Source organism: Daucus carota, chromosome 2, assembly GCF_001625215.2.
Source record: "Daucus carota subsp. sativus chromosome 2, DH1 v3.0, whole genome shotgun sequence".
Taxonomy (NCBI): domain Eukaryota; kingdom Viridiplantae; phylum Streptophyta; class Magnoliopsida; order Apiales; family Apiaceae; genus Daucus; species Daucus carota.
The window spans coordinates 47,732,014-48,017,289 of record NC_030382.2 but is presented as its reverse complement, the minus strand read 5'-3'; the positions used below and the strand labels follow the sequence as shown (position 1 = coordinate 48,017,289).

At 33.3% G+C, this 285,276-nt stretch overlaps 35 protein-coding genes, 2 long non-coding RNA genes, 1 other non-coding gene and 1 pseudogene across 53 annotated transcripts in view; 23 read left to right on the top strand and 16 right to left on the bottom strand.

Moving 5' to 3' along the window:
- LOC108208831 (uncharacterized) overlaps positions 1-710 on the top strand; it is a 10,589-nt gene extending 9,879 nt beyond the window's left edge. For all 3 annotated transcript variants that reach the window (XR_010289041.1, XR_001804425.2, XR_010289042.1), the window contains one exon: positions 1-710. This exon is cut by the window's left edge and continues 2,119 nt beyond it. The gene's annotated coding sequence lies outside the window, so the exon portion shown is untranslated.
- Positions 711-3,078: 2,368 nt separating this feature from the next.
- On the top strand, positions 3,079-4,525 carry LOC108207678 (uncharacterized). Its single transcript, XM_017378113.2, has 5 exons — positions 3,079-3,267; positions 3,363-3,466; positions 3,564-3,729; positions 3,812-3,934; positions 4,103-4,525. The coding sequence occupies exons 1-5, from the start codon at positions 3,079-3,081 to the stop codon at positions 4,523-4,525; spliced, it is 1,005 nt and encodes a 334-aa protein (XP_017233602.2).
- A 488-nt stretch (positions 4,526-5,013) lies between these two features.
- Positions 5,014-6,741, top strand: LOC108208610 (serine/threonine-protein phosphatase 2A 65 kDa regulatory subunit A beta isoform-like; annotated as a pseudogene).
- Positions 6,742-7,556: 815 nt separating this feature from the next.
- On the bottom strand, positions 7,557-8,750 carry LOC108206751 (probable carboxylesterase 6). The gene has a single exon (XM_017377144.2). The coding sequence runs from the start codon at positions 8,707-8,709 to the stop codon at positions 7,708-7,710; it is 1,002 nt and encodes a 333-aa protein (XP_017232633.1). The 5' UTR covers positions 8,710-8,750; the 3' UTR covers positions 7,557-7,707.
- Positions 8,751-12,507: 3,757 nt separating this feature from the next.
- LOC135150205 (uncharacterized) lies at positions 12,508-13,322 on the top strand. Its single transcript, XM_064086351.1, has 2 exons — positions 12,508-12,918; positions 13,022-13,322. The coding sequence occupies exons 1-2, from the start codon at positions 12,546-12,548 to the stop codon at positions 13,081-13,083; spliced, it is 435 nt and encodes a 144-aa protein (XP_063942421.1). The 5' UTR covers positions 12,508-12,545; the 3' UTR covers positions 13,084-13,322.
- A 10,869-nt stretch (positions 13,323-24,191) lies between these two features.
- LOC108210070 (protein ASPARTIC PROTEASE IN GUARD CELL 1) lies at positions 24,192-26,019 on the bottom strand. Its single transcript, XM_017381323.2, has one exon. The coding sequence runs from the start codon at positions 25,810-25,812 to the stop codon at positions 24,361-24,363; it is 1,452 nt and encodes a 483-aa protein (XP_017236812.1). The 5' UTR covers positions 25,813-26,019; the 3' UTR covers positions 24,192-24,360.
- A 4,921-nt stretch (positions 26,020-30,940) lies between these two features.
- LOC108208567 (uncharacterized) lies at positions 30,941-32,590 on the top strand. The gene is made up of 3 exons (XR_001804329.2): positions 30,941-31,198; positions 31,307-32,015; positions 32,148-32,590. It is a non-coding gene; the product is annotated as an uncharacterized LOC108208567 (long non-coding RNA).
- Positions 32,591-33,276: 686 nt separating this feature from the next.
- LOC108207677 (uncharacterized) lies at positions 33,277-37,055 on the top strand. The gene is made up of 6 exons (XM_017378112.2): positions 33,277-33,602; positions 34,819-34,986; positions 35,196-35,454; positions 35,524-35,690; positions 35,786-35,935; positions 36,616-37,055. The coding sequence occupies exons 1-6, from the start codon at positions 33,561-33,563 to the stop codon at positions 36,964-36,966; spliced, it is 1,137 nt and encodes a 378-aa protein (XP_017233601.1). The 5' UTR covers positions 33,277-33,560; the 3' UTR covers positions 36,967-37,055.
- Positions 37,056-37,616: 561 nt separating this feature from the next.
- TRNAS-GCU (transfer RNA serine (anticodon GCU)) lies at positions 37,617-37,698 on the top strand. The gene has a single exon. It is a non-coding gene; the product is annotated as a tRNA-Ser (tRNA).
- Positions 37,699-43,700: 6,002 nt separating this feature from the next.
- On the bottom strand, positions 43,701-45,123 carry LOC108210076 (AP2/ERF and B3 domain-containing transcription factor RAV1). The gene has a single exon (XM_017381332.2). The coding sequence runs from the start codon at positions 45,010-45,012 to the stop codon at positions 43,939-43,941; it is 1,074 nt and encodes a 357-aa protein (XP_017236821.1). The 5' UTR covers positions 45,013-45,123; the 3' UTR covers positions 43,701-43,938.
- Positions 45,124-45,218: 95 nt separating this feature from the next.
- LOC108207676 (uncharacterized) lies at positions 45,219-53,385 on the top strand. Its single transcript, XM_017378110.2, has 11 exons — positions 45,219-45,963; positions 46,181-46,252; positions 46,607-47,092; positions 47,192-47,398; positions 47,487-47,603; positions 47,697-47,804; positions 47,881-48,792; positions 48,902-49,360; positions 49,449-49,701; positions 50,282-51,303; positions 51,396-53,385. The coding sequence occupies exons 2-11, from the start codon at positions 46,210-46,212 to the stop codon at positions 53,033-53,035; spliced, it is 5,247 nt and encodes a 1,748-aa protein (XP_017233599.2). The 5' UTR covers positions 45,219-45,963; positions 46,181-46,209; the 3' UTR covers positions 53,036-53,385.
- Positions 53,386-53,607: 222 nt separating this feature from the next.
- LOC108208349 (uncharacterized) lies at positions 53,608-56,300 on the top strand. The gene is made up of 11 exons (XM_017378876.2): positions 53,608-53,891; positions 54,016-54,295; positions 54,397-54,493; positions 54,584-54,705; positions 54,786-54,867; positions 54,949-55,066; positions 55,154-55,308; positions 55,391-55,511; positions 55,597-55,803; positions 55,876-56,019; positions 56,091-56,300. The coding sequence occupies exons 1-11, from the start codon at positions 53,742-53,744 to the stop codon at positions 56,094-56,096; spliced, it is 1,482 nt and encodes a 493-aa protein (XP_017234365.1). The 5' UTR covers positions 53,608-53,741; the 3' UTR covers positions 56,097-56,300.
- Positions 56,301-56,429: 129 nt separating this feature from the next.
- On the top strand, positions 56,430-57,931 carry LOC108208350 (uncharacterized). The gene is made up of 7 exons (XM_017378877.2): positions 56,430-56,579; positions 56,647-56,926; positions 57,007-57,106; positions 57,214-57,335; positions 57,410-57,491; positions 57,575-57,680; positions 57,773-57,931. The coding sequence occupies exons 1-7, from the start codon at positions 56,430-56,432 to the stop codon at positions 57,929-57,931; spliced, it is 999 nt and encodes a 332-aa protein (XP_017234366.2).
- Positions 57,932-58,890: 959 nt separating this feature from the next.
- On the bottom strand, positions 58,891-60,950 carry LOC108208124 (uncharacterized). 3 transcript variants are annotated; one of them, XM_017378613.2, is made up of 7 exons: positions 60,607-60,950; positions 60,427-60,504; positions 60,057-60,342; positions 59,901-59,971; positions 59,558-59,819; positions 59,363-59,469; positions 58,891-59,278 (listed from the first exon to the last, which is right to left on the bottom strand). In XM_017378613.2, the coding sequence occupies exons 2-7, from the start codon at positions 60,487-60,489 to the stop codon at positions 59,030-59,032; spliced, it is 1,038 nt and encodes a 345-aa protein (XP_017234102.1). In that variant the 5' UTR covers positions 60,490-60,504; positions 60,607-60,950; the 3' UTR covers positions 58,891-59,029. The 3 variants fall into 3 exon arrangements, with proteins under 3 accessions (XP_017234102.1, XP_017234101.1, XP_017234100.1); XM_017378612.2 differs by having other exon boundaries at positions 59,363-59,472; positions 59,904-59,971; positions 60,607-60,940; XM_017378611.2 differs by having other exon boundaries at positions 59,363-59,472; positions 60,607-60,938.
- Positions 60,951-77,285: 16,335 nt separating this feature from the next.
- On the bottom strand, positions 77,286-85,480 carry LOC108209530 (receptor-like protein 4). 2 transcript variants are annotated; one of them, XM_017380485.2, is made up of 9 exons: positions 85,210-85,479; positions 84,040-85,092; positions 83,626-83,776; positions 83,192-83,263; positions 82,263-82,331; positions 82,012-82,080; positions 81,462-81,539; positions 80,682-80,890; positions 77,286-77,780 (listed from the first exon to the last, which is right to left on the bottom strand). In XM_017380485.2, exons 1-9 carry the CDS (start codon positions 85,295-85,297, stop codon positions 77,674-77,676), a joined length of 1,896 nt encoding a protein of 631 aa, XP_017235974.1. In that variant the 5' UTR covers positions 85,298-85,479; the 3' UTR covers positions 77,286-77,673. The 2 variants fall into 2 exon arrangements, with proteins under 2 accessions (XP_017235974.1, XP_017235975.1); XM_017380486.2 differs by lacking the exon at positions 77,286-77,780 and adding an exon at positions 77,788-79,953 and having other exon boundaries at positions 85,210-85,480.
- A 10,098-nt stretch (positions 85,481-95,578) lies between these two features.
- On the top strand, positions 95,579-96,070 carry LOC108206026 (small polypeptide DEVIL 4-like). Its single transcript, XM_017376189.2, has one exon. The coding sequence runs from the start codon at positions 95,714-95,716 to the stop codon at positions 95,840-95,842; it is 129 nt and encodes a 42-aa protein (XP_017231678.1). The 5' UTR covers positions 95,579-95,713; the 3' UTR covers positions 95,843-96,070.
- An 8,085-nt stretch (positions 96,071-104,155) lies between these two features.
- Positions 104,156-106,926, bottom strand: LOC108206025 (transcription factor bHLH30). Its single transcript, XM_017376187.2, has 3 exons — positions 106,726-106,926; positions 106,056-106,526; positions 104,156-104,853 (listed from the first exon to the last, which is right to left on the bottom strand). Exons 2-3 carry the CDS (start codon positions 106,518-106,520, stop codon positions 104,395-104,397), a joined length of 924 nt encoding a protein of 307 aa, XP_017231676.1. The 5' UTR covers positions 106,521-106,526; positions 106,726-106,926; the 3' UTR covers positions 104,156-104,394.
- Positions 106,927-115,886: 8,960 nt separating this feature from the next.
- On the bottom strand, positions 115,887-120,612 carry LOC108205673 (uncharacterized). Its single transcript, XM_017375683.2, has 7 exons — positions 120,466-120,612; positions 119,302-119,364; positions 119,092-119,171; positions 118,361-118,469; positions 118,114-118,273; positions 116,526-116,689; positions 115,887-116,447 (listed from the first exon to the last, which is right to left on the bottom strand). Exons 1-7 carry the CDS (start codon positions 120,466-120,468, stop codon positions 116,121-116,123), a joined length of 906 nt encoding a protein of 301 aa, XP_017231172.1. The 5' UTR covers positions 120,469-120,612; the 3' UTR covers positions 115,887-116,120.
- Positions 120,613-122,434: 1,822 nt separating this feature from the next.
- LOC108206468 (lectin-like) lies at positions 122,435-124,216 on the top strand. Its single transcript, XM_064087884.1, has 5 exons — positions 122,435-123,161; positions 123,240-123,309; positions 123,404-123,495; positions 123,583-123,636; positions 123,728-124,216. Exons 1-5 carry the CDS (start codon positions 122,947-122,949, stop codon positions 124,116-124,118), a joined length of 822 nt encoding a protein of 273 aa, XP_063943954.1. The 5' UTR covers positions 122,435-122,946; the 3' UTR covers positions 124,119-124,216.
- Positions 124,217-124,260: 44 nt separating this feature from the next.
- On the bottom strand, positions 124,261-127,127 carry LOC108206470 (probable transmembrane ascorbate ferrireductase 4). Its single transcript, XM_017376778.2, has 4 exons — positions 126,812-127,127; positions 126,584-126,635; positions 126,268-126,464; positions 124,261-124,765 (listed from the first exon to the last, which is right to left on the bottom strand). Exons 1-4 carry the CDS (start codon positions 126,977-126,979, stop codon positions 124,448-124,450), a joined length of 735 nt encoding a protein of 244 aa, XP_017232267.1. The 5' UTR covers positions 126,980-127,127; the 3' UTR covers positions 124,261-124,447.
- Positions 127,128-129,062: 1,935 nt separating this feature from the next.
- Positions 129,063-134,088, bottom strand: LOC108209672 (protein decapping 5). The gene is made up of 8 exons (XM_017380712.2): positions 133,733-134,088; positions 132,944-133,044; positions 132,218-132,298; positions 131,202-132,140; positions 130,353-130,421; positions 129,814-130,011; positions 129,593-129,703; positions 129,063-129,503 (listed from the first exon to the last, which is right to left on the bottom strand). Exons 1-8 carry the CDS (start codon positions 133,875-133,877, stop codon positions 129,357-129,359), a joined length of 1,791 nt encoding a protein of 596 aa, XP_017236201.1. The 5' UTR covers positions 133,878-134,088; the 3' UTR covers positions 129,063-129,356.
- Positions 134,089-135,629: 1,541 nt separating this feature from the next.
- LOC108208989 (nuclear matrix constituent protein 1-like) lies at positions 135,630-142,435 on the top strand. Its single transcript, XM_017379655.2, has 8 exons — positions 135,630-136,073; positions 136,163-136,372; positions 136,870-137,123; positions 137,201-137,471; positions 137,594-137,698; positions 137,860-139,895; positions 141,394-141,610; positions 141,743-142,435. The coding sequence occupies exons 1-8, from the start codon at positions 135,789-135,791 to the stop codon at positions 141,989-141,991; spliced, it is 3,627 nt and encodes a 1,208-aa protein (XP_017235144.1). The 5' UTR covers positions 135,630-135,788; the 3' UTR covers positions 141,992-142,435.
- Positions 142,436-145,397: 2,962 nt separating this feature from the next.
- On the top strand, positions 145,398-149,024 carry LOC108208165 (piriformospora indica-insensitive protein 2-like). Of its 3 annotated transcripts, none has more exons than XM_017378663.2 (3): positions 145,398-146,387; positions 146,824-147,048; positions 147,636-149,023. In XM_017378663.2, the coding sequence occupies exons 2-3, from the start codon at positions 146,827-146,829 to the stop codon at positions 148,842-148,844; spliced, it is 1,431 nt and encodes a 476-aa protein (XP_017234152.1). In that variant the 5' UTR covers positions 145,398-146,387; positions 146,824-146,826; the 3' UTR covers positions 148,845-149,023. The 3 variants fall into 3 exon arrangements, with proteins under 3 accessions (XP_017234152.1, XP_017234155.1, XP_017234151.1); XM_017378666.2 differs by lacking the exon at positions 145,398-146,387 and having other exon boundaries at positions 146,395-147,048; positions 147,636-148,473; positions 148,546-149,024; XM_017378662.2 differs by lacking the exon at positions 145,398-146,387 and having other exon boundaries at positions 146,395-147,048; positions 147,636-149,022.
- A 2,613-nt stretch (positions 149,025-151,637) lies between these two features.
- On the bottom strand, positions 151,638-153,120 carry LOC108208462 (transcription factor MYB20). Its single transcript, XM_017378990.2, has 3 exons — positions 152,853-153,120; positions 152,597-152,726; positions 151,638-152,426 (listed from the first exon to the last, which is right to left on the bottom strand). Exons 1-3 carry the CDS (start codon positions 152,986-152,988, stop codon positions 151,895-151,897), a joined length of 798 nt encoding a protein of 265 aa, XP_017234479.1. The 5' UTR covers positions 152,989-153,120; the 3' UTR covers positions 151,638-151,894.
- Positions 153,121-165,375: 12,255 nt separating this feature from the next.
- On the bottom strand, positions 165,376-167,782 carry LOC108207020 (pentatricopeptide repeat-containing protein At2g03880, mitochondrial). Its single transcript, XM_017377486.2, has one exon. The coding sequence runs from the start codon at positions 167,746-167,748 to the stop codon at positions 165,844-165,846; it is 1,905 nt and encodes a 634-aa protein (XP_017232975.1). The 5' UTR covers positions 167,749-167,782; the 3' UTR covers positions 165,376-165,843.
- An 897-nt stretch (positions 167,783-168,679) lies between these two features.
- Positions 168,680-180,468, bottom strand: LOC108210134 (isoprenylcysteine alpha-carbonyl methylesterase ICME). Of its 2 annotated transcripts, none has more exons than XM_017381405.2 (11): positions 179,898-180,468; positions 178,458-178,534; positions 178,230-178,299; positions 178,026-178,106; positions 177,590-177,664; positions 176,608-176,709; positions 176,375-176,512; positions 175,952-176,017; positions 175,699-175,842; positions 174,140-174,230; positions 168,680-168,942 (listed from the first exon to the last, which is right to left on the bottom strand). In XM_017381405.2, exons 1-11 carry the CDS (start codon positions 180,302-180,304, stop codon positions 168,781-168,783), a joined length of 1,413 nt encoding a protein of 470 aa, XP_017236894.1. In that variant the 5' UTR covers positions 180,305-180,468; the 3' UTR covers positions 168,680-168,780. The 2 variants fall into 2 exon arrangements, with proteins under 2 accessions (XP_017236894.1, XP_017236895.1); XM_017381406.2 differs by having other exon boundaries at positions 178,458-178,529; positions 179,898-180,343.
- A 4,240-nt stretch (positions 180,469-184,708) lies between these two features.
- LOC108206208 (phosphate transporter PHO1 homolog 1-like) lies at positions 184,709-189,662 on the top strand. Its single transcript, XM_017376430.2, has 14 exons — positions 184,709-185,272; positions 185,431-185,725; positions 185,818-186,220; positions 186,313-186,361; positions 186,469-186,540; positions 186,834-186,963; positions 187,508-187,628; positions 187,742-187,991; positions 188,084-188,188; positions 188,289-188,333; positions 188,455-188,607; positions 188,703-188,981; positions 189,075-189,211; positions 189,341-189,662. Exons 1-14 carry the CDS (start codon positions 185,048-185,050, stop codon positions 189,429-189,431), a joined length of 2,355 nt encoding a protein of 784 aa, XP_017231919.1. The 5' UTR covers positions 184,709-185,047; the 3' UTR covers positions 189,432-189,662.
- A 614-nt stretch (positions 189,663-190,276) lies between these two features.
- LOC108206209 (uncharacterized) lies at positions 190,277-192,516 on the top strand. 2 transcript variants are annotated; one of them, XM_064087883.1, is made up of 4 exons: positions 190,277-190,490; positions 190,667-190,799; positions 191,819-191,950; positions 192,202-192,516. In XM_064087883.1, exons 1-4 carry the CDS (start codon positions 190,345-190,347, stop codon positions 192,307-192,309), a joined length of 519 nt encoding a protein of 172 aa, XP_063943953.1. In that variant the 5' UTR covers positions 190,277-190,344; the 3' UTR covers positions 192,310-192,516. The 2 variants fall into 2 exon arrangements, with proteins under 2 accessions (XP_063943953.1, XP_017231921.1); XM_017376432.2 differs by having other exon boundaries at positions 190,278-190,490; positions 191,822-191,950.
- Positions 192,517-193,147: 631 nt separating this feature from the next.
- LOC108209829 (proline-rich receptor-like protein kinase PERK9) lies at positions 193,148-197,671 on the bottom strand. Its single transcript, XM_017380964.2, has 8 exons — positions 196,400-197,671; positions 195,746-196,156; positions 195,577-195,663; positions 194,853-194,923; positions 194,694-194,770; positions 194,443-194,590; positions 193,580-193,741; positions 193,148-193,492 (listed from the first exon to the last, which is right to left on the bottom strand). Exons 1-8 carry the CDS (start codon positions 197,529-197,531, stop codon positions 193,304-193,306), a joined length of 2,277 nt encoding a protein of 758 aa, XP_017236453.1. The 5' UTR covers positions 197,532-197,671; the 3' UTR covers positions 193,148-193,303.
- Positions 197,672-206,869: 9,198 nt separating this feature from the next.
- Positions 206,870-210,087, top strand: LOC108209901 (S-adenosylmethionine decarboxylase proenzyme). Its single transcript, XM_017381109.2, has 5 exons — positions 206,870-207,027; positions 207,170-207,245; positions 208,462-208,612; positions 208,700-208,716; positions 208,880-210,087. The coding sequence occupies exons 3-5, from the start codon at positions 208,478-208,480 to the stop codon at positions 209,958-209,960; spliced, it is 1,233 nt and encodes a 410-aa protein (XP_017236598.1). The 5' UTR covers positions 206,870-207,027; positions 207,170-207,245; positions 208,462-208,477; the 3' UTR covers positions 209,961-210,087.
- Positions 210,088-213,198: 3,111 nt separating this feature from the next.
- Positions 213,199-215,220, top strand: LOC108207994 (uncharacterized). The gene is made up of 6 exons (XM_017378460.2): positions 213,199-213,589; positions 213,692-213,728; positions 213,952-214,188; positions 214,274-214,321; positions 214,403-214,839; positions 214,947-215,220. Exons 1-6 carry the CDS (start codon positions 213,210-213,212, stop codon positions 215,017-215,019), a joined length of 1,212 nt encoding a protein of 403 aa, XP_017233949.2. The 5' UTR covers positions 213,199-213,209; the 3' UTR covers positions 215,020-215,220.
- Positions 215,221-215,586: 366 nt separating this feature from the next.
- LOC108206080 (transcription factor bHLH49) lies at positions 215,587-219,398 on the bottom strand. Of its 4 annotated transcripts, XM_064087882.1 has the most exons (9): positions 219,163-219,380; positions 218,903-218,967; positions 217,738-218,402; positions 217,415-217,642; positions 217,264-217,329; positions 217,102-217,170; positions 216,664-216,735; positions 216,356-216,538; positions 215,587-216,020 (listed from the first exon to the last, which is right to left on the bottom strand). In XM_064087882.1, exons 3-9 carry the CDS (start codon positions 218,344-218,346, stop codon positions 216,003-216,005), a joined length of 1,245 nt encoding a protein of 414 aa, XP_063943952.1. In that variant the 5' UTR covers positions 218,347-218,402; positions 218,903-218,967; positions 219,163-219,380; the 3' UTR covers positions 215,587-216,002. The 4 variants fall into 4 exon arrangements, with proteins under 4 accessions (XP_063943952.1, XP_063943949.1, XP_063943951.1 ...); XM_064087879.1 differs by having other exon boundaries at positions 217,738-218,967; positions 219,163-219,385; XM_064087881.1 differs by having other exon boundaries at positions 218,903-219,380.
- A 4,201-nt stretch (positions 219,399-223,599) lies between these two features.
- Positions 223,600-224,292, top strand: LOC135150204 (uncharacterized). The gene is made up of 2 exons (XR_010288487.1): positions 223,600-223,734; positions 223,929-224,292. It is a non-coding gene; the product is annotated as an uncharacterized LOC135150204 (long non-coding RNA).
- Positions 224,293-229,878: 5,586 nt separating this feature from the next.
- LOC108208184 (basic leucine zipper 43) lies at positions 229,879-230,856 on the top strand. Its single transcript, XM_017378685.2, has one exon. It carries the CDS (start codon positions 230,152-230,154, stop codon positions 230,749-230,751), a length of 600 nt encoding a protein of 199 aa, XP_017234174.1. The 5' UTR covers positions 229,879-230,151; the 3' UTR covers positions 230,752-230,856.
- Positions 230,857-231,804: 948 nt separating this feature from the next.
- Positions 231,805-236,843, bottom strand: LOC108206443 (D-aminoacyl-tRNA deacylase). Of its 2 annotated transcripts, XM_017376746.2 has the most exons (9): positions 236,529-236,842; positions 236,266-236,446; positions 236,009-236,151; positions 235,352-235,415; positions 234,853-234,905; positions 234,431-234,486; positions 234,006-234,080; positions 233,489-233,677; positions 231,805-232,493 (listed from the first exon to the last, which is right to left on the bottom strand). In XM_017376746.2, exons 1-9 carry the CDS (start codon positions 236,628-236,630, stop codon positions 232,409-232,411), a joined length of 948 nt encoding a protein of 315 aa, XP_017232235.1. In that variant the 5' UTR covers positions 236,631-236,842; the 3' UTR covers positions 231,805-232,408. The 2 variants fall into 2 exon arrangements, with proteins under 2 accessions (XP_017232235.1, XP_017232236.1); XM_017376747.2 differs by lacking the exon at positions 234,853-234,905 and having other exon boundaries at positions 234,431-234,482; positions 236,529-236,843.
- A 593-nt stretch (positions 236,844-237,436) lies between these two features.
- LOC108206671 (uncharacterized) lies at positions 237,437-241,021 on the top strand. The gene is made up of 7 exons (XM_017377051.2): positions 237,437-237,581; positions 237,678-237,790; positions 239,005-239,084; positions 239,429-239,570; positions 239,653-239,802; positions 239,927-240,128; positions 240,713-241,021. The coding sequence occupies exons 1-7, from the start codon at positions 237,512-237,514 to the stop codon at positions 240,805-240,807; spliced, it is 852 nt and encodes a 283-aa protein (XP_017232540.1). The 5' UTR covers positions 237,437-237,511; the 3' UTR covers positions 240,808-241,021.
- A 12,470-nt stretch (positions 241,022-253,491) lies between these two features.
- Positions 253,492-256,621, top strand: LOC108207675 (ACT domain-containing protein ACR4). 2 transcript variants are annotated; one of them, XM_064087878.1, is made up of 8 exons: positions 253,492-253,632; positions 254,160-254,232; positions 254,328-254,373; positions 254,473-254,587; positions 254,684-254,751; positions 254,830-255,423; positions 255,540-255,644; positions 255,994-256,621. In XM_064087878.1, exons 1-8 carry the CDS (start codon positions 253,629-253,631, stop codon positions 256,333-256,335), a joined length of 1,347 nt encoding a protein of 448 aa, XP_063943948.1. In that variant the 5' UTR covers positions 253,492-253,628; the 3' UTR covers positions 256,336-256,621. The 2 variants fall into 2 exon arrangements, with proteins under 2 accessions (XP_063943948.1, XP_063943947.1); XM_064087877.1 differs by lacking the exon at positions 253,492-253,632 and adding an exon at positions 253,879-254,012 and having other exon boundaries at positions 255,994-256,564.
- A 4,534-nt stretch (positions 256,622-261,155) lies between these two features.
- LOC108205815 (uncharacterized) lies at positions 261,156-268,035 on the top strand. 2 transcript variants are annotated; one of them, XM_017375899.2, is made up of 5 exons: positions 261,156-261,314; positions 261,748-262,701; positions 266,185-266,307; positions 266,419-266,553; positions 267,674-268,035. In XM_017375899.2, the coding sequence occupies exons 1-5, from the start codon at positions 261,276-261,278 to the stop codon at positions 267,830-267,832; spliced, it is 1,410 nt and encodes a 469-aa protein (XP_017231388.1). In that variant the 5' UTR covers positions 261,156-261,275; the 3' UTR covers positions 267,833-268,035. The 2 variants fall into 2 exon arrangements, with proteins under 2 accessions (XP_017231388.1, XP_017231389.1); XM_017375900.2 differs by having other exon boundaries at positions 261,313-261,403.
- Positions 268,036-272,128: 4,093 nt separating this feature from the next.
- LOC108206004 (agamous-like MADS-box protein AP1) lies at positions 272,129-276,695 on the bottom strand. Its single transcript, XM_017376160.2, has 9 exons — positions 276,545-276,695; positions 276,149-276,377; positions 273,901-273,979; positions 273,668-273,732; positions 273,439-273,538; positions 273,307-273,348; positions 272,777-272,818; positions 272,543-272,655; positions 272,129-272,406 (listed from the first exon to the last, which is right to left on the bottom strand). Exons 2-9 carry the CDS (start codon positions 276,331-276,333, stop codon positions 272,304-272,306), a joined length of 729 nt encoding a protein of 242 aa, XP_017231649.1. The 5' UTR covers positions 276,334-276,377; positions 276,545-276,695; the 3' UTR covers positions 272,129-272,303.
- Positions 276,696-285,276: the final 8,581 nt, after the last annotated feature.

Genomic DNA, 285,276 nt, shown 5'->3' with positions numbered 1-285,276 from the left:
ATGTATCTCGTCTTTATGTATTTGTAAATATATACATCTGGATTTCACTCTTGATGTTTCTTTGACTAGAATTTGTTTATGCTGCTACTTTGATGAGGATGTCTTGGTTATAACCTATTTTATTCCTATTAACTTTAAGTGCTAAGGGTTGTGGTATGGAATTATTTTGGGGATTGGAATTCTTGGGGCGTGGTTATTTAAAGAAAATTTGTAGAAATTGTAGCTTGTGTGTATATATTATTATCTTGTTGTCAAGTTAGGCAGCAGCGCAAGCAAAGCCGAACAAGTCATCAGCACTGAACAGTGGTAATATTTGTGTTCTTCATATGTACTGCTGTTTGAGGATGCAGTTCTGTAATCCTGCCTCTCTTTTTCTGTGCTGGAAAAGTGTTCTTGTATGTAAACAAACCGACGAAGGCTTTTCTGAAGCAGTCCAGCTTCAGTATAGACTTCTGAGGGTGTGATATCTGTTTTTTTTTGTCATAGGGGGGAGATATCTGTTTTTTTTTTTTTTTGTCATAGGGGTGAGATATCTGTTGACTATATCATCACTTACCTGTATGCGAAACCTTTAATTTGTTAAAGTTATAGGCTCCAGAATCCTATTTTGGTATCAACTATTAATACAAGTTCGTGTAACTTGTGAAACAATTGTAGTCCACTAATTGTTCTGACCCTGTAGTGCAAGTAGCTTGAGCTGCCTTTTGTTTTGGATTAGCCCATGAAATTGATACAATTTTCAACTAATTTAAAATTATTGTTATAAAAAGGAATTTTTTCTAAAGGATGATTGATGAACTTACATCCCATAAATTGTCTGTGTAAACTGCTTGTGAGGTGTTGCAACGATTATTTGTGTAACAATGAAGTTTTGTTGAATAATTGGGATGGCCTTGTTGGATAATGTTAACTATAAATTTTGGCGGTAGCTTTTGCAGGAAAAATTACAGTATCATGACATTGATTAATAACTGATCTTTATGTATTATGAACTCTGACTTGCTTTATAGATCAGTATTCAATAAACAATACTCCTTCCGTCCCATTTTAACTGCTTTTGACTTTTTTACACGTATTTTAAGATGTTAAAAAAATTATATATAAACATAATTATTTTTTATAAAATTTATATCAAATAAAAGTTTAGAGTCTAAACTTTTATTTGATATAAGAATTGAAATTTTTTATTGAGTGTAGATATTGTTTTTTTACACCTCAATATACGTGTTAAAAAGTCAAACATCAGTTAAAATGGGACAGAGGGAGTATAATAGATTAGTAACTGATCTTTGGTTATGAACGCTGACTTGCTTTATAGATCAACAGTGTTTGCATTAATGAGATTCTATAGTTTTATGGAATGTATGGGCAGTAGTTAATTGGTAAGAATTACCTTTATGAAATAGGCACTAATTGATTGATAAGATGATAATAGTATTGTAGATGTGCGTTTTAAGCGCATGATGGGTTGAAACTTTTTATTTTTTGGGCAACTTTAATGTCCTTCGTGGAATTGACCTAAGAACGGTAAGCGCAGCTCGGACAGCGGCCACCTCGTGGAATTGGCCTAAGAACGGTAAGGCGCAGCTCGGACAACAGCCACAATTGCCTTGTGTCAGTTAAATTAGTATTATTATTTTATTTTATTTTTTTTATTTTATAATTAGTACTATAATTGATAATACCAAAAAGGTTGTGTTTACTTGAAATAAATGTCTCTGTCTCATCCTCTCTTCGCCTTGAAATCGATCAAAATGTTTCTTATATTTATGATAATCTCAATTTTCGTCTGATAAATATTTCAGTCTCCGACTAATATTTTTTTCCATGCGATAGATATACTTTTTCATGACATCTTATACTTTTTTTTACACATGTTTAAATAATTTTAGTAAGATTTTATGTTGAAAATAAAATATAAATTTAAATTATGTGTAGTTTTCTGTAAATATGGAGTTTAGAATTAGTAATATAAATATTAAAATTTAATATACTATTGTTGAAATGTGAATTGAGTGGTATTTTGGATTAAAGTATTTAATATAGGATCTATTTCATTTTGATTTTGGTCTTGGAGATCCAGAGGTACTATGGTATATTAACAGACCAACGAATTAAAGTGATGGATATTATTTTTGTAAGCTGACTATTTTTAACTCTGATTATATTAATCCTGTGGAACGACAATTATTGTTGGAGGCGTAAAGGATCGAGCTCATAATTTTGTAGAAGATACTCAGAAGTATTCAAATACCTCATCCATTTTTTTCATGTCACGTTTTAATTTTGACATATATTTTTAAGTGTTTTGATTGGATGACTAAAAATATCTTTTAATAAAAGAAATAATCAAATTTTAATTTATAATTATTTTTTTACCATCTGATGTGCTAAAAGTCAAATATCAAATATAAAAAAATGATTATTATTATTTCAAATGAAATATTATTTAGAAAATAACTTTTTTTAAAATCAAACTCACCAATAATAAATAAGTCGATTCGCCTCGGGATATATGCATACTATATCATCTTATATGAATTAAACTATTAAACTATAGGTTTATATAATTGTATGGATTTTATTAAATTTTGGCAACGGCACCTATTCTTAATAAAACAAAAACAAACATGTTACCTATAGTTCGTTTAAATAGCTTTTTTTACTTTTGATTTTTGAAATTCCATAGCTCCATATTCTCTCCTCTGGGAGACAAAAAACAGAAAATGGAGGTTGAACTAACAAGAGATTTTTGTGATCCAGGACCAGTAAAACCCTCGGTAGTTGAATGAGACTCTTCCGAACGAGGAAGCCGTAGTTGTGTCGTGTAATTGACCCCGTCAATCGTATATTCTTAAGAGGAACTATCTTTGATAAGGAAAAAGTCTCGCACACGTTTAATACTACATTTCTACAACACAACGCTACAAAACAACTTGTGCACACACGAACACAACATTATCAGGGGTATTACGTTGTTATTGCTACAACCCTCGTTTTAAGGTGTAATAAAAGTTGTGGTTTGTTGTGTTGCTTGAGCTACTCTTACCTTTTTCTGCTGAACTGAGGATAATTTAAATGGGAAGGCATATTGATGCTTTGCTTGGAAGGAACACCTTCAAAACTTCAAAACTGAAACCCGTTGTTAGCCTCGCCATCTCTCGTCTCGCCATCTTTAAGAAGCAGCGTCAGGCTCGTAGTAACATTGCACGGTCTGATGTTGTTGAGCTCCTCAACCTCGGTCATCATGAGCGTGCTTTCCTTAGAGTAACTTTTCATTTTTACCGAAAACTAATATGTTCATGGTTTTGGATTTTCCACGAATTGTTTTGCTTATGAAAATATCATGGTTGGACATGCAGGTTGAACAAGTGATCAAGGAGCAGAACATGTTGAAAGTGTTTGTTATGATAGAAGGCTATTGTCACATTCTAAAAGACAGGGTCGGCCTTATTGGCAAACAAAGGTAAGTTATTTTTACCATCTTTTCTACTGTGTCTGTCTGGTATATTTTTCATTGAATGTTTTTTTGGATGTTGATTAAAGGCGTGTTCTTTTTATAGGGTATGTCCTGATGAGCTGGAAGAGGCGATATTGAGCTTAATATATGCTGCTACAAAATGTGGTGAATTTCCGGAGCTTCAAAAGATCCGTGCAATGCTCACATCTTGGTTCGGTAATGAATTTGCAGCTTGTGCTTTTGAGTTGAGCAATAGCAGTAATCTTAAGGTGATTACTAGCTTTTATTTTGCCCACCAAATAATTCTATGTGATTGGAATAGGTGTTAATTCTTTTATAACTTCTGTACAGATTGTGCAAATGCTGTCAACTAGACAAGCAAGCTTGGCTGAAAAATTAAAGGTGCTCAAAGATATTGCTTCGGAGAACGGCATTAGTCTAGAGAACGAGGAAATATCATTTATAATGAAGCAGGTAAACTTATTGTAATCTTTATATAAATACTTATTTCTACAAAAAAAGTTTGTAAATGTGCACTACTTTTATGAAGCCATGTTAACACCCCCTAGCGTGAGTAATTTTGTTAGAACTACGATAAACATTACCTGACTTGATGATGTGAAATTATGTTACAACTTGTAGGAGAAATTGGCTGTGAAGCGAAAGTCAAATCAATCTAAGGTAGAGCGACTAGAGAAATCAGGAATGTCTAAGATTAACGATATGTCCTTGATTTTGCCTGAAGATACTGAAAAAGTGTCAAATCTGTCTGATTCAATGAATGGAAGGTTGTACAGGGACGTAGCAGACGCAGCACAAGAAGCATTCATGTCTGCAGCATATGCAGCAGTAGCTGCGAAAGCAGCTGTGGAACTCTTTCGCGCTGAATCACTTGATCCTGAGAATAGATTTAGTCCAGATTTTCAGTCGGAACAGGTTTTCAGTGCCCCTGACTCGATGAATTCTACCCAACAGATTAGTTCTGAGTCTTCCTTAGATTCAGATAAGAACATTTCAAAATATCCTACAAGTTGTCCTGATATAGATGGTAACAGTCAGACATAAGCATTTGATACAAGTGATGACGAGAAAAATAGCTAAACTAGGTGTTAGGTCTATGTGAGTGAGGAACAAAATTGTTGAATGGAGACAATGCGCAGTTGAATGTTTGAATATGCTTTGCAGGCCTTGTGAACTGCATTAGTATATTACTTATATATTTGGCTTTGTTGAGCACTTGAGCTGTATTTGGCCATTTTTGCTATGTAAATACGACTTGTAGTTTTTGCATTTTAATAAATCTCTGATGTGTGAAGTGTATTTTGGTATTTAACCTTCCATTCTTTAGCATGCCGATAACCAACTTATATATGTTGCAGCTTATAAAAAAAATATTCTTCATGAAGCTAACCTTTATGACCTCTTGGTCCATATAATGTGCTGAAATTATTTATGTTGCTCGCACATGTTTCTCTGAAAATTCATTGTTGTTATCAACCCCTGTGAACTTTTAATTTTGTGTTTGGTGACAAGTTGTTACTTTAATCTTTTGTAACTTTTCTCCCGTTTATCCTTCCCCAACTCATATGTTAAATGCCATTCCATGCAAGTTATTGGCATAGATTTTTGTCCCAATCTCTGTTACCAGCCATTGTCGAGCTTGCTGAGGATTGGCATTGGAGAGTTCGACTGGCAAATATTGAGTATCTATCTCTATTGGCTAGTCAGTTAGGAGTAGGCTTCTTCCATGGTCAGCTTGGTACTCTCTGTATGCGGTGATTAATGGCTACAGGATAAGGTTGTGCAATTATATGAACCGAAGATGTTGCACATCCTCATTCCTCACGTGCTTTTTTCCTTATATCTGGAAGATCAAATTAAGCACTATTAGCGAATTCATACCTTCATTTTAGGTCTTTTGGTTTCCTCTGATAACATCACTTGGAAATATACAAGCTGAAGAATGTCACTTAAAGGTGCATGTTAAATGATTTAAATTTGGCGTTGCGGGTCTTTTATTTTAGTCTGTTGGCATACGATGCAGGATTATTCAGATATGAGATGCTAATGCTAACAACTTAAAGCGCCTTGCAGAAGAATTTGGTCCAGACAGGGCGATGCAGCACATCATTCCGCAGGTTTGTCTGGTGACATTAATGTTTTTTTACTGCCTGATTATGGATCACTTTTCTCAAGCCCAGGCATTTTCATACTGACCAGATCACTGGAGTTGGTTTCTGGATCATAACCTTTACTCTTGACATGTGGATTTGGAATATTATTCTGAAATGACAATTATTTGTGACATGAAATGATTTGCATTCTATCTTATTTATCAACATGCATGCTTAGAATATACCTTTTGTGGTATACCTTCATATTGAGAAGATAATATGTCAAGTCATTATGTCATTTGTCCAGGTTCTGGATAAGATTAATAACCCTCATTATATGTACCAGACAGCAATACTTCGTGCTATGTCTCTTCTTGCTACATGGGCTGCGAAATTACTTGTTCAAAATTGCTTCCTGTTCTAGTTTCTCTGCAACTCAAGACAGGTAGTGAAGTTTCTCGGATAATACTTATATTGTCTCCAGATTTGAGATCTTTAAATATAAGATGATCTTTGCTTGTTTACAGAGTGGCTAACACTAAAATTTAACAAGGCAAAGATGTTGTAAAGCGTTAATTCTCTAGTCAATCAGTCTGTAAGTGATCATCTCTTTTCATTCCCCTATATTCCTCCTTTCGCTTAAACCTGTCAATAGATGGTGATGTTCCTGTTGTATGAAGATCTTTTCACAACTGTGTAGGTGGTGGAGTAAACTATTGGTTCCTGTCTGGTGGAAATTGGCGAGGACCGGGACCTAGATGTCGATGTGAGTTTCAGTTAGAGACGTACAAATCATTTCATTTGAAATCCACAGCTAGAAGTGTTTAGAGGCACAGAAATTCCTAGCAAATTATCAGGTTGTGAGTGTAGTATATAATGTTGCAGAGACATTTGGCAGACACCATGACTACTGAATAGACGTGCTTTGTCTTCAATTCTTCCCACCTCTCTCTTTACGACTTCACTCCCACCACCAATCCCCCAAACCAATGTCTTCCATTCCATTAACACAAGGGAGCACTAGTTTTTTGCATTTATCATTTCAACGTCACATACAAAGGAATTGATGCCTTTCATGAGATAATAGAAGTTTTTGGTCTCACTAACAAAAATAAAATGTATTTACGATTCAGAAATTATACTAACAGGTGTCGGAATAAAACCGGAATCGCCTTACATTGGGAATTCAGTTTCATCATTATATTGGTTTTTCAATCTTTGTTGAATTTATGGATTGCTTAATTTCGCATATAACTCTATAAGCTTTTATTTAGAGTCAAATCACAAATAGAGGGCATTTTTTTCAATTTTTTGATGAATTGGTAGTGTAGCTAAAAGAAAAGAAACTGGTGTTATAACCAAACCAAAAGCAGAAAAGAAAAATGCTGAATGAAAAGCAGCACAGCAATTATATGAACTATAATTATGGCTATCTTTCTTGCTACTCCATCACAAATGTCAACTATGTATAATTATAACCAAGCGGACTTTGTAGTGCAGCAGCAGCAATCCAAATTAAGGTCTTTGAATTGGACATTTAACCAATGATGTGCGCATCCACCCAACCTGCCTAAAAACCACTCAATTCACCTTACTAATCAATAAATTATGCATTACCGATAATTCCGGAAGTGTTAACAAGTGACCAAGTACAAATAAGTTGGCTGTACATCTTTGTCCAAACAAGTAACATCCATGTAAGTTGCATCGTCAAAGTGGACGTGACAAATAGCTATGGTTATTGACAACGTACCTTCAATGTTGAACATAATCGATCATAAATATTTAAATATTCAATAAGTAGATGGAAACTAACTATTGTCGCGAATTTTAGAGAAGCAAAGGATCGCGTAGAAAAAAGATGGATATAAGCTGGCGGGATATTTTAATATTACTAAGAAGAATTATGCTATTTCAGAAAATGTTAAGAATTAAAAGGGCGAGAAAATGTAAAGAATGAAATATAAAGGGAACTCGGAAGATTTAGTAAGAACCAAGTTTTTATAATATAATTATATAATACATACATGTTACCATATTAGTACAACATTAGCAGGCCTGTTATAGTGGATGCACATGATACAGTTGTTTTCTAGTCATATTTCTACTCGAAGCTCATCAACCGATGTACTTCTATCTGTTAATGAAGGCCTTGATATAAGCGATCATCTCATTTGCACGAGTCTGTGAAATCTGAGAGTTGCTCAGAACTTGAAATGCATGTCCCACTCCTTTAGACATCAAACACTCCACTTTGCTCCCTGACATTGCCAGACCATTACAGAACTCCAAGTTCCTATCTTTCAGTATGTCCAATTCAGACACACAAACCATGACAGGCACTGCTAATTTCTTCGCTGTTGGATTGCACCACGGGTGGTCACGATTTGATCCAGATGGCAACGATAACCGCCAATAAGTATCAGAAGTCTCCAAGCTAAGGGCAGAGTGAGGCGGCTGAACCATGTATTTCTCCGAATGAGTTCTTGCTTCGCCGCCAAAAAATGGCTGAATTAGTATAATTCCTCGGAGAGCCACGCTGGAATTCAACCGCGTCGCCACGTTGTAGGCTATATTGGCACCAGCACTATCACCAGCTAGAAATATGTTGGAGAAGTCACATTTTCTGGACCATGATTCACGTGTTGGATATGTTGCTTGCTGTTTTACCCACATTAGAGCTTTTATTCCATCGTCATACGCTGCAGGAAGAGGATTCTCCGGGGCTAATCTGTAATTCACAGACATGATTATGCACCCGGCTTTAGCAGCTAATCGCGCTAAAAAATCATGGTAGCAACTCCAAGCAGCGGAGCCAACACAGAATCCACCACCGTGGAAGTACACGAGCAAAGGGAGCTTATGGCCACTACAATTCAGAACATAAAAACGCGCCCAAATGCTCGTCAACTTGTCAATAACTATGTCATAAGAAGTGATGCCAAGCTCCGGGGCTAACGTAGTGCTCGTGACACATGGAACGATCTGTGGTCGTTCCACGTGCCCGTCTTTATAAACCCTAATGAGGCCACGGATCTCCTCCTTCACGCCCTCAGTTTGCTGAGAGTAGTGCTTAGCAACTTTAGGACTCAAAGTTGGATCTGCGGTAATCGCAACCATTCTTCTTATTTTCATATATGATGCTAATATCTTTGGGTTTAGGAAACTTGTGTTGAACGAGATGGATTTATATAGACAATGAAGATTGAAGAGAAGTAGCAATGTCCAATGCTTAGATGACAAGTGGACAAATTGGAAAAGATAGTCAATATGGCGTGTATAATTGTGGGCGCAATGTTGAGGGAGGCTCTCATTTTCAACGCCCTTACCGAACCGAATTTGAGAATGTAGTGGCAAGAATGAAGTGGTCAAAAAGGATTAGAGAATGTTTGAAGGGTCTGGAGTGTTGAGTAGATTGTGTAAAAGATTCCACAAATATTCGACCCTACAGTTTATAGTTTCGTAATAGATGCGCACACCAAATGTGCAACAAGTTGAATACATTGACCTTTGGCACCGTGTGAATGTACTAGTTGGGTACATGCACACGCCCTCTAATGATTCCTTTACAAGGTAGCTCGAAGTTTCACCAACAAATATATACCAACTCATTTTTGAAATGTGATGGCAGCAGGGATGTAGAGATGATTTAACTTCAAAAACAAGAGGGTTGTGTAGCTCCCACCACCGCACTATAGGAAGCTGCACCAACTGAATGTTGACACCGCTTGATTATTATTTTAAATAAAGCTGGTCGCTCTAGGTTCAGTTAATACTTAAGAGCATCTCCAAGGGGCTCTCTAAATGAGCTCTTAACTTCAAATTTAAAGAGCAATGCAAGAATTAGAGCTCCAATGGGCTCTTAGAAGCTCTTTAAAAAATTAAGAACTTAACATCTCTCCTCTCTTTTAAAGAGCATGTAAGAGCTATTAACTTCTTTTTCATGAATATAATATTGGTTTCCCTCCAACTTTACTCCCAACAATTCTCTCTTTTTACTTTTCTCTCTCTTTTATATGAATAAAATATGAATAAGGAGCAAGTATAAAGAAGAGCATTGGAGTTGAAATCTTTTTCAACGTCTTAACTCACTAGGAGCCAAATATTATATTATATTTTGAAGAGTGACTTAAGAGCACCATTGGAGATGCTCTAATAGTCGAGCCAAAACTCTCCACAAAAATGTGTTTCAGGGTGTGAAAAGGTCCACGTATTTGAGACTAAGATGCATGCTGCACTTATCAAGTCCAGGTACATCCGGTTCTTAATCTGCAATGAGAGGTATATAGTCTCCGCGGACTCTGCTTTGAACTAAGGCTGCGTTCACTTGGTGACTTGGATAGAATGAAATGGGAGAAAGCAGAATGAAATACATTGTATTATGAATTTGGAGAAACTAGAAAAAGACTCTTTTAAGTTGAACCCGATTGAACGAAAAAATTAGTAAAAAGAATCTTTTAGAGTTGGTAGAAATTTTTGTTTGATTCTGGCTGATATATATTGTATTATTATGAGCACCTTACATTTAATTATATTATGAGCACCTTACATTTAATTAAAATTATGGTTAGCATATATATTTGTCAAGAGGTAAAGCATAATGCTGATTTATGAACCGCACAAAGCATTTATGTGTGAACTGAAATGGTGCAAGTCATATAATTTGTCTCGAAGGAACTTAGCCCACCCTGTTTTCAGGATATCCATACAAAGTTACAAACATGCAGTGTTAGCTAGCTCTGAATGGACATCTCTATCACAACCTAAAGAGATTGATTATCAGTTCAATTGTGTGGTTTTTAGTTCAACAGCATACTACCTTTTAATCCACTGCTACGTTGATGTTTCGGCATCAAATCTTTCTAGCTTTGACATTAGCTCTATGATATACCAGCATATATTCCTCATTGTATTTTCCCTCTACATATTTTGTTTTATTTTAAATGGGTTTTCTAGAAATGAGTAATGTCACTCTCTTGCCCTGTGTCTTTAAGTGGAAAATACTATGGGCAAAAAACTCAGGATTAAAAAAAGTATTATCATCTTTTCATACTGAAGAAGATAAAATTCAAATGACTGTTGAGTGATGACATCTGTTAGATGAAATATTTATCCCCAAAGATCTTGATTCTTACGAATCGATCAAAATCTATTGCAAAGCTGAAAGTACGACCATTGACGAGAATTTGTTCGATTGTTGATGTTAGCAAGTGAAGTACAAAACTTTCTAAAAGATGTACAGGAATTTCTCCGGATTCCAATTTCATATTGTTGGGTCGCAATAGTACTGATAAGTGATATCGAATCATCAATCTTTACGAAACTTCAGAATCTTTTTCAACAGAATATTCTTTAAGATGACGAAAAGGGCATGTGACAGAATGAAATATGGTTCAAGTACATGCAAATGGGCAGCCATATATGCCATCTTTATTCTACTTCCATCGTTTCCCGAAGTAGATAAGAACGATAATTTTATTACGGAAAGTTTATTATTGCAATTGGTACGAATGTTAAAATAGTATCTTGAGAAAACTTTAGATAGCTACATATACATGAAATCACTGTCAAAGAAATAGCTTATGTCTGTCCTAGACTTTGATCAAAGTTGGGTTACATTGTCCAAAATTTTAGTCCCTGATGCATTAACATAGAGAGGTTTCAACATATTACAACAATCAACAGATCTTCAGCACCAGAGCCTTCCAGCCTTGCTTAGACTGTAGCTGTATTTTTCCTATCCCAAAATCGCATCTTTAGCGACTAATATTATAATTACCTAACTGTAATTTCACATTGTCGAAAAGATTTTGCTATCTTATACTCCCTCCGTCCCCTTCAGTAGTTTACATGCACTGTTTGCACGCATTTCGAGACTCCTATAAAGTATAGTTTCATAACTTTTTTTTAATTTTTTTTTTTGAATAAAAGTTTAAACAACAAACTTTTATTCAGAGAAAAAAATTAAAAAAACATATTATGTAATTATACTTTAAATGAGTGTGGAAAAACGTGCCAGAAAATAACTTAAAGAGATTAGAGGGACAGAGGGAGTATCTATTTCATGCAGGTAGAACTGCTCTATAATCTTCTCAAAATGAGACGGTTCTTTTAACCTTTTAAGAGATTTTTGTTACAAAAACCAGCTAATTAGCAGGGCTTTATGTGTTTGATAACATAGAAATTAAGAAGATAATTATCACAATAGAATTCATTTACACTCAAACATTGATACTCCGACTTTATTTTATTAAAAGGGTCTTAAAAAAGACAACATCTTTACACTCGTCGATGAGTAGAGATAAAATCTGCGTACATTTTATCTTTCTCGGACCCTATTCTATGAGTTAAACGCATCGTACATGTTTATTTTAGTTTCGACTCTTTTTCAGGATGTTTATTTTGGCCTGATTTATGCTGTTAAATATTTAAAAATAATTTGGCTTAAAGCCGAAACTAAGCCTGTTGCATCTGTAGTCATTGATGCCAAATGTTTAACTCTGTTAATGATAGTACTGTCCAATTGATTAGTCAGCCTCCACAAGTCGAGAGCAACGACCCCCTAACTTAATCGACTACTCTGACTTCTACTTCATATTAATCGGCTCTTGCTTATCACATATAAAGCATATATTAATTGTAGAGTCAATGAAGTAACTTATCATTTGCGCCGGCATTGCACCTGAACAATATACAATATACAAGTCCTCCTTAAACATAAAGATTTTGAAAGAAACAGAATACTATTCACCTCACAAAGAAGAAGAAGCCAATTCAAGAGTTCATTTAAAAGAGACCGGGGAGACTGAGACACCTTAAGACATATACAAACCAACAAAGCCAGTCATATTCTTTAGACTTGGATCCATTTGGAGTCATCTCTATCAAATGTACATTATTCTTATTTATCATGCTCTATATATAAGTCATCATAGAATCAAACATTACTCATCCAGAAGTCTTGACATCGAATGCAACTCTACAGCATTCCTCCAATTATTTACGGCATTGACATGGATCAATCTAGCCAAGAGCATTATGATCTAAATAGCGGCGATGATGATTCTTTCTACGAGGAACTTAAAAGGCAAATACTGCTACTAACGGCAGATGATGAGAAAGCAAGAGAAGATTATGCTACTGTTGATCATAGACGCAAGATCTTAAGCTCAAATAAGCGCAACTCTTCGAATAAAATGGGAAGCTATTTCGATTGGACAAACAATGAGAAGGCCAGCGCTAATTCTGTTCCTGCTTGTATTCAGAGTTTGTGGAGAAATGGTAATACTGGAACTGGAGTTTTCATTCCTGATATTGTCATGTCTCGGAGAAGAAATAAGCCTAGTAAGTGTTTTCGGTTCGCTTTCATGTACAACTTATATTACTACGTGCTTCAAATTTTCACCCGAAAATTTACTAACTTTGATTATATGATCATTGTCTGCAGGAAGGAGAAAGAATGACAGGGGAAGAGCTTTCGCACCCGAAAATCGAATGATTAATATTTGAAAATGTATCAATACATCATCGTGTTTATAATCACAGCAAGAATTATATACAGCTATTATTGCTGGCGGAAGAGAGTATTGTTTATAACAATAATTCATGTCGTTGCATTTTAGGATTCAGATGTACAGAAAGAGTCTTTTTTTCATTTTTTGCAGGTTACAATGTATATTTGTTCATGAATATGTGTTCTTTGTGTTCAGATCACTCTGTTGATTTATTAAAACAGTATTGCTAAAGTATTCAAAATTTTCTACCAAAAATGGTCCCAAGCGAAGCGGTATTGCATGTGACAGATTCTGATGGAAGCATACACACAAATATATGTAGTGTGACACATGAACATAGGGAATTTTTTTGGATATCTTAGTTTTTTTTATTAAATTATAAATTAATATGAGAAGATAAGAAAATGTTTTGCACAATTAGTGCTTTCTGGTGAATTGCTAAAAATTTTAGACATTCTAATATTTTTATTAAATTATAATTTCATATATACAAGAAGATATGAAAATTTTGTACTCTATACGTCGGGTTACTTCGGGTTTGGGGAATACTATCCTGCCCACCCTAGCTTCCAACAATCTCCGAACAAGCCCTCATTCATGAATGATATTTTTTGTTTCCTGATCTCCTTCCCGAATTAGAAATGGAGATTCGGGGAATTCATTAAAATTTTTAAGAATATTATAATATATTTAGTAATCCCCGATTCCTCGATCCGTACGGGGCGGGGATTTTATCAGGATCCAAGAGGGTGGAAAACTTGTCCATCTCTATATATTGGAATTTTTTTGGATACTCCAATATTTTTTTTTAAAATCAATTATATATATAATTTTGAATAGTTTTATATATTTAAGAAAGGGACCGAATTTCAAGTCTAATAGATTGATAAAATCCCGATATAATTATTATATTTTTTATCAAATATGAGTAAATCAAATCAATTTACCGATTTATGGATCATTAACAGCCGTATAAGATCGATCTTTGTATATAGAAATTATCTTTTATATTTTTAGTCAAAAAAAAAAAAGAAATTATCTTTTATATTTGAGTAGTTATTATTTTATTTTTTTGAGGAATATTTGAGTAGTTATTAAAAAGCCAGCTAATAGGGATAGTGTAACACTTTATTTCCCGAAAAAGAAAAAAAGACAATCAAATAGCGCAAACACCGTTGATTTATCACGTAACTGAAGCATCCCTAATCCAAGGGTCAGAAAATAAGCAAACTAAAATCACCAGTACTATAAAGCACAATTGATCAACATTGACACAAGGCATGTAAAAAAACTCAGAAAAAATGAATGAGGCGGCGGAGAGAAGGATGTTTGCAAGGGTTAGTTGCCCTCTCTGTCAAGATCCATGGATCTTTCAGCCCATGATTTCATGCCCACTAAAATCAACAACCCTTGTGTGTTTTCACTGTGTGTAAACAACAGACAGAGGGAAACTGGTAAAGCAAATAGAAAGAAGAAATTACATATATATACACACACAGACATTGTTCTTGCTCTTCTACTTCTTCATCTTCATCAGCATCTTCACATGTAATAATCTCTTTTGGGACGGAGGGAGTATATGTAATGGAAATATTAACAGAGGCTGTGATGATTATATTATTTGATTTTCTGAGTTGAATCGGGTCAGAGTGAATGTGACCCGTATCTTGGCGGGGCGACCCGGATGGGTTGCAGCCATGGCGGTGTTACCCTCTTGCCTGGTCTTTACAGATCTGAGCCTTATCCATTATTTTTATTCAAGTCATAAAATTTGATTTTATTTAAAATCAATTGATTTTTATGATTCTATAAATTGAAAATTAGGATTAATCGTTGAGGTAGTATTAATATGAAAAATCGAGCTGATGAAAAATTGTTTACTTATATTATAATAATATTTATTTTATTAATATAATTTATTATATAGTATTACTAAATCGATTTTTCTATGGTGTGCCCATGGGCACATGCTAAGCGCGGAAAATTTTGTGCTTGGATCATTTTAATTGGTTCCTATCTCATGATAATGGTGGACCCCCCTGCAAATACACCAACCACACCAATCAAAATCCCCCAAATACAAAAATTTCCGCGCTTAGCCTGTGCCCATGGACACACACTAGCCAAACCGTTACTAAATAGGTCAAATAAGTATTTTACACGATGTTTTTCAAAAAAAAAAACTGTTATAAAAGTTACTCACGAGTAATCACACCAAACGAAACATGAAAAGTGAGTAAAGTGGTGGGATTTATCAATATTTAATAATAGATTTGAGATAGTGGAGGAAACTAGTGGGTGTAATAGTAGTTTTTATTGTTAAATACTTCATCCTTTTTAAAATGTATGACACTTTGACTTTTTGCATTTAGTTTAAAATTCTTTGACCGTGTACTTATATTTATTATTTTTGAAATTTTATTTTTTTTAATAAAAGTATATAATCAAAATTTTAAAGTAGAAATTTTTTTTAAAAGAAATGATGATTCTAGATGCTTCGTCAAAACACTTTGAAATGTGTGTAAAAAGTCAAAGTGTCATGCATTTTGAAACGGAGGGAGTATGAGATAGTAGGGGAAGATAGTGGGTGTAATGATGGAAAAAACTTACTATTTATAGTAACGTAAAGAAATGAGAAGGACATCTCAAAATAGTAATTGTAAAGAAATGAAAGGGACAGAGGTAGTAACTCCTTAATAAAATTTAATTAAACACTTTTCGAGTCTTAATTTATAACAAAAAAGAAGACTCTTTTTGAGTCTTTCATAAATAAAATTACTATAAACGACTAGATCCTATTAAAAAATTCAAATTATTTTTATTTTGAAAAGAAGTCCCTGACAAAAAAATACAAGGGGCTGTTTGAGTGAGTTTAAAATAAGTGCTTTCTGCTTAAAATAAAAGAGTGGAGTAGAAGTTAGAAGTAAGTTAGTGATTAAAGTGTTTGATTTTTTACGCAAACGATAAAAATAAATACTTCTATTTTATAAATCAGAAACCCGACTTAAAAGCTGGAAACAAAACCACCCCCCACCCCCACAAAGTTAAAAAGAAGTCGCATTATAAGACTATCGTTCGAGGTGGAAGCGACGACCGGTAGGCTGTAACTTGTGACCGTAACGATTTTTCAATTCATGATATTAGTATTAGAATATTGGAGAAATAATCGAATTTATTTTATTTTATTTTTGTCAGGAGAAATAATAGAACTGAATACTCTAAACAGTGCTGGAATGTTCAAACCATGAATCCCATCAATTATTCGAACTTCGAAAAAATTAAATACTCCTAAAACTCTCCTTGCAAGCAAACGTGGACGGACATTACGCAGAGTTACCATTTACCAAGACGGCCTAGATAGCTTCAGTCAAGATAAAGTAGACTCCTCAAACGCACATTGCACGGTTTACAACATGGATGTTAATGACAAAACTACCACTATATTTTCCCCACCTTCAGTTTGCCCCCAAGGTCAAAACAGGAAACAAAACCAAAAAGAGTAAAGAGAATTTGGGTACAAAAACAAAAGTTAGTGGTAGAAACACAGTGAGGAAATGAAAAAACTCAGAAAAAGGAAAGAGGCTCGAGAGAGTAGGGAGTTCTCCGGGGTGTTGCCCTCTCTAAGCCGGTGATTTCCATATCCTCATCAAAATTAAAACAAACCCCTGTTCTGTCTGTTTATGGAACATCTGCTGTCTGATCAAATGTTTCCACAAGCCAGATCTGCAATGCCAGAAACAATAATTATGTAGTACTTCCAAGTAATTATCTTGCACCACCACCAGAATCATGCATTTACCAGCACTAGCTGAGCTTTATTTGCATGGCGATATATATATATTACTATTACTCCCTCCGTTCTTTTAGATATGGTAACTTTTGGACTTGCTCTAACAAAAGGCTGTGATGATGATTCGGTAACATTTTTTCTGAGTTGAATTGGGCACTGAGTGAATGCGACCTGTATCTTGGCGGGGCAAAATGTTGCAGCCATGGCAGTGTTGCCCTCTTTTGCCTGATAATTTTAAAGATCTGAGCCTTGTTCATCTCAAACTCCTTTTGTTCTTGGTAAATTTTTATTTTACAAAATATCAGTTTTATTTTATAGTGGAGAGAAATTAAAACTAGATTTAAAATTTATTATGATGATAAATCAACTCTTCTTTATAGTTGAAAGATATTAAAATTAGGTTTTCAGATTTGCACACAGGGTATCATAGACCCATCGTGTGATTTAGATATCCATTTGGGATCTAAACACTTATTGTTGAACTTTTTGCCTTTCGTGACATTTTATCATCTCACTTGTCCTAATTTGAGATCATATAGTTGGAGATCATAGAACTATCGTGATTTAGATATTCATTTGCGGTTTATATATTTATTATAGAACTTTTTTTTCTTCTCTCGATTTAGATGTCTATTTGATCAAAACCTCTCTTTAATTTCTGAAAGGTGTTAATTTTGTGCAAGTCATATTTGTTTGATAATCCATTTCATTTCATTAATAAATAAAGAGAACTCAAGAACTCCAAAACTTGTGTTCTTAAGACCAAGGAGTCGTAGGACAAGTCCTACAAAAGATAAATATTCCCCCCATCCTATTTTAATTGTCCTGTTTTGACTTTTAACGGTCAAATTGATCAATTTTTGATCAAGCACATAGAACAAATTTGTTTTTATTTTTTTAAAAAAGAGTTCCGTTTTATAATATATTATATTTTTTAATAATGTTTGGTTAATTTGATCATTCAAAAGTCAAATTGGACAATTAAAATGGGAAGGAGGGAGTATTATTAACTTAAACAGATTAAAAATGGAACTGAGAAAGCTAGACATTCCTAAACAAAACAACTTAACATGAATGAGGAAATCGATGATAAGTGTTGCCTTCGTTCATCATATCACTATTGCTGCCGGAAACCAAAGCATTCTCCTCCATAAGCCAATCATTTTGTTGTTGTTGCTGTTTTTTATATTCTTCCTCATCCACCAACATGAAGTCCTCTCCGGCGAAGCCTAATCTCATGTCCACCCTGTCGAAAGGCATGAAGATTTTTCAACGGGTGGTCTCTTGTTTCCGCACCATTCTCAACTAGAAATCCGGCTAATTTATTCTAGCTAGCCACAATTGCACGCTTGTTGACAACAAGATTCTTATCTTTCATGTCTTTATTGAGCTTTTCGACCAGAAGGGAATTGCGCTTATCCAAAAATGAATGTCAGTCATCCCATTCCTTCAGCACTTCTTCCGACTCAATCTTCAACTCCACCTTCTAATCACGTTCCACGAAAGCGGTACAGAATCCTAACACGATCGCCCATAGTTCGTTAGCCCTTCAATTGAGATTGAGATGTGCCAAAGTCCATGACTATGATTCGTCCTTCTTGATAACCATAGTTCATTAGCCTTTCAATTGAGATGTCCCAGAGTGTCAAACTCCATGACTATGATTCATCCTTGATAACCAAGAACCACTCCTAATTCTTTAGTGTTATCATTAGGGAGTGGTTGATCGTAGTAGGTTGCATGCACATTGATCTTGTAAAATCCTAGTTCAGGAAAATCTCATGAAGTATAATACAAACCGATTAAAACTAGACTGTACACTGAAGTAAGACATAAATCTTTGAATGGAGAAAGCAAGATTATTTAATTATGAATAGCTTAGAAATTTATTATTTACTAATTAAAACTTAAATGAGCCGTAAAACCAAATTTATACAGTACTTGCTATATATACGAGAATATCAGCTTGTCTGAGTAGTTTTTATTCTTCTAATTAGGTAAGAATAAGATTGTTTAACAATCATTCTCAAAAAAAAAAAAAAAGATTGTTTTACAATAATACTTTCATGCAATTTGAGAAATCATACCAATGTAATATTATTTAAGAATTGATGATGACTATATGATCAAAGGCTATAAAGGAAATATTTGAAGAATTAAATTCTTTCACTTTATTTAGGTTTATATATAGATATATACATATCTCAACCTAAAACAAGTTGATATGATTATAATGTTTCCAAATTTTGATATTTAGGTCTCGTCTGATACGCTGTAAACCAACATAGTAACCTACAGTTTCATGGAACTCATCAGAGTGCAAGTGTTTGGTTGTATGATATTAAAAGCTAGCAAACTAACTTACATTTCCATGGAACTTCAACTTCTCGTAAAACGGTGTAACTTAATTACAAAACTGATGCGTGATTTTTCTAGGTTACATAGTTGTTTAATTTTTTTTTATTAATAGAATATCACAATTTATAAATATTACCAATATTATATTAATATATCATCTCATCTAAATAATTTTTTATATTTATAAATATCATGTTTTTTCTTTTTGTATTATATTAAAATTCTTATTATTTATGTTAATAATACATATCTAATCATTTTTATTTATTTATTTATATATTTATGATACATATATTAAAATTTCACGTTAATGTCCAATTTTTAACATTTATTAAAATTTTCATTGAGTGCGTTTGTAAACGTGCGTTTTATTTGAAAATATGAATTTCAAATAAGAGAATTTAAGTTATCATTTCAAATTCTGAGGTTTATAGTAATATTTGAATGTTAAGATTTCAAATCAAATCAACATCTAAATTTACAAAGAGGTTCTTTAATCAAATTCAGAATTTTCAAATGAAATCTATATTTTCAAACGGATCATTAATTAATTTTTGTCTTACTGGCCTTTTCTTATATTATATATAACCAAATTTTAAGTAACATCAGAAAAACAAATTATTATAAATTATATGTCATGTCTTTGAAGTCGTAATTTATATGAACACATAAAATTGTATTGATGGAGGATTTCGTAGATATATGGACCGTTTGGACAATCTTTAAAAAAATGATTTATTGTTTAAAGTAAAGAAGTTTATTAGATGTGAAGACGCAGCAGATGTATATTTGAGTCAGACTCCAAAATATTGGTGGAGGCCATTCAAGATAGTCAAGGCAGATCAATATTTGATACTCTCGTTGAAGATTGTAGGGAACTACTCAAACACTTTGAGGAAGTGTTAGTTGTCTTTGTTAACAGATCTGCGAATAGTGTAGCCCACAAATTAGCACAGGCTGCCTACTCTATGTCAGGTCCACAGGAATGGTTATATACTGCTCCTGATTTTATTATGTGTAACCTTGCCCTCGAGGCCATTTAGTTAATGCAAGTACGACCTTTTCAAAAAAAAAAGTTAATAAAATGTTTATGAATGTTGTCTGGTTTTCAAAATGCCATGGCGTGCACTTTTCTTCGAGAATCTTGATTCTTGAAGTCAAATCACAAACACCAACAAGATCAAAACAAAGAAAGAGGCTGTTGTGGTCAGAGGATCGATGGCGCCGGCCAGGATTGTCGGGGTCGGAGTCGGGGTTGTAAGAGGGAGGGGAAACGGCTTGGTCAAGACGGCGGTTGGGTTTACGTACTCGAGGCTGCGCCTGCGTCGATCGTAACAAGGGAAGATTCTGTCTTTCTCTTCTTGTTTGTTTACATGCTCTACTTGTATTTTGTGGCTTATCATAAACACTAATATGATAAATTGAAGGTAATAGCCTAATGTACGTGTACAGACTACATAACTTTGTGCGTGTATGAATCAGTGACATCACGATCTCTTTCTCTCTCTCATATCATCATATGTCTGGCTGAAATCTCTATTTGATTCATAAATTTCATGAAGATTATATTTGTTTCGTAATTCCGGATGAAAGCAAGATCGGATGATAGGATCGTTGGGATGCTATACATTTTACTCAGTTTTGATCGAAGCGGTCGTGTGCGGGAGAGATAGCACAAGGGTGGTGGCCGAGGGTAGCGGCGACGGCTGTTCCGGGATCAGTGGGGGATCCGGCTTCAAAAAGGAAGGCGTTTATTGTGCCTCGTAATTGAGAGCGTTAATTGTGCATCTTAATTGAGTGCGTTAATTGTGCCTCTTAATTGAGAGCTTAATTTGTGCCTCTTAATTGAGGGCGTTAATTGTGCCCTAATTAAGGGCGTTAATTGTGTCTTAATTAAGGATGTTAATATTTTATTTATTATGCCTTAATTGAGAGCTTAATTGTCTCAATTATGAGTTATCATGATTGAGAATATTTTGATATAATTTGTTATATATATTGACTTATATTCTTCTTGTTTCCTTTGTTTTATTTTCAGGATTTTTGGAAGAAAACCGATTTTCTTTTCGGAAATTAAAGTTTTATTGTCTAAATTTCCCCAGTCATCTTGCATGTCCGACGGTTAGATAATAAGCTTTCTTGAATGAAAGAATTATCACGGTGAATTGCCGATTCATATTCGTTGAGATTCATTCTCATTTTCAAAAAAAAAAATTAATAAAATGTTTGAAAAATAAGTAGCAGCTTCGAAGGTGAAACTAACATTCTCAGATTTTTAAAAATACTTATACAAACGGGTTAAGAAAAATAGAACTCAGGAATAGCTTCTTATGCACATAGTAGTATAGTACCATCAAATATTAATAAATTTGAAATCATTTCAATTCAATGCGCGGCTCAGCAAAAAAAAAAAAAACTGATTTAAAAAACACATAAATAATAATTGAACACTATAAATAAAATAAAATAATAAATAACTTGCGAAATCCCTCGAGTTAATTTAGGTGGAAAACAAACGCGGCCTTAACCCTCTTGACACCAGTATATAATAAGGGTTGTGTCAGACCCACAGAGCCGCCTCGGGGAATAGAAAAAAACTCAGAAAGAAAAGAATGAGGCTGCGGAGAGATGGGATGTTTCTGAGGGTGGTTGCCCCTCTCTGCAGATGATCCATGTGGTCATTCTTTTAGCCTGTGATTTCTATTTCTCCAAATCAACAACCCTTGTGTATCTGTATGTATGTATATGTATATTTGTGTGTGGTGAAACAAGAAGATATTCTGAAGTTCATCAGCACCATCCTAATCAAAAACAACAATAATAATATAATAATAAAATCGGTAAATGATGATGATGATTATATTGATGGGGGAGATTAGGGAGATCTATGATGCAAAGATTTGAGGCTGTGATGATTATAAAATTAATTTTTCTGAGTTAAGTTGGGTTAGAGTGTATGTGACCCGTATCTTGGCGGGGCAACCCGAAAGGCATGAGAGATGGATCTCTCGAGCAATCTGGTGTTTGCAGCCATGGCGGTGGAACCCTCTTTCCCAACATATTACAGATCTGAGCCTTTTGTACAATTCATTTTATTGATTTATTTATAATTCTTTTTCGATTTTTTGGAATTCTGTAATATTATATTTTTTATACCACATATTTTATACATGTACTTTCTTTGAATTTTTATTCATAAAAATAATTTTAAAAAATAATATTTATAAGTGTACGGTCAGAATACTATTAGATTTTTCATTATTACCGTGTTTTGGGGCCCGGATCCAGTAGCTACTGGTGTGTTTTTAGGTTAAATTGGTTCTGACTTGTTTTTCTTGTGCATCTGATTTCCGTTTCTGCTTTGGTTTTTTAATAATCGTGGCTCCGGAGTTCTACTCGGTATTGATAAACATTCTTTCCAAATAATTTCAAATTTTGACTGTTTCTTAATTTTTTTTTATATAGTTTGAAAATTGAAAGTATGTGAATTACGATTCACATCAAGCTCAGTGTGTTGCAAACTTATATCCAGTCTTTTTGAATCTATAAAGAGTAAAGTGCATTTTTGTGCACTCTTAATATGCTCAAGACATCATTTGTAATATTGTAATTCAAAATCGAGCACTTGCAATATCAATCCCCATATATCATTACACTTTGGTGTATTCGGTTAATTTGGGTTAACTCTGTTAATAATTCAAGGTGTAAAATGCATTTTGTGTACTTGCACTTTTTTTTTGACGAAGGAAGAAGACTTTCATTCATTTAAACATCACTCATACACAGAGATAAAACCTCAGAAGGGACATCAGACTCTGAGAAGCTACGATCAGAAAGAAAACAAAACTGCCTTGCTAAACAATGGGCAACCTTATTGGCTGACCGCCTAATGAAACAAATTTCAGCATTTGAAATGCTATATCTTGCAGGAGCTGCTTACAGTCCAACACAACTAGACCAAATGTAGAAGTTAACTCCACTGAACTACGTAAAGCTTGCACCACTTTCATACAATCAGACTCCACCATCACCTTGCTCCACTGCTTTGTTTTGAACCAGCTCAAAGCTTCCTTAACAGCTATCATCTCTGCTAGATCCGCGGATGTTTTTCCGATTTTGCTTGCCGCCTTAGCTCCTAACAATCTTCCCGAATGATCAGGAGCAACACACCCAAAACCAAAACAGTTTTCATCATCGAAAAGGGTTGCATCAACATTTATCTTGATTGTATTCATATCTGGTTTCGTCCAACGCTCACTACCATCCTTCGCATGCTTAAACGCGATTGATGGAGTAAAATTTTTCAGTTGAGCTTCCATCCACTGATCAAGAGTAAACTGAGCAGTTCTAATTATAGATGAGTAAAAGGCACTTTGGATACTCGCACTTTACTCAAAGACACCACTTGTAATATTGTAATTCAAAATCGAGCACTTGTAATATCAATTTTTGTATTTCATTATATTTGTTGCATTCCGTTAATCTGGGTTAACTCTGTTAATAATTTCGAAAGTAAAGTACACTTTGTGCACAAAAGCATGATCAGGTTAAACTCTCCACCTCAACAAGAAATGGTTGTTAGTGTGTGTCCATGAGCACACACTAGAAAGACCCTACATATAAAATGAGCTCATCCTATTTAAAATGTGCACATCCATTTTTATGTGAGCCCAGTCAATTAAGTAACGGAAATTTCTTGGATTTATTGATATAATACTCAAAATGAAGAGTTTGCGAAGTTTGTCACTAAAATCAATGACCGCTTACACATTGCTCAGATCATTCAAGATAATTTTTTAATATTAATGAAGCACCCTCCTTAATAAAATTCTGGATTCTGGTCTGCACAAAATATTGTTGCAACATCTGATGGAGTATTTCTAGTTAATAGTAGGACGAATAATCTTTTGTGACTTGGAATAACATTCGATGAAAAACAACTTCTTAGGCACAGATTTAAATTTTAAATAAATACTACTACTGATATTATCTTGTTTGCATAAATACCCTCCAAACCTTACCCTATACAAAACCACTCCCGTCCAAATTCCAAACACACACTACAAGGTAAAAACTGCAACTGCAAAAAAGTAAATTTGTCCTGTCCGGGGTTAGAATTGTAAATCAGCATTTGTTTTCAGTGAATCCAATGAGCGAATTTCCCAGATCATAACTGACACGTGTCCCCTGCTGCTGTACATTCCCAACAATAGACAAAGCCGACGGAGTCGGGGCAAAAGCCAAGCAAAAAGTCCCGGCTGAGTCAACCGGTATCAGGTAATTCTTAGCCGGTAAAGACCATTGTTTACCGTTGGAAAAGTGAAACGACACCGTTGGGACCTCCACACTCTTCTTCGTCGACAAATCATAACAGGTATCGAACAACGCAACGCCGTTAGTTGACGGCAGGTCTTTTGTGCCTTTCTTAAACGCGTCACGGAGCGAGTAATATGCTCCGTTTTGCAACCGAGTCACGGCCGTGCCCGAATCAATAATGACGCCGCCTTCACCGTTATTGTCAAGTTGAAAAGTAGATTCCGATATTTTAAGCATCTCACCGGCGACACTGAGTCCTGTCAGTCCGATATAGTAATAGGTGTTGAGTTTATCGTTCCGTACTAACGGAGCCGTAACGGCGTTAGGCGGAATCACCGAGTCAAACTCGAGCGTTGAAGCCGAGTCAGAATCACGATCCACGAGACAGTACGAAAACGACTTCGCATTAATTTGCGAAGGAAAGGAAAGCGAGCCGCCGCCGAGTCCAATCAAGCCAGCGGCTCCAACGAACAAGCCTTCATTACTATGTCCACATCCAATAGCTACATTGTTAACCGAAGCCGAGCCGCCGAAAGTTACAGTCTCGGTGACGAAATCACCGACGGTGTACGAGCCGTCGCCGTACGACACCTCGTAGAGACACGTGTCGTTACGGCATTGGAAGACGTCTAAGGACTTGCATTGCTTAGTGTTACAAGTGAGAGGCGCGTAAGAAGATGATAGAGACGGTTCGAAGATCGGATCCGTTTGTTGATAACAGTCAGCACAGGGTGCGCATTGTAGCCAGTTGACGTCACTGCCTGTGTCGAGTACCATGTAGAGTTGACTCGGTGGATGACCGACTCCGAGTCGAGTGAAGTACTCGCCGCTTCCTTGACTCGTTCCTGAAATTATCGGCACTTCCAGGTCTTCAGCTGCTAACTCAGTGTAAACAGGCTTGAGATCTGATTTCGAAACGCCGTGAATCGCCAGATCTAACCTGGCCTGTAGCGAGTTGACTCGTAACGAGTCACGACCGAGTCGAGCTAACGTGAGCTCCTTGTAGTCACTGTGAGTAGGTTTGTGTATAGACGAGCGAGGATGTAGTTCAAGTGTGAGAGGCGCTGAAGGCTGATAGCTACTTTCTCGGATTTGAGCCAATGTGGATGTTAACTGGGAGTTAAACGACAGCGTTTTGTGTATGGAAGCCGAGACGTCGAGAAGTGTAGTTGTGTCGCGCAGAGGCAAGTTGCGAGAAAGAACTGAAGTGAATGAGATGGCTACAAGTAAGAAAAACAAGAAGCTCACTCTTTGTGCCATTGTGTAAGAGTGGGCAAAGGAGAGTGATGCTACTGAAGAGTAAGCTAGGTGTAGGAGCGTATATATATTAAGGGAGGCGTGTGTATAGGTGGAGAGTGTGGAGGATATAATATAGGAAGATGGGAATTTAGAGTGGGTCACGGTAGAGTCGTTGGGGGAGACAAGAGAAGTAAGGCAGAGTGGAGCTTTGAATGATGTTGTATTTAGATTTGAGAGTGAATATTTATCCCTCTTGTCAAAACGGGTCCAGATTTATTATTACTGGTCTCTTCTCATGACTAGTCTACTGTGTCACAAAGCTGCTCCAATTTACAAAGTGACACTAGATAATAATTTATCAAACAAATTTTCTATGGTGTGTCCATGGGCACACGATAGTCACTAACTCCCATGAGAATACTAGCTTTTGATTGGTGGATAGATAAGTAAATGTTAATGGCCCCCTGCATTTAGATCAAGTCCACCAATCAAATGAAACCATTTTCATGAGAGTTGGTGCTTATTATGTGCCCTTAGGCACACATTAGAAAGACCGTTTATCAAAAACGAACATAGTTTATTAAGAGAATCTTATGTGTACATTTTCATATCAGTTTAAGATGTGAGATATATATTTAATAATGCTCTTTTCCGACTTATTGTGTAATGTGAGTTTAAATTTCTATGTCGATTAATATTGTTGGGAGGTCTATAAGGAATCTTATAAGGGATAGTGATGCAATTAATTTGGACCTGTGATTTGAATTGCGAGGTTAATAGAATTCCTGGAAGCTTTTATATTTTCTAATCAATTCTTGGAAGTAGTTGGTGTAGGTTGCATGAAAATGGAGAATGAATACACAGCTTTATAGAGTAAAAAACATGAGAGCTAACAGAGCATGTAGATGTACTAATAATTTAACGTTGCGTGTTTAAGGCTTTTCAGTTCTCTGGGGACATTTTATTATGGGCCATGTTTATTTCACTTTGATGCTTCTTTATATGAAAAAATTGGGACCCAGTCAGAGGATGAATGGAGCTTTGCTAACATTGATTCATATCCGTCATTATTTTCTAAATATTTAATATTTAATAAATTAGGATATGATGTTAAATAACAATCCAATGACTGTCTGGTGAGTATTTAAAATATGTAATAAAATTGCTTAATGAATTAGGATATTATATTATATGATAATTCTAGCAATTATTTCTATTTCTAAATATGTTTCTTATTATTAGTATAATATTAAATCTAATTTTTTTTGAAAATAATAACAGGAAAAATGGGAAAAGGAGAGAAAATGATATTTCATTTTTTAAATTAAAATGAGCAAAGTTATACATGATTTTAAAAACGAGTAAGGGAAGTAGAATCCTCTTTTGTTAGAGTGGCGTATATGTTAGCCATGCTGTAATGTTAGTTAAATTTCACAAATAACTAGAGTCTTAAATTTCTAGCTCTTTTGTTAGAATGGCGCATTGTTAACCATGCTCTAACGTTAGTTAAATTTCACAAATAACTTGCTCTCGTATTGAAATTAAACTGAGAAAACTGGTAACAAATTTCTGCCGAGTTTATCTCTGTGATAAAAAGTTAGTATAAATTGGCGTTTCTATTGAATTCAATAGCTATACTCCATTACTCCAATTGACTGCGAGGGGGGGGTTGATGAATAAAGGTATAAAGGCATGAGATTCAAAGCTGATACAGTAACAAGCTTCCTCTCTACTGCACCGCATCGCTTTGAACACCATAAATTTTGCATCAGATTCTTCGCCATGTAAAACGAGCGATAGACACGAGATGCCCGAGAATTATTGGACAATGTCACATTTGAAAAATGGATTAAATATCAAGGAATCTACTAAATTGAATAAAATGTTTTCACCTAACTCACAAAATTCGACACGGGCCTACTAAAATTATTCAAATCTACTTATGCATCGTCATGTTATCTTAAGTTTTATGATGCAATGGAAGTTCTGGCTGTTAAAGTGATGAATAGGATTAATAAGACCCAAAAGAGTTTGATTCGAGCTTAGGAGGGGTGTATTGGATTGAGATTTTAAAGCATTTTTTGTATTCATGAAATCCGAGGGTATTCGATTGGGATTGTTTGAAATCCATTAAAATCTTGAGGTATTCAATTGGAATTTCAAATTATGCTACAAAATCTGGTGGTATTCAATTGGGATTTAAAATTATGTTTTAAAATCCGATGGTATTCAATTGGGATTGTTTAAATATTGGATTGGGATTTTAAAGCATTTTTTGTATTCATGAAATCCGAGGGTATTCGATTGGGATTGTTTGAAATCCATTAAAATCTTGAGGTATTCAATTGGAATTTCAAATTATGCTACAAAATCTGGTGGTATTCAATTGAGATTTAAAATTATGTTTTAAAATCCGATGGTATTCAATTGGGATTGTTTAAAATTCATTAAAATCTGATGATATTCAAATGCTGATGGATTTTTTTGCATTTCATAAAATGATGGATTTTATGACATTCTTCAGTGTATTTTAAGTTTTTTGAAATCTCATCAAAATCAATGGGATTTTGAACCATTGTGCTTAAATCCTATCAACTCTGCTATATTTTATCAAGAATCCGCACAAAATCAAAATCGTACACAATCCATTAAAATCTATAGATTAAAAACAATCCATTAAAATCCCAATCGAATACACCCCTCTAAATAAATGAATGAAAATAGTGACTTTTTAAGAAATAATCAATATACTTATATAAAGGAGAAGCGAGGGGCGTGTAGATGGCGCCTCTCACATCGCTCTGTTCTGTTTTTCTGATTTTCTGGAATTTTTGGATGAAAAATATCAAAAATTAGAACTACCTTTTTTGGTTTCGGATATATTAGAAGCGAGTTTCAGAATCTGATTTTTTTCCAGATTATTTATGGAATATAATAGTTTGAAAGTTTTAATCTGATTTTGTTTCAGATTATTTAATTATGGGAAATAGTAGCACACAAGTCTCTCTACACCTATAAATACGCCTATAGATTGTAGGTTTTGGATCATCTAAACACAACATACTCTCTTTCAATACCACAACCCTGCCTCTCTCTGGTGACAGTTCTCTTGCTCGATTTCTAACTCGGTGGTGCCGTTTTTCTGCAACGATAAGTGAAGGTTGTTTATACAGTATTAATTAAATAAATGTTGTTGCAAGCAAAAGTAGCTATAGACCGCTATGTGGGAGTCGACAAATCCAAACATGGGAAAAAAATATAGTCTTGACATGATATTGATGGATGATATCAATAAATAAACTATTGATGTATTTTTTTGTTGGTTATTCTTTTATAATATTTGTTTTCTTCATCGGACATGTTTGTTGTTAATTTTTATATGATTTACTTTGTATACAGGAAAAAATTATTCATGCATGATCTGTTTGCTCCGTTCGAGCAACTTTTAAGTGAAGGTTGTACAGTATTAAAAAATAAAGGTTGTTACGAGCAAGGTAGTTATAGACCGTTATCTCACGGATTTAAGTCAGATGTTTTTTTTTAACGTAGCAACCGGCAGCCGCTGCCCTTTGGGTGCGCACTGGGTAAACCCACGAGCTCACGTAATAGCCTCCAAACCACGTGAACACAATCAATACAAAAAAATTGGAGGAAGGTGACAATGTAAGAACATGATTACTTTTAAAAAAAATACAAATAAAATTAAGATTCATCGTGCTTTAAATTGTTAATTACGTGTATAAATTTATTTTCATTTTTTTACCATGAATTATAGTCCAATTTTGCAATTTTATATATAAGTATTAGTATTACATCAAGATTTTTATGATATAAAATTTATTTTATCCCACAAATATTAATTTGAAACATTAATATACATTTTATAGACAGCCACAAAATTATTTTATTCTATAGATATTAATATTGAATCATTAATATAATTTTTATAGGTCGCCGCAACGCGCGGCTTCTCAGCTAGTATACTTATATAAAGGAGAAGCATGGGTCGTTTAGGTGGCGTCTCTTAGAGAGCTCCGTTCTATTTTTCTAATTTTCTGGAATTTTTGGATAAAAAATATTAAAAATAAAAACTATTTTTTTTAGTTTCGAATATATTAGAATAAATTTTCAGAACTACCTTTTTCAAAATTTCAAGATCAAATCAGAATTTGAAAGTATCACCATATTTTTGGAAAAAGACGTATATCAAAAACAGAAAGTATTTTTGATAAGCAGTCTTTTCTCAAATAAGCCTCTATAAATTGAGGTTGAACATCATAAAATTTAACATACACAATTTCTTTTGAGCTTATTTGTCTTTTCCATCTAATACAATAATGAGTTACATTATGGTAGATGTTTTGAATGGCGACAAAGATGATTGGCTGATAAGAGTAAGAGTTCGTCGGATGTGGGAGTCGACAAATCCAAATACGGGAGAACAATATAGTCATGATAGATGAAAATGTCAATAAATTAAATATTAGGGATATATGTTTGTTCGTTATTCTTTTATAATGTTTGTTTTGTTCGTCGGACATGTTTATTGTTAATTTTTATATGATTTGCTTTGTATATAGGAAAAGATTATTCATGTAACACTTCCACAAAATCTGTTTGTTCAGTTCAAACAACTTTTAAGTGGAAGCTGTTTATACAATATAAAAAAATAAAAGTTGTTGCAACTTGCAAGCAAGGGTAGTTACAGACCACGATATCATGGATTTAAATTGATGTCTTTGCGGACAACCAATAAAAAAAAGAAGGAATCACTAATAAATCCGTGAATGGATTGGAGTCCATACGTCCCGAGATGATTAATTTTGAATCATTAATATAATTTTTATATTAATTATATTTATAATTAATAATTAATTTTGAATCATTAATATAATTTTTATAGTCCGCCGCAACGCGCGGCTTCTCAACTAGTTACGTATATCAAAGAAAAGTGCGTAGGTTTGTTTTTGTCTTCAGATTTCTTAGAACATAAACACTCAATTTTATGAAATAAAATATATTAAACTCTTAAAACAAATAAATTTAGCTTTATTACAATAAAGATGTTCCTATAATTTAATTAATACAATTTATTAGATAGATATTAAGACATGTTATGTAATCCAAATTTATTTATATCTTGTTTTTTAGACTTATTACGATATCACCAAGTTATGATAATTGAATTTCTAACTGAAAGAGATTTATTTATATCTTGTTTTTTAGACTTATTACGATATCACCAAGTTATGATAATTGAATTTCTAACTGAAAGAGGGTTTATATTCGATATACAGCTATGCAGTAAGTATGCTGAAGGTAAGAGGAGGGAGTAACGTTCAAGTACTTATGTGTTGAATGGCTTCCCTGTGAACAGGCATTTTCCATTTTCCATTACAAAAGCCAGGTTTGTATTAAAACCTCAATGCTCAACAACAATTCTATATATTGTTATTGTTGGTTTATTGTTCTCTAGAAATCTAGAATGATATTGTTATCACTGTTTCTTCTTCAGCTGGCAACTATTGCTCTGGCTGCAGATGAGAATCCATTTGGCGTTGTACTTGGTGGAATCGTGTCAATTCACTATCTTCAAAGATTGTTCTGCATTTTCATCTATAGCCCCTTTGTCGGATGCCTCCTTCCATATGCTCCGCGTGAAGAGCGCAAACTATTGCTAAACTTACCTTAATTCTTTTCTTGTTCAATTTACAAATTCAGTTAGTTAGAAGAAACACCTTATTCATATAATATTCTGATACGAGTACTGCTTCAATTCAACATTTTTCTTTCATAATTAATGCCTCATGGAAACGGAAACTAATTATATGCTTAAAAATACGGTATAATTTGATTGATATGGTCCACTGATGGGTTTCAAAGACCTGCTCTATTTAGTTGTATGCTATCTTATAAATGTTATCTTAGCGGTGTTGCCGATTCTATGTTTTCTTAAGCTCTGCTTTATCTTTTAAGAGCAAGCAGATGCTTTGACTATATATTAGGGCAGTATAGCTAATCAACCTTAATATTGATACAACAGTCTCTATGACTATCTAAATGACAGTAGTTAGCTGAAATGTAAAATATGTATTCTGCGGTCCAATAGCATTCCTCAACTCCATAACATGAGGTTTGTTTCTGGTTTCAGAGGACAAGCTCTGTGTACCATTGCTGTAGTCATGGGAGGAAAAAGCTTGGCAAAACAGATATCTGAGAAACTGGTAAATAAATGAAACCTGCACCTTTTTCCTAATACGGAATCAACTGCATGTCAATTTTGTTGTTTGCTTAATCTTATAGCCATACACAAAAGCACTGGTAAGAAAACTAAAGTTGTCACACATCTTATGCAGGTTGCACTATCTGGTGGAGTTCTTTTCATTGTTTTTAGTATTAAATCTTTCTTCCTGACAAAAAAAAGAAAGTATTGAATCTTTCTTGTCTACGGTAGAGTAGAGTTGTGAGGTGTAATACAACTGAGACGATCTACGTATTCAAGTTCATATATATGTTACGATGAGTACCAGGACTAGCAACATAGTCATTGGCAGGATAGCACATTTGCTGATTCTGGCTGCAAAGAATAGTGCCATAGAGCTATTTTCTTCAATTTTTCTCCTGTATCCGTAACCATCATTACGTGGTAGTCCGAGTCCATTTCAAACTACAGATGGACCGTTGTATGGCATTACCAATGATCAGTAGGATCAAAGCAAGACCAGTTACATTGTTAGAACTTCTAACTTAGAAAACTGGAAATTGATTTGACTCGTTATTTTGTATGTTCCTGATACGGTTAAACAATCCAATGATCTGTTTCTGGTTACGCATATTCTGTTTCTACTATAAAGATACTCAAAAGTTGTGAAATAGGAGTAACTGACAGCGATTATTTCAAACCAGCCAAACAGGTGCAGTATTCTAAGAAGTTAAAAATATAGTTTTGGCTGCAATGTCTACAAATAAACTTATATGCAAAGACATTTTCTGTAGATTGCTGATGGAGAAACATCAACAGATCATAGATTAATTTTGACATGTAAAATGTGCACAACGACTATGATCTTAATGATGCAGTTTATGGTTGACTTTTCAAAAATGTTGCCACTTACAACTTACAAGTAACAACATATGGAGACTTGGCCTTCCTGTTGTGCTTCCTCGTGTATATTTTGTCAACAGAATAATTTGACTTCTCAGATAAATGCGGATTCAAATTTATCGAGCCAACACAACAGAGGTAATGTATTGACATTGATAAATTAAAAAAAAATAAAATCAGATTTTAAACATTTTTAATAAAGAAATACTATAGAGTATATATTTTTAGTACTCAGACAGTTATTCCGTCCCTTTCACCTAAAATAATATCATAGGGAATTCAGATGGGAAATTCTGATTGAAGGCGTTGACTAAATACCACGGGTCAACTGAAACGTAACGATCATTAGTATCTTCATACTGCAAGAGGAGGAAACTGTGGCGAAGAGTTGTATTTATAACGACAAATATTCTAAACTGTAATTACTATGTTTGGTTCATAGTTTGTATACAATATTCTATATTAGTAATGATATATATTTCCCATTTTAATGTCTATTAAAAGTGAAACAAACGTTCGTTCTCCTGAATAAAGTAGTAAAACTAATTTTGTCTCGCAGCATTTGTTACAGAATCAATATAAACATATGAGTAATATCTGTATGCATAGTTTCGATTTTGAACTTGGAAGGGTTTGAGAAACAGAGATTGGTGATCCAACTACGATGCTGCAATTTGCTGATCCTGTGAAGCTCAAGACCAAAAGGGTATGTTTGTATATACATTTCCCTCGCTGTTTCTTCTTGTCTGTCTGAATTTTGCATATTTTACATGTACACATAGATGATAGAGATCGTGTATTTGTCATTACCATGTCAATGTTGGTATGTGCTTCTCACACAATCGAGATTTCTGTTTTAATATTTACTTGGCTCTTAATTTTTGCATTTTTTTTTTGACATAAGCATCCACTTGATAACATGAAACTTTAATTTTAGCTATGAGAATTTGAACGATTGTGATTTTTCGAGATCAATCATAAAGGATAAATGTCAACTCGATTTCAAATTTGGGATAGAAACCATTTTCCGACCCGAAGTGTGCCTATCTCTAAATAAGTTGGTCAAGTTGCTTCTAAAACTGTTGACTAATAGTACAACTTGTAGCTTGCAGGAATATTTGAAGAAAGAAATGAAGGAATCATAGCATATTTTGTAACTTTAATAGAAATGAAAATTTTGCAATGGTTTCAGGATTAGGGCTACTAAGAAATATTGATGAATAACTGAGTGAGGTTTATGCTACTTCTCTTTATTTTTTTTTCTCATTTAAATAAAGAGAATCAGAAAAACAAAGATGCAGTTACTTAAAAGTTGTTGGAAGGATTTATGGTAGTAAGTTAATAGAAATAAGGTAGCACAAATGCTGTAATGAGTCTGTAGAATAGCACATGCATATTGTTTACTAGGTCTAAAGGTGTGGTCGAACTCAGTATTAGTAGTCCAGCTCCAGCAGGTGCAGTAGTAAACAAAGCCAAAATTGCTTGTTCAACTTGATTGCAGTTGTAGTTTAGATAAGACAAGATAGCATCAAGGAGACACAAATCGTTAAAATTCATAAAAGTAGATCGCAGACAGAATATTGATTTCCAATCAAAGAAACAGAATTTTGTATCTTCTTTTTGAGGAATTTTTTCCTTCATCCAGAGAAGAGTTTGCTCATTCAGTAATAGTGTCTTGGTTCGTGTTTGATTTGTGTTACAGAATACAGATGTACAAAATATGATGTAAGGGAGTATGACATACGTCTCTGCTCAGTAGTTTAACTTGTCTTCTGAACATTCTTATATGTTGTTGAAAGGCTTTTGCGTGCTAGGATGCAACTTTGCCTTTAATCAATAATTTCTAGCAGTTTGCCATAAGAATTAAGAAAGTTTTTCCTTTTTTAATTAGAGCACATGTAATATGATATTGATGTTTACAGATAGTTTTTGAGGATATATACATTGCTCGTGACCCTGGCACACTCGAACAACTGAAAGAGTTGAGCTCCACACGTAGAGTGATAGAGGAATCTATTAATGATGTAAGCCTTATTACAGAGGCTGTGGCAAGGGAAATGTCTGGAGGGTTGAGTTCACAGTGTGAACAGGTAGACAATATAAGCATTACGATCAGCTAATCATAAAATGAAACTTCCAATTTCACTTTTCTACTGCTCTTACCGTGTTACCTTTTTTTTTTGTGCCTTTTGGTTGTTATACTCCATAGGGCACAATTGAATGACTGATAAGTGCTTTTATCCACATGTTCTGGTGTGATCTAACCAATATTTTTTAAATTTTCTGTAAAATATACCAGGACATTCAAAAGTTAGAGAAATACTTGCCACTATTGGAAAACTTGGTTCACCAGAGTAAGAATATTAACAGTAATCAGTTGGTTCAGTGGACTTCAAACCTAAACATACGATGGACTAGTGCTCTTACTTCTTCATCTTTATTCGGTTGTAAGAGTCAAAAGTTCTTTCGATTGGATAATCTAATGTATGAGCTCACTATGATGCGTTTCCTCTATGGTGCTCTGCTACGCGAATTGGCTAATGAAGTTCTGTCTGAAGGTAGATATTAAATCCCTACTAGTGTTTGCATTTGCACAATACCTATCTCTCACTTATATATTATTTTAGATTTGGTGCAATCTGCCGCACTGTTTAGAAAAGCTGCCGGGGTTTATGATTCTTTGGCCATTGAGTTTCTTCCCCATTATCAGCACGTATTGCCTGCAGAAAGGCCTCCTGAAGCAACGTTGAATGTGTGTTCTGTCATGAGCCTTATCTGTTTAGCTGAGGCCCAGGTCAAAGCCTGTAATTTAATTACTTTTGACAGGAGAAACGATTTCTAGTGGTGATTGATCCTAATCCTCAATATAATGTGATTGATCTTCCTCAGGCTGTAACTATAAGAAAGGCTGAAGCAAAAGGAATTGCAGGAAGTCTTTTGTCAAAGCTGCACTATGGCATTGTACAGATGCTCGATGAAGCCTCAAGTATTTTGCATTCTGCAAACAAGGACAAGAAAGATATATCAACCGGCTTTCTTGTAAGTATGCAAATTTCACCTAGAGCCAGGGACGTATCTAGGATTTGCAACCTATGGGGGCAATGTATATTCTTTCTATGTCCCTCTCATTTATTTACATTTTTTCCATTACTCGACACGTATTTTAAGACGCATTCCATAACCTTTTTTTTTCCAAATTTCTTCTTTTTATATAAAAATTAGATTATAAAATATATTCAGAAGAATAAATTTAAAATAATTTATCAAATTATATTTTGAGAGCATTCGTGTACCGAGACCTTGTAACCGAGACCTTGTAAAAGAGGAGAGCGAGAGCAGAGCAATGTGCTTGCTGCTTAAAAAAGTGAAGTGCAGCTGGGAAGTCGAACTCGGACAAATGCGTTAACACGCTAACACCAAAACCATGGGGGCAAACCTTACTCTTGCTGAAAGTTGTGTAATACTAACTACTAAACTCTATGCAGGGCACTGGGGGCAAGTACCCCCATTGCCCCCAGTGTAGATACGTCCCTGCCTAGAGCATCCGGCTTTTACTGATATTTCTACCCTGCTCTGCCAAAATTTCACCTTGACATTCTTAAGTTCTCACATTTAGTTTTTTCTGATGATCACCTTGTTATTTACCCCTCATTGGCCAGAAGATACTATTAATATCATGGCCAGCTTTACTGAAAGTGTGGTCTTCTTGGTTTGTGCAGGAATTCGTGTCAGCTTGCAAAACTGTACATGAACTTAGAAGTTACAAGTACCTTGCAGAAAATCTTGAAACCAATTCTCAGATTGGTTATGCACTCGGAGTTCTCCAACATGTTCAAATTACGACACAGAAGATGAAGCTGCCGAGTAAGGAGTCATGGCGATCAGCTCTTAAGCAAGAGATTGATAGTGTGACAATTTTGATTGGTAAATACGAATACGAAAACAGTTTTGTCTGGAACTATAAGATTCCTCCTAAGCATGAGTTGCCTTGTCCTGAAGGTAAAAAAATTGTAAATGTTATACCTTATCAACCTCAGAGACGGGAGCTGCCAATTTCGTTCAAGTTGTAAATGTTAGATAAAAGTAGCTGTTCTAGTTTTACAAATACAAGTCGGAAGGCTCACTTCTTTCACCTCCACAAAACATTTCTTATTTTATCAGAGGGAAAAAGGTTATTTAACTATTTTTTACTCTTTTCAGTTTTTTAGATTTTTGATCGAAACTTAGTTTTGATTATTGAATTTCAAGAAGACAATCTCAAAACATAAAATTCAATTTTTTTTTCAACTAAATAATGGTATGTTATGTGAACTTTTTTTTTTTGAATAAATGGTATGTTATGTGAACTTAATGTTGGAAACATAGAATTGAGATTAGTAATTGAAAAATTACAATTAAATGATAATTTAGCGATTCAATTTATTTAATTTTGTAAGGAATTTAGCGATTCAAATTTATTTAAACAATTCCATTTAATTTTCAATTTGAATTATAATTAATCCTTTGAACATTATCATAACAGTCAAGTAAAGACTTTGGGTTCTCAACAAGCTATTCAAGATGGCGAGGAACAAAGTTTCATTTTGAAAAAACACCACCGTTCTGAGAATGTACATAGCATAAAAAAATTACGCTAATCCACTGAGATATGGTATGCTACAAGGGAATTTTTGCGACAATACAGAATGAGATGCTATTGTTTTACTTTTGTTAACAACATGACGCTTTGGCCGAGTGGTTAAGGCGTGTGCCTGCTAAGTACATGGGGTTTCCCCGCGAGAGTTCGAATCTCTCAGGCGTCGAATTCTTTTTCCCTTTTTGTTACTGCACTTCAGTACTTGAATAACAGCAACCAACCTGCACTCTGAATGCATTCAGTTCTGACTGCTCTAGCAGCAGACTAGACCCTTCTTACATTCTACCAGGAACATATAACACAAAAATGTCCTCTCTTTTTTTTTTTGTCACAATAAACGGTTGTATTAAACCAAGATCGAAAGATACAAATTCGGATGGACAGAGTTTCCTTCATTCAAGAAGGTATATCACCTAACCGAAAGTATGTACATACTCCGGATGCTTAGATAACATAAAGGATAACCCACAAAAAAGGGCAAAAAACTCAAGGGGGGAAAAGAGTGCCCTGCAAAAATTACATCGATTATAAAACAGACTAAAAATAGATGCCTTCTTTAATCCGGAGTATGTATCATTATTTCCTCCACTCTCCTGCCCTCAAAAAATACAATACAAAAGAACATAATAAGTACATACCGATAATGAAATAATAAAACTAATTAATAAGACAGATGAAAAGGTTTAAAAACCCATAATTAAATATAAGAATATAACATAATTTTTTATTTAATAAAAGAGTTAATTAGAACTAATATTAAACAAAATAAAGAAATCTACACCAAAGAGATAAGAGATCTCTTTGGTCAGATACATAACAAAAATCCCATATGAAAATAATTGACATATATACTAACAAATATTTAAAATAAGAAAATAAAATTTGGATATTGAAAATATAGTTAAGATATATCTAGTCAAATATAAGACAAAATCCTATCAAACAAATGTATCACGATTATGCCTGCTTCTTATTATTAACGCTATACAAGTTTGGAATACACCAATCAATCAAACCATTAATGGCGCTATAATATACCTCATTAAGGCACAATAAATTTGGTATACACCAATTAATCCATTAACCATAAAAGGTCCAAAAATCCACCATAAAATGGCAACAAGACATCATAAATGATCTTTCCTTTTACGGATACAAGAGCCACCAATTATGGCACAAAGACGGAAATATAATAATACTCTATTTCAAAAAATGTAACTTCCCTAAACAATATCACTCTAAAATTATGTCAATCAATAACACAATGACCCATAATATTAGCACATGTGATGTAAAAAGCAAAATGAACGGTAAATTAGCAAAATCTAATGCTTAAACATACCAAATTATAATGTTTCCAATTTAAAAATATTGCACATTAATATACATACATATATATTATATAAAACCAAAGACATAAATAAAAGATAAATTGTTAACATGAACCTAAAAACATGTTAAAAAACTAAAACTTCAGTTTAAAAGATCAAAACACACACTTAATACCCACACAATCAAGAACACCAAGAACACATATCGAAATCTAAAATGAACATGGTTTCAAAAAAATTCTGGTCGATCAAACAAACCCGGTTAAGACAAAAACACTAGAAAATACCTTTGCCTGATCTACAAATTAATCAAAACAAATTTTATAAACCAGATACAAATCTATGATTTTGATCACTTGAAAAATTTATACAACCTAAACATTAGAAGAGTGAAAGTATAAAAAGATTCAATGGAGTAAATATGCTATGATAACATATAGAACACAAACCACTCAAGCGATAAAACACACGACACACATTTATTTCAGATCACGAAACGATAATCAAGAAAAAATCGTACCTTTTCAAGGAGACGGGGGACATCTTCGTTACATATAATATTAAGAGAAATAAATTTACTGAATCCAAAATTTATTGTTTCTTCCTCTGCCTCGTCTTTGATTGCCTTGCTTTTCAATCTCTTTGAAGATCGAGATGATTTTTGTGTTTCGGCTTCTTCGTCATTGGAGAAAGTTTAGGCCTCGGCTTCGTAATTGGAACCTTTATTTGAAAAGAACTTAAAACAAAATCGTTTACATGATATTCGACTCTTTTCCAGATGGGAGTATAAGAATGTCCCCCCTAGTTTAATCGCCAATTGCCCCGTAACCCTAGCCCTACCGACTTCTCACCACTTCATCTCAGGCTGAGCTAACTACCAAAGCGAGAACTTCCAAAGTTGGTATTTTTTATTCATGTATGTGCTTTTTTATGCTTAATTAGTAATTAATTTTACGTTGTGCTAGTTTTTAACACAAAAATGTCCTTGACTTTATACTTGCTGCAAAATTTTAAAAAGCAAGGACAAGCTATAAGTTTATGAGAAAGAGTGGCCGAGAAACTGTTCTGCACAATATTTCTGCTCCAGTTCTGGTTATTTAGATGAAGTGCTTGAACTGTGCAAACGGGAGGGAGGCAAACCTTTTTCAAGATTGTAGATTCCTATCCTTCATTCCTGACTTGAACTTGAATAAGTGAAAAAAAAAGGGAATTCAAACTTCTCATGAAACTTGAATTCAACCCAAAAACTAACAATCGCCTATTTGCCACTGAAACAGACATACCGAGCCAGAAATAAACATGACATTATGCTAGCCATTGGAATCATGTCTGAAAAAATTATGTTTCCTTAGTATGCAAGGATTTACCAGTGGAGTATACAGGGCACCTACTTTCAGTACTCAAGTGCAATTAAGTTGTTTGCAGCAAAATACACATTTTTACTATATCGATGATAATTATAAGCAATTCACGTTACAACATAAGTAATGCACTCGCCTATACAAAAAGTTCGGCCTTTAACGGTGAAACCAGGAAAGTCATCGTCTGCGGAACACAAACACAGGTTTTTTTTAAGAGCACACAAAAGGTATCAATGTTAAAGGCTACCGCAGCAACAAAAATACAACATATGAGGGAGGGGGGAGGACATGCATTAGCATACTTTTGATCGAACAGTCTTAATAACTTTATGTGCAAATTATATACAATGAATGAATGCACGTAATTTTAGCTAAATTTCTCTTTTATTAGGATTGATATTTCTGCAATAAAAAAAAAATCAGAACTTAAGCATTTGCCTCATAAGAGCACTGAAAATGCCACTTGTTTAGAAGTAGCTTGTATATATATACAATTACTATTAGTATCAACTAAATCATTAACATGGCAAGCACTACATCTATAATGATAGCAAGTGATGATATGGGTCAAACTTGTATCAGTCTGCAAGAAAGCGATTACCATAAAGAACAATGGAGGTGTTTTGGATAAGTTTGTTTGAACAAAATCATCACGATTAATGTAATATAAAATAAAGTGCAGCCATGTATGCTTTCTGTTTCTGATATCTAACAAAGAGCAACTTACAGTTTGATATACAGTCACGTCAATATCTACGATATCTCCGTCCTGCATATAGATTTTCATTCTGATGATGATTAATCAATTATGAAATGCACACTTCGCTAGTTTTCCATTCAAACTTTCTATATTAAGTTAAAGGGATGTTCTATATATAATTGCTATATTAAGTTAAAGGGAATATGTTACATTACATAGGACAGTCATTTTATTTCTGGTAAATCTGGGCTAGAAATGACTACTGGCCCATGTACATGTAGAATCATATGGGCTATACTTGTTAGTTGGTCTGGCCTGATCAAGGAAACTGAAACAACTCGTAGCCCAAATACAGAGGACCGGAAAGTGTGATATTCTGAAAGACTACGTGTCACAGACAGCTACATCTGGATTATCATGAGATGGTCATCGTGGGAAGTTGCTTGATAAGTACCACACTTGCCAAGTTGACATAGCTGACACAACCATCTCCCTAGAATAATAACTCCACCACCCTACTATTTCCTTTTTTTTATTATTTAATTTAATCCAACAGTTGTTTGAATATTTGTGTTTTCAGTATATAAACCTTATAGTTAAATCGTAAATTTATGGACTACATGTTCTAGATTAAGCTACATTCATTTGCAGTTGTAATGGTCAAAAGACCTCCCAAAAATTGTCAAAAAGATGACAAAAAATCAAACTTCAGTATTGTCATATACACGAAATTACACAGAAAACAAGTCGCCAAGACTAAAACTTGAACAATTAAATGAGGATTTACCATCGATTGCAGAAATATATAAATACATATTGACATTGTAAAGCAGCTAGGTTCATCAGTTCATGTTGGTCAAAAGCACCTATTCAGTTGGAACGAATGTTACAATTATTAGTTCAGATATTATTTCCTGCTTAAAATAACATAGTATAAAGATCTACTTCAGACTTCACTTGGCTACCAAATACAACGTACCAAAAATGTACTTGAATATACAGAGTGTGCATGTGTTCCCGTTCAATAATTCTGCTTTCTCAATTTTATTTTCATCATATATCGAAAATAATGTTATGTAATTAAATTGTCGGGTGTGATACAACAAGTACAGCCTTTTTCTAGACAAAAACTGGATGCCAGATCCCACATCCTCTTATTCGAGCCTCTCGTTTCAATTCAGTGCATGAATCTGAACAGTTTGAAGCATGGCATTATCGAGAAAATATCGCAATGCGATTTTGATTCCGTTAAATAATAATTGTTTATTACGAAGAGTTATGTGGAGTAATAAGGTACAATCAGTCAAACACTTGTCAAAATAAATAAAAAAATGTGCATGCAAGTTGTTTAGGGGCACACTTAAATTAATGACAAGGAGTTCACAACTTATATGAAAACGGCAGGTGCCTTGCATTGTTTATAGTTTGTATACCGAGATGGTTCACCACCCCTGGGCTACCTGATATTTTGGAGACCGGATCTTGCTGTATGATTGTATCACACATCTCTAGACATCTGCTGCTGTATTTTGTGTTCTTATTTTTACTGCCGAGGATAAGTTTCTATGCAATGTAAAAAATGAGCGTTGTTAAAATTAAAATTGGGAGTTACTTCCCCAAGCAAAAGCAAACATAAGCTACACTCCATGTAATAAATGTATATTTCATTTTTATACCGTATTTACATTACTCGAGTATTCGACTACATTTTAAAATGTATATAAATTATAATTTTATAATTTATTTTAAAAAATTTCTATTTTATAAATATATAAATATTTAATTTTTATTCAGAAGAAAAAAGTCATGAAATTATATGTTATAAAAAATTTAAAATACGTATCAAGTCATCAACCTTCGAGATAAACAATCTAGGGTAGAGGGAGCAACTCGAATGATCTTTTTATTGTTTGAGTTCTACTTTATCCAAAACAACTCGGCCAAATTTGTGTAATCTAAGCTGTCACGTTTTACATTAGATGTTTGAAGATGATAAAGTACTAAGCAGGTCATTGTAGAAGTTTAGCAAAGCTGCCAGAATGTATACCAGAATTCAATTTCAATTTGTCATGCACACACACATGGACCGGTATTTACTAAATTAAACAAATTCAATTCTTTATTATTGTGCAATTGATGATTATCATATCATAATCGTACTGGTAAAATGTAATATATTGCTTTAGTAGATAACGGTGTGCGAAATGACATTGATAATTACATAGTCCATCACTGTCGTAATCTCGTTATTAGATTGATGTTAGTGAAAACTAAAAAGCAAGAAGATATGTTTACCCAAAGTGCATAAACAGTATGTGCATTATTTAAACGTGTGCTTCATCATCTCACCTAATTTTAGTTCATGTTCCCTCATCTGTGTTGTGTGTAGTTCTGTTACAAAAGTGAAAGCTTTTGTTCGTTGAAATTAATTCATGCCGAAAGAATATCGTAAATGTATCAGAGTAAACACCAATGTCGAATCAAGCCGCTCCTATCTTAAAAAAATTCACACGCGTCCACCAGCTTTTAAAAAAAAGAGGAGATCCGCTGCTTACTGATCACGAAAATATTAGATATATTCATTTTCATGAAACAAGTATACGTACACACAGTGCATGATAATACGTACATCAGGGCAATACTTTTCTTTCCATAATTGAAAACGAAGATATCGTTCATACTTGATCTGCAATAAACAAATATCTGATGGAAAAGCGACACACTAAACAAGTGGAATATTATACTAATTAAACTTAAACACTGCTTCTGAAACGGATTTAAATAATGCAATAATATACCATTATTCAGATAACGAACATGTTACAAATTGACAATTATTTTCTATTTCTGCCTTTTTCTATTACAAGATTTGAAACAGCTCTGTTCGGCTGCTTTTTTGCCTACCAATTAATATACAATTCATCCAACTTGCAACCTTACTTAAACCACTGTCACAACGGCCAACGCCACCGCCGTCGCGGCTGCCGATTCACCGCCGTACCAAAACATAAATTCTAAACAACATTAATAATTCTTTGTTTCTTATTACAGTCTAATCCTAACATCTCCAACCTTCTTTTCCCGTTACAAAAACTAACTTGATCATCGTTAACATTGTTATTAACACCCGCAACTCCGTGACTCGGTACCTTAAATATGTTAACACCGAACAACCTCACCATCTGAACCGGAGCTGCAGTGACTAAACCGGGCCCGGTTCTCTCTTTCCAATCAATGTAAAGCTGCTTATCCGGTCCGCTCGATCTTTGAAAGTTAACAACATCACCGGCTTTCAATCCTTTCTCTTTAACAAACCGGCTCCAACCCTTAGTCAACACATAACTTTGACTGCTGTTCCAATATGAATAACGGAATCTCCATACTTTCCCCACAACATCCTCGAAATTTAACAAAACGCCTTTCGAGGTGGCTCCGTTCTGTAACGGGAAATGCTTCTCGGCGTGTTGTTTCGGGATCACTAGCCGATTTAGTTTCCCCACATCGCTAGGCGTCACGGCCTTCTCGAATAAATGTTCACGCGCGCTAACAATTTTATCACACATGCTGTTACCGTGACTCCATTTTTGGAAACCGCAGTTACGTTTGCTTTGCTCCAGCTCGTCATTGTAGGTATGTTTTCGTAACATATCTACAATCTCGGCTTTCGAGTGAGAGTTGAGAAAATTAGTCTCATCTTCAGTGTCTAATAATGGCTTAAAATTTGTTACGGCATCGCGGCCCCGAAAGCGTTGGGCCGCGATGTCGTAAGCCTTCGCGGCTTCATGTTCCTCGTTGAACGTGCCCAGCCAAACCCGCTGGTGCTTCTCGTAAATCTGAGCGCCCCAGCGGCCGTTTGGCTGGGGAACAACTCCTTTAAACTTAGAAGAGGGGAGTTTTCGTGACTCCGCTTCTAAGCCGTTGTTCTCGGAATCGAGAACAACGCTTGCGCCGCTCCCCATTCGGCATAGCCTCTCGGGGGAGTTTTTGAGGGGTAAAGAAGTGAATATAATGGAAGGCGGTGAGGATGTTTGTGAGATTGGCAATGAGTCGCTGGTTGTGCTTTGCTCATCTATGCAACTTCCGTCCATTTTTAATGTTGTTTTGGTATAGATGAAGAATGAAGAAAGAAAGGAAATGAGTGAGTAATGGTTTGGTTGATGGTTGAATACGTGTAGATAGACATGTGTATATATAGGAAAGCAAAGTCTTGCCCTACGTTTTGGTTTTGGACATGTAGTACAGATTGAATAGTATTACAAGTACTATTTAATACATGTTGATACATTTGCATTATTATTATTGAGGATATTGAGTTAGCATGTTGAAGATAAAACTTGACATCTGCTGAAACGGGTGGGTCAACCCGTGAGAGAAAGTAGGGAGGAAGATTCATTGGTGTGTGTTTGTGCGTGTGAGAGAAAAATAAATAAATAAAAATAAAAATATTGTGATGGGTGTTGTGGGCTGGGTACATGAGGTGGGGCAGGGGGTGAAGAAGAAGATGAGAAAAATTCAAGTAGATGGGGTTCACAAGAGTGTGGACCTTTTGTTATACTCTCCTACCTATGTATATTTGTTTATGATTTCCAGTTCATCCCCCCTGAGTTTTGCTGCTCAATCTCTACCTATTATACTACAATATCTATGTATATGTATGTGTATCCAAAATTGTTATCTTTGAGATCTATGTATGTATTTTATGTAGATGCTATCTGCTGCTGATATGCAAATACCCATAGTTTGAGATAAGATATATCTCTTTAAATGATATTGCCTGAAGGCTATTTGCATGGCTAATTACCAGTCTGTCCTCCTATATTTTGCACTATTTACCACATCTTGCCATTTGACTTCCAAATTCAGACACGTACACATCACAAAGCACATATGCACGAGCTCTTTTCACTTTTGTGCAGAGTCTTCCAGCTGTTTCTACCGTCTCATCCGGTGTTCCGGTTTCAAATGTACGAACCGAAGGAACGTGGCATCAGATCAAGCCCTTCATTTCGAAAACCTGTACTTCGACTTTGTCTTTAATGGTCAGATTTCCTCACCTTTCTTTAACTCCTCTTCAAAATCTCATTTTCCACAGTAAAGCAAGATTTGTCAATGGTTTCCATCGGCTAATCAATTTCTTTCCATTGTAATATTTTGATTTGCTTCTTCTTTCATGCTGGGTTGTAGCCATTTTTATTGCTTCTTCTTCATATTAATGTTTTGCTTATCAAACTCTGTTTTTTTTCATCATTTTTCTAGGTCAGGTGAATATAAATATATAACATAATATGGCAGAGGATGGGTTCCGAATGCAAGGGGTGACTGACGCCTGTGAGTATCTCCTCACTCAGACATTTTATTCTATAGCAATAAATATCGAGACCCGTTTTATACTGTTGTTTTCAGTAGATGCAAGCATTCATATCTTGCCATGATTGAGTAATAAATATGTTTGGGACATTAGTTTGCTTATGCTGTAATAAATGTGTTCCATTAAATTAATTGATGTTGCATAAATTGATTTTATGTTTTTGGATGTTACCCATTTTGTTTTCACATATATTACATTTATTTTTGTGTCCGATTGTAAATACCAGTTTGTGTTTGTGTTTTGATCTTAATTGTGCATATTTTTAAGTCAAGGACTCTTTTTTTTGGTTCCAACTTTTATGTATTTTCCTACAGTGATTCCAGACTTGAACATGGTGGAAAGTAGTGTGCAATTAGTTAATGATTCCTCAACACCACAAACCGACCGAAGAAAAGATAAAAACCCAGTGACACAAAAGAGGGCTGTTTTTGCTCCATTATGTACTAATACCCCTGACATTAGATTACATTCATCACACGACAAGGATGGAAATCATAAGAGGAAGAACATAGGGAACACTTCAACCCCGCCATATGTCAATCCCCAGGGAAGAGATGGATACAATGTCCTTGGTTCTCCGGCTGCATTGACAGCAAACACGTTACCACGTTCGAACAAAATCCACCATGGTTCACCTCATAAGAAGAAATTGCGCCAGTCAGTTGGCTTTGATGGGAATAATGAATACAGTCCACATACTCCCGATAGTCTTGGCAGGGATATGCATCAGAAGCCTGCATTTGTTACACCTCTTACAAATGTTGAGGCAAGGAAATCCAAGTCCAACTCTCGATTTCAGGGTAAACGTATTTTTTCCTCCTTAATGATTATTCAATATCTATTAATTTTTTTACCTCAATGACATTTGTACTTATGAGTTTAGTTTTACACACCCCTAGGATTTGCTGCAGCAGAGAAAGAAAATGTAAGGGTTCCAAACCAGTCCATGCAGAAAAGTAATAAATCCAAGAAGGCATCTTTACGTGTACATGATCAAAACAGCAGCATGAACAGTACAAGGATAACTCCGTTGACACCAAGTATGGCAGGAAGACCATTTTCTCTTGATTCTGGTGTTTCTGCGTCAAGAAATTATTCTAATAGTGGTATTTAGTAGTCTTTTGTTGCCCTGCTTTGTTTTATAATCCCATGCATATTTTGTATATATTCGTTAATTGAATTTTTGAATTTCAGAGTCGACTGTTATGCATGAGAAATTAAATGGCAATCAGTTTGGAATACCCAAGCGTGTTCTGGATTTCAATGAAAGTTCACGTGAGAATCCCGATCCTGATGTTTATAACCAGACAGGTTTGCATTCACAATTCAAGTCCAGAACATAATTTTTTGCTTACTGATAAACACATGAATTTTATTGTTTCTTTTTTTTTTGCAAATTTGTAGAAATTCCTGAGATTCATGGCTTTGAGGATAGTGACAGTGATATTTCAGCAGACGATGATATTGATTATGTCAATGAAGATTGTGATGAAAACATTAACAGCGGACATGGTAACTTGGTCCACTTACTATCCTTACATAGAGAAACTAGAGTTTACTGTCTAATGTTGGTTTATAAATGTGTCAGTTGTCAAGGAGTATGCAACACTGGGACCTCCAAATGTCAAATGTTCCTTCTGCCAAGCTTGGATGTGGAAAGAAGAACGTATCAACAAGTGCGTTACCAAGGGTACACCGATTTTTTCTACATGTTGCTCAAAGGGACAGATCCAATTACCCAGAGAGGAACCCACACCCTCTTATATATGGCAGCTACATAACGATCCCCAGAAGTCTAAGCGTTTCACAGATGGTGTGCGTCTTTATAATAGTATTTTTGCATTTACATCCACTGGTGGTAAAGTTGACAATTCAGTTAATTGTGGCGGCGCTCCTTATGTATATCGACTAAATGGTCAGAACCACCATCTATTTGGTTCACTTATTCCTGATGAGGGTGAAGACCCAAAATTCTGCCAATTATATATTTACGACACTCAGAATGAAGTCCAAAATCGATTGAAATGGGTAACCGTTGATGGTGGTGATGAGTTGGATGTCGAGATTGTGGAAGGATTAAAGCAGATGTTGGATGAGACTAATGACTTGGTGAAGGAGTTTAGATCAGCACGTGATCGTTATGAGTTACATGGTGTGAAAGATCTTGAAATTACACTAAAGGTTTCACGCTCTGAAAGTGGTAGAGAAAACCATGTAGGTCCCTCGGACGAGGTGGCCGGTATTATGGTGGGTGATCTTGATGATACAGAGGGTAAGCGTGACATTGTTTTACATTCTAAACAAAGGGGTTTGGAAAGGATAACCGACATACATCCGAAGCTCATGTCCTTACAATATCCCCTTTTATTTCCTCACGGTGGCGATGGTTTCCATAAAGACATTCCCTTTGGTAAGTCAGACAAGAAAAAGAACAAGATCAGAGAATGCATTTCAATGAAGGAGTATTATTCCTATAAATTCCAAGTTCGTACAAACGAAGGTAAACAACCTGTGCTTTTTTTTTTTCCAGATTTGAAACATAATGCATCATATTTCTTCTATGTTTTGATCACATTTATCTTAATATTGATGAAATACTGAATTCGCAGGGATGACTCCGCGTCTTGGAGGTCGTCTTTACCAGCAGTATATGGTGGATGCATTTAGTACTATCGAACAAGCCCGTTTGTGGTGGTTTCGTAAAAATCAAACAACTTTGCGCTCTGATCTTTATTCTAATCTCTGCAAGTCTGTAAGATCCGGTAAAGGTGATTCCAACAATGTAGGCAAAGGGTTTATCTTACCGGCTGGCTTTCTTGGTTCACGGCGATACATGCAGCAGAATTTTCAGGATGCACTAGCTGTATGTCGTTTTATTGGCCATCCTGATATCTTTCTCACTATGACAACCAATCCCATATGGGATGAAATTCAGCAGATGATGAAATTAATTCCACCTTGCACACCTCAGAACTCTCCCGATGTTATAGCTCGTGTATTCAAACTAAAACTTGAGCAACTAATTGAAGATATCAAGAAGAATAAATACTTTGGTGTGTGTCTTGGAGGTACAATTTTAACTATTCTGACATGTTCATACTTTTTTTCTCAATACCTCAGTTTGACTACATAATTTCTCAACTTTTACGTGGACAGTGATGTACGTAGTTGAGTTTCAAAAAAGAGGGCTTCCGCACGTCCACATGTTAATATGGTTGGATTCTGAATCAAAGTTGAAGCTACAGAACAATGTTGATCAATTTGTTAGTGCTGAGATTCCTGATCCAGCCTTAGATCCTGTTGGCCATGCAGCAGTTCAGGCTTTCATGATGCATGGCCCCTGTGGACACGATCACCCCAAATCACCTTGCATGAAACAGAAAAAGTGTATCCGACACTTTCCAAAAAAGTATGTCCTCAACAAATCCACATAGTTTATAATAGTTGGGTTTTTTTTAATGCTGTGTTTTTTTTGTTTTTTTTTAATTAGACTTTATTGTTGTATTATATTAGTAGGTCTGTTTACTCAATTATATGTGGCATGTTTTTTTTGGTTTTTTTAATTAGACTTTATTGTTGGATTATATTACTAGGTCTGTTTACTCATTTTTATATGGCATGATTTGTTGTTAAAGATACTGTATAGTATACTTGGTGGATTTGCATAACCTCATAGTTTATAAATGTTGTGGATTGCATAATAGTCTTTCATCTTTGGAATTTTCATGTTTACTGTGTAGTTTAGGACATTAAGGTCTGTTGGTTCATTTGTATACATTGAGGTCTGTTGGTTCATTTTTATAGATTAAATGAGATTTAATCAGCTGTTGTAAAGAAAATTGGCCTTCATGTTCTTTTTGACTTGATGGATTTTAATGGTTTTGTATGTCCATAACCTGCCAACATCTTCTCTTAGTCATGCCCCCACCGTAAATGTAGTTGTAACTGTTTTACCAGCATGTTTTCAGCAGACTATCTTTTGATTGCAGGTATTGTTCTGCAACCATGTTTGATCAGTCAGGCTTCCCAATCTATAAGCGCAGGAAGACAAATATTACTGCCAAGAAGGGTAAAGTACAGTTAGATAACCGATGGGTCGTCCCCTACAACCGAGATTTACTGGTGAAATATCAGTGCCATATGAATGTTGAAATATGTGCACATGCCCGGAGTTTGAAGTATCTCTTTAAATATTGCTTAAAGGGACATGACAGAGCAACCGTTGAAATTCGGGGAAAGAAGAATACCAACAAATCGTGTGATAACATTGAAGAACCGGAAGATGAGATTCAATCCTTCTTTGATGGGAGATACATATGTGGAGCTGAGGCTGCATATCGTATCTTTGGATATACTATACACTACCGTTCTTTGTCAGTGTTGCGCCTTTCCTTTCACTTGCCTGGCAACAAATATGTTACCTTCAGAGCCAATGAACCGCTGACAAAGATTGTGAACAGAGAGAAGGAGAAAATGACACAGTTGGAGGCCTTCTTTTTTCTCAATGCCAATGATCCCAATGCACGGCAATATCTATACGATGAGATACCTCAACACTACGTCTGGAATGAATCGGATCACATTTGGAATTTGAGGAAACGGGGCAATCAGATTGGTAGGTTGGCATATACTCATCACAGTGCTGGGGAGCTTTGGTATTTAAGACTCCTGCTGATGAAGATTCGTGGACCAACTTCATTTGAGTGTCTCAGGACAGTCAATGGAACTGTCTTCTCTACCTTTCATGAGGCCTGTCAAGAATTAGGTCTTCTAGACAGTGACAAGGAATGGCATGAGGTTCTGCAACAATGTTCAGCATGTGGCTTCCCACAGCAAATCCGTGAACTATTTGTTCACATCATGGTTAATTGCAAGGTCAGTGATCTTAATTTATTGTGGAAAACTTTCTGGAAGGAGATGGTTGATGATTTAATGTTGAAGCAACGTCAGCTAACGGGTAATCAACATCTTATCCTCAATGACAAACAACAAGAGTTCTTTGCCCTTGCAGGTATCCATATCAACATCTCCTATTTGTATATTAAAGATTATATGATTTTTTGTTAATTTGTAATTGAAACTATATTTTTTGTTGACCTGCAGAAATTCACAAACTCCTAAAGTCTATTGGCAAGTCACTTAAAGATTACAACCAAATGCCCCAGCCCCCAAGCAGTTATCTGGATTGCAATTCAAACAATTTGATCATAGAGGAAACCAGTTACGATATAGCTGAGATGGAAAAAGAATTTGAATCTCTATTTTCCAAATGCAACAAAGAACAGTTGGCCGTATACAACTCTGTTATGGATTCAGTTGAAAACAACAAGGGGAGTTTGTTCTTTGTATACGGCAGTGGTGGCTGTGGAAAGACCTTCTTATGGAGGACATTAATATCTAAACTGAGATCACAACGACAAATTGTCCTTCCTGTTGCTTCTTCGGGTATTGCAGCCACCCTTATGCCCGGTGGACGCACCGCTCATTCTCGATTCAAAATTCCAATAGTACTTGATGACCATTCCATGTGTGCTATTTCCCATCAGTCCGATATAGCAGAATTAATTAAGCGGACAAGTCTGATAATATGGGATGAAGCACCCATGCAACACCGGTATTCGTTTGAATGTCTTGACCGTTCTCTCAGAGATATCATGAAAGCTGTCAGTCCAGATAGATATCACATGCCTTTCGGTGGTATTACTGTTGTTCTTGGTGGAGACTTTCGCCAAATTTTACCGGTTATACCGCGTGCTGGACAGGGTGAAATTGTGTCTTCCTGTATCACAAGATCTAAGCTGTGGAAAGTAGCTACTGTCTTTAAGCTCTTACACAATATGCGCCTAAATAAAGGAAGAGATGCAGCTGAGGTATCATCTTTGAAAGATTTCGCAAAGTGGGTCTTAGATGTTGGAGATGGCAAAATAAAGAACACACCTGTCACTAATGCTGAAGGCTCTAACAATCAAATCGCAATTCCTGAAGAATTCTGCAACTTACAAGGGGAAAACACAGTTGATCAAATGATTGAAAGTACATTTCCAGACTTTCTTCAAAATTATCAGAATTCAGATTATTTGAGTGAGAGGGCAATTCTCACTCCAACCAACCAGACCGTTGGTCATGTAAATTCTCTAATAGTGGAGAAAATTCCCGGGGAAATCCATTCTTATTTCAGTGTTGACACAGCAGAGGACTTCCCTGGCACAGAAAGAGATCAAATGCAATCATTCCCACCCGAGTACATGAACTCGATAAATATACCAGGCCTTCCTCTGCATGAACTGAAGCTTAAAGTGGGTGTTGTTGTGATGCTGATTCGGAACCTGAATCAGACCTTGGGGTTATGTAATGGCACAAGAATGAAGGTCACCAAGTGCCTCAAACATTGTGTTGAGTGCGAAGTGATTTCTGGCAGTTACAAGGGAACTAAACATTTTATCCCTAGAATGGAATTATCTCCTACTGAGACGCGTTTGCCATTTAGACTTTGCAGGAAGCAAATGCCTCTGCAGGTATGCTACGCCATGACCATAAATAAAGCACAAGGACAATCTCTGGAGAAGGTTGCTCTTTTTCTTCCGAAGCCTGTTTTCACTCACGGCCAGTTGTACGTGGCTATAAGTCGTGTGACTTCTCCTCAAGGCTTGAAGTTGTTTATCAACAATGAAGAAGGAGATGCAACCAATCTCACAGATAATGTGGTTTACAAGGAAATATTTTACAATCTACCTGTCATTTAGTTTCATTAGATGTAGCTGAAACTAAATTTTTTGGTAACATGCAAGAACATTACATGTTGCATACACTGAAATTTTTTGTAAGGCACATAAACAGGTTGTGACCCTTTTTGTGCATCTGAAGTGTTTGCTATCTCTCGGAGATAACAGTGAAATATTATTTGTCTTATGTTTAAGTTCATTTACTTCAGAAATATTAATTGACAGGCCAGTGCATCTTTTGTAATTGCCGCCATGCATCGTTTAAACTGTGATTATGTTTTCTCTTATATAGGTAAATTTGCAGAATATAATGAGATGGTTTTTAAGAATTAACCATTATTTGCATGTTGTTAAGTGAAGGAACATAAATTCAATAGTTGTCTTTTGTCTAAGCATTCCATTATTTATCATTTAATGAGAACAATTGAAAATCTAAAATATTTTCCAAAATAATTATGGAATATAACCTCAAAGGTAATATAGGGGAAAAATATATTATACTTTTTTCTACCTTACTGTAACTATGCACAAATTTTAACAAGTGCAGTTTTGAGTTTATAGGTAATTTGTATATGTGCTTTTTTCAAGTTCCAGGAAGGTACATGCATTGCTGGCACACTCTCCTCCACACAACTAAATCTCAAATATCCACAAACAACGTATAATCATCAGATCTGAGAATAGTGAAGGAAGTAGAATTTTGTGAAAATTCTTGCATCTGCCTAAAATGAGCTTCAACAAATATGAATCTCTTAGCAGGTTGGATGACAGCCGAGAGGATTGGGTTATTCGAGTAAGAGCACAAACACTCTGGAAAAGCATAAATAAGAAGACAGGCGAGTTCAAGGGATACAATCTCATAGCGTTCGATGACTCGGTAAGAAATTACATTTAATGTGCTCATGATTGTACAGCTCAAGTGATATAACTACATCATATAAATTAACACTATCATGCTACAACTTTGTCCTAATTTTAACTGCACTTTTTGTAATTAATAGAGTGAAAGGATTCATGCTTACATAAGCGCTCAACTCTCTGCCGTAGTTGCTGATGTACTAAAAGAAGGAGAAATATATATCTTCCAGAATTTTAAGGTTGCACACTATAATGGTGACGAAACTAACCGTGCAGTTAGAAATGTGAAGCATATTTATTTTTCAAATGAAACCAAGATTGAAAAAGACACAGGACTGGGTTTGAAGATTGCTCCCTATAGTTTCGATTTCTACACCTTACAGTGCATGGATGGTTTAAAAAATGATAACCGTTTCCTAACTGGTAACATTATCTTTCATTTGTTATTTGAATGCCCCATTTAAAGTTCTACACAATAGGCTAAGGTCGGAATTGAATATGCGAGCTTTTGTTCTTTTTATTAGATGTCATTGGAGTGATAGAGAATATTGAAGATAAAGTGGTATATATGAAGGATGGAGTTGAGAAATCCCATGTCCCCTTGACAATAACTGATGGAAGGTGAGCTTATATAATTTGACAACAACTGCAATTTACATCAAGTCCTCTATTTATTGTTGATATGAGATTCCCTATATTTCTTTTTGTTAGGACTTCCATAAATGTAACATTTTTCAATGAGTTTGGTGACAAGTTTCTTGAGGAAATTGATACAATAGCAGAACGCCCACTAATTGTTATCATCACAAGTGCGAAAGCCAGTGAATATAATAGTAAGTTTTTAACATGTATTTGGTTTTTAATTGGTCCTCGAGGAAACACTGACTCATACACTTTTTCCTTTGAACCGCAGAGCAACTGTATTTGACCCATTTCCCCGCGACTCGGTTTTACTTGAACATTGATCACCCGTCCGTTCACAAGCTCAGGAAAAGGTTATTGTTAGACTGCATATTCAACTTCTTGCTTATGTTAGTACTTAAATGACATTTCCACTGTAATCATTTTTGTTATAGGTATGGCCAGCCAAATTTCTATACCAAAAAAGATATAAGCAAAGATGAGGAACCAGAACCAGTTCTACCAACAATGAAAATAAGTGAACTGAAAAAACTTACTGAAGATTACATAGAGGTACATATAATACGTTAAAATCACAAAGAAATAGTCTTCACTACATAAATATGTAACCAAATTATTAATGTTTATATGGTTGAATAGAAACGAGTGATTTGCATGCTGAATGTGAAGAAGGTGGATGAGAAGATGAATTGGTACATTTGCTATTGTACTCAATGTGACATAGAAGTTTTAACAGTGGATGGTGTTTACAAGTGTACTCAATGTAGCAGGGTCATGCCCTATCCTGACAAAAGGTACTAATTCATTTTAATTAGTTTCTGTTGGATGTACATATTAGTATTGCCATAAATTTTGTATATGTCATTTCCAATTCAGGTTCCAGCTATATACTCTATGCTCTGATGAAACCGGTATTATTCCTGTTATCTGGCCTAATGAAGAAATTGTTCGTTTGATTGGCAAGGAGATATACGAGGTGGAGTTGGATATTGAGGAGGTGAGTTTTATGTGCTTTATCCGAGATCTCAACTAACTATCTAATAATCGTTACGTACATACCTTACTCTGCCTTAAATATGTAGTCTGGAGAAGGTGATAAATTCCCCCAACTACTGAAATTTCCTCTGAAAAAAAACTACAATTTCACCATTGCTTTGACCAAAGAAAATCTCAAAGAGGGGTCCAAAGTTTACAAAGCACTGCAAATTTATGAGGTGATGGATGTGTGCGCAACCCATTCACCAAAACAGCAACAAAATGAGATTCAAGCACAGACTGAAGTTACAAATGTAAGTTGTTATTTATCTGTAATTGAATTACTTATTTCACCTCAACGTAAAACTTTAAATGATTATTTATAGGTTCTTGAAAATCACTCAAAGGGTGGTAGCCCGCAGACTGGGAACTCAACGAACAAGACCAGACCGAGGTTCATGGTGGAGAAGGAAAGTGAAAAAGAAGTTAATGAACACCCACCAAAACTGAAAAACATTAAGCAGGAAAAAGTAAGTATAGAATCACACATATACGTTGAAGCATTTTTGTACACTATATCTAATACTGCTTTCATTGACAGCCTTAGGTGACATGTTGACGTAGAAGAAGAAACTGACAGGAGAGGACATGTCCTAATGACAATGAATGCATCAACTCAAATTTCCTTTTGCTTAACAATGAAGTACTATTTGAACTGAATTTGTAATATTCGTCTGAGGTTGTATACCTTATGTTTCCTTAAAACATTGAAACTTATTGCTCAGTTTGTAGTTAAAGCTTGCGTACCTACTAAAACCAAATTGCAATAACTATAAGTAAATATGCAACTACCTCAACTTAAAAGCAGGTCTTGAACACTACTTAACATTTTCCTTCTGTAAGAAAACAAAGAAAATTTTCTCCACCAAAGAAAACAAACATGTCAAACACTGTCTCTGATCCACTAAGAAGCGTGAAACTAGGGAGAACAGATTGGAAAATCAAAGTTCGAGTGATAAGAGAATGGAAATCTTTTAGTAACACAGGAAAAAATTACAAAGGCTTCAATATCTTGCTTTTAGATGCAAAGGTATTATCTCCTAAACCTCAAATTACTTCACTATGTTTTTTACTTTACTAAACTTTTACGTTTGTAGAACTGTAGAATGCAAGCTTACGCCCCAGCTCACTTAGCTGATAAAATAGGGCGGATTATTCAAATTGGAAAAATCTACATGATAAAGAATTTTGATGTGAAGGAGTACACAGAGAAAGACAAATTTCGCCCTGTTCCAATGGACCGGCAAATTATCTTCACTGTAGATACTAGAATCACGGACCTTGACGAATCTCAGACATTTGTGCCCAAGAATGTCTTTGATTTTTTCCAGTTTTCTGATCTGAAACATGCTGCAGAACAAGTAACCTACTTAACAGGTTAGTGGCTATTAAAGTCGTTTTCAATATTAATCCAGGATAATATGTTATGGTAATTATTTGTGCATGTTCTTTCACAGATGTTATAGGTATTATCCCAAAGACGGACAAAATAAAGGACTTCAATAACCGGCATGGGAAGCCACAGAAGAACATCAAGTTCAAACTATCTGATGGGAGGTAAATGACTGATCAAACCAGTGCAGTTCTTAACTTTTAGAAAAATTAGTTATGCAGTTCATAATGCATCTCATAATAAGTCTAATAATACAATAAAATAACTACAGCCGCAAGATAAATGTGACCTTCTGGGATTCGTTTGCCGAAGAGTTTGTGAAAGCAATGACTGCTGATTTGGAGGAACCAGTAATACTCATTATTGCAAGTGGGAGAATCACCAAATGGAATGGTGAGTTACACTATAAATCATAAAAATTTTATACCTGCTGGAAAAGTACTAACACATAATCAATATGTTTTCAGAACAGATAGATATCTGCAACTACGCACCAACACAGTTCTATGTTAACTATGATCATCACAGTGTTCACAAGCTAAGGAAAATGTATAGTTTCTTACCCAGACTGGACTTTGAACCTCACTATTATTAAGTACATAATTTGCACTGAATAACTGACTTTGTCGCAGGTCAAAAGAACCCGGATTTGGCAAGCACATTCTATCTGGCAAGGCCAAATCAAACAAGCTCTGCAAAATCAGTGATATCTTACAGCTAGGAGAAAATTTCATTGAGGTCAGCTAATTATAAATTATAGGGGCTTGCTATTATATTTTACAGACATATATTGCAGATCTATCTCATTTATGCATCAATATATGTCTCAGGATGACGTTGTAACCAAGATTACAGTACAAGCTGTTCAAGAAAAATCACAGTGGATGCATTTTGTTTGCACCTCCTGTTATGAAACATGTAGTATGCGAAATCAAGATTTTTACTGCAAGTCATGCGACCGGATTGTGCCTGAACCAAACAAAAAGTAATCCTAAGAGTTCTTCTAATTATATTGTCAGAGTTTTACAAAATGACATATTAACCATTTTACTGTAAATGATGAAGGTTCACTCTTGAAATTATTGGATCGGATGAAACTGGAAGCATCAAGATTAAATTGAAGGACAGAGCATTTAGAAGATTGCTCGAAGGAACAGCCTTTGATATGGAGGCTGAGGTAAATTACTTTTTACAATGTGTAATATTGATTAGCACCACTAATTTATTGGAACTATTTACTACCAATATACTTACTAAAAGAGCTCACACTTTTTCACAGCACTTAAGCTTCCCAAAGGAATTTAAAGTCATGATAGGTCAGGGGTACACTCTAAAGCTTCAAATCAGCAAAGAAAACATAGAGAAAAATAGTGATCTATTCCTGGCTGTTGACATGTACCCAGGATTTGAATACGAGGAGCCTAAAATTCAACAGGGCTATTCAGTGCAACAGAGTGATAGCTATACAGCACAGGTTAACAATTATTATTATTTTGTTAATATTTATGATAATATATTTTACATATTTTAATAAAAACTGTATATGACATCTACAGCCATCATCATCGTCCTGCCATCTTGATGACATTTCACAGTTGGACTACACCGGACAATAAGTTTTATCCCCTAAGGTACAAGACATTTCATGCCAACTAAAACAATATATATTCACCAAGATGCAGCTTATCTGAGATTGTCTACAATTTGTCAAAAAATTATAGGTGAAGAAGATGATTGAGCTCAGGAAAAACAGAACCACAAGTTTCAATGGTTTAAGTACTGCTTATCTACTCATTTGAGATTGTCTACAATCTATCTAAAACTTATAACTCATGTTATGTCATTTATTTCTATTATGCAAACTATGTAGAACAAGAATGTTTAACTGCTGCTTATCTACTCTTTCATGCTTAATTGTACTTCATTTAATTAGACAAACATGAGCATCTTACAAATATTCATTTTGCAACGTCAATGTCAACATAATAGACTGCATAAAATTCATCAGGTTCACCAATACTTAAGCATGCACATAAGGATTAGTTTTGCATAAGCATCATAAGATACACAGACTAATCGAAAACATACTACATCTTCCTAATAACCTGGACACTGAACTCCCTTATGTTTCTCCCCTTCATGCTGAAAACACATACATCACCAACTTCAAGCTTCAATGCATCCCGGAACTCGATCCATCCATCAAGAATTGAAGGCCTTTTGTAGTCAAACCTTTTCTTAACAGCTAAAGCCCAGCACCTTCTTCCTTTGGAAACATTTATGACATCATTCTTACCCCACAGATCAGTCAAACCTTTGAAGAAGGAAGGAATGTCCTGAAATATTACACACATTGAATCATTAATATAGAAAATAAGGGGATTTAAATATAAATTATACATGTAGACGTAGTAACGTACCACTCCGTGGGCGTATTTCAGCATGTGAAATGGCTTAATCTCAAATTCAAAGTACGTACATTGGTCAGGATCCTCCAGTGATACATTTGGAGGTGTTACAGAGGTTCCTACTACAAATATAAATTACAAAAATTAGATTAGTTAATATAACAGTGGCAAATTAGATTAAGTTATATTAGATACAAATTGACTTACCATCTTCCCCTTCAACAGCAGATTGTAGACCTTCAGTCATTGATATATCAATGATATTAATCTTAAAGGTACGGTCACCATTATAAGTAAACACCAGCACCTGAATCTTACTTAAGTTCAGCTTAGTTAGTCGGTATAAACCGGTGAGCTTACATTCCTGCTGGATGAATTTTCCAAGGAACATAGTCCCATCATTCAAAATGAATTCCACTGTTGGTGGAATAGCATTACCAAAACCAGCTACCAGACCCCAGGGTACCCCCTAAAATATATAACAGTTAGTACTAGAGTGATGTACATAATAAAGATTATTTATCTATAATCCAAGTAACCCTGTACTCACCACCTCATCAACAATCTCCTGGCCACAGCTAAGAACATAAAGAAACTTCAAACCTCCATCATGCTTAACATCTAATTACACAAGATATAGAGTATTACTCACTACCACTTATTCATCAAAATATAACAAAAAAAATTGATAAAGAAAGTTAAATACCTTCTGTGCCATGACTCCAATCAAGGATGGGAGGGTTTACTGGATAGTTAATCTCGGTTAAGTCAGCTCCGAAAATGAAAACTTTGAAGTTGAACATGCTCACGTACTCGAACAATAACGTTTGCCCTTTCTTCAAACCAAATTTCCGATAGATCTTTCCAACACCTTTGAACACTCCATCGTCATTATCATATCCAACCCAAACATTGAACCCATTACGGAAGAACAGCTGCACAGCCGTGGGGAATAGATTCGACACTTTGGCCCGAAACAGGGGTGGAAGGAGCTGAAAAATTAAAGAACAAGTGCTCAGCTAATGTCTAAACAAACCGAACAGTTACATGCAAACAAAATTAGTTAATTCTCTTACCATTTCATCTTCAGCCAAATCTGATTCCCCGATAAATTTCACGAATTTAGGGGTAATGGACATGGTTCTCTTCGATTTCTAAAGTAACAGGACATGCAACCAAAATCATTTGTACATATAACATCAGATTCACAACAAAAAAGGAAGCATAAAATTAGAAGAATAAAACTCATTTCTTACCAGGGATGACGAGTTTGGAAGCCGAATGGATGAAGAGAAGTGAACTGTTTCTTCAAACACCGAAGAAGCTTAATTTGGTAAAGGAGTGGTAACAGCCAACCAACTCTGCCAACATTTAATTACCCACTTAAAACTGTAATAAAGATTCACTGTCATGTAACGTTACAACCATACATGTAATATAAAAGTCCGATTCAAATTTCCTAAGCTGTAGAACAAAGTAAATAAAGGTCCACAAAATTAAAAAAAAAATTAATACTTTTCTTTTATATCAAACGATTTAATTTAGGGATTTTATCCACAATTTTTTTGCAAAGAAATAATTTAGTCAATTTACTATATCAACCATCAGCTGTTAAAAACATATAAAAAAACCAGCCCCATAATTGTCTATAAAAGAAAAACATCAACGTATCTTTAAAAAACCAGTGGATTTATGGAAAACCAAAAATTTATTTTCTCATGTAACCATAAGTTTTTATTTTATATTTTATAAAAATTATTTCTTTATAATAAAAATTATTATACTGCAAAAAAAATGTTAAACTAAGAACCATGCGAAGCGGGCAAAGAATACTAGTTGCAATATTGGGGAAACAGGTAAAGATAAGATCATAACAAGGCAGGGCAATAAAAAACAAAATTACAGTGTCAAAGGTCAAGTTGGCAAGCATGGGGCAAAAGGTTAAATAGGGATGGAATTACATATCACATAATGACAAGACACAACAAATCCTTCCCATGAGTCTTAACTCATGCCATGCACCTCTTTTCTTATCCTTCTTTGTCTTTTTGGGTGGCTTCATCTTTTTTCTGATTTACTATTTCAACTGCACAAATGCATAACCTAGAATTTGAAGAGGTGATATTGTCACTAAATAAACGTTACATATATATTCTAGAATTATACAGATTGATGATTATAGTGTATAATGAGGAGAAATAACATTCACATGCATGATATACATCTTATAAAAGTAGGAGTATATGATTTGTGAATCAGAACGGGTAAAAAATGTTCCATTGCTATTATTAGGCATGCATCACGTATTAAACTCAACTCTCAGCACCAGTAAAGGGCAATAGAGAGTACTCTTATTATACACTAATAACAACACATTTGACTTCCTTCAACCAAAAAAAACTTATTTAACTCTTCCCTGACATTTAGGAAAAAAATTTACAATAAAGTAGAGAGTACTCTTATGACTAATAATACATTTAACTATTTTCCTGGCATTTAAAAAAAACTTTACAATAGTTTTACTTGGTCAATCTACATAATTATTATTTTTCATTTGGCCAAGTGCATCTATATAATTATTGTCTCTTCTAGTTTAGAAATTTAAGACTGAAATTCGATTATGATATATTTTTAACGTGGAGTATTGTGTTTTATATAAATCTAATTACTTTATATTGATGCATTACTTAATTCTTTTTATGAACCTCACACAAATTTAATGAATCTAATCACACTTTCTTAATATGTTTATTTTTTTCAAAATAATTTGTAAATATTAAATAATACTCCCTCAGCCCAGCGAGTAATATACATTGGGGTTAAGGATGCGGCACACATATTAATTTCCTTATTCTGAATAAAACTTTAACTTTTAAACTTTTATTTAGAAAAAAAAAATCTTAAAAATAAGTTATAGGATTATATTTTATAAGAATATTAAAATGCGTGTCGAGCCGCGAAAAAAATCGTATAGAATTGATGGGATGGAGCGAGTATATTATCCATTATCATATATAATATTTTAAAATTTAGATATGTTGGCTATTTAATAAAATTTGTTTTTAAATCTTATAAATTTCAGTTGCAAAATAACATGCGGTAATGTTACCCACTTACAAGCTTTTACTGTTAACCATTTTAAATGTTTACTATACAATATTTAAAAGAGCATGCGGTCAAACCGAAAACACTAAATCAAACTACACATAATCGTTACATGTACGGAAGCAATGGAAGGGGATAAACGAAACTATCTAAATGGAGCACGTTTTACAAGTTTTTGAAGAGATAACATAATTATCAAAATTTTAATAAATCTTATATCAATTTTTTAAGTTGATGACTAAAACTATTATGTTACTACCTATTTTGATAATGACTAACACTCACGGAACTTTTGATGAGGATAGGTAAAAAACAATAACTTACCTGAGATATTCTCTATATACTCCCCCTGTCCCATTTAATTGTATACGTTTCTTTTTAACTGTTCGACACGCATTTCAATGCTCTTATAAAATATAGTTCCATTACTTATTTTTCAGATTTTCTTTTTCTGAATAAAAATAGAACATCCAAACTTTAATTCAGAAAAAGAAAATTTTAAAAATAAATTACACAACTATACTTTACAGGAGCATTAAAGTCCGTGCAGCGTCCCCGTCCCCTAATGTATACAATTCAGGGGGGCGGAGGGAGTATACGAATTTTAAGATTAGAATTTTATCTTTAATTTACATGAAAAATAGTATATTTGTCAAAATAATATATTATTATAATTTTATCCACCCTAACAAAAATTTTGGGAAATTTACTACATACCCATCTAAATTACTCCCTCCGTCCCGGTCAATAGTATACATCGGGGGACGGGGGCGCGGCACGGACTTTAATGCTTCAATATAGTATAGTTCTGTAAATTATTTTTAAGATTTTCTTTTTTTGTATAAAAATATACCATTTATACTTTTATACAAAAAAAAGAAAATCTTAAAAATAAGTTGTAGAACTATGTTTTATAAGAGTCTTAAAAAGCGTGTCGAGCAGTGAAAAAAAAACGTATACAATTGACTGGGACGGAGGGAGTAACAAACTAGCTGGATTATAGTGAGCGGGTTCGAAGTACCTATATGGAACTTATACTCGCCTACATCATCTGATCATCTTCCCCTCTATCACTTGTCAGAGCCCACTAATGAAGTTTATTACTGTCTTTTCTTATTAGAATTTAGTATTATACTCCCTCCGTCCCACCAGATTCTTTACAGTTTCCTTTTTGGGATGTCCCATCCAATTCTTTACATTTCAAAACTTACCAAAAATAGTAAAGGGGTCCCACAATTCCCAACTTTTCCTTCCTTTTCACACTGCATTTCGTGTCATTGCCCGTCTACCTGCTTCTATTTGTCTAGACGTGATCCAAGCGGGTTCAAGTGCCTGAAGAGCATATTTACCAAAAGAAATATGATTACCTCGATAAGATATTCCCTTCATTCTTCCTCTATGTTGTTTACGGAATCTGGTTCTTTTGGGGTTATAGTTGATGGTTGGTTCCGAATTCCATCTCTACTACAGAACTGGACATGAGAGTTTCTTCTCATCCAGCTCCTCGCGAATAATCAAATTTTCAAAATGTCTATTATCATTTGTATATCTTGCTTTTTTAGCTAACTAAACATATTAATTTTTTTTTTATTTTAATATAGTATTATTATTTTATTTTTTTCTTTTTATCCTATTGGATTGAAAGCCTTTCATTTGCTTCTCTTCGATGGAAGTTTGATTTTCCCAGAATGTATCCTAATTTTTGGCCTAATTCTTCTTCTGATGATCGATTCAACCTCTGATCAAAAAGATATACCTTGGTTATATTTCATCTCTTCAACAAGTTTAGTAATGAGCATAACGGCCCTCTTGTTCCGATGGAGAGAAGAACCCGTGATTAGTTTTTCGAGAAATTTTCAAACGAACAATTTCAACGAAATCTTTCAATTTCTTATTTTACTATGTTCAACTCTATGTATTCCTCTATCCGTAGAGTACATTGAATGTACAGAAATGGCTATAACAGAGTTTCTCTTTCGTATTAACAGCTACTCTAGGAGGAATATATCAAACTAGCCACCCATTACGTCAAAATATCTCAGTTGACCCACCCATCTCATCAGTGACTCATTTAAGCCACTATAAACCAAATATATATCATTTTACCCACATCACTATTCATATCTCTTTACTTAATCATTTATCAAAAATTAACCATTTATCTTTTTACTGCAAAACCACTTCGAGTACCTTCATAATTGTATATAGTATTTATCAAAATAATTTGGGAATTTATAAAGCAACATAGCTAGGTTGATCACATAAATATATATTTATAGCCATATATATTTTTAACTACATAGTTATGTTATTTTATAAATTCTCAAATTATTTTGATAAATACTAGGGACAATTACGAAAGTACTCGAAGTGGTTTTGCAGTAAAAAGTTAAACGGTTAATTTTTGATAAATGATTAAGGAAAGAGGTATGAATAGTGATGTGGGTAAAATGATATATATTTGGTTTGTAGTGTCTTAAATGAGTCGCCGATGAGATGGGTGTGTCAAGTGAGATATTTTGACGTAACGGGTGGTCAGTTTGATATAAAATCCATAAACACTTTTATGGGATATCTCATCCAATTCTTTACATTTCAAAACTTACCAAAAATAGTAAAGGGGTCCCACCACTTCCCAACTTTTCCTTCCTTTTCACACTACTTTTACTCCACTATCTCTCTTTTATACATTAAAAATTGATGGGTCCCGCCACTTCACCCACTTTTCTTTCTTTTTTCCACTACTTTATACATATTTCTTAACCTCCGTGCCCAAACCAAACGTAAAGAATTGGCTGGGACGGAGGGAGTACATGATAATCTCAATTATATACGCCTTACCTACAATTAATTATGACACATTACTTATTTATGGATTCTGCTTTGTTTTCTTTTTTAACTTTTCATCATCATCTACACTTTCTAATCTTCTTGTGGAACCATCATATCATCAGATCAGATCTCGTTTTATGTTAATCAGATGGATTATCCTTTCATGCTAACGTGAGATTAGTCAGCTACGAATTAGTACTTAGTTTTGCACCAACTTCCTTCTTAAACATCATTATCTTCAATAGGACAGGAGTTAATGCCTAATATTAGTTGCCTAAGCTTTGTAGTTATCGTGATTAATTGTATTTTATGTCAATGTGAATGCACGTGATACATATTCCAACTTTCCAACGCTTGAGGGCTGCTTTTCAGCAGTAAAACAGATGACTTAGGATTAGATTCCACGTCAATCTCACCACAGAATGGTAGTACCTTCTTCCACGTCATTCTTTTCAAGGAGAAAATTGTTTAGGTTGATGATGAAGGGTCAATGTGAATAATCCTTCTTTAAGGCAAGATTATGATAACGACGTTGATATTGTTATGAACTCACTGTTTAGATATTTTGAAAGTGATATCACCATTTTATGTCCTGCCACAAGGAAGGTTATCTACTAGCATTCATGGTTATGCAAGTTACTCCCTCCGTCCCTCTGGGGATCTATACATTTGTATTGGGCACGGAGACTAAAAAAACTGCATAAAGTAATGTAAAATAATAAGAAAAAGAAAGAAAAGTAGGTAAAGTGGTGGGGCCACTAATATTTAAGTGATAGATTTGGAAAAGTAGATGAAGTTAGTGGGTGAGTGGGATTTTTATATTATAAAACTTTACTATTTTGAGAAAGTTTTGAAATGTATAGAATTGAATGGGACTTCCCGAAAAGGAAAGTGTATAGAATTCAAAGGGACGGAGGGAGTATATAATATATATTTTAGAGTTAAGTTCTATGGAGTACACAAAAACATTGGAGTATTGGAGTACAAATTTTAATTTTTTAGTTTAATCATAAATAATATATTTGATTCTACAAATTTATATACAATCTATCATTTATAAGTTGTCTTGCACATAATTGTCTATCAATCGTTAATATCTTTCAACTTTAACAAGTATTAACATTATTGTTCTGATTATTAGTTATATTGCAGAACACAGAGTCCTGTAATTTATAAAAGTCATTATTCTACCTTTTGATTATGATGTTTATGTTGTGTAGAACATAATGTGCAGGCTATTAAATGTTTAAGTATATTTATTGAACAAAAAAATTGAAATTTAGATGAATAGATTATATTTTATCCAATTTTGTATTCCAATACCCCAATATTTTGTGTACTCCATAGAACTTTACTCTATATTTTAATGGGAGATACTCTAAAATAGAAAAGAAATAGGCAGCAGTCAAATGTTTGTTTTTTTTGTGAAAGGCAGTAAAATGTTATAATAAGAATAATTTGTTTGACATATATATAGTTTAATATCGTAGTTACATGAACGATTTGTGAAATTTTATTATTGCGGAAACGGATGTGATAAAGATTTCGAAAGTGTAACGGTACACTCGTCAGACAAATAAAATATTTAAAAAGCCGATTTATGATAATTTATTTCAAAAATCCCTGATTCGGTTGATTAATCCCTATTTTATAAGGTATCTTTCTGATTTGGTTTTTAAAATTCAGTTAATCATTATAAATTCTTTCAAATAATATGTTACAAAATAAACTAAACTAATATATCAAATATTATTATAATAATATAAAATTAATCCTTTTGATTAATTTTCTTCATCCATTTAATCCATGATATACTGTACTCATTAATATTCATTTCCAATTTTTATAACCAATATCTATCTCTAACAATAAAATGTGAATGGAATATAAAAAAATCACTATGCTCTCACAATTTTTTTAGGGAGAAAATTTATGTTGTACTAGTAACAATAACCAACTTAACGAATAACAATAAGTATTTCTTTCTGAGTGAAGTTTGACATCACACATAAAAAAATTCAGAATTGCATCTTCTCTTTGAAATGAATAACATGCAATAAGCAAACACAGATCGAGACTACTATATATTCTTATATGACTGGTGATGAAATTCAGTAGTAGAAAAAGATGTAATATTGACAGAAAAGAAAGAAAAATAACAGAAAAACTGAAAATGACAATACATAATCAGTGCGAAAAATGTTGCAACTTGGTGATGACGCGTTTATTCTGGTTGCTTTCTTTGTCTGTTTGCGGCGTCACCACAACTCCATTCACACGCTAGTCTACACTATACAACTATTTGCCAGCTCACTGATAGGATATTTTACCTTGTAGTTCACCTGGACTTTTTAAGTGATGATTCTACTTTTGTTTAATTTCAATTCATACGGAGAGGTAATCATATGAATTATTATTGACCCTAAAAAGACTCACGTGAATTTGTAATCAACCGGCAGTAGGAAGGGTTTTTTATTTAGTTTAGAAAAAGTTACTTGCATATAAAAAATTATTTAAAGAAATTTAATTTTAGTTTTTTAATTTGAATAAATTCATTAATAATTACTAACTTACTAGATATAAACTATGAACATAATTAGTTAATATCACAAATAAATTTTTAATGTGACTGATCATATATATTTTTATAAATCAAATTTTATAAATCAAAATAAACAGTAAAAATATTTTTGATTTATCAAATTTCAATTTATAATTTAGGAATTAATATATAACTTTATTATAAAGACTAATTTTAACTTAGATGAAGACGAGAGAAATCCAGCTAAACAAACCTTATATATATTTTTTAGAGAAGTCTAAGCTAAACAAGCCTTATTTATACTCTCTGACACATTCATTTTTATATACTTTTCTTTTTGACACGTACATATATTCTAAAAATAATAAAGTTTAATAATATAAAAATATAAATCATATTCATTATTTTCTTCTATTATGTTCACTTTATATATTAAATAGAAATTATTCCCATTATTTTATTCATTTGTTTTTATTTTTCCTCACTAAATTTCATTGTTTTTCTTATACAGCCCCGGAGTGAATATAAAGTTCATATTTCTTTTGATTTGTATACGTCAGGGGTGTCGTTACGATTTGTTATGTCGGTAGTTGATTAATTAACCGACGTATATATCTTCCACGGGGGAAATTAAATGTACACAATTGTACAGCGGACATTTACAGCCAACAAATCGTGAGCGTTGGTTGGATGAGATCGACGGTGCTGGGAGCGTACATCAGTGACTTAAAGTCACTGATACTGTGACTTAAAGTCACTGATGTACGCTCAATAATCTTTTTCCTACTATACCCTTATCGTATTAATCGCATTAATAACATCAGTGATATAAAGTCACTGATGGTGCACACTTTAATAATGCAAGTGAGTTAAAGTCCCTAATGGTTTACACATAAATAGCATCATTGAATTAAAATCTCTGAAATTAAATATAGCATCATTGAGTTAAATATTTCTGGATGATCCAACAGTACGGATGTGGAGATTTTTATATTTTTTATGATATGAAAAAAGTTTCATTAAAAAATAATTTTATTTGGAGTGAGATTTTATCAGTCAACTAATGGTTTGACTTGTACTACTAACTAGTGTTCTATCATGTATTATTGTTTACATTTTTTAAAAATATTTCTGTATGATCCAACCGTACGGATGTGGAGATTTTTATATTTTGATGATATTAAAAAATTTCATTAAAAAATAATTTTATTTGGATGGAGATTTTTTCAGTCAACTAGTGGTTTGTCTTGTACTACTAACTAGTGTTCTATCATGTATTACTGCTTACATTTTTTAAAAAATATTTCTAGATGATCCAACCGTACGGATGTGGAGATTTATATATTTTGATGATATGAAAAAAAATTCATTAAAAAATAATTTTATTTGGAGTGAGATTTTATCAGTCAACTAGTGGTTTGACTTGTACTGTTAACTAGTGTTCTATCATGTATTACTGCTTACATTTTTTAAAAAATATTTCTGAATGATCCAACCGTACGGATGTGGAGATTTTTATATTTTGATGATATGAAATAAAGTTCATTAAAAAATAATTTTATTTGGAGTGAGATTTTATCAGTCAACTAGTGGTTTGACTTGTACTGTTAACTAGTGTTCTATCATGTATTACTGCTTACATTTTTTAAAAAATATTTCTGAATGATCCAACCGTACGGATGTGGAGATTTTTATATTTTGATGATATGAAAAAAAGTTCATTAAAAAATAATTTTATTTGGAGTGAGATTTCATCAGTCAACTAGTGGTTTGACTTGTACTGCTAACTAGTGTTCTATCATGTATTACTGCTTACATTTTTTAAAAAATATTTCTGAATGATCCAACCGTACGGATGTGGAGATTTTTATATTTTGATGATATGAAATAAAGTTCATTAAAAAATAATTTTATTTGGAGTGAGATTTTATCAGTCAACTAGTGGTTTGACTTGTACTGGTAACTAGTGTTCTATCATGTATTACTGCTTACATTTTTTAAAAAATATTTCTGAATGATCCAACCGTACGGATATGAAGATTTATATATTTTGATGATATGAAAAAAAGTTCATTAAAAAATAATTTTATTTGGAGTGAGATTTCATCAGTCAACTAGTGGTTTGACTTGTACTGCTAACTAGTGTTCTATCATGTATTACTGCTTACATTTTTTTAAAAATATTTCTGGATGATCCAACCGTACGTATGTGGAGATTTTTATATTTTGATGATATGAAAAAAAGTTCATTAAAAAATAATTTTATTTGGAGTGAGATTTCATCAGTCAACTAGTGGTTTGACTTGTACTGCTAACTAGTGTTCTATCATGTATTACTGTTTACATTTTTTTAAAAATATTTCTGGATGATCCAACCGTACGGATATGAAGATTTATATATTTTGATGATATTAAAAGAGTTTAAGAAAAAAATAATTTTATTTGGATGGAGAGTTTAGCAGTCAACTATTGGTTTGACTTGTACTTGCATCTAGTGTTTTATCATGTATTACAGCTTACATTTTTTAAAATATATTTCTGGATGATCCAACCGTACGGATGTGAAGATTTATATATTTTGATGATTTTAAAAATATTTCAAAAAAAAAAATTTATTTGGATGGAGAGTTTAGCAGTCAACTAGTGGTTTGACTTGTACTTGCATCTAGTGTTTTATCATGTATTACAACTTACATTTTTTTAAAAATATTTCTGGATGATCCAACCGTACGGATGTCAAGATTTATATATTTTGATGATATTGAAAAAATATCAAAAAAAAATAATTTTATTTGGATGGAGAGTTTAGCAGTCAACTAGTGGTTTGACTTGTTCTAGCATCTAGTGTTTTATCATGTATTACAGCTTATATTTTTAAAAAAATATTTCTGGATGATCCAACCGAACGGATGTGAAGATTTATATATTTTGATGATATTAAAAGTTTCAAAAAAAATAATAATTTTATTTGAATGGAGAGTTTAGCAGTCAACTAGTGGTTTGACTTGTACTAGTAACTTGACATTTATCATGTATTTGTGTTTCTATTTCTTTGAAAATATTTCTCGACGATCTAACCGTACGGATGTCAAAGTCTATATATTTTGATGATATTTAAAAAATTTCAGAAAAAAATAACTATTTTCTGTTTGAAATCTTAACAGTCAACTAGTGGTTTGACTTGTATATGTAAGTAGTATTTTATCATGTATTGTCGTTTCAATTTTTTTGAAAATATATCTCGATGATCCAACCGTACGGATGTCAAAGTTTATATATTTTGATGGTATTAAAAAAGTTTTAGAAAAAAATAATTTTTTTTCGTTTAATATTTTAACAGCCAACTAGTGGTTTGACTTATATTTTTTTTATTTGTAAGTAAAATTATTTTTCAAAAATATGTCTGGATGATAACAAAATATAAATTATATTATTAGTTATAAGTGATGAGTTTTTATGTCAAGCAAAATAATCATCTAAATTGAAAAGATAATATGTGTTGTGTTGAACTTGTGCAAAATTCCATCCTTTTCATTTTATTATTGTTCTTAAAAAATCACGGACTTTATTTTTTCGTTAATTATAGATATAACGAAGCTCCTATACCTTATGTTAATCAAATGCTAAACAAAAATCAACATTTTTTTGAGTTTTACTTATAATCATGTCAGTGACTTGAAGTCACTAATATTTACTTGGAATTTTTTTTTCCCGTGTCGCTTATTTGTTACTTGAGATTCTTTCCAAACCTCTAAATCAATCTCCAAAATTACAACAGTGACTTGAAGTTACTGATTTTCTTTACTTAGAATTTTTTCCAAGATTACGCATTAGTGATTTCAGCTCACTAATGTTCTTTACTTAAATTTTCCAGCCCTCTAGTTTTGGGGAGCTACTTTAACGATTTCATCAGTGACTTAAGGTTACGAATATCTCCAGAATTACATTAGTGACTTCAAGTCAATGATGTTTTTGACTTAGAATTTTTTCCAGCCCTCTAGTTTTGGGGAGCTACTGTAACGTTTTCATCAGTGACTTAAGGTCACGAATATCCCCAGAACTATAACAGTGACTTGAAATCACTAATGTTCTTTACTTAAAAAAATTTTCACCGCTCTAGTCTTGGGAGTTAATATAACGATTTCATCAGTGACCTTATTTATGATTTTTTTACTAGGTAGTTGGGGTGTTGGTACATTGTTGGCTGATGTAAATTAAATGCAACATCAGTGATCTCCTGTCACTGAAGGTGAGAGGGATAATACCGACATTTTAGGTTTTTCGCTCAACATCAGTGACTGGAAGTCACTGAATAGTGACTTAAAGTCACTAACATAGCTATTTAATATTTTTTTTCATGCGTCCGGAAGATCATGTCACTGATGTACTTCATTTAATGCACACCATTAATAACTTCAAGTCACTAATGGTGTACACCTAACTTTCCTGTACAATTGTGTACATGTAACCGACCCCATCTTCCACATTGCCTGAAACTCTAAAAGTTACTCCATGTGCAGTTTCTTAGATACTCTAGGCCAGTTGGCATCGGCATTAACGGATTAATTATACGTGAGCAAGTGGGCAAGTCATCTAAGTGTCAAGTAGTCTGTGTGGATATTGTTGTACAAATAGAGTATAAACCACATCATTTTTTATGGGTTGAGATGACTAGGTCATGACACATCAACCAACCGAGCACACCACAACTTTGCTTAAACAAGCAAAGCCAATTGTTGATTGGTGAAATTTATATGTCGTGTGGTTTTCATAATCTGTATTCCTTATTTATACACCTGTTACTGTTTTCTTTAAAAGAAATTATTACATACAAACCTCCTTGTTGTACTATATGTACTGCGAGTATTAGAAGGTGGAAAGATGAAATTGCATGGCCTGTGATGTTAATTGTATAGCTTGTGAGTTGTGATGCTAATGATTAAAGGAAAGATGAGTAGCTGTGGAAAATGGTCAAAAACAATGTGGAGACCAGACCTTTTTAAATACCTACGGCCATTGTTTTGGAAAACCAACAACAAGCAACAAAAGCAGTGTAGTAGTATTAGAAAGGAAATTAAGTTTGGCCACTAGGGTTTTGTTCTGGGACCGCTTTTGGAATGGAAAGTCCTCCATCCGTTCCTCCATTTTATAATTCAAACAATATTAAAAAATTGTATTATTATATAATACATATAATTTATTTTAAAGTATAATTTTTAAATTTCGTAAATAATAGATAATTATCCTTAATTTTTTTGTTAAAAAATTAATTTAAATATTAAAAGTTATAAATTGGCAACTAATAAGAGGCCTAAAAAATTATAACAAAAGTAGTTCTTTTGACAAAAGTAATATAAACAAAAGTAGTTGTTTTTATTGACTTGGAGCAGGAGACTTGTTTGTATAATTGCCTAACTGGGACCTACTTCATTTCCTATAATTAACTCCTCTCCCATTGGATGAGATCTCTAGTTTACAACCTTTGGGTCCCGTCTCAATAGGATTCAATTCAAAGCCCAGTACTTTGTCACTCGTTGTGAGTTGTCATTGTTATTTTTTATTTATAAATAATAAATATTATTTTACTTAAATTGCATGACTTATTTTTTTTTTTTTTATCAAGAATAGATAACTTATTTAGATTCAAATAAAGCCACCCTATTATTTTTACCAATGCGTTAGAAATACACAAAAGCGTGCTAGCTTCTAGATGTAGATCCAGCGGGAGGAGTAATGAATAAATTGAATGAGCCTCCATGCAACTCTCGAGCCTTGACTAGTTCAAAGCTGGATCTTCCTTATTTTGTGTAAAGATCATAACAAATACTCTACTAGTGACTGATAGATACATATGCATTGCTATATATTGTGATTTGCAAGCAGTGAGTACTATTGGCAAATGCACAATTAAGTCGACGCTGAGGATATATGGTCCACCACAAACACCTCATAATTAAGAAGTGATGGATCATAGGTGTGCATGCTTCATTAATATGGCCTGATTTGGATACAGGAGACTGTCTGAGAGCATTCAAACCTGTTGATTAACTGATTTTTCACTAATGTAGATTTATAATATATAACTAATAAACGTGATTGTATTATATACTGTATTTTATTAGATGTACTCCCCCGTCCCGGGATTTATAAGTATCAGGATTTACACTGCTTCTATAAAATATATCTTTAAGAACATGTCAAAAAATATATAATTAAATGGGATATAAGGAGTATTAAAAAAATATTCACATTTGATATGTTAATAAGTTTTTAATAGTAAAATCGTTAAAAAAACTTAGAAATAAAAAGACCCGAGACATCTGATTTGAAGAAGAGATTTAAATGTATTTTACTTAAAAACTGAAAATACATAATAAATATGTTATAAATTAAAATAGATGTACGCATGTCCAATAGCAACAATTATTTTAATGTTACGGTTTTAATAATCTATATATATGTTCTAATAATTGAGACGTCTTGCATATTAAAAATGATAAAATATGTTATGATAAAATAAATTAAAAATTTATGAAAAGTAAAATTACAGTTCATATTAGAAAAATTATAGATTTTAATTTTCAAGTGCTCGATGAATTTTAATTCCTCTTCCCTTTGAATTTGCTTAAAAATAAATTGAAAAGATATATAAACTAGTGAGAAAGAGAAGAAAATTTGAAAAGTGATATAGTGAAAGACCATATCTAATATATAATATGAATACAACAAAATAAAATAGTAGATATATTTAATATTTATATTACAAAAGATTATTATTTTTAGTACATTTGAATATAAAAAATTAAAAGAAAAATTCAAAAACCAAAATATAAATTACTTGAGACGGAGAGAACATAATTTAATTATTCAAGTAAGGCATGTCAATATCAGTGCACGAAGGTCTATATAATCTGTAATGTAAGAAATTTTGGTGAAACATCGGACCATAATTTTACTGCACCTTATTACATTAATCAACACAAGTCACGCATAAGCATGATTTTTATAACGGGGTCAACGTAGTCAACCAGGAAAACGCCAATCGTAAACGGAAAACTTCACTAAAACTTCACGGACATCCAAAGCTCAGCTGTGCTTCTGCTTACAAGTTGGAAACAATATATATATATCACATGGGTGATTATGTAAATGTGAAGTTAATTTCGAAGCAAAGAATATTGATCAGTTGAATGTTTTATTTTTAACATGACTAAATTACGATAAACTGCCACCTAACCATTGTTTTATAAGAGATATGGGATATGTAAAGATTTTGTTTGAAATCACATGAAAAAAAAAAGTGCTACAACAAATAAATTTAAATATTCTTTTATGATAAATATTAAAATTTGCAGTGTCGGTTTAATATCACGCTTTAAACAAGAAGTGACAAGTAATAATATTTATTATATTTTATTCTGACCAGAAATTTATTAGTTATTTGTCTACATTGATGAAGAACAACGAGTAACACTTTAGATTAAAAAGTTCCGGATTAAAATGAGTCAGGATCAAAAATTAAACGATGGAAAGTAAATAAATTTAACATGATTTATGATTTGTATTTTAGATTAGCTAAAGTGTAGAGTAAATTGTATATTATTTAATCGAAGAATAAAATGCAACTTGAAATTAAAAATTACATTAAATTTTGTTTTCGTTGGCTTGGTCGCCTAAGAAAAAACAACTCCAAACAGTGCGAGTTCTAGTAATACTAAACTATAGTGTTTACTCGCCAGATCGGTTTGCCTTATTACGTAAAACGGGAGATTCGCAACATGCAATGCAGGTTGACTGTGGAGATAGTACATGTTCGAGATCAAGTTGAGATCCTGAGACATGGTCAATCAGCGAATAATAATTAGTACTACTAATACGGAATAGTAGTAGCTGGAAGTGGAAATATCACTCAACGTGACACATTAACAAACTCAATCAATGCCAAAAAGTCATGGCCAAACTTGGGTTTACGCATGAAATAAACCATCAGATGTTTGTTATTTTTGTACTACTATTAGAATTTGGAATCAGTCGGTCAATTATATAGGAAAGGAAACAATTCATCTCTTTCCTCACATGCACAAACCACGATTCTATTTACATCTTCCAAGCCTTTGACATTTTAGCTACCTCTGTGTAATTTAAACCATAGAATTTGAGGCATTTCGTACTGCCCACTCTTTAATTTCTTCCTTTCCGGCCGGTCAATGAATGCTGCTGTGCTTTTTATCCGCATTCCATAATTTATTCTGTTTTCATGTCTAAGTTCTCGACGTGTATCTGCAAGGAGCATTTGGTTCATGTTAAACAGATTCGATTAACAGGTGTCGTACGCATTGCATTCAAATTAGAAGTTTAAATTAAACGGGTCGATCAGTTTCAAAATTATACATAATGTCCATACCTCTGCGCCTCTGCCCTCACTCCTTAGTTTCTATCTCTATTAATAACTGAAAGAAACGGTGGTTATATTTGGAGTGAACTTCTTAGGCTGTCATGTCGTTGATAAACTATTCCTACGGTTCGATTTCTGTTTGGCAAAGTACTGCCTGTACATTCTGTATTTGTGAATTGTGAATCTTATATTTCCAAAATATAATATATTATCTTCTGTTTAAATTGTAAATCTTATTTATGCATCTGTCTATATCAAGGGAAGATTATAGTGTTTGTACGTTATTCAGAGTTGTAAAATAACACAACTCTGTTCAGATTTTAGGTCAAGTTCCACTGCAAGTCCTACTAAATAATAAATTAAACAAGCAACTTTACTGTATGTCTTTGGTTAACATTGACAATGAACAATAGCTCAATTAATAGACTTTTTCTATCTAAGAAAGTTCTTCATTCAAGAAACTTTACTGATATGAATTATGTCCATAACAAAAGACCAGATATACATATGGAATAGTAGTATATAATAAAAGTGTATGATTTGCTATAATACAGTTACGATTTACGAATGTGCATTGTACAGTACAAACTTTCTAACAAGATTCATTTGCCAACTTGTGTAGGGTAATGTAAAATTTTCAAAAATCAGTAGCAAAGATGCAATATCTACAACTTATTCTGATACTGTAGTACTGGACCAGCTAAGCATTCTAGGCTGATGTTCCCCTCAAACACATATAGGCTCATTATGCAGGCTTTATAGAAATCAACAAATAGCAACCCCTCAAGGCCTCAACACCACTGAACATATAAGCCTACCAATTATCAGCAACAATTTACAAGAAAACATTATTGAATAGCGAACCTAATACTTTCAACTTTAAACACAAAGGAAAAGAGAGTATGTCTTGCCATCAAGATTCAGGACAAGAAAAAGAAGCCAAATCTGAGGTTTGTAAATCAACAAGGCCCCATAATGTACAAGTCAGTATAATATGAAGATGTGCAACTAGCAGATAATGCATTAATAAAATCAAGGACCACTTTAGTTGGCCAAAAAAATAAAAAGGATCGAGGACCACTTTTATATAACTATCAAGCTTCATCTACATGTAATGTATCTAAAATCTGATAATATACTAATCAAATGCCAAATTTTTTTTTGTATTATACATTTTGGGGCATTTGAGTTTTTTTTTTTTTTCTAGCTGATTCATAAATGAAACTTGAGGTGCATTGCATCTTTATCTATGTAGTTTTCTAGGACCCATCCTGATGCAAATTTGGAAACAAAACTACACCTTCGAGTCACATCTCTCCCTCGGCTGGCAGTGTGCCAATCATCCTGTTATGCTGTGCATTTGTATCAACATATACATCCCCCCTCTCTACCTTGTTGGCAAGTTGAATTCTATCAAAAATCTGGTTAATCATCTGCAAAGCCACATCATCAGTTTGAACTATAACTTGGTATAAATCCTTTAGCATGTTGGCTTTCCATTTCAAGAGTCATCAAGGACTTTTGTCTATGATATCTGTTTCTCTTTGCCGCCAGTGCTGGAAAAGACATTAGAAGCAATTGCTTGAGTAATACAACCTCCAAATTAAAAGTGTTGCGTATGAGATCATAAGAATTGCGACAAACGAAAATGGAACATTGTGGGCAAGCAAGAATTAAAAAACAGTCTACCTAACTAATTTCATTAAAAAAACAAGCATCTATCAACAGCACACAACCCGATGTTCACACAATATATATACACACAGTTATACAAGTGTGTTTGTCGGTACCCGTTCCAATGTCAAGAAAGGGGTCTAAGGTGAAGGCTTCTGATCAGGTTAACCAAGTTAAAATCTTATGTTTAGTGAAAGGTCTAGGGAGACTCAATATGCAGGTCTATTCTTCCTACAAATTACAATATTATTATGCCAAACCCAATTGAGAATGTGTATATGATACTGCATTACTAGTACCTATGAGGTTGTGTTCACTTGCACGGAATGGAATGAGAGATAATAGAATGAAATTTGTATTCTTATTTGGGAGAAATTGGGGATAATATTAATAATTTTTATTCCTTCTTGCATTCCATTCCTAGCAATTTAAGGTAGAAATCTAACCTAATGATCCATTGCATTTCTATAAGACAATTTAAACTCCCTCATGTTCATTCACTTTTCTTTCATTCTCTTTTGTTTCTCCATCAAATTTCGTAATAATTTTTCATTTATTCCCCCCATTCCATTCCGTTGAATTGAACTTACTGTATGCAAATATAGGCTAGAAACATGTATAGTGTAATTTATCAATCTCTTCACCAGTGCCTTTGCCCTCAACTTCGCAGCTTAGCACTTAGTAAATTATACAGCAAATGCTTAGAGTTGATTTTACATGCCAATCATAATGATTTAACTTGCATCTTCAAAAACAAAATTTTCTTCCCAAAATTATCTCTCAGTGTTTATAACTTAATAAATTAACCACTTATCCATCTAACAGCTTTAAATTAATTTCAACATTGTCTATACAACTAATAGGAACATGCAATTTCTCCTTAATTCAGTAGTTATTCCAAGTTTTGTAGTGATTGCTAAAATTATTAGGCTATTAGCCACTTGATGTCGAGGCATATATTGATCTGTGTGTGAAAAATCTAATTAAGAATTCTCTGCTTTTATTGATGTTGATTGATCTTATAAGTATCTGGACCCCATTAATTATATAAAGGGAAGATTTTGTGTGCACAGTGGGCGTGGGTTTTGTTTTGTTTGTTTGTTTGTTTGTTTGTTTTTTTTCGGGGGGGGGGGGGGGGGTCATTTTATAACCAATACGTGGTCAAAATTACTAGTTATTATCAAGTTATATATTGATGCAAGTTCAAACCGCTGTAGCACAAGCCTACACTTCAAATAGGCATTAGTTTGGGACGTCATTAATGGTTTCTTTAGAGCAATTCCATTGGGATGCTATAACACCAAAATGGTGTTACTTTTATACCAAAATTGCACCATTTTGCAGAGAAACGCTCTCCACTGGCACACTATGATAGTGTTACAGCGCACTAAATTTGCTGGAACAAGAATCATTAGGTGTAACTTTAACAATAACTTCTACTTTCATAATCTATTGTACTTACTAGTTTTAAAAAGTTTATTCCATTAATATTCTACCACCATTATTTTAAAGTTTTCTTATTTATGTATTAAGTAACCATGTATAAATTCGTTTTACATCATACTTTGTGAACGTAAGAGCAAGTCCAAGAGTGTCCTAGTTCAAGCCCTAAATATAATATAAAATATCATGTCCTACAGTCCTAGTGATTTACGACATATGTTACTAACTAGAACTCCAACCATGTGCCTTATTCTTACAATATGTTTAATATTTTATAATTAGAGACTCTCTTTCATCATTAAAGCATAATATAAAAGTAGAGAGAGAAAGAGAGTGTTCATATGAATTTATAATAAAATATAGGATAGAGCAAAGAGAGATGTGCCTCAAAAATAGGACTTGAGGTGGTTGTCCTAGTGATATATGGCATCACTAGGACATTGTTGGATCAACATTTTTCATCAAATGCCCCAAATAGTAACTCAGGATAGGATATAGGATATAGGACATCTCTTGGACTTGCTCTAAGCCGAGAACCGTGCCCTTAATCTTGCGCCCTTTCCAATTATGAATCCGGACATTTTAAGTATAAGTCTGTTTCAATTCTTTTATCTGCATTGCATTGGGATGTTTTCATATTATTGTATAAACTGTAATATATTTCAAATAAAAAAATTATAAACTATTACATTTATATAATATATAATAATTATTATTGGTATAAAATTAACAAGTGGTGTTTTAATACAAAGAATATATTTTATTGGGTTGTATATAGTGTATATGGGATGTAGCTGAGTTCGAGATTGTCTTAATGGACATATTTAAACTATTCATCTACGAAATTTTGGTAACTATGAGTTCGAGATTGTCTTAATGGACATATTTAAACTATTCATTTACGAAATTTTTTAACGCATGTCCAATACCTTAGAAATGAGACGATTCTAATTTGAGTAATTTCCACTATTGTACTGGGAAATCTCAGCTTGCAATATTATAATTTGAAAAACTAAGGCTCACATAAAATAGAACACGCAAAGGGTTGAACATTTTGACTTGTGAGTTATGCTTCTAGTACCAATATATACTTGTACATGTTTGCTTCCTAAAAATTATCATATAGGAGTACACCTAAGACAACTGTTGTATATATTGACGTCGTTTCCATAGATGTTTATTATTTTGTTGACACCATAAAAGTAAATTCAAGGACCATTAAAGTAAATTCAAGGAATACTTGTTGATGTAGAGGGCCTCTTGTTAGCTATTATATTTTGTGTGTGTGTGTGTATCTACGTAATATTTCGGCAAAACTATTGAAGGAAGAAAGAACTTACACGTTAATTCATGAGGTAGCCCAAAATCATAATCATTACGCCCTCTTCTAATGCAGCATATGTATATCAGCAGCGACAGCAAACAAACAAAAATGAGGCATGATATGCCTATTGCAATTTTACCATTCTTAGATAAACCACCATTTTTCCAAAAGAGCGGGCAATCTGGTAGAGAAGGTACACCGCACAAGCCTTTATTACCAGAGAGGCTGCAACCAGTACATTTTTTTATTTAGATAAAAGATTGAGCTAAATATCTATGTAAAAATAAGTAGATGGCAAAGAAATTGCATTCTTTATTGATTTCAAGCTTTGGTTGCAGGCAATTATCACTTCTCTTTTGATTGGTCGGACATGTTTTTGTGGCTTTGCAAACAATTGTGGAGAACATCAGATGATAAATGGATACAAAAAGTAGAAAATTTATGTTCATTTTAGGTCCAGAAGTTTTTTGAAAATTTAGTTATTCATACTATGATCTCTCTGGACATCAATTACTCTTTACTGTTAGATGGACACCTATTCATAATTATAATAAATTAGGACTTGATTACTTCAAATCAAATTTTAAAGTAGGAGAGCTCCATAGAGATTAGAAAGAACTTTTCCAACCAAGGTATGCATCAATGCGTGCTGACATCCTAATTTACCAATAGTGCTAGTCTTTTATTATCTTCATCTAGGACTTATTTATAAATCTGATCCAGACATTTAAGGTGCTCAAAACAAGCAGCAACCAGAAAAAATAATGATGAGAATAAACAGGACAATATCACGTACTCAATAGCTCCACCATGGACTCCGATTGAATAAATCTCCTCAGGGACTTGCCCTTCCAATGAGTTATCATTCAGCAGCCTGATTTAAGAGTAAAATACATAATCAAAAAAAGAAAAGAATTTCAGAAGAGAAGTGCGTAATTTTAGAAGATACCTGTAAAGGGAAAGTGTTACTACAAAGGATAATTTTGAAGTTGAAGACAACATAAGATTTTATTATTTACTTTTTTACAAGAATTCTCATATATCTCTACTTTGTAAAAACCATAGCTAGAAAATACGTTCACTAAATATATGACTCGACTCCAGTACCCTTGTTAAGTAGCTAGCCATAGTTACATTTCTGCTCAAGTATCATAAATGCCATATTTTGGTGACTGGTACACATGTTAACATATTTTGTTGCTTGATCAAATACTTTTAAAAATAAAAAAAGGCAATATTTCAAAATAATAAAAAAAATTACTCAACATGCAAAGAACAAGAGCATAATTCTCGTTTTCAATGAGCTTAATCTGTTTAATCATTAAGGAGAAAAGCATATAACTTACACAAGCTGCAGTTTTGAAGAAGTCAGACTTTCAGGTATTGATCCAGAAAATTTATTGCTCGACAGATCCCTGCATTAATACAGCTCAAATTTTGAGTCACGCGAGAAGATGAAACCATGTCTACTAACACATTACTTATGCCAGCAAAATGACAAATTCATTAAACCACACCTTGTATTACCCAATTTGGCTTATTTAATATTATCATATATGTAAATATATTGCAAGAATTACTTGCAAGCAATTCTTACAGCTTTACAAGAGATTTCTGGCCCAACCCCAAGGGTAAAGTACCTCCCAGAGTATTAGAACTTAGGTTCCTGCAATTAAGAAGAAAGGAATGTAATATGCTGAATAAATCAGGCAGAAAAATATAAAGTATCCTAAGAAAGATGTACACAACAGAAAAATATATTTTCTGTAAACGAATTGACAAGATCGCGAGACATCTAATATTGTAATTACTGAGGTGTAGAAGGTAAAAAGGTTGGAGTTGATTCCTGTCGTTAAAGCTATTTATCCTTATTGTAGAAAAAATCTACCCATTAAAAGCTTCACTTTCCCGCCTAAACATTATAAGAACAATGGTTTCAGCTTCTTATACAATGGTTGGTCAGTTTCGAATATCGTATAAATTGAGGGTTTCTCACATCTAATGGTTAATACAGAAAATTAAGTGTTCACTGGTCGAGATATTTAAATTTGGAGTTGAAAATCTATCCGAAATTCTTTGGGACTGATACAGTAGTTCTGGTCCTTGCTCACATAATACAGAAGATGATGGAACTAAAGAACCTCAGGGGGTGAGAGTTACATAAAGAATTTAAGAGCTGATTATGACTTGCTAACTCATAGAACTGCTTCCTGAATTACATCTTGATATCCTAACATATTTTATGGCATTTCATTGTGATACATAAAAAAATCGTAAATGCCTCGAAGTTTCACAAGCAACCCAGAGCATCAATAACATTTGTCAAAAAAATTAGCAAAAAAAAAACCAAGAGCAATACAATGTCGTTCGTAAGAACACAAAATACTATTCTCATTTCAAGCAATTCAAAATTCGGTCGACCACCCTGCATACAACTTCGGTTGCAACACATAAAAAAGGCTTAAGACAACAAAGAATAAACAGAAAAATATTTAGAGGCAAAAGAAATCAATTGATGATACTTACAAGCTTACCAAATTTGATAACAAACTGATTTCCTCAGAAATGTACCCCTTCAATCCCTGACTCCCAAGATCTCTGAAAAATTTAAAGAACATATGAATTGTGTGTTGGTTACCTCTTGTTGCAACTAGTAACTTATAGAGATAAAACTAGAGTTGGTGCAAGATATAGCATATTGAAGAAAATTTACAACATCCTACAACAGTGATATGGAAAACAGAACAAGTTTGCGAGACCTACAAAAGCTAGAGAAGTCAAAATATTGGGTGACATGTATATTGAAGTAAGAGTTGACTTAAGTCTTATATCAACTGAATTATCATGGACTAGAAATGAAGATTTACTTATTTTAGTAGTAAAGAAAACATCAAGCAAGTAAGCACTTCGTTAAACATTCATACCCTGCAATCCATTTAGTACAATACAGGACTACTTACATTTGAGAGACCACAAGTGCAGATTCCCCTTTATTGGTATGGCAAGTAACACCTTCCCAAGCATCCCAAGAAGTTGGAGCACAAGGGTCACCATTCCAACCCATCCGGTCTGGAACCTTGAGTGACTCCTTTAGTGACCTCATTGCAATAACTGCAAACGTAAGACAACCATTAAAAAACACATGTATAACAAAGTTATGTCTCCATCAACAACTCATTATTTGTAAAATGAAAAGTTTGACTGCTGCACAAGCATCTCATTTGTCTGGAATGTTGTCTAGACAAATCATTACATACAAATGTCCAAAATTTCAACCACCAATCCTATTTAAAATTATCTGACAATAGGCAGCCAAGTTCATGATTATGTAAACTTCAGAACAAATATCAGTATATGTAGGCATATAGTATTACCTTGATCAGGAATGGTCTTGAGATCAGCCGGAACAATAGCATAATTCTCCACCCCACAAATTAAAGGTGAACCAACAACAGGAACAAACTTCACACTCAATATAGTATCACTCAAATTCTTGACAACATAATGCCAATCATAAGCTGCAAAACCACCTACTTCTTTGTAAATATCAATCCTCGTAACATTGATTTCATTCACTACTATATCAAACACCCTCTTCCCAGCTCTATTCACACTCACATCAATCTCAGCAAAATGAAACCATAACAAATAATCCATCTTCGCATCCACCTGCAATTCATACTCCAATCCCCCCTTTCCCTTGGCCACCACAGCAGTCGAATACAGTTTCTCTGGAAAAAAATTCGGACTCCTATCTGTATTAATTACTTTCTTAACAGCCGAAACCGACTTAATACCAACAGAATTCTCTGACCTGAAGTCAGCATCAGACTGCCACGACCTAAAAAACAAATCAGTGTCGTTACTAAATCCCGGTCCCCATTGACCCGAACCAGAGGTCAACCTCCCATAATTCACTAAAATCGAGCTATTCCCTATAGAAGCAGCATCATATGCTGCTGCATCGATCTGAACAAGCTCAAGCGACGCAATCACAGGTGGATCAGTAGCAATACTATAAAAACAAATATCCGCTTCGCCATCAGATATAAATGCAATAAGATCGGAGTAAGCACCGGAACGACTTATGTCTTCCGGCCACGGGGAATGCCAGCTAAACACCAAAGTACCTTCAACCGAAACTTCGAAAGACGGCGAATGTGACTTGCCGTCGTAATTATCATAAACAGTGAATGTACGTATATAGAAACGAGAACCGATCGGTAAATTAGGTACAGTATAGCAATTCTTCTTACCGGAACTAATCGGAAAGAATCGAACCGTTTTTTCGTGAAGATTCTGGAATCGGAGCGGTTCGGAGACTAAACCGGTAGCTCCTGCGGAGAAAAACTCGTCGGCGAGCCACGTAGTGTTGAATTTGTCGGTGCTTTGAGTTGAGCCACCGCAGTCAATGTGAAACGCCTTATCTGAGTCAACAAAACAGTTAAACAGATACATACACACAGACACAGTCAATGTCAAAAGCTTAGTCAGAGAGAACGAAGGAGAGAGGAGAGAGGGAGGGAGAGAGAGAGAGAGAGTACCATAAGTAGGGGAAGAGGAGAGAGAGTAAGGGAGAGAGATGGAGAGGAGGAGGAAGGAGAAAGAGAAGCCAATCATCAATATCATCATTTTGGTTGGTAATGGAGGAGGGATGAGATTGAGATGTAGTAGTACCGGCAGTTGTAGTTGAGGGTGATATAATTTAGAGAAGGAATGAAAAGGTGGGAGTGAGAGAGAGTAAGGGGGCGTGATTAATGGGAGGAGGGTGAAAAAAGTATAGAAAGTAAACGAAGAAGATAGTTGAAAATTAAAATTAGAGATAAATTAAATGAATGATGGAATTGAGCACGATTGGATAGCCCAGTGGTGGGTTTATCCTCTGTTGACCCGGGGCACCCGGGTTCGACTCTGGCTCACCCCGAGAATTATTAGAACAGATACTAAGTTGTAAGGCATATAAGCCTGCATTGTCAAAAAAAAAAATGAATGATGGAATTTATTGTTGCTTGAATTGCGGTATTGTTCAAGTTGTATATGGAACCTTCCAACTAGACTACTTTCCACTTTCGGGAGATATCTGGGAAACTAATTATCATCATTACCGTGTCTTATTTTCACACTGTGTGATTTTATAATGCCAGAATATCTATCTGTCTAAGATCTGCTCGGAATTTTTAGAGTGGGAGTAATATAATTGAAAGAATTTAGAATATATTCCATGATCTTTCTCGCTTTAAGCTTTATCATGTTTTCAGTTTTTACCATGCAAATCGTATGCTGCACCCTTTTTCACACATTGATTTATTGATTTTATTGTTTAATAATTTACTAATTTGGTTTTAGTTCAGAATTTACCAATGTTGCTGTGGAAAACTTCCATTCACTTATCTAAAACCGTCACTAATTCAGTCCTATTTATAAAAAAAAGTTGGATTAATTGCTAATGCACTTAGTAATTACAGAAAAGAAAAACTAAATATACTCCAAATAAATGATTAAAATTTGAATATAAAACTAAATGACATGTTACTATAAACAACTCGTTTGTATAAACTTTCAGACACATGATATGCATGTAACGTTTATAATTTTTTTGAAAACACTATATAATATAATGTTTATTTTTTTTAAAAAGCCCATAAAAATATAACATATCTCTCATAATACAGGTATATTGGGTATTATCTTTATTTTTTTTTTTGACGAAAAGCAAAAAATTTTAATAGATAACTGAAACCCAGCCGAGACAAACCCTCGAACTGTCAATTACAACCTGATTAAGAAACAAAAAACGAGCTAAACATATAGCCGCTTTGTTTTCAGATCGTTTAACAGATAGAATATTTAAATTCTTTATACTAAAAAGTATTACAATCAGATCTCGAACAATCCAACCTATATCAGTTGTGAACATAGCAGCATCGCAATTGACCTTCACATAAGCAGCAGCATCTGTAGCCCAATGTTCAGAATTATCAGTTACATCAACCGATATTGGATCAACAAATGACCCCAAAAGATGAACAATTTTATGTCGTGAAAGGTGAGCTCTTACGATATTCACCACCGTGCCATATCTGATACAAGCCTCACGGATTACCCAAAATATCATGTAACTCCTTCTTAGAAACATTACCGAGACCCATAACAAAACACACAGAAACGTCAAAACAGACACAAACATCCCAAAAGATGGGCACGACCTTAATGACAAGGTACTCAACAAGAACTCACCCAAAAGGATTAGATCTTGGTTTTATTGATAAAACTAAAAAATACGAGAGAAGATGGAAGAACGAAGATGATTAATCAGAGGGGATGAAGGATGAAAAGCGGAGAAGTGGGGGTTAGAACTTGGAGTCGACTCTCAAAACTGCAAACCCTAATTTTGAGAGAGAATTGTAGGACTATATAATTGCCTGCGAGCAACAAAAGAAAAAAGCAAAAACATATAACTATAACTTCCTGCAAATCTGGATACCTCCTTCCTATTTCATTTTCACGAAAAACACCCTCTTATGCTTTCATTTTCTTTGCCACAAGATTTTTGCAGGAACTGAGGTTTCTATTAATAACTTGGGTATTATCTTTATAACCTAATGCTAGATCAACATGCATCTTTGCGTGATACTCATAATTATATTTTAAAATATGATAACCAGAACACTTTAATTTCAATTTATAATATTCCGACCTTTTACATGCATACATACTGGTTACCTTTTTTTTCCTAATTAACAGTAGTTGACTAGTTCAATAAATCACATTCGTTATCGAGCTAACACCATATAGCAATCTCAGGATGTTCTTTTTGACATCTAGATAAAAATTCACTTGAGTTTAGAATTCAGTAGAAGATATACTTTCTAATAATTTATTTCAGAAAAAAAAATTATAAATACATTCAAACTAAATCTTCTTCATGATATAAAATAGCACATACTAAATTAAACTTTTTCTTCTCAATTAATCATATTAAATTATTTTGATTATTATAAATCACATTTGATTTATTTAAAAGAACTCTTAACTCTCACAATTGTTAAAAAGAATATGACGTGGATTGAAACTAACTACGTGATCACCTAGAACGCTTCACAATTAAAAAGAAAAAGAAATTATCTCATGAATGCTCTCCCGAATCCTAAATTCCTAATGTACATGTTCGAGAAATATTTTAGGGAAATTCTTGATGGTACACTCATAGAATTGGCTTTTCTCAATGGTACCATCGCATTTTTGACTTCTACCAGTGGTACCCTCATACTTTTAATTTACTCTTGATGGTACACTCGTGTACTTTTAATCTACTCTCTGTTGATTTAAGACTCTAAAACAAATTGTATATTTGAAATCCTTGCGAAAAGTTACAGAGAATAGACCCTTAAATCATGTAAAACAGAGTCAAAATGAGTGAGATATTAACGACAAAGTTTGGTTATGAAGTTTGAATATATCTCACTCATTTTGACTCTGTTTTACATGATTTAAGGTCTATTTTGTGTAACTTTTCGCAAGGATTTCAAATATATAATTTGTTTTACAGTTTAAAATCAATAAAGAGTAGATCAAAAGTACACGAGTGTACCATAGAGAGTAAATTAAAAGTACGAGGGTACCACTGGTAGAAGTCAAAAATGCGATGGTACCATTGAGAAAAGCCAATTCTATGAGTGTACCATCAAGAATTTCCCAATATTTTATTTGGTGAACACCACTTTTAGAAACTAAGGGTCCAATTTATGTTAGGTTAACAGAAATTACTTCTTCTTTAAAAGTGAAAAGTAAAACGGAAGTACAAGTTATAATGAAAAAAGTTAGCATTTTCTAAAAAAATTCTTATTTCTTTACTAACATGTCTGTAAAAAAAAAAAAAAAACAGAGTAAAAAAGCAGATGAAATTTCTCTTCCGGGTTACTAAATCTCTACAGTATCTTTTAACATCATTATTCATAATCAGGACCATAGACGTGCCAACAATTCAAGCAGCATTAACTCAACATTGAAGTACCTGTACAATATATAAAAGCTGGAGTTGAAAAGAGGTCGGAATGGCAAACATCAACCGTTCCTCCCACATCTCCCTTTCGAAAGACTAAATCAGTTTATATTGGGGTCCAAAGTCAAATATTTAGCCTGGCAGGACTAAATCAGGTGATAATGCATGCAGCCATCTTTGTTATGAGATGTATCTGATTAGTATTTCGGAAAAACAAGGTTGATTCAGCGGATGACTAAATTGATAATTTAATTTTTATTTAAAGTCATATAATCGTTAAATTATCAATGTTAAATTAATTTACTTTTAATAACATTAACAAAATTATTAAATAATAAATATAATAATATTTTAATATTAAAAAGGTTTGGATCAATACAGAGTATTATCTCCAATTGGAATTAGCACTAATCATTTATCAATAATTGAAATAATTTAAAATAAAATTATCATAAATTTGAATTTTTGAATCATAATCCGAAATATATCCGAGGACAAGATATGCTCCTTAGCATAACCTCTTTTAGAGCATCTCCAACGGTACTCCTAAATCATTTCTTAAAAAATAATATAAAATGTGGCTCTTAGTAAGTTAATACATCGGAAAACGTGAGAAATCCAATGCTACTCTTTACAGTTAGCTCCTAACTCACATTTTATATTTATTTTATATAAATGGGAGAAAAAAGTTAACTAAAAAAGAGAGAAAATTGGAATGAAAATAATATTATATTGACTTAAGGGCTACTAGATGCTCTTTAAAAGAAAGGAGAGAGAGTAGGCTCCTAAATTTTTAAAGAGTATCTAGGAGCCCATTGGAACACTAGATTTTGATTTGCTCCTAAAATTTAGACTTAGAAGTTTGTTTAGAGAGTCCACTGGAATTGCTCTTATTAGTTAATGGAAACTAGTCAGATTTTACATACGGACAGCAACTCTAGTCGAACATGTGACGCTAACTTGGATTCTGTTTATCTTCCCACTGTTCACCCGTGACATGAATACCTTCTCCCAGGGTGATCTCACGCAGTTTGGTTGAATATTTGAATTGTTATATTGTACTCTATTGTGTTAATATGAGAATGCATAAATTACATCACAAAAATTTTAATGTGGTGTGCGATGATTTGTATTTTTAAAAATAAATATTTCATTGAAATTATGAATAAAATATAAATTAATATATAACTAAAGTATTTTTCTTCATAAAATTTATATATTATATATCAATTTGGAATTACAACAAGTACTAAAATGATATAAAAAAGTGTAAATATAATAATTATGTGTGCTAAGAGATATATTATAATAATATAATTATTTCATAAAAAATTTATATAATAGTAATTTAATATTGTTTAAGCAGGTTTAATAAATATATACTTAACTTAATTATAAATAATATATACATGCATATAATATAATTTTATTAATAATTACAAATATATATATATATATATATATATATATATATATATATATATATATATATATATATGTTATTATATTACGGTGCTGTGCGGTTTAAATCGCACAATTCAAGTTACAACTGCATCATGAAATTAAAAAGATGTGTACGATTTTATTAGGGTTTTTCTCATAAATACCCAAGTTTGAATGATTTTTTTGGAAAATTACTTTCATTTTTTAAAATAAATTGCAAAAATACTATATTTCAAAATATATTTGCAAAAATACGGTGGTTGCATATGCAACCAAATCTACAACTCTAGCAACCATATATGCAATCACAAATGCAACTTTGAAAAAATCTTTCTGAAAATTACGTTTAGTTGCATAATAAGTTGCAAGTGGTTGCAAAAGTCGAAAAATAAATACCCCTGCGGGGCCAAACATTGCAACCTAAAAAGCAACTAAAACAACAAACTGGAAACCACAAAATCAACTAAAATCTAACAAATCAACCAACAAACCAACCTTGCGAAACTCTCCCACGCCTCCTCACACCCCGCAACCTGCCCCATCCTCCCATCTTTCATAACCCCTTTCTCGCGTTCTTCATCTTGACCCTTGCTATTTTGCTTAAGTCCGGCGACCATCAACACCGACGCACCACCGTCAAACAACGAAACCACCATCGACGATCAACCCCACACATACATACAATCATCAACCACCAACAATACAATCGTTTAATCGAGTTTGAATCGAATTCTCGAAAACTTGAGACCCGATTCATTTTATCAATTGAGAGAAAGCGAGGAGAGAGAGGCAAAGAAAAAGAGTGGAGAGAGGGAGCGGGGAGAGAGTGAAGAGAAAGAACGGGGAGAGGGAGCACAGAGAGAGAGTGAAGGGAGGGAACGATGTGAGAGGACAGAGGTGTGAAGAGTGAAGTGTGAAGGGGATAGAAGTACCGCATATTTGCAAACTATAGGTCAATTTAGAGAAATGAACGTAAATGTGCAAGTTTTTGAGGTAAGTAGTATTATTGCAATTAATATGTTGAAAAATGATATATTTCATAAATATCAATTTTATTTTAGTCCTATCCTCTTCTAAGTTTGTTTGTTTCTCGGCTCACTCTAATAGCAGAAAAAATTGCAATTTTAATATAATATTACTTCTATCTCAAGTTAGATGAGAATTGAGATAGTTGATTACAGACGCACAATTTTTGGATCACTGATTAATTTTTTTTGAAGTAAATAGATCACTGACTATTAGTTTCGTTATTAATGTTTTCAATTTTTCTATAAATAAAATTTGTATTCATATTTGTATTTATAAAAACAAAATTTTAAAATAAATTATACAACTAATGAAGCTGATCGGTCAAAAGTCAATTAAGAAGGAAGGAGTAAACATAACAAGGGAAGTATCCCACGTGTATATAGGGTTCGTGGAGAACAACTTCAATTCGTTACCGAGTACAGATAGTGCAATACTTGTATTTATATTTTATGGATACTTTAGATACGTCAGTTTCAAACTTCAATAGTAAACTGCCCCAGCCCCCCACTGTCTTTTTCAACGAGTGTATATAGATAAATATTTAACGTTTCTCCTCAATAATTTGTTGTAACACAATTCTCGTGACTTATCTAATTTCCAAGTCCGAAAAATATATGTAACTTTTACATTATAATCTATGTATAAACTTAGTCAAATATTTATCCAATTGATAAAAAAAAAATCAGTGGTATGGCCTATTGGCCTTAGTCCAAACTCATATAGTCAAATGATGTGGACCTTAATTTGACAAAGCATCCCTCCACTATAGCAAGTTGAAGAAAAAGATGAAGCACAATTACATTGATATAAAGAGGTTTCACACAACCCCCGTGTAAATGGAACCTAAGCTCATTTCATAAATACTAGGTTCTCAAATTCCATTTCTTACGCAGTTACCCTGTGTAGTGTTTGGTTGGGGAGTATGGAATGAAATAGAATGGAATGAGTTAAAAATACTTGAAACTAATAGAGATAGGAAGAAAATTTTGAAATATTTTTGAAGGGATTGTGCAAAATTGCTATGATAAGATTTCAGAAGAAATTGAGGATATGAGATAATGAAGCATTCCATCTCAAATTGAAAGGATGATATCTAGCATATGATGTAAGAAATGGAATGGAGGAAGGAATAAAATTTCTTAAAAAATGTTCATAAGATAGTTCATTTTTCATTCCATTCCTTCAGGAATCATTCACCCCAACCAAACACAATGTTATAGAATTAATATACATCACATATAAATAGAGCTACGTGTTTGTGAGTGGATTTTGCCAGAGGAGGCCTATGTCTATGTTGGTGCCAACTTACTAAATAATTGTGCTTGATCCCCTCTCTGACTTTTTATCTACACCCTGTGTTGTTCCATGGTGCTTTGGATTTTCTTTTCTCTCCTGTAAAAGGGTGCATACTGATATAAGCTTTTGTTGCTGAAGATGTGTCATTTTTTATTTTTTGCGTAAGAGGCTTTATGTGCAGATTTGCAAAACTTTTTGGACATGTGATAAAAATGAGAAAAGTGTATATGAGTCTTGATTGGCTATCAGGGCCCAAAATTTAAGAAAACCGCCTGAAATCTACTCCATATTCTATTAACCCCAAACCTATATGGGCTTCCATACATTTCGGCCTGGCACTCCGGCCTTACACAAATGTCTGGAGTTAGAAACCATACAATATATTCCCAAAGTCTTGCTATCAACCCACTTCTGCTAATAATTTCTATTCTCGATAATCCGGACTTTAAGAACAGCCCAGACATCTCATGATAATTGTGGTTTTGATGTTACACAACACTCTCATGCCACAACCCAACTCTCCATCCGCAGAAATGCATGACATAATTGTCAAGAAAAATGCCTCACCACTCTTCAATATTCGGGCTCTGATAATTTAATAACTATTTGCCGAATACTTAAATACATCCGTGTCTCCCGCCTGAGGCAGGAATCTTCGGCCTGAGATAGGTCTTTCACGGGCAGTGCAAGTGTGCAGCCACCAGGAATTAAGTATCCAGCTGATTCGACAATAGAGAAGATACTGAATTGTATGAAATAATAATATTTTCTTAATAATCTCCTCATCTTGTCCCAGCTCCCGGGCCTAATGTTTGCCATCCATTTCCAGATTATCTGCAAATTTACGTATTCTATGTCGAGTACATAAACTGAGATGAGTACCATATCAGACTAGCATAGTACACTAGACAACAGCCATGCGAATCAAGGGATCTTCACGTGTGCTCCAGACTCACTTTGCCGCTTACAATAATTCTCAAGAGAATGTACGACATCTAAAGCTTAAATAATCTAGCATGGGACACTTTGGTTATATAATGAGCTACTGCATTATACTTGGTTTCATTATTTTAGCTAGAATTAATTGTGTTCCCCCATCTCTTCGATATCCCAATGTTTAAAATTTGTCTCTCGTTCCTTATATATTATGATGTGTGCTTAAACCAGATACACATATACAGCGCACGCAAATATATTCTGTGACTATGAACAATTATTATCAGTAGTCACTGATCATCATACTATCATGTTTTTCATCGATAAACAATCTTTCATGATCTGCAACGAATAAAATTGATTGTGAAATCTCTTCTCAAATACACTAAGAAAGCAAAGCACACAAGTATTGCATGCCGAATTATGTTTCAGCCGCAAGCAGGGTACAAGTTACATATGCGACTCGGAAATAAGATAACAAGAATTAATTGTCTGTCACCACCAGGCATGGAGGGTGATGGTTAGTAGTAATACATCTGATCTTAATTAAGTACCGATAATTTCACTATGAATTGCTTGGAATATATAAATAATATGATGCCAGTTAATTAACTTCGTATGTAAACTTGGTAGTAAAATATAATGAGCCGGGAGAAGACAAAAGGGGGCGCTTGTTTATTTACAGCTATAGAGGAGATCGGCGAGACAATAACTTATATCGGAAGTTGGGTTAATTGAAAGTAAAGCCAGTGTTCTAACTTCTAAATGTAATGGGTGGAACACGAGATGGTGTATTGCTTTGCTTTTGATCAATGTATAGTTTAAGTTAACCGTTTTCTTAATTGTTTGGGTTTTGTGCATTCATATAGTTCCCTTCATTATATTACCGTTCCACTAGTTTGATCCTAGTCACCACTCTAAACTTAGTTCCAAAGTCTCGTCTCAAATTACTCCGATTGTATTTTTTTGCATTAATACTTGGTAAAAATATAATGCTCCGATTGTTGATCCTATTTCATCAATAGCTGTTATTGTCCAATAGTTGATCATATTTTCAAGATTTCGACATAATTGGCACCAGAATTATGAATGTGACGAGACTCATGAACGAGATATTTGAGTGAGCTACGAGTACTATATGTCTTGTATACAGAACACTAAAATCCCAGAGGATTTTGGTGTTGGCAATAAAATCCCACTGCAAAATTCTAGCTCAGCTAGCAGAAGTCTGAGGAAAAGCAGCTGTCTAATTTTGAGGATTCGTTCTGGGAATTATATAACAAAGCATATCAATTCACACCAAAATATGTGCAAGTAGAAGACTTATATTCCTCACAACGTTTAAATTACAGACATAGGCATTTTCATGTCTTCAGATTATGCAACCGCTAACTTAAAAAAATATGAACTTGCGGGATTTTCGAAATATACAGAGATGATTCTCTGGGTGAAGTATAAACTCATTTTCTACTTATATTATTGAAACAACTGTTGGCGTGCATGTGATTAAACCAGGGACCAGGGTTAGTTCTAGCTGCAGGTTACCTTAAGATAATAATATCCCACGTAATTATGGATTTAAAACGATATTTAGCATATTGTCTTCTTTTAGTATATCTAATATCTAACTTTTATTTGTGGAATCTGACCTATAAGTACATGTGATGAGCAAATGATCGAATATGATAACAGATTGGTCAACGTTGAGTTGAGATAAGATGAGCTAATTTATATGCAACGCTGGCTTTATTAAGTAGATTTAGCTGAATAATAATAATTTCTGATTGTCATTGATCAAGGTACGTCGATCCAACGGCAGACACCAGAGATAATCCTAGAGGAGAAAGTGCATTAAAAAAAAAAAAAGGTACGAGACAATGAGTTGAATTATTATGACCTCATCATCAACAACAAAACGGAGAGCAGCTGCTAAATTAATGGGCATTTGCTACCTCATTGTTGTTATGGTCGACCCACTATGTTGGTGGGTGATGTAACCCTGCTTTCAATAATTTTAAACAAGATAGACCTGTTAATCACTTGTATAAAATTATCAAAATTTTAATATTTTTATATTAATTACATGTCTAATATGAGGTAGAGTTGAAAAACAAGTGGGAAGAAAGTGAGACCCACAAAACAATGTCCGGTGAGATAGGGGAAACTCACATCCTTTAATAAGTTGATGTTTACTAGACCATTACATAACACTCCACCTTTCCCTCCTATATATAATTAACAATCCCTTTGCTTATCTTCCCACTCTTCTTCACATTCATTTTTTCTCTCTGCATTTACAAGTCAGAACCACCTGAGTTCTTGAAGCTACAACTGAGTTGAAGATGATGAGCATGGGAGGATCAAAGAGAAGGATGGCAAGTAAAGGGCTTGGAGGAGTCCTCAAACAACAAAGGGCCAGGATTTATATCATTAAAAGATGTGTAGTCATGCTTCTTTGCTGGCATGAATGAATTAGACTAGTGATTTCTTGATTTAGTCTAGCTACTTTTTTTTTTACATATGATCATCTCAGGCTCCTTTTTTCTCCAAGCTTGTTGGAGTAGTGTAAATAGGGAGATGATGATCATGATAGTCAAGAACAAGACTTCACAATTTTGTGCCACTGGGCCTTATGGCTTGATGGCTAGCTTCATGTATACCAAAGAGTTTTTAGTGTTATGAATTTACCACTTCTACAATCTGATTACATTCAACACATGCTGTGAATTGTTCTGTGCTCAGTTTTTTGTTTTGGTATTTTTGGGAGTGATCTCTGGTTTGACTTCCTGTTCTCCCAAGTTTCCATGTAAAGTAATTTGAAAGAAAGTAGATTCCTCAACATCATACAAGTAATTTAACTTTACTTTACCCTTATGAAAACTTATTAAATTTGAAGTTTTCTATTTAAGCATTGTTTCACACTTTCAGTTGGCCACTATCCATACAAATACAGGGGCTGGAATTGATTTGACTTGCAGAACAAAAGAAAGAAAAATTTATTTTACCGGAACTTTATAATAACAGAGTGCTCAGTGCGGCAAGAATACTTGAATTAGCCAACAAATCCCCATATTTCATGAACTCTCGTATCAGATACTTGTGTTTTCAAGATACTCGAATATTAAAAAAGATTTCAACTGAACTGTTCTTTTACAATTTTTTACTCCAAAAATAATTGCCTTGACTTCTCTTTAGTGTTGTAGATATTTATATCACGGTTTCTTGATTTAATTCTCATATAAATATTCATATTATTAGTGACTTTTATCATTTGTGCACTCGAATACTATCTCATCAAATTATTAAATTTGTATAATGGTGTACTGTACTCTGTTCAGCTAATACTGTTGGCTGTTGCCTAAGAAAGACTGAGTTGGCCAAGTACAGTATGGTGTTTAAAGTGATTTGTAACATTTTGAGCTGCTTTTATTCACTTCTCTTAATTTGGAATGTGCTATGTTTATTTTTTCCTCCGATCATTTTATACCTATATATTTAACTTGTCCATAATTGCTTGTTACACCTTCGTCTTATTAAACCTTACTAGAAGGTCCCATGAGTTATGAGTGGCTAAGCAAGATTAATATATTAACAACATACAATTAAACCAACCTGCAAGGACTCTAATCATATTAGTGCCTCTTGACAACGACTATTAAACCCGTCATAAACAAAGCATATTAGTTGTAGTAGTAAGAAGCACGTACATCCGAAACTGTCTTAATTTAAAAGCATAGAGTATTAAATATAAGACATGGTCAAATAATAAAAAGAACCAAAGGCTCATGTCCCTCGACTTTGATTTGTTTGTTTTGTATTGACATTTAAGCAGTTAGGACGCACATGAAACCGATATGAAAGACAAGCTTATCTTGATCCTCTTGTCTTCTAACTAACAGCACCATCCATTTATATTTATCAGACTAATAGCAACAATTACTATTTTTTATACTATGTCCCAAAGAACACTTTTAAACCAACTACTAGTAATATATATACATGTTTGTATATATTTGTGGTCAAACTCTTTTTTGTGCAGTTCTTTCCTCTGGTCAAAGCTCGTTTTCTGGATATGTTACCTTCTTTTTTCGACTAAAGGCAATCATGAAAAATTTAACAAAAATTTCAACATAAACTTCATAAAGAATGAGATATATATATTGTCAAAGTAAACTTGACACCAATTTTATAGATTATTGTGTTATACCCCACGTGTACTGTATGAGTGTATGGTAGAAAGTGACCTGGAGTGCCACGACAAGAACAATTATTGTTTCGGATTGGGCTCAAGGCGAGAAGAGGATGGAGATACACGTAACAAGTAGCATGACCATGTATAGGTTTCGAAATCGGAACTGCAAAACACATTAATAGTGAGACCAAACTTTATCAAAACAGTTTCAACGTGTTTCCGAAACTGTTGTTGATATTTTTTTCCCTGCTCAAATTATTCGTGATTTGAAAGCTTGATTGAGAAAGATGCCCATCAGTACAACTTTTATATTGCAGAGAATATATTACTCCTAGATGAGAAAACATTATTTTTATTTTTAGAAAAAAACTGCATCCCTGTTTTGATGAGAATTCGATTTTTTCATTGCCTATTGCCCTATTGGCGAAATTGGTATATACTCCCTCCGTCCCCCTCAATTGTTTACATTGGAGGGGGACACGGAGACCAAGACAATGTATGAAAAATGAGTAAAGTTAGATGAAAAGTAGGTAAAGTGGTGGGACCCATCAATATTTAATAATAGATTTGAGATAGTGGAGGAAAGTAATGGGTGTAATAGTAGTTTTTATTGTTAAATATGAGATAGTGGGGGAAGATAGTGGGTGTAATGATGGAAAAAACTTACTATATATGGTAATGTAAAGAAATGAGAGGGACATCCCAAAATAGTAACTGTAAAGAAATGAGAGGGACAGAGGGAGTACTGAGTTCTAAGTTATTTTACAAAAAAAAAAAGAAAGAACTAGCCTCAACATTGTGAAGAGGACAGGTTAACATAAATGACAAGCTGCGGGTTCATGTCGGCCCCGTTTGGGGGTCCGCCAAACAGTCCCCTAGACTCTGGGATGTTGATGCAACGCTGGTCAAACAGGCTTCTCCCAACACAACACAAACACAACCATCCCCCTCTCCGCTCTTCACACTTCAGTCCACGCGTGCCATCCTCCCTCTTGTCATTTTTCACGCCCTACTTGATAACTTCAATTGAACATGAGAATTAAGGAGTGTCGAAGCGGTGATAAAAAAAAAGTTCATCTCGAAAATATTTTATCACCGCTTCTTAAACTTGAAATTTTATTAACATTTTCAGACAAGCTGGTTTGGTCACAAAAGTAATAAGAAACTGAAAGTTATTTATTAAAAAGACACTTTACTTGGAATGAATACAACACAAGTTTCATGAAAATAAAAATTAATCCTAGTTGGAGTGAACTAAGGTTGTGTTCACTTGTAGTGAATGGAATGAAGGGAGAATAAAATAAATTTTGTACTCAAAAATGATGTTGATCAAAAAAAATGTATACAATTTTCATTCCTTCAATCATTCCATTCATACTATTTTAACTAGAATTCTATCCCACATGTTTTGGAAGGAATGCTCATTCCATCTGATCTACATCATATTTCTTTACAATCTTTATCGCAAAATAATTCAACTCATTCACATCCGGTCACTATTAGCTCATACTTTCTTCTTTCTTCATAAAATTTCTATACAACTTTTCATTCCATTATCCTCTCATTCCATTCCATCCAAGTGAACACAGCCTAATGTTGTGTTTGATTGAGGTGAATGGAATGGAATGAGTAAAATTATTTGGAACTAACAGAGATAGGAGGGAAGTTTTGGAATAAATGTAAGTGAGGCAAAATTGCTATGATTAGATTTGAGAAGAAATTGTGGGTAGGAGAGAATGGAGCATTCCATTTCAAATTGAAGGTATGATCTCTAGATGGAGGAAGGAATGAAATTTGTTAACAATTGTCCATTATATAGTTCATTTTTCATTCCATTCTTTCCGGAATCATTCACCCCAACCAAACACAACATAATAGTATAGCAAACTCCTGGGTCTTAGGGGAATGTAATGACTGACTTGGACACTCGTGGTTGAGAACTTGGAGCACCCATATGTGCATCACAAGCTACTGTCGTCCTATTGTAAATGAAGAGAAGAGAGAAAGAAAGTGACTTGACATTCTTGCAGCTGCTTATAATGTTTTCACTCCCTGTAAACAAGACCGAACACAGCACACAACCATGGGCCATGGGCCTTTCTGAAAGGCACCTGTCCAAGAGTTTTTGACCCAGTTTAGCCAGTATTAACTACTGTGCTGGAGAATATAGCATACAGACACCAATTATTCATATCATCTTGGTGGCGGTTGGTGCTAAAGCACAACCGAGAAACTCAAGACTTGCTTCTTCTAATTTATCCAGCTTATATGTAATTATTTTGTCTACTTATTGAAACACCTGTTGGCTCTTATGTAACTTATTGAGACAAGTTCTGGAGGTTAAAATTTGTTTGTTCAGTTTATATATGCAGTCCTTGTGCTAGTAGATGACATGTTGGTACGAGATATAAATTCTACCCCCTTAACAGCTCATTATTCCTAGCACATGTTGGTACCGCTGCTTGACACTCCCCTCTTGTCTTTGTCTATACTATTCCCCCTGAATTTATTGAATTTTAACACACTTCTATTCGGAGTGTGGCTCTTATAATACTCGCTTATCATGCTGGGCCTAGGCTTGCCCATTGGGTTGCTGTGAGGCATATTGTTTATGGGCCATTCAACGGACATCCCTAATAATCTACCACCGGAGTTCATAATTTACATGTTCGAAATTTAATTATAATGTTTTTTTTTCCTTCATATTTTCACGCCATTTTATCAGTTGCATTTGTTAAGAAATCAATCATCAATATACTTATATAAATGAGAAGCGAGGGGCGTGTAGGTGGCGCCTCTCACATCACTCCGTTTTATTTTTCTAATTTTCTGGAATTTTTGGATGAAAAATATCAAAAATTAGAACTACCTTTTTTAGTTTCGGGTATATTAGAAGTAAGTTTCATAATCTGATTTTGTTTCAGATTATTTATGGAATATAGTAGCTTGAAAGTTTTAATCTGATTTTGTTTCAGTACCTTTTTTAGTTTCGGGTATATTAGAAGCAAGTTTCAGAATCTGATTTTGTTTCAGATTATTTATGGAATATAGTAGCTTAAAAGTTTTAATCTGATTTTGTTTCAAATTATTCAATTATGGAAAAGACAGATTATTTATGGAATATAGTAGCTTGAAAATTTTAATCTGATTTTGTTCATATTATTTAATTATGGGAAAGAGTAGCAAACAAGTCTCTCTCCACCTATAAATATCCGTATAGATCGTAGGATTTTGGATCATCTAAACACAACCTCCTCTCTCAATACCACAAACCTACCTGATAGTTCTCTTACTCGATTTTTAAAAGTGAAGCGAGGGGCGTGTAGGTGGCGCCTCTCACATCGCTCCGTTCTATTTTTTAATTTTCTGAAATTTTTGGATGAAAATTATCAAAAATTAGAAATACCTTTCTCTTGCTCGATTTCTAATTCGGAGGTGTCGTTCTTCTGCAACGATAAGTGAAGGCTGTTAGCGTGTTACAGTAAAGGTTGTTGCAAGCAAATGTAGTTACAGACCGTTATATTGGAGTCGACAAATCCAAACATAGTAAAAGAATATACTCTTGACATGATATTCATGGTTGATGTCAATAAATTAACTATTAATGATGTATGTTTGTTGGTTATTCTTTTATAATATTTGTTTTGTTTATCGGACATGTTTGTTGTTGTTATTTTTATATTATTTACTTTGTATATATGAAAAAATTATTCATACATTATCTGTTTGCTCCGTTCAAGCAACTTTTAAGAGGGTAGTTATATTTAAGTTAAATGTTTTTGTGCACAATCAATCTAAAAAAATTGGAGGAAAGTGACAATGTAAGAACATGATTACTTTTCCAAAAAAAAAAACAAATAAAATTAAAATTCGTCATGCTTTAAATTGATAATTACGTGTATAAATTTATTTTCATTTTTTCACCATGAATTATAGTCCAATTTTACAATTTTATATATTAGTATTTGTATCACATCAAGATTTTTATAATATAAATTTATTTTATCCTACAAATATTAACTTGAAACATTAATATACTTTTTATAGACAGACACAAAATTATTTTATTCTACAAATATTAATATTGGATCATTAATATAATTTTTATAGGCCGCCGCAACGCGCGGATTCTCAACTAGTTTTTAACTAATTAAGCATACCATGCAATAAACAATTAACTAATTAAAAGTCATGAGGTAACCTCCCGGACGAATTGTCATCGATAACAATTCGCTAAATAATCTTAAAAATCTGGGTGCTGATAGTGTTATGATTAACTTTATAATTGTTTTTGGGGGTCAAGTACTTGGATTGAAGATGTTAGCTAACCTAAACAGTAAACACATTAACCTTCCACCTTATGTGTGTAATTTATCATGGTGCCCTCCACTTTTCCTGGTTAATAAACTTCTAAAAGGTTAATAGAATTGCTCACAGTTAAGTCTCAGTTTATCTCTCTACTTGCTAATATCACATGCATGTAAAGAACACCTAAGCACGTATGTGAATTGACATCATACATTCATACTTCTAGTTATATATGCGCATATCATCCTTTTACAAAAATCCCCCCTGAATTCATATAAAGAAAATTTTTTGGATGGCCTCCAGAACTTATTTCTCATGATTCAACGAGGAGAAAAAAAAGGAAAGGTTCCCGTAAAAAAATAAAATTAAATTGCCCATAAGCGAAAGTCTTCACTTATGAAACCGTATGCTACTGCCAAGAGGCCAATAAAGTCGGTGCTGCAGTGGCGCTATATCATCGTGATCTCCTCAATTATGTGGATCTCAGCGTAGGGAATCGCCTCCTCTAAAAAGGATGCCAAAGATAATCTGGACCTAGGAAGGCCCCTGATCCTTGGAATTTTCTTTCTCGACTTTCGCTTACATAAACTTAAAAGTTAAAACCCTACTTTAGCCTTTGTTTTAGCTTTATTTTATTGACAACTTTGAAATGCCTTGATTTATAACTTGATATATATATACACACACGCCGGGTCATTTTACTTTATTTTGATCAGTCAAAACTCAGAAAAGAAATTGAGATGATAACTTGACAAAAGCGTGACACTAGAAACTTGCATGGCAATTGGCAGGCCTTAGTATTACCACCGCACTAACAAAAACTGGAATCCTAATTAACGTTGTACGCACGGCTTCTTTTAAAGAAGAAGCTATATATACATACTTTGATTCACACGCGTCCCATTACTCCCATATATACATAGTCGGATACACACGCGTACATGTTCTTCTATGTATAAATTTCAAGAGTAATGCTAGGTGCACATAATTGTGTACAGAAAATTTGTACATAATGATGTGACAAGTGATGTGGTGGATTTTAATTGGGGTGGTTGGTGTAAATGCAGGGAGACCATCCAATTAAAATCCACCACATGTCATTATGTACATGTTTTTGTATACAATTACGTGCACCAAGCATTTTCCAAATTTCAAACACCCAGAGAAATATCCACCAAATCGAAGGAGTTTTTACATTTTGCAGTGAGATATATATATATATATATATATATATATATATATATATAGGGTAGCACTCCATAGCATACCCTCTTATATGGAGTTACGTAGCACACCATTATAAATATATACATAATATATATTCTATTATATTTTTTATGAAATATAATTGCAAATTTTGATTATTAAACTGAAAACGAAGTTATACAATTATTTTATTCCAAAGACCATCTAAAATTATGCAATATCTCAACATGATTCTATAACAGAATAATAATCATCCAGAATTATTCTGTTGTATAATCAGTTTCGAAAATGTATTTTTTTAATCAAATTTTAAGTGTTAAATTACTTAAAATAGATTTATTTTATAGTATTTTATATTAGAATCACGTTTTATATGTATTCTATAACAGAATTTATAATAAAATTGATGATTTATAGTGGCGCACTATGTAACTCCATATAAGGAGTCCCTCTTTGGAATGTTGGCATATATATATATATATATAGGGGTTTGTTCAAATACAAACCAACTTTATCATAAAAACCTAAAAACCAATTTCAAAACTAAACAAATATCCCCCAAACTCTTAAAAACTAACAATATCACCCCCCCTAGCTTTGCCATCAACTTCCCCAAACGTACACTTTCCACCCCGCCACGTCACCACGCCACGTCAGCGCAGGGGGTCCCCCCCACTGCTGATGTGGCACTGCCACGTCAGCACTGGGTCACACCACTGCTGACGTGGCAGTGCCACGTCATCTGCCACGTCAGCACCTGCTGACGTGGCACTGCCACGTCATCTGCCACGTCAGCAGTGGGCTGACCCAGTGCTGACGTGGCAGCTGATGTGGCAGTGCCACGTCAGCAGGTGCTGACGTGACAGATGATGTCAGCAGTGGACCCCCCTGAAAATTAAAAAAAATAAAAAATAAAAAGATTGGAGTGCTCATAGTAAAAATGGGAGTGGAAATAGTGGTTTTTAGGTTTGTATGAGAGTGTGGTTTGTAGTGGAATAAGCCCCTATATATATATATATATATATATATATATATATATATATATATATAAATCACTTATAATTAAAAAAAAATCAAGTAGACGCGCAGTATATAGTATTGTATTACACAAAGTGCCGAATAGTTCTCCAGCCATAATTCATCCTCACTTTGTTTAAGTATACCAAACAAAACCCACTTATGAAAATTACATAAAATACCAACGCCTATGTTACTACGTAATATTTATAAACTGTATTGATTTATATGTAAAAAACAAACCACCCTCTAGATCCTAGAACAAAAAAACAATACACACTGTAATATTATTAGAATTGATTATATGATATTAATATTGGTCCTTTGTCTCTTAACAGTCCCAGGAGAAGACTCATCACCACTCGATTTCTCCATGACAGCTTTAAGTGCTTCTTGTATGGAGCTTATGGAATACTCATGTGGTTGCATCTGCTCATCCACGTCGCAGCTCGATTTCTGATCATCTGCCGTGATAAACAGAACATTCTTCACTCGACCCCCCAGTGTAGTAATCTCGGCTTTAAGTGTTCTTAATCTCATTGCTTTCAGAGTCTTAATGAGATCAGGCAAAAGGTCATTTCTGTCCTGGCAGCATATGGAAGCTTTGATCACAAATCTGCCATCCTCGTCCGCCTCATTTTCTACCGATAATTCGTCACTCTCGGTTGGAACGGGGCTTGATTCAGCTATGATAGATGTTTGTCGCTTCAGCTCCTTCACATGTTGTATCACTTCGGCTAGCAATGAAGCCTTGTCCGTCTACACAATCATAACACACACATACTACATATTAATATACACATGTTCCGCACAGTCAAGTAACCAACTCTCCTAAAACCGAATTCTTAATCGAACATCGACAAGTATATGTGTGAAAAGAAGAGATGGGATTGTAGAAAATAGTAGTTAGTCGTAGTAACATATATAGGGTGACAGACAAGAATGCTTTCTTTGTCCCTCTCACTTTTCTTTTCCTTTTTTCCACTTAATACAAGCTAAATTTGACTGCAAATTACGGCAAGAATGTAGCCGTGGAAGGATATCAACTGATTTACGGTTTCTCTTTATTATAGCAATTCAACGACACAAACGAATCTAGTACGCTCTTTTTCCAAAATTTCTTTTCCTCGGAACTATCAAACGACTTACTTGGAACAAACAAGAATATTCACACAGTATTTGGTGTTTCTCAAGTCTAGGATGTAGGATGTAGGAGAGTGGAATATCAAAGGACATTGCTTTATGTATTCAAGACATGATGAGTACAGACTACAGAGTAGTCATCATATCCATGTGTTCCTTATTCGGTTATGCAAACAGCTTCAACAGAACAACCACGTACAATCGTTCTGAAGATAATATAGATTTTTAAAATAATGTTGAGTGGCCTGCTGATGTGTAACTTCGATCAGATAAACAGTTAAAACCGACCAGAAAATTATCGTTGAGTCATAGATAGAGCTAATTTCTCAACCAAAAATAATATTATTTGTTAGATTTCCACTGTTTTACTTGCAATATTACTGTAAAAGAAACAAATTGGACAGATGATTTTAGAGAAGCTGAAAAGAGTTAGGACAAAGCATGACCTAGTATATTGAAGGGATGATACTTATAACCTACTGGCAATTGTATAGGTAGCAATCTATTAAGTATATGGATATAATGAAACCCCTTCATTTCATTTTCAGTTATATATTCTTTCTTCAAGATTGAAGTTTTTTAATACAGAAATTTATCCAGGAAGGATCTCTGGAAAAGCTAGCCTTGATTCCTAATTTATAAAAATAGATTTCATCCTCTCAAGCACATAGTATTGTTCTATTACATGTTGCACACATGGATATATAAATGTAAATATATAAAAAATATGCAAAAGCGTGATGATTAGTGTTGGAAAGTGCATGTTAATGGATTACAGAATATATAATTAAACCGGTGTATATATAACGACGACTTACTTTGGTTGTGCTGGGTAGCAGACTGCGCAGCTTAGCAAGGTGATTATTAATTCTCTCCCTGCGTCTCCTTTCAGCTTCACTATGACTCTTGGAAGCCGCAAGGGCCTTGGCGTCCATAATCTCCTGAGCACTCAGCTTCCCCAGCTCGGCCTGGAGCCCGAACGGGACCGAACACGGTTGATGGACCATTTGTCCAAGAACCGTGTCGGATAAAAACCTAAGATGATCCGAAGACGAGCCATCGTAATTGCCGTAGGATCTTCTGTTAAACATGGCAGCTCCTCCGTATTGGGATGGCGGCTGTGGAGGGAGGAGAAACGGGTCGTGATCGATCATAGGGTTGGTTTGGAAATGAACCGGGTTAAAACCCGCGTGAGGGAGGTTCCAGGGCATCACTTCTGGAAACATCATGTTGCTCCCGGCAGCAGCTTGGAAATAGGCGTCGCTCATGTTTTGTTGCTGCATGATTATCTGTGATCAACAAAGAATTAATGAATATTAATGGAAGTAATTGTAGATATTATAGTACAAAGGAAAAAATGCTTAAAAGTAGTGAAACTTTAGAGTTGTTCCATGGTCTGATGAATACATAAAAAACAAAAAATCAAAAGGGAGGAATGAGAAATAAACAAGGCAGAAACAAGAAAGAAGAAAGGAATTGAAGTAGTACCTTTGAAAGAATAAAAGAGGTGATGGACCCTGTTGTGTTTGTAAATATTTTGTGTAGGTTTGGTTAATGGCAGTGCAAGTTAATTGGGTTTGTGGTGGTGGAGAAATGCAGGGGAGGGACCCCTTTTTATCCTACCAATCTTCGACTATGCGAATTGCCTTTTTTCTGCTCTCTTTTGAGTTCCTCTTCTCCTCCTCCTTCTCGAGAGTTGTCTTTGTTTTTGTTTTATAGCTAGACTAGCTGGGCCCTCGCCACACACTGCGCTCTCTCCCCACCTTCCACTTCCACACACACACAAGGCTGTGAGTCTGTGAGTCCCCTTTCCTTTTTTCCTACGGCATTCCCTCTCTCTCCTTTGACCAATATATATCTAACCATCATCATTTTTCACTCTTCATACTTGATATATATAAATTTTCTTTGATATTATTCTTATATAAAAGAATAATTTTCATGTATCTGCATTAAAACCACAACTTATTACATAATCTTTTTATTGATGATTAACAATTTTTTTTAATAATGATTTTCATGACTACTGATTAACATTAAACAGAGAATCAAGTCAATGAAAATGACTTGCATTTTTTACGTGCCTGTAGTTTTGCTTTCATTGTATAAGTGTTTTGTACCGTAATTTCCAAGTAAGTACTGCGAAATTTGTTATACGGTGCTCCTCTTAAATCTTCACTTCTAAGTTAATTTGTGAAGACTTGGGGCGGGTACAACGAATCTGATATTTGAACTTTGTTCTATGTCTGTACTACTCTATATAATATTCTGTTCTCCCTGTATCAATATATCCCTGACCTAGTTTCCACCACATATATACGTACTTGACCTATTTGGTCATATATACATGCACATTCAATATATGTACTAACATTTAATGTCAATTTCTAGCAAAACTGATCTCTCTACTTTCGTAAAACAATAATTTTTAATTGTAATAATTTTATTTTTGTGGGTTAAATTGACTAATTTTTGACCAAGGATTACAAGTCACTTTTTCATTATTATAAAAGACTGAAAATTACATCTTAAATTAGATTAAAGATTATTTCTGATGGCATATTTTTTTAATTGATAAAATATTAATAAATTTCAGTCAAACTCTGACAAATTTAAATGAAACAAAACCAAACGTGACTAACTAAAAAGGGAAGGAGGGAGTAATAGACCAGGACCATACCAATATCAGCTCTAATCAACTATTAAAATGTAACTAGGATTAAATCTTATTTATCGTCCCAACAAATATTAAGAAACTACACATGTTTCCAACCCGATTTAAAATATTTTGTACAATTCCATCTCTAGTCATTCCAAAATGTTGATTCGGTCGCTCCTGAACCATGCGTGAGCAGTATACATGGAATATATATGAAAGTAATCCACAGTGATATGTTATATTTGACTTTGATATGAGATGGCGAGAGCAGCTAGGGAGGAGTATCATAAGTCACAGATTGTCGACCGACCAAAAACACCAACAGTAATAACTACTTAGATGTACACTGGCACGTAACAGTGAGGGGTAGTAGGAGGAAAGGGCTACGTTTGTATGCAAATAAAGATCAAGGGGAGGGGGTGGCTTTTGATTGCCTTTAGTTTATGGTTGGGTCAAGCTGGGCTTCACGCTTGTCCATACTCTCTCTCGATATATATTTCCACGCCGGCCCTTTCTGTTTCTCCAACACTCGTGTAATCATTGTGTCTTGGAACACACTCCACGCCCCTCTCTTCTATTTTACCTACCCACTTTCTCTCTCCTCCTCCCTCTCGGTTATGAAATGATAAGGTGAAATTGGACATTTTTTTATTCGATCATCCTATTTTATTTAAATTTAATATTTTTATCAGATTTGTGCCACTTATAAAAAAAATTGAAATATATAACAATATTTTTGAATCAGATATAAATTGAAATCTAAATAGTCCCGGATCAAACAGACCTATTCAACGTATGCATTCACCTTCCCTCTAAAAACGTTTTTCACTTAAAATATGTTTCACAGGTTTTAATATTAAAAAAAGTGATTGTTAGCTAATTGCCTTAAATTTATTTTTTTTAAATAATACTTAGTATAAAGTTTTGAATTTTTTTTCGTGAAGCAACCTTTTTTTTACAGACATAAATATATGTAAGAAAATAAAGTGACCTGTTTTTTTGAATAAATGGTAGCTAGTATTCGCAACTTCCTCGGTTCCAGGTGTTCTTTAGGTCACATTGGTGGTCCTTTTTTAAATAAACACCCTAGAAAAAAGAATGTGAATCCTTCACCTGCATATTCACCGCAAAGTAATTATGGTTTTAATTTAACTAGTGCTGTACTCTATTCATGATGATGAGCATTAAAAATCTCCTGGAAGTACATATGCATTATATATGTCTCTACGGCACATGTTTTCTAATTTTGAGGGTGCGCAACTTGTGTCATCTTGGAATGGTTTGAATTTCCAAAATTAAAATCATAAAATACAAATCAAAGTATATTTAGGAAATTTCATGGACCTGCTAGTCATCCTCCAGCTTCTAGACGAGAATACCAACATTTTGTTTCATGTTTCGATTTTATATTAAAATAATTTTTGATGTCAATCTCTGCTTATTCTATTCCATAGCCTTAGTGTAATATCGTGGACATACTAAATACTCCCTCCGTTTCAAATTAGATGTCCATTTTAAAAAAATCACACAGTTTAAGAAAAGTGGATGTTCACCAATTAATTGGATCAAACATGTGGAGTGAGATTGATCTAGCAAATATAAATAAGAGATATGTGGAGTGAAATTGACTTTGGAAATATAATTTTGCATTGAAAATTGAAGTGGACAACTAATTTGAAATAAATTTTTTTCTTAAAAGTGGACATGTAAATTGAAACGGATGGAGTAACAAGTACTATCACAAAACACGTTGGGTTCAGGGAAAACAATGCCCTAGAAAGTTAGAGAAATAAACATATGAACACAGGAACAGAAACAGAAAGCAAAGGCAGCAAAAAGAGACGAGGACTTTTGTGCAAATTTAACCCCCTTTTCCCCAGCATGCATGGTCTGGGGTAATTAATTACTTTGTACTTAACAGTAATAAGAAAGTTTTTGACCCTGACAAAAGTAAAAACCAAACCAAAAGAACCATCACCCCGCCCCCTATATACTTTTAACCTTTTAATCTTTCACTCTTTGCAGGTGAGAGTCTATAGGGTTGTTTAACTTAATGTGGTTAAATTTCGAAGCAACAAATTCAGGAATCATGACATTACCCCATGTCAAAGTACGTACAAGCAAGCTCATTTCGATTGTCTCCTTAACTAAGAGCAAGTGTCTTATCGCTTTAATCACTTTGGTGATTAAGAGGAGCCTTTTTTCATATATCACTTCCTTTTTTACTCGTCAAGTCAGTCCGTGGGAACTGTTACTCGAAGCAGGAACTGTTTTGCGAGCATGTGCTACTTTTTCCGGTTATTTTTATATTATGAATATAATGTTTCTACATGCATGATGAGATAAAAGGAGAGGCTGGTAAATAGTATGATTCATAGTTATGTGATGAGTATATAGAGCATGAAATGAAGCTAGCTTAGAGAAGACGATATATTATTATATTTGGTGGCCACAAGCATGTAGTAAATTGGTCCCCAGGCATGTTCTCGTTGGACTTTTTAAAATGGCAGTTTCACTCATCTAGATGCATCAATCATCATGGATTTTATTTTGGAGAAGTGTATGTGTAACATAGACACTGATTTGGTTTCAGAAGTTATTTTAAAACAGTTAATATTAACAGGGACGAAGCTACATAGGGGCCAGAAGGGGCCATGGCCCCCCTAGGGTTTCCACAGAATTGTAATTTTTATTATATAATTTTGAAAAAAATTGTATTTTATCTATATATTTATAGAAATATAAAAATTTGGCCCCCCTCAAAAAATATTTGTTCGCTTTTAAGAAATATTTAACATTGCAAAATAAAGTTTTAATTCTTAGATTTTGCTAATTTATTGTATTAGACCAAATTTAAAAATAAAAATAAACAAAAATATGCATATATATACAATTATACTATTTAAAAAAATCGTAAAATGTGATATGTGATAAATATAAATGATTCTTTTTTAAAAGTAAGAATTTTTGGTGGAGGTGTTATCCAAGAAACTTATACCTCACTTCACTTCTTCATTTTCATAGAATAGCTAATCCTTGCATTATCAATTTATTATTTCATATTAATATTGATCTACTCATCTTCAATTTAAATTTCATCATCCGTAATATTTTTACTTATTTAAATTATAACTTGTCATCTTCTAAATAAGCATAATATTTTTTTGTAAGTATAATAAATATTTTTTTTTGAAAAGGAGTAAGTATAATAAACATAATATTTAGTTTTTGAGATATTGTCAAAATACAATTTCATTTAATGTGTGTTACATGCTAATTAAAGATTACTGTATAATTTAGAGTTATTATGATGAGTTTTCTGATCATTTTATACTTAAATATATTTAAAGAGAAATACCTAAATATTTTTGTTGACACAATTATAAATTTGATTTCCTGATTTAAAAGAATGTAAAGCTGTACTATAATTTTTTTACTAGTATTTTTGTATTTATTTTATAATAAATATTTTACGGTGCTGATGAAAAATTTTACTGTATCGAAGAAATTTTTTTTGGCCCCCCTTACAGATGTTTGCTGGCTTCGTCCCTGATTAACAGTAAAATATGATATTAATGCGAATTTGGGAATTGGTGTAATTGTAATCACCTCACTTTTGCTAAAGAGGCGAGGGTGTGTGTCTGTGAAAAAGAGAAGAGAAGACTCTGGGCCGGTATTTTCGCAGTAGGAGGATTGTTAATTTGTTTGTACTCTTATACTGAGAAGTGAGAACCTCTTGAAACATCTACACGCTACATGCAGCGCTCTAGCTGAATTAATTGTAAGAAGATTTGTGCAGGTTATCTCTGTAATTTGTATGCGTGCAATTATGAGAGATGTTAAGTTGGCGTTGGAGACAGATGAGAATGAAAATCGGGAATAAGAATGAGTATTCATGAGACACGAGGTGTTGAAGGAATGATTAACCTATCAAGTGAGAATGTGGTTCACATTCCATATCACAAAATCACTTTTCAAACACTAATAGATAGATTTGAGATTCTGATTTCTCTAACCGGATTCATTAATCCTAAAGCAAATTACCCCATATAATAAATCTTCTGATCCAGCATATATTTGGTCATGAGTTTGAGATTTATAATCACACTCTCGGCAATGTTAATATTATATGGCAGAAAAACATTTTCAATTTACATTTCTACCCCCACTAAGTAGTCTCATTTGAAAAAAGAAACCACAAATATTTTGAAATGAATAAGTACTTTAAAAAATTTACAGTACACATTTTTTTTAATATATACTGTTACTGAAATTTGAATCTCAAATTTAAAAATAGTAGTAAGTATTAAAGTATGAAATATTTAAGAAAGGTTGATGTTTATTCGGTCAATAAGTATCAAAATAATTAAATACATCTTTTTTCAATGGGTACACATATAGATATGTTGCTGTATTCGTTAGGAGTAATGATATGAATAATGCGTAATAAACAATCTTAATGATTATTATTCATTAAATTTACTTTTGTAAACTAGAAGCTTAGAGAGATTTATAATATAGAGTGGTCCATATGTTACTATCCGGGATGATGATGGCTTTCTTTGAACATCAAAAGGTTCCAATAGGCGAAAGAAACTGTCAGGAAATCAAGAAGTAATCTTTACATATAATCTGTAAGTAAGATTATTAAGTTTCTGCCAATGAACTGGTGTCAAACCTGATCGAGGAATATATAAAGGAGTCTTTGCCAAGCCATTATAAGCAAACATTAAGATTAGTTTTTTTGAGGTATAATTTCATGTGTAACGTACTGATATCTCTCTCTTTGTTTAGCCCTGCAATGATAATAAGAAATCTTGGTCCAAAAGTCACTTTCTCTGAATTAATGGAGAATCCAAGCACAACATTACTCTTTCAGCCTCTAGCCGCCTCCTGCAAATCTAGCTTAATTATTCAGTCTCGAGTCTTTTTTTAAAATTCCAGACGATGTATATACTTCAATCAGTCTAATATTTCCTTATATTACATCAGTGATTTTTATTTCCCTAAAATTTATAGGTATTAAATCTGTATTCAGTAATACTATACTTGCGACAAAGTAATACTACACACCCCAATTTTTTTTTCCAAATTTCTTTATCAAATGATGTGGGATATAAATGAAAAATTATGATCGAGTGATTGATGTATATACAAAAGGATCTCTTTATTATCGAAGTGAATGCAGCAAATCAGATTTCAGCACATTGTTTGGGAAAAAAATTTGAGATAATTTTTTAGGTATTTAGTCGTTTTCATACTTTTATAAGAAATGTAATATTATATATCATCGAGCCTTTAAAAGTCGAAAACGAAAGATCTCAACTTCAAATCAAACTCAATTTGAAGTGATCTACCTGATAGATACAGGCAGCGTCTAACTGGGATTATACGAGTACAAATTGTTCCTGAGATTTTCAGATAGGTGGTGCGTTTGGCCCCCACTCACGGATATAATCATATAGTAGGGCAAGTAAAAATGATTAAAAAAAAACATTAATGGGAAGAATAAACAAGCTAGGATTCAGATGGTCCCACCACAAAGTCAACAATCTTTGACTGAAATTATACTTTCAACTTCAAATTCATTTTTGCGGGGCCAGGAGAATTTAGAAGATTTTTTGTATGCAAAGTACCTTTCACTGAAATTCCGTTAGCTTTAGGCATTTCCCTTCAACGCAGGATCGGACTAGCTAGATACTCCCTCTTTCCAATGAATTGTATATAGTTTCCTTTTTGGACGTCTCACCAATTGTATATATTCCCAAAATAGCAACTTTTTATAATATAAAACATCATTACACCCACTACTTTCTTCCACTATCTCTATTTTCTTCCACTATCTCTATTTTATAATAATATAAACACTGTTAGAGCAAGTCCAACAATGTCCTAGTTAGAGCCCCAAATATAATATAAAATATGATGTCCTAGTGATTTAGGACATGGTTATGTAAGTTCAACTCCAACAATGTGCCTTATTTTCAATATATGTTTAATATTTTATTATTAAATTCTTCCTTTCATCATTAAAACACAATATAAAGTAGAGAGAGAAAGAGAGTGGATATAAAATTTTATATTAAAATATTGGATAGGGCAAGGAGAGAGGTGCCCTATTAATAGGGCTTGAAGAGATTGTCCTAGTGATATAAGGCATCACTAGGACACTCTTGGATCAACATTTTTCATCAAGTGCCTTAAATTATAACTTAAGACAAGTTATAGGGCTTCTCTTGGACTTGCTCTTACACCCACTACTTCCCTCCACCAACTCAAATCTATTATTAAATATAAACGGGTCCCACCATTATATCCACTTTTCATCCAACTTTACTCATATTTTACCCAATTTCTTGGTCTCCGTGTCCCAACCATTTGTATACAAATGGCTGGGACGGAGGGAGTACTAATTGTAGATTATGATTAACTTGGACTCTAAACTTACTTAGGTTTAACTAGACTGTCTTAATCATACATTCTTTGACAAACACAGACACGGATTCGCAGTTGAAATTATGGAAATAGACGCGGATGAGGCAAGGTTTCCAGGAAAGTGTGTGTATTGACTTGTGAATGTGAACATATAAGCCACATCTTCTTTGATCATATTCCAAATTAAGAACAGTATCTAGGATAGACTTTCGCATGCAATAAAATCTCAGTAGCCGAAAGTTAACGAGGGTACTTATTACTTGTACATAGCTTCTCCCTTAGCTTAAAAACTTTTGTTCAGAATGGCACCACTGCACTTTGTATTATCAGAAGGTACTAGTTATTTAAAATTCTAATTGGATACTCACATATTCTAATATATTTGTCTAAATCTTTTAACTTTATCTCGCATTTCATAAATAAAAAAAATTCTTTGAAATCTCAATTAATAACTTTTATGTACATAGAGTTTCGGCAAAATAAATTTTCAAAAAAAAAAAACTTGTAACCCTCAATGTTTGGGGATGTATATGGATGTGGCCTCGATGTTTTAACTCGGCTAATTCAATCCTCCAAGTATCCAGTATATTCCGATTAGCCCTCGTAACTGTATAAAGCCAAAAAACGGTACATAACATAAGGTAAACTTGATAATTACTATTAAAGATAAAGTTTGCTCGTTCATTTTTAACTCTAAAGAATACATGATGTTCTTTTTAACCGCTAAATAATACATTAAAATACATTGGGTGTTCTTTTTAACTCTCAATGTTTGATGTCCTTTTAAACCTCACGAGTGTAAAGTGTTATGATTGTCCATCCGTTATAGCCATTTATTGGCAATGAGGACTAATCTGAACATATTGGATACTTAGAGGGTCGAATCGACCGAGTTAATGAAGGCTAATCGAAACATATTGGATACTTGAAGGGTTGAATCGGCCAAGTTAATACATTGAGCGCATCGATACACACCTCCACGTTGAGGGTTAATAGGACATTTGCCTAATTAATAATTAAAAACCAGACAAGTGTTGATAATTTAATGTAAGTATATACAAGGACAGATAAAGGCCGATCAAAATAAAACTTAACTAAAATATCATCTTGATAATCATATCAAACCACTTAATTACAAAATTAAATATCAAAATTACTAAATATAATTAGTCATCACAAATCCAAAATAGCAATGGACAACTACCAGCCATTTACTAAAAGCCTTGCCCACAAAATAGCATCACAACTTTGAGTTATGGTATATAAATGCAACATAAAACCAGATCAAATATTATTCAATTTAAAACTTATTGAGAAAATAACAAGTTAAAGCAAGGCAAAGAAAAAACATATCAGAGACTCAGAGGAATGAAACATGGCATATTAGGAATGAAAAATGATCTACAATGAACTATATTAAAATACCAATTCCATGCACTACCTGTAAGTTGTAACATTCCACCAAACCCAACTAACCACAAATCAGCTAAAAGAGTTATTAATGTATATAAACTTGAAGGCCAAAACAAACATTCTCTCTGATTAACATGGTCAATTAAAGTTCAAACTCCCAGTTTACTCATTTATTAAGTGGTCAATCAATTAGTAACACAACAAACGACATTACCCAAGTTGATATTACATGCACAAAACAGAGATAACAGACAGGTACATTGACCAAGCAAAATTTGGAAAATTTTGCTCCTCTCTAAATGTAATCACCTCGATCACAATTTTACACAAGGACACAATTATGCTATACTCTGAAATCATGTACTGTCCTTGCACTTTAACTTCTCTTCTTGCCAGAAGAGGCACTCCTTGCCCATGATGATGGCTTATATCCTCCAACCAGTAAGTTGGATGCTGCAGAAGCATTTATTTTTCTTCTTTTGCCTGCCAACTCAAACTGTTTTGCAGTAGACGTAGATGTACTGGAAAATATTGAAGAAGAATTTATCAATGCTCGTTTCTCCTTCTGGTTCTTATGAAACTTAGTAGCAAATTTTACACGTGATGCAGCGGCAGTATCTGCTTCGGAGGGAGGGAGTAACCGAAAGTTGAGTCCCATTTTCCTGGAAGCTGCCTCTTCTTCAGCAACCCTTTTCTTTTGATTCTGTTATATTAAAGATCAGGTAAGAAAGGACTAAGCCTAACTCTGAATAGAAAATTCAACAATAAGAAAACTGCATACCCTGAGTTTGGAGCGGAGGACTTTATTTAAAGCATAATCATCTGCATGCCTTGCATCAGATACTCGCTGAAGGCGCACAAGCACAGGCTCCGCTTCTTTCTTCTTCTTTATATCATTTTCCTGGTGCTCAAGACGATAAAAGGGGTCTGACAGCTTACCTTTTTCTATAAAATAAAAAAATAAAAAAAATATTAACATCACCTAATTCAATTAGTTACTACTTCCTAGATATCCATGGAGATATATTAGCTAGTTGACTTGGATATAACGTGAGCTATTGAGAAGGAAATATCAGGCATATATGACTTGATTTTTGAACTTTACATCATCAGATAAAAATGCATATTAAAACACGAATTGTCCTTTCCCTACTTTACCCAAAGATTTTTTTCCCTACTTTACCCAAATATTAAATGTGCGCACAACTGGTTCGACTAATAACTTTCTAAAAAGCATATGAATGGCCGCAAATCCAGCACAAATTCAACACAGAACTTGTTTCCTAGTGGACTTTAGAGGAACCATCAGTAAGTAGTCATGCACGCATGCTCCACTATAAACCAAAAATATCCTAAAAACTAAAAACCTATCACATTCATTCAATTATAAAATCTTAGTGTTGAAAAATGGTGCTAAAAAGAGTAACAATATAATGCTGTTATTGACAATTATATCATAAACAATTGTAAACAGAATGCACCGTTGTAATTCGTACATCCCAAACTTCTTCTCTTACTTCCCGAAGAAGACTACCACAAAAGATATTTCACTTTCATAGCTATATATCATACATAAGAATCCCCACTTTCACATAGAAAATCGACCACTACCACGTATAAAATTTCTCACTATCATATAAAAGCTTCACAAAGTTTACAACCATTTGAATAAGCATTAACGTATGAATATGAACTCTCAGCTGCAGTTGCTTTTATTTGATTCTGAGATATGTAGGATAAGATACAATCTTTTAATTGCGTTTTATTTAGAATGAAAGCAGCTGTAATCATACAAGTTGGGAAATAAGAATAATACATGATGAAATTAGTTTGGAGGTTATGTCATAGTATACTTTGTGTATGAACACATCACTTGTGCCTAGATGTCCATGCAGATATATTAGAACATAAATCTTGAGGTAATATGAATTAATTAGCAACTGGATCGCATATCAGGCATGCCGCGTGCATTACATGATTTTCGAAAACTTTTAAGCATCAAACGTGAGAGATCTTTAAACCACAAAATCATTATTTCCCAAATCCCACCACCCTCTCCCAAGACATAGACGTGTGAAAACTGATAGGGCCTGTTTAATTTCAAAAGCATATAAACAGCAGCAAATAAAGCACATATCTAACGAAGATACTTGCTGTCTTTCCATTGACATTAGGGTAACCATTACTCCCTCCGTCCCTAATTAGTTGTCCACTCTGAATTATGGGTACTCAAATTGACCAAAATTTAAATATAATAGTTGTCAAATTGACCAAATTTTTAAATTTAAAAGTTCGTCAATTTGAGTCAGACATGACAACTGATTAGGGACGGAGGGAGGAGTATATAAGTAATGACCAATAAGCATTACCTTCATCCACCGGGAGTGCCAAGGTTTCAGCATCTTCGTTGTCATACTCCTCAACCTTCTGTTGTGCACCACTAATAATTACATACTGGCAATTCTTTGGATCGGTCTGAATAACAATCTCATGTCTGCAGCATGCAGCCTTCATGGTAAAGCTCCATATCTGAAAGAACGGAAAGAGGAGTCACCATTAATGATTAAAAAACAACCACGTTAATTAATTTAGCATCTATACTGACTTTTAGCTAACCTTGGTGGAATAATAGTTTCCAACTTGCTTTTTCTCTGCATTGAATCTTACACCCTTAGCAATCATGGAATTGCACCCACCGCACCAGATATTGTAAGGCATCTCGAACCTAGAATAGAAAATGATAATGATTTAGTCTGAAGTTGCATATTAGACAGCTCCTAACATAACAATTCTATCTTATTATATCATTCACGTGTTCCACTCAGAAGGAAACAAACGTATAAGAACTATACGTTCTACACACTTCGTAATAAGTTTACATGCTTATAGGCAGACCCTTCGTAGATGCACAAGAACCAAAAACAATAATGCATTTGTAGATATATTAGTATCGAGTTACTACAAAAAAAGTATTCTGACAGCTATAAGTTCATGTTGCACCATTGCTGGAAATTGTAGCCCTTTCAACAGCTTAAAATAATATATATGCCAACTTTAAATGGCCATCATTTTTTGGCCGCAAAACAGTTTAACAGACAGTTACAACCACTTAATAACATGAACATCTTTCATACTTCTAAGCCCCCAATTTATACAAGATGGAGATATATATGCCGGACTCACATTTCTCCATAATATTCATAAATTTAAAAATTGGCCAAACTATGAGAAAACACATAACAGGCCAGCATCGATCACTTCAAAGTACAAATTACAATTTTTACACTAAAAACTGACCTTTACTTGTTTCCAAGAAAAATAAACTAAGGGATTCCTCTTCTTTGTACCTTATAATTAAAATTCCCTGGTCTAATTTCCTGGCTCTCTCCCTCAAGGCATGCTGGCCATTGAACTTGTTCAAAGAACCCTGAAAAAGAGTGCTAATTAAAGATTCTAGAACACTGACTTTCAATATGAAGGAAAAAAAGGGGGCAGCAGACACTCATATCTGCATGCATGTTTGCATCTATAGAACTTGGAAATTCTTAGTAACATACCTGATCTGGTGTCCATTCTGGTGGATAGTAAAAATTGTCCGCTCTAGCAGCTGCAAGTGTAGACTGAAAAAGGAGAAACAGGTAAATTATAAGCACAGAGGTAGAAAGTGAAGAATATCAATAGGACTTTAACAAGGAGTTCTTGAATCTGACCCTTCATGCAAAGTTAAGAGTAAAACCACATGAGGTTTTAGTAATTGTTGTCACTGTTTAAGAAACTAGAAATTTCATCATTGGCTGTTGATTGTTGTGCGAGTGTTCAAGAGCATAAGCAACATTGCACAAAAGATAAGTTTAAAAAAAAATCTTAAATACAGTATAAATGAATATCAAGTCTAAATTTTGCCTAAAAAGCAAAGCAGACAACATAATAGTTTTTAACCACCAAATATCCTTTCTAATGCAAGTAATCAGAATATAGACTAAATGGATCTTTCACTATTGAAACCAAAAGGAAAAAGTTACAGTAAACTATATCATGCTTTTCCATGGATGTGGAGTGGCATCATCAGAGTACTACAAATTTTATTAATTCTTAACAACAACAAAAAAGTTTAATTATGCAGATATACTTGTTAAAAATGAGTTCCTAAAGAGTTAACTAACAATTTACGCTCCCAAATGATAAAAAGTGGAATGCACAAAGGACACAGCTCAAAGTTTCTTGACAAACAGATATATCAATTGGTCCTTGCCAAGGATATGGCCCGAATATTTTTAATCTAAGAGGTATCAATTCAAATCTATTCCACTAATTTCTTGATTTTAATTTAACAAATTTGTATATCCTGGCAATCGAACAAGCTATGAATCATTCATTATAATTATCATATCCACAAGTCCATATGATACAATTGAACACAGGAAACGAATCACAAATCTACATAAACAAACATGCCGCAATAATTCCGGAACAACATCAAATATCGTAATTAAACTAGTTGAACAGCGCAAATCATTATCCATCTTTCCTAATTTGTTCACAAAATATTTTATCAGGGGAAAAATATTCTAATTCATCAAATCAGTACCCGCTCTGATTAGTATTATAAAAAAATCAATTACGTATTGGAAAAAGTAAATTGAAATACAAAGAACCCTAATTTCAAAATTGTAGACATAAGACTATAAGAGGAGAGGAATAACGGGATAGAGTTAGCATACCATTTAGCAGGTAAAACTTTGATCAGATCAGCTAATCTTGTGTAGTTCGCGCTTCCAGATATTATTGATTTTATTTGATGATCTCTCTCGATCTCTCTCTCGATCTCTCTCTCCGTTCTCTCTCTCTCGGCAGTATGAAAGGGCCTTGACTTGTGAATCAAACTCGGGTTTTATAATTAAACCACTTCCCACCCGCCAGCGTAGCACCCTGTCCCCATACGGATCACTTTGTTGGGCCTCAACATTCCCTGCCGGACTTGTAAAGCAAGCCCGTTAACAAAAAGGCCCAGAGACCCGTTAGCGACCAGATAAAAGTTGCAGCTCAGAGAGAGAAAGGGAACGGTGAAGCGCTTGGAAAAGACCACGGTTAAATTTCCTAAATCCATGTATAAACACCGGAAATTTATAAATAACAACCTTCGATTTTAATATTTAATGATTTCATATTTATTAAATAATTTGCTATAATGATAAATTTATTATTAAAAATGTCTGATAAAAAATAATGATAAATTATATATTTGAGTAATGTTATTAAATTTTATTATATAAGATTATGATAAATTAAATAATTTGTCCGAAAAAGTACTTCAAACTGAATTTGAGTTTAGTTTTCAGTCCCTTTCTCATTTCTAATTTATTATATAAACAACAGTTGATTTAAAGTAAAAGATAACTTTGTGACAATAAAAATCAGTAAAGAAGTACTTTAAAGCTGAGTTAAAGAATAGCAAACTGCCTCCAAGTGACTTATATTTTTTTTGGTACAATTAGGTAGGATTTTTGATAATGGTGAAGCCATTTTCCATCTGATTTTGATCTTTTTCAACTCTATCATGTCTTAGATTTAGTATTTGCTCAAGTTTTTCTCAAGTTAACAACTTAATAACCAAATTTCCTAATATGAGTTCCATATGTCTGATTCTCAGGCAAGTATTTCTATAATGTACAGAAATCGTATGAAATAGGCTGAATGAAAATTTTGAGGTTTACAGAATATGAGAACTCTCTTTACAGTTCAGCTTCAATGATCTATATACTTAATAATTTCTATCCAAAAAATATAATAATAATTTCTATGATGAGACCATAGTAAAATAATCGCAGAATTGGGAGGGAAAAAATATTAAAACCTAAAATATACCGTTAATTCGTTGAGTCTGATTCATAGAGCTATTTATAATTCTGTTGTAAACCGTCTTTAACGCTACAACATTATTAGAAGTCACACTAAAATCTACCATTTCCCCTTCCTCTAGATGGGTGACCAGATGGATAACCAGGAAGTTTGTAACAACTCTCCTTCAAGTGCCCTTCTTTGTGACAATAATACAACTTGAGACCCTGTTTCTGAATTTTGTGTATTCATCCCACATTTTTTTTATTTTATGACAGTGAAACTCAACAAATTATCTAGAGGCTATGTGAATCCCTCAAAATTTGATACCATCATGCAACTCATTCCACATTTTCTTTGCTGACTTGACAAAGTCCATTCCAGAATTAAAATACAACCCAATCCAAGTAAAAAGTCGAATTAACGATGATTTTGGCATGCTTTGCGGATGATTTTCACGTCAGGTGCAGCTGATTCTTGTTGCAATTTAAATTAACTAAAACATTCAATTTAGAATGTAGTTGAAGTTCCATAATTTTGATAATCGACTATAGCAAACTAAATACCTAAATACAAAAATGCAAGAACATTTTCTCTGCAAGTTCTTACATGATTCAGATAATGAAAATTCCCAATTGCCCCATGTATTCTAGTGGCAGTTGACAAAGGGAGTCAAGTAGCCATGTGGGGTAAATATACGAGTAATTAACTAAAGGATTTGATCAAGTCCTTTCAGCACCAACACATGCATCGCAAGTTCGCAACTGGTTGGTAAATGTGTGTGGTCAATTTGTTATTGTCCGACACTATAATTTATTAGTACATCCAACTTGATCCATAGCTTGGAAAATGAAAGCACTGCTTAATCTTATATACTCAGTCAACATGCCTTCATTGGCTCAAACAATGCTTATGATTGCACCTCTTATAATTTTACACCATGCCAGGATCATAGAACCTTCATTACTAGTTCACTGATTTAGTTTAGTATATATATGAGGTTGGAGAAGGCTTGCAGCACTGCATAATCCATTCATATCTTGTTTTTAGAGTTATTAACAAATCTACAAATTACAAGTTAGCTAAGTAGTCTTCTTATAGCTGCTCCATAGACGTAATGGCTGCGAGTCCTCCCAACACTCCTTATTGGGTGTTCTTGAGCTTCAGAGGTCAAGACACACGAAACAACATCACCAGCCATCTATGCGGGAGTCAAGACTTTCAGAGATGATGATGCCCTGCGAAGGGGAGAGGAGATCTCAGCAGGACTACTGAATGCAATCCGCGCTTCAAAGATTTGTGTCATTGTTTTCTCCAGAAACTATGGGGACTCCAAATGGTGTCTTGATGAGCTTCATGAGATCATGGAAAGCAAGAGAAATAATGAGGGGCAGGTGGTGGTCATTCCTGTGTTTTACAATGTTGATCCATCGGATGTGCGCCACCAGATAGGAACCTTTAGACAAGCTTTTCAGAAACATGAAGAGCGTCATGGGGCCGAGTTGGTGAGGAAATGGAGAAATGCTCTCACCACAGCTTCTAATCTGTCCGGATACGATCTTCAGCAAGATGCACATGGGTAAAACTTGTACTAGAATATATACTTAGTATGCGTAAAATCTTATAAGCAGGGCTTATTTTTAGTGAAACCTTACAGGAACGAAGGAGATCTGGTCCAGAAAGTTGTGGCATATGTTCGTCAGAAACTACAGCCAATCATAGACAAAGTACTTACAAATGAACCACATGTTTCCCCAGAGTACTGCGCTACTGTTGATTTTGTATGAAGTGCGTAACATATTGCATTTTTGTTGTATTCAGATGTATGCTGTCCAGTTGCCTGCTGACAAGCTAGAAATAGATCACGGAAACAACTCAAGAAAGTGGAACTGGTTTGTTGACGGAAATGATAGGTCAGTACACAGATTAGTCGGAATGTCTTATGTCAGTAGTCAGTAACTCTATCTATAACAACTTGACCTTAAATTTCTTGATGCTAGAATTCCTTCATGGTGGACATCCAGAAGGCTAAACAATGATAATTGGGGAGAGGGGTAAGCTTTATTTTCAAGTTTCAGATTTATTTTATTTTGCGAGTGCAATTATTATGTGCTTAATGTTATGAAAACTACTGTGATTTTACAGAACGGAGATTGCTGAAGTGATGAAAGTGTATTGGCTACACATAGCCGGAGAGTATGAGGAAAATTTGCTGACACCAGGATGGACTTACGAGGTTCATTTTGTTGTGAAGCTAAAACAAGACTTGGAAATGGAACGTACAGCAAAGCTTATACTTGATGCTCCCAACGGGACCAGCCAAGAGAGCAGAGAGAATCTAATGGGGAAGCCAAGGGATCAGTGGATAGAGATTAAAGTAGGGGAATTCAAGGCTCAAAATCACGGGGGAAAGGTTGAATTTTCTCTCTACGCTAGTGAAGATGATACCATTCGTAAGAGAGGTATCTACGTCCTAGGTGCTCAGATTGTCCCGGTGTTCTTCCCTCGAATAAACATGTATGAGTATGGCCGCTAAGAACAGATAATTATATGCCGATTTGTAGTTAGTTCTGTCACATTTTCAGCATATTGTCTTGGTTGTTAATTTCCTAATTTAGTTGAGTATATCTAATATGGTCAGGGGTTCCATCTATTTGTACCTCATCATTAGACATTGCTTGAGGATTCCTATACTGATAATATACATTTGAAAGAAATTTATATATACATGACTAGCTCAATGTAAACTGTAACAGCAAGGATGTTACTTTCGACTCTTCGTACTATTACTTGAAATTCTACTTTGGCGCATTTTTCTGGTACATCTCGACAACAAAATAATGCAATGCTGGTCAAGCATTCGAGTTAAGAAGTCAAACACTTGCCATTTGAATAAGCAATCTGCAGATTGCGCTGCTTTGGAGAAACTGCTGCTAAGATCACAACACCGCTAAGAAGAACCAAACCAATTCCTAAACAGTTAACAACTGTGGACTCAGTGCAACGCTTCATTACACGTCCATTTGCTTGCAAAAAGGTCAGCTTCTCAAGAAGCCCTGTCTCAGCGGTTGCTACTGCCAGACCATACGTGTAGAGACCAAGGAAGACGTGCCAAGGCAATACACGTGCTCTTATTGTCCGCATTTCAACTTTGTGCCAAAAGCTCAAAAACCCGATTACCCACTGCATTAACAAGTGAAAACAGACAACATCAAGAGCTGTTCTCTTATCAAATAATCCTTCGTTAAATCAAGTATATATTATCTAGTTTGACATGACGTGTACTTATAAATATCAGTCATGTAAAAGATTTCTTTTTCTAAGCAAAGCAGGGTTGTTAAAAAGGGCTCCTGTCTAATGAGGATCCAGACCTATGACCTTGTCATGCGGGAAGAACGTCAAAGCAGATAACCTTTATTTCTAGGCTATCCTCAATTCTAACACTACAAGACTGCTTTTTAAAAAAAAATCCAATCCTTCTCCTACTCTTTTGCTCATCTAGTATATATACTCGAACAAGGAAACAACAACATGATGGTCTACATCCGAAATTTTATTTCATAGCCCATACATTGGACACTCGGAATTTGTATGGACACAGACAGTTCATTTTAGGCAAAAACTATGCAAAGTTTCTTATTGAAATGTTACAAAGTCCAACATTTTGACACATTATATGTTAGACACTTCAGGCCGGTCCATGGACACATTGCTCCACAGCCTCATTATTAAAATGCTGTGTTTTTATCTTCATGTCACAGTTTGTCAGTTAATATTCGCCATGGCACCTAAAGTTGAAGTAGTTTCTTAATCCCTACAACCGATCAATCGAATTCTATATTAAACAATGGGAAGTAATGTGCTTTACTTTGGTCCTCTCCTAAGAGAGACATACTTCACCCTGAGAACCATTAGTATCAAAGAAACTCTTGGAGCCAAATATAGGATCGTTACACCACTAATGTATGACCCTCTGCCGGAAGTATTACTTCCCATACACATTATCTATCTATCTATAAGGCGGTACTTCAAAATCCCATTTTTATAGAGATCATATAACACAATCAATAGCTCTGTACTTCAGAAAAGAAAAGTTTAACAATATAAAACCTGCATATTCTATGTTGTGTGCTAATTATTTTATTATTTAGGTACCTAATTTTTAGTTCTTCGGGCTAAATTCGTTCTACAGATTACTGGCTTTTGCGAAATTACTGAATCTACCAAGTCTTCATAGGTCTCGCTCAACTTAACCTAAATGCTAAATCTGGTCTTTAAATTGAGGGGTTAAGGGGGGTATTTGGACATCAGATGATAGAGGTCGAGGGGAATTTCACTAGGCTCCGGTGAGACTAGTCTCACCTATGGTAGTGAATGCTCATCAAGAGCAATCAAAAAGAGTAATGCTCAAAAAGTCTCAATTCAAATTATAAACAGTGGTGCAAATAATTGCTAAAACCCTTGGGATACCTAAAGTAATAATAGAAATTTGTTGCTTTTGAACTTGAAAAAGAAGAGGCTAGTGTGGAGGGACCTCAGATAAAGGCATCAGTGCATCACCATCACACCATAATTATGAACCAGAAAACAGATATACATCTTAGTATCATCTTGAGTTCAATTTTCAGCTCACTATTAACTTGACAAAAAATATTTTATCTCAATAGAAAGAATCAAGAACACACCTGAGCTCCGAACAATGAAATGCAGAGTATACCCATCCATGAATGCAAACTATAGAAATTAGCCACAACTCCCTTTTCCCCTCGAAATCTCGTCCAAATCCCAAAGATTCCAGAAGCCAAAGCCACCCCTTGGAGACACAAATGCACTGTTTTCTTCAAATTCCTTGAACCCGGCAGCCATCTATGCACTAAAATTGCTACAAATGATAATCAAAACATATAAATTAGCAATGCAACTAAATAATCAAAACCCAGATTCCATAATCAAATCTTTTGTTTTTCAAGTAAACAAGTACTCATTATTTTGCTTGAATACCTTCTCCACTGATGACAATAAAACCAATAACCATAAGTAAAGGATGAAGCACCTGTTAAGCCCAAATATACCACTTCAGCTCAACACACATCTAAATACATTTGCACAATTTTTATAGTGCCAACTACTCTTTACAGCCACTTATACTTGAAAATACTTTTAAGTGCCAAATTACACTTAAATTTTAGAGTGTGTGTGTGTGTGTGTGTGTGTGTGTGTTTTACTTACAGCATAGATGAGGTCTTGCTGAGAAGAAGGGCGGTGATGATGAAGAAAGCTAGTCTGAAAATAAAAACCCCAAGTGAGTGCAAGAAGAGCAACTAGTAGAGCTGAGAGTCTTGCAAGAAGCACAAGTGAGAGCCGTGAAGGTGGTAATATTGTAGCCACTTTAGCCATTCTTGCTGGCTTTGGCAGAGAATCTGGTGCTCTTGCAGCTTTATATTTATCACTAGTGAACCGACACTAGTGTTGAATGTTGATGACATTAAGTTTAGATCACACCAGTTGAGTTGATACAATAATAGTATTACAAAAGTCTTTGGACAGAGAACAGAGCCATCGGTTAAAGCAAATGAATTGAGTATAGAGTCATCAATTGTTTATTTTTGTGAATTGTCTGTTGTTTTGGACTGTCTTGCATCCATTATTACGTTACCAGCTGTTTTTTCATACTTTTTTCTTGCTCGGTATATTACTTGGTACTTTTTTATATATATATTGCAGTGTTACAGAAATCGGTTGAGCTACTGATTCAAGGATTAATCGGAAATCAGAAGGATTAATTGGAATGAAAATCGGATTTATTTTAATATTAAAATATTATTTAATATTTAGTTATTATTATATTAACTATTTAGTAACTAATACATTTACTATATTCATAAACTCTATAATTATTCATATTTAAAGTAATATAATATTTTAGATTTATTAATTTATTATATATAATTCGATTAAGAAATATATATAAGGATTAATCGGATTTTGAAAATCGAATCGATGGCCGACCTTGCAGGGGATTAATCTGGGATTAATCGGTTAAATCGGGGATTTTTAGAACACTGATATATTGTTGGTGATAGCTGTATGAACCGATTTTAAAAGTTGAAATAATGATTTGTGAGTTAAGATGATTAATATGATAAATGTGCTGTTCAAATTATCTTTTTGAATATTTCATCTTGGTAGTATTCTTTGACTTTAGGAAAATACCAATTACTTCTAAAATTATTTCTAATTTCTATCTTACCTTTTAGTTAATAAATTTAATTAATTCCATTTACATTAATAATAATGATAATAATTATCATGATAATAATGATAATAATAATTATTATTATTATAATACTCCCTCCATCCCAAATTAGATCAGCTAGTTGACTTTGGGCACGTAACTTAAGGTGCATTGACCGTCTAGTTCCGAAATTTATTTTTTTAATTTTTTTTTTGTAAACGAAAATTTCATATTTAAATTTTTATTTACAAAAATAAAATTTTAAAAATAAGTATTGTAGTTATACGATCAATGGACTTTAAAATGCGTGTCCGAAATCAACGAGCTCATCTAATTTGGGATGGAGGGAGTACTTTGAAAAAATTTAAAATACACACCATCACTTATCCAGGAAAAGAAAGTACACAAATGCGCTGTCTATTATCACGTGCACCATCATAAATGTTTTTGCTCTATTTGGATAGTAGAGTCTCCATCTGTTCTGTTCAAAAATCAATAATATTGCAATTATTTTCCCTCAAAGATCCCTTTTGACAAGGACTTTTTAACTGTCTGTCTGAATGATAGTATCAGTCATTTACGTTTCTCACTTTCATCGCTCGAAAGTCAAGGTCTTGGAATCAGTTCGAGCTCTTTTTTTATGAGGAAAAACAAGTTTACAAGGGACTCGTATAAAAATCTATAGATAGCTAAGGCAGAAAGCAACGACCCTTGTTTATTCCTTTGATCCCAAAGATGATAACTGGAAACATTAAAACGAAACTTCAAGCTGATGGTTGCACATATACACGATACACCTGAATTATCCTTTATCCTTCTCTTCTGTCAGGAGATGAACATCACTAATAATTAGACACGAACAATACGACCCCGCTGTAAAATGGTTACAGCAGATAACTCCAGCCATTTAAGAAACAGTGGGTGGTTGAGAAACAAGGACAAAGAAGAAAGAAAGAGCTACAACCAAAATACACCTGCAAATAATAACCTCAACAAGCACTACAAGTGAACCTACTTCACAGAAACTAAACATCTTCCTGCACTACACCTTCCTCCACCATAATGCAATGCAACTCTAATATCCGTAGCTCACACAGTGCAACATGTTCAATTGTTCTACAACACATTCAGTTGAGTGCAAGCTAATTAATTTACGGTAGAGGTCTACCTCTACCACAATCGTAACTGAAGTATTATCAGACTTGTGAGGGTAATATTAGACTTGCCGAAGAAAAGGGGGGAAAGTACTTCAAGCAAACTATCCATATCATGAACATAGAATTTACAGTCACTTTTCTAATATCATGTACCCTATAGGCATAGGAATAGGAATATTCCCTAACCTTTAAATCAACTTGTTGAAAACCTTCAAAAATCCCACCATTGTAGAAGAATTCAGAAGCACTACTAATGCTCAAACATTTTCTAGTTTTATTCCAGTCTGGACACAAAATGCAGGAAATTACAAACAGAACCTAAATCAGTTGCTTCCTGGGGACCACTAGGCCCTCATAGCCGCTCCCCCCTTGACAGCCAGTTTCAGTAATCACGACTGGGCATATTACGACCACGTCCCCTTCCAGAATAACCATATCCTCTCCCATAATAACCTCCTCTAAAACGACCACCTCGACTAGGACCTCGACCACCCCTGCCACCACGATACCTTGAGAATTCTCCAAACGTCTGCAATTTAAGGACATGTGAGCACATACTACTGTATGAAAATTTACAAAATCTCTTATGTAAATCACCAACAAATAGCTCAAATGTACCTCAGTATCTAACTTCATCTGGTCAGAAAACTTGGTTCTTCCATTATTAGATTGATTATCAGTTGCATTGCTAGAGAGAGTATCAAAAAAGTCATCCTTGCTGTATACAGGCTGTATAATGAAGGAGTTCAGAACACAGAAGAAAAACGTCAGATCAATCTTTCATGCAATTAAAATAATCATTTGCAGAAAATAAATGCATTAGGCAGATATATTCTCACTTTGACATCCAACTTGGGTAATTCAGCATCAACTTCTTCAAAATGATCACCTTCACCGGCAATTTCATCCCCTTCCTTTTCCTTCGAATTGGATTTGTTACCTTTGCCAAGATATCCCCAAACTTCATCCTTGTTAAACTTTTCATTCATTGCCATAAAGTCAAATTCTTCATTGAATTTCATAACCGGGCGTGAACTCTGCAAATATAGACGTTATATCATTATCACCCCATTAAAAATTCCATCTGGCTCAACAAATTCTACTAAAAGCACATCTACAGATATGAGATGCGCACATACAGTGGGCTTACATCTTGAAAAGCCAAGTCCATAAGAAACCATTTTGATTAGGATCTAAGCTATCGTACGCATGTGGCCGTAACATGGCAAAGTTTTATTGAACAAGATTTATATAAATACACAAACACACACAAATATATATACATACATACACACACACACACACACACACAGATATATATATATATATATATATATATATATATATATATATATATATATATACTAGAAGTAGTTACCCCTGATCCTCTTCCTCTTTCTCGTCCTCTGTAGTTGTTGTACCGAGCTTGATGAGGAACTCCATTTGGCTAAATCAAAACATGGGTTGGAAAATTGTCAGCGCTTATCCAATGTTTAAGAGCAATTTTGACTAAATATACACTCAACATGCAATGAAAAACACTCATGTTGACCCCACAGAATAAAACACAAATAGATGCAAGCTGAGCATATATAAATTCAATTAAATATCTATAAACGCTTCTCCACTGTAATAATACTATTGTGCAATAGATATGAAATTTGTATTAAAATGAACAAAGGCAGTCAACTTTGTAAGGTGAACTTTTTAGACAAATGAGCATGGAAAGTGACTGAGACTTAACAAGTGTTAAACCTCAAATAAAAAATACTTAAATATTCTTTACAAGTTTCAACTTAAGCCACTAGAGTATATACACTTATACTTAAAAATGCTTGGTGTTTCCCCCAAATTCTTGACTGAATGCCTACTACACGTACACAGAAAGCAGTGGCTCATCGTACAACCTTTTTAGCAAACAAAAACACAAAGGAAGAAAACTTCCAACTAACATAGCAAGCATATTTCCCTAAGGTATCGTCCTGCCAAACTATATTTTACGGAGTACTAGTTAACTACAAGAACAATTTTTTATGGATATCCATCTAACGATGAAGCACAACATGTATTATTCTTATTCTTATTAACCAAATACCTGCAAATATCAGTCAATGGATGACACATCAATATGATTTAGCAACCGCAACAATGTAAACACAGCCCTTATCAATTTAAATGAATAACAAAATATACACAAGCATAAACTCTAAATTAGTATGACTCACACCTTGTAGACAGGGCGAGATTGTTGGGGTAATGACAAAATTGGTGGTTGAGCTTCTGTGGCAGCTGGAACTGGTAGCTGTGAAGATTTTTGTGGGGTTACTTGAACCACTTCCACATCTTTATGAGCTATTTGTGATGATAAAGCAGATGAAACTGCACTTTGTCCGGATTGCAAGAGCTGCCCAGGGGTTACAAGTGAGGGTGGTGCTGTCTCTGTTTGCACTGAATTTGATATTCCCAATATAGGGGGAATGGGTTGAGAAGTTGCTGAATACTGTGATGTTGAGCTAGCAATAGACTTGTTAGAGATAGGAGGCGCAATGGTACTTACATCTGTACCTGAAGTGGTTAACAGGGATGCTGACTGAAAGTTAGCACCCTTTGGCGCTAAAGGAATTGCAGAATTAGTGGCCTTATTTTGCATAAAACTAGGTAATGCTTCCAAAGACAATGTTATAGCTGGAGCAGGAGGCAGACTTGAAGGCAAAGAGGTGTTTGTTGAATTGAGTGGATTAGTACTTGTAGGAAGCAAAGGCAATGAAAACTCTGGCAGGTTCGAACCTGGCATATTTGAAGCTCCAGTTGGCAAGGATGGATTAAAGGTAGGGTACTGCATTGGCTGCTGCACTGCAGGTGGCATTGCCAGCCCGGGTGGTGGCCGAAGCAAAGATTGCTGGTGGACTTGAGGAAGTCCATTTGGTGGAGCATAGTAACCTGGCCAATACATTGGCATCGGAAGTCCACTACCATTTGCACTTGGATGTGAAGGCGAAGGACCCCAAGATCCCATATTTCCTCCAGGTTGGTACAAAGGGATAGCTCCTTGAAAAGTTGAACCAGGTTGTCCCGGTTGTACATTTTGAGAAAGACTGTCTGTCAAAGACCCAGTAACAGGAGGGGGTAAGCCTGAAGATGTGGATGCTGGGCGAGTATAATGAGACTGCATCAATAATTAAAAACAGTCACAATCCTAACACATAATATGTTGTGTGGGTGTTGTCATTGCTCTTAAAATACCTGAATAATGGCAGGATCACTGTTTATGGTTGTTGTTTGCATTGGAGGTTGAACAGGTGGAGATGATTTAACCTGAAGGTCCTGCAAAAGACACAAAGTGATTCAACCAATTTAGCTTCTACACTGGTGGATGCTTAAAATGGTAAGGAAAGATGACAACCAACTGACAAAACCTTCAAGGTAATTTAAGCAGAAGTAATATATCAACAGTTAAATGCTCCTCTGTAAACATTAAGTAGAATAAAAGTTCAACAAAAGTGGTTACACGTAATACCATATATTTATATATATACAAAAATACTTTTAACTGATTCATATTGATGTTAGTTTTGCAATATATGTCGTTTAGCTAAACGTTAAAATGACATTAATTGCCTGTCCGCTGTCCTGTAAGATGGTCACTCAATTATCATGATAGCGTCATAAATAATAAAATATGATTCTTAACGTTTTACATTTCCAACTAAATGGCATAGAATGCATCACATATCACATATTAATGAAAGATTGTACCATCAAGTGTAGTCGGAATTGTAATTCTATATGACTATATCGCATATGATAGCCTAGTTCTACCCAAAAAAAAAAAAGATACCGAACATATTTAAACAAAACTATGCTATCCACTTGTAATATGAGGAACATACTGAAAATAGCAAGATAAGACATTTCCATTTAAAGCTTCCAATACTGTGGTAACCCACTCTTATGTTCCAATCCTAATACCTTAATATCACTTCCACGGAATAGTATGTACTCGTAGACTTTCTCACTAGGCATGACTTGTGGACCGTCTTTCTTACGTCCTTCTGTTCCAAAAGATCTCACTGCCAAACCCAAATAAGCATTAAATGTTAGCATCAAAATCAAAGCATATTTTGAAAACATTCTAATATCACACACAAAAGAGCCACATTTTTCACGAATGTCAAGATTAACTGCTTATTTCTTTCTTTTTTAAGTAAGAAACTACCCCCGAGAAATAACTAAATACTTTAATCCACACAAATGAATCAATTTTTTCACCATATCAACGACTAGAAAAACTGTCTTTGCGTCAATAAATTAAAACATCATAAATTAACACAAAGTCCACTATAGATTTTCTGAACATATCCTAAAATTAACTAAACACTTCAAGTTCCACAAGAAAGATTCGATCTTTGACACGATTAACAGTTCGAAAGTGAATATACATGTTACAATAAACAAAGGCAGATAATATCAATCATCATACTAACACAATCAACACAAACACCTAAATACAATCAAGACAAAATCCATCAGACTAATACTAAACCCAAATAAAGAACAGCTAATAACACCAGTCGCACACACTATATTCATTTTTTTCCCACAATCAATAGTAAAACCCTATCTTCACATGAATTAAAAAAATCACTATCACCCTGTAATAACTAATTACTCCCCTTCACAAAAAGATTCAATCTTTACCAAATTAACAATAGAAACCCAATCTTTACATCAAACAATTAAAAAAAAACAAAATTTTACCATTACGCAGTCCAATACTAGACTCATCAGTATTGATGTTATACAAAATCCCTTCATATCGAATTTCACTCTTGGAAGTCAAGCTAATTAGACTTCCCACGTAGGAATCGGCCGCCGAATTAGATCTAGAACTCTCCGCAGCCATACTGCCAGACGATATTGAGATTTATACGTTTATAAAAAAGATTAGGACTGAGAAAGATAATCAATTGCACTCCACTTTGCAATCTGTATGCAAGTATATAGATATAGGAGGGAGAAATTGAGGACTCGAGTGAGTGAAATATATAAATCGGAAGATTGGTTTGTTGACTCTTTGAAGATGATTGATACCGATAATATTGCATCGTAGGGTTTCGGATTTTAGTGCGCGTTTGGGTTTTTGATAGATTATTATTTAATATTTTATTAAAATGATTTTATATATATTCTGATAATATGATAAATTTTAATACTTGGTTGATTAATAATATATATCTACATATTAATTCCATTTTATTATTAAATATATAGAGAAAAGTTATGGAGACGGTGTTTTCATCGGAGATCTTGGAGATCATTTATATTCTGCAATTAAAACACTACCAAATTTATTGTTTTACGAAATACATTCGATAAATATGACTATTTCATCGAAAATGTTGAAAATTATTTATGCTAAACAAGCAGAACATGTATGTATTGCAAGATCAACAAATGTTCTGCACACTAAACATGGTTTTGTAAAATAATATGTTTTTAGTGTTTTATTTGTCAAATGTATAAAATTTGCAAGATTGTCAATAAAATAATGATCTTTGTAGAACATGACTCGAAAAATAATAAATTTTGCAATGTTTTTATGGAGTGTTTTAGTTGCAGTACATAAGTGGTCTCCAATGAAAACGTGGTCTCCATAGAACTTATCCCAAAATATATATATTTATTTTGAATAGCATACGTAACTGAAATAAATTTGTCTGGTTAATATAAATTATTTAATATATTAAATAAGTTTATAAATTTAAGTATGATAAAGAAAAATATTAACATGTGCTATAAAATATACCGGTAACGATAAAAAATAATTTCTGTTTTGATAAATAAGTTAATTCAATAATAAAAATCATACTCCCTCTGTTTTTTATATGACGCTTTGACTTTTGGCATACACTTTTAAGTGCTTTGACCGGGTAGTTAAAATTATTATTTTCCAATTTTTTTTTTGAATAATAAAAAAAACAGAGGGAGTACAACATTTACATAAATAGTCGCGTAAAACAAACAAGGTCAGAAACAATACTGATTATTCCATTTTTTTGGAGATAAAATCACGTGATTTGTTGAAGATGATATATACCATGTTACTTTGGCTTCCGCCATAACTAGTTTGAACTATTAACTGAGGATGCAAACCCAGCTTTTATTCTTAAATCAAGCACCATACTCACACAAACGAGAAGACCACAAAAAAACCAAACCAAACGTGACAAATTAGCAACCAAATGCGTAATTTTAGTTCTTATACTACAGTATAAATCATCTTACCACATGTATAATAAATATTTTTTAAAATTTTGGAAATAAGTAATAATTTAATAAATCAATATTCTTATTTATACTGAGAAATTGTATATTTAAAACATACTATTACAAATAAAATTATCAATTTATTAATATGTATATATAAAATAAAGTATAATAACATATACTTGATCAGTTATAAAATTAGTTGAAATATATAATAATTTTTTTAAATATTTTATTTCTCTTTTTTTTGCCAAAATTTTCTCTTTTTTTTTAATATTCCTATCGTTATCCAAAATCAAATTTTATATTTTTAGTCTGAGGATAAATACACGAGCAATGAAGTCGGTTAAACAAAGTGCTGAGTCGGCTAAGCAAAACGCCTACAAAATCATTCACTCGTTTCACTTTTTTGAATCCACCAAACACTTTACACTTCGCAGAGCACACCTCCCACTTTTCTCTCAACACTCAACTCAATATATCTTCCGTTAAATTAGGTTTCGTTATAAATCAAATCGAATTAAACCCAAAACCCTAAATTTCCAACATGTTCACTCCACAGAGAAAAAATTGGGGCAATTTCACCACCACACCCCGCGGCCCAAACCCTAAGTCTTCCGATAAGGGCAAATCCGTGGCCTTTCTTGACGGCCCACCACCGCCAGCACGATCAATCCTGACCGAGAGCCACACGGTAGCCGTGTCTCGTTCTGATATCGGAGATGTCGAAGATTGGAGACGCTTTACGGAGGCTGGGTTATTAGATGAGGCTTCTATGGAGAAGAAAGATCACCAAGCTTTACTTGAGAAAATTGCGAAAATCGAGAGAGAGGTAATTACTGAATCATGGTTATAAACTTGTAATTGCCATGAGCTGTGTTTTTTAATTGGTTAATTTGGAATTGTTATTTTTTTGTGTAGCTTTATGATTATCAGTATAATATGGGGCTTCTGCTGATCGAGAAGAAGGAATGGACTTTGAATAGTGAGAATTTGAGAGAGGCATTGACGGAAACTCAGGAGTTGCTTAAACGGGAACAGACTGCACATCTTATTTCGTTGTCTCAGGTTGAGAAGCGAGAGGAGAATTTGAGGAAGGCGTTGGAAACGGAGAAGAAATGTGTTGGTGATGTAAGAAACGTTTTGTTTTTATGATCTTTATGAAATATTAGTGATCTTTACACTTTTGTTCAGATATTTAGGTCAGTCATTACTGTTTTAAGGCTTCAACTTTTGTTTGGTCGGGTTATTATATGTGTACATGTATATGTTTCCATTAACTTGTTTTTCCCGTGTTGGTTGGTGTAATAAAGTAAAGAGTATATAGCTTGTTCATATATTCTGGATTAAAAAAGTGTCACAAGAATTCTTTTAGAGTTTAAGAGTGATTACACATGTTTCCATATTGTTAATCTAGTTAAAATGTCATTCTTCGTGCAACATTGATAAATGACCAAATATAAAACGGGTTTGGTTTGTGGTAATGCACATATAAGGTTCCTCCTTTTGAAGCATTATTAGTTGTATTTTAATTCCCTATTATATTTATAGGTGTATTGATTTGTATCAAGAGTCTTTGATTTGTTTTTTTTAATGCACTTATCACTGTTAAAACTTCTTTATTGCAGCTAGAGAAGGCTTTGAAGGAGGTTCGTGCAGAACATGCACAAATGAAGCAATCATTTGAGGCCAAATTGGTGAATACAGATTTTCTGAAATCTGGACTCGAGGAGAAATCTTTGGATGTAGAAAAAAAATTGCATGTCGCAGATGCGAAATTTGCTGAGGTGACCAAGAAGAGCTTGGAGCTGGATAGAAAATTGCAAGAAGTTGAGACCCGTGACAGTCTGCTTCAGAAGGAACGTTTATCATTTATTGCAGAGTATGATCTATGTGATACATCACCTCTTTTTATTATTCGGAACTGGAGTTAATATTAATAACCTTTTTGATTTGCAGGCGGGAGGCTCATGAAGCCACTTACAATAAACATAAAAAAGATCTGCATGAGTGGGAGAGAAAATTACAAGAAGGGGAAGAAAGATTATGCGAGGGCCGGAGAATATGTAATCAGAGGGAGGAGAAGGTAAATGAAATTGAGAGGGATTTTAGGTTGAAAGAGACGAAACTCAAAAAAGCACAGGAAAAAATTGATTCCAGCAAGTCAGCTTTGGAGAAGGCCGAGGATGACATAGAACATAGACGGGCGAAGTTAACAGCAGAAGAGCATGTGAGTTATTGTTCTTTTTAAATGATTCTGCTGTTGTTGTTTGTCGAATGGAGGATTTTTGTTGTTATACTGTCTCGTTGATTGATTAGAGTTTTTTTTTTTTTTTTTTTGATTGATAACAGAAGGCTGAAGCTCTTAGGAGTGATCTGGAGATGAAGGAGAAGGAGTTGGAGATGAAGGAGAAGGAGTTACTGGCTCTTGCAGAAAAGCTCTCTGTTAGAGAAAGAGTGAGTCTCTACACTTGAACTTTTCCTAGTGGTTGTAACTAAAGTTATGTTGATGTAGTAGTCTCATTGATGTATCTTCCCCCCCTTCATATTTGACATCGTACATGTCTGGTTCATGTACAACTTTTAGCTGCTGAATGTTATCTATTTATTTCTTGCAGGTGGAGATTCAGAAGTTTCTTGACGAACAGGCTGTTCTTGATGCAAGAAGGCAGGAGTTTGAGGCGGAAATGGATGGGAAAAGGAAATCACTTGATGAGGAGATGAGATGCAAGATGGGTGCCTTATGTGACAAAGAAGTTGCGATCAACCGCAGAGAGGAAGACCTGGGTAAGCTTGAGCAATCTTTGCAGAACAATTCTGAGAGGCTTAAAGAGAAAGAGGAAGACCTAGAAACAAAGATAAAAGAGTTGAAAGAGAAAGAGGAAGTACTCAAATCAGATGAGAGAAGGCTGGATATGGAAAAGAAGAAAATTTCTGTTGATGAGAATATCTTACAAACTCTTAAACATGAATTTGAGAGGACAAAGACTGACGTCAGCCAGAAACTTAAAATTTCTGAAGAAGAGAGGGCAGAATATCTTCGTTTGCAGTCGCAACTGAAACAAGAGATTGAGAAGTACCAACATGAGAGGGATTTGCTTCTGAAGGAGAGAGAGAGTCTGAAGGAGGACCGAAAGCACTTTGAGGAGGAATGGGAAGCACTTGATGAAAGAAGTACTGCTCTGAATAGGGAGTTGCGTGAATTTGGTGAAGAAAAAGAGAAGTTTGAGAAAATGCGACTGTTTGATGAGGATCGGTTAAAAAATGAAAGGCTTGCAATGGAAAAGCATTTTAAGGTGAAATTAGAAGCTCTGGAAACAGAGAAAGAAAGTTTTGCTACTGTAATGAGACACGAGCAGGCCCTTTTATCTGAAAAATCTAAAGCTGAACATAGTCAAATGCTTCTTGACTTTGAGTTGAGAAAAAAGAATCTCGAGGATGATATGCAGAGAAGAAAGGATGAATTGGAGACGCATGTCCATGACAGGGAGAGGGCATTCAATGAGGAGAAGGAGAAAGAATATAGCAAAATTAAATCTTTGAAGGAAGCTGTACAAAAGGATATGGAAGAATTAAGGTCTGAAAGGAGTAGAATAGAAAAGGTTGAACAAGAGATTGCCTTGAATAAGAAGCAGCTGGAAGAGCACCAACTTGAAATGAACAAGGACATTGTTGAGCTTGACCTTCTTAACAAGAAGGTCAAGCTTCAGCGAGAACAACTAATTAAGGAAAGAGATCGCTTACTTGCATTTGTTGACAGGCTGAAGAGTTGCAACCATTGTGGAGAATTCACCCGGGAATATGAACTCTCTGACCTCCAACAACAGCTTGAAACAGAGTACAAGTTATCTCCTCTATCGAGGTCGGGACATGGTCGTGTGTACAAGGTCCAGGATGGAACTGATTTAACATCATCAAATTCTGGAGGTCACATATCTTGGATAAAGAGATGTACCTCAAACATTTTTAAGTATTCTCCTAACGAGACTGCTCAATATTCGAAATCTCAATCTGATATGCTGGCGAATGTAGATGAAAAGGACGAAGGACCTAGTGCTAGTGACTTAGCATCGAGGGGGCTACGGAAAGCTGAAGATGGTCCAGAACCATCCTTGGGTCTTGCAAATGAGTCTTCTGATGTTCATTTGGTCACTCCGAAAACCGATAGAGAGGTTGCTGAGGGACATGATATCTGCACTGACGAGTTCAGCAATATAAACAGTACGACAGCAGAAGCTCCAGAAGATTCTCAGCAATCAGAGCTTAAAAGCGGGCGTCGCAGATCTAGTAGGAAACCCAAAGTTGGAATCCACAGAACACATTCTGTGAAAGCTGTGGTTGAAGATGCTGCAGTAATATTGGGGAGAACTTCAGCGGGAAAACTGGGTGACAATGTTCCACATGAGTCTGCCGATGTTAATGAGGAAAGTCGTGGGGACTCCAGCTATGGTGAAAAAGCACTTGGTACCACTCAAAGGAAGCGACAACGTGCTCAAACCTCAAGAGTTACAGTGAGTGAAGTGGCGGGTGATTATAGTGAAGAATGCTCAGAAAGTGTCTCAGAAGAAGTTGGACGCAGGAAAAGACGACAAACTGTAGTTTCATCTGTTCAAACTCCAGGTGAAAGGCGATATAATCTTAGGCGAAACAAGACGTAAGTTCCTAGATAATCTGCGTGAATGATGATATAGGCAAGGCAAATGCCATTGCTCTTGGTGTTTTGAGCTCTTATGGGCTATGGCATACGAAGTATTAGTAGATTATGACTTGGAAGTATTTTGTGGAGCATAGTAGGTATTTTAATGCTGTTAGTAGATCATATCAAGTAACTTTAACTCTTTTCAGTCCCATCTTTTATATTTTAAATGTGGTCTCTGAAATTTATCCTTATTTTTCATCTGTTTCTATAGTCCTCAACTTATTAGTTTTATTTTAAAATTAGATTTTTCTGGCAGTGACAGTTACATGTTCTTCATGTCATATAATGTAAAGCAAATGTATTGTTGCCTTGCAGAAAGTGTTGTAACTTGGGATTTTGGCCTTGAGTATAACGGAGGTAATATAAATTAAGTATTGACAATACTAGGCTAGCATTTGACCATTAACCGTGAAACATAATTCGAGCGTTGAAATGCCATCAGAGTTTAGATTTTACCTGAAATGCAGTTGGGTCGAGCCTTGAAGTGCCATTACATTTTAAATTTTGAACCTGAAATGCAGTTGGGTATAAGCTGAATATAAAATCTTTTACGCAAAACTATAACTGGTGAACACTTATTATTTGACTTTTGATTGCATATGTTTCCATTCAGATCAATCTTGATTCACTTTTCATGGGCCATACTTTATAGATGTTAACAATATTTGAATTGGTGTTCATTGTTTCCGTTGCTTCCTTTCCTTGGACCTGTTTGTGCCTTCTGGGAGCCGACTGTGGGTTAAAGACTTTGTTTCTTAGTGTGCCATGGAGAGATTGCATTTGCATCAGACAGACATAAAACAGTGAAACACAATTTAAGTGTCATTTGAAGGTTTAAAAATAGTGAACACAATATTAGTTGATACTAGAAATGTACATATAATTTGTAAATCTAATGCTTTAGATATACCTCTCCTGTAATATTAGAAATTACCTGTGAACTAATTTCTATAAAATATGCTTCAAGTTGCAATTAAAACTTGACTTGACTGGGAACACCATGAGAAAATTGTCTTTTCTTCTTAGTTTGTATGAGTCTAAAGCGAAATATATCATCCTTTATTTTGTCTACTTTTATCTGGGTTTAGGGGTCTGTTCTCGCGTGATAGAGAATTGTAATTTAGATGGTGAACAATCCTGGATTAGTGAACTGGTTTTGGGTACGAGCTAATATGATCTCAATTTTTTTACATCATTTATTGTTTAAGCAGGTATGTCTAATCTCTTGTGTGTATACATTGCTGATAATGTATGAAGCGGGCTTCTTTGTTAGTTGTTAGAAGAAAGATCATATCACTCCTACTATGAGAGATGTAGAATCATTAATAATCAACTGCTAAAGATGAATTAATCTTGTAATAAGTAAGAGGGGGCAGGATAGTTTCATACTATCAGAGTATGTTATGGTATGTTTTTAATTGTCATTTAAAAAATTTGTGAATTGATTGGTCAGTGTGGGAACAGCTGCCTCCGCGCAAGCTTCAGTTGATACCGAGAACATGCAAAGCAAAGTTAATGTTGACAAGGTGGAAGCAGTGCAAAATCCTAAAGATGCTCCTACCCGATCACTAAAAATTGCTCCTGAGAAAAGCAATCCAACAACATTTATACAGGTTACAGCTAATAAAAGTGTTCAATTTCAAGATCTATCGGCAGAAAGCGATGCTAAGGTACTTCTTTTTCACTTTTCTAATTGTTTAGGTTATTTTGGATTTCATTAAAAATAATATCCTCTGATTAATTCTGTAATACCGTTCTTATGAAAAATGTATGTCTATAAATATTTTTGCTTTGATGCACAGCTCAAAACATTCGAAACTCCTGAAAAGAGCATTGAGCAGCTAGTGATAGCTGAAAATATAGGGTTCAGTGAGGAGGTAATTGCCATGAGACCTGAAGGCTGTGTTGGCGCTGAAAGGGGAAGCACCTTACATGAAGATGGAGATAATGGACTTGAAGATCCTGACAATGCCGAGGATGTGGATGATGAACCAGAGAATCCTGGTGAAGTGTCAATACATAAGAAGATCTGGACTTTCTTCACTACATAATTGAAGAGTTTCTCAAGTTTTATGGGGTCTCTCTCCTTCTTGTTGGAGAGAGTAACTTGTCATGCATATCATCTCATATTCATTATGAAGACCAGGACTAAGGTTATGGTTCTGGATTTAATCATATTCTTTCTTTTTGTCCCCAACGGTGGTAGAGATTCTTGCAGCAATAGAAGCTACCAAGCTGAAGATGATACACATATGCCAGGGTGCCAATGATCGTAATACAATAAATTTGTGTATGATTTCTCTTGCTTTCATGGTAGGACTAGGTATTGGTTGGGAAGCAGGAAATAATTGAAATTTACATTTTTTTATCGTTTTGGGAAAATTTTTGTCTGCAATGTGTTGCCAACATGAACGTGCTACAAGTACAAGACCTTTATATTTGTATATGTATGACTCCTTAAAACTCTGTTGTGATTGTGGTTAAAATTTGCTCTATTTCCCTGTGTTGATAATATGTAGGACTATGATGCAATATTTATATGATTTTTCAGAAAGAGGTGAGGAACGTGTAGCAGTTCTTGAATGGAATGCTTTGGCCTCCTTGCGACCTGGTTATCAGATGCTTGAAATTTAAAGCCTGCTTGAGCTATTGTGTTCAGAAAAATGGGTACTTTTCGTTTCCCCCAATGTACGAGTATGAGTTTCATTATAATGTTTACTTGCATTAAGAACTGGTTTGGTACTAAATTGATCCTCATAGACATCTGTTTTTCTCATTCCATTCAGTACCGAGTGAAAGGTGGTAGTTGCCCTTCGGCATTTGGGGCTTAAGGAAATGTAATAAAAAAATTCATGTATGATTTCTGATTGATAATTTCATATCCATTACGAGAATCAATTCCTGAACGGCTGAACCTCATTCCATTTTATAGCTTTTATTAGATCAATCTTCCGTCTCTACTTGGTTAATTGATTTGCTTGTGCATGGTGCATATATGAATGAGACTGAACTAGTGAATACTTTTAATTTTTATTTATTTTCTCGCATAGCAATTGTTCTCAAGGCCTATAGACTTGTAGACAGATAAATACGTTTATGGCCCGTTTGGAAACCTGGATTTCATTAAATGAAATTCTGGATTTAATCAAACATCCAGTTTGAGAATCTGGATTTGAATTTCATTTGAAATCTAGACATTCACATATTAGTATAAACTTGAGAATTTGAAATGACAATTCAAATCTTGTCATTTGAAATCCATCATTTGAAATGAAATGGATGTTCCCAAACGCCCTCTTACAATATTGAACATATTAAATTCTCTGGCCAGGCTATAATGAGTTATATGTTTGTTTTGCTAATACACCGTTTTTGTTTGTGTTGATATTGTTTTCTTTATTTTATTAAGTTCTCTTTTTTTTTCCCCCATCCAATCTATAGTCGAGTTAGTCTGCCTATCAAGTTTGAGTATTTGCTTAGCGAGTCGAATTTGGTTGCTAATCTTATAGAACACATTTTGTTCGAATTTGAGTTTGTTAAGAACTGAGTCAAGTTCGAGTTGCTTGTGAATAATTTGAGTCGAGTTGAGCCAAGCCTTGAACGAGTCGAGTCCATCTTGTTCACGAATAACTCCCCTCGTTTACAGCCCTACTTCCATTCATACCGAAATGGAAGCCGATAGGATTGTTTATTCACAAGAGTAGTGTGATTGGCCAATTTTGTTGCATAGTACAATCCGTTTGGACCATTCTGGTCACACAAGCACAGGCATAGACAGTTTGTCAGAAGCTACCCACCAGTCCATTTTATTGAAGTCTGGAGGGATCACATGAACTCTTTGGCCAACTTTGATGTACTCTTCTTGTTTAGGTAATGCGTGTTCGTTTGTGTTGCTATAATTTCACCAACCTTCCCTTCTTTCAAGATGTTTCTTTCAATTTACTTTTTTGGAGATTTCACCTTACAAGAATCATTTTTATACAGTTGAGATATGAGAATGTGTATTGATGGTAAAACTGAGTACTGACTAAATAGGAATTGAAATGCATAATGTGATCACATGAGTAATTGTGAAAAGTTGCATGTAAATGTAATTTACAAATGTGAAGTAATGTCACTGCCTCTGAGAGACTCTGAAAGCTACTACATTGATTCTCTAATATCGTTTCTCAGACATCAGTCGGTGCTCGCAGAGGCCTTAAGTAGATTGAAAGAAAGAAGATAGATGTATTTTGCGTGGATTGAAGAACAAATATAGATTTATGGTTGTTGAATTACTGAATCCCTTCCAGTGGTATGTTCCGAGTTCACAGTGATGTAGTTTAGTTCTGTTCCTATCAGCGATAAAATTATGATTGAAGTAGCCCATTATATTTTAACGACTTTACAAATCTCAATAAGCATTCGAGAGAATATGTAATCATTATTTAACATTCTATTATCTTAATGATCGTACGGTGAGAATTGACATGTTGTGGAGTATAAAGGAAAATATGGTTCAAATTTTGGTGCTTTCGACTTTATTAATATACTTAATCATGTTTGACAATTATAGAGATAAAATTAAATGTTTTGACTGCTAGCTTAAAGTAAACGAGTCATTTGGTGTGAAACTGTTTGGTAAAGTGTTGTTTGATCAGTCTTTTTCTACTTTAACTAGAAACATACCAATTGTCTAATTCAGAAAGCTGATTTAAGTAGTATTTTGAAAATTAATTTTTTGAGTATAAATAGCCGTTTCAATTCGCTAACTAACAAACACTAATATTAACGGATTCATATGGTTAAATATAGGTTCAAATTTTTTGTTTTTTTTTTTGTTATATGATAATATTTACTTAAACGACCCAAACGAGTGGTTTTAATTCGTTCTCGCCACATGCTGTGGTGTGGCTAGCCTGAATAAAAAGTGTATATATAGGCTTACAATGGTAATCTCATTGCTTGAAATGTCATTTTCCTGTACAAAAATATTAAATCTAACAAAGACTGGTTTCTTTAGTTGTGGTTTTAGTTCTGTGCATACGTTGGAAATTTTTAGTTGCTCTAAACTGATGTAAATTCATTATACAGATGATGAGTGTCCTAGATGAAACCTACCACTAGATATTATGTTAAAAGTCATAGTTTATCTTTTAGGCTAATCAATCCATTGATATGTAAAGTGATTGAAAAACTAAAGAGAGAAAAGGACCCCTCCTATTAGGCCTGTTTAGCTATAAAATAACTTTGTTTGGCTGCAAATCTCTCACCATAGCTTCACATTCTCTGCTTTAATGTATGCTATGGTGGTCCTTTTAGCCCAGGCCAGATTGCATTCATTTTGTTACCTTTAGGCTCTGTTACTTACTTCCTTGAAGGAGTAAATTTATGATTTCAAGTGTCTACTTTCGGTAAAAAGTGAAATGAGTTTTTCACTTGTTGAATTTTGAGTGCAGCAACAGTTGTTTTAGGTTATACTGTATTGAGTTGAATGAAGAAAAGGTTGAATATGTTTTATTTACTTCATTTTTCACTTGATACACTCTGGTAAAAATACAAATTATTGAAATGTTTGATAGTCTGCAATATTCATATCCTTGAACTCTAATATTTGAAGACAGATGTATTTAAATGGTCCAAACTGGTGATTGAAATGTCTCCTTGTGTATTGGTCCAACTTACAGTAAAGGATATAAATGAAAAAAAATGGAATTATATGCACAAGGCAACATGTAATCAATGAGAGGTGGACTTGGGATGTGATGGGAAATGTACTGGAATGCTATGGAGTACTTCTTTTGAGAAGCTTCATCACCTCATTAAGAAGTGAAGATATATGCAGACTCAAATGTAAGGATAAATTGGGCACCTTCACTAACACAGTGAGTCGTAATTAAAGGGTTAGCACAAGTTTATATAATGTCCAAAATTATTGCGAGAAATTTTAAGATATGCAGGATAACCTATCCTGCTGTATTCTCGTGCTAAAACGTGTTCTATATAAGCTCGAGCTAATGAATTTTTTTTTTGTTAGGAAGTAGAAATCTGTACCTTGGAGGATCCAGAGTATCTTAGTGCAGTCCCCTTCCCCTGTGTTTTCCCATCTATTACAGAAAGGTGGTATATACCCAACAGCTTAAAGTGAGAGAAGAAAGTTACCCGGAGACAAAATCCTACCTTTGTCTTGCATGCAATTCACATGTACTTGTTCTCTTCTCTGGACTCTGATCTCCTCCCTTGTCCTTGGGCTTGTGCATGCAACTTGGTCCCCTAAACACACACAAACACCTTCCAAACAACTTTAATCGTGTATTGATCCTTACAATTAATGTTACCTCGCTGTCCAGACCTTTAATCTTCAACTGCCAAACCAATCATCCATCCCTAGCTACCTAGTGATTTATTCACTCCATGCATATCATATAAAATAATTATTTTCCATTTAATGTTGTCACAGCAACCTTGGTAAGATACCACTCACAAAGTATGCATTGATATGTATTTTATATTCATCATGTATTCATGTCTGCAGATTTCACTGTTTCAGCTTGTCTTTCTCCTTTAGTTACTCAATGCTACTGTTCTGATTATATTGTTGACATTTCTTATTATAATTGTGCATGGATAACTGAGCTCTAGTTTGGTTTTCTTTCTTGTCTGCAAGATATTCAAGTGCTCTACTCTGCTCCTTAGCTTTGCTATAAACATTATGATGAAATTTTTAAAGTTCAGACCTTGCCTCCCCATTTCTCTTGAAATCTTTCATACTGTTTGGGAAGAAAAGTAATCTAAAAATCCAGTCTTTAAATTGTTAATCTTTCCTGCTTGGAACCCTGCTCTGCAAGATTATCAGACTATTTTGCTTGCACTGAAGTTGCTTGAGGCTGCAATATTTTACTAGGAAATGAAGAACCTGAAGAAAACAAGTTATGCCCTTTTTATTGCAATCTTTGTGCTTTACAAGAGTAGTGTCTCCTGGTGCAATGGTCAAGAAACTGAAACAGAGGGGGCTGCAATGGAGAAAAGAGAGAAAGAAGCTCTTTACTCTGCCATTCAAGGCTTCGTGGGTCAAGGATGGAATGGCTCTGATCTCTATCCTGATCCCTGTGGCTGGACTCCCATCCCGGTTTTTTTTCCTCTCCTTTGTTTATTTTTCTATGCCCTGTGAGAAAAACTTAAACTTGCAAATACAAATTTCAATCTGATGATTCACCCAAGTTCATATAAAAATTTAGTTTGATTTGCTAGTATAAATGTTACATTTACTAGAAATAGATAACTCTATTTGAAGATTTAAGTTTTATGACATGTTTATCATCCTTGTTGTATCTGTTGATTCCTGTTTGAGTTGCAAACTAGTCCCATTTATGTAGTAAAAAACAAATACATAGCTATTGTATATCAGTATCAATGATTGGTGAACAGGAGAAAGTAAAAGAAAAAGACAAGATAATTGTTGTTTACATGTTATTGCATATATAATCTCAGTGCTGACTATAATTTTCTATGCAACAACAGTGATCTTCTCGATTTTTTTTGGCTGGTATTCTTTTTAAGAATGCTTCCAGTTTCGTTTGTAATTCTGATTATTTAAAACCTTTAGGATCAGCTTTACTCTCCCATGATGCATAAGAGGATAAGAGCCTCTAGTACAACCTGCTTTCCCTAATCTGCAATTCAGTTGGTAATACATTCCTTCACAATTACTTGCAGGGCGTTGCTTGTGACATATATGATGGCAATTGGTACGTCACAGCCTTAAACATCGGTCCAATTCATGAAAATTCGCTTGGTTGTGCCTCAAATTTGCAATTTAGTCCTCAGCTGTTTGAACTTAAGCACCTCAGATCCCTCTCATTCTTCAATTGCATGCCACATCAAAGCTATCCGATCAAAATGCCCATACACAACTGGAGTACACTTTCTGGAAGCTTAGAGTCCCTAGAGTTTAGATCAAACCCCGGTCTTATTGGACAAATTCCCACCACCTTTGGTGACCTAACAAAACTTCAATCCTTGGTGTTGCTTGAAAATGGATTAAGTGGTGAGTTACCAATAAATGTAGGCAACTTACTCCACTTGAAGCGGTTAGTGCTCTCGGGAAATCAGTTTACTGGCCAAGTCCCAGACAGTTTTGGTACTCTGAGTAAGCTTCTGATCTTGGACTTGAGCAGAAATTCACTATCAGGGGCTCTGCCTTATACTTTAAGCGCGCTGAAATCACTGTTGAAGCTTGATCTTAGCAGAAACCAATTCACGGGAAATTTCCCCAAAGAAATCGGCAACTTAAAGAATCTAACGCTGCTGGACCTTAGCAACAACAAATTTTCAGGTGGAATGACAGAATCAATCCAATACATGGGCTCCTTGGAAGAGCTGGTCTTATCAAGCAACCCAATTGGCGGCGACATCATGAGGCTTAGGTGGCATTATCTTCAGAGCCTGACTATTTTAGATTTGTCCAATACAGGGTTGACAGGTGGAGTTCCAGAGTCCATATCACAGCTCAAAAGCCTAAGATTTCTGGGTCTTAATGACAACAATCTCACAGGTGATCTTTCACCAAAACTAGCAGCCCTGCCTAATATAAGTGCAATATATTTACATGGCAATAACTTGACAGGAGAGCTCAAGTTCTCAGACAAGTTTTACGAGAGATTGGGTAGGCGTTTTGGTGCTTGGAATAACCCAAATCTTTGTTACCCGAAGGGCGTGTTATCAACTAGTAAAATTCCTTATGGAGTAAAATCATGTGAGCAAGAGGTCAATCTTTATAAAAGAGGTGCAGATACAAAAATCAAGCCTGGGAGCTATCAGGATTCCATAGTGGTGGCTTCTTTGGGATACTCAAGAAATGGGATGGATTGGTTTTGGTGTGCTTGTATGGTAATGACTGTTGTGTTCTTTAACTATGCCATGTAAAATAGTAGAGTTTATTTCTTTGGTGAATGAGATCAGATGTCCGAATGAAAAAGATTAAGCCTCTTAAAAGTGTACTCATTTTTGTTAAAAAAGATTGAGCGTTTTAAGTTTGTTTTTTTCTTTACCTGGCTACATATGAGAAAGTTGATAAAATAGAACAGGAGCGTTGGAAGCTTTAAAAAGAGAATGAAGTGTGCATAGAATTAGAAATTAAGGTCTTATATAAAATATCCATATATAACTTCGTTCAATGCAATGACATTGTCATAACTTTTTTTATGTTCAGTACATAAAAAGAGAAGAGTACAGCACTGTAGTCTAGAAAGAAGCCCATGAAAAGCCAGCTAGTCCCATCTGGCCATATCAGTCCTTTAACTAGTAACCAATGGGGTTTTATATCAAAGTGCCCACCGAACTCGTTAAAATGTATCAATTACCTACTCAATCTCCACGACGACTCATTTAGCATACTAAAATCGTTTTATATATCAATGAGGTGTCTCAATGTGGCGAGTGAGAAGATACTGAAACAGTCTATAAAAGGCGTCGATGCGTTTGCTAAAGAAGTCATTAGGGCAAGGAAGAAAATTTTAATCTAGACTCTATCTGCGACCCTCTCATAATCTACGCGTCATGTTTAGGTTATTAGAGATGATATTTTCCCAGACAGCACAATTCTGAAGAGCGGAGCAAAAGTAATTTACTCAATCTACAATATGGGAAGGATGGAAGGAATATGGGGAAAAGACTGCTTGGGATTCAAGCCTGAAAGATGGCTCAGAGATGGTCGCTACATGAGCGAATCAGCCTACAAGTTCACAGCTTTCAACGGGGGTCCTCGACTCTGCCTAGGAAGAGACTTTGCTTACTATCAAATGAAATATGCAGCAGCTTCAATTTTATTCAAGTATCAGGTTAAGGTGGAGAAAATGAAGCTGAAGGTGGACAGATTGGAGGTTAGATGGGTAAAAGAATTGCTGCAAGAAGGAATAAAGTGGACATTAACATTTTATGTTTAAGAGATTAAAAAAATTTAACAGCTTGATATATATAATGATTTTAGTATGTTAAATGAGTCGTCGTGGAGATTGGGTAGGTACTTGATACATTTTAACGAGTTCGGTGGGCACTTTGATATAAAACCCGTAACCAATGTGTTCTGCTATTGACCGAATGTCATCCAGCGGGTATGTCCCCCATTATAAAAATAAAAACAATTTTATCTTAAATAAAATTAGTCAAACATGATTTTTCTCGAAGATTCCAAAAATAAATCCGTGCGGATTAAACGACGGTCCGTAGTTTACGAGGTTAATGAATATTACACGGTCCTGTAAGTGTAAGATACTCTCGCTTAATTTATCACTTATTGCCATTGAAGATCTTGGAATGCACCGAGAGTGGCAGTCCCTTTCGCAGAGTATTTGAAATGTATAATTAGTAAAAAAATAACCCTTCTTATATTGATTTTCATGTGAATATGAGAAAGAGATTAACTTCTAATTTATCATCTATCTTATCTACTTGGATTACCAACCAATGTCGAGAAGTTCTATACGCCTGAAAATCTGCAAATAATCTATAATTAAGCCGTGTGTGATTGTAGCTACTTGAGGCTTGATCATATTTTCATGGCGCTCATCAGAGCTTGCATGCACAAGTATGTACGTACGTGCCGTATGTATAAACATAAAACACGTCGTTTCTCTATATAAATCACTTAATACAATCGCAAATCAAGCATCCATTGAAAACACTTTCAACTGCATTACACAACGATGATTTCTTCAAAGCTTTCCTGCAGTTGGTGGCGCATTTTGTGCATTTTATGCATCTTACTCCTTGCTAGTGATTCATGCGCAGCAATAAGGATGGGGAGAAGCTTGAAGATGGGGATGACGATGGACAAAGAGCCGGAAGCAGCCGCGGCACCTTCGAATGAGATGGCAACAAATGGAAAGGGAAGCTTGGACTTTCATGTTCTTGGTAAAGGGATAGTTCCTCCTTCTGCTCCATCTTGCCGGCACAATGACCCCCTCGCCATGATCAATCTTCACAGCCAACTCGGTTAAATCAATACGCGTGATCATGCACACGAGGCAACCCATATTAATACTACATATGTACTTGTGTTAACAAAGTTTCGTGATAAATCAAATAAATGATCTCTACTTCTGTTTGTTTGCAGATATAAACATGTTCTACACCAGCACATTTAGGTTGATATATATGCTTAATAATTAAAAGTGGGCTTATTATTCTGTGATTTCGTTTACCTCAGATAGATGATTTCTTTCATCTCTGTGGAGGTTAGACGACGTGTATAGTATTGAGTTATTGATCCTTTTAAAATCTCAAATTAGGAGGAGTACTTATCACGATCATAGAACAAACTATAGGACAGGAATAGCTGCTAGGTTCGTTGTCTAGGTGATGGATGCAAAGACTTCGAAGTTGCTAGCTAGCATCAGTTTTGGCAGTACAAAAGCTAATACATATTTCTTCTTGAATAGCTACTACTTGAGTCGGAAAGCCATTTTGTTAAATAAAGCCAAAATACTAGATTAAGCCACGAAATGTTTTACTGAGCGACATATAAGGGGGTGTTTAGATGGTGTGTGAGAATGAGAATCGGGAATGGAATAATGAATATGAGTATCCCAAGAGCGTGGAGTGTTAGATTTATCTATCAAGAGGGATGAGGTTCTCATTCCACGCAACAAAATTACTAATCAAGGGCACAAAGTTTCGATTTCCATCAACTCAGCTTAATAATCAAGATTCAAGAACAAACCCTGCAGGGTCTTTCATTATTAGTTGAAACTTCTTGGATTTAAATAAAGGCCGAAGATAAGGCAAACAAAAATCAAATGTAAAATACATACGATCTATCTGAATATATTCTCTTATATATCCAGGAGGCCAGATATACCATCATCCAGTAATTACCACAGTTTAAACTTTACAAATTTCACTCATCTAAGACGACCATGAATTCTCGGGTACAGCTTGTGACCATATGCATCTTCAGGAGGCGACAGAATCATTTCTTAATCAATCTCTTCGTCAATATCAAAATCATTAAGAAGCCAATCCCAATCAGTGAAATCATCTTCACACGAATAATAAACCCCCATGTTTCCATCATAGTTATTGCATTCATCATTTCCCTGCCAATATGCCGAAGACTTGACGTTTTCAACTTTCGTCGCGGTTAATGCAGTGCAGGGATAAGGAATAGAGGATGTGGAACAATCATTAGACGGGAGATGAAGAGAATGAGGGTTAATAATCTCGTGGTCCTCGATCAATGGAATTTCGTCAACCGAGAATCCGGAGTCGATGGTTAAATTTTCTTTGGCCATATCATCTTCACAGACCGCGTCCATGTCTTCTCTCCTTTTCTCCGCTCTTTTTTGGCATGTGTTATAATGAGTACTAGTAGTAGCAGGTTGATCAGGGAAACGGGGTTTATGCGCCTTTGAATCAATCTGATTCAACCTTTTCTTAATGTGATTATGCCAGTAGTTCTTGATATAATTATCAGTCCTTCCAGGCAAATGCGAAGCAATCTGGGACCATCTGCCCAAATGATCAACAAAGATTCACTCATTATAATTCAAAACTTCAGTGAAGACAGACTAGAATGTTTGTTGCAATGCTGACTTTGTGGAAACACCAAACCTCGTAACTAAGAACATAAGTAGTGAAAACTAGAATGAATGGTGAAAACTATAATTGAAAACGCATACTTGTTGCCAAATTGAGAGCGGAGATGAATGACAAGCTTCTCTTCTTTCTTAGATAGAGTGTCCGTCTTGAGATCCGGTCTCAAATAATTTGCCCATCTCAGCCTGCAGCTCTTCCCACACCTTAGCAGTCCTGCATAAAAGCCACCATTTCTAAACATATTTAGCTAAATTTGTTTGTTTAGAGACACATATGTCACATGATCAGAATTCAGACATCACACACACATTCAATACATATACACGTAGATTTTCTTACCCGCAAGTTTCGGAACAGCTCTCCAGCAGTATTTAGTATCATTAGCGTGAATAAAGTCGCGGAGCTTCTGGTCCTCATCAGCAGTCCACGGACCTTTCTTCAACCCTATTTTTTCACAACATGCTCTCCTTCCCATTTTCAGTCTTCTTAAATAATCCCTTTACGAAGGTGATTATTTTAAAATATATATTTCACTTTTCGCTCGCCTATTTAAAAATAGATAGGAGCAGATGAAGTAGGAGAAAACTAGCTTGAGCTATTGCCACATACTTCTGATTTGAAATGTTTAATAAAACAAAGCATGTCTGTATATATATACGATATATGCTATACAGGATACATATGGGAGTCCGACGAAGAAAAATAAAATTTAATTTTATCAATTTAAATTTCTTCCTGTGGATTGTCATTTTTCTTATTATTGTGACATAATAACACATAAAAGCTTTGAATATATATTTTCACATAAGATAATCATCTGACTACAGACAATCGATTTCCCCCCACATTTTACTATAAACATAACTATGTGATTATAAATCAATTTTACGTGATTGTTACCTGTGATGGCAACCCTACCAAAGTTAATAATTACTCTATTATTCAGCAAAGTCCTTCAGAGAAAACATACAAAGTCTTTATTTATGGTCTAATACTTTCATTGTCAAAATTAGATTAAATATTATCATATAAATTTTATTAGATGTGTATATATAAGATCTTCTGGAGTTTGACTATAATAATTGATTATAATTTTAGGATAATTATACATATTATTATTATTATTATTATTATTATTATTATTATTATTATTATTATTAAGGTAATATTGTAAAGAGAATACCTTTTCAGATGATATATATCTATAATAAAGTGCAATCAGCAGAAAATTAATCGTTTTGAACAAGTGTTGCAAACTCATATGTAATTTGCCCATATTTTTAAAATAAATTACAAAATAAAAGAATTTATTAATTTCTCAATAAAATGTTACTCCTTCCGTTTTTTTTTTTTCTTATTTGGGATGTCTGTTCATAAGACAAATTACTAATCATCAATATATATATATAGGGGATAGTTCAACGAGGAACTCCCCAATCCGAGTAACTGGGTAACTTTGTATTTGGGCCGTACACGTTACCCATGTAACTGCAATGCACACCTTACCCTAATATAACTGCAAAACATAGACATCTGACCACACGGCGTTAATTCTAAAACACATGTGACATATGTTTTTCTATTTTTTTTATTACATATTATTAATATTTTTTATTTTGATATCATACTTTTTATGTTCCATATTTTTAATTTTTATGTATGTTCTTAAATTATACTACCTATATTAAAATACATCAAAAATTATATAGAACTTTATGAAAATAATTATATAACATATACAAGTAGAATGTAATTAATAAATACAGGACATTGGTAAAATATGTACAGTAACACAGAAAATTTACATAACAGAACACCTTAAAATTACAAAATATTAATAACTACTATACAGTACACAAAAAATTTAATTGCAGAACACATAAAATTACAAAATATTAATAAATAATATACAATACATAAAATAAATAAAAAATATAAAAATAATTATATAACATATACAAGTAGAATGTAATTAATAAATACAGGACATTGGTAAAATATGTACAGTACACATAAAATTTAAATGAAGAACACATAAAAATTACAGAACATTAATAAATTATATACAGTACAACAGAAAATATAATTACAGAACACATAAAAATTACAAAATATTAATAAATAATATACAGTATATAAAATAATTAAAAATATATAAAAATAATTACATATATAGTACATAAAATAATTAAAAATATATAAAAATAATTATATGACATATACAAGTAGAATGTAATTAATAAATACAGGACATTGATAAAATAGGTACAGTACACAGAAAATTAAATAACACAAAAAATATTGTAAATCCAAAAAATTTATGTAGCATTAATAAAAATACAGAACACTATTTTATTGAGTAACTAACTGTTACAAAACACATAATTTATATAAAAAACTAAAGAAAATGATAGAACGTGCATACAGAACATGTGATTTCCACGTAAAATTTTATTGAGTAACTAACTGTTACAAAACACATAATTTATATAAAAAACTAAAGAAAATGATAGAACGTGCGGTTAAAACTGGACCTAACGACGTTAGTGTACAGTTAATGTTACCAGGTTACTCAATGAAAAGGTTACCCACTGAACCTCCCCCTATATATATATATATATATATATATATATATATATATAAAGGAGGATGCGGACGTTTCTAGAATTGCTCGATTCAGTCTTCTGATTTTTCTTAAATTTCAGAGAAAATATAGTTATAATTCAAAAAATCAGGTTCAAGAATTCAAAAGATAATACAATTCTTTTCTTATTGAGTTCCAAATGTAATACAATTCTAAAAAAAACATATTGAAGAATTCTAAAGGTAATATAATTCTCTTCTTATTGGATTCCAAAAATAATACAATTTATATATCTAAAAATTAATTTTCTTAATTTTAAAATAGAAAACAAAATTAAGAATTGTTCGAATATTGTGAAGGCTGAGATATCAACCTTCAAAAAGAGGATGAAGTACGTTTTTGTCTTCACAAGCAGCAAAAACAATTGTAATGCCAAAGAAACAACTGTTTTTTATGAACACAGTTCGTCAGGCTTTAAGTTCAATCATAGAAAAGATTTCACTATCCACGGAATACACTCCAAGAACATCTCCAAACAAAAAGCGCAAGATTTCTTTGTATGAATTAATCTTCAATCTTATCTTCGTGAGAATGTTAGTCTGGACTTTGCGGTAAAATTATGATTCAAAAAATCAGGTTCAAGGATTCAAAAAGATTGTAATACAATTTATATATCAAAAAATTAATTTTCTTAAATTTAATATAGAAAATATTATTAAGAATTGTTCAATTTCATCTTATAATTTCTTTAAATTTCAAATTGAAAATAAAATTATCATCTGAAAATTAGGTTCAAGTATTATAAAGGTGAAAGGATTGTAAAGATAATACAATTCTTTTTCTTATTTGGAAATGATAAAAGGAATAGGATTTTATTTATTCAAAATAGGTGACGTGGAATTGTTCAAACTAATATCTAAATTATAATGTTTTGTTATTAGTATTGTGTTTGACAAGAGAGAGGCTCAAACTAATTTTGATCTAAATTATAATATTTAATTTTGTCATAAAAATAATAATTATGGATTAATATTGTCTTTGAGGGATGGGCGGTTCAAACTAATTTTATTATTAGCATTGTGTTTGACGAGATGACCACTTAAATAAGTTTTTATACTAATCGTAATATTTTTTTATTAGTGATATGTTTAACCGGAAGATGACTCAACATAATTTTTATTCTATTATAATACTAATTTGTATCAAAATTTATAACGCCGCCGCGAAGCGCGGCTTTATTCACTATAATCCAAAAAATCAGGTTCAAGAATTCTAAAAGTAATACAATTATTTTCTTATTGAATTCTAAATATGATATAATTCTTTTCTTATTTAGTAATTCTAAAAAGAATATGATTATATTTATTTAAAATAACAATAATAGATAAAATATAATTTATATTCAAAATTTGTAAGGTAATATGTACAATTCTTATTTTCTATAAGATATAAGATATATAAAATTATTATTACAATTTTTTTTTATCTTCGATTTAGTCTTATAATTTTCTTAAATTTCGAATATAAAATAAAGGATTGTAAAGATAATAATCATTAAAAAAACTCATAGCAAAAAAATTAGAAACATAAAAGAATAATAATTTTTAATAATAAATAGGAATCAAAAAATAAAAATAAATAACAAATAAAATAATATATATATATATATATATATATATATATATATATATATATATATATATATATATATATAATAGGAATCATATATTGATTTTTTTATTTCTTTTAACGTAATTGATTTTATGATAATGTAAATAATTCTTGATTAGTATTGTGTTTGACGGACACGGGAGGCGGCCCAAACTAATTTTTATCTAAATAATAATAAATTTTCTATTAGTATTATGTTTGACATGAAAGTAGCTAAAATAATTTTTTATCTATGTTATAATATTATTATTTTTTGTTAAAACGGGACCACAGTTTAAAATATTTTTTATCCAATTATATTCTTTAATTTTATCATAATTAGAATAATTTTTATTACTATTGTGTTTGACAGTAAAGCGACTCAAACTAATATCTAAATTATTATGTTTTCTTATTAATAGTATGTTTGATAAGGTAGCGGCTCAAACTAATTTCTATCTACATTATAATATTTAATTTTATCATAAAAATAATAATTATGGATTAATATTGTTTTTGACGGGAGGGTGTTCGAACTAATTTTATTATTAGTACTGTGTTTGACCGAATGGCCACTTAAAAAAAATTTATGCCAATTAGAATATTTTTTATTTGCGATATGTTTAACGGGAAGATGACTCAAAATAATTTTTATGCTATTATAATACGGATTCATATCAAAATTTATCACGCCGCCGCGAAGCGCGGCTTTTTTAACTAGTTTATATATAATCTACAAGACTAAATATAGTCGTGAGTGATCTTGTTAGATTCGTATTCACGAGTACTTTAATACAGTGAAGTTTTTCTTTATTTAATGCTAATATGAAATTGAAGATATTAACAATCACAAATGTTGGCAAATTTTCACAAACAGTAAAAGTATTAAAAGATGGAGGGAATACACTAGATCTCCAAATCAAATAGGTAAGTTAGGTAAGTTTGAATACAATGAGGAAAAATATGAAGAGACAGGGGTACCTAGATCTCCAAATTCAGCATATAGGTAAGTTTGACTGCAATCACATATGTATAATGTGTCAGAGTAAACAAATTTTTTATTAAGACATGTCACTGTATTATAGAGGTGACAATTTCGGGTAACAGGTCGTGTTCGTATCAGCAATCGGGTCGATTTCGGGTCAAGCTAAAATCACTTAAAATTGAATAAAATTGAAAATTGAAGTTATTAAAAATAAAATTCTAATTTCGGGTCATTTCAGATCCATTCGGGTCCATCGAGTGATTTTCGGGTCACTTTCGGGTTTCTATCTCAGTAAATCGGATTTCGGGTTGGGTCGGGTTCGTGTCGGGTTTCGGGTCTTGTCTGATATTGCCACCTCTGTCTGTATACAACTATACATATATACAAGGGAAAATAGATTTTTTTGCCACTCAACTTATTATTTGTTTAGAAACCTACCACTGAACTATAATTTTTTTTCTTTTTTGTCACTAATGTTAGGTTCGGACTTTTTTTTGTCACTAACGTTAGGTTCGGATTTGATTATTAATACTATGGTATTTTTTTAGCATTATTAAAATATAGTGTTAGTCTGCAATATAATGACGATCTGATATGTGTCTATATCTTTATATGTAGTGTCCTAGGTAGTTAACCTAGGAGGACGAGGGTTGGACACGCATTTTGAGACTCCAAAAAATTTCAAAAATTATTTTATTTTATTTTTTCTGAATAAGATTTAATGTTGGTTTTTTTTCCTTAAAAAAACGTTGGATTTTTTTTTGTTACTAACATTATGTTTTGATTTGATTATTAACAATATGTTATTTTTTTAGCATTATAAAAATATAATGATAGTCTGCAATATTATGGTGATATGATATGTGTCTATAACATTATATACAGTCATCTATATGCCCCCTAGCTAGTTTAACTTGAAGTACGAGAGTTTAACAAGCATTTTAAGAACCTAAAAAATTTAGTTTTATAAATTATTTTAAGACTCCACAAAAATATAGTATAACCATTATATTGCAGAGTACCGAAAAATAGATTTCCAAAAAGTATCGTTTAGATGGTCAGAAAATTTAAGTAAAGGTCTGATTTTAATTAAATATAATAAAATTTCCCAAAATGCTCCTGCAAAAGTTAACGGTAACGGCAGAAGATAACGGAAAGGGTGCAAAGTGTCTACGGGTTAAAAGTAAGGGGCTGCATAGTGTTTATTCCAAAACTATTAGGTGCAATGTGCAACATGCTGAAATCAAAGGGGTGCCAAATGCAATTAATTTTAAAAAGAATAAGTACTAATCAAATCCGAACCTAATGTTAGTGACAAAAAAAATAAAATCCGAACCTAACATTAGTGACAAAAAAAGAAAAAATTATAGTTCAGTGGTAGGTTTCTAAACAAATAATAAGTTGAGTGGCAAAAAAATCTATTTTCCCTGTATACAACTATACATATAGCAAAAAAGTTCTCCGAGATGTCCAAAATAGCTATTTCTAAACATATTTTTGTTTGATGATGACGTCTCCTGCTCTCTTCAGAGATAAAGAGGTTTTGAACTTTTGATTGCCCCCTCTACCTTTAAGAGGGATTATAATCATTATATAGTACACTTTGTACTCTCCACATGTACTTCTTTTTTAATTATTTGGAGAAATTTCTCTTTTCTCTCTGGCCGACTCCTCTTTTCATCTCCGACGGGGCTTCTATCGGTTTCCGGTGGAAAGCCCCAAATCTTTTCGTTTGATTGCTAGTTTTTTATTGTTATTGTTTTTTTATTGAGTTTCTTAATAAATCTCCATCTTCGGGGAAAGTTTTCTTAGATCTATATCACCGAAACTTTCGATTTTCGTTCTTATTCGCTTCCAGAGGCCTTTTTGGATTTGTGAGTGGATCGATTATCTCCTAAACGTCGTGATGCAGATCTAATTATTTTAGTTTGTTTTGATTATAGTTTGATTTCTCTCCCTGGTGAGAGTGTGTGATTTTTCTCTCCTTTTGTGAGAGTGGTTTGGATTCATAGATAAAGCCTTTCGGGAATTGCATTTGTGGTTGATAGCTCAAACGGAGTTTTTGGAAAAGATGGTGAACACAGAGCAAGGATTTATACATGTACCATCGTCAATTTCAACATCGCTTATTTGTCTCATCTTGGGTATGAAGACAGGCATGTTAATTTTTTCTATGTTTGTTCGACTCGATCATTCTTGTAGATGCCGTATGGCCATTATTTATTGAATTATCTCCTTTTTTTTTCAAAAAAAAAAATATTTGGAGAAATTGATAGTATATATTTTTGTCGACCTGTTTACTTGGGTTTGAGAAGAGAAAGTTGGAAATTGATTTTTCAAAAAAGTTTCTCCTTCTTTTCTATTAACTTTTGTTATCTTTATTATAACGCTCTAATTTTTTAAATTATTAAATATATTATTAAAGTTGTCTAAATACTTAAATAATCTATAAATCACATTATCCAAATATTTTAGCATCTTAAAAATTTTAACTTACTGATCATTTATAATTTATATATTTATTTTAAACAATGAATAATTTATTTTTATAAAGCCGGTATCTATACTATACTATTAAAGCCGAAACATTAAAAGTTTGGTCGGTCGGTACGCGGGCTTTTATACGGACTTTTATAATTAGCGGACTTCAAACAAAATTAGTGGGCTTCAAACAAAATATAAACAAATCAAAACATAAAACAAATCTACGATCAAAACATAAAACAAATATAAAACATATTTGGCTATACCAAAACCAAAGTCAAACCTTAAAAAATACTACACTATTAAAGTCGAAACATTAAAAATTTGATTGGTCGGTACGCGGGCTTTTATACGGACTTTTATAATTAGCGGGCTTCAAACAAAATATAAACAAATCAAAACATAAAACAAATATAAGATCAAAACATAAAACAAATATAAGACCTATTTGACTATATCAAAAACTAAAGTCAAACCTTAAAAAATACATAGGCATCTATACTATCTATACTATCTATACTATACTATTAAAGCCGAAACATTGAAAGTTTGGTCAGTCGGTAATTAGGTCAAAATACGGGCCTATCTATATACCAATTATTCTTTTTAACTAAAATATGTTATCTTTTTTTTTTATATATTTTCTAACTAAAAAAACTCCATTATCTAAAATATCATCGAAAAATATAGTAATTACCTTTTTAACTAAAACACATCATCTTTTTTATATATTCTAACAAAAAAACAGATCTTCTACAATTAACACGGGCTACATATATCATGATTTTGTTCTCACAATAATATTAGTTTACTATATTATTAAAACCGGAACATTAAAAGTTTGGTCGGTCAGTACTTGGGCCAAATTATGGGCCTACTTATATAATCAATTATCTTTTTAACTAAAAAATCTATTATCTTTTTTTATATGTTCTAACTAAAAAAACTCAATTTTATAAAAATAATATTGGACAACATAGCAACTACTCTTTTTAACTAAAACACATTATCTTTTTCAGAATCCTAACTAAAAAATCGATTTTCTAAAAATAACACATGCAACATTCATATAAAAAAGATATTATATATCTATATTATACTATTAAAGCCGAAAGCCGAAACATTGAAAGTTTGGTCAATCGGTACCCGGGCCAAAATACGGGCTTATCTATGTACCAATTATTCTTTTTAATTAAAATATGTTATCATTTTTTATATTTTCTAACTAAAAAAACTCCATCATTTAAAATAATATCGAGAACCATAGTAATTACCTTTTTAACTAAAACACATTATCTTTTTTAAATTTTCTAACTAAAAAACGGATCTTCTACAATTAACAAGAGCTACATATATAAAAATATATTATTCTATATAATTTAATAAATAACCTGTGATATTTTTCAAACCAAAATACATTAACATTATTTTTAAATACACTAATGGACTCACTTTAAAAGTAATATTATAAATCTATAATATACTATTATACTGTTAAATTCGAAACTTGAAAAGTTCAGTTAGTCGGTAGGTCAGTCGAGTTCGGTGAGCCGGTTGGTATTCGACCCACGAACCTCCTTAATTTATAACATGTTATAATATATTTTTTTATTATCTATTAAACCAAAACATTTAGGTTAGTATGATGGGTCGGTATTTGGTTTTACGCGTCTTTTCAACTTAATATTTAACATACTATATTATTAATTATCAATAACGAAATATTAAAAGATTGATTGATTGATTTATATCTAATTTTATAAATCTCCTTAAACTATAACATGAAAAAAAAACGTATTTTAACATTCTGAGTAAAATATATATGTTCGACCTAATTTTTTATTAGCCATTTGACGAAATTAACTATTAAGAATTTATCATCTGTTAAATAAAATTTTTTATTTAATCATATTATTCTATCATAATTTTATTCCCACAATAATATTATTTTGAATTAAAATATATACGATAAAATAACAAATATTATAACCGCCCGTGCATTGCACGGGTTATAAGCTAGTAAGTTTAAAAGGATGATATAAATAATATCAGTCTACTTATCTTTCTTAGAAGATTTATACAGTTGAATGACTCCTGGTGAGAGCAAGTCGAAAAAGATCATATAAACTATATCAGTCGAAAAAAATACAAACAATACATTTTCCTTTGAACGAGTTTCAGAATATAAATAGCGCTCTATTAATTTTTTTTTTTCATTTTTGTCATAAAATAGCACTCTATTTAATGACTATACCTTCTTCTTGTATATCTTCTTGCCTCTTTTTACATCTTTCTTCGAGAAGGATTTATGAATTTTACAAAAAGAAGTATTTAATGACTCCTGGTGAGAGCAAGTCGAAAAAGATCATATAAACTATATCAGTCGAAAAAAATACAAACAATACATTTTCCTTTGAACGAGTTTCAGAATATAAATAGCGCTCTATTAATTATTTTTTTTCATTTTTGTCATAAAATAGCACTCTATTTAATGACTATACCTTCTTCTTGTATATCTTCTTGCCTCTTTTTACATCTTTCTTCGAGAAGGATTTATGAATTTTACAAAAAATTTAGTTGAAATATTTTCCTCATCAACTCTAATAATTACAGTGAGTTGTGTGTATATATAAAAGTCAAATGTTCAAAATTGTGTTTCAAGAATTACTTTTGAAAATATATTAAAATTTGTTTCGAAAAGAGAAAAGAACACTAATTTTGTAACTATTTTTTTTCTAAAAAATTAGGAGACAGCTGGGAATATTAAACTACTCCCTCCGTTTCAAAATACATGTCCACTTTAGAAAAAAAAAATTGTTTCAAAATACTTGTCCACTTCAACTTTCAATGTAAATTTATATTTTCAAAATCAATTATCCTTCACATATTTTAAATTTATATTTCCAAGATCAACCATATACCACAGGTTCAATTAATAACTTAATACACCTTTTTTTTTTCTTCTCAAAATCCACTTTTCTTAAACTATGTGATTTTTTGAAAGTGGACATGTAATAGTGGAGGGAGTATTAAACTAAAGGGATGATTCTGACATCCGTCCCACCAGGTTCTTTACGTTACTTTTTGACACGTATTTTAAGGTTTCTATAAAGTATACTCATATTATATATATTTTTAAAAAATTCCTGGAAAAAGTTTGAAGTTTAAACTTTTATTAAAAAAGGAAAAAATCAAAAATATATTATAGAACTATATTTTACGAGAGTGTCAAAATGCGTGTAACACTGTAACAGTAAGCTTCCTGCAGAGACGGAGAGAGTAATACGTAACGTTTCGATCAGAGGCGGAGGGACATGGGGGCCTCTGGGTGCCCATGCCCCCGTAGGTTTCAGAAAAGTGTATATGTTTTTATATGAGATCCACATATTTGACAATATTAATCTACAAAATATTACTCCTTGTGATCCTGGAATGTTAAAAATTGCCCCTAGCATGTTAAAAATTAAAAAGTGCCCCCTTGAGCATTGTGTTCTGCCTCCGCCACTGATTTCGATGTTTTTTTGCTGTGTAGTCAAGTTGTCTGGACTTTTGTAATTTTACCCGTATAACTGTATAAATCAGTTGGCACACGTTTACAATTCTTTTCTTGTGACTTTTCATAGGATGATATATCTGACCACATCCGCAGAACAATAATATTAAGCCGCTAGTATTCCAATTGAGAAAAAGATGCAAATTATTATTGATCAGGTGGAATCACTAATTATCAGTGACTGCGATCGATATATGCTAATATGCAGTAGTAAAGCTAGGGCTTCTGGGCGCTTCTGGAAGATTCTATAACATTTTTTTACATAAATAAAAAGCAAAGACTGTTCGTTAAAAATGACTGCCTATATCAGATCTGTTAGAAAATTTGCTGAATTTTAAAAACCTTTCGCTTAGTATCATTGGTTAACTATATTTTACAAATGATATATTATTATTATTATTTCAAATTGTTATAATATGATAATAGATTAAATAGAACCTTACTTCTAAAACCAACATGAGTGGGTTGATCATATTTTTAGATAAGAATAATTGTGATCAACACAATTTTACATTATCTATAATTTTTATTTATGACATAATTTATTGGATTTTGAAGGGTTGGAGATGCTCTAATTACGGATAACAAAATTATATAATGAGTTTAAATGATAACTGCAACGTTAATAACATTGCAAGTGCAGTTAAAGTAGTAAGTTTAGCTTGAAGTCTTGAACTATTACTCAAAAAAGTTTAGCTTGAACTAAATATTAATTATGAATAAAATGCAGTACTATTACAAAAATTTCAAGTAAGATTAGGTCTAAAGTTACCATGTTTTCACCCGTGCTCCTTTGACATATTTCTAGATATTACTGCTAATAGATAGATGATGATGAAATTAGGATCGTCGGGTCTGATACATTATGGACTGATTTTAACTTCAACATTAAGGTGCCTGGTGAAACCACACCAAAGTCGGGTTATGCAATGACCCACGACGTTGACAACTACAACTACAAGGGGAAATGAAAAATGTATCAAACTTTTCAGCAAAAAAAAGAAGAGAAGAAAAATGCGTCAAACTTCGCTGAATATTGTAGACTAGTATTTGATACATTGGGAAGAGCGATATGTATGTAGAGTCGTACAAACTTTTTTATTAAAAAGTTTTTAAATCAAATCGAAATATAGCACATATGGTATAGAAATTGATCGTTTGGAGATGAATAAAATACAATGAAGTCGGATTTCAAAAAAAGTTCACCAATTGACGGAAAAATTCAAACTAAAAACAGAGGGAACTCTCTGAATCATATGTGGGAGGGTGTATATCAATTGTTGTGAGGTTGCCCCTTCGGGGCCATTGAATTAGATTCATCCAATGACTTGATAAATATTTTTTTTTGGCATGTTAAGGGTTTTGTAAAGTTGGAAATGCTTGGAATAAAAGAGAATTTTGTATTTTGTTTTCAAAAAGATGAAGAGTAATACCGATATTTAATTCTGAATATTAATAACTGCAATTTTATATTTAAAAATATTCTCCTATTTATAAGTAGAAGAGAAGTTTGTACTTTATTTGAAAAAGATGAGAAATAATACAAATATTTAGTTCTTGATATTTATACAGCAGCATCAGTCTTCTTCCATACTGCACATGTATATTTAAAAAACACAGCAAAATCATTTTTGGATTATCCACCAGTTTAGCAGTAGAGAAAGAAATGTGCAATCCTAGATATCCATTTATCTTGCAAAAGTTGGGTGAAACCTCGATAACCTGTAAAATTAAACTTATGTCTAGGTTTTGCCTCCAGCCTTGACATATCACTTGTTGATAATGTTACTTTTGTGCTTCTGGTAGCTTGGTTAAATAACTTCACCAAGCAGCCCAGACTAATCCACAGCAGGGTTTAAGCACCCATAGTGAGTATCTGTATGGTTAGTTAAAATCCGGTAATTCTTATCCAAGGCTACCATAAATCCTCAGTTCCTCACATAAGTAAAATTCATCACTGAAATGATGGTGATGAATGGGGTCCCTAATAATGATGTAAGTATGTAATAATCCTCAATGATACCCGTGCTAGTATCTGTATGGTTAGTTAAAATCCAGTGATCCTCATACGATGCTACCAGAAATCCTCACATGAACAAATTCCATCTCGGAAATGATGGTAACGAATTGGGTCCCTGATAACAATGTAACAATCCTCAATCTTGGACAAAAGTTTTGTAAAAACATGGCAATCCCCACATATCCTGAGATTTTTTCTAATCCTGATAGCCTTCCCCTTTACTGAGTACATCATGCCAAACATGATTGCCAGCTTTTCACTGTGATAAAGGAGAGAGTCTTCCATTTGTTCCCCTTCAAGATCATGTAAAACAAAATTTGTATCTGGAACATAACCCACTTGCTTTAATCTAAGGATTAGCTTATTTAATTCTCTAATCACTTCATCTAGTTGTGGATTTGAATTGTCTCCTAAAACGAAAGCATGTACTTTTTTATTCACTTCAATCCAGCTACATCCCGGTTCCTTCATGACTCCTTTGTCTCTCATTATCTTCCTCACTTTTGCAACATCTTCCCACATCTGAGACTTTGCATAAAGATTGGATAAAAGTATGTAGGTTCCTGCATCATCAGGATCCAAGGCCAGAATTTGTTTGGCAGCATAAACTGCATGATCAATGTTTTGGTGAACCCTGCATGAGCCAAGCAACGCTCTCCATGTAACCGCATCAGGTTCTGATTTCATGTCATGGATCATCTTAATGGCCTCATCAAGCTTTCCAGCTCTTCCAAGAAGATCAATGACACAACCATAATGCTCTCTTCCAGGTTCAATACCAAAAAGTTTTTGCATTGAATTAAAGTAGTACAACCCTTTGTCTACAAGTCCAGCATGGCTACAAGCAAATAGAACACCAAGAATTGTGACATAGTTTGGTCGAATACCCGCCTTTTTCATTGCTTCAAACATTTCCAGAGCCTTCTGACTAAACCCATTTTGTGCTAAACCCATGATCATGGTACTCCACGAGATAACATCCTTATTTAACATCCGACTAAAAGCACGTTGTGCATCTTCCAAATTGCCGCATTTGCAATACATATCCATAAGTGCATTATTAAGAGTTAAATCTTGATTAAACTTTAGTACATGAACATGGATTTGTTGTCCAAGTTCCAATAACGCCAATCCTGTGCAGGCTCTCAGAGTACTAGTTAGAGTTGCTTGATCAGCTGAAAAACCACATCTTTTCATTTTCTTAAAAAGACTCAAAGCTTCATCTCCCTCATTATTCTGAGCAAACGCACCAATGATAGAGTTCCAAACAACGAGATCTCCCGTAGGCATTTCAGAAAAAACCCGCTCAGCATTCACCAGATCACCCCATTTCGAATATATATCAACCAAAGCACTTCTCACAAACACATCAGACTCCAACCCATACTTAACTATACCACAATGAATTTGTCTAAGTTCTGACAACTTACAACATGCCCTCAAAACACTAGAAAAAGTATAACTATTAGGCCTAACCCCATCCCTAAGCATTAAAATCAAAAACCCAATAGCCTTGTCATAATCCCTAACATTAGTAAAAGCCGCAATCATTGTCGTCCACGATACCACATTTCTTTCAGGCATTTGATCAAACAGTTTTTGTGCATCATCCAGAAGATTAAACTTGACATACATACTGACAAAAACATTGATAAGAAATGTCATGGGTCTGTACCCATTTGAGAAAACATGATTGTGGACAATTTTAGCTTCACGAATAGCGCCTCGGGAGATGCAACATTTGATGAGCTCGGAGTAGGTGACAGAATCTGCATATATATTGTGTGTGTGCATAATTGATAAGATATTCATGGCTCTGGGAAGGTCTCTTTGGTGACAGTAGGCGGTGAATTCATTAAGCAAAGATGAAGAAGATTGCATTGAATAAACATGTTTTTTAATTAGTTGATATGGCGGGAAAAACATGAGCTTCTTACAGGCCTTGGAAATGGATTCCATTTCTCTTAAAAGCAATAACGTTTTATTCACCGCAACTTGCTTCACATGTACTGCCGACTGCTCTGACTTCTGCTATATATATTTTGATTATTTATTAAAATTTGATTATATATTCAATTTAATTTTTAAATAATATATAAGATAGACGTTTATGTTATGTTTGGTTTAGATGAATAAATTTGAAAAATGAAATAAAATTTAAATTATATGATGAATAATTATTTATAAATTTTATTGATTTTTTAATTTCATTTCTTATTCTCTGTAAGAGAGATGAAACTCGAAATTTGAAAAGACATGTTCTATCTCATCTTGTACTCGTTACTTATAAATTTTCATCTAAAATTTCTCTATTATTTTAATTATTTTCATTTATTTTTCATGAATATAATTATAGGAAATTATGAGTTGGGGGCTCTTGAAAGTGTAGATTGAGATTTATATTGTACATATTTTTAGTATGATTCGATAAATCAAATTATTATTATTATTTTTTGGATCACAAGTATTTATCCAAAAGCTGCTCTGATTATGAATTGAACGGTACTTTTCTCTTCAGTTTCACAAGAATAGTTTAATAGTTCATACATTTTTATTTGTCTAGAAATAATTGAGAGAGGCTGTTTATGAAATATACAGTAATAATCTTTTAAGGAGTATATTTTATTGTAGCAAAACATAAAAAACCGAGTTTAACGTACGAAGCAGGCACATAACTTAACTGCTTCAAATAAAGTTAATAAACCATGTAGAACATACTATACTATTTAACGCCAACAAATAATTCAAATTTAAGTAGGCACAAAGATTAAAATTACACTGGATTCCAAAAAATGGCAGTAATCAAGGTATCTTCTTCTTTTTACTAAATAAAATTAAATATAATAATCAAGGTGTCTTCTATGCTTGCAAACACTATGGACAAGAAACAGAACAGCTAAAAAGAATGATTCATTATAATCGGATTTGTTTTCAGACATGTGTATTCTTTTTGATGTGATACTTACAAAGTGTAGAAAAAAAATAGTGAGTTTAAAAAGGGCTGACTCTGCGAGCTAACTTTAACATAAATTCAGGCACAAGACGTCTACGTGGAGGTGCAGCTGCATGTTTGGCTAAGGCTTCTGCATCTCCAGCATGAATCCTACGCACCAAATCATCAAACATCTCATCGGCACCGCCTCTCATTGGATCCTGCAGCATAATTGTGTTAGTACCATCCACGTTGGAACATCATCTAACATTTACATATTAAGAAATATCCCCAAGAACGCAACGTAAAAATATAATGATTCATCAAGAAAAGACCAAAAGAAAAGGAACACTCTAACTGAAACATCCCGAATTTTCGGAATATTAAAAACTAATTTCACAACATAAATAATACAATTACTTAAATCAAAATCCTCAAATAATATATAAGTCAAAGCAGCGGTCAAACCCAATAATCAAAAGTCATAAACTTAGAGACGCAGCTCCAAAAATCCAAAACCAATATCTGATAAACTCATCAAATTATTCTAAATAAACACTAAATCTTTATTCACTAATGCAAATAATCACGAAGCATAAAATTCAAAAGTCCTCGATCTAATTCTCAAAATTATTCCAAATGATAGAACCTGAAATATAGAAAATCGGATGAGCTACACAGCCCAGCAAGTAACAAGTTGACTAACAATTAATCTCGAAATCAGTGGGTGTTTTTATAAAACATTGTTCCTCAAAACAATAATAATTTTTGAAACACTTGCAAAAGCAAATCCAACCCACAGTTTATATTTTAAAAGCAAACAAAATTTAAAACAGAATAGAAATAAAAATCTTATAAATACCACAGTCTTGCTCTACGGCCACACTTACCCAGTGACCGAGATCTTATTCTTATTCTTTTGCCACACTTACCCAGTGACCGGGATCTAAAGTTCAATAATCACGCGCCCTTAGCAGGTATCTAAAGTTGCACACTTGTGCGCCTACTAAGGGTATCTAAGGCTAGTTCCGGAACTATAGCGTAAATTACGAACGGGTTCAAAACGTAGAGACTGGGTCTTCAAAGATTCTCATATCTTATATCCTATAAACTTCGAAACAAAATTCTTATTCTTACATCTTATACAAAAATCAGAAATTTGCGAAATCAAAATAGCCTTTCGAAAATAAAAGTAAGTCAAAAGGTACTTACCTCAAAGTCGACACTTAAAATCCGAAATTAATAACACGAACAAAGCCCGTCCACGTAAATTGTTGTACGACTTATTCGGATTCTAAAGGGGTTCTTATATAGCACATAAAACCTAATCGTAAATAGGAAGTTCCAAACTTGGGTCACAATTTTCTACACCTCATAAACCAATTTCTAAATATAAGGTTTTCTCAAGAAGATTACGATTTTCGATAATATTTCTACGCTTCTTTCCATTAATAAAGAATTCTCTCTATTTTATTATTCAAATAACTAACACAAAATAAATTCTAGAAGCTTCCAATTAATGCTAATATCTAATTACATAAATACAAACAATTTAAATCTAAAATCTAACTCATAATAACAATACTAATTAAATAGAAATATTTAAATAAATAAATAAAATCACAGGATTTTACATTCTACCCCCCTTAAAAAGAATTTGGTCCCCAGATTCTCCAAAGCCTATCTCAAAATTATGACACATAACTAAAAACTCATTAAACATAGACAAGTCAAACTTAAACCTCGGTCCACGGATCGCACCCTAGGGAATGAGCTAGTCCCATACCTAACACACTCCGAAGGACAACCTCGCTCTGATACCAACTGAAACATCCCGAATTTTCGGAATATTAAAAACTAATTTCACAACATAAGTAATACAATTACTTAAATCAAAATCCTCAAATAATATATAAGTCAAAGCAGCGGTCAAACCCAATAATCAAAAGTCATAAACTTAGAGACGCAGCTCCAAAAATCCAAAACCAATATCTGATAAACTCATCAAATTATTCTAAATAAACACTAAATCTTTATTCACTAATGCAAATAATCACGAAGCATAAAATTCAAAAGTCCTCGATCTAATTCTCAAAATTATTCCAAATGATAGAACCTGAAATATAGAAAATCGGATGAGCTACACAGCCCAGCAAGTAACAAGTTGACTAACAATTAATCTCGAAATCAGTGGGTGTTTTTATAAAATATTGTTCCTCAAAACAATAATAATTTTTGAAACACTTGCAAAAGCAAATCCAACCCACAGTTTATATTTTAAAAGCAAACAAAATTTAAAACAGAATAGAAATAAAAATCTTATAAATACCACAGTCTTGCTCTACGGCCACACTTACCCAGTGACCGGGATCTTATTCTTATTCTTTTGCCACACTTACCCAGTGACCGGGATCTAAAGTTCAATAATCACGCGCCCTTAGCAGGTATCTAAAGTTGCACACTTGTGCGCCTACTAAGGGTATCTAAGGCTAGTTCCGGAACTATAGCGTAAATTACGAACGGGTTCAAAACGTAGAGACTGGGTCTTCAAAGATTCTCATATCTTATATCTTATAAACTTCGAAACAAAATTCTTATTCTTACATCTTATACAAAAATCAGAAATTTGCGAAATCAAAATAGCCTTTCGAAAATAAAAGTAAGTCAAAAGGTACTTACCTCAAAGTCGACACTTAAAATCCGAAATTAATAACACGAACAAAGCCCGTCCACGTAAATTGCTGTACGACTTATTCGGATTCTAAAGGGGTTCTTATATAGCACATAAAACCTAATCGTAAATAGGAAGTTCCAAACTTGGGTCACAATTTTCTACACCTCATAAACCAATTTCTAAATATAAGGTTTTCTCAAGAAGATTACGATTTTCGATAATATTTCTACGCTTCTTTCCATTAATAAAGAATTCTCTCTATTTTATTATTCAAATAACTAACACAAAATAAATTCTAGAAGCTTCCAATTAATGCTAATATCTAATTACATAAATACAAACAATTTAAATCTAAAATCTAACTCATAATAACAATACTAATTAAATAGAAATATTTAAATAAATAAATAAAATCACAGGATTTTACATTCTACCCCCCTTAAAAAGAATTTGGTCCCCAGATTCTCCAAAGCCTATCTCAAAATTATGACACATAACTAAAAACTCATTAAACATAGACAAGTCAAACTTAAACCTCGGTCCACGGATCGCACCCTAGGGAATGAGCTAGTCCCATACCTAACACACTCCGAAGGACAACCTCGCTCTGATACCAACTGAAACATCCCGAATTTTCGGAATATTAAAAACTAATTTCACAACATAAGTAATACAATTACTTAAATCAAAATCCTCAAATAATATATAAGTCAAAGCAGCGGTCAAACCCAATAATCAAAAGTCATAAACTTAGAGACGCAGCTCCAAAAATCCAAAACCAATATCTGATAAACTCATCAAATTATTCTAAATAAACACTAAATCTTTATTCACTAATGCAAATAATCACGAAGCATAAAATTCAAAAGTCCTCGATCTAATTCTCAAAATTATTCCAAATGATAGAACCTGAAATATAGAAAATCGGATGAGCTACACAGCCCAGCAAGTAACAAGTTGACTAACAATTAATCTCGAAATCAGTGGGTGTTTTTATAAAATATTGTTCCTCAAAACAATAATAATTTTTGAAACACTTGCAAAAGCAAATCCAACCCACAGTTTATATTTTAAAAGCAAACAAAATTTAAAACAGAATAGAAATAAAAATCTTATAAATACCACAGTCTTGCTCTACGGCCACACTTACCCAGTGACCGGGATCTTATTCTTATTCTTTTGCCACACTTACCCAGTGACCGGGATCTAAAGTTCAATAATCACGCGCCCTTAGCAGGTATCTAAAGTTGCACACTTGTGCGCCTACTAAGGGTATCTAAGGCTAGTTCCGGAACTATAGCGTAAATTACGAACGGGTTCAAAACGTAGAGACTGGGTCTTCAAAGATTCTCATATCTTATATCTTATAAACTTCGAAACAAAATTCTTATTCTTACATCTTATACAAAAATCAGAAATTTGCGAAATCAAAATAGCCTTTCGAAAATAAAAGTAAGTCAAAAGGTACTTACCTCAAAGTCGACACTTAAAATCCGAAATTAATAACACGAACAAAGCCCGTCCACGTAAATTGCTGTACGACTTATTCGGATTCTAAAGGGGTTCTTATATAGCACATAAAACCTAATCGTAAATAGGAAGTTCCAAACTTGGGTCACAATTTTCTACACCTCATAAACCAATTTCTAAATATAAGGTTTTCTCAAGAAGATTACGATTTTCGATAATATTTCTACGCTTCTTTCCATTAATAAAGAATTCTCTCTATTTTATTATTCAAATAACCAACACAAAATAAATTCTAGAAGCTTCCAATTAATGCTAATATCTAATTATATAAATACAAACAATTTAAATCTAAAATCTAACTCATAATAACAATACTAATTAAATAGAAATATTTAAATAAATAAATAAAATCACAGGATTTTACACTAACCAATAATCAATACTGATGTTGCTTAGTTTCTGACTTCCACAACTCATAATGCTTATATACTTTAGGAATATTCTTTATGGTACCACTATACAATTGCTAGTGGTACGTGTTAACCCTGTACATTTGATTTTCCACCTCTCATGTTATGTAAAACGTAATAGAATTGATTTAATACCATAAAGCAAATTATATTTTTGAAGTCTTTTTGAAAAATACTCGAAATAGAGCTTTGGATCATGTAAACTGAGTTAAAATGAGTGAGATATTTTCAAACTTCATGTTCAAACTATGATCAATTATATCTCACTAATTTTGTCTCCGATTTACATGATTTATAAGTTTATTTCATGTTTTTTTACAAAGATTTCAAATATGCGATTTGTTTTACGGTCTTTTAACTTAACATAAGGGCATTACATGTGAAAAACCAAATATATAGGGTTACCACTAAAGGCAACAAATGTGATGGTACCATTGATAGAAGTCATTAATAAACTGGTACCACATACGATATCCCTCTATTTACGAATAACTTTCAAACTGTATTGATTATGTAAAAAAGTTGTTACTCACAAATAATATCCAAGAGAATGCATGAACTGAAAGACCAACTTGCTATTATGTGTGTGTGTGTGTGTGTGTGTAGAAGTGTGTGTGTGTGTAGCATTTAATGTTGTAAACTTAATGGTCATCTGATTAGCATTAAGTAGCACGAGGCGCACATGGAAATCAAACTACTCTACGTGGATATAAAGTTTGGTTTAAGCACAGTGAGATTTTAGTAATCTAAACTTAATTTATACGAAGTACACTACATGGAATGAACAAAGACAGCAACAGTCACCTGCAGAAACAAATCTGTATGAGTTTTTCCTTCATACAAAATTGACTCGGCCTTTACTCCAGCTCTTTGTAGTGTGTCTGCAAAAGTTGTACTGCAGAGAGCGGACCCATAATTAATTGATTCTAAGAAAGCTAAAGCAAGTTATAATCAAAAAGGATATTCTCTACGGTACCACTATACAATTGGATTTAGTCAATGGTACAATCACATTTTGTGCTTCTATCTGTGGTAACGTTGTACATTTCCACATATAATACTCTCATTTTATGTAAAGAGTAATACAACATAATAGAATCATGAATCAATTGAATCTATAAAACAAATATAAATACAATTATATAAGAAATGTAATATTATATATATATATGGTCTTTAACATCTAAATTTAAAGCCATATTATATTATTACATAATTCTAATTATATCATTATATATAATAAGCGTAATAAGGATAATTTGATTGTTTGGTATACTACCGCAAAACAAATATGAACCGTTAGATTATTGTTATTTGATAGACGGTTGAGATTACATATTAATAAAAGATATTTATTTATAATATTCAAATATAGAATAAAAATTTATATATGGATGCTTCAATTACAAACAGAATTAGGTTTTGTAAATAAAATATGTTCATTAATAAAATACATTCTTTATTCTTCTTATTTATTGTAAATTAAAGTACGAATATTCTTTGTGAAACTAGACCACCCCCCCCCCCCACACCCCACCCCACACACACACACACACACATATATATATATATATTCCTTACTACAGTCACATGAATTTAAAAATAGAATTAATGTTTTAAAAATCCGTTTTGCAGTATTAACTATTTATAATTTAAATATATGCCTAATGATTCAACTTAAAAAGATTACTTTTATTCTTGTGAAGTTATTTATTACTTTGTTATGTTATTTAAATGCTCCATGCAAATTATTGATTTGTTTGTAAGAAATTTAGAAAAGCATTTTAATGGTGAAGCGCGGGTTAGTTAACTAGTTATTGATAAATTTAGTAAAAGCATATATTTGAATTTTAAAATAATATAGTATTCCCAACATCCAAAATAATAGTTTCGTTTGATTTTTTAGTAATCAAATTGACTCAACTTTGAACTTTGACTGAGAATATAAAATGATTCTTTCAAAATTATAAAAAACTGAAAAATAATTTTTGAAGTGGATTAGATAGACTTTCTAATGATATAGTTTCTAATATATTCTTAATTAAAATATGTGTAATTATTGGTCAAAGTTTTGTCAGTGACTAACACAATTCAAAATTGGACGCTATTATTCTGAGATGGATGGAGTATATATTCAAATTAAAAAAAAAAAGCGATAACCAACCCTGGTAGTTTGGTACTAGTAGTATTGTGTTCCACCAGAAAGGGGCTTCGGTTTATAAAGAGTATAGATGGCAGCAACAGAAAATATATGCAGTAAACAACTAAAGATAAGTCTAATAATTTGCCTACAACAGATATAATTATACTGTAGCTCGAGATAACAAGTGCAGAAAGATAATTATCTCAATAAAGAAAACTACCTGGCATCGCATGGTATGGAATAATCTGCAGTACCGTGAAAAAGGACAATAGGAGGTAGGAGGGAAGCAGCACTTGTAATATTCGAATCTTGTAGCATAACTTCAGGGGAAAACCGGCGCAATGATAATTCACCTTCCATTATGCTGTATATATGTTTGAATGCGTATATGAGTTTATATAGAGGAAATAAAGCACGCAAGATCACACATGCATAAATAGATATAGAGTATTCCCAATCTCCCTGATACGTACCTTAAAAATAATGAGCGGTACAAACCCTTACTATGAAAGTAATCCACCAGGTTTAACAAATTGTACCTGTTCACATGTTAAACAATACAGATGTAAAGCTGACTAGTTTTCAGTGTACATGAATATAACAAATGAAACATAAACTTTTCAACAAGAGGTGACATATCAAATTCATTTTTAATATCCATGACAGGGGGAAATCGATAATTTTAGATAGGACATAATAACACTAGGCTAAAAAATGAGCATGCCTGAAAACTGTTCCTCCAAAAAGAGCAATATGTTGTATAATCTATTAAGGATCACAATTTTCATGATATAGCAGGTTCAGAACAATATGCTTTTTCTCATTCCCTTTACATGTTTTACAGTATACACTAGGAAAGATGACTACAAGTTAAAATATGTTGTCCATAGATTTACCCTCCAGACAAACCAAAATAAGATCTTATTTGGGAGACACTCCAAGTAGTTCGCTCTCCACTAGACTCTTTGATTGCCTGGTCTAAGAGAGCACAAGCAGCAATGTGTGCTCCAGCTGACTGTCCCATCAAAAATATTCTGGAACAGGAAGGAAAATTTAAACAATTTCTCAAGCAACGAGCTATCTGGATATAAGATTATCAAAGAACTAACAGAAAGAAAGATATAACTACCGGTTAGGATCACCACCATATTCAGCAATATTATTGCATACAAAAGAAATTCCTTGAGAAGCATCTTTGACCATATCACTCATTGTACCCTGAGGAAAATTTCTGCATATAGACATTATCTCAGATTAGGTGACAGAAGTCAGCTAAAAATGCATTCATACTTGTATAATTTTAAACTAAGCTTCAATAGACCTAAAAAACTAAAAATCTAATGTTGAAGAATCCAGAACATTTTACATTTCTTTAACAGGCTAACCTGGCTGGTCTTTCAATCGAATTATGTTCATTTATTAGCTATTACACAAGAAGGATCTCCTATCTTTAAAATATGGCCACTAGGGTAACCCCTTTGTACTTGCAGTGTTAAAACTTAAAACTTTGCAGTAGGTGACATAGGCAACAGATAGATAACCTATACATGTGTAGAATTGTGTAGAATTTGCATAAACTCAATAAACACACAAATTTTATTTATAATTTAACAATGAAATAATTAAAAGAAGACAAATCATGTGACTCAAATATTTCCCTACCATGTTTTATTCTGTATATATCCCGCTTAATCTACTTGCTTCAGTCAACAAAGTAAACATAAGAAGCCCATCAAACTTGATTCTAAAAGAAGTATGTAATACATTTTATTGCCAAAAAAAATCGAATTTATTTGTCAGGCACTGATGTATCTAGTTTAATCAATTTCAATAAAAGTACGGAGTTTTAGGTGAAGAAAAAAACATATATATGATTCACAAAGTTGGAACAATATTCATCGAGTTCATGTTGGAGAGATCAGTGACTATTACAGTGATTATTGAATATTTTCTTATGTGGATGGTCGAATTTTATATTCATACGTATATGGGTAATAATTAAGGTAACTAGACAATGTATACAACATTATTAAGCACTGTCAGTAAGAACAGAGTATATAGCATAACAACGTCAAAAAGAATATAGGATGTTAAGACAAATTAGAATTCACCTATAGTCTATGCATGCCACTATGACATCTCTTTCTGATAGCTGTTGTCCTAAAAGAGAACCCCAAGCCTTGTAACTACATCAACACAGAGGAAAAAGAAAAAGTAAGCAAGTATATATTTAATACTCCTATAATAACTCAATTGTACAAGAATACACCTCGACTATATAGTAACACTTACATTTTGCCTTTATCTTGGTGCTTCTCAAACAATAATTTCACAATACTATCAAAAGTTCTACACACGTTTTTTAAAACCAAGGTTACAGAAACTTTTACATATTTGATTCAACCAACAACTTTTTATAGCATGAACCTGACTACTTGACTTTTACATTACCTCCTTCTCTAGAGAAACTCATTTTTGACTTGGAAAAAGGGACCATTACCTTTATGGAGCTGAACTATGTCAACAGGATAGATATATGCTACTCACCCAATAATCCATGCACCACCAGTTACAAATGCAACAACTGGCTTAGGTCCATTGGTATCTTTTGGTAGATACAAATCAAGCCTGTAAACTTTTTATCATTAATAAATTAATTTAAAAGGGAAACATGGTATCATTAAGCAAAAAACATTTGTGTGCAACCATGACATTTCAATGTACAGGAAAATAGATGGAAACAAGTGTTACCTATTTCTTGGTTCATCCCCATAAACTACACCTCTGCGAATTTGACGTGAAAAAAAGTAATAGTACCCGACTGCAACAGACAGACATAAATTCTCATGCACCACAAGCAAAACAGCAACACTAGAAATAGTAGTTGCATCAATATTTATGTATTATAAAAATGTGTTGTGTATCAGAGACTGCTAACTGGATATTGATACATGAAATATATTCAATCAAGTTACATACCTTGCACAAAACCGGGAAAAAGTAGAAAAGCATAACATCCAAGAGCAAGAAATTTAAGGACCCATCTGTAGCCTACCCTGAATAAAATAAATGATCAGAGAGAATTCTATTGTCTATGAGACAGCATATCACCACAGCCATTTTCAGTTAACTAGCAAGTATATCATAATCAAAACAAATAGAACAATATGTTAAAATAAATTCAGAAAAACACGAAAAGTAACAGAGGTGTTGTATTGCAACTTAAAGATTCAGGTTAGACTGATATGCATACCAGTGCTACTGTTAAAGAGTCTAACTTTGGAGGAAAAAAGGGGGGATTTAGTTATAATCAACTTGTTATTAATATAAGAGATGATACAGCGAAATACTACAATACCATAATACTAAGTAATATATATGTTGATATCTCTCAAACAAATTCACAAATTCACGATGCTTGAGCACCAAATATCGAGAGTTTGTAAAACAGAGAACTGGAATCATGAATTGAATCGAGCCTTTGTAGATATATCATCAAGAGAAGAAACATCTATATTATCTAATAACCAACTGAAACAACGTCAAAATCCAAACAATTCCGCGATCAACTAGCATGAAAACAAGAATAAATGAAGGCCAAAGCGGAACCAAACCAAACAAAAAACTGCATCCAAATTCACATATTGTATCAAAACTAAACCTAGAAATCCACAAATTGTATCAAAAGCAGAGCTGTAAATTAGTTTATGAACTAAACTAATAGAGAGTAAAGAAAAAACCCAATCCTACAAAGGCGCCAATGCTGCCAGAGGGCCAATCCATTAAAGGGCGCAAGAGGAAAAAACAATCCCACAAACGGACCATTCCCATTGAAGGGCAAGAGAAAAGAGAAGAAACAAGCAATCCCACTAAACATAAATCCTACGAATTAATCCTAATGCATAGGTATAAAATGTCAAATTATGATTGACATCTATAAAGGATAAAGGTAAGTCCAGGACGGGGTACTAGATAATGATAAATCCATTAGAGGCAACAGTTCAAGGTTTAGCAAGGCCATTGAACCTTTAAAATTAACATAAATTTTTATAGATAAAAAGGTTAGGAATCACAAAAGTGCAACCTGCAGAAATAAGCATTATTGTAATATTGATGAACAAAAAAACAGGGGGGCAAGTAAGAAGCATCTTAACAAAGAAACCTATACTGAACATACTGCACGGCAAGTAACTAACTTCTACAAGGGATCACTACACTGATATAAGGTAGCTTTACTCTATTACTAATTATAACCTAACAAACATAAACTAACATATAAACGCCAACTGAAATCGAGTTTAAAACGTCTATCAATCACATTCCCCACATTACATAATATTCCCCTTAACAAATTAAACTTCCACAACCAAAATTACAAAAAAAGCAAAAGCTATAGAAACACGATTATCCAATCCTTACCCAAGATAGCGCAGCAAAGTGAAGCCAAGCCTCGTAATTCGATACGTATCAACAGCAACCTCCGCAACTTCATTACTCAAACCCTGACCGTCACTTCTCCGATCAGACTCCGGAGAATTATCCCCGGAGCCTCTCCGCCGCCACTGATTCAAAAACGTGGAGCCTTTCCTCGTATTAATCGAATTGAAACTGCTAGACCTAGGTAAAAGCGGCTTCACTTCTAGTCTGTGCGAATGATCATCACCGAGAGACGACACGGACAGGCGATTCAGAGGCACGTAGTAATCATCGGAACTGGCGTCGTCGGATCTGAGGAACATAGTGGCGGCCATTGCTGAGGATGGCGCCATTTTCGAAGATGACGATGTTTGAGGTGGTGTTGTGATAGGTAAGATTGGAGACAACATTTCTAGGTTGTTTATATATGTGTGTGTGTCAGTGTGTGTAATTTGATTGAGTGGGGACAGCGGAGATGATAGACAAAACAGCGAAGCAGAGCAAAGAGGCGAAAGCTTTCAAGTTATAACTAAACTGTACATGCGAAGAATCACACGTAATTGGACAGAAGAACAAGGTTGCAACTTGCAAGAGGGAGTTTTGTTGATTTGTTTATGAGTTTTGAGTAGTGGGGCAGTTTGGGGCCATGTGTCATGCTATGATTAGTTTTTCGTTCCGGGGAAGTTAGTTTCGTCATGTTCGCACTCTCCGTCTCAAAATAGTTGTCATATCTCTATTTTTGTTGGTCAAATTAATTAAGTTTTGACTAAAGATTATAAGGCAATCACTCATTTTGACTAACACAAAACTAGATGTGACAACTATTTTGAGACGGAGCAGTAATTCCGTCGACCAACCTGATATCTCATGAAGCTCAACTCTATGTGCCTGAAAGAAAAAAATTAGATAAATTTAAGCTCGTAAGTCATAACTAGTTTTTTCGCGCAAAAAAATTATAAATGAATTTTTGATTTAGAAGTTAGAACTTGAAAAATTAACTTATTTTTAGTTTTAAAATTAGAGCTGTTCTAAAGATAATAATGATTTATTATTACTTTAATAACTTTTATACTCGATAAATTATAAATATCAAAAATATAAATTAAAAATTTATTTTCACTTAAAACTAAATGATCACAAAATCTTTCGACTTAATTAAAAGAATTCGTATGTCTCTGCCTTTATCTCTATTGATATATTAAAAACACTTGTATTCGTAAATTCATGTTCTATAATTAAGCAAAATTTTCAAATTTTCACTACTAAAACTCCTCCGTTTTTTATATAACGCTTTGATTGTTTGCACACAATTCAGTGTATTATGACCGGTCTTTTAAAAATATCATTTTCCAATTATTTTTGAATAAAAGTAAATAAAAAATAGTTTAATTGAAAAAATATATATAAAATAATAATTTTGAGGCCTGCTCAAAATACATTGAAATCTATACTATACTATAATAAAACATGGGCATAATTTGTGATCCTAAATTTTGTTCATGTTTCTCGGTTTGGTCATGTTATTTTAGTCATTCTTATATTATTATCTTGCTAAAAACAAAAAAAAATCACACTAGAAATCTATAGGTACAAGTTTTAAACAATTATAAGACTAAAAATCTATCTCATAATAAATACAAGTTTTAAACCGATCCAAAACACCACACGCATATAACTTTTGAGCTTTTCGCTTACCACACGCATATAGCTTTCGAGCCTTCGGCTTGCTTTATTATTTCATTAAAAAAATTATAATGACATTAAAATAAAATTATAAATATATAATTGTGAATATTTTTTTAAACAAGAACCTTCGTATAACTCTTTCGAATTCTAACATGTTCTATATCAATACAAACACAAATAATTACATAATTTTTCTAACTCTAATATGGCACACGACAAATATCTTTTTTTCATACATATGAAGATATACGAAATATGAAAAATATAATTTAAAATTAATTGAATAATAAATCATCCCATATTTATAACAAAAAACTATTTTTAAATAAATAATAAATTGTAAAAACTAAATTTCTGTGAGAAAAATGTAATTCGCTGGTTAATATAATTTAATTAAAGTTCAATTCATTAATATTAAAGTACTAATAAAATGATGTTAAAATTTAAATTATAAAAAATAAATTACAAATTTTATAACCGCTCGTTAAAGACTAGTATGTATAAAAAGTCAGAGGGGATGTTAATATGTTGAAGAGAAGAAAAACAATAACTTAAACGCCTTTATGAAAAAGAGGCAAATGGATTAATGTTAACCATTTATTGTTTCATTCAGAAGGAAATCTATTTCTGGATTAAAGGCAGGTGGAAGAATAAATTAATGGCAAGATGAACACGACAGCGGACACCTAAACTCAGGTGCTAATTATTTGTTCCATTTGTTTCCTTTTGTGAACTATGAAACAATACCGTCATGTGATGCAGTTGAACAAAATCGGAACATCACAAACACGTCGCATGCATGCATTAGTGTGAAATATTAGACATAAGACATGACATGTCGCCAATACAAGTTGAACACAACTGAATGTCCCGAGTTTCATGATCGTTTCAGACTCGGTTTGATCAAGTAAAGTGCCGCGAAAACTACAAAGATCTCCAGTAATCTCTTATCTCTTTCTTTTCGACCAACAAGGACAACAATTACACACGACTATTAGGCGAACATGCGCTACGGCCTATGTATGTGTATGGCCTGAAGTTCAAGCACGCGATAAAGAGTATTTCACTCGTAATATTTCAGTAATGGTTTCCAAGTCAGACCATAATGGATCGCATCATTTCAAGTCTTCTCGATCATTGGTTCCGTATGCAAGATTTCAGTTTGTAACAAACCAAAAAATCTTTGTAGATAACGATTCTAGGGACTAAGAGGGGGACGCAGCAGTAGTAGCATCTCCTGATCCAAAGAAAATAAAATTTTAGTAGTAAAATTAAAATAAAATTATATAAGCACCTTTTTAAATTTTATGAAGTAGTATTGAGTAAGATTTGAATATTTGATATGAGATTTATAAACATTTGATTTTTTATAAAACAGTAATTAAAGCCCCCGCTTATTAAATTCTGGATCCGCCTTGGTGTATACATACAAGTCCCGTACAAAGGTGTGAGAACAGGGATTGACACACTACCGATCGAGACAATAGATTGTGACCATAGAATATAAAGTTCAGTGTGTTCCATGTAATCTTTGCTTTCTCTGAGTGCCCTATCTGAGCCCTTGCTGTTCGCTGTTTACGAGATTTTATATGCGGGGCTGATTGCAGACTTGAAGTGATTAACAAACGATTATTCATTGGCTGAATGTTAATCTCATTATTTTTATCACGTGAAAAGAAAGATATTGATTGCAATATTTATGCTTTAGGCCATAAATGTTTAGCACCCATGAATTATGATTAAGAAAATACGCCACGTCTTTTGTATTTGTTTTTCTTCTATGAAAAGTTGCAGTGATCCATCATTTCATGGAACTCAATTTCATCCGTGTTCCTCGTATCAATTTCACATTTGCACGGATTGTTTAAGAAATCGACAAATGAAAATAGTTGACATCGTTTATAACTGGATTTGAAACGCACCAGTGCCTAATTTGTTCTATGTGAAGAATGACGCAGTACTTCATATTCTAATCTATTCCTCCAATATTTTGGTTTTTCTTCATCTTGTTCAGTACTGCCTCCGTCCGACCAGAATCTTTACGCTATTATTTGGCACGCATTTTGATACTCTTATAAAGTATAACAAAAAAAAGGCTACCGTAAGTGACTGAAATCCTTTCTTTTTTTTTTCCTATGGTCTCTAGCAGGAAGATAATGTGATGAGATTACATTTAGAACTCTTGACGCTATAATTTTTAGCGCCAAATCCTTCTGTCACATATCAATTTAAAAGTTTATAGCAATTCATAATTTCTACATATGATACCAGCTTGCTGATTTCCCATTCAGATAAATAGCTCCCAAAATTAATAGATGGTAGTTGGCTCTGGAGTCTGGACAGAGGAGGGCAATATCAGTTTTCAAGTGTTTCTGTCATTGATTGATGCTGTTGCTATCCTTGTCATTTGTCAAACGTTTCGGTCTGAGTTTAAAAGAGTAAAGATCCAGAAACGATATAGACTTGGTAATTGATATGGAAACTCAACAAGAATTTACAGATGTGCCGTGGAGGGCAACAATTTAGGAGAATCAAAGAAGTAGGTAGCTAGTTGTTATGGGAGAGCAGAGCTGCAGAGGACTTATAGTATACGAACCATTATAGGCATACATACTGATTCAGGAGATGTGGGAATATTATTCGGAATTTGGAAATATAGAACATTCTTCTCTATAATTTGCTACTAGCTATTCTAGGCTACTCCCATAATACATGCAAATTCCTATTGTATGTTGTTTAAAACTCTTTTATAGTGACCGCGATCAGATAGCTCAAGTGGCTTGGAGTTGTCGCTCTTTCTCATCCCGGGGATTATTATTGGAATAAATACTAATTTGTAAGTTGATTAGTTTTTAACACAGTCCTTTGTGTAAAATAAGCTTTTGTTTACTATAAAGCGGGACAAATCTTCTTTTTTATATTGGTGAAAGAGTACCAGAATTATTGTAAACTTTCTGGGATCCTCAATTTAGTGGAGATCAGTCTGGTTCAATTAGAGCCAAGATATGTGTTTTTGCACATTACTTTGCCATTAACCACATCCAGTCTGATAACAAAAATAAACAAAATTTTAAAAAATCTCCGATATATAAAATTTAAATACTCACGCCCAGCACAGTTTAGTCTACATAGTCTATATTTGTGGCCCGCCCTCTATTACTTTAAATACATGGACTTCCATAGTTCTGGTGAGGGCATTTTGCATAGCTAGAAGTTATCACATCTGGTGGTATTCTTCCCATTTCCCGGAGAATCAAAATACTATGCATGAGCCTCCTAGTGGAAACAATTGTTAGAGGATATATTGGAATGTGCTTTGATTCAAATTCCTTTTCCTGTTCATAAATAAGGTGTTGCTAACCTACTATCAAAACACTCTCAAGTCACTTGTCTCAAGCACCATCTTATTCTTCAGCTCTCTCTGTCTCTCTGAGAAATCAAGTAGAAAACATAAAGTTTTCATCGAGATGGTAAAGTTTTCCAAGCAGTTTCAGGGTCAGCTTGTTCCCGAATGGAAAGATGCCTTTGTTGATTATGGGCGACTGAAGAAAGATCTTAAGAAAATCCATCTCTTGAACGTCGAAAATGCACCCTCCAACCACCATGAGAGCTCTATAAGAAAAACCATCTTCTCCTCGATAAGAAAAATCTCATCATTTGGCAACAAACGTCGAGACCATGGGATAATTCATGTACTTCATTTACCTCTACCTGAAACTTTATACACCTTCCTCATATATGCCAATAAAATACAAAATTCTTTACATGAGTTGTACCCTTTACCACAATATTACATATTTAGTATGCTAAACTAATGAGGCTAATATTGTGGTGTTGTTTTAATAATCAGGTTCACAAGAAACTTGAATCATCAGAAAGCAAAGGAGACATGTACGAGACTGAACTGCTGGAGCAGTTTGCTGATGATAGTGAAGCAGCTCTAGAATTTTTTTCATGTTTGGACCTCCAACTTAATAAAGTGAATCAATTTTTCAGAAATAAAGAGAAAGAGTTCTTGGAGAGGGGGGAATCTTTGAAGAAACAAATGGAGATCCTACTTGACCTTAAGATTGCAATAAAATCACAACGTGCAAATGAAGATGATCTAAAAGAAGATGACTCCATTTCGGGCACCATTTCATGTGGTAAATAGAGCATGACACTCTGACAATGCAGCAGTATATTAAGTTTATAACAATATAAATATTCTAATAAAATTTTGTTTTTTACATGACAGATGAAGAGTCCCCTCGGTGCATAACAGAGCAAGAACGTGAGCAGGGTAACGAAAAGGATGATCAGTTTGATCAGAATGATATCGACTTCTCTGGTTCTTCAAAATTTGATGAGGCTATGAAATCAATAAAAATGAAAAGGGTGGACTCAAATTCAAGAACTCCCTCAGGCCGATTTTTCAGTTCTCAAGGGAAAAATCTAAAAATACATATTCCTCTCACCAATCCAACCCGTGCATTTTCATATCTACTGTGGGATGATTTAATCAAGCAGTCGTCTAGAAAAGGTGCCATGAATGGAAAGAATGTGCACATCAACAAAACAAAAATAAATCATGCCGGAAAAATGATTAAAGGAGCATTCATCGAGCTCTATAAAGGTCTAGGCCATCTCAAAACTTACAGGTACCCCAGTGATGAAATGCCTCTTTAAATTCATATCTGTGCTTAATGTTTAATTGAATGTGACATTATCTAAGTATAACCATGACATTCAGGAATTTGAACATGCTAGCTTTTGCCAAGATTTTGAAGAAATTTGACAAAGTAAGTAGTATGTGTAGTTTTTTGTTGCTGCCAGCTATCCTAATATCACCCTTTCTTTTCCCTTTCAGTAAATCATCTTTTTAAATTTTTAATTGCTTTTTCTACAGGTAACTAACAAACAAGTTCTTCCCATCTATTTAAAAGTAGTTGAAAGCTCATACTTCAACAGTTCAGACAAGGTAAATCATTAGTCAAATGCAGTCTAAGAATAAGTGAAAAAAGTTCATGGTGCACAATGAACCAGTGTCATGTAGTGGGGGAAATAATACTGCACCATGTTTTGTTTGATAGATGATTGGATGTGTGTATGTCATCGTATGGCATTATCGATTGTTCGTGGACAACTTGAATTACTGCTTTAAATAAGAAATGGGCTTTAAAATATATATGGCTAATACTAAAATTTGCCTGTCAGAGATTGTATTAGAAATTTAAAAGTTGGATTAAACTTATGAGTTAATTTATATGACAGGTTATGAAATTAGCAGATGAAGTTGAGGAAATTTTTATCAAACACTTTGCTGAAGATGATAAAAGGAAGGCCATGAAATACCTTAAACCAACTCAAAGAAAGGAATCTCATGCTGTCACCTTTTTCATTGGTAACTTAATTTCTTCTGATCAGTACCTAAAGCTGCTTAAGTGAATGTATCTGATTTCCAATTTTTTATCAGATATGTTATGACATACATAATCATGTTTAGAAAGTGGCTACTGGACAATAATTCAAGTCTAACTACTACTGTCTACTTTAAATAACAGATAACATAAAGAATGGTTTTTTTCCTTCTAACACCACTAGCTTTATGTGGAGATTACTGAGCTTTTGTGTGCTCTATAATCTTATGGAAAGAAATTCAGAGAAATATGATTGGACATAGTTATAGCATCCATTCAACTAGCACTCTATATGATGCATCACAGGGTCAAGAAGGTCCACAACTTATGAGTGGAACCATCACACGTTATTAATTTCATAAATTTAATCAAAGATGAATCATTAATAAAGCTGTAGAAAGACAAGTTATTCAGAAACCCACAAAAAGTTCTGATAATCTTCGTAAATAAATCATTGTTAAAAAAAATAATAATGTTTTGGTGTGATCAACATAAAGTATTCATAATCAGTTTATCATTTTTCAACAGGGTTATTCACAGGTTGCTTCATTGTGTTCTTTGTTGGCTATGGCATTATGGCTCATATAGCAGGAATGTATAGACCTCAGTCTGATACAGTGTACATGGAAACTGTTTATCCAGTTCTTAGGCAAGCAACCTAATCCATAATTACAAATGCCGCCTTCATAATATAAATCATAAATTTTGGAATGTCATCCATAAGTAGCCAATTATATAACATAATGTTTTTATATATTTCAGCATGTTCAGCCTGCTGTTTTTACATTTCTTTCTATACGGATGCAACATTTTCGCATGGAAGAAGACTCGTATAAATTATAGTTTCATCTTCGAACTCTCCCCAACAAAAGACCTTAAATACAGGGATGTGTTCTTGATCTGTACTATGGCAATGACGGCTGTGGTTGGCGTCTTGTTTATTCATATATCTCTCATAGCGAAGGGATATTCTTATTCTCAAGTTCAAGTTATACCTGGCCTACTACTATTGGTAATTTGTTGCTTACCAATTTACTCAAAAATCATTTTATAAACTAGGAAGGAAAGAAATTTACATGATCTTGCCTCTTTCAATGTATACAGATTTCTTTTCTACTACTGGTCTGCCCTGTCAACGTAGTCTACAAATCAACCCGCTATCGCTTACTTCGTGTAATAAGAAATATTGTTCTATCCCCTCTATACAAGGTAACCTTGATTTCACCATGTACATCTAAATTTCAAATATTATATTAATAACCATCAACCAGATTAATAATTATTTTGTTTTGTTAACTCCAAATTTCAGGTTGCTATGCTGGACTTTTTCATGGCTGATCAACTTTGTAGCCAGGTAAATTCAGTTATGCAGAAGTCGAATTTGTAGACCTCTGATATAAAAATGCAAGTTTGGTGTAGCTTTCTGAAGAGCTGAAAGACTAATTGTGTTTACTCTTAATGTGAATTTCAATCAGGTACCAATGCTTAGAAACCTCGAGTATGTCACTTGCTACTATATTACAGCAAGCTACAAAACTCAGGATTATGGATACTGCCTGAGAACCAAAAATTACAGAGATCTTTCTTATGCCATATCATTCCTTCCATATTACTTGCGAGCTATGCAGGTTAAGCTTGTTATATTAGTTCAAATGAGTATACCTAGGCCATCAATCAAGATCATGGTTTTTATCCTTAATTACTCTTTTTTGGGTGCTTTCAGTGCGCTAGGAGGTGGTTTGATGAAGGGGAAACCAGCCACCTAGTAAATCTTGGCAAATATGTATCTGCAATGTTAGCAGCAGGAGCAAAAGTGACCTATGAGAAAGAAAGAACTACTGGATGGCTTTTTGTAGTTGTGATCATGTCCAGTGTTGCAACTGTTTACCAGTTATACTGGGATTTTGTAAGGGATTGGGGTTTACTGCAGAAGGGCTCTAAGAATCCCTGGTTAAGAAATGATTTGATACTTCGTCAAAGATTCATTTACTTCCTCTCCATGGTATATAAGCTTTGTGCAATTAGTTCTTGATGCATAATTAATTCAAATTGTTAAATTAACTTTAACAAGAAATATGGCGCATGTATCTTTCAGGGATTAAACTTTGTCCTTAGGCTAGCTTGGTTACAATCAGTGCTCCACTACAATATTGGCAGTATTGACTACAGAATCACAGGGCTGATTTTAGCAGCCCTTGAAATCATTAGAAGAGGACAGTGGAATTTTTACAGGTATATTAGGCATATTCGAACTCAATCAACATTCTTCATTATGGATATGTTCTTGCAGCATCATTAAGGCATTATTTATCCGATCAGAATTTAGTCATTATGAACTAATTGTTTGGAATGGTCCTGCAGATTGGAGAATGAGCATCTAAATAATGCTGGCAAGTTTAGGGCAGTTAAGATAGTGCCACTTCCTTTTCATGAAGTTGATGAAGAAGACTGATTATAATGGCAACACTTGGTTAGAGAATAGGAATTGTTGCTTATATGTTGCAAAAAATCTCTTGATCACTAATCAAGTTGATGGAACAGGATTCAAAAGCACATCAACTTTTTTATCATCACTTGATCCACTGATTAATCAATCCATACCTGTACACACAACTTTTTGCAACATCTTTGCAAACATAAATTAATTGTGGATTTAGAATACTCAAGTATTAGCCCTTTTGCATATCTTCTTTGTAATTAGTGATTAGTGAAAATAGTATGCAGTTGGACATTTCTTTATACAGAGTTTTTAGTGTGTGCTCGCGGTACGCTAACAATCACTTTTTTGTTAGGTGGATCGGCTCAAATCCTATTAATAATGATGACTCCTGTATGCATAAAAATCTCCATCAATTAAAATCTTTCTAAGTAAAAAGTAGTAGGCAGGAAGACCATCCTTTATAAGACCATTCTTTATAAGCTTTATTGTAGTAATCGGTAGTGTTTACAACTGTCTCCTTATATTATTATTATTATTATAGTATAATAAGTGTAGATTTCTAGTTAAATTATTAAATAAACACATAAACTACAAAATGAATACCTATATTTAGAAGTCATAATATAGTATCTCGCAAAAAATCAAATTTCTTAAATTACTGCATAATAATTACTTCATCTTTCCACCATTCCTCAATTTTTTTTCAGTTTAATTGGTACAAAAAAAATTGATTTTTTATATTAAAATTCAGTTAAGATGATACTCTAATATATACAGTATCTTTCTTTTACTATTTTGCTAAAAGAAAAGGAGTCAGGAAAATAAGGAGGGCAATTTCGGAAACTAAATTAATAATCTGAAAATGGATTGCTGTTTATGAAGGGCATGACCCGGCCCGACAAGTATTCACAAAACTCTGTCATCAATGGCTACTAGCACTAATTTGCTCTACAATTTTCCCGCCTTTTCTTCATTTTCCCCCATTTCTCGTCAACCCATTTCCTCAATTTCATGCCCTAACTCCTTTAGGCCTGATTTGTGTAATCCTAATAAAACCCCTAAATCTTGCAGGTATCTATTTTCTTTAATTTTAATTGATTCTAGGGTTTATGATATTTGCTTTAGTTTTTTGATTAACTCTGTTGAACTATATATGTATGTATGTATATATGTTTTTTGTAGCTAATATGTATGTAGATATGTTATGTATGTGTATATGTGTATATGTCCCTGATTGTGGTTTACAGGCTGAAAATTTCACAGAAGCAGTCATGGGCACTAAGATGTGTAATGTCAGCTTCCGTTGTTTCGTGTTTTGATGATAATGCTGAAGCGGTTCCTGGGTCAGTGAACTCGGTTGATTCGAATGAATCTGCACAGGTACAATTTTGTTGTGATTAAGTTGGAACTTTTGTTGTTAATGACTTGAAGCTGCAATCTTTGTGCTAATGATGTTGTGAATTGATAAATTATTAATCTTCATTATTAGTATGCAAATGTGTAGTTAAGTTTTATGAAAATACTTATGCTTAAAAGTTAGTTTTAAATCCTGTCAAAAAGAAGAAGAATTTAGTCTTTGAGGTTTTTCTATGGTTAGACGATAGCATCAATTAACATCTATTTTAATATCATATTTGTCATGAAATGATAGCAAACACCTGCATGAATTGTTTGATAAGTAGAAGACGTCTGATTTATATTTTAGAAATATCCGATAGGGTTGGCTATAATGGTTGGCCAAATTGGACATGCAAGACATAATGTAATATATGTTGAACCTGTAACACATTTTGTTTTGATGGTACCGGCTATATTGATTGGCTATATTTTAAATATAGCATGTTATTATTTTAAGTTGTTATAAATAGAATGTATTGTTTTAATATAGTGATTGTTGATGTGGTCTGTAGTGGTTCAACAAATATAGTCATCCATAGGCGCTTAGCTAGAATCAAGGGGAGAGTATGGTTGAAGTGTGATATTTTCATGAGATTATTTATATTTTTTATTTTTGGTATGCCAACTCATTTTTTAGTTAAGAGTTTTTCATCGTTGGAGTTGCTCCTAGGAGGCAAATCTGCAATTGTGGTTGTTGCATTATTTGAAGTGATATATGCTCATCCGAGGAAATTTATATCTATTTGAATGTCAGTGTTACTCAGTAAGCCTTTTTAGTATTAAGCATATTGGAGAATTAAAAATCATCCAAATCTTTAAACCACTAGCAAGGATGTGAGGCAAAGAATAGATAATTTTTCAAGATGCTTTATGTTTTTCTTTTGTGAAATAGACCAATATGGTTCATTGGTTTCTGTGTTCATGGTATCTGAATAGTTGACGTAATATGTTCTCTGTATTGTTTTTTGCATTAGTGACACTTGCCTCGGTACCTTGTGTTGCAGGAAGTTAGTATCGACTTAAAACTCCCAAGAAGAAGTTTGTTAGTCCAGTTTACTTGTAATATATGTGGCGAGAGATCGCAAAGGCTCATAAACAAACTGGCATATGAAAAAGGAACAGTTTATATTCAGGTATATTTTCTTTTACTTCAGCTCGGTTGCTAGAGTAAAGACGACCTTCTTTTACCAGTTTAGAAGCTCTAATTCTAAACTATCAAAAGAAAATTATTAGTTCTAGTGTTAACGGTAGATATTGCCAAGGTCATATATGTTGCTTTAAGTCAGACTTTGAAGCATAAGATACATTTAGGGTGTCACTTTCAAATTTTAAATGTGTTGAATCTCTGTAACTATCCGTACTAGCTTCTGACATTTCTTTGCAGTGTGCAGGATGCTCACAATATCACAGATTGGTAGACAATCTTAATCTTGTGGTTGAGTATGATTTTCGAGAGGACGGAAATGGGGGCCCTGATGCTGACCAAGTTTGAGAAAGTTCATTATGTTTTGGTGTATAATATTGTTAGACATTGGCACCATTGTAATTCATTACTATATAATTACAAAGCTTATTGCGAAGGAGAATTTACGTAAGAACAGGTTAATATCATCTTTATCTATCAACTTTCTCTCAGAACTTCCATTGTGGATTGTTTCTGTTTAAAGAAAGAAGAGTAAATATTTGTTGCTGCATAAAATTTCAATAGTAGTTACAAAGTGCAAGTCTGCAGTTTGATGAATAAGCTGGTGCACTCGTTTCTTCTGTATTTCAAACCCAGGAAAAAAGAAAAGGGGGAAAGTATTACACTTTCTAAGCAATCTTATACAAAGTACCCCAATTCTCAGTCAGTTATGTGCAATACACACATAAAACTACAATCCAAAATTATGTTTCAGAGGTTGAAGCAGTTGTATGATCAAACTATCATTCATAACCAATGAGATTATAACAGAATGTTAACTTGATATGAACATTCACCACAATGATTGAAATAAAGATGAAGAATGCCACCTCTGGCTGGCTAAGGCACAGGAATCCCTGAGAAGTTAAACTCAGGTTGATTGATACACATGTATAGATGCGGAAAGTGGAAACTTAATCAACAGAAGGATAGAGATTGCTTGCTCAGAATATTAGCTACGGGAATTTATAATGAAATCTTGTGACAAGTCTTGCTCTTCTCCACACCAAGCCATAGTGTTTCCCACACTTGGCCTACTAATCAAGGGAAATTATACTCGTTTGAGTAAGTACATGATATTTTTATGTGAATTTCTTTCTTCACAAAGCATTAAATCAAATTATAGATATAAAAGACGCTATGGAACTTACTTGCAAAATTAAATTCCGAGCTTCTCTTCTTTTCTATCTATTGGAGTTCAAAACTGAGGTAACTCGTACCTCTCTCAGCTGAGCAGCAAATCTGCTTTATTTTGACACTTTCTAGATATATCTAAATAATTGAGCTATACAAGAAATGTACATCAGGGCAAATGACTATTTTTACTACCTTGACTAAAGTAATCTGTACTGTAATTTTGACTACCAAATGCCATCCTCCTAAACAATCTGATTTCTGCAGATTGTTCTGCAGAGTTGAATACCTCACTTTCACCGACTCTCATACCGTTGGTTAAGTCTGCAGTGACCATGCTATCAAATGCTCTCACAACCTGATAATTACAAACTTATGAAGATAAGACATCCGGTAAATTTTAAGACGTATACTAAAAAATGAAGACGAGTCAGGAAAACAATACCTGCCCCATTTGTGGTCTCTTCACAGCTGAATGTCGCACGCAAGCTGCAGCAGCCTCAATCAGTCTAAACATCTCAATGTCGACATAGTTATTTTCAAGCCCTGGATCTGCCAATGCTGTAAAATCCTCTGTCTCAAGTGCATGACCAAGCAAGGGTCGAGCCTAAATGAAAATATTAAAAGTTCTTGGTAAAGGGGTAGAGTGATAGGAGGATATCATTCAGATAGCAAGTAGAATTTTCTAGTGTATAACTTGATCATTTATGGATGAGTACCAGACCTTCAACGGATCTTAACAATATCCAATTAACATATTAGTCACATTATAAAAGCTATATACTTTTTACAAGAAAATTGAAAGAAAAAAACATAAGACTGCCAATGCCTGTAATCTCTCAGAGTTTTGAACTTCTCTACATATTATTGACACAGAGCGAAGTTTTATCCATGCTGTAGCCTAAAAGTTTAAATTTAATTGGTGACTAAAGCAACAAGGCTATATTAAAAATGTTCAACAATTATATATATGACCTCCATAACTTTTTATTAATTATTATGCACGTAAAAACAGGCGTAAGCAAAAAAACTTTCCCCACTAAAAGTGTGAAAGCTCAAGAAGCACAACAACTACATATCTAATTTTTTTTCTTTAAAAAGAAGCAACACAGATTATTATTTGAGCAACTTGTACTAATAGTGGACTCCTATGAAAAAACAAAGACATTAAACAAGGATAAAGACGGTATTTAATACAGTACAGAGATAATGCATAAGATTTAACAGCACTGAAATAGGCCAGCATATGCAAGAAGAACAATGAAGAAAAATACTAAAGATGAATAAATTCCGCAAGCAATAACTAACCCATTCAACTAAACTTTCATCTCCCAAGGGTTGAGAAGAATCCACAGGCTTGCGTCCAGTAATTAGTTCCAGAAGCACAACGCCATAAGAATAAACATCAGATTTTTCAGTCAATTTACCACTAGCTGCATATTCAGGAGCCATGTATCTGAAAATGAAATTAATCTTAAGCCTCTTTAACCATCAAAAATTTTATGCATTGATATAATATTTACTGACTGTTTTTTTATCTTAATAATTGTAGTACTAACCCGAAGGTTCCCATAACACGTGTTGTTATATGTGAATTTGCATCCAAAGCAAGTTTTGCAAGCCCAAAATCAGAAACCTGTAAAAGGGAAAAGAATATTAGAAAACAATCAAGCATATACAAAGATTAGCCAAAGAAAATCAATGAAGATTTAGCATACCCGTGATTCAAAGTTGTTATCTAAAAGAATATTTGATGACTTGATATCTCGATGAATTATGCGAGGATTACCTGTAAAATTGAACAAAATAATGGCTTATCAAACAATGAAATAATATATGTGTCATACAACTGAGCAAGGCTGCAAGCTGAAGCAGGTTAGCTGCTGATCAGTTTAATATGTTTAGGCAACTCTGGTTCTTTTGACTGTCGGTATGGTGATTCAAGATTTCACGTACATAATTTGTGACTCCTATCAAGACAATAGCATGACTACCATAAGCTTTAATAAGAAATATTTTCATAAAGTGAGCAGCTCTCGGTATATTGAAGTCCTAGACCAGGTCATGTCATGACACGATACCAGAAATTTAGAATCCTTTTGCCGTCTCAAATAGTGTTCACTGTAGTCACTAGTCAGCATAATGGGCACCCCTACATGATTGTTATGCCATTATACTAGTATATTATTTGCAAGTTTTGGCACAAGATTAATGACAGTGTTTCTAGTCAATGCAACAGTGTGACTGTTCGATACTGATAACTTATCACTGCTAACACTAATCAAAGGAAAGGAAAGTGCATCAAAAAGACCGGAAGTTGACATGCTACTGAGTATGCAGCAAGTATATAGTGCTTATGATCACTTTCCAAGAGCTGTTAACATGTGAAGTCGATTGATAAACTCTTCAAAATGCTTAAACAGAAAAGGAGTAGAATATTACAATCTTCATGGAGATAAGCAATTCCACGAGCTGCACCAATGGCAACCTTTACGCGTGTTTCCCACTTCATTACTGGCATGCCTTCCCCTATGAAAGACGAGTATAACCATGTTAGACTAAGTAGCCAATAAAATTATCTCAGCGCATTTACTTAACCACTAAAATTTACCATGAAGATGGAAGTACAAGTTGTTGTTGGGGACATAGTCATACACAAGCATCCTTTGATTTTCAAAAATGCAGTAACCGACTAAGGAAACCAAATGCCGGTGGTGTACACGGCTAATTATCTCAACTTCTGCTTTAAATTCTCGTTCTCCCTGTCCACCTCCAATCTTCAGTTGCTTTACTGCTATCTCTCTTCCATCTGGTAGGTAGCCTTTGTACACAGAGCCAAATCCACCTTCACCCAGTAGATTCTGCTCCGAAAATCCATTTGTAGCCTCCAAAAGTTCTTCATAAGTAAACCACGATCTCGAATTACCCAATCCACCAGGCTCTGCTGGCGAATATACAAATCCACTGCCACTACCATTCTCACCATGGGCTGCTGATGCCTGTGCTTTTAGTAAGCCTGAATCTGAACATCACAGATTGATCTTACATTTACTTCATAACCTCTAGTATACTAATATAATATCTTAAAATGTCATGAATCATTATCGGGAAGTCATAAATTATCTTATATTTTTATAGTTGCAATGCCATGACAGATCAAGTTCTTCTCTGCAATTAAGCTAAATCAAATCATTTGCTGGAACTGCTCCACTATATACTCTTAGTTTGCAATCTGAATGAAACAAATGATTTTTTAAAGCACTACCTGATTTTGGAGAAGAGCTCCGTGAGGTTGGTAAAACATGACCACCATTAACTGCAGAAGATTTCTTCTTTCGCTTTCTGACACACCAAATAACTGTTCCACATGCACTAAGCAGTATGAGACCTATTATCAAAACAACAGCTACGGTCCCTCCAATACCAATGCCACCATTATCTTCAGAATTCGAGGTCGAGGGCTTATTAGAGTTGTTTGTAGACGGATTACCTGATGGAGGCACTGGTACTTGAGGAGGTGAAGGAGGAGAAGGTATTGATGAAGGTGGAGGGGAGAGTCTTTTTCCTGGGAGTGGTGAAGGCAAATTGGGAGGAGAATTCAATGGAGGAACTGCAGGAATCTTTGGTGGATCAGAGGGTGGTGTAGGTGGAGGACTTGCTGGGGGCTTGGGTGGACTTGCTGGTGGCGTAGGACTTGGCAATGGCTTGGGTGGCGTAGGACTTGGCAATGGCTTAGGTGGACTTGCTGGCGGTGTAGGAGGATTTGTTGGGGGCTTAGGCGGACTTGCTGGTGACGTAGGAGGACTTGAAGATGGTTTAGGAGGACTTGCTGGTGGCGTAGGAGGACTAACTGGTGGGTTTGTTGGGGGTGTAGGAGGACTTGCTGGTGGTGTGGGAGGATTTGATGGTGGTGCAGGTGGAGTTGTTGCGGGTGTAGGTGGAGGTACAGAAGGAGGTGATGGACTTGGTGGAGGAGGAGGACTAGTTTGGGGTATAGGAGGACTTTTTGGGGGTATAGGTGTAGGGGGACTTGACGGTGGCGTTGTATTAGGAGGACCTGCCGGTGGTGCAGGTGGAGGAGTACTTGTCGGTGGTGTTAGTGTAGGTGGACTTAATGGAATCGGTGTCGATGGAGGAGGACTAGAGGAAGGGGGTGGCGAATTAGCAGGAGGAGGAGGCGATGATGTTGAATTGGTAGAACTAGTGGGAGCTTCAGAAGGAGGTTTAGCAGTAATAGCAGAAGGGGTAGCAGGAGCTGCATTAGGCTGAGCAGCAGAATTAGAATCTGGAGGAGGTGGAAATGGCTGAGGCTGGGGAGCAGCAGTGGTGGCCACAGGTGGGTCAGCAGCAGCAGAAGAAGAAGGTGATGATGAGTTTGGAGATGGTGATGTTGCCATCAAAATCAGTAGTACTGTTATGTTTTACAGAAATCACACAAAAGTCCCCTGTAGTAACATTGCCAGAAATTCACAAACTTCCACTACAACTATCATGACCATTATCAAGATTCATCAACAACAAAACTCCTAACAATAAGTACAGTAATTTCAAAGATAGCTCTAATCAAAACTCAGAAATCTATCACCTAATGATCTAAAATCACTTCAACCCATTATCCAGTTTTGGTCTATAAGCCCAGATCATCAATCAAGATTAAATCTTTACAACTAATCAAGTATATAATTAAGTTCCCAAGTCCCAGAGGCCTGAGTTCACACTTAAACCCATAAAAGAAATCAAGATACAAACTTTAATAGATAAACCCAAATAAAAATAGAAAAAGCCCTGGTTCAGTCCAGCTAAAGAAGTCATATAAATCCAAAACAAATGAACATCAAATGCAAAATGTCAGAAAAGAACACATCACCAAAATAGACCCCTGAAATAATATTTAAAGAAAAAAGATAAAAGTCCAAGAAATGTGTTACCTTAACATATATTCCTTCAATATAAAGAGGCCAAACTAATAGTTTAACTACTTGTAAGTGTTAAAAATATTCTCAAAGACAAAGGGTGTTTGGTTTGGTCAGCCTGGGAAGCTCAGTCTCACAACACGTTTACTCGGGGTCTGAAATCCAACCTCACAGCAACCTGGTCGAATGTGTGTGTGTCTGAAAGATGAAATAAATAAAATAGATTTTGGTAAAATAATATTTATACTAGCGGTTGAATATGTTCTGTGAAAAAAAAAAGTGGCACAGTAGAGTAAAGGAGGATCAAGATTTTGCTTAAAAATAACGTGAAGATGAGAGACAAGTTGGCTGGGCGTGTTAAAAAACGAGTTGACTCGGGCAAAGTACGTAACGTAACACCTATGCTGCAGCTGCGCTCATCTCATCATTGTCAGCGCTTTTGTTTTGTTGATTCATAGTTCCACTTTTCCGCACTCTTTCTGTTGTTTTCTAGTGTCTACTATACCGCGTACTGTACAATACTTTATTTATTTAACTGTTCAAAATAACCATTTTTTTGCTAAATTAATTTAATTAACGGGTTTTTTATGTAATAAAAATAGTATATATTTAACTTCTGTAAACTAATAATTTGTTGATTTCTAACTTACTCGTTTGTCGATATTTGACTTAGAAATTCTTTGATGCGACATTTCGACTAAGAATTTTTATGAATTAGAATTTTTTTAAACAAATATTTAATATGATGCAAAATTATTTTAGGCGAATTTGGACGTAAAGGACGATAGGTGAGTAAAGCCACAATTGTAGTAGTCTCCGTGTTTTGAGTTTAACAGCTGATTCACAACTGGAATTTTTTTTTTTTTTTTTTTTACAGAAATACACTTGCTCGTATCGATAAACGCCAATACTCCGAGGAGTTTCTTTCATTCAAAAAAGCTTATCATCTAACCGAAAGACATGAAAATGTCTCCGGAAGCTTAGACAATAAGACCTTAATGTCCGAAAGGAAATCGTCCCAATTTGTAAGACCACGCCACCTGAAACAAATACGATCCATTAATAACAAGAAATTAATAATAATAAATTTAATAATTAAAATCAGTATAGATTATCAAAAAATGGTACAAGTAGTAGAAATGATATATATATAATATTTTGACAAAAAGAAGATAAAATAAGAAAGAAAACAGAATAAAAAATATATCTAACCAAAGGGAGACCCTTTGGCTAGATATATAAAAAAATAAATAATTACTAAGAATAATTAATAAAATGTATTAAAATAAAACTATAATTTTCAAAAAATATCTAAAATTTTAAATAAAAATTAAATTAAAATTAATAAACAAGCCAACAAAATGGCACCAAATTGCCGATTATTAGGCCAAGAATATACGCCATCAATTATGGCCACCCATATACGGTACGAACAAAACCATGAATCAAGACTGCAAATAAATATACACCGGTTAACAAATTGGATTAAACTCTAATCAATGAGAATTAAAGCATTTATGGCATATATTTAAAAGCAATTACTCGAGAAAAAATAAAATTCAAGATTAGCAACAATCAAGTGAGTCAAAATGGTAAACAAGCCATAAAATGGCATCCAAACTTGAACAAAACCATTAAAGGCATAATAAAGTCATAATTAATGACTCCCATAAATTGTAATAAATATTCATAAAGAATATCCCTCCGATTACAATCACAATTTAAAGTAACTGTTCTATTTAAAGAAACAAATAATGAATAGTCAATAAAAGAGAAACCCGTAACTAAGACCAATCCAATTTACAAATAAATTATTACCTAAAAAATCAACCAATCATAATAATTATGGATTGAAAAACGTAACGGATTCGACCTTCATTACATTCATTATAACAAACACTAGACCACCTGCACTGCTACCGACAAAAATGTAAAAATCACATAGATCAATATCCTAGAGTAACAAGCATCAACACTTCAACAGAGATCTTATAAGAATGAAACCTTTCTCAGAGGGTAGTAAAGTCAAATTAAAATTCAGAAACCAAGCCTGAGAATATGTAAAAGTCTTAAACTTAACCTACTAAACAACATCCACATCCACTCAACGATTGCACAACCAATTCACAGCAATGACAAGAAACCAACAAGACTAGACTATAATCATCAATATATAACACACATAGATGGATAGAATACACACATAACACACATAATATACATAAAAGATGCACACAAAAAAAGAAATTTTGAATACAAAAAACACATAACAAAAACCCATAATAAACTCATTAAAATCAACAGGAAAACCATGAAAAGATTGTACCTTGATCATGATCAAACATATAAATCCACTTACAAGGTCAGCAGATGGATCTATGGTCAAAATCTTGACAAATCAAAATGAGGCCACCCCGCCCTAGAGTACACGCCCACGAGATAATCAGAGTACCGCACCCTGCAGCAGCTGAATTAGGTCAAGTGAAGGGGGGAATTGCAGAATGAAAAAAAAGCTGAGGACGACAGATATTCCAAATATTGTTTCAGTAACTTTTTAAATTTTATTTGATATCATTCGTGAAGATATTTGAAGATATCGTTATATTTCCAAGTTCGATTCACAACTGGAATTTACTATTCTAATATTTGTTGAAATCGGGAAAGTACGTATGCATATACTTATTTATTACCAGTTTCTTAAGAAGTACTCCCTCCGTCTCTTTATTCTTTTCCTATTTGGGATGTCGGTACTGTTCATAACATGAGACAAATTACTAATTTACATCTAATCTATAAAATTAAATATAGTCATGAGTGATCTTGTTAGATTCGTATTCACGAGTACCTTAATACAGTGAAGTTTTTATTTTTAATGCTACTACGAAATGAAAGATATTAACGATTAAAAATGTGTGTTGGCAAACGTGAAAAGTACAAACATGAAAAGTATTTAGAGACGGAGGGAGTACTGTATAAGTATAGCCTAATCATCATACTATTTAATTGAAAGTAATATTATCGATCGGTTATTCATTAAGAAGCAATTGGGTCTTATTTAGCAAGAATGAAACCTTTTAGGTTTTTCGTAAAAAACAAAGGTCACCGACACCGACTTCAACTCGATTGTAATATTTTTAATTCGCCAATGAAATGAAAAATATATATAATTTTACATTAACTTGGGAATTCGAATTATTCTAGGAAAGACAAATGTACAAGAAATACATACATTAGAACCTTCAGAAATTCATTATTTCAATAGATTAATATATCAAATATAATAATAATAATAATAATAATAATAATAATAATAATAATAATAATAATAATAATAATAATAATGAATCTCTAATTTAGATTATGAATTTTAAGACCAGTAATATAAACATCGATCAGGGATGTAGATGTGTATGTAGATGTGTGTACAGTACACATGATGACAGGAGTATAATACTGTAATTTACCTGGGCTGCTCCTGTTTGTGTCTGGATCTCCCACAAAGCAAGAAGTCACGGGCTTGATAATTGCTTGGACCTTGTCTACTTAATAATTGATTTCTACTTAAAAGTAATAATAAAATGATATGAAATAAGAAAAAATATTTAATAAAACAGGGAAAATAAAAATTATCATGTTGTGGCGTATATTTTTATCAAATAAATATAGTCCTGTCAAAAAAATAAATATGTGTATATATACATATATATATTCAGTTAATTAAATACAATTACACATCTATTTATTTTTAATAAAATTCGAACTTTGGACTTGAATAAAAATTAAGGTCATTTCTCGACACGATAATAGAATAAAACTAGCTCAAAGCACGGGCAAACTTTGGATCATGTATAATTTTTTATTTTACTTGTGATTTTTTGGAGTGTTAAGGGTTTTAGAAGGCGGGAGACCTTGTCTTGGTGTGAAGCCTTTATTAAACTAATTATCCAGTGAGATCTTTGCGGAAAAGAACATCAGATTGCTTGAGAAAGAGTCACTTGCATAATCAATCCTGAAAGTGGAGTTTAACTTGGCCCAAATATTGGCCACCAATATAGCCCAACCGCATGTACTCTTCACCCTTGTTCGTTTGGGCATAAGAATAATTTTTGTGATGAAGATAAAGTTGTAATTAACACCGTTTCCAATATTTAAATAAATAAGAAAGTTTTTTTTAAACAAACAAAAGGATTTATTAACTTGCATCAACCAAAATTCCACTCCGAAATGCGACGAAGAAGAAAGCCAGCGATGAGGTTATGAGCCTGTTTGTTCCGGCTGTTTCCGACTTTAAACTCAAGAATATTTGTTTGTGTAATAAATCAGAAACCGACTTAAAATCATAAATAAACTGAAACTGACCTAAAAAGTAAATTATTGACCAGTAATTTGTGTAAATGAGGAACTTTAGTCACTATCTTAAAATTTACTCTTTAATTTAAACGACATATTTCTAGAAGTAGAGGACGAATTTTTGTTATTTTAGAATTCAATCAATATTTTGTACAATTTTTCTAAAATTTACTCCGTTTTTATTATTAAAAAATTTCCCTCAATCCTATCCATCCACCCTATTTTCCTCTTTTTCAGTCACATATTAAAAATAAAATAGATTAATTATTATTGGAATTAACATTTTTAGAAATATACGTATTATATATTTTAAATTATATCTTAGACGATAAAGATATTCTTGGAATACTCTTATAACCGCTCGATATTGATACTCACATGAATGAACCCCTAGGAAACTCGGTCAAAAAAATACACCTTCAAAAAGAACGAGTACGTGTTAAACAAGTGGCAGACGGATGCATGAGACATATAAGTTGGCGTGCGTCACGATTCGTGACACATGTAAATGAAATGCGGACTACAAACATATTAGGCGCACGGTACAATCAACAATTAGGTCTGCTATATTTCTCATAAATCCACCTCTTGTCTCCCCGATCCATTCGATCCATTCATGATTTTAACTACAACCATGAGCCTATTAGCAATATCTTTTACAAACCTTCTCTTTATTCTATGGGTATTGCTTATATGCGTTCGCCATAACCTCGTCCCAAAATTTGATGCTTATTTTCTCAACCGAAACTACTTAGCTTTGAAAGCCTTCTTCATCGGCCTCCAATTTTCCAGCTCTTTTTACGAAAATCTCGATCAAGAACTCGGCACGCGGAAGCGATTTGGAGCGGAAAAGGGATCGGTGGATGGGTGTGTTGCGGAATGTGCAGTGTGTTTATGTGAGTTGAAGGAAGCAGATGAAATTAGAGAGCTTCGGTGTCAACATTATTTTCACGGAGATTGCTTAGACAAGTGGATTGCATATAGACACTTGACTTGTCCCGTGTGTCGAAGTTTTCTAGCCCCTCCTTGTAACCAAAAAGAGGGGGTTGGAATCCACATGTTGTTGTGCAACTTTTCATCTTTTCGGATCGGTGGAAGGATTGCATATTTGCATGGGGTCTCATCTGATACTTCCTCCGTTCCTTTTTAAAAGTCGTTTTGACTTTTTACACATATTTTGAGATGCAATAAAAACGTATTTCTACATGATATTTTTAAAACTTTTTTTAATAAAAATATAGACATCAAATTTTTATTCAGAAAAAAAATTTTGAAAGATAATATGTAGACATATATTTTTTGTACACCTCAAATTACGTGCACAAAGTCAAAACGACTATTATTTAGAAAAGAGTTATTTAGAAAAGAGTAGTACTTGATAATCCCCTTTTCTCTTATGTTTTTTTTTATTCTTTTTTGTTACTTGACACTTTTCGTTTTACTGAATTTTGATGAAAATTAAGATGGCATAAAAAGGTTTATTTGTTAAGGTGGAAGCCGGTAAAAGCCGCGATACAAGCACAGTAAGCTCTTCATTCACTCAAAAAGACAATCAGCTCTCTTTCCCTTATCTGAGTCATCGACGGACCAAGTTCCTCTGAAAAATAAAAAGTTTAATATGCATGCACAGTGGAACTTTCTAGCAAATGCAGATAAGCACGCCTGAGTTGAATCCATCCTTGAATCTTCCTCGTCAACTAAACTGTGTGTACTTTGTATGTAGTCAAACGCTAAGGTGTCGTATCTTAGACATGGTAAAATGTGTGATTGGTTTGATTCTTGTCCTCATAAAATGAATTTGGTTTGGATAAATAAATAAGAATCATTTTCAAATCATATATTAATAAATGTAATTATGATTTTAGTTTGAATTATGAACAAACTAGTTTAATAAGTAACACAAGTATCATATAATGAACAAAAATTAATATACCGAGACAATATAATAAATAGTAAATATAACAATAGTGTGTGCGGGTGTGTGAGTAGATGTAGAGCTTCAAGCTCGTGACTTCTCCAATGAAGATTATGAGTTCGAATCATGCAAAAACAAACACAATAGTGTGTGAAGGATTATAAGAAATCTTGAAAGAGAGACACAAATGTAATTAGATCCATATTTTGTGAAAATGCGACATTGGAAACCAAACCAAATTCATTTTTCTAAATGTGATTTCATATCGATCCAAATGCATAATTTTGGTTCAATTTTGATTGTTTTAATGACTTTACAATTATATTGCCACCTGTATCATATTCCTGGATTTCTTTCCTGTGAGGGACCCTCGACCAAATATAGCCACCTATCTCCCATATCTTTTATTAGTTATTACTTATTACAATCAAATATTTGGATTAGTTGTTTCCTCACTTTTTGAAATATTCAGGACCTTCTTGAAGAGCTTAATATAAGTGTTTTATTTTTTAAAATAAAAAATTGAAATAAAAATTAAAAGTAAACTAGAGATCGTTTGGATAAGTTTAAAATAAATACTTTTTATTTAAAGTAAAAAAATGATTAGAAGTCAGAAGCAAGTTAAGATTAAACTATAACATATTCAACAAATTTTACATAAAAAAATCTTATAGATTTAATTTAGCTAACGATTATATCTAATACTATTGGAGATGTTTTTAATAGTTTTTTCATTCACAAGGAATTTTATTTTTATTAGCAGGTGTTTCGTGATCATGTTTATCTTCCACCTACGAATATTTTCCATGGGCTTCTTCGTTATTTTCAAGGTTAAGCGAGGAGGCGTTGTGGGCGCGGGAGTGCCCTGCAATTCTTTAAAAAAATTAAATACTCCTAAGTATGTGGTCCACGGTGTGTCGAATTAGCGTGAAGGAAATTTAAAAAAGAGAGCACGGTTGCATAGCTTACTGGTAAAGAGCTTATTCTCTATCGTCTCAGGTCCTGAGTTCGATTCTGGTTCACCTTTTCGTAGAATAGATTCATTTGTAAGGCTATAGCCTATAAATCATATTTGTCAAAAAAAAAAAGAAAAAAGAAGCGAGTAATATCGGATGTGCGGAGTATATTGAATTTGTCGAACTGGCAGGCTTGCAGCCACCAATTCGAGATCACATCTCCATTCTACGGTTCATACTAGTTTCATATCAAACGGGCTGGACCTCAGAATCTATTCTCACTCCACCTTCTATGGTCCACTACCCCACTCGCTAGACAAAGTAGAAAAAGTATTTATTCTTTTCTTAATACCATAAATTATGCTCAGAGTAATGAAGTTTTCTATATCATACCAATACCATTGATCCCGATTCATTTAAATTTTTTTGATTAATTTGAAAATATATTTTATTGATTTGTTGATTATATTTTGATTTGTTTAATTTTTTTTGATTTATCAGAAAAATTATGATATATTTTTAATAAATTATGAACCAATAGATGAATCTGACTAATTCTGATATCTTATTATGATGTCATATTACAAAAGTTTAGACGAGTGTTATATTAAGATTACTCTTTTAAGTTTATTTCTAATTTTTAATTAGTTTTGATTTAATTAGCCCTTATTAATGTATATATTAATATATTAATATATTAATCCATGATAACTTTGTTAATATTCAACAACTAATTTTTGTTAATATTTAGCCAAAGGATAGTATACTCTAAATACAGAGCACTAAAACCTTACAAATATAATAATTTTTATATAAAAAATCCTCTTTTAGTGGTCTTTAAGCTACGAATATTCCAAATTAGGATGCATCATAAAAATACATCTTTCTTTGCTGTCCACAACTTTAATAAAAAAAAATGGAAGGAAAACAACAAAGCATTTCCCTGTTTTATCTGTTTGGCTTAGAGGTGGCAAAATGTGGTTTTGGTTTGGTTTTGGTTCTTATAAAATGAATTTGGTTTGGGTAGAAGAACCAAAACCATTTCCAAACCATATTTTAATAAATGTGGTTATGGTTTTAGTTTGAATTATGGGTAACTAGTTTAGTAAGTAAAAATAAATTTTATATAATGAACAAAAGTTAATACACTCAAATCACAATATAATGAATACTAAATATAACAAAATTATGTGTGAGTGTGTGAGTTGATGGAGTGGTTTAAGCTCTTGGCTTCTCCAAGTAAGGTCATGAGTTCGAACCATGGGATATGCATGTGTGATAATTAACAAAAAGAAAGAAAATAAAGAAAAGGAACATAATAGTGTTAAAAGTGAGACCAAATGTGGTTAGAACTATATTTTGTGAAAAATGTGAGACTAAAAACCAAACCAAATCCATTTTTCTAAATGTGATTTCAAATGGATTCAAATTCACAATTTTGGTTTGGATTGGTTTAATGGTTTTGCATCCATATTGCCACCTCTAGTTTGGCTTATTTTAAACCACACACTTTCTTAGGTAGCTGGATTTTAGGCAAAATCAAACACGCCATTAGAAAATAGGAAATTTCCAAGAAAATGGTACAAAAGGTAAATAAAGCAAAATACAAGGGCACAAAAGTACACTCACAGCCTGCCTATACATATATACAATTGCCCTGCGCTCACGTCTCTCACAATCACAAACACAATTCCCTCGGCCCCAATCTTTTCTAGGGTTTCAATTTCTTCTGCAATTTTCATATCACCGTTGTTTTTTCGTAAGTACAATCCATGTTCTTATTCAGATTTAATTCGTATTGCTATTTAGATTTAAACAATTACATATACATATACGCATGCTTTGTTTTCCGTTTTGATCGATTATTTGATTATTAAATTGCTTGTATTATTGTTATGTAGATTGATTGAAAGGAATTTATAGAGGCAAATCGTGATTATACAACCGCAGATCTTGACGAAATTCAAAATAATATTTGTAAGTATTTTATTTTATGCTCTTTTTCATGATATATCTGTGTATGATTCGTTTGATGTTTCGATATGCTTGTTTTTGTGTGTTAAGTTTTCAAAATAATATTTGTAAGTATTTTATTTTATGCCCTTTTTCATGATATATCTGTGTATGATTCGTTTGATGTTTCGACATGCTTGTTTTTGTGTGTTAAGCTTTTTCAATATGATTTTTCAGTTGTTTATGTACCTTGTATTGAAGTTCTGTATCTGACCTGCTTTTTATGTGTGAAATTGAGTTTTTGCGGTATTTAAATCTCGGGAGCATGTCATCAGATTATGAGTATTATTCAGTTAGCAAGTGCTTGATTCTCTTGAATATTTTTTTTAAACTAGCTGAGTTATGGTTTTTGCTTTTCATTTTGTTTTATTTTTGGTTTGGTCTAATTAACAATACATGTAATTCATATCCAATCTAGTTTAGTTGAGCACTTGAGCCGTTGTTGTATTGAATGCGGGCACACTATATGCTTAAAACTTAGACCATCTCCTACCCGTTACACCTTTTGGTGTAATTTTTGCACCATTTTGGTGTTAATATTTACCGCATTCTTAAAATCTTTTTCAAATCCACTTACATGTTATATTACACCAAACTTTATTCTCTTTAAACTTTTCTATTTATTGGTATATAATAGGATATAAATAGGAGATGAAATGAATTTTGATTGTTAACTAACATAAAGATCAACTTGGAGTTTTGAAAAACTCTGTAATGGTGTATAAATTACCCCAGATTTGGTGTCCCTATTTGTTTGGTAATTTTTACACCATTATGGAGTTGGGTTGGTGGAGGTGCTCTTAGGTTTTGGTTGAATTGGTTAGAATTCGATGCCAGGGAAGTTTTGTGTGATATTTATCATGATTATATAAATTTGGCTTTTTGAAAAAGTATGATTATAATTTTTTGTGTGCTTTTCTGTTTGTAATTTTGTATTGCTTGCAAATTTTAAGGTCACTTTTTTCGTCATATGTTTAAACCATGTTTTATTCCAAGGCACTTATTTGTTGAAGTAAGTTAATTAAGTGAGGTTTTTACATAGTTTCGTTAGTTTATTTATTTTGTTTTTGAGGGAGAATGTTTGTTGTCAAAAGTTATGTTTATATGATGCAACTATCTGTGCTAATTAATTCTCTTGTTTAATCACAATTCTAATCTTGTTATTTTTTTATTTGATTAGACAAGCTGATGTTCTAATGGAGACAAAAGGTGGGAAAAAGTCTAGTAGTAGTAGTAAATCTTTGTTCTACGAAGCACCTCTTGGATACAGCATTGAAGACATTCGACCAAACGGAGGAATCAAGAAATTCAAATCTGCTGCTTACTCCAACGTAAGTTTCTGGATTACTATTGGTAATGTGTATCTGATATTATTTTAAGATTTATTAATAAAATATATGCCTTTTATTCTTGTGCAGTGCGCTCGCAAGCCTTCCTGATATTTCTAAGTCTCTCCCTAATAACGTCTGAGGGCGTTAGTAGTACTAGGTGTTTTAAGTTCATTACATTCTAATTTTCTTTCCATTTGCTCCTTCTCTTCTGTTCTCGACACATTTTCTTTCTCTCCATCTCTGGTTTTAAACCATATCTCTTAAAGATATGGCAAACGAAGTTTCTGCAATTGGGTTTGAAGGTTATGAAAAGAGGCTCGAAATTTGCTTCTCCGAGCCAAGCATTTTTGCAGATCCTGAAGGAATGGGACTGCGAGCTCTTTCCAAGGCTCAGTTGGATGAAATATTGGAACCTGCTGAATGCACTATTGTTGCTTCTTTGTCAAATGAGCATGTCGACTCTTATGTTCTCTCAGAGTCTAGTCTTTTTGTCTATGCATACAAGATCATCATCAAAACTTGTGGAACAACCAAACTGCTCAAGTCGATTCCACCCATTCTGAAGTTGGCTAAATCAATCTCCCTCACCGTGCATTCTGTGAGGTATAGTCGTGGGAGTTTCATATTTCCTGGAGCTCAGTCATACCCACATCGGAGTTTCTCAGAAGAAGTTGCAGTGCTTGATAGTTATTTCGGAAAACTTGGATCAGGAAGCAAGGCTTATGTTATGGGCAGTTCTGACAAACAGCAGAAATGGCATGTATATTCTGTGTGTGCTGCATCTCTACACTCGTCCAACCCTATGTATACAATGGAAATGTGCATGACTTCTCTAGATAGATCAAAAGCAGCTGTCTTTTATAAGATGGATTCAAACTCAGCAGCTCTAATGACTGATAGCTCTGGTATTAGAGAAATTCTCCCGCATTCTGACATCTGTGATTTTGAGTTTGATCCGTGCGGATACTCAATGAATGCTATTGAAGGAAATGCAATCTCTACCATTCACATCACACCTGAAGATGGTTTCAGTTATGCGAGTTTTGAAGCTGCTGGATATGATCCAAAAGACGTTGATCTTAGTCAACTTGTTTCGAGGGTGCTGAGGTGTTTTGAACCTAGTGAATTTTCTATAGCTTTGCATGCTGATATTTCGTCTAGTTCACTTGAAAAGACGAGCTCCTTGGAGGTTAAGGGATATAATTTGGAAGAGAAAAGCTGTGAAGAGCTTGGGATGGATGGTTCCATTGTTTACCAGAAGTTTGTGAAGATTGAGAGCTGTGGATCTCCTAGATCTGTTTTGAAGTGTTGCTGGAAGGATGAAGAGAAGGAAGAGAAGGAGTATTAATTGAAGTTTCAATTAAAATTAATAAATAAATGCATACTCAGACTGTCAACTACTTTTCTTCTCTTTTTACATTTTAAAGCTGTATTGTGTTGGATTTGTTGTTCAATTATATATTATGAATTTCATATTGGTTGTTTTTATTTGGTTAAGTGGTATTATTATGACTAGTGTAGTAGTGTGTATTGATTAGCCTAATTCTGAAAATTTTCCAGCGAAGTACTGAACTTTCAAAATTGTTTACACTATGTTTCATCTCAAGTAAATTGCAGGAGTTGTTTATAGCTAGGCTGGACTTAAAATATAGTTGTCACTAGTCATGTGTAATCAGCTTTTTAAGAGAGCAAAACGTTCAGAGTTTTGATAACTCTCTCTCAACGTTTGGGTACTTAATTTGGTAGCCCAAAAGAAGTTATTCTAGAGAGACCGGGGAGAGCTACAACGATTCTAGAATAAGTTTCAACGAATCTGGAATAAGTTTTCTCCAAACGGTCTTGCAGACCGCTGAGCTTGTTTGTAATTTTTAATAACTTTCTGGTTAGTTTTTTTAAAAATATAGTATAATTTTACTTCATATGATGTCTGTTTTGAACTGTGATCTATTTTCAGATATAAAATTTAACTCAGTATGATATGTTTTTGGATTGTAATCTATTTTCAGATATATAATTTAACTCCATATGGTAGTATATCCGTTTTGGACTTTGATTTATTCCCAGACTCTTTCCCAAAAAGACTCAATGGAGTTGTTATCAATGCTGACATCCATGAACTTTAAATTGACTTCATATTGTCCGATTTGCCCAAATTGCGACCCTTGTGCCGAGCTATATATGGTGCTGCTCCTCATCTTAGAGCAAGTCCAATGGTGAACTAATCTTGTGCTATATTTATATTATCGAATTTTCTATGGTGTGCCCAAGGGCACACAATAGTCACTAACTCCCATGAGAATTCTAGCTTTTGATTGGTGGATGGATAATAAATGTAAATAGCCCCCCTGCATTCACATCAACTCCACCAATCAAAACAAGCCATTTTCGTGAAAGTTGGTGCTTATTGTGTGCCCTTGGGCACACATTAGAAAGACCGATATATTAGAGCAACTTCAGCAGCTTCCCTATTTCATGTCCTAAGTCCAATTATAAGGAATGTGACATAAATTAGTGCTCCAGCAGTGTCTTAGAGGTGCCTTAAATCACTAGGATCCTCCTTCCATTCCTTATTAATAAGGCACCACTAGCCATGCCTTATTTTTGATTTCTTTAATAAAAAAATCATTTCTCTCTCTTATTGTAACTTATTTTCTCTCTCTTCCTTCCATCTTTTATCAATCTCTTTCCAAATTTATTATTATAATAATAATAAGGAATGAATTATAAGGATCATTGTTGGAGTTGAAATACAAAATCTTGTCCTAAATCACTAGGATTCAATATTTTATAATATTTATAAGGAAGACACTAAGACACTGCTGGAGATGCTCTTATAGCTCAAAATCAAAAAATTTCAACTCCAATGATGTGCTAAACTTGGTGCTAAAATAGCATATTGCTATAGTTGGTGCTATATTTAGCACAAACTATAGCAATAGCTATAATTGCCACCTCATCAAAAAGTAGAAAAGTGGAGGGAAATGAATAAAAAATGGATTTATATCTCAACCTATTCAAGTACATGAATGCACATATATGAATTTGACACAAGATATAGCACCAACTATTGGAGATGTGATATTATTTTAGCACCAAAAACCACTTTTTGATGCTATATTATAGCAATAACGACACCTATTTTTAGCTCACCATTGGACTTGCTCGCCCAAACACTTCAGTTTTGGACCACATTAGTATGATTCTTTCATTTTAAGTCATGGCCGAGTAATTTGTTTTGGATTCATTCCAAAAAGTCTGATACTTATGAAGTGTGACAACATATATTAAAAACAAATTTTCTTTGAATGACCTGGTCAATAACTTCCGGAAAACATCGGCAAGAAATATGCAAAGTGGCAGAAGCTAAGTTTCAGGTCAGATAAAGCAATGAAATGGAATAAGAAATAATAGCTTGTGATCTACTGTAACATTATAACATTATGATGGTTTGGTCATATAGTTTGTGCAAATAATTTATAAGTCACTGAAGTCTGTGAGAAGTTTGAAATCTTAGTTTTTCAAGTTATTTATTTCTGTTTTAAAGTTTAATTATATAAAAATGTAAAAAATATAATTTATAATATTTAATTATTATATTAATAATTTTTATATCTAATAAATTTGAAATATCAAAACAATGTTCAAACATATATAGATTAAAAATTACTTTTCACTTATACTGTGCGCTGCCCGTGGAAAGGAAACTTTGTTACCAGACTTGACACTTTTGGTAATTAGGTGGGTGAAAATTAAAATAGGTAGATGATTCATTGTAATTAAAGGTAGCAGTAGCAGTAGTAAACGAGTGATTATGAAATGTTGCCTCCTCTTTTAATATTTGAGACCCACTCTTGAATCATTTATCCTCCTCCCAGAGGAGCATCATATCTCTTTTGCTTTCTCAGGGGGCCTTTCTCATTTTTATTCACATAAATTTTCCCATACCCCTCTTCAACACCTTTCTTTCATGTTCAGAATATAAACATACCTGCTATAGTAGCTGTCAGAAATAGACAGTTTGTCGCGTCAAGCGCGAGTTCAGGTTTTTTTTTAGCACACACAAAATAATTGAAAGAACGACACCAGTGTACATTTTAAGTTTGTGCGGACATCCTTCTATTTTCAATGAATAAAAAACAACCAAAAAATTTATCCTTGCGGATCCGCCCTCTTGTCGTGCTGTCACCCCACCAAAAAGCCCATATTCATTAACTTAGGCCGTGTTCGGAAGTTAGCGGTCTGGATAAAATTAGAGGTTTGAGGTGTTTGAGAGGTTTGACCATTTCAATCCGCTAATGATAGTGTTTGATAATTAGCGGATTGAAATCGAAGTGTAAGCTCAAAAATCTAATGTTCAAAAAGCTACTTTGAGGAGTTTTTTGGATTAGAGGTTTTGGTATATATCATAAAAAGCTAATCAAACATCTATTTAGCAAACAATTTCACAAGAAACCGCTTAATCTATCCGTCAGTCAAAACATCTATTTCAGTCAGCTAGTTAAAACATCTAATTCAATCCGCTAATCGTTGATTCCCAAACAGGACCTTAGAGTACAGACATTGGTATGCCTTTTAGGCTCATTTCTTTAACAGCTGTATGATCATTAATATTGCTCACTTATTTTTTGTAGCATCAGGGAAGCAAAGTCAGTTGAAAAACCAACTGGAAATCCTCTCAATGGGTGCTACAACATCATCCATAGCAGCCAAACTCGCTTTCTTCCCTCCAGAACCATCCTACAAGTTAGATACCGATGAACAGACCGGAAAACTTAAACTCATTGGCGTGCCAGAGGGCGAGAAGGGTGAAGTGTCCAAGCTACAAACAAAGAAAGGCCACAGTATAACTGTGGTATATGTGAGAAATTTATCAGCCAAACTCACAGTGCTTTACTCTCATGGCAATGCTGCTGATATAGGCCAGATGTTCAAATTCTTGACTGAATTATGTGATCAACTTTGCGTCAATGTCATGGGGTTGGTCCTCACCTAATTCAAATATACGCATTGATATCACAATACTTATTGGATCTTATCTCATTCAACTGATTAATTTGAATGTTTGTTCGATATGTTCAGGTACGACTATGCTGGCTATGGTCAATCCACTGGAGAGGTGTGCCTTCCAATATATAGACTAGATATGCTTGATATGGTTATGGATTTTTTTTGTAGTTACAGTTTCGCCAAACTCTGGTTTGAAATTTGAACACACTGATATTTTTTCTGTTAAAAATCACTTTTCCACTTAACTTGTTTACTTCAGTACAATATATGATAAGTTAATGGAGCTGTGATCAGCTGCTGATCCGCTACTAAAATTCTTCCATGTCAAATAGCCGAGTGAACATAACACGTACGCTGACATAGAGGCGGCCTATGGATGCCTCAAGGAGAAATATGGAGTAAAAGATGAGGATATCATATTGTATGGCCAATCAATTGGGAGTGGACCAACGATGGAGTTAGCCCTGCGAGTGCCTGCGTTGAGGGCTGTAATTCTTCAAAGTGCGATCTTATCTGGTCTTAGAGTAATGTATCGGATGAAACGGACACTTTGGCTTGACATATACAAGGTCTTATTATGTTAAAGAACTACAAAACAAAATATTTATTCTGTTACATAATTTTTGATGTTTGTCAGTGTCATTTCTCCCGCAGAATGTTGACAAAATTCAATATGTTCATTGTCCTATTCTTATAATCCATGTAAGTGCTTCTATCCCCCTCATTTTCCCGCACATCTATATATTGACCTGCAAAAGTTTAATAAAACTTTGAGGTTGATAGGGAACAGAAGATGAAGTTGTGGATATCTCTCATGGTAAGCGCCTCTGGGAGCTCTGTAAAGAGAAATACGAACCTCTGTGGCTTACAGGAGGGAACCACTGCAACTTACATGTTTTCCCAGAGTTCTTTAGGCATCTCAAGAAATTCAAATTAGCCATTGAGAGGTTGCCAGGTGAAAATAGCGGTGCAGAGAGGAGTTTGAGTAACCAACCAATGAATGAAGATCAGAGAGAGAAGTCTAGGCTAAGTGTCAGCTGCATCTCTTCTAGGCCTACTGTCGAGAGCAGAGATACTTTGAGGTTCAGTGTAGACAGCAGAGAAAAACCAAGAACTAGTTCTGATCAGAGCGAAAAGGCAAGAAAGAGCGCAGATTGTTACTATGGGAAACCAAGGATCAGCACTGATCAATCAGAGAGAGGAAGGAACAGCATTGATCGGTAACTTCAACTATCTTATGTTATGAATCTCTTACAATTAATAAACATCAAATTAACTCACTTCGATCTTTATATCTTCTAATGCACACTACTGATGTGTTAAGCAGGTTAGGCGATATGATGAGATCAGTAGCATTTTGTAATGTGGATTGTTTGAAGCAGACAATTAGGGAGGACTGATACATCCCCATAAACAGTTTGCTTTTCTTCCCCTTTGTGCAAAATTTCGATTGATAAGCCTGGTTTGTCATTGTGAATACGAATATTATTTACGTAGTATCCGGTGCACATGGCTCTCGTAAGTTCATCATCAGATATGCACCACCCATAAACATTTGCTTGGATTTTTATGAAAACAACTGAAATGCTAATGATTCAAAATCAGGTGAATGTTGTCCCATGGACACAAAAGTTGCTAAGCGGTTCTTTATGCTTTGACTATGGTTGTATTGTAATAGAAAATTCCAACAAAAATCATAATTGTAACTAACCTCCATTTATATTCAATTTCAAAATCATCATCACCTACCAAAATAGTCTCCGAATACACTTTTGATTATATTTGTTTGAGTAGGATCTATGATCATTGATCATTCACCCGCGTGAAGGCAAATAAAGATTATACTTTGACCCACCACACGTACCTCTCTTTTCATAACTAACAGTACCTTTTACCTAATGCCAATAATTATGAAACAGAAAATCTTACGAGATTCTGAAATATTACAGTACTCGGAACGACTGTCATAGAAAAAAGAAACATAATATACTGCATTAATAATTATAACGAATCCTCGCCATTGTGATTCTGCTACACAGTTCCTCCAGCTCTACAGCATATACAATTATTACGTTTATTCCGAAACAAAACTAAGTGTCACTGAAATCACTCTTATCCTGTGAAAACCTGCTAAATAAACCATTCTGGCCATGACACTGTCAACGTCAACATCTAACAGTCATTTCTATGTCATTGCCTATCTACATAAGAGATCAGTTCATATTTTGAAAAGGAACTGATTTAGAACATTTAAATTTCCTGCTCTCGGCGAGACTAGCAATTCACTCAGGGATGAGTGATTAGTAATATGAGAAACCAACAAGGGGTTTCGATATAAGTCATGGATTGGGATTGAGAGGGTCTGAATAATGTTGAGTTCATCCTACCAGACATCCGGTACCTGCAATCAATTGAACCATAATTTATGACAATTCAGGTCTCTAATAAGCAAATATATCAGGAGCAGGAAATATATCTGCAACCTAAAGAATGATTCATAACTTTTATTTGAATATTAAAAAAAATGATGATTAACTTCACATGTCAAATTGAAAAGAAGATATACAAGAACTGGAGCCTCTTATCACCTATTGACATAGTTATAATGTATAAATGGAACTTCAAACTAACAAGGGGACAGATATAACGAGAAGAAATACAATTTCATGGTAAGAGAAATAAAATACAGTTTGATGGTTTAGAACAAAAACAGTTTCAACGTGTACTAAAAGTTACCTGAGAAGTGGAATCCGTGTTCCCACCACTAATGGCCATGTGGGAACTAATAGTTCTATTAAGTGCATTTGGAAAGGTTCCCATGCCAAGAAGACCCGCTTGGATGGTTCCAGGTTGAGATACATGCATAGACATGTCAGTATAAAAACCAAGCCCAGAGGAGGGTCCAGCTGTTTGAAGAATCTGCACCCCATTGAAATTTATTTAAGTGGTACAGGCTCAAAGGTGTAAACTTTTTTTGACAAGAGTACGTGTAATTAACTATAAATATAATTTATTTATTTTTTTGCTGACAGGTATTCTCTTACATCTTTTCCGGCCGTCCTTTCAATGTCAATATCCAGCTGGGTATTAACTGATGCAAGCTTCATCGATAGAAACTGTTGTAAAATGAGCGAGTTACATTTAGTAATACTTCTATCCAACTTAAACTTGTAAAATGTTTATACTCTATGCAGACAGTCTTTAAGATGGTTACATGTCTAGTAAAGATAGATGAACCACTTGTGGACACCATATCAGCCAGAGCTGTTTTTTGCAACTCATTCTATGATTCAGTTTGTATCAGGAGCCGAACACTTAGCATGAGCGACATGGCCATAAGGTTCACGTCTATTTAAACAGTCAGACTATCACAAAGAAATTGTCCTAAAGGAATTAAAGAGCAAAAGAATTTATGAAACCTGACAGAACTATTAGTGGAGAAAGTGAGAAGCATAAACACACTGTAATTTTATCGATCATACCTCAACTTGTTGTTGTAGTGATTGAACATAGTTAATGATTTCATCAAGCATGACTGCTTTGCCTGTAACCTAATTTTTATAAAAAAAAGGTCATGAATGAACTGCTAAACCAAATACCTAAAATGTATCAGAAAATTAGCCAAGATATACTTGGTGACTAACCTTGCTGCAGCCTGGTACTAGGTCCTGTAAATACTTCATCCTTTCACTGATCTTCTCCCTTCTCACCTGTTAAGAGTCAACTTCAGTTAAAAATTTAATAATAGAAAATGTTCTTTGAATGCAACTAAATCATGCCAAAAGCAAGCCATACTCTCTCTGCAAGACTGTGGCTGTTTGTTGCCTGCCCTCTTCTTGCTCTAACATGTACGTATTCCTGTTTTAGTGACTCTGAAGGTTGAGGTACCAGTTTCCCATGTTTTCCACTAGGTTTAGTGGCAGCTGAAGCTGGATTTTGATCTCCCTTCTTTCGAACTTCAAAATTGTTTTTTGTACTTTCAACTGGAACTGCAGCTCTTTTGACTTCATCAAGCTCGGTATCCTGCTTTAAAGCTAATGATCATCATGCAAGAAGATACAAGACAACTCAAATAAAACAACATATTATTTATAATAAATAGATACGGAGAGTTCAACCTGAGCAATCTTCCTCCTTTTCTTCGAGCCATGTCCCTTAGCAAGAAAACCTTGGCCTGTACCGTCCAGTTGGGAAGGCTCTGCTTGATTGGCACCAGTGCTATATTCAGCATCAACTGATTCACTGCCAGACTCACATGGTCCTTCATTTGCTTCATCGTGAGGCCTTACAAAACTCTCAGTTTTCTTCCCACTGTCTGGATCCTTTCCACCAGGTCCATGCTCAAAAGAAATTAAAACTTCCTTTGCACCTTCAAGTACATTACTCTCATTTTCCTGAACCTCTAAATTGGAAATTGAATTCAACCTAACATCTGAATTAATAACTCGGAGCCCATGCATTGGTGCCACTTCCCTAGTGTACTGACTCATGAACCCTGGAATTGTAACAGAGTTCAACATTTCGCCAAAATTTCCTCCACTAAAGCATGGAAACATCGCTCCTCGCTCAATGAAACCCAAGTCCGTAGGAATATGAGATGAGCTCCCGGGAAGCGTAAGCATACTTGAAGATGATCCTAGACTAATATTCCCTCCCAAGACAGGAATTGGTGGAGTCCAATCCATATCAACTGTCCCTCCCATCCCACTAGCATTAAAAGAACCCATATTGCTTAGCACATCAATACCACAAAAACCAAATTTTTGTGAAGTGATGAGCTGGTCTGAAACAATAGGGCACAATGAGTCTACATTAGATGCAGCAGAACATGATGAAGATTCCAATAAACCTTCTCTACAAATTGCAATTTTATTATCAGCGTCAATCGATTCCTTTGATCCACCTCGGCTAAATCGCAAACTTAAGGGCATTTCAGATGAACTATAGTCCCTTAACTCCTCATCCCCGTTATTCATCTCAAACTTATCCATCAATTCTCATAAAAAAGAACCACACCCAATATATCTATTGTATGACAGCCCTCCACAAGCAAAGAATCACATCATAATATATACAGATTCAAACTTACAACAAACCCCTTTATACAACCCATAGTTGTTCAACACAACAGAATAATCATAAAAGTGAAATTGACAATTCTCACCTAATCAGCACACTTAAACAACTGGACTACCAGTTCCATTCAAGAAGCAAACTTTATACATAAAAGATTGTACCAACAGTCAAGAAAAGCTGCAAAGAGGGCAAATGAGAGTGACCCACCTGAAAGAATGAGCTGAAGAATCAAGAAAGTTGCACCATAAGCCACGCTATATCCAAAATAACCACTGAAAATTTCCCAAATTAAATCAAGAAAAGTCCCCTCGATGACAATGAAAACTCAATAAAGAGATCAAGAAAAGCTAGCAATTAGACAAACACATTGATTCAGCTTGCCATAAATAGTCATTCAGCAACAGTAATAAATACTCAAGCTCTGCTACCCAAAAAAGAGTCAGCTAAAAGTGGGAAGATGAAGGTACCCATTTCAGATTCTCTCCTACTTTTTGGTGCTCCGTCCAATATTTCTTAAAAAGAAACCATTTTCATCATTTTAGTCTTCTTGAATTTGGGGAATTTATTCAAACTCTTCTTTATTGTACAACCAAAGTGTATGTATAATTGTATATTGTTTGACTGGATGTCTGTATCATTCTCATTTTTTTTTGGCCACAAGGAGATTACACAAAATTTTATTCAACTCTTTCTTTTCAGAAAACAAAGAGAAAAAATATGGTTTGTTTATGTTACAAGAGTAACATAATTCATGATATCACTCATTGTCCAGAAATTTGTGAGTAATTATCACAGTAAATCTTTGCATGGGCCGAGATCTCAAGAGAATCAGTTATTGATCAGTCCCCGTTTATACTCTTTTGTTTGTAGTCTGGCGTATCTTGCTCTTAAAACTTAATTAGAACAAATAATAACATATACGCGTCTAATTCTAATTATTTAAAAACATATTATTAAATATTATCCGGTTATTATTTCATATTATTCTCATCAACTACATTGAGATTATCCATATCATTAAATAACTAGTGAAAAAAGCCGCGCTTCGCGGCGGTGTCATGATCTTTTTTTTAAATTCTGATATGAACTAATGTTATAATAGCATAAAAATTCTTTTGAGTCATCTTCCCGTTAAACATAGCACTAATTAAAAATATTATAATTAGTATAAAAATTTGCTTAAGTGGCTTTCATTTAATATTCTATCAAACTATCAAGAATCCTTGGATGTATGATATATTAAGGTGTATTATCGTAAAACTTTGTTTGCTTCGTAAAAGCCGTTTGATATAAGGTGTGATTACTTCGCGGCGGCGTGTAATATCTATTCATAAATTATGAAATAGAATAATATATGAAACTTGTAATATTAAAGATTATAATTGGATAAAAATTATTTTAAACCGTGGTCCTGTTTTAACAAAAAAATATATTATAACATAGATAAAAATTTTATTTTCGCCACTTCCCGTCAAACATAATACTAATAGAAAAATTATTATTAGTTAGATAAAAATTAGTTTGGGCCGCCTCCCGTGCCCGTCAAACACAATACTAATAGAAAATTTATTACTATTTAGATAAAAATTAGTTTGGGTCGCCTCCCGTGCCCATCAAACATAATACTAATCAAGAATCATTTTGATTATCATAAAATCAATATATGATTCTTATTTTATATATCCTATTTATTTATGATTATTTTTATTTAATGATTCCTATTTATTAGTTAAAAAATATTATTCTTTTATTATTCTAATTTTTGTGCTATTAATTTTTATTAATGATTATTATCTTTTTTTTGAATAAATGATTATTATCTTTATAATCCTTAATTTTTTACTCGAAATTTAAGAAAATTATAAGACTAATCGAAAATAAAAATTGTACGTATTACTTTATAAATTTTAAATATAAATTATATTTTATCTATGATTGTTAGTTTAGATGAATAAAATCCTATTTCTTTTAGAATTTCTAAATAAGAAGATCCTTGAATTTGATTTTTTGAATTATAATTTTATTTTCTATTCAAAATTCAAGAAAATTATAAGACTGAATCGAACTATTGTCGAAATTGGTCGTAAGTCCATGCATACTATTTGAATGAGGTTGCGAAGATGTTGTTTTATGTTATTTTCTTGTTGATCATTATGGAACGACGTGAGTTTAGCGCTACGAACCTGTTTAGACAATGTGAGATTTTGGAAGATGCTGATTTTTATTTTTATTTTTAAATATATTATTTGAAAAAAATTAATAAAATAAGATTATAAATTTAACAATTTTTTTTAAAGAAAAATTTAATAACTTTTGAAAATTAAAATTGTATTTTTTTAATTATATTTGTTCTATAATTGTAATTTTATAAAATTCAACTACATTTTCAATATATCGTATCGAAAATAAGAATTGTATATATTACTTAACAAATAGTAACTATAAATTGTATTTTATCTATTATTATTAGTTTAAATAAATATAATCCTATTTTTTTAGGATTACTAAATATAAAAAGAATTGTATCATCTTTAGAATTCAATAAGAAATACTATTGTATCATCTTTAGAATTATTTGGAATTCAATGAGAAAAGAATTGTATCATCTTTAGAATTCTTGAACCTTATTTTTTGAATTATAACTATATGTTCTCTCCGAAATTTAAAAAAAATCAGAAGAATGAATCGAGCGATTGTAGAGACGCCCGCATCCTCCTTTATATATATATATTGATTTGTATGTTATCCAAGTTAACAATTTCAAATTGTATACATCATAAAAATCGTTAAAATTTATTGAATATTATTTACTTATAGATATAAATATAATTCTTTAACAACATTTATTAATATATGTTCTATTTTTAATAAATAATAATAATTTCATAAAATTTATCATTAATTATAATTTATTGTTTTATGAATTAAGTATAATTATATATCATCACACGTGAAAAAGATGAAACTTGTGAATTCTTCATTTTGACAGTAGAATGCATTCGGACGATGCAATGGTGCGTTGCTATCCAAATCGATAAAAAGATTCCCCATCTCGTCTCAGTTTATTACAAATTTCCGATCTCAGACGATCCGAGAGAGATACTCGTCCATTTTGATAAATATCAGAGATTTTGAAATATAATAAGGAAATTTGGGAAGCGGGATATAATCAGAATTGATGTGTACTCGTTCCGTCCGACCCCACGCGTTGAAGTTTCCTAATCTTAATATATTTATATCGTGAGAGATAAATATCATACATAATTTAAATAATTGATTAGATTATACATATTAAATATAAGATTATAGTTATATTTTATGACTATAATTTATATTATAAATATTACTTTGAATTGGCCTTCAGAATAAAACACAATAGAGAAGAAATATGTGTCAGTTAGTTGTGTAGTTGTGTGTTTAATATTAGGATATTGACACTTTTTTTTAATTTAAATTTTTTATTATTGTGTGTAATTTCTTCATTTGGGATAAACAAGGAAGCCATCTCATATAAATTTTTATAAATTAAGTAGAAATATATAAAATTGTTTGAAAAACTTTCACAAGTCCAATTAAAATTTCAAAGAACATTCTCTAAAAAAAACTACCAAACCAAATTATGTACTATTGATAAATTTATGAAAGTATATATAATTTTGAAGTTATTCATGGTACATTATCACGTTTAAATTTTATATTTGATGTGATAATGTCCCATGAACACCTCAAAATTATGATAACTTGATACAACAAATAATATTTTTAACATGTACGTAAACTACTATGTGTTTAAATGATGAAGAGTTTAGAGAGGCCTTTGAATTTATACATGTATATATAGCTAGAAATCTAACGGTTTCAATTAGTAACTGTAGAAGGTTTTAATGTTGTAACGTATGTGATATTTATTGTTTATATCAATTGGTGTTATTATTTATACCGTCTTGACATATGTTTATTGCTTAATTGTTCTTTTATTCTTGTACGACAATCTTCGTTAACTAATTGTGGTGTGGAGGCTTCTAAAATTGTATGGTATGTGTGTTTCAAATTTTGTATGGCGTGAACGTTTTATTATTTATATTTTCATGACATATATATTCAAGAACCAAGTCGAATTGGTAAATAACAACCATTATATGATTTGTGTGGTGATGTGTTCATTAACACGTGCTAAACGCTAAATTTTATGTATTATTATATTTGAACACGATGTTCGATCTAATTCTCTCTATCTCACATATTTTGTATTTTTAAATATGTGTCAATAAGAGACACTCATATTCATTTTTCAGTTAGATCGTGGATTTTCATCGACTCTCCTCAATTAATGATGACCCCATACATACCATCAAAATCTTCCGCCTTCATAAAAATTAGTTGTTAGATATATTTTATTTATATTACTTATTTATAATTATAACCAGTTGCACACTTGCACGTAGGGATGACAGTTTCACCCGATCCGATGAATGCCCGACCCGTCCTGAATCGATTGGAACTACATGAACATGATTTTTTATCTGGATCCGGATCTTGTTTTTACTTGAAAAAGTTTGGATTGGATCTAAATCTTAAGTGTTTCGAACCGATACCCAACATGAAACCCGATAAAAATCCGATATAAAATATTATATATATGTATATATATATATAAATAAGTAATGCTTTACGTAATAAATGCTTATATTATCTATATTTATTACACCCATTTCAATAAACATTTAATGTTTCAAGAATAATAAATATATTAATTATTGATATTTTTGTAATAATAAATTTATTAGAGATATATTTGATATTTCACAATTAATATTTTGACTTTTCTGTCCTTGCCATTTATTATGTATAATATACAATATTAGTAGTAGATAAGTATTAGATATGCACAATCTACAAGATTTATTTTTCCAATCTATAAGATTTTATTTCTGTTATATATAAGGTACAACACAACCCTTCATCACCAGAACTGCTAAACATGGAGAATCAGCTGATTAACCTCCCTTTCGTATTTGTGTTGTTACTTGCCCTTTCTGGTTAGTCTCCCTATTTAGTAAAATCAACGACGAAAAGGTCGATTCCGTCTTAACTTTGAGAAACAATAATTATCTATTCTGGTTAATATTCAACAAAAATTAGAGAATTATAAATTTTAATCTCATAATCAACTTAATTATTTTTTTCTGTAGCAGAATTCGAACTAAAAAGAAATAAATATTGTTTTTTGCAGGTTCACTTATGATAAGTGGAAGAGTAGGAGCGGAGAGTGTAACTGTGCAGGATTGCAAAATATCATGTGAAAAAGGGAGTCCCAAGTTACTGAGCGGGAAGTGGACATGTGTTGACGAGGTTGGGCGTAAATATACAATAGTTTCGACACCAACGATGATGAGCAGCGCAAATAAAGTTAGTTCTTCAGGGGGTGGGTGTGATCGGGTAATGATGTGTCAAGGAATAAGTTGCGGTGATGTTAATGATTGTGGTGATTGCTGTGGTATTGGCATGGCTCCATTCTGTCTGTATCACCAATGTGGTTGTATATAAATTTATCAAGTCCTGGTATAAATTTGAAGAAAAATAATTTAATTTGTAGATCAGGATGTTGGATGTTGAATGTTGATTGCGATATTAAATATGTTTATGCTGGTTACTTCTGATTTTATAATCAGGGTCAGTAAAATTTGAACCCTTTTTTGGCTGCTAAGAAAAAAACGAACGAATACACAGCAAATCAACTGCTTTATTGATTTTGAACTCTTCAAATTTCTTTGTCGACAACACGTTTTTAAATAAACTTTATTGACTACTTCTGTCTCCAGATAATTAATCACCCGTCTCAAAATAAGTGTCGTTTCGATTTTCCGCACGTTATTTAAAGTGCAAGAAAAACATATTTCTACACATTATTTTTTAAATTTTTTTTCTGAATAAAAATATAAATGTTAAACTTTTATTCAGAAAAAAAATTGAAAAATAATATGCTAAAGTATAGCTTTTTTACACTTTAAATGACATGTAAAAAATAAAAACGACATTTATTTTGGGACTGAGGGAGTACCACCGTGTCCACAGCTACCTAGATTTTAGGTCCAGTCCCTAGATGTATTACCAATTTTCGCTATAAAAGTTATTTACACTTATACGTAATGATATAATATTTCTTGATTTTTTAATATTTTTACTTTAAAATTAAATAATCATTTGATAGCATTTATTTTGCTTCTTATGTGGACATAGGTATTACCACTATTTGCAGTATATAAATTAATGCAAAAAAAATCTGTTAAACGAAATCTTCTCATTTTCTTATTATCTAGAAATAGTATAATATACACGTGTGTTAACTATTGAGAAGTGTGTATTTAATTGGGATTTTAAAAGATCTTTTTCTCATGAAATCCGAGTGTATTTAGTTCGGATTTTGAAAAGTTATCAGAAACTTGGGTATTCAATTGAATTTTTAAATTTACTACGGAATCTGATAGTATTTAATTAAAATTTTAAAATATGTTTTAAAATTTGATTATATTCAAGTGAAATTGTTTAAAATCTATTAAAATTCAAATATTGATGGATATTTTTTGGACTTGATAAAATAATTGATTTTATGGAATTATGCAGTTTATTTTAGACTTTTTGAAATCTCACCAAAATCCATAAATTTTTGAAGGATTGTGCTTAATAATCCTAAAGAATTTATATCAACTTTGCGACGTTTTATCAAGAATTTGCATAAATTCAAAATCAAATACAATACACTAAAATTCACAGATTAAAAACATTTCCTTAACATCCCAGTTTGATACACCCCCTAAATTTTTTCGCTATTTATCTTCAAAAAAAAAAAATACTTATGTCTATTTCTCATGAATTTAAAATTTATATTAATTATCATACACATTTATTAATTATAAATTATGATTATATGATACTCATATTTTATTACGGAATCCCGCACACATGAAATTGTTACAAGGAATTCTAGATTCATCGTTGAGAATGTTATATCTAGAGCAAATTTTTTATATCCAGAGCTGAAAAAAATGAAAAGATGAAATTATCCTCATATTGTTTTTTTTTCTTTTGTTGTTATTGTGTATACACCGGTCAGTTTTGTCTTTTCATGCTTGTTTGTTGTGGAAATTAATACTTTGCTCTGAATAGAGCATTTTCCTTTAAAAATTTAGATGTGTGTGATAGTGAAAATTATAATATTTATAAAATTATTATAATAATATTGTAAGAAGAAAAAAATCCAGCGTCTTGTTTTATTTCTAAAGACGAAATCTTAGAAAAAATATAAAATATATATATTAAATGATATATTTATTGATTAAGAGCAACTCCAGCAGCTTCCCTATTTGGAGTCTTAAACCAAAATATGAGGAATATGGGAAAATAATCCATTCCAGCAGTATCTTAGTGATTCCCTAAATCACTAAGATCCACTAGCCATACCTTATTAGGTAACCTCTCTCCTCTCCTAAATCTTATTTTATAATAAATTTTGAATGCAAATATGTTCTCTCTCTTCACCTATTGCAATAATGGTAACTTTTAATAATAAAATAGTACTCCTTCCGTCCCACCGGGTTGTTAACGTTCACTGTTTGCATGCATTTTGAGGCTCTTATAAAGTATAATTCTATAATGTTTTTTTAATTTATTTTTTTTCTGAATAAAAGTTTAAACATCAAACTTTTATTCAGAATTTTTTTTATAAAAAAAAACCTCATGCAACTATATTTTATAGAGGTCTTAAAAAGCGTGCCAAAAGGTGATGTTAACAATCCAACGGGACGGAGGGAGTATATAAGAAATGAATATAAAGAATATTGTTGGAGGTGAGAATAGCTATTATTATCTTAAGTCACTAGGATCCAATATTTTATATTATATTTAAGGATTGGGCAAAGATACTGCTGAAGATGCTCTAAAGTTATTTAACTTTATTTTATATTATGATCGCATTAAAAATTTCTTCTGGCGGAGCCGATCACAGCTCACACATGCAACGAAATTACAAACAAAAGCAGCCCGTGTCAAAAAGCATCGACACTGCCCAATTTGCTGACCGTAATTTTATGTTAGTTGCAAAGCCAAATGATGACGCGAGATTAACTGATTAAGTACTCCCTCCGTCCCACCCAATTGTTTACATTGGGTTTGGGCACGGAGGTTAAGAAATATATATAAAGTAGTAAAAAAGAGGAAGAAAAGTGGGTGAAGTGGTGGGACCCATCGATTTTTAATATATAAAAGAGAGATAGTGGAGTAAAAGTAGTGTGAAAAAGAAGGAAAAGTAATAAAGTGGTGGGACCCATTAACTATTTTGGGAAAGTTTTGTAATGTAAAGAAATGGATGGGACGTCCAAAAGAGGTAACTGTAAAGAACTTGGTAGGACGGAGGGAGTACTTAATTAAGCACTTGCACCACACTACATTATCCCACGTCTGGAAGTACAGTTGGGTACATCAAAATGTATGGTCCTTGTTCTCCTAGCGGTCCACCGGTCATCTTTTCGAAAGAAGAATAAAATTTCAGATTGTTAATAATAATTACCTAAATTATTTTACACTTGGCGGAACATGTGTCTTCCCGTCAATCAATCTACTGAGCTTAAGACGATTGGTTTTACAATTCTCGGCAGCTATTTTAATATCTAAATTTTATTTTCAGTTATGATATAAACATGCATCTCCTCCAAAATCATGAGTCGGACTCAGGTGTCGGGGTACAATAGAATAAACCCACCCAAGCACCGGATTAATTTAAAACGCATCACGCAAAAGCAAAACGGAGTTTAGATAGCATTAGTATGTTTAGCTATTCTGATTGTAGTAAGAAAATGTGTAGGACTATGAGTGTTATTTATGGGGCTGTTTGGGTGAATTTAAAATAAATGCTTCTTGTTTAAATTTAAAAAGTGAAGTAGAAATTACAAGCAAGTTAAGATTTATAAGTAATTAAAGTGTTTGTCAAATAAGTAGAAGCCACGAAACGAATTTGAGACTGTTTGGGTAAACTTAAAAAAAAGTGCTTATTGGTTAAAGTAAAGAGGCGGAGTAGAAGTGAGAAATAAATTAAGACTTATAAATGACTAAACTATTTGGGGAAGAAATAGCAGTGAACCAAAGGTTAGCATTCTCAGCTTTTTATAAATATTTTTGTCTTTTTACGCAAAGATATCAAGGAAAGTGGCTTCTTAGGCAAAAAAGCCATAAGCATGCGCTGCCAACAGGCACAAAAGCTAGTATTCTTAACTCTTTACAAGTATTTGTTGACTTTTTATACAAACGATATAAATAAGTGCATGTTTTTAACTTATAATTTCAGAAGAAGTCAGGATTAAAAGCCCGTGATTATTTATAGAACTTAATAATTTTGAGACTCCACTTAAAATGGAAGCGTGGAGACGTAAGCTGAGAAAGATATAGTGGTGAGAATATTCGTGAGACGACAAGGTTATCCTATCCTGTCTAAACCAATCATCAATAATGTAAAGGTTTTAAGAAGTACTCCTATAGATAATCTGATACTAAAATATGTTGTATGTATACGTAAAGTAGGTGGATGAAAACAACATATAAATACTACTAGTAACAAGTACTAGTAATATCTGTTGATGATCCACAATGCAGTCTCATTTATCAAGGCTTCTGTACCACTAACACTTACAAGATAAGCACTCTTGATTAATCAAAAGTAAGTGAAAGGATCGTGTGGGAATCTGGCATGCAAATTTGAATTCTTATTTCTTCTTGTATTAACAAATTGGAACCTAAACCCTGACAAAGTTATCAATAAAATAAGATAGTGATAGAATACCCAAACTCTTCACTTCACTGATTAAACAATCCCAGAAAGCATATATATAGAATGTTCTGTTGCCATTTGTAGATTTCCCAATACTTTTTAGATCTATTTTGATAACATGTTTATATATAATGAATATCTATTCATAAAACTGACAATGACCTTGTGAGAACAACATCAAAAGTACAGTATTACAATAATATTAAACAAGTTATTAACAAATAATTAGTCACCACCTGTTGTGTAAACAATCCAAGAATATTGAGTTGCTTGTTTAATCATTAAATTAAACTAGTAATGAAACAAATTTGAAGAGACGTGTGAGAAGTCAGAAGAGTTAGAAGTTGATTCCTGGTAAATAACATGGCCAAGTGTATTAAGTGCATTCTTAAGGAATAAAAAAATGTAAATTAGTGGCTAAGATTGAATTAGTTACCAGTAGTTAAGTTTCTTATGAGGCCTAACTTAAGCACAATGGGAAAGAGATATACAGAACAAGATCGAATTCATTCATGCATGATGTTGACTGATGTAGTGATAATACTATTGTAAGGTTCTCTTAATGGTGAAGAATCAGTGCCTTAACAGTCACATAATTTACATGAAATCCGTGTTCAGAACCTCTTTTTATGGATTTACATTCTTCTTTTCTCCACATTTAAACAACTGGGCATCCATCACTAGGTGGGATGAGATGAAAAAAGTTGAAAATTGCCCTCAACTTGGCTAAGCATTTACTTAAAGAATTATTTTCTGATTGACTTATAAGACTCAATAGTCATTTTTGGGATACTTTTCTTCCTTTTTCAACCCAGAACATTCCTCACAAAAATTATTACACTGATCATGATAAAAATTCCTCCCTGGAGGCTTTACATCACAGTTTTCAGTGATTATACAACTCAACTTATCCACAAACCACAAGTGCTTGGAATATATATAAACATCTATGCATGATAACTTTGTCCATAGATTCATGTATACAAAGCATGTTCCACGACTAAACACGCGAATCCTATTGTTATGTATCCCAAATTTTGCTTGATTTCGGTTGGAATCCTACTTATTTTTGAATAATATTACGTATCCCAAATTTTGCTTGCTTTCAGTTGGGTGGTTTATGTACGTATAGGAGGTCATGGAGGTCCTATTGATAAGTGGAACCAATCAAAAATTGCCAACTACAATTTGAGAAAAAAGAAAATTTAAACCTTTTTTTTTTTGGAATACATAACATTTTTCTTTATTTTCTCATAATCACGACACATGACATGCAATCTGATTTTAAATTCTCGATCTTATGTAAATGGAACAACTAAAATAACGCTAGAACAAGAGAACTTTATTAATTAAACACATTATTGGATATGCTTAATTACCATGTTTGTTGATTAAAAGTTCCAATCATTACATGCATACATCACACACATTTGAAGTGCTCTTACTATGGCATGTCACAGTTCTGCTTCCGTAAGCTTTCACAACTGTTTTTCTTTGTAGCCCACATTTCTTGCCTTCTCCTATAAAAAGCCATCCATTAGCATGCTGTCCAACCCACATTTAATCTTACATATTTAGCCATTCTCTTCAAAACAAGAATAAACCAAACCTCAGATTTGCTCTACTATATCTAGCCATGATGTTTCCATCTGAATTTGCAGGAATTCAGACCTTGGCTCAAGATACTCCATCCCATTTTGAGAATAATTGTGGGATTATACAAAGTGACATGTCAACACTTAATTACTTCAACAACTTATTAGCCAATTATCCTAATTTGCAGAACTCCCTTCTGCCTGTGTATGATTTTAATTCGCAGTCCTCGGGTTTCAGCAACAACTCGACCTCAGATGAAGGAGATGAGTTTCAGCTTAGCATCATCAATGAGAGAAAGAAAAGAAGAATGATTTCCAACAGAGAATCTGCGCGTAGGTCGAGGATGAGAAAGCAAAAGCACCTAGATGAGTTGTGGTCGCAGGTTGTCCGTTTAAGAACAGAGAACCATGATCTCCTAGACAAGTTGAATAATGTTTCAGGGGATCATGACAGAGTTGTACAAGAAAATGCAAGGCTCAAGAAAGAAGCTTCTGATCTTCGACAGATGCTAACTGAACTCCAACTTGCTAGCACTTACAGTGGTTTAAGAGATTTGGAGGAAGTTCCGTGCACCACAGCTCATCTTAGGACTGGTTCTTCAAATCATTGTGTCACTAGTTCACCAGTCTGCTTCAATTAGTTGAAGACAATTCTGCTCGAAATAAAATAAAAAAAATTACTCTTGATTCTGTTTCTTGTATCCTTTTCTTTAATTGAGCAATTAAGCAGCCATTCACTTTTTTAACTAATCATCTTTTGACAGACCAGATTCTAACTATGACAAGTCCCATAAATTTTTACCCTAAAAAGGGAGCGCAAAGTCTTGTATATCAGTAAGCTAAAAAAAAAAAAAAGTTTAAAAATTTCACAGTGAGTAGTGCTCAATTGAAACACAAACAAGTAAAAAGGCTCCAATAGCAGAGGCAATGCGACAAATGGTGGTGGACGTGCTGGTAGTAGTGGATATAATACAAGAAACTAGTGTGAGATGCCAAACATTTTTAAAGGAAACCCATTTCCAGCAGACACCAGAGCTGGGAATACAAGTCCAGCAGAGAATGCTTCAGGTGTTGTCTGCTGAGTGCACCTCCTTCCCATGTCCACATCTTATCTATCACTTCTTTACTTGCCGTCTTTCATGTCGTTCGTATGCATGTGTTCCGTTTGGTTGGAGAGAATGAAATGAGGAGAGACTTAAATAATAAATTATGGACAAAATTAGTGGGTAAAAGAAAGAACGAGGGCAGAGTGAATAAAATGAGAATGTGATTTCTTGTGAGGTTTGTGAAGCAAATGAGTTCGAAATGATCTTCTATTTCAATCTGCAAGCATCATGTAAAATTTAGTATCAAATCTGAACTGTTTTCCTCTGTACATGACCGACAGTTAACAAATCGGAGATGATTGTGTCCATTTTAGTATTGTTGTTGCAGCAGTTTTTTTAAAAATTTTACTTAAAATCAGATAAGACATTGTCACATTAATTTAGATTTAAATCCTTTTATCAGGATAATCAGTTTCTAATTAAAATATTATTTTTTATTTACCAAATAAGCTCCTTTAGGAGTGCTATGAAAAGAGAAACAGAAATAAAGATGAATATCAGTAGTACTATAACAATGGATTATGACTACAGTACTACACCAACCTGCAAGGCGAATGTTGAGCAATGGCCGGGAAATGAGAACAGAAAGCAGCGAAAAGAATGTATTATTACTGTATCACATTTCGTATATTTAGTTTTTCCACATGATATACAAAATTATGAAAAGTGTTATATACAGTAAAAAATATCGAAAACTCAGTCAGAGCACCCGAATCTTTTGGACCAGTCCTGATCAAAATTGTGAAAAGTGTATATACAAACTTTTTGTCTAAACTGAGATTTAAAACTCAGTCTACAACAACACTGTTATATTAAAAGTTCTGGAGAAATGTGCTTAGCTTGCTAGGAGAATACAATTGTAGAAGAAATACCATTCGAATACTTTTTGCTTTGAATATATAAGATTTGTAAGCTAAAACAGATGGCGCGTAGTAATATCGCTATGCTACTTATCAATCACTAACCTTTGAGGAGTTGTATTGGGCAGCAATTTGACCCACAAATATCAGAATAATACAGGTTTAAACCTTATAAGGATCATGCAGAAAACCACATGGACGCTTCTCACAAGGCCTGGTGGGAAAAATTAAAATTTGATAAGGGGGGACTATATATAAGTTGGTGTGATCGCTGGCTTGCAAAATAACATGGCGTCTTGGATAATTGTAAGAAGAGTCTCCATAAGCACTACTCAAAAATCCCCTGGCTTTCCAATTCTGATATCCATTTCATGTAGATACTCAGTAATGGCATTCTTTTGCCAACCCTTGAAACTCCTGCAGACAATAATTTTTGGATTTTAATTTTTATTATAATTGTTATGTCACCTGAATGAATAGAAGGAGTTGAGCTAACATCTTCTGACAATAGAAGTAGATAAATTACTAATTACCAACTTTCAGATAGACGGACAAATATAGTGATCCTGTAGGAGCTTTTAGCAAATGATGGATGTGATAGATCATAAGTTCATAACTGGATTTAATAGTTAATACTAGCCCGATCGTCTAATCAGCTCATTTCTTTCATCATCGGGAACTTTATTTTCATAATTCTATTTGCATTATTAGAACCACATTTGTAGAATTTGAGATGATAATTGAGCTACAAGGGGAAGGCATAGAAACACCTGTTTTGCTTTCTGATTACCCCTCACTTAATCATGTGAAGCAAGGCTCAAATTAAGTTTTATAATATAGTACTCCCTCCATCCCAAATTAGATGAGCTCGTTGACTTCGGGCACGCACTTTAAAGTCCATTGACCGCATAGCTACATTACTTATTTTTAAAATTTTATTTTGCAAATAAAAATTTAAATATGAAATTTTCGTTTGCAAAAGAAAAATTAAAAAAATAAATTTCGGAACTAGACGTGCCTAAAGTCAACTAGCTCATCTAATTTGGGATGGAGGGAGTAACTAATTCTTGTGATGGCTACTTAAATAGTATCAACCTGAATGATATAAGCAGATAAAAGACCTGCAGCTCAAAAGGGTTCTAACATAATTCAAGAATTAACAGACTATGTGGTTCCAATGGCTGATCCAAATAAAAACAAAATCAGCTCTACAAGTCACCATAGGTAGCGGTTAAAAACCAAGTGAGACTGCACTTCATTAGAACCTCATAGTGCCTTGCAAGTGTTATGCTAATGGCTATTTACCTAGCATAACCCAGGAGTTCACGATTATAATTAGCAAACTATATTAATTCATGCAAAAAGTAATAGGTACCACAGGCTCCGGGAAAATATCGTTATGAAGCACTTACTTTTGATCAAGATGAGCTAAAATTTCTCCTCCCGGGAAAGCTGCTTTTGTAGCCTCATAGGAAACTTTGATAGCCACCTTCCAAGTCCCTCCAATATCTTTTGAATTTGTATCTACTTTTGCTTGGCTAGGATCTTCCATCGGCAAGGCATATCCAGAGAGCAGATGCCCAACCCATGCACCTTTTTTCCTGTAGAACAGAAAAAGGATGAAGTTGCTCAACAGTATCTCATTATTTGCATCACACATAACATTCATATAACAAATACAAGTAACAAAGACAGAGTAGAGATATTAAACCGAGGTAACAGTACTGAAGAGCATAAAACAGGTTACCCAACTAGAAGACTATTCGAAATATAGGCATTGTAGTATTGTACAAGTATTAACCTAAACAGATTGAGAAACTGTCTTTCGTAAAATGGTAGTACAATGGATTCAAGTTTTTTGTAAACTGGAGACAAGAGATGCTGAACTTAAAACATAATAAACACGGGTAACTGTAACTTGGAGCTTACCAAACAATATCCATATGCCGAGGTACATAATGCCCACCTCCTAATCCAAGGAGGACTTTGTTACTCCCAGATTTGCTGAAAAATCACAGAAAAATTGAGGACAGATGATATTCTTTTCAAAATGACACCCCCACAGATAAAATAACATTAAAACACCAAATAAGACATAAATCTACCAACAACATGAAAGCAAGGAAAAAATTAAAAAGGTATCTGTCATATTGAAAGTACAATATCTGTTCATGAAACTTTTTTAGGCTAATAAAGGAGAGATGCAAACAAATGTAGTCAGATAACAAACAAGGAGCAACGGTGTATGTGCAATGTTGCCCTTAAAAACTGGAAGGGAAAAAACAACAACTTAGGTTGATGTCTAAAGACAGTTGGAAAAGCATATAAGACGGTTCAACATATTACAAACAAACCTGTTCCAGTTGCCTACTGCATCAGCTCCTCCAAGCCCAAGTCCTTCCCAAACTAACTTGAGAAATCACGTACGACTTGTTAGTTGTATTAAATATGAAGAACAAATGAACAGGCCGAATGCTAAAATTGACCAAGAGTTACTATTACCTAGCACAATTATTCGCAATATACATTGGCAAGAGCAATAAAAAAAATTGCACGTCTAAGTACAAAGACCACTTGAATTTAATACTAAGTGAAATTGTAATAAACATCTAGATATCATTATGACAAAGGAATAAGAACTTAGACAAACAATTCCCACAAATTTGGTGGATAGAACTTCATGACAAATTTTCATTACTGTCAAACTTTAAACTCCTGCACTATGACTCTAAGAGACACACTTAATGCATGTGAGTTCAAGTGAACATAATTTTACTTGAGCTATGACATTAGCAGCATCCTGCCTCTTCCATTGCTCTTCTGTGCTACCTGTCGAACAAGCCCATAAGAAATTATTTAATGATACAGAGTAACCGAATTATTTGAAGGTAGATTTCTGAAGCAACTTTGTTTTGGAAAAGTGAGGACATAAACTTTTTGTCCAGATTGTGATATATAACTAGCTGACCTCATCACAAAAATCAGCAAAACCTTAAGAAACTAAAACAAATAAATCTTGTCTCTGATGTTTTCACAGGTAAAATGCTTCACACATAAGTTATTAATAAATTGTGCAAAAGAGAACGGTTTTGCTATTCTGTTACATGTTTAAGAAATATATCGTTTTACCACATTCCTCTCAAACAAGAAAAAGAAAAGGAGTAGAAAAGCCACTTGATGAAAAGGTTTCTGGACTGTAAAGTTTGAGGCCGAAACAAAAGAACGGAAAAGAATACTGCTATTGACACAAACATGTCATGAGTGAGAAAACTAACCAATCTCTACAAACAGTGTTGGTTTACTGGTTACAGGCCCATGATGAGTAGCTTCCAAAGTAATCTGCAATGATCAGAAACAAATTAGAAATCTTTAGCTTGGGCATTTTTTTATCATGTGACCTAAATCAGGTCCTTTGAAGAACTCAAAGCCCGCATAGATCTTGAAATGTATATTCTAGACCACTACTTCATATAAGAAGAATTAGTTTTGGTTGATATAAGTGAAAAAGTGTAAAGGTCCCGATACACATTGCAATGTATTGAAAAAATGTACTATATTGAGTTGAGACCACATTTTAGTATAACTATGAATTGATTCGTCAACTTTATAATCAACATGAAAAGCAAGGCCAAGTTTATACACTTATCAGTAAATCAATCAACGGTTAGTAGAAGAGGGAACATTTTTTTAGGATCACTGAAATACAGAATTATAGATGCTTGTATTGAATGTTCAGGAACAAGTGTCTGATAACTGTCAACCAAGATGATATCCACACACAAAACGACGGATTTCATCAACTCGCAAGAACATTATACAGGCACTGCAAATAACTTAAGTATACTAAAAGGTTAAAAGTAAACCTCACTTGATTTCAACAGCCAGCATATACATAGGCAATCATGTATAGATAAATCAACAAAGCTATGTACCTCAAATTCAGGAACTAGGTTATGAGACTGCGCAATCTTCTTTAAGAGCAAAAGCCATGGTCCCATTCGAGGACTGGGCAAGGCAGCCCATCCAGGCTTGCCACCTTGTGGAGGAACATCTCCATCTTTCAAATGTGGTATTCCTGACCAGACGCGTCAAATTAAAAAACCAACAAAACAAATTCAAATAATACGCAAAATCCTGTAATACATCTTTCAAACCCCCCCCCCCCCAACTCATTAATAAAAGGGAATACCAATGGGATGTAGAGTGAGAGCAGGGCGATTAGAAACAGCAATGTGTTTGCTAAGAAACATAATTTCATCAACAACCTGACCAGTAACCTCTTCCCATCTCCTGTCCAAATCATCCTCTTCAACAATCCCTTGATCATGCTGTAATAACCTCACCTCTCCATTCAAGAAACTGCTCACACCCTTCCAATTCAAACACATACACATCAACATACATACAAGAATTGACACACATTAATTACCATATATGTGTAAGAAATGGGACCTGAAAGGTGGGGCCAGGTTGCCAACCGGGCATGGCTAAAAGGGCTTTGGCGGGCCCCAGAGAGGCGGGATCCGTGGTGGTTGCTACCACTAAGGTCACCATGATTATCGAAGAGAGCGGGGGGATTTTGTTTATTGTTGGTCGTATGTGTAAATATATTTTTGTGGAGCGAGGCTTTATAGGTGTCGATGGTAGTTACAGACAGAACACAACTTTGGCACGTTGTTTTAAACTGGGATTTCTTTTACATCTGTCTGTGAATCTCTGTGTTCCGCAGACAAATGTAGGCTAATTTGACCCGTGACTCCCATGATATATGGGCTTAGAAGTTAGAAGTGCAGGGGGAATGGCTTGTGGGGAGTATTTGGAAATTCACAGGCCGACTTGACATAAATCAGAAACAGAGGGGTTGATATTTGGGAACCCTCGGCTGAAGTGGGCTTAGTCGAAATTAGCCCATACGATATTGATATTCCATCTATCAGAAATATATCAAATCTAAAAGATTTTAATATAAATCATATTGTAATATACAATAAATTACAATTTTTCAATTTCTTAAATATTTGTAATCTATAAGCATTTTCAAATTATATACAGTACCATCATAATATAATGTAAATAAATTTAGAAAATACTACAGATAGCAAAGAGATTAAAAGATAATCCGATACTCCCTCTGTTTTTTTTTATATGACGCTTTGACTTTTGGCACACACTTTTAAGTGTTTTGACCGGGTAGTTAAAAATATTATTTTTTTAATTTTTTTTTCTGAATAATAATATATGATCAAAACTTTTATTCAGAAAAAGAAAATTTTAAAAATAATATTTTTAACTACCCGGTCAAAGCACTTAAAAGTGTGTGCCAAAAGTCAAAGCGTCATATAAAAAAAACAGAGGGAGTATAAAGTAATATTTTATAAAATATCCCCAAAATTCACAAATATTTATACGAGGTAGGTTCTGGAAGAGAAGTTATAATGTTGAAACCGTCGAGGAGTCTGTATAAATTGTGCTCAGTCATGCTCTCTTCTCACACGCCTAATCGCCGTAAGTTTTCTGCCACCCCCCTCTCTTTAATCTTTCTAAAACCCTGAAATTTTCTGTCCAAATTAATCTATGTGTGTGTGTATATATTTGGTGCAGGGATAGCCTCGGAAGCTGCAACGAAAAGAGCACGAACAATGACAACTGATTCATCATCTCCAAACCCAATTGAAGCTGCTTTCTCGGGTTATGCTGACTACCTCAATCAACTGGTTAACTCTCTCTCTCTCTCTCTCTCTCTCCCCCCCTCCCCACCCCCCTCTCTCTCTCCCCCCTCCCCCCTCACTTTGTTTCCCTCCCTCTCTATGACTCTATCTCTCTCTCTCCACACAAACACACACATTTAATCCATTCATTTCGCCGTTCTATGCATGTGTGTTTCATTTTATGGTTTATTGTTTATGCTAGAGATTGAGTGTTTAATCTGTATGTATGTCAAATGGGGTTTGAGTTCATGCCTTCTGTGTTTCTGATTTGCGCCTAGTTTTTAAAATGAATTAATTTTACTTTCGGTGTGTCGAATGAATTAGGGTAAACACAAAAATTCCTTTTACTATGTCGTATATATGATATATCTACTTGTGACATGTTTTCTTAGATTTTTTGATGCGTGGCAACCAAATTCCAGTGGACCACTTCTAACATTTTGATTTACTGTTGTATGGACTGCAATAGATGGTTCAAAGATTAGATCATATTTAGTGCAAATTTATCATTTTCTTTATCCTTACTTGAAAAAACAACAATTCTTGTATCAAGACATTCCTCTTTGTTTTCTTGATTAGATTTGCGGATTTGGAACATTCAAATTATTCTTATTTTTATCCTTAAATTTCACTAAGCAAGCCTCAACTCAATCAATTAGAAGTTTTTGTGTCATCTTTTTTAGTATGCTAATACAATTAGATATCTTCAACGTCATCTTTTAACTTTGCTGTTGCTTCAACCAGGAATCTTAGTTTTCTTGGATGCATGCTCAAGTACATGGGTTTCTAATTCATGGTCTATAATTTCTTTTTAAGTTCAAAGCCATTAATTATATCCTTTTCTGCCATTTCTCCCATATGCCCATCTCTCCTGCTCTATACTGGCAAACAGCAGCTCGGCAAGGTGTATTTAATTTATTGTTGACTCCCCCATCCTAGCAACATTCCATTCTTACCAACTTAACACCTGAGAATTTCTCTTTGGTACAGGAGTATATATATATTGAAATGATAATGATTAATATATGTGTGTGTGCGCGTGCGTGTGTGTTTATGTATATAGGGCTTTTTAGCATTGTGATATTGTGATATACCCTATAATAGTTCATTTACTTTAACAACAGTATGAATGCTTGTAGAGAGAATGTATATGTTCAAACTCATTTATCCTTCATGTATAGTCTCAAGTTTAATCATAAATTATCTTTACAATTTTGTAGAATGACAAAAGGGAAAGGGTGGTGAAAGCAAGTCGGGATATTACCATTAATAGCAAAAAGGTCATATTTGAGGTGCACAGGTATGGTCATGTATTTTTGAATCTTTAATAAGTTTTACCAATTTTCGAGTCTTTGTCTACACTTGTATTTATATCCTGGGTGTTCCTAATTATGCGAGTATTCTCTAGAGTCTAGGATGGTTTGACTACACTAAATCTAAACTCTCTCTTCCTTATATACCATCACAACAACAATGCTGTTAAATGAAATTTTGTTGTATTGTGTTGATTTAACAAATATGTAGGCTGATACTTTTCATATACCTAGCCTGTGGGGCAGATAATAGTTTTCTGGTATCGATACTGCTTTAAAGCCTTTCTTGGTTCTTTTTATTTTGACTTACTTTGTTCTCCTCCAATGACAGGATCAGTAAACACAACAAAGAGAAAGTTTTGGAGAAGGCAAACAAGAATCTAGCTGCTGTGGTAGATCAGCACATCTCCCGATTAGTAAAAGAACTCAACGGAACTGATTTTTGGAAACTAAGACGAGCATATTCTCCAGGGGTTGTATATTCATTTCAATATATACTTATTGCGGCTTAAATCAAATGATTTTTTTCTTCATCTTATTGTTGCTCCTCTGCAGATACAAGAATACGTTGAGGCTGCCACATTTTATAACTTCTGCAGAACTGGGAGCCTATTAACACTTGACGAGATGAATGCTGCATTATTACCGTTGAGTGATCCATTTTCGAAGCCACTGAAGATTAATGTCCTTGATTATCTGCTGGGGGTAATCGAATATATCTTTACATACCTGTTGCATTTGTCTGCATATAGAATGTGATCTTTCAATTCATTCATCATCTTCTGTTTTTTTATGTATGTTGAAAGTGATTTAGTTTTTTCATGGTTAGCTTGCTGACTTAACAGGAGAGCTAATGAGGTTGGCAATAGTTCGACTTTCCGATGGTGAACTTGAGTTTGCTGGGAAGATATGCAGGTTTGCTCAAGAGATTCACAGACATATGACTGTTCTTGCCCCAAACATGGACGGCGATACAGACATGACATTCAAGATGGATACAATGCTTCAAAGTGTAATGAAAATAGAAAATGGTATGTTTAGCCACTAAATTCTTTTAGATTGCAGTGGATGGTTACATTCATATGCCTTGTCTTTCACAGTATTATAATATTCTAAACTTTGTCCGTGTTGCGGCTTGCTGAGCACCTTACTCTTACAAAGCCCAATCAGAATAGTGATCCACTTAAAAAGAAATAGAGGATTGTGAGGCAAAGGAAGTTGCAACCATGTACATTTAAGTTGGTTATGTAGTGATTCGTTCAGTATGTGAATTGTTCTAAATGTTAGTTTATGTGGTGTATCTGTGTCCTCTATAAAAACTACAGTAATACTTGCTGGATACTTGGATGTCTGAAATACATAATGCTACCTAGTACTGATGCATACAGACTCATTAAACTTTTTTCTGTAAAGCACAAGTGCCCCCACCGATTATAGTTATTGTATAAATAGGAAAAAATTAGAGTTGCCTTTAAGAACTAAATTGCATGTAAATTATTTTTTCCCTAAAAAGGTCATATCAAAAGGATGTTAGGTTTCAATGTACCATCTTTTGTATGTGATGCATAAAAATTCCCTCTTTTTTTTTTTTTCCAATTTTTATTTGTTTTTGCAGCCTGTTACACCGTTCATGTTAGAGGGTCAGAGAATATCCCTCTCCTTGGAAGCATGGATCCCAGCTACCCGATGATGTTGCCTGACCTTGAGTGATGATATAAACTCTGTAGATTTCCCTTTGCTGAAATTTGTAAGTTAATTGGAGCCTGATAGTTGGCTCCTTCTAAGCAGGGAAATTAAAAGTTGCTGTTTACTTTTTTCTTCAGACTGTTTTTTGGGTAGAAGATGAAGCATGCAAGGTTTCTGATAGCTAAAACTTGAGACGGAATTATTATATTAGGATATTATATGAGAAGATTTATGTTGTGTTTGGTTGGAGAATAGACGGTAATGAAATGTAATAACTAGAAGTAAATAAATAGAGCATAAGTAGGAGGAAAGTTTTGAAAAAAAATTGAGTGAATATAAAATCATTACGATGAGATGAGAAGAAAATGATTACAAAGGAATGGAGCATTCCATTTATAAATATATGCAAAATGATTATGGGGCCGTTTGGCTGGGTTTAAAAGAAGTGACTTATTGCTTAAAGTAAAGAAGTGGATTAAAAATGAGAAGTTGATTTGAACTTATAAGTTATTATAAGTGTTTGGATACCGTGACTTATAAGTTTTATAAGTTTTTTAAGTGTTTGGATGACTTAACTTATAAGTTGGTATCGTTTCGTAGTTTTGCAATATAATTATTTGTTATTTACGAAATAAATTGAGAAAAATTGATGAAAATATTATATTAAATTAATATTTATATTATATAAAAAATGATTTACGGTTTGCTTTGTCTCTCATTATGATAGAAATTTTGCCTTCGTTTATTTATTTCTTAAGATTATAGTAAAAATATAATTCAGGAATTAATTTGTTTCTTTTAAAAAATAAATTACAATAATATAAGATCTTTTATTATTATTAATACATGAAATATTTTACAAATACAAAATTTTAAACTCTGTATTAAAAGAAAAAATGAAAAAATTAATAACTAAATTATATTATAATAAATCTATGCATCTCAGTCATGGATTAATTAGCTTTTTTTAAAAGATTGCCTCCAGTATATGATATATGATACGTGTGCAGGTTCATTTACTTTACAGTGAAAAGAAGCTGAGAAGCTGGGTCTCATAAAAAAGCTACGTTGCATAGCTTATTTTCTGAGCTTTTCTCACAATAAAGAAGCCCTTCAGCAAGTTTGCCAAACATACATAAAAAAGTGGAAGCAGATTTATCCCATTTTAAAGCCCGTAAATTGGGCACCCAAACACCCACTATACAAAGGAACGGAGCATTCCATTTATAAATATATGCTTATAATATGGTTCAAATTTCATTTCATGTTCACTCACCTAACTGAACATAATATTATTTCATCAAATATTTTAAATATAATAAATTATAAAAATAAATGTTTTTCAAGTTAATGTTAAAATTTATTCCGGAAGTATAGATTTTGTGCCGACAGCGGGATGAAACGAATCCTTGCGGGTTATGTCTGGGACCTATTATGTAGCTTGCCCAAGTACTCCGGACAGTCTCCTAAAAGCTGTTTGGGCCCTAGTACTTTCATTCTCATTGTGATCATGAATCTCAGGAAATATGTCATTGCTCAGCAGCCCAAATCAAGTCCCAAGCATGAAGCAGCCTAGCCCAAAATGGAAGTTATTTAGACCTGGCCCGGTTATCATCTTTGTGATAGCAAATCTGAGGACAGAAGGCATTGCTTACGTTCTTGTGTAAGCTCCTGGTTTCATGGACTAAAATGAGCTACATATATGATATGCGTTTACAGTGTTCGTGAAGTTTGCTCACGAATCAAAGTTTAAATATCCCTTCCTAGAAATGCCTCACGGTTTCGGAGAGAACTCGCAAAACTCTATTCTCGTCGAGAATTGAACGAAGTTTTCCCGTATTTTTGACCGAAGATTAAAATATTACTGTCGAGATGGACAACATGTGAATATTCGAGTAAGTCGAGATGGACAACATGTGAATATTTATATATTATCCATTGTTGGACTCAAGGACGAAAAAGACTAGGTTAGAAGATTGAAGATTTTTTTTAGTCAAACGCTAAATATATATATTTACCCTAATTATTCTTTTTATTGTTCTTTCTCCAAACATTTCGAATTTCAGCTAGAGTGCTAGACTAATAATGTACCTTCAGAGCATCTCCAACCATGAAAACTCCTTAGCTAAAATTCTAGTTGTCATATCAAAAATAAAAATTATGGCCCTGTTTGGGAATTAGCTGTTAGCGGTTAGCTGATAGCGGATTCATTAGCTGTTTTGACTAGCGGATTTAATTAGCTGTTTTGACTAGCGGATTTAGATTAGCTGTTTTGTCTAAATCTGTTTGGTAGTTAGCTGTTTGAACTAACTGTTTGTATTTTTTTAGACACAATCACAAACCTCTAATCCAAAAAGCTCCTCCACTTAGCTTTTTGAAAATTAGCTTATTGAGCTCAAACCGCTATTACAATCCGCTAACAACCAAACACCCAAATTAGATGATTCTTTTGGTCAAACCTCTAATTTAGCCCAAACCTCTAATTTTTGCTCAATCCTCTAACTTCCAAACAGGGCCTATATCTAATGACTTCAAAAATTCACCCTCCAACCATCCGCGCCTGTTATCTATAATTATAGCCAACCTCCTATGGATGACTATATTTGTCGATCCGCTACAAGTCTGTAGGAAGATTAAACATCACTTATTACTATATTAGAGTCATATATTCTATTTATAACAATTCAAAATATTAATAACATACTATTTTTAAATTATACCCAACCAATATAGCCAATACCGTCGAAGCAAAATGTTTTACAAATTCAATAAATTTTACATAATGTTTTACCGGTCCAATTTAGCCAATCATTATAGCCAACGCCGTTGGAGATGATCTTACTCATTAGCTGTAAAGTTGCAAGATATGTTATAATTACAGTAACATTTCCCATTACTATGCTTTAAATCCGCACCAATCACATATTTACAAGTGGAATTTTAAGCTTCCTACGCAATCTGTGAAACAAGAAATAATCGTTTTGGTAATGTAAAGAAACAATATTCGGACGCGCACATGTTACAAAACATACTAATTGAATCAAAGACTAACAAAATGTTGGTTACAATGTTAAGATCAGATGAAAAAAGAAAAAAGTGATTCACCATTTCAACTAACAAATAATAGTAGGCCCGGTGCTAGAAAGATCTGAGTAAAAGATAGCTGGGGAGCACCACTTTGGTGGCATCAACATTCATTTCTTATGTTTCAAGCAAACCAGAGCCAGCTAGCTAACATGCATTTTCTTTCCTTTTCTCACTCTTGTATTTAATTTGTTTTTTTAAGTTTTTCTTTTCACATTAGCTTTGTCAACTCTAACCCAAAAAAAAAAAAACGTCCGATGACACTGAAGTTCTAAATTTTTGTAGTGGTTTTGGAATTATTTTTTATAAATTATTATTATTAGTTTGTTAGTTCTTAATAAAAATAATTCACACGACTATCTTTGACAAATAAATTACCTCCTCTTGGCAACTGCCTACCTATTACGATTGGAAGTTGTCATATACAAGATCGGTTTTACAAGAGAATGGATATACCTAAGTAATATAAATAATATTTATTTTATTAAATCTATTAAACCAATTCTAAAAATATATGTTATTATTAATCAAACTCGAAAAAACGAATCGACAGAATATCTTGTATCAATTAATTTAGTGATTAATCCATTAAATTGGTGATTTTTACAACTACGATCCTAAATATTAATTATTTAGCAAAAAGGGGGAAAGAACTTTTGTTACTATGAACGAAGATCCGAAGATACCGTATCAATATTTGTTGGTGTACAAAATTGTGAATGAGTTAGTTGGGTGAGTAGATACCAGATACTGTCCAAATTAGAATCAAGTATAAAGTATAAACTGCTCAGGTTTTGAAGATATGGGGTGGCTACCAACTACTACTCCATCACGTCTGTGCATTCTTAAACTAATGTAATTAATCCGCGCTTAAAAATAATTTGTGATATTATATATTATTAATAGATTTTATACCTAATAAAGTTATTCATACAAATAAACTAAAAGATAATTTGTTCGTATTAAATAATTTCTTATCTAACCGTGACAAGTAATTATAGTTTTTCGAAGATAGAGTCGGAGGTAAGTTGTTCTTGTTTTCTGTTTGGAGAAAGTACTTTTATTATTTTCCTCACTCGTTATAAACATGTATTGATTTCAATGTTTATTTAAATCTTTAGCGTGGCCGCAAAATGTGTTAAACTTCTGCGTGTTAGGTTTTTTTTGTTTTTTTTTCACGAAAAATCTTAATATATCTTTTCATCTAATTTCTTTACAGTTATTTTGCATTATCTGACACACATTTTAAGACGTTTATAATATATAGTTCATAACTTATTTTTAATTTTTGTATAAATTTTAAACTATATATTAAACTTTTATTTAGATGGAAAAAAGTTCATAATAATTTATCCAATTATATATTATGAAAATATTAAAACATGTGCCGAATCCAGTTTCCGATATAAATAATTGAGGGGATAGAAGAAGAACCTAACATTCTGGACATTAATTATATTTTCTTTAATGAAGAGAAGCTGATATTGTTTTTTTAACTGAGTCCTAATTATTGTACTGTATAAATGTAGTATATAAAAAAGAAAGACTGATGGACGAAAAGAAATATTGGGGGTTGACAAGACAAGACATATGTTACAAAGAGTCTCGGACCATGATACCGTGGTCCTTTTCGCGCTCCATAAGATCTACTTATATTTTTATATTCTACTGTATGTCCATAGCAAATATAAAAAGCGGAAAATGTTACTCCAGCAAGTAATGGAATAAAATACCACGTGTAATCTCTCACTGAAAGTTAAGGAAAAATGCTTAAAAATATGTGAATTAGTACATTTTATGGACATGTTCAAGTGGGTGGCAGTGATTTACATGAAGTCCATGTGAAAGAAGAGCGTATTCTTGTTTTTGAATAAAATTATATACTCTCTGATTCTTAATATTCAGATGAAACTCGAAAAAAAAACCTACAATCCTTTTCATATTATTAATTCGAGGTTGTTCTCAACAAAAACTATCAAGCACTATCAAGCAGCCCATTAATTGATCAGATTCATATATTAAATATTAAAATTTATAAATTTAATATATTTTAATTGATGTGATTATTATAATTTATAAATACAAAGTTTCATTATTATTAAAAAAAATACTATAACACAATCAAAACAAGATAGATCATTAATACTTATTATGACACATCACTAAAAACTAGGGCTATTATTCGGTAAAAACCGAACCGAATTACCGAATACCGAAATAACCGAAATACCGAATAAGCTCAAAAATCATAACCGAACAGTGAACCGAATTTAATTCGGTTATTTTACCGAACCGAATTTTTTATTTCGGTTAAAACCGAATACCGAAATAAAAAACCGAAATTTTATAATGATGAACAAAAATCAAAAAAATAATGGAGAAAATTCACAAAAACAATGGTAAAAGACATGAGTACAATCATTTAAGGTTTTAGACCTTCAGTACACAGACTTGGAGCAAAGGAAGACCGAAGGTGAAGATGCTGGCCTGCTGGGTGCTGCCGTGAGTGGTGAGTGGTGACTGGTGACGTACTGAGGTCTCGGCGTCTCGTCGCTCCGTCGAACTCAAATTTCATTCAGATTTCATTTTAATTAATTGAACTAGACTAGTCTCAGAGGTTTTCAGTTTTCTGATATGGTATATATATCATATAAATTATTAAGATTTATTAAAAAATAAACTTTTATATATATAATATAATATATATTTTTTTATTTTAAATATTTTGGTTATTCGGTTAATTCGGTAAAAAAACCGAAAAAACCGAAATAGCCAGAAAACCATAACCGAATTAGGTACCGAAATATTTCGGTTCGGTTAACCGAACCGAAATATTTCGGTAATTTCGGTTCGGTATTCGGTTAACCGAACCGAATGCTCAGTCCTACTATAAAAACCGTTAATTCAAAACTTCGCTTCGCCTAGCATCCAGTATGATTAGTGTACATTTGATGAGTGGTGATTGAGAAGGTTTACTGGGGGTTGGGACAATGGAAGACGTAGAAGTCACGTTAAGCTCCCATTGTTGTCGGGGAAGCCCACGAGGACCGCGTCGAAATTTCAAGGCTAGAGAAATTATATTTATATATGCAGAGGAGGAGGGGGTGTCGCACTTATTTCCTGCGCGCATGATATGCCTCCGCTGCCGCTTCACGAGTAGTACTTCTAAACACTGCTGTTCCTGCTCCCTCTTTCTCCCCACCTCTCTTTTTCTATCATACACACCGTATTCCCAATAGCTCTTATCAAGAGATAGACACAGTCCCGGCCCCAGAGATTTGGGTGTTCCCAGACGAATTTTTAAAATGGTGTCTCTATTTTTTATGATTGTGAAGGAAAACTTACATACATTCAAATCAATATACAATAACATAATCATAAACATTGTTTTAAGTTCAACAACACAATCAAATCAATTGCATGTAAATATATAAATGTATAAATTTATCACTATATATTACATGCATAAGTTTTTTGGTGCCCGATAATAATGTCCTAGGCGTTCGCCTTGGCCGCCTTACCGCCGGACCTGAGAGATAGGAGTACAAAATCTTTTATTAGAGGGGCCATTTTATATATATTTTGTGAAATATATATAACTTTTGAAAAAAATTAAACGAGCCCATTTTATATAACTTTTTATTTCATTTTTGAATCAAAATAAAATAATTTAAAGTCATACATTTCCTTTCCCAGTCATTTCATCCCATTCATTATAGTCCGAGTGAACCAAATGGTTCTTTACGCAAATATTTAAGAAAGCTTTTGTCAAGTCGGTGAATGAGGAACTGGAATCAGATTGACGTGTCCTTGACTTTGGTTTTTCAAAAAGGTGCTAATTCCGATGTAGATGCATTCCCCACACCACTTGACCCTGTATCATCCTTGTTTTTCGTGTACATCTTTTCGTCTTTGCATCAAGTATTTTGGCTAAAACTTTCGTCTTCAACTATGGAGCATCTTCTCCTCCGGTCTTGCTTAGTAAAAATTTTTTAAGTAGGTGATCAAAACACGTAGAATTGTATGCTAAAAGTTTAAGTGATTATTTTTATAATATTTTCGTGGATAATCTGTCTTTCAATTTCGTAAACGGAATGAATCAAGTGTGTGTATCGGAGTGTTTATTCTCTATCAAAGATAATCTCATCTTGAAATGGTATGTTGACGTGGTGGTAAGGTGGCCAGTGCCCGTTGACTGCTGCGAAGAGGCGCTGCGACACGAAAGTGGGCTGCCCGTGGTCCACTGTCCATGATTAACGAGTATATATACGTTTTTTAATCAACAATTGTCGTTTTATGTAGGCATATTATATTATTATTACATAGTTAAGTTCTATGGAGTACATAAAAACATTGGAGTATTGAAGTACAAATCATAATTTTTTAGTTTGATCTTATATAATATCTTTGATTATCCAATTTTTGATATAATCTACTATCATTTATAAGTTGTCTTGCACATAATTGTTAATTAATCATTAATATCTTTCAACCATGGGCTATAAGGTAATTTGTATGAAATATCCACCAAGTCTGATACAAGGAACCACCTAGTTGAGGATACCCAGTAGCAAGCACAGTAAAAAACTCCACTGCTAGTCCTTTGTTAGTTTGATTTGTCCTGAATTTTGTGTAGGATATAATATAATTTTTAAATATATTTGTTTAATAATACTGTTATTTATCTATTCAATTGATTAAATTCAAATTATATACTTAAAATCTATTTTCCAAACTTTTTTTAAAATAAATATCCTAATTAAATATTTAAGCAATTTCTATAAGGAACCCACTGGACATAATTTCTGAGTCCGCCACTGCTTTCAACTTTAACGAGTATTAAGATTATTGTTCTGCTTATTAGTTATTTTGCAAAACATAGAGTCCTATGATTTATAAAAGTAATTATTCTACCATTTGATCACGATGTTTATGTTGCAGAACATAATGTGCAGGTTGTCAAATATTTACAAATATTATTGGACAAAAAAAAAATTGAAATTTAGATGATTAGATTATATTTTATCAAACTTTGTACTCCAATACTCCAATTTTTTTTTACTCCATAGAACTTAACTCTATTATTACATGTATAAATACTCAAGTTAAAAGAAGTTAAACGAGACAAGGGAGCGTGTTTTCACTTCGCTGTATACTCTCTCAATCCTCTGTTTTTTTATATGTCACTTTTGATTTTGGCACGTATTTTTAGATTGGTTGATCGGATAGTAAAATTTAATATTTTTAATTGAATTTTTTGTGAATTAAAATTTTGATTACATATTTTTATTCAGGAAAAAAAAGTTCAAAAATAATACTTTCAACTATCCAGTCAAAACACTTAAAAGTGTGTGCTAAAATGTCAAACGTCATGTATTAAATTACAGAAAGAGTATATGTTTATTGCTTAGTTGAGTTGATGCACATAATTAATATTTGATGGCTAACACGTGGTTAGCGCCATGTTGGTCCATAACGTGATGAACCATAAAATAATGTAAAAATCGCCTTAGATCACTCATCAACTTGTCCCTGCCGCTGCTCACGTGAGTCGGTGCCATTTTCATAACTAGAATACCGACCTTACTGACTTCCTTTTTATATTTAGATTAAAATATATATAAACAAATTAACATATTTTTTGTGAAATATCGGTGTATAGTAGTATGTAATAGTGTGCGTCGATTCAAGCCAAATATCATGAATGAGGACACAAAATAACTGTCTTGAATATTACAATCCTAACCGCTGGTTTGTTGTGATCCAACGAGTTCGATGATTGCAGCACAGAACTGTCAAAACATTACTAAAAGGTCCTCTCGTGCTCATGCATAGATATTTGTACTATAAATCAAGTAAATATTAGTTTACTCCGTTGTTTAATCTGGAATTTTAAGCTTGTCGTTTGTTACCTTGCCAAATTTCTTCAATAGTGTATACTGAATAGTATATTAGTAAGACAAGTGTAACTAACTTCTACAAATATTGCATGTCCTTGTCACCCACGCCTATTTCGAGGACGGCTAGCTCAATTGTACAAGCAAATAATTTGCTATGCATTTATATAATACGTTTCACGATAATTATAACGAAATTGGAATAATTTACCCGAGTCGAGCAAATCGTGCAAGTTGCAACCATGCACATAATCATAGAAAGTGAAAGGTGAAAGAGCGTCGACTTTGGGTAATTAGAAACTGATAAAAACAAGCTACATGGTTAATGAGACGAAGGGAATGTAAAATTATATAAAAAATTATTGAGAAAAAAAATATTATGAAATAATATTGACTGAATTTGAATGTTTTTAAATTTCTTATTCCTTTCAAAATATGTGGGTTAGAATAATAATTAAAATAGTAACAATGAAATAATTAAGATAAAAAAAATTATAGACATTTTCCTCAAACTAACACCATATTAGAGTCAAAATTTATTTCGACGTCCTTCCATTTTATTCCAGTCAAGTGAACACAATTCCATTCAAGTGAACACAATTTATTCAAATTATTTTTTAACACAATTCTAAAATCATACTATGATACATATGATTTGCCACCAAGGGAATGATTTTATATTAGTAATTTGAAATATTTAACATTTTTCTAAAAATATATAAATCTTTATTGTAAAAGAACATAGGATTGCTGAATATATGTGAGAGCCCAGAGGTCATTAACTAGAATGGCACATGTATAAATTCATATATGAAGATTGTTTTTTCTAAAAAATATGTTATTTATTAATTATAGTGAAAAATATTAACACTTTCTAATTGTTTATTATTAAAATAATATATAAATATATAATATTTTTAAAAATCAATGCCTAGAAACGAGGAGTTAATCAGTGACTACTGACTAGTGACTAGTACCGAAAGAAAATAAGAAGGGGGACTGAATGCATGTGGGAGACATACAGAAGTAAACATGCATGCAGCCAAACTTGACTAATCGGAGTGTTTATGTAAAGAGGCCGTTGATGCAGCGCCATGCATGTCTGCCTGCCTACAACCTCTGATAGGTTTTTTTATTTTCTTTCATCGACTTCTATCCGTTTCTTTTATTACTATTGGCTTTTATACGCCATGCATGTCTGCCTGCCTACCACTTCCGTTTTGAAATATATTTCGCTTGATTTTTTCCACGTATTTTAAAGTTTCTTGATCGTATATTAAAAATCATTATTTTTGAATTTTTTTTTCTAAATAAAAATATATGATTGATATTATTATTCACAAAAAGAAAATTTCAAAAATAATAATTTTAAGCATGCGGTCGACTTAAAAATATGTGTAAAAAAATCGACCTATATTTTAAAAGAGAGGGAGTATTTTCTAAAGTTAGTTAAGCCTACTACAGTAGGATTGCCACTAGTAGTACTCTATGGTCAACCCAGTCGATAACCACGCAGTGATCATTGATTGCAGGTGGTTTGGCCGTTTTCAGTTATCAGACTAAAATATTTGCTTTTTCGATTTTAAATAGTTAAAATATTAAAATTTGGGTGAAATTATATGTAATTGATATGTATAATATTAATTGTATTATGTTCATGTGTTTAACATAAAAATAATAGTAGGATATTTAGGACGTTAATTACATCCTTATGACCTTATCTGAGTAGCACAAAAACCGAAAGGCCTGTGGTCTTTAGATTTGCTGATCCAATTCTTCCAAGCTTGCACACTGTATTATATGCACATTCGAGAGAGAACAATGATAGCTTTCAGCCTTTCACGCTGTTTAAAATAGAATAAATAAAGTCATAGGAAAATTAATATTCCATCTACAAAAATAGTTTAGTAGAGTGACTAAGAATTCTTAGAAAGATGAGGAAGGGAAGCCGTTAACTTTTTAACTTCTTTTTAATTTCGTTGGGAAGTTGAAACAATTTTAGTCCTGAATTTATATATCATCTTAGAGCATCCTCAGTTAAAACATGAGCTTTTAATTTTATTTGGCATCATGTTGACGTAATTGCATGTGAGTGTTATCAGGATCGTTTGGTTGTGTTAAGAAGAAGTGACTTATTGCTTAAATTAAGAAATGGATTAGAATTGAGAAGTTGGTTTGGACTTATAAGTTATAACAAGTATTTGGATACCGTGACTTATATAAGGCTGTGTTCACTTCATGGAATCGAATGAGGGAAGAATGAAATGAAAAATTATATAAAAATTTTAAGGAGAAAGAAGAAAGTATGAGATAATGGTGACAAAATATGAATGATTTAATTTTTTTTGTGAGAAAGATTGTGAATAAACATGATGTTGAAATGGAATGAGCATTCCTTCCAAAACATGTGGGTTAGAGTTATAGTTAAAATCATAAGATTAGAATGATTGAATGAATGAAAATTATATACATTTTCTTTGATCAACACCATTTTAGAGTACAAAATTCATGTCATTCTCCCTCCATTCCATTCACTCAAAATGAACACAACCTAAGTATTTCAAGTGCTTGGGATAACTTAACTTATAAGTTGGTATAGTTTTGTAATTTTATAATATAATAATTTGTTTCTTTTAAAAAATAAATTATAATAACATAAGACCTTTTATCATTAATACATGAAATGTTTCACAAATACAAAATTTTAAACTCTACACTAGAAGAAAAAAATTTAATAACTAAATAATATCACAATAAATCTAAGATTTATATGCATCTCCGTCATGAATTAATTAGCTTTTTTGTGAGATTCTCTCGGGTATATGGTCTCACGCGTAGGTTCATTTACTTCAAATTAGAAAGAAGTTGAGTCTCAGAAAAAAGCTACATGTCGTATTTCTTTCTCCTAAGCTTTTTTCACAATAATTAAGCAATTCTAGCAATTTACCAAACAAGCATCAAAAAAAGTGGAAGTGGACTTAATCACTTTTAAGCCCATAAGCATTGCCCCCAAACACCCACTTTCACTGCTATGTCCTAAAATATTTGTAATTTGTTATACCGCTAACAACACATTTAAATCAACACCTAAAAAATAAAAATGATGTTAAAGGAATATAAATTGTAATAATCTATATAATATACAAATAAAAACCAGGAAATAGATTAAACAACTGCGCAAAAGAAAATTCAGTCTTTTTCTCTTTTAGAGAAAAGACAATTTCCATATCCTCTTTCACCATCGGTAACTATCGGAAATTATTACTGTGCCCTTATTTTGCTGCAAGTGGGCAGTTGGGAGGTAAAACGTACCCGGGTAAAACATAGTTCGCGCTAACACCGCCAGCGCATTTTAGAACACAGAAACATTGATTACTAACTTGCGCTCGGTTGTTAAAAGCCACACATTCACCCATTTCATTTCGCTCTAAAAGAATTACTGTACACAACATAGGCTGTATCTATACGTAACTCATACTATAACCCTATTCTCTCTCTTCTCTCTTCGTAATTAAATTACAGATTATTAACGTAAATAGTTGCAGTTACTGTTACTGTAATATTTACTGTCTGTGTTTATGAGGCCTTGATTCACTGTGCTTAGTTTCAATCTTTTCTTTCATTCTGTGTCAATAATTTCAAATGAAGAAAACTAGAAAAGAATATATTAAAAGGCTAGATATATATTAAAATATTAGAAACGTATCTATATATAGGTTGACAGGAGATTTGGAGGGACCAAACATTTCTTCCTTTTTACAGTCCTACTTGCTTGCTTATTATAAAGCCCGTGCTGCCTGGTTTATTTTGTGGACAATCAATAAAAGTGTTGGTGACCCAGATCAAGATTTCTCAAGATTTTAAATGGGTATGTCTCTGTTTAGATCTTTCTTATTTCTTTTGCGTTCTTGAATTTTTGGTATTTGAACAGTTTTTTTGTACTTTTTTTTAATGGTGTAGACTTTTAATTCTGCTGCAAAATGTTTGTTAAATTCTGTTAAAGCTTGATTTTTTCACAGTTTTTGAGTAGTTGGGGGTGTCAAATCTAATGATTTGTTATGGTACGTGTGGTTTTAATGGTTTGGTTATGCTTTGCTTTGTGTCTTAAAAATGTCTGGTGGGCTTTGATTTTACATACATGGCTACATACACCCCCACATAAAACAGAGGGCCAACACTCTTTTTGGTAGATTAGCTTGTTCCTAATTGGCCAGATTCTGCTGTTCCTCTTTCAAATCTTCATGATTGGTCAGTTTCATTTTCATCATGTTTTTCTCAACTTATTCCACACTTCTTGTTAGTCATTTGCTTATTTTTTAAGTGATTGGTGATAGTGATTGTGTATAAAGCCTATTTTTTAATGGTTAGTCCTTGTATCTGTGTTTGTTTCCTCAGAGAACTGTACAAGCTTTTCACAAAACATGGATGATGAATATGAGAAACTTATCCGAAGGATGAATCCACCAAGGTAGCTAGAATCTTCTTTTTTGTTGTTCTTATAGTTTTTGTGTGTATGACATAACCTCAAAACACACTCAAATTTGCACCTTGTTGTATTTGCAGGGTTGTGATTGATAATGATTCTTGCAAAGGTGCTACTGTTATTCAGGTTTGTGTTGTTTTAGGCATATTTGTGTACCCTTTTGTCATTAATGGAGTTTTCTTGTTTGTTTATTTTTGGTACTTATTATATATCATATTTGTACAGGTGGATAGTGCTAATGAGCATGGCATACTTTTGGAAGTTGTTCAAATTCTTACTGATTTAAATCTTACCATTAGAAAAGCTTACATATCTTCTGATGGAGGGTGGTTTATGGATGGTATTTCCCGAAATTTTCCTATTTTTAGTCTGGATATGGTATTATAATTGCTATGGTTTGTGTCTTATATTCTTTTTTCTTTTATAATATGGGCAGTGTTCAATGTTACTGATCATGATGGGAACAAAATCACAGATGTTGAGGTTTTGGATTATATTCACAAGGTGAGCTGTTTTCCAATCTTGTTTTACATGTCTCATTTTATGAATGAACCTTTCTGATTGCTTTGAGTTTATTATCAGGCTCTTGGACCAGATTCGGATTTTGCCTATTCTGTGAGAAGATCTGTGGGGGTTAAATCTACAATGGACCACACTGCAATTGAATTAATAGGATGTGATAGGCCGGGACTACTCTCTGAGGTGAGTGCTGTTCTTACCCACCTCAAGTGTAATGTGGTAAGTGCTGAGGTGTGGACCCATAATACTCGGGCTGCAGCTGTGATGCAAGTGACCGATGAAGAAACTGGTGCAGCGATTAATGATTCAGAGAGGTTATCGGTTATTAAGAAATTGATGAGTAATGTTCTTAATGGTAGCAACAAATCAAGGAAAGCTAAAACTGTAGTCTCTCATGGGGTCACCCATACCGAAAGAAGGCTTCACCAGATGATGTTTGCTGATCGGGACTATGAGCGAAATATTGATGAAGCGTCTGAAGATAAGTTAAGGCCAGAGGTGAATGTTGTTAATTGGTATGACAAAGATTACTCAGTGGTCACAATCCGGTGCAAAGATAGGCCTAAACTTATCTTTGATGCTATCTGCACTTTAACAGACATGCAGTATGTAGTTTTTCATGGCAATGTGGACGCTTCAGGGCCTGAGGCTCACCAGGTTTGTCATTTGGACTGGATTATTGTGTATATATGCATATTTTTTATCAAATTTCTAAAAGGCTTAGACAGCCTTTCTCTTTTATATATGAAAACTGATTTAAGTTTCATGAATAGGAATACTGTATCAGACATATAGATGGATCCCCTGTTAAATCTGAAGCAGAAAGACAAAGGGTGGTTCAATGTCTTGAAGCAGCAATTGAAAGAAGGGTGTCTGAGGTGAGTCTGCAATGGTTTATATATACTTCTGATTTAGTTAATGCACCGCACCCTCTTTTTAGCTAATTATATCCTTTTATCAGTGTTGAAGGGATCAAAGTTATGGTGTTTCATCATCTTATTATATCGCTTTCAGCCATCTATTTTCGTTCGTTATTCTGTTTATAACGTAATAATATTTATTATCTTATTGTTATGATGCTAAGTTGCTAACTAAATATATCATTACTATCATCATCAACAGCAAACAAATAATATTAGCAAATGAGCACGACGTTGGCTTCTTACATTGTCTTTTTATAGGGAAGACTTCTTGCATTTTTCTTGACAAGTCTATTATTCAATTCAGGGGTTGAAGCTAGAATTATGCACAACGGACAGAGTTGGGCTGCTTTCTGATGTCACTAGGATCTTCCGAGAAAATAGCCTCACTGTCACCAGAGCAGAAGTTGCAACTAGGGGAGGGAAGGCTATTAATACATTTTATGTTCGTGGTGCATCCGGGTATCCTGTTGATACCAAGATTATTGACTCCATCCGGCAATCAATTGGACAGACAATACTAAAAGTAAAAGGCAGCCCTGATGAGCTAAATCAAGCCACGCAAGAATCTCCTACCAGGTTCCTCTTTGGTGGTCTTTTCAAGTCAAGATCTTTCTGCAATTTTGGCTTGGTTAGATCATACTCCTAAGGTTACTTATAATTGTGCACTCGATGTAAATAGAAAGCCTATTGTTGCACTTCTAGCACATTTACAATCTTATTAGGACTTAGTCTCAGGAAGCAGGAAGCAGGAAGCCTTAGATTGTTATCTAGTGCTTGTACATATTATCAGTTCTGCGTTTTAGTCTGAAAGTGTTAGGATGTGTTCAATGCGACCGTTGAATGCATAATAGGCGGAAAGAATTAGTTTGATTCAAGGCTAGCAACTAAGAGTGAACGATTTGTATATACTAATATCATTCCACCTTGTTTTATGGTATTGTCTCTGATGGTGGCAAGACGGGTTTTAAGAGTCGAACTCAAAATCTTTCAAGTATCTTCCAAACTGTAGGAGTATCATACACATTGGTAAATGTCAAGTACAATACCTAGTTGAAACTATCTTGATGTAAATTCAAGACATCATAATCAAGCATCACTATTGTTATACTTCCTCAGGTTTGTCTGAGCAAGTATCAAGAACTCATATATTAACAAGTCAAATGTATGTGATTACAAATCAGAGCTAAGAATCTGTTGTGAGTTTCATTTCCTTTAGGCAGATAATAGTTAAATTGGCCAAAAGTGATGTTAGTTCAAGTAAATAGACTATTCTTTTGCCATTAGGAAATATAGAAATGGTGGAACATTCTTGATACAAAAAGTAGTTGAGCCTAAATGTGGAAAGCAATCTAATCAAATGTTCTTTTGAATACATTACATGATGGTAGCATAGTGCTCTGTTTTAAAACAATGAAAACAGCAATATGTGGAAAGGAAAACTTTTGCTGAAAGATCTATCTTTTTCTAAATCCAATCCAGTGCCATCCCACATTCCCACTCATCATCATCTATATCCATATCCACATTCCACACACACATCAATTTTCTCACATTTATTATTAGCTCTATTATCACTGGTTGGTGGCTTGGTAGGGTTTTGGGGAGGGGGGGTGGGAGCTTGCCACGTGAATTGTTATTCCAGCTCAGATGAATGTCGAGCATATCACCATCCTACTTTCGAGTCAGAAATACCGGTGCAAATCCCATATGGAATCAGTACTTCGAGTTTTATAGTATACTATATTCCCTCCGTTCTACAAATTTCTTTACGTTAGTTTTTGACATGTATTTAAAGACTCTTATAACGTAGACTTACATTATATATATATATATATATATATATATATATATTTTTTGAAGTTTAAACTATTATTCAAACAAAGAAAAAAAAAATTAAATATACGTTATTGGACTATAATTTACGAGAGTCTTAAAATAAGTACAAATAGTGTACGTAAACTTCCTGCGCGGGACGGGTCACTGGGGAGTATGATTGCCTACAATTAAAGGTAGTCATGATAAAGTCATAACCATGCAAACGGGAAGATCAATGATACTAGTAGTTTTTTCTCCAGTGTAGTTCAATTCAGTGAAAGTATATTACCATACATCTGGAATCTCCGACTTGATTTCAGCAGTACCGGTCCAAAATTACAGTAATATTTCCTCTCATAAAAACCCATATCCCAAGAGAGAAAAGTGTGGGGAAGTTTGGATTTGCACAGAACCGCATAGATTTAATCTTTGTTTGGACTAGTCAAAACTATTACTTAAAGTACATGTGTTGGCCTGTTGGGAGATGCTTCTAATAAGTTACTTATGTGGAGTAAAGTTAGGCTTTCTGTCTGTACATCAAGTGGCTATATATTTTGTACATATTTCGTACAAGAAACTTTGTCTAGTTTGTACCACCTTTCTTTTCACTCAACAGGTTTTCGATAAGAAAATATGAGTACTACTCTACGGAGTTCTTTCACAAGAAAATGTAAATTGTATAGCAACTCCAAAATTTTATGTTATAATTTAAAATCCGGTCCGAATCACGGTAAATAACATAAATTATGTAAATTAGGGTTTGAAGTGTTAATATATGTGACTTTAAATCGTGAATCACCGCTACTTGTAAAAATTAAGATTTATAATGTCAAGATATAGCGTGTCGATGGGGTGACTCTTCACGATAAGTTGTGCATTCTTTGTCATATTAAAAGCATAGTACTCCGAGGCATTCTATTAAACTGCAGGCATATATAGAATAAAAGGTAGTTGTAAATTTAAAATACGGTGAAAGTGAAATAATGGACATGGATTCATGGAGTAGTGATTAAGAAAGAAAAGGGGCATGTGCAGCTTCTGTTCATGTCACTGATAACTTTGCAGTATTTAGTGATTCCTCAGTCACATGAACATGTTATGTGTCTTGTTGGCTTTTAGCAATGGAGCAGCCCACCTTGCCTGAATGATGGATAAATGCAGTGTCATTCGTTATGGTTACTGACCATGTACCAGAGAAGTCTAATTTTAAATACAATATATGATTATTGTTACTCCCTCTATCCCTCTCATTTTTTTACAGTTATGATGTCCCTCTCATTTTTTTACGTTATTATAAATAGTAAATTTTAACATTATTACACCCACTATTTTCTTCTACTATCTCATATTTAACAATAAAAACTACTATTACAACCGCTACTTTCCTCTACTATCACATATCTATTATTAAATATCGATAGGTCCTACCACTTTACCCACTTTTCATCTAACTTTACTATTTTTTATACATTGTAAGATATTAAATATTAATAGGTACCACCACTTTACCCACTTTTCATCTAATCTTACTACTAGTATTTTTTATACATTGTCATGATGATATCTGTGTCCCCTGAGGGGATGGAGGGAGTATATTACAGTACTAAAAAGTATTTTTACATGCATATCACTTGCGTTCCGATACTAATCTTATTTAATATTGTAAAATTTAACCAACATCGATTACTATTCATTTATCTTTATTATATTATATAATTACATGTTTTTATTCTTACACTATGTTCATTACACAATTGCTTATTTTTATTTATTATGCCGCTTTGTTGTTCTTGTCCTCAGATTGTTTATTATATAATTCTTATTTTTTATTAAGCTGTTCGTTTAATTTGAAAAAGACTTTTCCAAATGTTTAATTGTAACATATATAAAATCCTAAAAAAAAGTTCAAATATTAAGACTTTCTTGTTGTGCTCATCAACATTCTCATCCTTGTCTTCTTTTTTTAAGATGCCATCTATCACAGCAATTCCAGTTGATTTAAGTAGGAGATCGAAGGATTCAATAGAAAAACAGTCCGTGAACATATAATTTTTTGGACATCCAATCTTGCAATTTTTTCAGTTATCACCACATCCAATGGACTACCCTAGTCCTATTTTGGTCAAGTAAATTCATCAAGCACTTGGTGATAACATGAACAATATAATAATTTTTTATTACGTTTAAACGCGGACGTAGAAAGTTCTCCATCATCCAATGTTTCTTATATGATTGAAGAGTCATTTAAATTCTTATATTGCGGTATACTACAAAAATTATAATATTATAAGGATATTTTGACATTTTGGTCAATTTTAAGTTATGTATATTTATGTGCATAACTGGTATTCATTATTTTCTATTCATTATCTTTTTATATATAAATTTAATTTATGTTATTAAGTAATATTAAATTTTCAAATTTTCAAATTTAATTTGTAGGATAATATAGAACTAGTAATACAAACTCACGTAGAGCAACATGATTATTATTGGATATAATATCTTTAATTAGATCTAACTTAAAAATCTTTAATATATGTATATATTTATGGGTTAATGGACCATATATGATTTATGGAATTTAATGTATTTTATCTAATCTTGAATTTATGCGGATTCTTGATAAAATTTTACAAAGTTGATATTGAGTTAAACTTAATCCTTCAAAATCACATAAATTTTGCTGGGATTTCTAAAATCTTAAAATATATTGAACATTATCACAAAATTTTTCATTTTATAAAGTATTCGAATAGCATTACATTTCAATGATTTCTAATAATCCTAGTTTAACACCATCACATTTTTAAGCATAATTCGAAATCTTGATTGCATATCCCAAGATTTTGTAATAATTTAAAATCTTAATTAAATATTTTAAAATTTTAATGTATTTTTTAAATTCAGATTAAATATATTTGAATTTCATAAATAAAAGAAATTATCAAATATGACCATTCTGGAAAATAAAAGTGATTTACCACAATCTATTGAAATTGGAAGGTGTTTCTTAGTTTAAGTATTATTTTGTGTACCTTACACGCGCGTCAGGGAATTTTTTGAAAATAAATTTTTTTTATTCACTCTATTCTAAATTAATAATCGTTTGATTTTTGACACGTAATTTATGATCTAAAAATGTATATTTTTATATATTACCTTTGTAAAAGAATATAGATCTTAAACTTTTATTTAGATTAAAAAAATTATATTTTTTAACATCTTAAATTATATTACATACAAAATATCAAAATGTTTATTATTTTGAAATGCAGAGGTTGTTTGATTTGGGTGGAGGGAAGATGCGTAACCTCAACTGTATATAAAGCAGAAAATATTAGATATATTAGTTTATTTCAGTATACATTTAGAATATTTTTCTAGAAAGACGGGAATATTTTATCAAGTAAATATCAACGAAAAAAATCGTTGTCTTTGTGGAACACTGTTAAGAGGTCTTTATGTATAATTATATTATTTAAAATTATACCTAATAATTTTAGAGATTTTACAAATATAACTACTCCAATTTACATAATATCTAAATAATGTCATTGGATGTCAACTAGATACCATGTAGATAATTTAGCTGATGGTTCTGGTCCTTTGGAGATGTTGTAATTGATAAAACACTAAAACTTAAACGAGACCAATTCAATAAAGTAAAATTACACTTGACTTGATGACTTCAGATAATATAGGCAAGGCTCAAGTCGAGAACCCAAACACGGCCTTAGTATCTGTTGTGAAATCTCCTCGTACGCATGTATGGTTCTATTCGTTGACCGCACGCGATTTAATCTCCAGGTAATTGCAGTTTATTTTCACTTCTATTTGTTCTTTTCTCGTAAATCTAACCCCCAATTGATTGAATTTTGTTGCTTGATTCTCACTTCGTAAGTACGAGTTTTTCTTTTTTAGGGTTTTTGAATTCACCGTTTTGTTTATTGGGTAGTTCGTTGTTGTATGTAATTATAATCTATGTTAATTCTATTGGGTTGTATGTATCTCGGGGTCTTCAGCTTTAGTTACAGCTTCAGTAGAGTATTAGTGTATGTAGTAGACTTATATGATCAATTGAGAATTGTTTTAATTCAATTGGGAGCTAATGGGTACCTTAATTGTGTTTTTGATTAGAATTGGGGGGGATTAGAATTGATGTGTTGTTAATATTGAAGCTGGGTTCTGTTTATGTTGTGTTGTTTTGTCTTATTGATATATGTTTTTTTTAATGGTGTAGTCGTGGCAAATGAATGGAAAAGGGAAGACTCTTAGAGCGTGTCAAAAGAAGGGGAAATCGAGTAATGTTGTTGTAATAGACATAGATAGTGATAACTGTGGTGATGATATATTTGTCGACGCTCCTGAATATTTACCGGGTTCTAGTTCTAATGGTGTAAGAAGGGATGGAAAAGGTTCACTTGAAAGTGTGATTTGCATTGATGATGAGGATGATGATGAAAATACTGGAAGCAATAATTTAGATAAGGGTAGGTATGTTCAGAATAATACTCCGGTAAAGTTATCAAAGTGCAAAAGGACTTACTCTGGTCCGTCAGCAAGTAATCGTTATGGTTGGACTACAGATACTGAGAGCGTCTCATCCGATGATGATGATGATTGTGATAGTGACTTGGAGTTTGAGGGTTCCTCTGGAAAGCTCAAGCGAGATTGGGAAAAGGCTTTTATGAGGAGGCAAAACGAATCTTTTGGTGGCGTTGATCAGGCTGGTACTAGTTTTGTTTATGATAGTCACCAAGATAATGGAGCAGGAGAATATACAGTGAGATATAGTGATGGCTCTGAATCGACAAACTATACTAGTCACGAGGAAGGGGATAGATCTCCCTCAATTCCAATGGACAATGGCAAGTCCGAAAGCATTTTCTGTAAAAATACTGGCGAAACTTCAACCTTGAATAGGGCAGATAATGTATGTAATGATGAGTCTTTCGCGAGTGATCATTATGGTACGTCACACCTCTTTACCGATAATCAGCATACTGGAATTGACATGGACAATAAAAAAGATGGTTCACTGCCAGAGATAAATGATGTTGGAAATGGTCAATCTTTTATGGATGAAAGTAATGGTTCTGTGTTTTTTAACCGTGAAATGCTCAAGGAGACGGATGAGTATAGGCGCTCGGTACAGGAAGAGTTGGAAGCTAGGCAAAGAGAACTACAGATTCAGGTATGTTGTTTATATGGTCTTTTGTGAAGGTGCTGTATACCTATGTTTGCGTCTTGTTTTTTTTTTTAGTTGGCGAGGTTATCTTCTTTATGCCTGCACTTCTGCGGCCTAACAGACATATGAGGTTGGGTAGGATATTTTTTTTCCCAATATAGCTTGTATCTTCTTCACTATATCTTGCCTGGAGTATTAATGCAAATGATTATACAGTTGAAAGTATGTTAGTCTAAACCAAAGGAAGCCAGAGCTCGCTAATGTACGGCCTTGCAATCTGCATCATAACCGTAATATGATAGCATATTTGTAGAACTACTCTAGTGATCTACAAACTGGTGCATTGGAACATTTATATAAGTTGTGTATATTGTTGTTATATTTATAAGGGGCTGTTCTCAAGAATTATTAGCCCTGAGTAACTTAATAACTACAAATCTTAGCTGTTCATTTTCGGATATACGAATATGCATGTGATGAGGAACAGAACGAGAACAAATATAAAAGGAGTCTTTTATTAGTAAATAGTTTAATCTTATTTTGTGTTTGGAAATTAGTGTACTTATTTATTTAATTATATATGTGGGGCTTGTAGTTTACTAGTTAAGTAGTTCATTTATAATAAAGGCCAACTGATAATGGGTATTAGTCCATAAGGTATTTTATTCTCTATATAAGATCCAATCCTCGCATATCATATTACACTTGGTTATAATAATGTAATTGAATACTGAATTGGGTCTCATACATGGGTTCTATCTGTGACTGACTTTTCTCCTTTCTGTTGTTGGGAAACCCTTGGGGTAGTGGGTGTTCAGCGGTTCATCCCCCAAGATTCATTGTTATTCTTGTTTTTATTCATTATCACAGATTCTACAAGTTGCATCTGCACATGACTGACTATTCATGCACTCTTTAATTTCTATTCATTAACTTATCAACATATTCAGTTTCTTTAAATGAATATTAAACCTTTACTTTTTATTTTAAATACTTGAGTCTTACATATAAGAATGTTTGGTGTTAGACGTGAAATACAGAACAGTAAAAAAGAATATATTATGTTAATAAAAAAATTTCTGAACACGTAGAACTAACTTTAGAAATAGATACACAGAGCACACTTAAAAAAAAAAAATTACCCTTAAAATATGTAAAAAGAACACGAGAAATATTGTTCTATAAAAAAATATGTATACTAAAAATTATTGTTCTATCCCGAGCACACATAATAATATAGAAACATAAAAAAGTATGTTAAATTTAATTATAGAATATACTTCAATACAGAACATTAGAATACTATATTTTTGTTAGTAAACAAACATTTTTCGCTCGCTTACAAATGCTACATTTTTCTATAATACTATGTACGTGAAAATATAATGAACATTTTTAATTTTCATAGAATAATATCCATAACATTATGTTTTGTATATATATTTCTCTTATATAATATTTATTATTATGTATGTATAACCTAGGAAGCATGAGTGCGGGTGCGTGATACGAAGATACGGGAATTCGATAAAATAAAAAATATGGGGATATGGGTGCGGGGGAACACGACAAATATTAAAAATATTTTATGTGTGTGTGTGTGTGTGTGTGTGTGTGTGTATTACATACATTCACCAATTATGCAAGTAAACATGAGTGCAGAGATTTACAACCTATATAAACACACGAGCTAATAATATATACAACTCATACACACACAAAGATATATTATTTTGTTTATTTTGACGAATTAACCTTTTTTAATTGTGTAAATTAAAGTTCTTTTTTTAAAAAAGTTGCTAGAAATTACGAAAATTGCCATTCTGACGTATCCCCACACCCCATCTACGTATCCCCGTCTCAGACGTCACCGATACGCCACGTGGCTTATCCCGTACACACCCCGCCGCACCCCCGCACTGCGAAGTATCCCATACGCAGTTCTTCCCCGCTTTCTAGTAGAGAACATAATTACCTTATAATTTTTTTACTGTTTTCGAAGGAATATATGTTCTATTTCTTTCATCACTTAATTTTTTTTATGAATGATATTTGTTCAATAATGTTCCACGAATTTACAATTTACTGAACTTGTATATAATGTATTATTTATTAAGAGAACAATTTTTGGTATATAATTTTTACAGTGTGTTTTCTTATAATTTCCAAATGCATCTCTTATTTATGAAATAACTTAAGATTTTAATGAAACAAATGCAGTTTGTCAAAGATTGTGTGCTGTATAATGTTATTTTTGATGGGGTAACAATGTGTTTTAGGTATAAACAGCGCTCTATTCCTTGAATTATAATCTAATGGTTAGGATTGGAAGTTACTTAGTTACCCATATAAAGATTTCCACTATGACACTCTATATATATGCAATTGATTAAACAACAAATCATCAAATAAACACACACACACGTATAGGTGTAGATAATGATGATGTGGTGTGTGTGTGTGTGTGTATACATATATCTGTATCTATATATCTATATCTATATACACACACAACATATCATCATTATCCACGCCTCTACTGAAGGCAAAGGTGAGGCCTTCACCGCCACCATCTACCACTATAACTTGTCTCTGCCGTTTTTCACCACTACCACACAATCATATAACTCTTCTCATCACTTGTAGCCACCACAGACCTTGTACTACCATCATTTATCATGGACGATCGACTACCACTAGCTATAATAAGTAGATTTACTAATTTTTAAAAAGTAAAAATTGATGATTTTGTATATACTCCCTCAGTTCCATAATTTTTGTCATGTTTACTTCTGCACAAATTCGAATATATAAAAAAAAAATAGTATTTATACATAATATTTTTTTTTTGAATAAAAGTTTGGATCTTTTTCAATTTCTTAAAAAAAAAAGAAAATTTCAAAAATACGATGTGCAAGTAAGTATTTTTTATGTTAAAATGTGTGAAAAAATCAACTGCTATAGGACAGAGGGAGTATGAATTAGTACTTGATGGTATAAACAAGTGATTTTTGTAGTCATAAACAATAATTAAAAATTGGTCTGGGATTGAATTCTAGTTTCTATAGTGATCTGAATTATGGTGAATTAAGACCATATATATACTGACATATATAAGTCTCTAGATCTGGCCTGGCCTGGGGTCTGAAAGTACATACGCGTCATTGCTTTCTTAGGTCTACCTGTATATAAGGTGAAATTCTGCTTATACCCAGAAAAGATAACTTTTGCAACCTTGTTCAGTTCCCAATTTTCTCCATGACATATAATCGCGGCTTTGTTTTGTTTGCAACCTTTTTCAGTTCCCAATTTTCTCAATGACATATGCTCGCATCTTTGTTTTGTTTTTTTGTTACTATTTTGCATGCTATATGTTGGCCATTTCGCAGTTTGTTGGCTATAATAAGTTCAGTGCAAGTAAAAGTTTGTGAAGTCTATGTTAAGCATACATTTCATCATTTAAGAGACTGTTTTTTTTCCTTTTTACAGGCTGAAGAAGCGCAACGGTTAAAGCGATTGGAGAAAAGGAAAAAGGCAGCAGCTATGCGCTTGTTAGATATGGAGAAGAGGCAAAAGCTACGTGTGGAAGAAATACGTAATACTCAAAAGAAGGTCTCTCCTCTCTCTATAAATTTCCTCTTCTATGATTTCTCTGTTGTGAGAAATCCAAGTGCCGAGCTGTTCACTTTGGCTATAACAAAATCATTTTCATTTCTAAATCAGGACGAGGAGAACTTGAATCTGAAAGAACAAATCCGGACGAGAGTTAGGAAGGACCTTGATAGACTGGAAGCAGCTTGCCATGATATGGAATCAATTCTGCGTGGGCTGGGTATCAATGTGAATGGTGTAAATGGGGTAAGTGGACACTTCCAGTATGATGCATTATTTGCTAATACAATGCATGTGAAAGCCTGTTCCCTACATTTTGGTGTGATTTTACTCAAAATTTCCCAATTAATTTTGGAAAAGGATACATGTTTTCTCCCTTCTGTTATGCCAAAATAAGTTAAGTAAACTTACGCATCTTAATTGCCACCCCTGAATGTAAAATAATCAAAAATATTATGTGATAGATCTTGAGAACGGGCTGTTATTGGAAAAGTTTTATTAAGGTTGCATTATAATTATCTGACTTGGAAATAAGTGGGTGGAAGTCGTTACAGGTTAGGTGGTTTTCGTGAGATATATTATTGAAAGGGTAAAGCAAAGTTGGATTATTTTCATGTACCTTTGAGAAAGAATTATCATACTTCTTTGAGTTCTTTGTCCTCATCCTACTGTCTCTAGATGTAAAACCATGAAAAAAGACCATTTCTAAAACAATAGGACAACTAGTAGAAGGGGCTGTTAAATAGAAAAAGGTTATATTGAATGATTTACATCATAGTCAAAGCATTTATACTACGTGTTAGTTACGTTACTCAAGTTTTCTGTACCCTCCTTTGCCCAAGTTTTCAATAATGCATGCAGCCATCATATATTGATTGTGAAGGCAAGGAGTCTACATTAGTTACTAAAACCATTTTCCTTTTTTTGGTTGCTAAATCACTAAAACCATATTCATGCTGCACGTTAGTTCCTTTGCTCAAGTTTCCTACCATGTGTTGATGGAAACAAACATAACAATGTTTTATTATTACTTATGAAGGTAAGAAACCTGTTAGTTAATTATAGGAATAGATATTCAAAAACATTAAATGGAATGTTTTGTGAACTTGTCTCGTGAACCACTCCTGAGCATTACTCACGAGTGAATTCATTTTTGCTGATCTTAAATGTAAAAAGCTATCTGGATGTAAAATAATATAAAATTTTCAAAATAATTACTTAAGATTTAGAGATTATGCTGCATATTACGATACACTTGCCCTGTTACGTAATCAAATTTGCTCCACTCTTTGTGGTTATTTTGCTTTCCACATATTACAATGTATGTTTGGCTGTACAATGCACTAAACTTCAATACCTGTTTCAGGTACATGTTGCTTTCAAAAGAGCGTTGCTAACTTTTCACCCCGATCGAGCTTCACAGTCTGACATTCGTAAACAAGTTGAGGCTGAGGAAAAATTTAAGCTTGTAACCCGCATGAAAGAAAAATATTTGTCAACTTTAACTTGTAAACCACCAGCGTAATATTGCTTGTATACCCTCATATTAACATATAGGTGTTTTTTGGTTGAGTTGCATAGCATGTTTTATTTCCCGGGGTTAGTATTGTGTCACATAGAAGCTTGTTCTGTATCTACCCCCCACCCCCACCCCACCTAGATTAGTCAATCATTGTAAAGAAATCTATAAAATTCAAGGTAAAAGATCATAGACAGTTGTTTTTTCTTTGCCTGGCTTTCATGTGTGAGTTTCTAGTATCAAGTCAACTGTCTACTTATCAGCTTCTCCTCCTATTATATATAAGATATATTTGAATTATCGGTGATATGTTAATTTGGATGTCTTCTTACCTCAGCAGTTGGTCACCAATGATTATTGCCTTACATATGTGTTGTTGTTTGGTTCTCTTCATAGTCAGCTGCCTTGAGGTCTTGATGCAAAATTCTTAGCTCTGTGTGGAGCAATCTTTTCAATTGGAAGATGCAAACTACGGTCCATTGTTTTTTTCCCTTCATATACACAATCTTTTGTATTAAAGCAGTTTAGTGTGCAACTAAAATAGAAGCAACAAGATGAATAATTCGGTAGTGCTAATAGTCCAGCTAGCGAACTTCTAAATAACCTGAATGATACTATAGGCTGTGTTATTCCCCTAATCCATTAATCCATTAAACATATGAGGTTTTGTAAACTCTTTACCAGAAGCCTCTCCCCGTAGACAAACGCACAAACATGATTAATATCTTCTGTACTGACATTACAAGCACATGTTGAGAAAGAGTCACATGATGCACATAACGTTAAAATCTTCACTTTTGGAGGAATATGCATATCAGATAGATTGCCAAATTTTCTTCTAAAAACATCAGCAGCAGAACAAGGACTGCACATGCCATTGCATTGACGTCAGAGATGTAAAGCAGATACTGTAATCCCATGTAGTATTAATTGTTTTGCATAAACTTTATTTTTTGGACTGATTTGCAAGACGCATATCTACAATTTCGATCGAGTGCATTTCATTATCTATACTTTTGATAATTGCATATCGGATCCTTTACATGTTTATTTTCATCTACTACCTTCTCCCACCTGCCTTTACTAAACCCAACCCATTTTTTTAATAAAATTGCTTGTTTATATGTTCATATGCAATATCACCTCCTTTAATAATAAAGTTCCATAAAAACAAGAAAACTACCTCCGACCCAAGATTCGTAAAACCTGATCCGACCCACTCTTTATTGAATCGTCTTTCACAACTATTTGGGATATTCAAGGTGACCCACAACCCAATAACCGGTTACCCGAGCTCTTAATTGTGAAAGATTTAAAAAAAAATGTGATGAATTATACGAAGTTTTCGTTTTAGATGGTTTTTTTTTTTTTTGATGGACGTTTTAGATGTTAATGATAATGTTGGTCATGTAAAATTTCTAAATTTAAAATTTTTAGAATTGGGTTGTTTTTAGTTGTGAAAAAAAAAATTGTGCTATTTTATCATGGGGGTGTTGGATAGGAGGATGAAAATAGGGTATTGGGAAATAGTAGTAGTGGAGTTGGGAAGCTTAGGATTAGGGTTTTGAATCAAAAAAGTAAAAACTATTGTACTTGAATTTGATTTTAACGGTGAAAATAGATGGAAGTTAATAGAGTCTAGTAAGCAAACATGTCAAGAGATGTTATATATAATTGCATAAAATTTAGGTATAAATCGAAAGTACTTGAAAGGATGCGTTTTACAAATTAGTCATTTGCCAATATTTCAGTCACTAATATATACTCCCTCCGTCCCACAATACATGTCTCTTTTGGAAAAAAATTTTGTCCCACAATACATGTCTACTTTTAGTTTCCAATGCAAATATATTGCAAATATTTCAAAATTACCCTTCTTGAAAGTTGTATAACAATTAATGGAGGTTGAATAAGAGTCTACATTCATGCATTTATTAGGGGTAGAGGTGAGAAAATTTTATCTAATCAATGCTTTCTTAATATGCGTAATTTTTTCAAAAGAGACATGTATTGTGGGACGGAGGGAGTAGTATAGATTAGATGACTCGTTTTCTGACAGGACAATACTCTAAGCACCCAATTCAACATAAATTTATTAAAATAATATTAAGAAAATTAAACTCCAATACTCGATTACGTCGGGCTTTAGGGCTAAAGATCTAATGCCCGCTAATAGTTTTAATCAATACTACAACATAACATCGCAAGATGTCCGTCATAAGTTAACTGCTACTCCGCTACTCTCCGAGGGTGAAAAGACTCATTGTTAACGGAGAAAACTGGTAGGTTAACAAAGATGAGGTTCGCAGCGTGGATCAAGATTATTGTTGGCGAGAATGTAGGAAGTGGTTGGTTGTTTGTTATGGAGGCGGCTGCAATTGTAAGCAAAGGGTTCGAGATTGCTAACTGGAATAGCTCTCAAGAATGATCGATGCCTACAATCTGCCTACGTACCCCTATTTATAGAGGATCAAGCCGGCACGTAGTTCTTTCTCCTAAGAGACCCATGTGGACTGGGTCTCCCCTTCTAGAATCTTCCTCCCGAAAGGGGCCCAATACGATGAGGCCTAACCTTGGGCCTTGCAGACTCTCGAGCACCCAAGGCTTACCCCAAATGCATGGACACTACTCCACTCCCCGACAGGGACAACCCGCCAGACTACAGAGGTAGAGCCTTTCAGGGCGCGTCTTCTATTCTACCTCCACCTCCCAAGGAGGACAACTCCTTAGACTACAAGGTAGGGCCTTCTACAATTCAACAGTTGGATTTACTTATGTTTAAGGGCGTCCCCCTAAACAAAAGCATCTCCTTCTGTCCTTCTGAACCATTGCTAACTGAACTGTCTTCGGCAAGATGGCGCGCCCAAAGATAGGGCGCGCCCTATCTTTCTACAGGGTCACTTCTAAATCGGGTTGATCTTGATTCTTCTGGCCCAACCAAGTCTTCTTTTGTGGGCCTGACCCATGAAGTCGGTCTTCATATAAATCATTTTCTTATAAAGCTGAGATGTGTCTTCTCCCTCCAATCAGGGCGCGCCCTCATGGAGGTCCTTCTGGGTACGGTCAGATATGTAGTTGCTGTCAGATATGTGGACACAGCCTGATATGTGGACGCGGCCTGGCATGTGGGCGCGGCCTGACATCATGTGGACGCGGCCTGGCATGTGGGCGCGGCCTGACATCATGTGGACGCGGCCTGGGATGTGGGCGCAGCCAGACATGTGGGCGCGGCCTGGTATGTGACCGCGGCCTGGGATATGGGCGTAGCCAGACATGTGGGAGCGGCATGACATGTGGTCGCGGCCTGGCAAGTGGGCGCGGCCTGGCATGTGGACGCGTCCTGGCAAGTGGGCGCGACCTGGCATGTGGACGCGCCCTGGCATTAAAGCGGCCTAGCATGTGGACGCGCCCTGGCAAGTGGGCGCGGCCTAGCATGTGGACGCGCCCTAGCAAGTGGGCGCGGCCTATCATGTGATCCAGCCCAATCTTGAATATGTCGGCCCAAAATAGTTTTCCACCTAAAGCGTGCCCTTATTAGAGATTCTTCTGGACGTGGTCAGATATGTGGGCGCGCCTACATATTGTCGAGCCCAATCTTCAGTGCGTAAGTCCATATCTTCATCTTTTATACAGGCCTAGCTCATCAATGAAGTTCATGTTGAATTTTGGGCATAACACTCATCATAGAAATCCATACTAGTTTATGTACTTACACCAGTTACATCGCGAGGATCTTCCTGTTAATATTTGCACAGTTTATCATCTTTCATTTTTGAATAGTCGAATATTATTATAATATAAAAAAAAGATGTGTTTGTGTACGAAGTTTAAAAAAAGTGATAAGAAAACTTACAGAAGCATGGTCTACGTACGTTCGGCCTACTGTTTTCCACAGGTATGTATCGTTTGCTACACACAGTTACATGGCCGTGAAATTAAACATCTAGCAGTAACTATTCCCAAGGGTTACGTCACATAATATTTTATGCAGACACGGTAGTGTATGTGAGCTTTTACAGAGTACATAAATACATAAAAGATTAGTACTATTTAATACTAACTTGCTGTATTTTGTCAAATTATCATTTGAAATTCCGAATTTGTTCAAATAATCTGTTTGAAATTTTAGTATTATAAATTTAAAATGACAACTCAAATTTTATCATTTAAAATCCATTATTTTAAAAGAAATGTATGGTTCCAAAGGGGTTCTAATATTCGTTTGATATTTAGGTCATATATGTATAGCATTAATAACAGCATGGATGTTCAAGGCTAGGTATACATATATACACACGCTGATAATATTTAAATGCAATTCATCAAGTTTTATGTCGTTGAAAATAGGTAGCGGAGCTGGTTTGAGTTATTATAAAGCTCTCTTGCCAAACATTACAATATACACACTCGGAAATCGGGATATCAAATCCAAAATTCATAGAAATAAAGCCAGAAAGCTTGGATCATGGCCGGAAATTCACGCAGGGAAACACCTGAGGTGGCAGGGATAGATAGGCTCAAGAGTGAGATCTAGCTCATTCCTCGTCATTCCCTGGGACGATTCCCCCTGGAAAGTGCCACTGTTTCAATCGGAAAAATAAATAGTCATGTTCTTGAAATAATTTGATAATAGGGATTTAAGTTATATATATATATAATATCGTTTACAAGCAGGGTTGAAATTTATATTTAGCTAGCTAGATGAGGTACTATTACCCGATGTTAAGATATGGATTTTCGTGAGGCATGAGAAATGAGCCCAAATTAGGGCCTTGGTTTTGCTTCTCCCACTGAGCTTGCTGTACCATTGTCTTCTCCCTCTCCTTGATCTATTTTTTGCAGTCACAAAAGTTGAAAAATTTTGATGTGTATACATACAACTTGCAACTTGCATTAATCAGCTATTTGTATAATCATAAGTGCGAGTAAAACTAGGAACTAGCTACATACCTTCTTCGTTAATTTGCCATTTTCCTCTTGTATAGCCTTCTCCTGTGGAAGCAAAATGTATATGGTCCTGTTAGTTTGATTTTACCATTTTGTGCTAGCCTGTCAGGAAGAGAATGACTCTATAGATCAAGGGTCTAATGTTTATTTGATCTTCCTAACTTTTTCTGAAAAAATCGTTATCAGAATATCAGATCATGGACTTAATTACTCAAAGATGACATTTATCAATATTTCTATTTTGTTTATCAAGTTTTGTAACAGCTATTATCATTTTTAAAACCCACCCAATTTTACTGCAAGTCTTCAACTATCAAAACTGCAATTAGTTCAATCTCAGCTAATTTATTTCACTCCCTATACATGACGATTATTTTTTGTTGAGCTAAAGTTTTAAAGTCTTTGTTTGTGTGACCAGAAAGGTAATTACAAACAAAAAAAAAAAAACAAATTAATTTGAATGATGCATCGATCGTTAATTATGCACAATGTTAGTCGTTAATTATGAACAATGTTAAAGCTAAACTGCGTACCTTTTTCTGAAGCTCAGAGATGGACTCGTAAATGAGTTGGTTCTGCAAATCAAAGAGTACAGACAAACACATCATCAGGTTTAGTTAAAAGGAACAATTATTCTAGGAAAATACCTAAGCAACTTATTGTACTTTTCGAGTTCGAATGTGTTTAAGAGCAGTATCAAGCTGCTGTTCCAGATTCTGAATCTCTTTCATAGTTAAAGAGTCCAGATCCTCTCCCATGTAGTGCCTGTAAATGTTCACACATTGTATTGTCATTTTTATGGTTGTCAATAAACTCCGCACATAATTCTGGCGCACCCTAATCATTCTGATCACCCTTCAAATTGGATTTCCAGTTGGTCTCTTAATTAATTACCTGTGGTTTCTTTGTAAAAGCTCAATCCTAGCTTTCATTTTCGTGTACTCGAGAGTCCAGTTTCCCTGTTTCAAGTATATATTATAAAACCAGCAAATCTAATTAGGAAGTACGAACATTGCAAATTAAACAATTATTGAGTTAACTAGGAATAGTTAGGGCCTGGCTCATTGTCGACAAGATATGTAACAATTTTAGGTTGGATTACTACATATATAATCCTTAAAACATACAGTAGAATCCGGATCACTTGAAATAAGCTGTCTCTCAGCATATGAGTATCTTTCGTATCGCTCCAGGATCTTCTCCATACTGCTACCAAAAAACAATCAAATTAGTAAATTACTAGATTTCTGCCAATCCTAATCTTAATTCACAAAACAAGTCACTTCACATATATATTAAACATGTCCTCTTGCTGTTACATTATAATGAATGACTACTATAACTTGTCTAAAGGAATTGCACCGTCAATTTTCTTATTAACTTATAACTATATAGCTCAAGAAATTGTAAGGAGTCAAAACAAAGATGGACAAGTTGTGGTTGTATAATAGTCAAAACTATGCTTAACCAAGCTTAACTATTAAAAGATTATATACCGTACAAAGATATTTATTTAGAAGTTAAAAATTCGTAGGTAGCCATGATCAAAACAGTTTTAATTTATTAAAGGCCATCATATCGAAATAGTAAAAATTAATGATGTATGGAAGTTTTCAAACCGCCACAAAATCTGATGATTTTAATAAATTTGCTGAAACATTGTGGCCGAAAAAACTCATGATAGGGAAAGAAAGCACATTATACCATTGAGGTACAAATATAATATATTACAGTTATGTGTAAATCCAAAATGTAACTGTGTAAGGTATCAGTGCGACTACAGGATTTCGGAAGTCTAAGGTTCCTTGTATGATGTGGTTGTCAATGACATGAAACCCAATCTGTCTCAACAGAGAACTAAGCATACGTATGGTATGGTGAAAACTGAAAAGACAGGTGAACGTGTAATATTGGTATTGCCAGCACAGTGAACTACACTCATCTATTCAATTGCATATAAATATAATAAATAATGAGGTTAACTTGAGAAAATATGTTCCCAAATATTATATTGTGCGGATGATTTTATTTCTCAGAAATGAGAACTTAGTTTTTTTTAAAGAAAACTAGAATTTTATTTTTTTCTAATGTCCTTATTTTTTTTTGTTAACTAACAAATAAAAAACACCACCTCAGCATTAATATCAAAAAAAATTATAGAAATATATTTTTTCTGGAAAGGATAAGCTTTCAAGTTTGAAAATATAAACTCACCCAAACACGCCCTTTTATTTACATAACAATGTTTTTTGAAAAATGAAAATAATTCAATAATGAAAAGTCATACAGCATCTACAGATATAATCGGAATTGAAATTTTTTAGAATTTAAAGGTTCTCATTTTCCAATTTATACCTATCAATTATTAAATAAAGTGGTTCGTCTAGAATACCGTAATTATTACTATATTGATAAATTTAGCTAAAGGAAACTTGGCAGCAAAAGAACTACTGTATAGCTAGAGCAAGAAAGTGCCCTTCATAAAAATAGGGTTCGTATTTTATAAACCAAAAAACCTAGTACAGGGAAAAGGATTAGTGCCTTTTGCCTCTGGACGTCATGGAATGATCTCAATTTTCACCGAATAGAAATATATCTGCGAACAAAAAGTACTAGGAAGATATAATGAAAATGTATATATATGACTTGTCTTCGGAGAGATAAAATATTATACTGAATTTATATTGATTAAAAGTAAAAAATAAATTAAAAAGACAGTTTTTGAAGTTGAACACTGAAAGTAATTGAAAAAGTGCAGCTAATTTTGCTTATAAATAGAACTGATCAGCAGGAACACGGAACCCTAAGGCCAAAAATGCAAAAAAAACATTCAAACATCAGTGCGTTACTACTAATAGACGCTATGGCAATAACTTCAAGTCTTTCTATAGTCACACACGTCTAAGTGACTAGTGTGGATTAATAGTATGATAGATCTAACTCCAGTATCCCCCAGTTAGCTCCTCGATAACAGATCCACAAGTCTCTTCTCTATATAACCAACACAAGCCCAGAGTCACATATATGTGTACAGATCTAGTAGTTCTTTGGGCTTAAAAGGGGTATAATCGAGTAAAAATGAGTATATACACAGAAATGGACAACAATCCAAGATACCTAACTATGTACACCTATGTAAAACCATCTCAAGAGTCTTAGTTGCTTTTTAAGTGAAACAGATAAAAGAAATATTACTATAAAAACCAAGCAAACAAACAAGGGAACAAGAAAAATTCTTTTTCGAAACATTTCTAAAATTAACAAGATCTACACATATAGAAGATCGATATTAACATAAAAATATATATACATGTGAAATATTTTGTGTAAGTGAAAGAAGAGTATATAATACGAGAGAGGGTGAGATGGACGCACGAAGAGTCGGTGGAGTACTCGAAGAGCTTGCCCTTGGTGGAGAAGACAATAAGAGCAACCTCAGCATCACAAAGAACAGAGATCTCATGAGCTTTCTTCAACAATCCACCTCTCCTCTTTGTGAATGTCACCTGTCTGTTGATTTTATTCTCTATCCTCTTCAGCTGGACCTTTCCTCTCCCCATAACTTCTTCTCCTCGATCTCTTCGTCCTCTTAATTGTCTCCTCCCTAAAAAGAACAAGCAAAAACAAGAAACATGAAATTACCCGATTTATATTATGTTAAATATAGAAGTAAAAGTCTGAGGCTCGGAAACCTAATCTGCACAACATTCTATAGAGAGAAAGAGAAAAAGAGAGAGAGAGGGAGAGCTAGGTAAGGAAAATATTTCTTACCCAGATGAGATGTGTGAGAGAAAGGATTGGATGACCTTTCTTCTTATATTTCCATCTCATCTCATGATATGTAAACATGAATATGCTATTTTACCCCTTATGTTATTGGACGATAGATACATGCTGTTCTAAAAACGTTATACATGGTTATGTATTTGGCACTATGAGTTGCTCTACGATTAAAGTACAGAGTCGTAAGTTGTAAAAGTTTATAAAATACTGCTGTCTAGCTAGCTTGCTCTTGATTTCAATTTGAGAAGGCGAAAAAGAAAAGCAACCTAATTAGCGTACGTTAATCTTATTAAAACACCGAATTTTCCTTTTTCATTCAATTTTGTATAAGAACTCAAAAGGTCAAGTTTCATTCAAATTAATCAATTCTTTTTATTTTGATTTTGACTTTATATCCCCATTCTTTTATCGAAAGTTTTCAATTATGAACATTAAAGACAAAGAAGGGCAAAGAAAGCATCATGCTTTTACCTATCAAAATAAGAAAAATGCTAGGTACATTAGAATGTGTTTTAAAAAAATTTCCCATATCTAATTGATAATATATGATTAATCCAACTCACATCCACGTTGATAATAACAGGACCCCTGTATGCTCATGATCGTCCAATTATATTTAACCAAATCTTTACCGTATTTTTTCTTAAAAAAAGTTTTGGGAACGGGGGATACGTACCACTACTCTCAAAATACATACCGCAATTACGTAGGATTTCACATAAAATAGGCATAGACACCCAGAGTATCTCTTATACAGTAGAAGTATGATGTTTCAAATTATAACATTGAGTAATATGTTATAAAAATCTACGCGAGTAGATTTCTAATCATTGTCTTAACATTAATTAAGGATCTTCTTTTCATTCTTTTATAAAAAGATAATGACTAACTTATTCATTATTTATTTTTAAAGATTAAGAGCATCTCCAATTCTGAAGAATTTTTAGTTGAAAACTGAGTTGGTACATAAAAAATACAAAATACAATATAATCAATTTCTTCAAAAAATCAAACTCTAACCATACCCACCCCTTATTTATAATTTTAGCCAACCTGTAATGGATGATTATATTTGTCGAACCTCTACAAGCCTGTAGAAAGATTACACATCATTTATTACTATATTAAACCGATATATCCTATTTATAACAATCTAAATATTAATTTATAACAATCTAAATATTAATAACATACTATTTTTAAATCATAACAGACCAATATAGCCAATATTATTGAAGCACAATATCTTACAAGTTCAGCAAATTTTACATAATATTTTATCGGTCCAATTTAGCCCACGATTATAGCCAACCCCATTGGGAGATGCTCTAAGTATTGGCCTTCCACCTTTTGCGCACACTTTTCCACATTTTTTAATTATTTTTTTGTTAATGTATTTTAAATTTAGTACTATAATAATAATTGGTAACATAAATAGAAATTATTGTTGGAATTATCAGAATGAGGGTTTTTAAGAAGAACATGTTTCTATATGCACAACAAAAGATAAATAGAGATTTTTAGAATTCTTTTAATTTAATCATAAATCATTATATGTTATATCATAATGTGTTTTATAGGGATATAAAAATCCCTAACAAAATTAGATAAAGTCTCGTTTAAAACTTAAATATTAATAAACACATGCATGATCATGCAGAAATCTTTCATCATTATTCTCTGTTCCATCTATTTTGCTAAATTTTAAATTTGTTGCCAATGTGATCCAATTTTGAACTCAAATAAAAATCTATCATTTGATTTTTTTTTTTAACTTTGAAAACAAAATCTTATTACACATTGAATAAGTTTATGATCATACCTTCTAATAAATTTATTGTTATAGAATGATATAAATACTTTTCAATATAAAATTAGTCAATTTGACGAAGATTTGATAAAATAAGTTGGACACAGAGTATATATATTATTATCTCGATACACGTCAAAAATTCTTCTACCTCATTAATTAATATTAATTATTAATAATTATATTTTAGATATGTGTTTAAATCAAAATGATTATATATATCAACTGAAATAGATTTTCTAACCTATTAAAATTAACGATGTGAATGGAATTTGATTAGTTTTCTAACCTATTAAAATTAAATATGTTAAGGGAATTTGATATTTACATAAATAAGTATCATCACTCTAAATGCATAATTTATACCTATACACCTGCACCCAGTAGTTCACAGATTTTCAAATTCCCCGTATTGATTTATAAATGGATTTAACAATATAGGTTGCTTAAGGCTCAGTCCCCTCAAAACCCCCCAAAAAAAAAACTCTCATCCTATCTTTTTTTTGGAGTCCATAACTCACACCGGTTGTAGTGAAATCGATATATGTTTATACATTGACTTCAATACATAGTTGGTTGTGTACTGATGATTTTTTTATATTTGTTCAGCTCGATTATATTTTAGATGTGATATGATTTTTCATTATTGAATTAATTTCTGTTATAAAAAAATCAAAAACAAAATAGTTGCTTATATAGAAAGTAAAGAATTTAAAGGTATAAATTTTAATCAGACACCCAGTTTTTTTTTTACAACCCACCTGAACCAACTCTTAAAGTTGACACTAATTTTGGATTCAAATATTTCAATTTATGGTAGTTTTGCATTGTATTCTGGCTATAAAAAGAATTATATTAAGACCTTTTGCGCGATATACGAATAGTAAATTTATAAGGAAATTGTACAACACCACCACAACCGTGTCAAGTTTGATGTTTTTATTCAGAATAAGAATAATAATAATAATTTTAACTACATTCATTAATATCTTTAAGAAATGTGTGTTATAAAGTTAGATGTAAATTGATTACTTCAGACTTGAGTTGAATAGCATACGTATAAATAAATTGCTGAAAAATACTTAAATGTGTAAAGTACCTAGGGAAAAAGAAAGAAATAGACACCAAGCTAAAATATACGGACCCGCCACAGTTGCCCCTTTTAATTTGATATTGTTTGATCATTTAAGACATGCACCTTAAGTATAACAGAACATCAAAGAAGTTTTGAATCACAGCACTCAACAGGTCTAGAAGCTTAAATTGACTACTCTAATTCTTAAACGTACAAAGAAAATTATGGTCAAGGATGTATAGCGAGGACTTGAAAAGTGTTGATCACCAAACTGAATATATATGGAATACACTTGAGACCTCATTGTTAGTCTAGAAATGTATTATTAAACAGATGTATCAGAAGAGAGACATGACACGAAAAAGAATTCAGAAGGTAGGGACGAATATAATATAAAATAAAAATAACAGGCTGTCATTGTCCATCGGGAAAACTAGGGTTAGGTATTTAAGGATGTGTTGTCGACTTATAATTGGTTAATAGTCTGTACATCCGTTAATATCTTGCGGATATGAGCCCTCATGGGGGTTCTTACACAAATTACCGTACATACTCACTACTTTCCTTTATGTACTACAGTCTACCCTTGCTTGCATTATCATTCCTGTTTGCTGTTTCTTCCCCACAGTTTCGTTTTTTTACTGTTGACGGCGCCCAATACTGTATGCTTTTAACTTTATATAATCTCTCCCCCTTAATGCAGGTTGTTTGCTTATTTACACGTATTTCGAGATTTTTATAAAATATATCTTATAATATTTTTTAATTAATTTTTTCATAGGAGTTTAAATGTTAAAATTTTATTTACAAAAAATTATAAAGATATAATTTATCTAAGTCTCAAAATACGCGTCAAAAAATAATGTCAAGAACCTGCTACTGACAGAAGAGTATAATATATGATCCTTCAGTCTCATGAGTTGTATATATTGGGATGGAGACGCCATATGGACCTCTGGAAAGTATTATTTATAATTTTTTTATATTTTTTTTTCAAAATAATACTTTGATTCAGAAAAAACAATTTTAAAATAAGTTATAGAACTATATTTTGTAGGAGTACGAAATGCGTGTCTAATATTGAACGGGACTGATGAGTAGTTACATAGCCAATGTTGAAGATGATATTAATTATAACTAGCTGAGAAGCCGCACGTTGCGGCGGCCTATAAAAATTATATTAATGATTCAATATTATATTTGTAGAATAAAATAATTTTGTGGATGTCTATAAAAAATATATTAATATTTCAAAATAAATTTTATATTATAAAAATCTTGATGTAATACCGATACTAATATATAAAATTGCAAAATTGGACTATAATTCATGGTGAAAAAATGAAATAAATTTTTACACGTAATTAACAATTTAAAACACGACGAATCTTAATTTTACTTGTGTTTTTTTAAAAGTAATCATGTTCTTACATTGTCATCTTCCTCCCATTTTTTTGGATTGATTGTGCACAAAAATATCTAACTTAAATCCGTGAGATAGCGGTCTATAACTACTCTTACTTGTAACAATCATTATTTTTTAATACTGTATAAACAGCCTTCGCTTAAAAGTTGCTTGAACGGAGCAAACAAATAATGCATGAGTAATATTTTTCGGTGTAAATCATATAAAAATTAACAACAAACATGTCCAATGAACAAAGAAAATATTATAAAAGAATAACCAACAAACATACATCACTAATAGTTAATTTATTGATATCATCCATCAATATCATGTCAAGACTATATTCTTCTCCCGTGTTTGGATTTGTCGACTCCCACACACCGGTTTATAACTACCTTTGCTTGCAACAACCTTTACTTTTTATAGTACCATATAAACAGCCTACACTTAAAGAACCAACAAACTATCACAATTTCTTGTCGAAGTGTTGCATAAATAATATTCTCTTGCAAATATTATAAAAGAATAACCAACAAACATATATCATTGCAAAAGAACGGCACCACCGAGTAAGAGATCGAGCAAGAAAACTATCACCAGAGAAATAGGGTTGTGGTATTGAGAGAGAGGAGGTTATGTTTAGACGATCCAAAATCCTACAACCTATAGGGGTATTTATATGTGCAGAGAGACTTGTGTGCTGTTTCACATAGTTAAATAATCTGAAACAAAATCAGATTAAAACTTTGAAGCTACTATATTCCATAAATAATTTAAAACAAAATCAGAATCTGAAATTTACTTCTAATATATCCGAAACTAAAAAGGTAGTTCTAATTTTTGATATTTTTTGCACTACTCTTTCTCATAATTAAATAATCTGAAATAAAATCAAATTAAAACTTTGAAGCTACTATATTCCATAAATAATTTAAAACAAAATCAGAATCTGAAACTTGCTTCTAATATATCCGAAACTAAAAAAGGTAGTTCTAATTTTTTATCTTTTTCATCAAGAAATTCAAGAAAATTAGAAATATAGAACGGAGCGATATGAGAAGCGCCACCTACACGCCCCTCGCTTCTCCTTTATATAAGTATATTGACTAGTCGAGAAGCCGCGCGTCGCGGCGGCCTATAAAAATTATATTAATAATTCAAAATTAATATTTGTAAAATAAAATAATTTTGTGGCTGTTTATAAAAAGTATATTAATGTTTCAAAAAAAATATTTGAAGGATAAAATAAATTTTATATTATAAAAATTTTGATGTAATACCAATACGACTATATAAAATTGCAAAATTGGACTATAATTCATGTTGAAAAAAATAAAAATAAATTTATTCACATAATTAATAATTTAAATCACAATGAATCTTAATTTTATTTGTGTTTTTTTTAAAGTAATCATGTTCTTATATTTTCACCTCCCCCAATTTTTTTGGATTGATTGTGCACAAAAATATCTAACTCAAATCCGTGAGATAGCAGTCTATAACTATCCTTGCTTGTAACAACCTCTATTTTTTAATAGAGTACATACACAGGCTTCACTTAAAAGTAATATTATGTCAAGATTATATTCTTTTGCAATGTTTGGATTTGTCGACTCCAACGTATTGGTCTATAACTACCTTTGCTTTCAACAACTTTTATTTTTTTAATATTGTATAAACAACCTTCACTTGTCGTTGCAGAAGAACGGCACCATAGAGTTAGAAATCGAGCAAGAGAATTATCACCAGAGACAGAGACAGGTAGGGTTGTGGTATTGGGAGAGAGGAGGTTGTATTTAGACTTGTGTGCTACTCTTTCCCATAATTAAATAATATGAAACAAAATCAGATTAAAACTTTCAAGTTACTATATTCCATAAATGATCTGAAACAAAATCAAATTCTGAAAAGCTACTATATTTCATAAATAATCTGAAACAAAATCAGATTCTGAAACTTGCTTCTAATATATCCGAAACTAAAAAAGGTAGTTCTAAATATTTTTGCTATTTTTCATCAAAGAATTTTAGAAAATTAGAAAAATAGAACGAAGCGATCTGAGAGGCTACACGCTCCCCGCTTCTCCTTTATATAAGTATATTGATTAGGGATGGTTTGATGGAGAGTAATCAATAAAGGAAAAAGTGATTCCGTAGAAACGGGTGTTTATTTCACAAAAACTGTGATTCTCTTTCACCCATTTTAGATCAGGTTTTTCTAATATCCATTTTCCACCCCTTTTGCTTTTCTTTCCTTTTTATTTTAATTTATGTATGAAATCATTAAAAAATAAAAATAATATGTAAATATTTTAATATATAAAAAATTAATTTAGTTGTTACAAATTAGAAAATTGATATAATTTGCATAAATTACTTTTATTTTTATTATTATATTTTTAATGAGCAGTAAGTCATTAATAAACCAAATAACCCGCGAATACATTTCCTACCACATTAAATCGTTTTAGGTCATAAGTCATAAAATATAATTTGATAAGTTATTTTAATATTTTCTATTCTGAATAAAAGTTTAATATTTAAAATTTTATACATAACAAGAAATTTTCTTAAAAAAATTGTAAATTATATTTTATATGCACGTGAGAATGTGTGTCAAACAGTTGAAAAAAAGTGTTGGGAAATGATAGAGAAAGAGGAAGTATTTTTTTTATAATAATTTAAAATTAATAATAAACTATTATCTTGAAAAAAGAACCAATTATTACGAGCAATCTCATCAAAATATAAAAGTGGTGCTGCAAACTTCATCCGGTCATTAATTTGCTATAATTGATTTAATTAACCTGGTAAAAAATATGTTACGTAAACTAAATAACAGTTGAAGATGCTTTTAGAGTCTTTTCTTTGGAGAGAGATCGATTGATGCTCATGTGTTCAACTTCTACACCATAAACTAACTAAATTACATCATACTCGGTGTCCGTATATCACGTCCCTTTGTCAATATCGCTGTCAAAAAAAGTAGCTAGTATCAGTAGTTACTAATTCAACATGGTATGAACATCACAAATATGCGTATATGGTTAAAGTACATTAAATATAGATGTCTTATCACAAAAATGAAAGGGAATGGCTCAGAGGATTCGTGACGAGAAACACGACACTGATGTAACGTTCTTGGCCGGCATGGGAAACAAGAGTATCTATATTCGCGATTTGGGCTCAAATATTTGTCCGGAATGATAATAATCAATAATCACATTATTCACGAATCATTTGCTAACAATCTTCCCCACGATTTTTATTGTCATAAGAGCATATCCAACGGCGTTGGCTATAATCGTTGGCTAAATTGGACCTGTAAGACATTATGTAAAATTTGCTGACCTGTAAGACATTTTGCTTCAATGGTATTGGCTATATTGGTTGGCTATAATTTAAAAATAGTATATTATTAATATTTTAAATTGTTAAAATAGAATATATCAGTTCAACATGGTAATAAATGATGTGCAATCTTCCTACAGATTTTCTTACAGACCTGTAGAGATTCGACAAATTTAGTCATCCATAGGAGGTTGGCTAAATTTATAGACAACAGGTGAGCATGGTTGGAGTTGAGTTTTTAGAGCTGTTGGCTAAATTTTTTTATTTTAAGTATGCCAACTCATCTTTTAGCCAATGGTTTTAGATGGTTGGAGATGCTCTAACTGGACCATTTAGCGGATTGGTACCTGATTATAATATATTTATTTGGTTAAATTTCAACAGAAATAATTATAAATATATATTAATCATGTGAGTTATATAGATTATAATTTATTTATTTATTCATTGTTATGTATAAATTATAGTATATTAAATTTATAACTTTATTATTTCGATAACATAATTTGATTTTACATAACTAATTAAATATCTTGATTAATATATATCATATTAATTTGAATATGTTAAATAAAAATATAGAACATGCACATAAACATAAACATAAGATATAAATATAATTATATACCACAAATTTAAATAATATTAATAAAAAATATCACTTTTATAATATAAAATAAATTAATGAGTAGTTTTATAAAATATATTGATAAAAAATAACAAAATGAGAAATGAAATAGAGAGAATCAGAGGAGTGAGATGAGAGAACTAGTGGAGATCATAAAATATAGGAGAATGAATTAGTTGTGTTTATAATAAAATAATGAGAATGTGAGAGAATTAGTTTAACGATAAATGAATTAATTATATAAGAACACAATAACTTTAAAGAAAGATGATATAAATTTCGAGAGAATGATATGTGTCAAATTAAATGAAATGTAGGAATAAGTAGAGTAAATTTTATTCATTATTTTAGTTATAGCTAAGACTAGCATTTTACTTTTTGAACACACTTATTAGTGACAATTTCTATTTTTATAATATAAATTTTAGTTCCTCACTAAAGATATATTG

Bases quoted from the DNA above. Each gene is read 5' to 3' on its own strand.
- LOC108205673 (XM_017375683.2), bottom strand. The intron at 119,172-119,301 runs GTATGTTACTAA...ACTCTTTTTCAG, and splicing joins CAGAATGGACACCAGATCAG to GGTTCTTTGAACAAGTTCAA. The intron at 118,470-119,091 runs GTACAAAGAAGA...TTTCTATTCTAG, and splicing joins CAGGGAATTTTAATTATAAG to GTTCGAGATGCCTTACAATA.
- LOC108206080 (XM_064087879.1), bottom strand. From the start codon at position 218,610: ATGGATAAGTTTGAGATGAATAACGGGGATGAGGAGTTAAGGGACTAT. The intron at 217,330-217,414 runs GTATGGCTTGCT...GACTCTTAACAG, and splicing joins GCCACAGTCTTGCAGAGAGA to GTGAGAAGGGAGAAGATCAG. The intron at 216,736-217,101 runs GTATGATCGATA...ATTTTACAACAG, and splicing joins CACTACAACAACAAGTTGAG to TTTCTATCGATGAAGCTTGC.
- LOC108207020 (XM_017377486.2), bottom strand. From the start codon at position 167,748: ATGGAATCCATTTCCAAGGCCTGTAAGAAGCTCATGTTTTTCCCGCCA.
- LOC108209829 (XM_017380964.2), bottom strand. From the start codon at position 197,531: ATGGCAACATCACCATCTCCAAACTCATCATCACCTTCTTCTTCTGCT. The intron at 195,664-195,745 runs GTAAATTTTAGT...CGTCTTTCATAG, and splicing joins CTTGTACTTCCATCTTCATG to GGGAAGGCATGCCAGTAATG. The intron at 194,591-194,693 runs GTTAGTACTACA...TTTCATTTTCAG, and splicing joins CGTGTTATGGGAACCTTCGG to ATACATGGCTCCTGAATATG.
- LOC108208349 (XM_017378876.2), top strand. From the start codon at position 53,742: ATGAGCTTCAACAAATATGAATCTCTTAGCAGGTTGGATGACAGCCGA. The intron at 54,494-54,583 runs GTGAGCTTATAT...TCTTTTTGTTAG, and splicing joins TTGACAATAACTGATGGAAG to GACTTCCATAAATGTAACAT. The intron at 55,512-55,596 runs GTGAGTTTTATG...TTAAATATGTAG, and splicing joins TGGAGTTGGATATTGAGGAG to TCTGGAGAAGGTGATAAATT.
- LOC108206751 (XM_017377144.2), bottom strand. From the start codon at position 8,709: ATGAAAATAAGAAGAATGGTTGCGATTACCGCAGATCCAACTTTGAGT.
- LOC108206025 (XM_017376187.2), bottom strand. From the start codon at position 106,520: ATGCAGCAACAAAACATGAGCGACGCCTATTTCCAAGCTGCTGCCGGG. The intron at 104,854-106,055 runs GTAAGTCGTCGT...ATGATTGTGTAG, and splicing joins TGCTACCCAGCACAACCAAA to ACGGACAAGGCTTCATTGCT.
- LOC108208350 (XM_017378877.2), top strand. From the start codon at position 56,430: ATGTCAAACACTGTCTCTGATCCACTAAGAAGCGTGAAACTAGGGAGA. The intron at 57,336-57,409 runs GTGAGTTACACT...ATATGTTTTCAG, and splicing joins GAGAATCACCAAATGGAATG to AACAGATAGATATCTGCAAC. The intron at 57,681-57,772 runs GTCAGCTAATTA...TATATGTCTCAG, and splicing joins TAGGAGAAAATTTCATTGAG to GATGACGTTGTAACCAAGAT.
- LOC108209530 (XM_017380485.2), bottom strand. From the start codon at position 85,297: ATGATGATATTGATGATTGGCTTCTCTTTCTCCTTCCTCCTCCTCTCC. The intron at 82,332-83,191 runs GTAAGTATCATC...TCTTAATTGCAG, and splicing joins TTATCAAATTTGGTAAGCTT to GAACCTAAGTTCTAATACTC. The intron at 77,781-80,681 runs GTAAGTTCTTTC...TGTCTTTTCCAG, and splicing joins GCTACCTCATGAATTAACGT to CACTGGCGGCAAAGAGAAAC.
- LOC108206209 (XM_064087883.1), top strand. From the start codon at position 190,345: ATGGCTACTAGCACTAATTTGCTCTACAATTTTCCCGCCTTTTCTTCA. The intron at 190,491-190,666 runs GTATCTATTTTC...TGTGGTTTACAG, and splicing joins AAAACCCCTAAATCTTGCAG to GCTGAAAATTTCACAGAAGC. The intron at 191,951-192,201 runs GTATATTTTCTT...ATTTCTTTGCAG, and splicing joins AAGGAACAGTTTATATTCAG to TGTGCAGGATGCTCACAATA.
- LOC108206443 (XM_017376746.2), bottom strand. From the start codon at position 236,630: ATGGTGACCTTAGTGGTAGCAACCACCACGGATCCCGCCTCTCTGGGG. The intron at 236,152-236,265 runs GTATTCCCTTTT...GCGTCTGGTCAG, and splicing joins TCTCACTCTACATCCCATTG to GAATACCACATTTGAAAGAT. The intron at 235,416-236,008 runs GTACATAGCTTT...TGATCATTGCAG, and splicing joins ACCTAGTTCCTGAATTTGAG to ATTACTTTGGAAGCTACTCA.
- LOC108207994 (XM_017378460.2), top strand. From the start codon at position 213,210: ATGATCATTAATATTGCTCACTTATTTTTTGTAGCATCAGGGAAGCAA. The intron at 213,590-213,691 runs GTTGGTCCTCAC...CGATATGTTCAG, and splicing joins CTTTGCGTCAATGTCATGGG to GTACGACTATGCTGGCTATG. The intron at 214,840-214,946 runs GTAACTTCAACT...TGTGTTAAGCAG, and splicing joins GGAAGGAACAGCATTGATCG to GTTAGGCGATATGATGAGAT.
- LOC108208124 (XM_017378611.2), bottom strand. From the start codon at position 60,489: ATGTCCATTACCCCTAAATTCGTGAAATTTATCGGGGAATCAGATTTG. The intron at 60,343-60,426 runs GTAAGAGAATTA...TTAATTTTTCAG, and splicing joins ATTTGGCTGAAGATGAAATG to CTCCTTCCACCCCTGTTTCG. The intron at 59,972-60,056 runs GTATTTAACTTT...TTGTGTAATTAG, and splicing joins TTGGAGTCATGGCACAGAAG to ATGTTAAGCATGATGGAGGT.
- LOC108206671 (XM_017377051.2), top strand. From the start codon at position 237,512: ATGTTGAAACCGTCGAGGAGTCTGTATAAATTGTGCTCAGTCATGCTC. The intron at 239,803-239,926 runs GTAATCGAATAT...TTTCATGGTTAG, and splicing joins TCCTTGATTATCTGCTGGGG to CTTGCTGACTTAACAGGAGA. The intron at 240,129-240,712 runs GTATGTTTAGCC...TTGTTTTTGCAG, and splicing joins TGTAATGAAAATAGAAAATG to CCTGTTACACCGTTCATGTT.
- LOC108208184 (XM_017378685.2), top strand. From the start codon at position 230,152: ATGATGTTTCCATCTGAATTTGCAGGAATTCAGACCTTGGCTCAAGAT.
- LOC108207676 (XM_017378110.2), top strand. From the start codon at position 46,210: ATGGCAGAGGATGGGTTCCGAATGCAAGGGGTGACTGACGCCT. The intron at 47,399-47,486 runs GTATTTAGTAGT...TTTGAATTTCAG, and splicing joins AAGAAATTATTCTAATAGTG to AGTCGACTGTTATGCATGAG. The intron at 49,702-50,281 runs GTATGTCCTCAA...TTTTGATTGCAG, and splicing joins ATCCGACACTTTCCAAAAAA to GTATTGTTCTGCAACCATGT.
- LOC108207677 (XM_017378112.2), top strand. From the start codon at position 33,561: ATGCTGCAATTTGCTGATCCTGTGAAGCTCAAGACCAAAAGG. The intron at 35,691-35,785 runs GTCAAAGCCTGT...GATCTTCCTCAG, and splicing joins TCTGTTTAGCTGAGGCCCAG to GCTGTAACTATAAGAAAGGC. The intron at 35,936-36,615 runs GTAAGTATGCAA...TGGTTTGTGCAG, and splicing joins ATATATCAACCGGCTTTCTT to GAATTCGTGTCAGCTTGCAA.
- LOC108208165 (XM_017378663.2), top strand. From the start codon at position 146,827: ATGAAGAACCTGAAGAAAACAAGTTATGCCCTTTTTATTGCAATCTTT. The intron at 147,049-147,635 runs GTTTTTTTTCCT...AATTACTTGCAG, and splicing joins GTGGCTGGACTCCCATCCCG to GGCGTTGCTTGTGACATATA.
- LOC108210134 (XM_017381405.2), bottom strand. From the start codon at position 180,304: ATGTTGTCTCCAATCTTACCTATCACAACACCACCTCAAACATCGTCA. The intron at 178,107-178,229 runs GTAACACTTGTT...AAAAGTTTACAG, and splicing joins GGGGATGAACCAAGAAATAG to GCTTGATTTGTATCTACCAA. The intron at 174,231-175,698 runs GTAGTTTTCTTT...CGCTCTCTGCAG, and splicing joins TCCATACCATGCGATGCCAG to TACAACTTTTGCAGACACAC.
- LOC108206470 (XM_017376778.2), bottom strand. From the start codon at position 126,979: ATGGCTAAAGTGGCTACAATATTACCACCTTCACGGCTCTCACTTGTG. The intron at 126,636-126,811 runs GTAAGTAAAACA...TGGGCTTAACAG, and splicing joins AGCAAGACCTCATCTATGCT to GTGCTTCATCCTTTACTTAT. The intron at 126,465-126,583 runs GTATTCAAGCAA...TATCATTTGTAG, and splicing joins TATTGTCATCAGTGGAGAAG to CAATTTTAGTGCATAGATGG.
- LOC108207678 (XM_017378113.2), top strand. From the start codon at position 3,079: ATGGGAAGGCATATTGATGCTTTGCTTGGAAGGAACACCTTCAAAACT. The intron at 3,467-3,563 runs GTAAGTTATTTT...TTCTTTTTATAG, and splicing joins GGCCTTATTGGCAAACAAAG to GGTATGTCCTGATGAGCTGG. The intron at 3,935-4,102 runs GTAAACTTATTG...TACAACTTGTAG, and splicing joins TATCATTTATAATGAAGCAG to GAGAAATTGGCTGTGAAGCG.
- LOC108209672 (XM_017380712.2), bottom strand. From the start codon at position 133,877: ATGGCTGCGGAGAGTTCTAGATCTAATTCGGCGGCCGATTCCTACGTG. The intron at 132,141-132,217 runs GTATTTTAAGAG...TTATTGATGCAG, and splicing joins GTGATCCTGCCATTATTCAG to TCTCATTATACTCGCCCAGC. The intron at 130,012-130,352 runs GTAACTACTTCT...CTATATTTGCAG, and splicing joins AAAGAGGAAGAGGATCAGGG to AGTTCACGCCCGGTTATGAA.
- LOC108209901 (XM_017381109.2), top strand. From the start codon at position 208,478: ATGGAGACAAAAGGTGGGAAAAAGTCTAGTAGTAGTAGTAAATCTTTG.
- LOC108207675 (XM_064087877.1), top strand. The intron at 254,374-254,472 runs GTTTGTGTTGTT...ATATTTGTACAG, and splicing joins AAGGTGCTACTGTTATTCAG to GTGGATAGTGCTAATGAGCA. The intron at 255,424-255,539 runs GTTTGTCATTTG...TTTCATGAATAG, and splicing joins CAGGGCCTGAGGCTCACCAG to GAATACTGTATCAGACATAT.
- LOC108210076 (XM_017381332.2), bottom strand. From the start codon at position 45,012: ATGGACGGAAGTTGCATAGATGAGCAAAGCACAACCAGCGACTCATTG.
- LOC108210070 (XM_017381323.2), bottom strand. From the start codon at position 25,812: ATGGCACAAAGAGTGAGCTTCTTGTTTTTCTTACTTGTAGCCATCTCA.
- LOC135150205 (XM_064086351.1), top strand. From the start codon at position 12,546: ATGCAACTCTACAGCATTCCTCCAATTATTTACGGCATTGACATGGAT. The intron at 12,919-13,021 runs GTAAGTGTTTTC...CATTGTCTGCAG, and splicing joins TCGGAGAAGAAATAAGCCTA to GAAGGAGAAAGAATGACAGG.
- LOC108206208 (XM_017376430.2), top strand. From the start codon at position 185,048: ATGGTAAAGTTTTCCAAGCAGTTTCAGGGTCAGCTTGTTCCCGAATGG. The intron at 185,726-185,817 runs GTAAATAGAGCA...TTTACATGACAG, and splicing joins TTCGGGCACCATTTCATGTG to ATGAAGAGTCCCCTCGGTGC. The intron at 186,964-187,507 runs GTAACTTAATTT...ATTTTTCAACAG, and splicing joins TGCTGTCACCTTTTTCATTG to GGTTATTCACAGGTTGCTTC.
- LOC108208462 (XM_017378990.2), bottom strand. From the start codon at position 152,988: ATGGGAAGGAGAGCATGTTGTGAAAAAATAGGGTTGAAGAAAGGTCCG. The intron at 152,727-152,852 runs GTAAGAAAATCT...GCTTTTATGCAG, and splicing joins AGCTGTTCCGAAACTTGCGG to GACTGCTAAGGTGTGGGAAG. The intron at 152,427-152,596 runs GTATGCGTTTTC...TCATTTGGGCAG, and splicing joins CGCTCTCAATTTGGCAACAA to ATGGTCCCAGATTGCTTCGC.
- LOC108205815 (XM_017375899.2), top strand. From the start codon at position 261,276: ATGGTTCTATTCGTTGACCGCACGCGATTTAATCTCCAG. The intron at 262,702-266,184 runs GTATGTTGTTTA...TCCTTTTTACAG, and splicing joins AAAGAGAACTACAGATTCAG to GCTGAAGAAGCGCAACGGTT. The intron at 266,308-266,418 runs GTCTCTCCTCTC...TTTCTAAATCAG, and splicing joins TACGTAATACTCAAAAGAAG to GACGAGGAGAACTTGAATCT.
- LOC108206026 (XM_017376189.2), top strand. From the start codon at position 95,714: ATGATGAGCATGGGAGGATCAAAGAGAAGGATGGCAAGTAAAGGGCTT.
- LOC108206004 (XM_017376160.2), bottom strand. From the start codon at position 276,333: ATGGGGAGAGGAAAGGTCCAGCTGAAGAGGATAGAGAATAAAATCAAC. The intron at 273,733-273,900 runs GTATGTTTTAAG...TACTTGAAACAG, and splicing joins CAAGTGATCCGGATTCTACT to GGAAACTGGACTCTCGAGTA. The intron at 273,539-273,667 runs GTAATTAATTAA...GAACATTTACAG, and splicing joins CTTTTACAAAGAAACCACAG to GCACTACATGGGAGAGGATC.
- LOC108206468 (XM_064087884.1), top strand. From the start codon at position 122,947: ATGGAAAGCAAGAGAAATAATGAGGGGCAGGTGGTGGTCATTCCTGTG. The intron at 123,496-123,582 runs GTCAGTACACAG...TCTTGATGCTAG, and splicing joins TTTGTTGACGGAAATGATAG to AATTCCTTCATGGTGGACAT. The intron at 123,637-123,727 runs GTAAGCTTTATT...GTGATTTTACAG, and splicing joins AATGATAATTGGGGAGAGGG to AACGGAGATTGCTGAAGTGA.
- LOC108208989 (XM_017379655.2), top strand. From the start codon at position 135,789: ATGTTCACTCCACAGAGAAAAAATTGGGGCAATTTCACCACCACACCC. The intron at 136,074-136,162 runs GTAATTACTGAA...TTTTTTGTGTAG, and splicing joins TTGCGAAAATCGAGAGAGAG to CTTTATGATTATCAGTATAA. The intron at 137,699-137,859 runs GTGAGTCTCTAC...TATTTCTTGCAG, and splicing joins AGCTCTCTGTTAGAGAAAGA to GTGGAGATTCAGAAGTTTCT.